The sequence below is a fragment of the Pan troglodytes genome, chromosome 3 (genome assembly GCF_028858775.2).
Source record: "Pan troglodytes isolate AG18354 chromosome 3, NHGRI_mPanTro3-v2.0_pri, whole genome shotgun sequence".
Taxonomy (NCBI): Eukaryota; Metazoa; Chordata; class Mammalia; order Primates; family Hominidae; genus Pan; species Pan troglodytes.
The window spans coordinates 141979362-142223154 of NC_072401.2; the positions used below are offsets into that span (position 1 = coordinate 141979362).

At 40.6% G+C, this 243793-nt stretch overlaps 3 protein-coding genes and 1 pseudogene across 5 annotated transcripts; 1 reads left to right on the forward strand and 3 right to left on the reverse strand.

Annotated features, from left to right (window-relative positions):
- The first annotated feature begins 5182 nt into the window (after positions 1 to 5182).
- ELMOD2 (ELMO domain containing 2) lies at positions 5183 to 34877 on the forward strand. Of its 3 annotated transcripts, none has more exons than XM_517449.9 (9): positions 5183 to 5354; positions 6504 to 6654; positions 8560 to 8588; positions 16820 to 16917; positions 18499 to 18628; positions 21264 to 21397; positions 23661 to 23729; positions 24540 to 24673; positions 31326 to 34877. In XM_517449.9, the coding sequence occupies exons 2-9, from the start codon at positions 6513 to 6515 to the stop codon at positions 31469 to 31471; spliced, it is 882 nt and encodes a 293-aa protein (XP_517449.2). In that variant the 5' UTR covers positions 5183 to 5354; positions 6504 to 6512; the 3' UTR covers positions 31472 to 34877. The 3 variants fall into 3 exon arrangements, with proteins under 3 accessions (XP_517449.2, XP_009446599.1, XP_009446600.1); XM_009448324.5 differs by having other exon boundaries at positions 5238 to 5691; XM_009448325.4 differs by having other exon boundaries at positions 5248 to 5349.
- A 5672-nt stretch (positions 34878 to 40549) lies between these two features.
- Positions 40550 to 51011, reverse strand: UCP1 (uncoupling protein 1). Its single transcript, XM_016952249.4, has 7 exons — positions 50657 to 51011; positions 50028 to 50309; positions 49199 to 49397; positions 44732 to 44932; positions 44524 to 44625; positions 43607 to 43787; positions 40550 to 41118 (listed from the first exon to the last, which is right to left on the reverse strand). The coding sequence occupies exons 2-7, from the start codon at positions 50151 to 50153 to the stop codon at positions 41004 to 41006; spliced, it is 924 nt and encodes a 307-aa protein (XP_016807738.1). The 5' UTR covers positions 50154 to 50309; positions 50657 to 51011; the 3' UTR covers positions 40550 to 41003.
- A 51139-nt stretch (positions 51012 to 102150) lies between these two features.
- TBC1D9 (TBC1 domain family member 9) lies at positions 102151 to 238382 on the reverse strand. Its single transcript, XM_001139147.7, has 21 exons — positions 237319 to 238382; positions 183069 to 183179; positions 167900 to 168018; positions 161184 to 161412; positions 160512 to 160773; positions 158462 to 158669; positions 152275 to 152481; positions 151188 to 151358; positions 150471 to 150621; positions 143351 to 143565; positions 141048 to 141165; positions 138978 to 139263; positions 138548 to 138677; positions 120729 to 120827; positions 120485 to 120553; positions 115324 to 115564; positions 109680 to 109745; positions 108821 to 108907; positions 105697 to 105771; positions 105499 to 105602; positions 102151 to 104298 (listed from the first exon to the last, which is right to left on the reverse strand). Exons 1-21 carry the CDS (start codon positions 237446 to 237448, stop codon positions 103576 to 103578), a joined length of 3801 nt encoding a protein of 1266 aa, XP_001139147.3. The 5' UTR covers positions 237449 to 238382; the 3' UTR covers positions 102151 to 103575.
- Positions 123389 to 127092, reverse strand: LOC104006220 (trinucleotide repeat-containing gene 18 protein-like; annotated as a pseudogene).
- Positions 238383 to 243793: the final 5411 nt, after the last annotated feature.

A 243793-nucleotide genomic window follows, 5' to 3' on the forward strand; every position in this document is an offset into this window, starting at 1 on the left:
AATGGAAGAACATTCCATGCTCATGGATAGGAAGAATCAATATCGTGAAAATGGCCATACTGCCCAAGGTAATTTATAGATTCAATGCCATCCCCATCAAGCTACCAATGACTTTCTTCACAGAATTGGAAAAAACGACTTTAAAGTTCATATGGAACCGAAAAAGAGCCTGCATCGTCAAGTCAATCCTAAGCCAAAAGAACAAAGCTGGAGGCATCATGCTACCTGACTTCAAACTATACTACAAGGCTACAGTAACCAAAACAGCATGGTTCTGGTACCAAAACAGAGATATAGATCAATGGAACAGAACAGAGCCCTCAGAAATAATACCACACATCTACAACTAGCTGATCTTTGACAAACCTGACAAAAACAAGAAATGGGGAAAGGATTCCCTATTTAATAAATGATGCTGGGAAAACTAGCTAGCCATATGTAGAAAGCTGAAACCGGATCCCTTCCTTACACCTCATACAAAAATTAATTGACGATGGATTAAAGACTTAAATGTTAGACCTAAAACCATAAAAACCCTAGAAGAAAACCTAGGCAATACCATTCAGGACATAGGCATGGGCAAGGACTTCATGTCTAAAACACCAAAAGCAATGGCAACCAAAACCAAAATTGACAAATGGGATCTAATTAAACTAAAGAGCTTCTGCACAGCAAAAGAAACTACCATCAGAGTGAACAGGCAACGTAAAAAATGGGAGAAAATTTTCACAACCTACTCATCTGACAAAGGGCTAATATCCAGAATCTACAATGAACTCAAACAAATTTACAAGAAAAAAACAAACAACCCCATCAAAAAGTGGGCGAAGGGTATGAACAGACACTTCTCAAAAGAAGACATTTATGCAGCCAAAAAACACATGAAAAAATGCTCACCATCACTGGCCATCAGAGAAATGCAAATCAAAACCACAATGAGATACCATCTCACACCAGTTGGAATGGCGATCATTAAAAAGTCAGGAAACCACAGGTGCTGGAGAGGATGTAGAGAAATAGGAATACTTTTACACTGTTGGTGGGACTGCAAACTAGTTCAACCATTGTGGAAGTCGGTGTCGCAATTCCTCAGGGATCTAGAACTAGAAATACCATTTGACCCAGCCATCCCATTACTGGGTATATACCCAAAGGATTATAAATCATGCTGCTATAAAGACACATGCACACATATGTTTATTGCGGCATTATTCACAATGGCAAAGACTTGGAACCAACCCAAATGTCCAATAATGATAGACTAGATTAAGAAAATGTGGCACTGTAGCCTTGTAGTATAGTTTGAAGTCAGGTAGTGTGATGCCTCCAGCTTTGTTCTTTTGGCTTAGGATTGACTTGGTGATGCGGGCTCTTTTTTGGTTCCATATGAACTTTAAAGTAGTTTTTTCCAATTCTGTGAAGAAAGTCATTGGTAGCTTGATGGGGATGGCATTGAATCTGTAAATTACCTTGGGCAGTATGGCCATTTTCACGATATCGATTCTTCCTACCCATGAGCATGGAATGTTCTTCCATTTGTTTGTATCCTCTTTTATTTCCTTGAGCAGTGGTTTGTAGTTCTCCTTGAAGAGGTCCTTCACATCCCTTGTAAGTTGGATTCCTAGGTATTTTATTCTCTTTGAAGCAATTGTGAATGGGAGTTCACTCATGATTTGGCTCTCTGTTTGTCTGTTGTTGGTGTATAAGAATGCTTGTAACCAAAACAGCATGGTACTGGTACCAAAACAGAGATATAGATCAATGGAACAGAACAGAGCCCTCAGAAATAACGCCACATATCTACAACTATCTGATCTTTGACAAACCTGAGAAAAACAAGCAATGGGGAAAGGATTCCCTATTTAATAAATGGTGCTGGGAAAACTGGCTAGCCATATGTAGAAAGCCGAAACTGGATCCCTTCCTTACACCTTATAAAAAATCAAGTCAAGATGGATTAAAGACTTAAACGTTAGACCGAAAACCATAAAAATCCTAGAAGAAAACCTAGGCATTACCATTCAGGACATAGGCATGGGGAAGGACTTCATGTCTAAAACACCAAAAGCAATGGCAACAAAAGCCAAAATGGACAAATGGGATCTAATTAAACTAAAGAGCTTCTGCACAGCAAAAGAAACTACCATCAGAGTGAACAGGCAACCTACAAAATGGGAGAAAATTTTCGCAACCTACTCATCTGACAAAGGGCTAATATCCAGAATCTACAATGAACTCAAACAAATTTACAAGAAAAACACAAACAACCCCATCAAAAAGTGGGCGAAGGACATGAACAGACACTTCTCAAAAGAAGACATTTATGCAGCCAAAAAACACATGAAAAAATGCTCACCATCACTGGCCATCAGAGAAATGCAAATCAAAACCACAATGAGATACCATCTCACACCAATTAGAATGGCAATCATTAAAAAGTCAGGAAACAACAGGTGCTGGAGAGGATGTGGAGAAATAGGAACACTTTTACACTGTTGATGGGACTGTAAACTAGTTCAACCATTGTGGAGGTCAGTGTGGCGATTCCTCAGGGATCTAGAACTAGAAATACCATTTGACCCAGCCATCCCATTACTGGGTATATATCCAAAGGACAATAAATCATGCTGCTATAAAGACACATGCACACGTATGTTTATTGCGGCATTATTCACAATAGCAAAGACTTGGAACCAACCCAAATGTCCAACAATGATAGACTGGATTAAGAAAATGTGGCACATATACACCATGGAATACTATGCAGCCATAAAAAATCATGAGTTCATGTCCTTTGTAGGGACATGGATGAAGCTGGAAGCCATCATTCTCAGCAAACTATCGCAAGGACAAAAAACCAAACACCGCATGTTCTCACTCATAGGTGGGAATTGAACAATGAGAACACATGGACACAGGAAGGGGAACATCACACACCGGGGACAGGAAGGGGGAGGGGGGAGGGATAGCATTAGGAGATACACCTAATGCTAAATGACATGTTAATGGGTGCAGCACACCAACATGGCACATGTATGCATATGTAACAAACCTGCACGTTGTGCACATGTACCCTAAAACTTAAAGTATAATAAAAAAAAAGTCATACCAAAGAACTCTTTCCATTAAGCAGTTTCTAAAATCAACAGTTCCATGGCTGTTTAGTCTGAGAATCCAAGAAAGCAGAGATTCCTCAGTACTACTAAAAAATATAACCAAATTTCCTTCCTCTATTGCCTTTGGTTTGTATGTAGGTGTATCTGATAAGGCCACGTAGATGCACACAGGTTGAGGGACCTAGGGACCTAGATGGAGAAGGTCCCACTTTCTCCATGAAACCAGAATCTTAATCTTAGGATATAATTAACCTTTAGCTAGCCACAAGAAAGAAGAAAACCAAAGAGAATAAGAAATAGAGATGGACAATCTTTCCTGAGAAACAGGATTTGTTTAATGTATCTGCCAGTTACATGCAAGTGAATTAGTGGAAAAGGGAAGAGGCAAAAGGTATGCATAAGAAGTTTTAATGTACAGTGACCCTGCTTATAATAAATGCAGCTTAATCAATGTCTCTGGTTCTGACAAAACATATCAGCATTCTCTTCTCTTGGGGAAAGACATAAATGGAAGTGGGCAAACAGGCAGCAGGGAAACAAGGAGGAGAGAGTTCCTCTACTGCACTGCCTACACTTAGTATAGCACTTTGAAAAGGCAAAAGGATTACATATAGAATTATCTCACCTTCTACTATGTAAAAGTTTGTGTAATAATGGAGATCCTCCTGAAATAGAAGTTAGTTTACAGGTCAATTTGCCAAATCGGCTGTGCACTTTGCCTTTCTAAATCTTTTAATCTATAATTTTAAAAATTACATTAGATGATAGTTATAAGTTCTCTTTAAGATTTAAGATTCTGTGATTTTACTATTGTAGTGTCTATCCAGACTTCATTACCAAGTTCATTGTTGGTACGGGACAGGGATGACGGCTTATGCACCCTGCACATGGCTAGTGTTCTACAATTAGTCCATTTTTTAAATGCTGGTTGAGATGTGGGAAAGTATGTATCACTTGCTTCAATTCAAGGAGTTGGAAGGAATATACATATATACACTTGCATATAATATTTTTGGAATTAGAAACAAGAAAGTAATACTGGTTGCTTCTGAGCAAGGTGACGGAGGTATCAGGAGTTTTGGGTGGATGGGGGAATTTGTTTTCAGTATCAGTTGTCCTTTGTATTTATATTCTACTGTCCCCCTTGCTCTTTCTCCTCCAGCCACCCTGGCCTTCTTGCTCTTCCTCCAACATTTCAAAAACCCTCCCAATTCAAGGTTTTGCACTTGTCATTCTGGTGCCTGGATCACTCTCCCTCCAGATACTCCCACAGTAAACTCCCTTACTTCGTTCAATGAGGCCAAAATGCCACGTTAATAATGAGACTTCCTTGACCACACTGTATGCAATGACTTCCCCCACAGACTCCCCATTACCCCTTAGCTAACAACCCCTACACCCTTAACATTTAGTAGCATCTGACATATTAAATATTTAGCTGTTTGTTTCGTGTTTGACTGCCTTTTGGAACACTGCCTGTGCTAACAATCAACAAATACTTGTTGAATTAAGAAACTTACTGCTTGAGGTTTTTAAAAAGTAATCACGAAATTACTTTTTCAACAAAAACAACCAGTTAGGGAATAAACATTTGATAAATTAACTTTTAGACCTATAGTATTATAGGATAAAGTCCAAACTTCGTTTCTCAACACATGGACTTTCCTCATCTGCCACGTATTGGCCACAGTCAAGTAGCCGGTTCCCTTTTCTCGTGCATAAAGTGGAGTTATTCATAATTACTTCACAGAATTAAGATTCAATGCAGATGAAAGCGCTTTTGTAACTAAGGCACTATAAGTTACCGTAAGCACAGGGTTTCTTCCGCGCTTGGAGCCTAGGAATAGTACAAGGTGTCAACCCGCGCTAAGGACCTGAGGTTCGAGGAGGGAAAAGTCTCCAGCGCAGCGCTAGGAGGCGCTACTCCGGCGCGGGGCGGGGCTCCTGGCCACCGTTGCCAGGGAAACCGTCTGGGCGTCCCTAGTATCTGAGCCCTCGCGCCTGGGCCACTCAGCTCGACCTCTCTCCAGCGTTAGCAATAGGTGGAGCGCGGGCCAATCGGAAGAGGCCGGAGGGGCGGGGCGGGCAGTGGCCCTGGGAAGGCGGGTCCGCGCCCTCGCTCCCTGACTTCCGGGTCGCGGTGCTTGAAGGGAGTGTTCCGTCGTTTCCGTTGCCGGCTGTTTGCAGTGGGGAAACCGAGGCAGCTCCTGCTCCCCCTAGTTCTTCCGCTCCTGTGAGGTGGCTGCTGTTTCTTTTCCTCTTGCCCCGGCTGCATCGGTGCGGCTGCGCTGAGAGCGCGCGGGCTCGCGAGCCCCGCGGGGTTCTGCGGGAACCCGGGGGCGCCTGGGCCGGCGGGTCTTTGTGCGAGCCCTGCCCTCCCATTCGCGGGCGGCGCGCGAGGGGGGTCGGCGCAGAGACGCCCAGAGCCCTGGGGTGCTCAGGCGCCGCTACGTGTGCATCCCCTCTGCTCGGCAGTTCTGCGCTTTTGTCCTAATGAGCGCGGACTAGATGGCTTGATTTTCAAGATAATGATCAACCCAGCTGTGCTATGCGCTGTTTCTGCACTGACGTGCGGGTACTTCGAACTTCGACAGTCCCTCCTCAGGCCCTAGTCCAGAGATGACGTGTCTGTGGGAATGTTTAAGGCAGGAAGGAGACGAGCAATTTTGTTTTTAAGTATCTCCCTCTCACTAGTATCTCCCTGACTTTTTCATTTAGAAGCTGAAGAATTTTCTTATGGCATAAGATATAGTTGTATCGAGTGTGTACTTAGCAAAACAAAAACTTGTCAGTATTTCTGCCCTTGACCTATTGAATGGAAAATCAAGAATGAGCTAAGGTGTTATATACTCAGTGTTCAACTTGTATACTTAAGTTTGTAGTGTTTTTATTTGCTGGCATCACCTGACTGGGACAGTTGTAACGAATTATCCACATGGGATAAGAAGAGTGTATTCTATAAAAACAACTCTGATGTTTTGGTATATATTTTAATTGTTGATTAGTTGGAGTCCTCTTGATCTTGAACTGTTGAGCCCCAGTTCTCAAAGAATGGGAAGTTAGGAAACTAAGATATGAAATACAATTATTTAGCAAAAAGTGCAAACCATTCTGTTACTCTTTCAAGCCACAGAATAGTTTGAGTACATTGTTTGAATTTTAGTTTTGAAAAAGTGATAAATTGGCCATTTGATCATCATTTAATTAATAGCGGTATATATTACACCTGCTATTGTTTTTAAATGCCTAATTAAACTGTCACAAAACAGACACAATGAAATAATAGATACATAATTTGAGATTTGATCAGTTGTATAAACTAATTTTTTTAATTTTAAAATTCAGTTTAAGGTCATTAAGCTTGTCTTGTATATTTCCCTCCTCCAGGAAAAAAAAATGTTTATTTCTTTGTGGGAGTTCTTCTATGGGCACTTTTTTCGATTTTGGATGAAATGGCTATTACGACAGATGACTGGGAAGTGTGAATTGCAGCGAATATTTGATACCTATGTAGGTGCACAAAGGACACACAGGATAGGTAATGTTATTCAAAAAGAAAAAGTACTAATAAAAGTTTAACTGAGTGTTTTTCTCAGGACTCACAGTGACAGATGTATTTCTTTTGTATCCTGACAAGTCACTTAAACTGAATTTCATAAGCTCTGAAGTCCCGCTTTGACTCCTTCAGCTCTAAAATTGTATGAATTTATAGAAAAAGAAAGTGGTTATTTAATTGCTTATGTGTGGAAAGAATTATCTTCTCTGGCTCCTGAAGTTTATCGGTTATTCCTTAGATTATAGTTGCAACCTATTTTCTGGTGAAAAATTTCTATACTTATATAATCCCTTTGAAATTTTCACTCACATGGTGGGAAGAATGAGTGCCTCAGTCTACATCCATTTTTATACTTAGGATCCTTCATCAGTCTTTTACTTTCTTACTGTTACTTATGAAAGGCCCGTAATTATGTATCCAGTGGTCTCTAGGAAAGATTATTAGACTCATTCTCACTGTCCAATACCATAGCCAATAGCCACATTATATTGAGTATTTGAAATGTGGCTAGTCTAAATTGAGATGTGCTGTAAGTGTAAAATATAAACTGTATTTCAAAGACTTATAAGAAAATGTAAAAAGTCTCAGTAATTGTTTATATTCTTTGTATGTTGAAATGGTAATATTTTGGATATGTTGGGTTAAAAATATATTAAAATGTTATCTGTTTCTTTTTACTTTAATGTGGCTATAGAGAATTTTAAAGTACACAAATGGGTCACATTTTGGCTTGTGTTATATTTCTGTTGAACAGTGTTGCTCTGTTACCTTCTAAAATACATCAGTTTTCAGTGCTTCATTGAAAATTTTACTCTAAAATTTGAACACAGATGAGTAAGAACTGTGGTTTGAAGTCGCTTCTTTTCAGCCAGGGTAAGGAAGAGCAGAGAAGTGCTCTAGCTCATGCTCTCTGTGTTAAACGGAAAATTGTGAATTAGCCAGATTTTTTTTTTGTGTTGATCAAGTGTGCTTCGACTGAGAAATCAACCCCTGTCAGGTTAAGAGAGTGGAGTATTGGCAAATGGAACCTGTATCCAAGACAACATCGGAAGAATGACAGACAGACGCTGCCTCATGGCAGCTGGTTGATTAAGTTTAATTACTTTCCTAGTTTTCTTACAACTTCATGGTTGACTTAAATTATTGCTGCTCTTTTAATTTGCCCTTTTGACTACTCAAAAGAACAAAGTACCTCTTGATAAGAAATCTCTTCAGACAGTATGGGTTGGTGTTTTATAGTGTGGGGGAAGAATATATATAAAGGCATTTGTTTGTGGCAAAAGCATTTTTCCTAAATTTTTCAAATTGCTGAGAAAAGATTATTCGTAAATGTGCCAGAAAATTTTTTAAATAGACCAATAAAAATGTTCTTGTGATTCTTGATATAGAAACCAGGAATGGAGAAGCTATTTGTCTGGTGACAGAAGGGTTGACCAGATAATCTGAAGTCCTTGCCTATTTGTTGTACGATTTGGTTGCTATCACCTCAAATCTAAAGGCTCAGGCTAACAAATGAAAATGCAGTAGAGAGCACTCTCATTGTAGTCTTAAGATGAGTTTCTGGGACCTGAGCTACTGTGACACAATTATGGGTGCATTTGCAGTGGTTAGTAGACACTTTGGGGTCTAAACAGAAACACATGACCCCAGGTAATGAGGTTGGTGTCACCTCTTTGAATAGGTATTTTGTGTTTGGTTGAGTTTTTTGAAATCATATATTTATACTGTAAGATTAAATTTTAAAATGCTTCCTGTTATATAGAAATTATATCTCCTGGAACTATTAGTTTGTTACTGGTTTGATATTTTTACTAGTTGTTTATTATAGGGTAATTGACAAACAGTATTTAAGTGATAACATCTTTTTTTTTTTTTTTGTCATTTCAGAAAATTCCTTGACATACTCCAAGAATAAGGTAGGATAACATAAAGGTGGTAACTCTAGAAAACTTAACGTGGACATATTTTTTCTTAAAAAAATAAAAAGTGCCCTGCTAGAAGAGTGTTTTCTATAGTGAGCACTGAGTGAAATTTTCCCCGTTTAGAGGTAATATTCTGTTTTCAAACATTTCTCTATATATGTGTTTTTCGTGTGTATTTCAAAGAAAATACTTGAATAATTTGTCCTGTTCTGAGGTTTTATTTGTTTATTTTGCTTAAGAGTTGATAGCTTTTAGGAAAGCAGGGCCTTAGGAGGAAAGTCGTCTTTTAGACTGTGTCCTCAGGATAGATTATATGAGAGAAAAGCAACTTAGGATAGAGAAAACCCTGGGTTGTGTACCTTTTGAGCTAAAATAAGTCATAATTCATGCTATGTATTAGTCAGCTTTTGCTGTGTAACAAACTATAATAAAATCTCAGGGGCATAAAACGATAAGTTGTTTCTTGCTCATATGTTTATGGGTCAGCTGGAGAAGCCTTACTTCAAGCTGGGGCCAAGTTCCTGTCTATTCCATTTTTCTCATCTGGGACTCAGGTAGGGGGTTAACAGGTATCTGGTGAATGTTTTCACCATGGATAACTAAAGGCCCAACTACACAAACATATTTTAAGTCTCTTTGTGTCATGTCTGTTAGCAACCTGTTAGTTAAAACAAGTTACATGGCCAAGCCCAAGTCAAGGGGTGGAGAAATATGATATGCCCACCGTAAGGCTATGGTAGGGAGTAGGTTGTATAATTCAATTACAAGGTAATGAAGAATTGGGACCAATAATTCAGTCTACCACATGCTGTTACTTCCCTATTGTAGTTCACAATTTTGTCTACATGTAGATTATTTGGTGTGGCAAGGATAGAATACGGGTCATCTAGACCATTGTTTGAAATCCCATAATAGAACACAACCAGTATTAAACAATAATAGGAATAGAACAGAAAATATTTAGAAACCATTGGTCATAATATGGTTAAATGTATTTTAGGAATTTTTTATACTGTTATAATTATTTTAAATATTTCTGTGTACATCTGTGTGTATTTTGGACATCCACATGAATGTTCTTGATCATGATGTAAAATGTGGCTCAAGGTCAAAAATGTTGATTTGCTACTGTCTAGTAATATGAATCGTGCCAGAAATAAAATAGACCTTCTTGAGAGTTGCAAGCATATCTGTTATGTTCTGAAGAGTAACCTTTAAAATAGGTACTTTAATGATTTAGTTATACTCTTTAAGAATGGTCTATTTAAGAATAACTCATATATATAAGTGAATATTTGGGGGAAGAGTCCAGAGTTACACTCCTTTGTTCAGAATTGTTAGAGAGTGATTAATATATTTTTTAAAATGAGGATGCGGAGGTCCTGAAAGCTAACAAGTTGCTGGTTCTCAAAATTTATTTATACCTTATCTATTTGTATAGTTCTTTTATTTGAAACATAGGATGCAGTTTCCCAAAGTAACAATATTACAAATTTTAGCAGATGCACTTGGGGAGGTGTTATATTTCAGGTCCATTACAAGAGTAGTTCTTAAACTTAGGAAAGAATCAAAATCTTCTGGAGGCCTGTTAAAACACAGATTATTGGGACCCATCCCCGGAATTTCTGGTCTGGTTCTGATTGCATTTCTAACATGTTCCCAGGTGATACTGCTGCAGCCGTTCCTGCTGGTGAGGGCAGTGTCTTGAGGCACTAATAGCATATTAGTATGCTGTCTGGGGACTGTTGTGGATCATAACTGCTTTAACTTTGTTTCGATAGGAAACTGTGTGTGTTTTTCAAACTGACCTTAAACAAGTTGGTTTGGAACTATTTGGGTGCTGAACCCTCTAGAATGAATTGTTCTGTGAAATCTGTTTTCTTTAAGCCTCGACATTGTAAAGAGAGTAAAACCATAGCTGAGCTCTTTATGTTATACCCACAATCCCAGCTTCCAACCAATTTTTTCAGTAGTGTGTTCCTCCAAATACCTTGACATCTTTCAGCCTGGAAGTTGTCCAACACTGCCATTGCTGTCCACTAAAACTCTTATCTGGTCCCCTTCATTACTCTCTGACTTTATCTACTACTGTTCTTGCCTTGCTCACTGGTCATCACCACTATGCTGCCTGTTATTTTCCAAACACATCAGCATGCTTCTGGTTTATGACCTTTGCACCAGGTCTTCTGTTTAAGTAGAATTATCTTCTCCCGCTTAAAAGCTTAGCTCACTTCCTCATTTTCAGGTTTTTCCTCAGTTACGACATTCTCTATGAGATTTTCCATGACCATTCTCTACCTAAGGGTATACCTTTGTCTCTCTTTATGATCCCCTTTCCTTAATTGTTTCACCATAGCACAGACCATCACTAGCATACTAAATATTTTACTTACTTATTTTTCCATTCCTGAAAAGAAAAAGGCATTGCTTGTTTTTTGTTGTTGTTGTTTTGTTCACTGATGTTTTTCTAGTACCTGAAACAGTGCCTGGAATGTGATAAGGACTCTGAATATTTATTGAGTGAATGAATGAATAAGTGAGAAAAATAAGAGGATAAAGAATAATAAGTAAATGAAAATTACTTTTTTCAGAATAGCGTGTAGTGTTTCTTTTATTTACTAATTTACTGTAGAGGTTCTGGAACTGGGGACTCAGTATCACATCTATCAGTGTAATTGTTATAACTGCATTTGTAACAACAGTTTTGGTCACAGAATTTATTAATGGGATTGTATGTGTGGTAAAATCATGCCAAGCTTAAGTGGAACAATACATAAGATGCTACATTTAAGAACTCCAGTGCCTTGGTCAAATCCATTCAAGGATTTGAATGACTACCACATGTTCAATATTCAACCTGGGTCTTTGGGATATTCAAAAGACATACAAAAGAAGACTGGAATTGAATGTAATTGTAAGTAGAAGTTTAGAGAAGGAAGAGGTAAATGTAGACTAGACTGTTTGGGGATTTTGAAGTAGTGGTTACAAGTTAAAGAAAAATAAAATGTTCATCATTTTTTACCTCTGTTTCTTGCTATTAAAAAGTTCACTTGAAAAGTAAACATTAAAATTGTATTCTTATGAACTTCATTATTCAAAAATAGAAATTGCTATAGTACTTTGGAGGGCATCCTGCAAAGAGAGTGGTCAACAAATGGGTAAATACTGAAATTAAATCACTTACGATTTATTCTTTTAAGGTTTTAAATCTAAGACAAACTTTCCAATAAACAGAGGTAGCCTTATCAATTTAAAAATATAATTTATGTGTGTATTGCACCTAATTTGTATATTCCATTTACTTTGTAGGGTAAATCTATTTCTCATTTTGTGATATTTCGGTTTACCTAATTACATTTTTATTCGATAAAAAAGTCTGGGTTCAAATCCTGATATTATCAATTACCAGTTGTTTGACTTTGTACAAGTTACTTATTTTCTCATTCTAAAAGCTATTCATACCCACATAGTTGTTTTGAAATTAGAGATATTACTATGAAAACAGTCTAAGAGAATGCCCAATACTTAGTAAGTATTCAACAAATAGTGGTTACTAATAATATTAATGATAATATAATTAAGCCAATATATACCATAATCATTTTAGAAATTTGATATTCATGAAAACCTCTTTGGTACTTGAGAGTACTTAGCATTACCAATGATTGCTGTGAATAAAAGTGATTTTAGTCTATTCAGAGTGATTCCCTAAAGCAGTGATCTTGAAGTATGATCATGTTGGATTGTACACTGTTCCACAGTGTGCATTCTTTCTTTGTTAAAAATTGAATCTTATTTGCTTATATTTTAGATTAAGGACTATTTATCAATTAGATATTAAGGGTTAACAAACCGGGATTTATAAATAAAAATTAATGACTTATTAGAATTTGAGGAGTCTAATTCAATATTCTGCTAAGAAGTCTGGCTTCCATGCAATATATGACAATGTAGCAAAGCTCCACTGTACTTATGCATATACAGGCATTTGAATTTCTGAAAGTTAGGGAGGAATACTTTGGCAATCTATTAGTGTTTTTGGTGGCTGTCTTTTTATTGCAGCTGCTGTCTTAGGGTTTAAATAATAATGTAGCTGTTAAATAGTTGAATAATAAATACATTTTATGGCATTAGTTTAGTTTTCTTTTAATGCTATAGTGATGCACATTTGCATTTTTGGGCCTCTACTTTTCCACTACAGCCTATAGTCATTCAAAGTATAATAAGGGGATTCTATGAACAACTTTATGCCAGTAAATTGTTTGATTTTATACAAAATGGACAAAGTCCTTGAAAAACAACTTACCAAACTATCACAAAAAGAGATTAAAAATCTAAATAGTAGTATACTTACAAAAGAAATAGAAACTGTAATTTCAAATTTTTTCACAAATCTCTAATCTTGGCTTCACTAGTGAAGTGTTAAACATTTAAGGGAGAAGAAATAATACCACTATTACATTAACTCCTAGGAAATAGAATAGAAAGAAACACACTTTGTGGGGCCAGTATCATCTTGATACTAAAGCCAGATATAGACAATATAATATATGAAAATTACAGTTCAATGTCCTTCATGAATATAGGTGCAAAAGTCCTTAACAGAATGCTAGCAAATTGATCCCAGTAATACATAAAAAGGATAATATGTCATGTTGAGTTGTTTTTTTTTTTTTTTTTTTTTTTTTTGATACAGAGCCTTGCTCTGTTGACCAGGCTGGTGTGCAGTAGCATGATCTCGGCTCACTGCAACCTCCACCTCCCGGGTTCAAGTAGTTCTCTCACCTCAGTCTTTCGAGTAGCTGGGGTTGCAGGTGCACATCATCATGCCTGGCTAATTTTTGTATTTTTAGTAGAGACAGGGTTTTACCATGTTTCCCAGGCTGGTCTCAAACTCCTGACATCAGGTGATCCACCCATCTCTGCCTCTTGAAGTGCTGGGATTACAGGCATGAGCCATTGCACCTGGCCTGTCATGTTGAGTTTTCAGAATCAATGTATGTAATTTACCACATTAACAGAGTAAATCAGAAAAATATGAACATTTCAGCAGATACTGAAAAACTTTTGACAGAATTCAGTACCAATTCATGATTAAAAAATCTCAACTAGGCATAGAAGGAACTTTCTCAACCTATGAAAGCCTGTGAAAAACCTGCAGCTAACATGATACATAACACTGAATTATTGAATGCTCACCACATTTAACTGGGAACAAGACAAATATATGTACTTTCTCTGCTTTTATTCAGCATCATACTAGAGATCCTAAGTAGTGCAATAAGGCAAGAAGAAGCAATATAAGACATAATGATTGGAAAGAAATAAATTATATTAACAGATGACGTACTTTGTGAATGTAGAAAATCCTAAGAAATCTACAAAAACTACTGGCATTATTAGTAAATGAATTTAATAGTGTTACAGGACATGGTATACTACTGTATGTTAGCAACAAACTTTTGGAAAATAAGAACAATACCACTTACAAAAGCATCCAGAAAACATAAAATATTCAGGGCTAAATTTAATGAAAGATGCATAAGACTTCTGCACTAAAACTCCCAGAGAAGATTGCTGAGAAAGATGAAAATGGAACCATACACTGTATTCATCCATTGGAGGACTCAGAATTAAGATGTTAATTCCCAAATCGATCTATGGATTCAATGCAGTTCCAGTAAAAACCCCTGCAGACTACTTTTGAAGATTCTGACAAGCTCATTCTAAAGTTTGTAAAGAAATGGAAGGAACCTAGAATAGCCCACGTAACCTTCTAAAAGGACCCCTACTACCTGACTTTAAGACTTTCTAGTCAAAAGATGAATATAACAGATGAGAGACCAGAAATTGACCACACCTAATGTGTCATAATTTTTAACAAGAGTATCAGAGCAATTCAATGAGGAGAAGAAAGTCTTTTCAATAAATAGTGCTGGAACAACTGGGTATGTATGGGGGAAAAAAGAAACCTCAACTTCAATCTCTTACCATATATGAAAACTAATTTAATACGGATGTTAGACCTATGTTTAAGCTACAACTTTAAAGTTTCTGAAAGCAAGCATAGGAGAATATCTTCCATCTTGAGTTATGCTGCCACTTAAAAAAATTGAAAAGTTAAACTTCATCAAAATAAAACTGCTTATCAATGATACCTTTAAGGAAAGGAATAGGCAGGCCACAGACTGAGAATGTATTTGCAGCATATATATCTGATAAGGGACTTGTATCTAGTAAATAACTTTTATAACTCAGTAATAAAAAGGCAACAGAATTTTTAATGGCCAAGAGCTTTGAACAGTCACATGACAAAAGTGTATATATACGTGTGTGTGTGTGTGTATGTATACACACTTGGAAAAGTGCTCAGCATTGTTAGTCATCAGGGAAATGCAAATTAAAATCACAATGAGAAGACACTACATACCTAAAAGTTACCTAAATGAAATAGACGAACAACACTACTGTTGGAAACACCAGTTGGAGCAGAAGATGATATTATCACCGTGGAAAATGGTTTTGGCAATTTCATTCAAAGTTAAGCACATACTGCCCTAGTAATTTCACTCTTAGGTGTCTAAGAAATGAAAATATATATTTACCAAAAGTATAATAAAGTATGGTCCCAAACTGGGAACAATGCAAATTTCCAGTACCAGGAGAATGAATAAGCAAATTGAGGTATATTCATGCAATACAACTCAACAATTAAAAGGGACAAATTACAGATATGAGAAAGAATGTGGATATGAGTAAGAATGTGGATGAATCCTAGAAACATTATGTTGAACAAAAGAAGCCAGACACAAAAGAGTACGTACTTTGATTCCATTTATGTGCACACAGCTAAGCTATGGTGGTAGAAATCAGAACAGTGGTTGCTTCTTGAAGGAAGAATTGATTGAAAAGGGGCATAAACGAACTTTCTGGGATGATAGAAATGTTCTGTATCATAGTAGGGGTGTGGATTATCTGGATGTATGTATTTGTCAAAACGGATCAGACAACATCCGTGCCTTTCACTGTATTTAAATTATAAATCAATTTTTAAAAAAGTAATGGAATAGTATATATAGGAAAGAGTATTTGCTTAGAAACTAGATGTGGTTTCTTGTCTTGACTCTGCCCTAAATTTATATATGCCTTGGGCAAGTTCATTCAATCAGTCATTTGTTCATAATGTATTTAACAAAGTTTTGAGCATGTAATCAGTAATGTGCTATCCTAGACGCTCAAGATATAAGAGTAAATAAGAGAGACAAATGCTGGTGGAGAACATAGAGAAAATATGGTGTGGTCAGTGCTCTCTAACTGAAGTATGACTGAAAGGAAGTAGGTAACTCTAGGGCTGGGGACGACTTCACAGAGGAAGTGACATTGAACTGGATTTTTAATGTTTTAGGAGTTTGTAATACATGCAAAAGTATGGCTTTTGCCATGACTACCCATGGCGAAGGTAGTCCTTTTACCAGTGCTGGTATTTAAGCTTCAACACTCTTCCTGTACCCATATTATCTCAGGATTGGACAAGCTAGACTTTGTTGACCATATCAGTATCTTTACTGATTGTTATTAATAGATCTTTGACCATTTTCTTCTCACCTTTTACTTTTCTCTGGGGAAATCTGTTTCTTTCTCTCTCTCTCTCCCTCTCTCTCTCTCTCTCGCCTTGGGGTATATCTAAACTAAGGACTCTATTTTTATTTTTCTTACCAGTTTTGATTTGAAATCTTAGTTTGTGAACTGTTCTTCAGTATGCACAGTAAATTCCTACAGTTTTTCAAATTTGATCTGATTTTGTTTTTGCCAATGCCAGTTTGTTACCAGTGGTGATCTCTGGAGACAAGATTTTGAGATTCAACTCTTTTCTGCATTTGATTTTTTAAACTTATGCATTCAAGATTTTTATTACGTAATTAAAATATCTACTTCATAAACACTATGGTGGCAGCTCATTTGCTAAGAACTCATCAGCTGAGAACCTGTTGACTCAGTTGAGGAAGCCTTCCTCTGGTACATCACGTTGCTGTTCTTTTATTATAAAACTATATATATATATATGAGTTTAGCCCTAGAGAAAGTGTGAAATAAACTGGTTGAAACAAACTGGGTTTATTTTGCATTTTTAATATCTACTTTGTAAGGTTGATTAAATGTCTCACAACTATGTCTTTTTCAGCTACAAAGAATTTTTCTCATTTGGCTTTCTTTTACATAAATAGGTTTTACAGAAGGCGACACATGTTGTTCAGAGTGAAGTGGACAAATGTGTAGATGATATTATGAAGGAAAAGAATATTAACCCTGAGAAGGATGCCAGGTGTGCGTTTTTTACATTATTCTTTTTTATTATGCATTTATAGCCTGTGAGGTATCAAGACCACACACTGTTGTAACACTTTAGAGCTGAAGGGTTTGTGGAGATCATCTGATTCAGCGCTCTCACTTCACAAGAGGAGCAGTTGAGATCCAGAGAGGGCAGTGATAGAATCAGGACTAGAACCTGTATCTCTTGGTTTCCAGTCCAGTACTAATGCCAGTATATCATCTGCCTTCTTCAAGATGTCTTACCATGACTTTCCCAAGGTTAATAACTTTGGCTACTATGTCTTTTGAAATACAGTTCCTATGTCCTCCTCTAGTAAGGTCCTCCCAGGCTCCTCCGTTCTGAGTTAGGTGCATTGCTGTGGCATCTCATAGTGCTATCATACCATTTAACCCATTGTACTGTAGTCATTGATTAACTCTTGTCCTTCCCTCTGTAAATTCTAAGTTCCATAAGAAGAGGACTTATCCCATTTCTGTGTTCCCAGCGCTGGTATGTTGACATAGTATTTCACACTTTTTCCTTCATTCAGCATTTTCTATGTGAATATAGAGGAAGGAACAATTTATTTCAGCTGAGACGAGGAACGGTCTAGGAGGGAACTGTGAGGATAGTTCCACCCAAGAGGTGGTATTTACACTGGACCTTGATGAATGGGTAGGGGAACAGTGCCAACAAGGCACAGAGACATAGAAATATTAATACTTTTGTATCTGGAATGATAGGGAGTTATTTGTAGCTGGATCATTGAATATGAGCAGAGTAGTGGCTGGAGAAATGAGTGAAATGCTAGATTGATACATTGCAGAGTCTTGTATGCCATACTGAAGGATGTAGATGTTGTCCTCTGGTTTTTAAGCAAACAAGCTACATTTTTAGATATGTATTTTAGGAAGATGGAGAGTAGATTTGATAATGTGGGAGGCTGGCAGAAGGAATAAAGAATAGGAAATTTGAGTTATTCAGATAAGATGACAAAGGCATAAATGAAGTAGGAGAAAGAGTGCTATGAGGATTGCTTTGAAGGACATTTCAGAGATAGAAAGGATTAGCGTATGGGGATCTTTTGACACATTGTGATGGAGAGAGGCAGGTCAGAACTTGGAGTGTTGTAGCTTGGGGAACTAACGGGTAGCGATGTCATTAATAGATGTAGACACTAAAGAAAGAGCATGTTTCTTTAGGGAAGAGAAGCAGTTTTATTTAGAGCTGAGATAACCTGTTGTGGAGCTATTTGTTTTATATATACTTGGAAAATTAAGTCTACTGGTGGTATCTGGCAATAAAGATTTAGGAATGTATAGGATTGCCCAGAGAAAACATGAAGAGAAAATCCTTCACAAATCCTTACAGTTGTGAAGTTTGCCATTCCTACCATGTCTTGCCCTCTTTCTAGGCCTTGTATCCTATATAGTACTTTACATAATGTTTTGTATTTAAGGTGGCCTTTGGTGGGTCTTATATTAAACTGAAAGCCAGGAAATGCTTTCTAAATAGACATATGAACCACAGGCTATGAAAGACTTTATTGTGATAAGAGGGTATGCTTTTTAAAAATAATTTTATCATTTTTAGTTTTAAAATCTGCATGAAGATGTGCTTACTGCAGATAACTGGTTATAAACAGCTGTATTTGGATGTAGAAAGTGTGAGGAAAAGGCCATATGATTCTGATAACCTACAGCATGAAGAGCTACTCATGAAGGTAAATTTCTGTTTTCTTTATGTGGAGTTGTTGAACGCTAGAAAAATAAATCAGGCTTCAGCTAAGTAAAGTCTGCAAATTCTAGAGGCTTATATGGCTAGGCTTATATGGTTTCTTTGCCCTTAGAGAATTTTATTATGCTGGATTTCACTGATATGGAAAGATTTTTAGTTAGCTATTTTTATCATTTTCTGATAAGCATTATTATAAATATATAATGAATATATATTTATATGAATAAATATATTCAAATAAATTGTATTTTAATGTTTTTATTTCTGAAATAAAAACCTATAGAGATCTTTTCAACCAAAAAGTACATGTCTACAAGTTTCAGATTTTTCTCCTACTTTTTATACAAATTGCTCATATAAGTTAAGCATTTTTTCAGCTACTTACAAGTTGAAAACATGTGTGTCCCTTTTCAGATTATTATGTCCAATCTTTTGGGACTTATGGAATGTTAATTGCCAAGTAATGCCACAAAAGATTTAAACTTTAAGAAAGTAAAAATTATTTACTTAGGATTTTCCTGTTTCTTATTTCTAAAGTATAAATGCATAAAGCCAATGAGGTGCCAAAATTAAAGAGTAATAGACCTAGAGTAAGCTTTACAGATCATCTAGACTAGCCCCTTCGTTTGAGGGATGAAGATTCTAAGGACCAGGGAGATGAAGGGATTTGCTTTAGTACTAGAATGGTAGGGCCTGGAACAGAGCTGAATCTCCTGCCCATCCTCTACACCTATTCCAATTTTATTTTAAAATCGTTAAAGAAAATAGTGCATTGCACTTGGAATTAGGAGTTCTTTATAACAAAAAGTACTGTGGAAACAAACATTGATACTATCTAAGTAACACTAAGCGATACAAGTTTAAAAACAATAAAGGCTTTTTTTTTTCATTAAAAGTGTATTTTGTTAAATGAGGATAATACAAATATGTATCTCAAAGGGTTATTGTATGGATGAGTTTTTATATTTAAAGTTAAAATAGTACCTGGCACTTACTGAGGATTAACTGCTATTTCTGTCCCCATTGTCATCATTTTTCCCTTCATGTTAGGCCCTTGCTACACGATACCTTTCCTTTTGAGGGAAAAAAGTACAAGTCCTAGCCCTCTAGTCCAGGGAATTTTACCTTGGTGCTTCATGGTGAAATTCAGTTCTACACTACACATACTCAGCAGTCTTACTGGGTGAAGAGCTATGTAATCCGTCTTGCTTTAAGTGTAGTCCGAGGACCACCTTTACTAGCGTTAAATAGCGTTTACTATGTACACTCCAAAGTTCCACCTTAGACTTACAAAATTAGAATTTTCAGGAATGGAACCCAGAAATTCAATATTCATGCATATTAAATTTTTAATACTAGTGGTTGTACACTGTGGCTCTCACCACGTCACTGAGGCCTTATCATTGGCATAATCAAACTCCTTGCAGAATTCATGGAGAGAGGCTAATGTAAGCAAGTCACAGGTGTTGATAATAAAAGTAGTGACCAGGTAAACCTAATGTAATGATTGAATTTAGCTTCAGAGCCAGTCTTGACCCTGTTTTAAAGCAAGGTCACTTCACATTTTATTTTAGGTAACAGAATACTCCTTTCATTAGGGGTCCTTATTCAACAATGCTTTAAATGGTAATGAAATGGGAAAAAAATGAAAGTATTTCTGTTTTGCAAATTTTCGCAAACCTTCTTTAGTCAACTTCTGTAAGCTTCTTTCATTTGATGGCTTGTGGTATTGAATTTAAACAATAAATTTTCTTTATTTTGCATTGATTAGTTTATTGGTATGTAATATTTGATAGTTGGTTTTTTTTTTTTCCTTTTTGAGATGGAGTCTTGCTCTGTCGCCCAGGCTGGAGTGCAGTGGCGCCATCTCAGCTCACTGCAAGCTCCGCCTCCCGGGTTCACGCCATTCTCCTGTCTCAGCCTCCTGAGTAGCTGGGACCACAGGCGCCTGCCACCACGCCTGGCTAATTTTTTGTATTTTTAGTAGAGATGGGGTTTCACCGTGTTAGCCAGGATGGTCTTGATCTCCTGACCTCGTGATCCACCTGCCTCGGCCTCCCAAAGTGCTGGGATTACAGGCATGAGCCACCATGCCCGGCTTGATAGTTTTTCTTAAATCCTCATCATTAAAGATATTTATTTAAAACCAAATCGTATTTTTTTAAACTGAAAATTTGTAAAACAAGTTGGAATGCTATCAGTATCATTTCTTCATGCTCTTCTGTCTTACACCTATTTTCATTCTGATAGGGACTATTAACCCACCATTATAATAGAGCCTGTTTAACTATACAGTATCTGAAGCAAGGGCTAAGTTCCTAAAATACTGTGTTTTTCTCAAGCACTTTACCAGTTCTGGGCATATCTGTATTAATTAGTAAATAAAGACATCTCATTGTTTAATATTTTTGTGTATTATTTGTTATCTTTTCAAAATCTGTTCTTTATACCAGGCTTTTTAATGGGAATAAATGTGCTGCGTGTTTTAGGATAATTGAAAAATGTTCTAAAGTCTTTGCTTAACCTGTGGTTTTTCTACAAAAGTTATTTGATAGCATTAAATTACTAGTTACAAGCTATGAGAAAGAAAATGTCTCAATAATGGAAATATATTTGTACAGCTTTGGAATCTTCTAATGCCCACGAAGAAGTTAAACGCTAGAATCTCCAAGCAGTGGGCTGAAATTGGTTTTCAGGGTGATGATCCCAAGACAGACTTCAGAGGCATGGGCATACTTGGATTAATCAATCTTGTGTAAGTGAAAGTAAACTTTCTTTTCTTCCCTAAATGAAATTACATTTAATCTCTGATCTAGTTACTTCTAATAAGAAGTGATCTAGTTGATTCATACTATCTCTGAATTTTAATAACTGCAGTGCTGGAAGTATTTGCTAATGTGTTGGCAACAATATGAAGATATTGGAGGCCAGGCACAGTGGCTCACGCCTGTAATCCCAGCACTTTGGGAGGCTGAGGCCAGAGGATCACTTGAAGCCAGAAGTTTGAGACCAATCTGAGCAATATAGTGAGACCCTGTCTCTACAAAAATAATTAGCCAGGCATGGTGGCATTTGCCTGTAGTCCAGCCACTTGGGAGGCTGAGGCAGAAGGATTGCCTGAGCCCAGGAATTCAAGTTTACAGTGAGTCATGATTGTGCCACCTCCAGCCTGGGTGACAGAGCAAGACCCTGTCTTTAAAAAAAAAAAAAAAGACATTGGTGGAAATATAATTGTGTATGTGATTTCTTTACTTACCAATGCTTTCCTCTCCTTTTTCTTTCTGATTTCCATTCTGATTCCTCTTAAAGAATTATGTATGCTCCTACTGCCTTTATTCACTTGCTTTTTCTCTCTGGGCTCTCTGATTCTATTTTGGCAAATATAACCAGATAAGGTGATAATAGTCTCTTTACATATGTTCTTCACCACCTGTGACAACTTACCTACCTGCATTCCTGACTTGGTATAGACTACCGTATGAACTTTCTCTCCTTTATCTTCTTTAATACTTATGATTAGCTACATGTATCAAAATCCCCAAATATGTAAGTGAAGTCACAATTGATAGCCAAAACTATTCTAGAAGATAGCCTGGAAGATTAATTTCCTCCTATAAGGATATGCAAATGTACAAATTGTAGTGTTTGGGTCTGTCCATGAAATTGTGATTTATAGACTATAAAATGTCTAGAATGGGAAGGCTAGACTATTAAAGTTTGGATAATTCTTACTGTGAAAAAATCCTGATATTGGCTAAATTAGGTTAATATTGATGGTTTTTTTAATTGTTTACAGATATTTATTTTTCACCATTTGATACTGTTAAGATTGAGGTTAACTAAATTCAGGAAGGAAATTAAAAGTTGTTCTATATTACAGATTGAATATTTTAAGAGTAGTTTGACTATTAAAATGCAATGCTGAATTATTACAAAAATGAAATATAGTCAACTGAGGGCATTTTAGAGTCAATCTAGGGATAAAGTAGAAAAATTAGAGACTTAGGAAAGCATTGCATTAAGCAAGACTTTTAAAACTATTTTGGTGTTTACAGATCCCTTAGGGAATCTGATGAAAGCTTTGTATACTCTCTCCCCGAGAAATATATATATAGAAAAAGCCCATAATGTAAGATGGTTCCTGGATTCCCCTTCATTCATAAATTATCATTAATTCATGGACTTCTAAGTTAACAGCCCCTGGTGTAATGGGTTGAAAATTAGAGCCAGTGAAGAAATAAGGAAATGTATATTAATACTCTCCAGAAGAATAAAGAGGGAAGAGGTAATTAGAAATTTCTATGCTTTATGAAAATGTCAATGATTTTGTCCTCTAAAATGTAAATAAACCATGGACATTTATTTTTTATTTTTATCCTTACGTGAGCATCTAGTCGTGTGTGTGTCTATCATTTTGAGGTGATCCTAAGGTTAAATAGATTTGGTGTAGGCCAAAAGGATGTATGTGCCTACAAATAGATGGTTTCATATACATCTCTCTTATACTGCTAATACTTCCGTTTTATAGCTAGTATTTTAGTTATATGATTGATGAAGGAGGTTTCTCATTGCAAAAAGATTGTTGACTCCCTTCTGATTGCACTGAAAATGGCACTAAACAACACAGACTTAAATTGTAGTAGAAGGAATGAACCTAAATGTAAGGAAGAGTGTCCTAACAGGTACATGTTGACTCTTTTATAGAAATAGAACCAGCAAAGAAACAAAAAACTTTAGTTTTTGTTTTTTTTTTAAGGTAGTCTCTTTTTATATTATCTATTTATTAAAATACTTTACAGTCTTGTCAACGACCTATATTGTGTACTACATAGGCCTGATAGCTTGGGAAATTTTGATTCAGAAGCATTTGTGAATCACTGAAGTGATTTGAGACAGATATCAGGATACTCATGGCAATACTAGGGCTATGATTTTGACAGTAGCTTTTTAAATTGGTTCTGGATATCTTATATTTGAATGGCGTACATTCGTTTGATTATTTTTCTTAAACTTTTTAGGTATTTCAGTGAAAATTACACTAGTGAAGCTCATCAGATTCTTTCCCGTTCAAATCATCCAAAATTAGGGTAAGCTGGGTATATTAAAGAAGCCGTAATCTCTTGCATTTATAATGATTAGATGATTTAATGAATTTGAAGGTATATCAAGGTATTTCTTAAAATGAAGTATTTTAATAAGAACTTTTTAAAGGATATTACGTGATACATTATTTTTAAGGAAAAATGTGATTGTAAACCAATTTTGTATGTATTTCAGTATATTTTTATCACAAGATATAGTTTATCTATACAATGGAGATAAGGGCCCTTATAAAATGCTTTTGAGAAATAGATTTGAAGATAGGAAGAGGAAATAGTTTGGAAAAGTAATAGGAAAATGGGAAATAGCTTTGAAAATTGTAAAGTGAAATTCAAACTGAGGTGGTTTTATTAGCCTTACCGTTATTTTTAAAAATATTCTGATGGTATCTAATCTTTGAAAAAGCATAGTAACAATGTTAGATCATAAAAATAAGTAGCCTGATAATGGAGAAGAAAATATCAGATTATCCAGATTATCCAGTGTATTTTAGAAATCAATGAGATTTGGTGTCTATAGTCCCCCTGACCCCTTTTTTATTTAAGAATTTTAGTTTTAGATATCATGTGAACAGAGCTTTATTTTTATTTCTTAGATTATATCCAGAAAAATATACAGGCTTTAAAAAGCAAAAATGTTAAATTCTTTCTAGTATATTTTTCTTACCATGTAGAGATTATCATAAAATCAATACTGTGTTAAACCTGAAGTCACTTTCTACTAATTCCTAACATAATTTTAATTTATTTTATGAGTTATTTGGCTAGCTGGTATAACTGGTAATGTTTCTGACATAGGTATTCTTATGCAATAGTTGGAATCAATCTTACAGAGATGGCTTATAGCTTACTGAAGAGTGAAGCTTTGAAGTTTCATCTCTATAACCTTGTTCCTGGTATACCAACAATGGAACACTTTCATCAGTTTTATTGTGAGTATTAAAATGAGTTAAAACTAGATCTTTCTAAGATAATTCTTAAACCACTAGGAATGTATAATATATATTTTAATCTGTTGCCTCTGTGAAGTATATAACTTATGTTTATCATTTTATTACTTAGGGTCTTTGAAAAACAAGAAAACAGTGGAAGATGGGTCCCCAAGAGTATTCCATACTTCAGTTTTTATATTTGCTGATTATAAAAGGCAATATTTCACATGTAGACACATCTAAGATTCATGTAATTTTTCTCTAGGCATTCATTTTCCAGCTAACTACAAAATATATTTTCCCTCTTGGATGCTGGTTAATGAATGCTGTTAAGGACAGACCATTTGCAGATTATTTTTTTACTTTTGGAAGGAAATTTAATTTAGAGGAACTTTTCGCCTCCCCCTGCCTTGAATTTCAAGGCCAAATTTTCTTGTGGTAGGTTAGAGGTACTGAGTAACTGTTCCTAAAGCTGTCTTTACTTTCTCTGTTCCATTCACTTTTAGTGATAATATTTGAATACTGAAGGTTTAATTGAATGAGTCCATCTTCTGAAGCTATTGTTCAGAAGCAAAGAACTCAAATCTAGTTTTTCTTCACACAGTACTCTTCTTGATCTTTTTGTGTCTTTAGAATGTCATTTGAATGTTGGTAGCATATAAGAAACTACTTAGATAATAGGTGGCCAAATCATAATTTCTTCATCTCCATTGTTGAAAATATCCATGTCTCCTTTTCGCAGAAACTTTCCTGCCTTTTCTTACACCCTAATTCCAGTTTTGTCTGCATCTTAACTTTCTCTTGCATGTGTCTGTGTCTTTCTATCCCCATTGTAACTATACAATATCAGGCCTTTGTTACTAGGTTACTGTAATAGCCTTTAGCAGTTTTTTTATGGTAACACTCTTCTATTTCTTCTCCACATTGAAAGTATAGTTATTTAAAGTGAAAATCTGATCGTTTTACTCCACTCCCAAAAATTCTTCAAAGGATTCCCATTATAAGGCCCTGCATAATCTGAACCTTGGTAACCTCTCCAGGCTCATCTTTTGCCATATACCAGCCCCCCTCTCACCCCCACAGACTCTATAGTGGAGGCATCCCAGTCTTCTTTTTAGTTGCTCAAATATATTATGCTCTCTCTTGACTCTGTGCCTTTGCAAGTGACATTCACTTGGCCTGAACACTATTCCAGCTCCCTCTGTTCTTTCCAGGTGATGCCTTCTCGTCTTCCAAATCTCAGTTTAGACATGCTCTTCTCTGGGAAGTTTATTCATTTACTGTGTGTTAGATGTTGTTCTAGGCCCTGGGGATGTAGCAGAGAAGAAGACAAAGTCACTGCATTCGGTGAGGAGCTGTCATCTTCAGAATCAAAACTTCCCCCTAGTGCAGTGTCCACCTCCAGATACTGCTTCATTTCTCTGCTCTCTTTGTTCATGAAACTTTTTCAATAATTGCTCTTTCATTTCTTCATCTCCAGTTTTTATCTAATTCCAATTTAGTTTCTCTTTCCATGACTCTGCTCACACTGATTTTTCTCAGACACCAACTTTTTTTTGCCGCCTAATACAATCGCCATGTTTTTTCTTCATGTTATTTGATCCTTTTAGTGGCACTGGGCATAAATGACCACACGTTTCTTTTCGAAACATTATCATGACTTTTCTGATGCCACATTCTCCTGGCTTTTCTCTTGCCCCACAGGAATTCCTGTAGACATCTACTGCCTTACTAGATGTAGGGAGCACCTCAGGGCCCAGCCCTGTGCCCACTCCTCTCTTTAGCCCTCATACTTTTCCTAAGTGGTACCATCTGGTCCCTTGCTTGAAATGCCAAATGTGCATTAAATGCCAAAATGTATATCTTCAGCCCAACCTCTGCTTTAACCCCAGCAACTGTATGTCCAGATCCTTTTTCTCCCTTAATGGATAAGGATAAAGAATCATATGAGGATGCTTACACAAAGTAGGAGCCAATGCAACGTGTCTTTAAATGGAGGGAACAGATTTCAGGTTCCTAAGGACAGCATTGATGATTCTACCCAAGTGTACTGAAGATTTCTAGCAGGCGTGAGATGCTTTCCTTTACCATTCCAAAGTGTTGTTGCTGGGACTTTGCTAACTTGCCTCTAATTTTTTTTTTAAATGAATATATCCCTTGTTCATTAGCTACCTATTGAACATAAATAACATAAATGAGATATCATGTCACACCAGTTAGAATGGCGATCATTAAAAAGTGAGGAAACAACAAGTGCTGGAGAAGATGTGGAGAAATAGGAACACTTTTACACTGTTGATGGGACTGTAAACTAGTTCAACCATTGTGGAAGACAGTGTGGTGATTCCTCAGGGATCTAGAACTAGAAATACCATTTGACCCAGCCATCCCATTACTGGGTATATACCCAAAGGAATATAAATCATGCTTCTATAAAGACACACGCACACATATGTTTATTGCGGCACTACTCACAATAGCAAAGACTTGGAACCAACCCAAATGTCCAACAATGATAGACTGGATTAAGAAAATGTGGCACATATACACCATGGAGTACTATGCAGCCATAAAAAACGATGAGTTCATGTCCTTTGTAGGGACATGGATGAAGCTGGAAACCATCATTCTCAGCAAACTATCGCAAGGACAGAAAACCAAACACTGCATGTTATCACTCATAGGTGGGACTTGAACAATGAGAACACTTGTACACAGAAAGGGGAACATCACACACCGGGGCCTGTTGTGGGGTTGGGGGAGTGGGGAGGGTTAGCATTAGGAGATATACCTAATGTAAATGACGAGTTAATGGGTGCAGCACACCAACATGGCACATGTATACATATGTAACAAACCTACACGTTGTGCACATGTACCCTAGAACTTAAAGTATAATAAAAATATATATAAATAAATGAAAAGAGACTAATTAATGTAAAAAATAAATAAATTTTAAGAAGAGAATTAGCTACAAATAAGAAAACTAAAGTTCCTTAGAACTTAAAAAATAAATCTTCATAAAATTAAAAAAAAAAAGAATTTGAAAACTCCCCAAACAATTAAGCAGTTTCCCATATCTCAATATATACAGGAGGGTGGTAGGTTAGAAAGCAGTGCAGAATGACCTCTGTGCAGTATTTTTCCCCTAAAGACCAGGGAACTTGAGGATCTGTGGGAACTGTTGCTCTCCAGCACCCTGACACCATCTCGGCTGGCTCCTCTATAGGAAGGACATTAAAGTGTAATATCTGAGGTAGAAAAGTCATTGTAGAACCCTTTCAGTTGCCTCCTGTCAGCTCAATCTATAAGAGCTGTAGATCATCCTGGAAACAGTGAAGCTTATGATTTTCAATTATTTTGAGACATTAAAATGCACATACACATATACCTATGTACCTTTTAAGCAGAAGTTTCCCAAAAACTTCATTCTTATACCCATTACCATTGGAAGTTTCACATCTTAAATAAGGTTCTGCTTTTCTTCTTAAGAGGAACCTGTTCTAACTAGAATAATAACTTGAAACCTTGTCTTTGAATGGGCATACTTTTTTGGTAGAGGAGTAGGATCAATTAGTTTGCACAAATTAGTTCCAAGGTCATAGTTTCTCTCCAGAAGGAAGAACAGTTCAGAGATGAGTTTCCACATTTTTTGTTTCCCTATGATCTGCCTTCATCTCCCCCTTTTCCTTTGATCACCTTTGTTTTAATGCGTCCTGTGTAGGAAGGGCTGGAAACGTTTGTAGTTTAGCTTTTTAGCTCCATTGTCATCTTGTATGTCCAAACTGTGAGCAGGTATCCGCCATGATTCTGGGAAGTTACCACTAGTCCAGCAGGAGGGCTCAGGATTTTGGGACCTCTGTCTTTTGTATATTCCGGTCTAGGATGTCTCCATTCTAGTTTTGTAGGGCCAAAATTTTAGCTGGACTTCTGGTTTGGTGGTTCCAAAAAAAAAATAGTAACACCTCAAGTTTGTATAATAAGAAAGTTATGTCTCAATAACAACTTTATTGAGGTATAATTTATATAACATAGAATTTACCCATCTTAAATATACACTTAAATGGATTTTAATGAGCTAAATTGGGTAGCCATCATCATAATCCACTTTTAGAACATTTTCATCACCCCAGTGAGATACAGGTTTACAGTTAATCCCCCTTCCTATGATTTTCTTATCCTTAACCTCTGCAGTAAATTCATGCAGGGAATTTCAGGTTTAGACATTTCATATGGTAATTTCTACAGAGTCTTAAGTGTTCCAAACATCTGGACTCAAAAGGACAAAATATGTGCATCATGGAAAACAGCTCTTTTCCATCACTTTTTGCAAAACTTTGGGATTCTTATGCCAAGGATGGCCCTGCCAGTTTCCTAGAATTTCAGTATTTTTTCCTGTGGTTTCCTGATGTCACATTAAATCACTTTAGCTATTATAGTCTCCATTCTTCAAGTTAGTCTTTCTCTGACACTGATTTATATTATAGATCAATAGCCTCACTCTGAAGCAAGAAGTTCCTAGTGCTTTAACTTGAGCAGTTTGTTCCAGGCCCATGTAGTCATTTGAATGGGCCACATTACTGACAGTAATGAAAAAGTAATTTAAAGGACATAAGAATGGTAAATATCTAAAACATAATAACCAGATATACTGAAACAAATGGTATGGCCATAAAATTTGGATAGCTATCTGCCTTATCATACTAGGCAGAACATTAATCTCTAAATGTATTAATTATACATCCCTAACAGTGTATGGGGGATAGAGATAGCAGATGATATTTCTCCAGAGGCTTCATTTCTTGATTTTACCCATATATCATGGTTGACAAAAATCTGTTTTATCATATATTGAGAATAATCCAAAAATCTTTCTTAAACTGGCCTTCTTATGAAATGATATTTCAGTGTGGGAATATGATGATTTTAACCATTAATGTTTGCTGTATGACCAATATTATTAAAATGGGATTTCCATTTTACATAGTAAGCAATCATGATAGTCTAGCCACCCTTTTGTGTAAAGTCATTGACTTTTGCAACAGAGACCACTTACAAACTGTGTGATTTGGGGCACATCATTTAACTTCTCTGCACCTCTCTTTCATCTTCGGTAGAGTGGGAATAACAACATAGTACTTGCATCCTAGGGCTGCTCTGACAGTATATGAGCATTTAGTGAGCACTGTAGAAATATTTAAAAAAATAATTCAATAAATACATTTGATTACATACAAAGTAGGACTGGGGTGGTTTTATTTTTTGCTTTACTTTTTAACAGCTTTGTTAAGGTATATGATAAACTGCACATATTATATGACATATGATAAACTGCACATATTTAAACATGTATGATTTGATAAGTTTTAACATATGTATACACCTGTGAAACCATCTCCATGATCCAAATGGTGAATATAGTCACCACCTCTGAAAGTTTTTATGTACTCCTTGGTAATCCATGCCTCTTGCTCCTCCCCCCACCATCCTAGGAACCACAATTTTTTTGTCACTATAGATGAGTTTGCATTTATTTTCTAGAATTGTATTTAAGTGGAATCATGCAGTTTTTACTCATTTTGGTCTGGTTTCTTTCTGCATAATTTGTTGTGTGTATTAATAGCTTTTTTATTTGTTATTTTTAAAAAATTGACATATTAGCTCATTTATTTTTATTGCTGAACAATATTCCATTATATGCTACACATTGTTTATGTACTTGTTGATAGATATTTTGATGTTGGGTGGTTTTAAATTCACATTTAAGTTTACATATATATGTGTGTGTGTGTGTGTGTGTGTGTATAAACAAGTTCGGTTTCATGAAATACATTTAACATTTTGGGGGTTAATTTGGCTACCATAATGAGGATATTGAAAGCCAAAAATATTAAGCCGATTTAGAGTGGATGTATTTTTTTTAAAAAAGAGAAGATGCTGATAGTTCATTGAAAAAAAAGTAGAAATAACTCTTAGATTTAGAAATCGAGTAGGAAATAACTTTCCTACACTTCAGCCTTATCCAACATTTTTTCGTTACTTGCATTTTTGTGCTTCGGAAGTTTCTCGGGAAACTTTTCTCAAGGTATCTTTTGAAAGTACTACATCTTTTTTTTTTTTTTTTTTTTTTTTTTGAGATAGGTTCTCAACCAAGCTGGAGTGCAGTGGTACAATCACGGCTCACTGAAGCCCTGACCTCCTGGGCTCAAGTGATACCTTTACCTCAGCCTCCCAAGTAGCTGGGACAACAGGCGCATGCCACCATGCCTGGCTAATTTTTGTATTTGTTGCAGAGATGGGGTTTCACCATGTTGCCCAGGCTGGTCTCTTAAGTCCTGGCCTCAAGCGATCTGCCCACCTAAGTCTCTGAAAGTGCTGAGAGTTCAGGTATGAGTCACTGCTCCCAGCTGAAAGTACTACATCTTTTAAACTTGAGGGACGTTGTTGATTTTTGAGACAAATAGTAAATATACACTAAATCGTTTATTAAGTCTTATTAAGTCCCTCAGGCTTCTAATAGTTTTGAGATTACTTTTGATTATTGTATTCTAATATGAAATTTAAAGGATGGTTATATACTTTGTAAAGATGAGATGATTTGAATGTGATTTCAACATTGAGGATTAAATGTTTTGTTTTTCTTTAACTGCAGGTTATCTTGTCTATGAATTTGACAAGTTTTGGTTTGAAGAAGAACCAGAAAGCATTATGTATTTCAATTTGTATAGAGAGAAGTTTCATGAAAAGATTAAAGGACTTTTACTGGATTGTAATGTAGCACTTACTTTAAAAGTATAAATCATCCACTGTATCTTCTATTTCTACCACATTTTGCACATTCAACAGAATTTATATGTTGTAATAGGAATTATCTGATCAATTACACTCTTATATATAATTTCCTACAAAAATATTTCAGAAATTCTATTTAAGAAAGCTAGTGGACAATCAGTGTATGTTTACAATTGTTTATACACTGTTCTCCAAAGGTACCTTATCCTTCCAAAGATCCCCTCTGTAGAGTCATGCGAACTACAGTTTGGAACTTGGGACTTAGCCCGTTGGTGTAAAAGTATAAATCAGGTATTTGTATTAAATTGATTAAAATGTGTAAAATCAATTTTCGTTTTTATGTGTTATAGGGTCAAGTTGGTATCTTTTTCAAAGCTCTTTAAGATTTTTTTGGTTTTTAGTTTGGAAATGGCTGTTTTTAATTTTCTTTGTCTGATTTTTATTTCTAGGTTAATTAACAGCAAGAGTGTTTCTTTATGGTTTTCTTTGTTTGCATCTTAATTACATGTCATAACGTTGCTTCATTAGTAGCAAATAGAGCAGAGATACAGCAGAGAGAATAAAGAATTAGGGCCTCCTTTTGGGTTTCTGTGATTATTGAGCATAACTGATGAGAGAATGACAGTATTGGTGACTAGCTTTTTTGTTTTTAAATAACACACTTTAAAATGCCACAGTGTTATTTGAAAGCTTAAAGGCATTTTCTCATCTTCAGTATTTGCTTTTTATCAGTTGTAGAAAAGAACCTTAGTGTTTTCTTCTCTACCTATGTATGCTTATGAAACCGCTCTACCTACATATGAAACTTCTCTACCTATGTATGTTTACGAAAAGAGATGTATTTGCCAAGAAAATCTTGATTATATAAAAGACAAAAAGATTATAAAAGACAGTTTCTGTTTAAGTAAAACTGTCTTTGAAACTTAAGAAAGCTTAAGTTTTAAAAAAATCTCAGTTAAACATCATTGGTTTATTTGACTTACTGTTAACTCTTGCTTCTCTTTGACTCCATGGTGTTTTTAGATAACCATGTATGAACTTTATGTTAATGGCTTGTGGGATACTAAAATAGCTTGAAGATGACTTGACGACTGTGCATTTTATATAGGTTGATTCTCCTAAAATCTCAGGAGGGCAGCAAGTGCTGTCAACGATTATATAGTGATGAGATTTTTATGGGAATGATTTCTTCTTGGTGCGTTTTACACATTTGTACTGATAGCAAAACTAAAGTTTAAAGCAGCAAAGTTTAAGTTCTCCTTAAATCCTACAGAAACCAACCTTTTAAGGACATAATTTCATCTAAAACATGACGATATTTAGCACACCTTTTAATGTGGGTATATATCAAGTGTTTAAGGACTGGCTAGTATGTGATAGAGCAAGACCTGAGACTTTGTAAGTATTTGCTCGTGTCTGTTGACAGACCTCTTTCTTTCAAACTTGTTAGAAGAGTGGTAAGACATATCCAATTGGAAAATAAGATGCAGTGTTGTATAGCACATACATTTAAAGTGCATGCGTTAAAATTAGTTTCTCAATAAGTTAAAATTATTTTAAAAATTTGGTTCACTTTATTACAATAGTGGCAATTTAGCTTTTCAGTATTACAGGAATTTAAAAATTGGTTTCTTGTAGGGGACATCTCAACTTTGGGAATATCTTCACTTAATTTTTAAAAAATATTTTCATGCTTTATTGTCCAGCTATACAATATATTGCAAAATCCTGACAAGTTCATTGTATTAAGGTATTAACTATTACATGGAAAGCAGTTCTGTTCATCTTTTGATGTTTGTGTTGAAAATGCTTATCTTTGTGTTTTGATCTTCCAACAGCTGAGAGCTTGAGCTGATTTAAACATTTATCAATATACTTAAGAATGCTTTAAGTATAGAAGGGGAAAATTTTAAGTAAGTTTTTTCCCTTCTAGGAAGAAAAACTATGATGATGTTAAGAAAGTGTCATTATAAAGCTTGCTCAATAATATGTTCTTTAAATCCACCTCCATTTGTACATTATAGGTATCATTCTGTTTTTGCTTAAAATAATCTGCAACCATTTCAGATAGTTTTACAGCAAATTGATCTAAAAGCCACTAATAAATTCTAGGGTTTGAGTCTAGAAGCCAAGCAAAATGTCACCAATGTCAGTTGTAAATTAGAATGCAACATGAGCCTTCAGACTCATGACAATGATATACATGAAAACAAAAATATAATTGCGTCTACCTTCCTACTTTCCCTTTTGACATACGTAGTTGGAATTTTACGTAGTCTTAAAATCCATATTTAGAATCTTACCTGTTTCTATAATAATTAGTAAAATGCCAAAGTAGTGATAGAATATTGTGGCATTGAAGTAGCCGAAAAATTGTTAGTTTTAGCATCAAAAAAGTAAATAGATGTTGAAATGAATTTTTGTATGTGCCAGGTTGAAGAGAGTGTGCCAGTGACAGGAAGTAGTCTAAAAAATTAACAGTTATGGTTTTAATAGGATCTGAAAGACAATCTTTAAAGAAATGGGAGAAATTGGGGGTATCAGTGAACCTATACCAACCTCTCTTTGTACATAAATATGGTGATGTAGCTAGATATAAAAATCAGTGTCTTACTGGCACCATTTACAGTTCAGAAAACAATCTTTTTCTTAAAAATGCCCATCTGATTTCCATTTTTAGGAGCTACTTGGATTTGTATGTATTTTTTCTACGTGAAAATATATGTACTCTTCACTTTTGTTCCAGTACTGTAATTGCGCATGCACTCTTTCTCCCCTTTGAGAACATTCAGTGAAATACAACTTCATCAAAGATTTGCTCAAAGGAGAAGCATCACATGAGTGTGAAAAGTAGATGCTCGTAGCCAGAACAGAAAAGGTTACACATGATCATGGCACAGAAGATAGGAGGTTTGACTTGGAGGGCCATAATGTTTATTATCCTTTTTGAAATAACAGGGACCAGCAGCTGTTTTCTCAGGATAAATGCTTTATCCCACTTCTCTATGAACAGGTGAGGGGAGGCTTATTTTCCATTTTCATATTTATACACCTCTCTACAAAAGCAATTTTTAATGAAGGTTAGTGGAATTGTTAAAAATCTGAGAGGAATGATGACTGGAGGTGTTTGGGGTTTTTTTCTGTATTCAGTTTTTAATGAGAAAAGTTTTAAATGTAGTACAGGTAAGACCCAACTACTACCTTACTATTATAGGACGATTCTATGTTTCTGTTAAAGTATTCAAGTAGCTTTCTCTGGGGGAAAAAGTACCACTTGGACACTTAAAGGAATTGGGATTTTTGTCTACTTTGGATAAGGCAGTTGACTTCTTAAGTAAAAGCAATAGTGTAAAATGTCATTTTGTTTGGAATGTTAAGTGAGCAAATAAAAAACATGTTGAAATTGTTATAAGCCTTTCTGTTGATACTTCTTTTTTTCCATATTCCCTCATTTAGTCATTCATGCTCATTAAACATTTTTCTTATTTTTCTTATCGTGTTGCTGTAGGTAAATCAGAATATACAGAAAAAAGTTTTGATTTTCTTGACTTGTTAACTGCTGATTACCTATTTACAGTGTTGGATGAGAAACAAGTGGTTATGAGACTGAAAATTTCCTGTATTTAAAAAGATGCCACCACCTCCACCTGCCCCTTCTTACAAAGAGTAGGAATAATTCATGCTAAACTGCGCTGTTTTATTCTTAACTTTACATAAAAGTTCTATTATCCATCATAAAGTGGATCTATTTACATGTTAATACATCATTTTTTTACAGCTGCATAGCATTTCTGTGTGCGTGTGTGTGTGTATGTGTGTATATCTTACTTTGAAATAAACAAAAATAGGTGGATCTGGTTGGATAAGGCTAAGTTAGTATATTAGTACTAACTTTATTAAAGTTAGTGCTAATTATAGGTTTAAATATACGTATATATTCGAAAATAGGCTGGAAATTAAAGACAAAACATCCATCTTAAGGAGTTTGATGAAGAACAATAAACGTAAAGAAAATAGACAAAGAAATATTAAAGAATTAAAGATAAGTGCTTAAAATGCATAGAATAGAAAACAAGCATATGGGATCAACAGAAATAAGCTTTTGCTTGAAAAGACTAGTATTGATAAACTTGATACTAGTTAAGAATAAAAGAGAAAGCAATAATGTCAATGAAATATGGGACATCACTACAAATTCTACAGATGGTGAAAAAAATTAATTTTTTCAAAAATTTGAAAATTTTAATGAAATACAAAAATTTCTAGAAAAATACAGCTTACCAAAACTGTACAAGGAAGGGGGAGAGTCCTAGCCCTATTAAACTGAATTAGCAATTAAAACCCTTTCCACTAAAAACTGCAGTTCTATATGGCTTGCATCAGTGAGCTGAATGACACACTAAAGAGTAAAATCACTTTTCACAAACTCTTGCAAATGATAGAATGTAGACTCTGCAATTCATGAGACTATCATAACCTTGATGACTAAAACTCAACAAGAACAGTTATGAAAAAAAATTGTATGCCAGTGTCACTTTAGATGCAGTAATTATAAACAAAATGTTAGCATACTGAATCTGGAAGCTTACTAAATATATTAATGACCTGCATATATAGATATATTGCTTTAATATGTGATCAATTATGGCTCAGTTCAGTTGATCATCAGAATAAAACTAATGTAATTTTTCATATTAACATTTGAAAATCATGATGGTCTTAGATGCAGAAAAAACATTTGATAAAAATTCACCACTTATGTTTAAAAAATAGTAAATGAGAAATAGTGATTAATTTTATAAAGTATATCCTTATAAACTACAACAAATACACTTAACAGTAAAACATTGGAATCAAATTTAGAAAGACTGGAGACCTATGGAGCAGTTTAATGCAGATCATTTCCCTCTAGGGACAGACCATTAATGAGAAAAATAAATGCTTTGACTCTACAGATTGCATTAAATCTGTAAGATAAATGTGAAAACAGTTTTTTCCAATCTGAGAGTATGTTATATACCTATATAGTTTAAAAAAATATTTCAATAGAATTATATAGCCTTCATAGTGATACCACACATCTTTTGTTATATTTATTCCCAGGTACTATTTTAAAATGCTTTTTTTTTTTTTTTTTTTGAGACAGAGTCTTGCTCCGTCACCCAGGCTGGAGTGCAATGGCGCCATCTCGGCTCACTGTAACCTCTGCCTCCCGGGTTCAAGTGATTCTCCTGCCTCAGCCTCCCGAATAACTGGGATTACAGGTGCCCGCCACCATGAGCAGCTAAATTTTTTGTATTTTTAGTAGAGACAGGTTTTCACCATGTTGGCCAGGCTGGTCTCGAACTCCTGACGTCAGGTAATCCACCTGCCTCCGTCTCCCAAAGTGCTGGGATTACAGGCATGAGCCACCACGCCCGGCCTAAAATGCTTTTATATAATACATTTTTACAGCTTTATTTTCTAACTTCCTTTTGCTGGTATATAGAAATACAGGTATATAGACTTTTTAATATTGGTTTTATTAGCCACGTTGCCAAACTCATATATGCCAGTTCTTTTGGATTTTCTGTGTCCACATTCATATCACTCGTGAGCAGTAACTTTTATTTCTTTCCATCCATTTATTTGTCTTACTGCACTAGCTAGGACTTCTAGTACCATGTTGAACAGATGTGCTGTGCCAGTTTGGATTTATTCAGCAAATATTCAGTCCTCTCCGTTTCCCAATAACGAGTGCATTTCCTTGCTCCTTGATGTTAGGCTTGACCACGTGACTTGCCAAGATCAATGGAATGTTAGTGGACATAAGCAAAGGCTTGAAATAGGTTTGAGCAATTGGGCTTATTCTTGGCGCCTCTGCCATCACCATGAAAAAGAGCATGCCTCAGTTTGTCCATGGGTACCAGATGAATCAGAGCCACATGGAGTTGATCAGAACTGGTCAAAAACCCATGGCCTGAATTTAAAGGCCAACTGAATTCAGCTAAGATTAGCAGAGCTGCCTAGCTAGCCTACTGTTGTGTGAATTCTAAATTTGTAATATTGGTCAAAAGATGCACACATAAAACATACTGGATGATTCCATTTATATGAAGTTTAAAAATAGACAAGCCATATAATTTAGGGATGTATACTTAAATAGTGAATCCATATAAAAACACACGGAAAACCATTTACCATGAAAGCGAAGTTAAGATGGTCTCAAGTTGTGATCCCGTGGGTGGAGGTGGTTCTGCAGTGCTTGCAATTTTCTATTTCTTGAGCTTCACTTTGGTTACCTGTTAGTTCACTTTGTAATAATACATTAAAATATTCATTTGCTTTATGCACTTTCATGTATATGTGTTATATTCCACAATGAAAATTTTCCAATTTTAACAAATGAAGACAAAAAGAAGCAAGAATGATTTGTAGACTTTATATCTTACCTTGTTTCAAGTAATGGCTTGCCTTGTTAAACAAGGAACAGACTGTGATTATTGCCACTTACTTTGCATGAAAAAGAAAAACTTTGTGGTGATTCTCAGGCCTGTAGGGGCTTTTCCCACCACAGTTGTGTCCCTATCAGATGAGATCACTTAGGCTGTTATCAAAGCACTTGGTAAATCCCCAGGTACCATCTGATACCAGATCGATTCCCTTATATTTCCTTCTGTATGGGGGCAGAGCCTATGCTTGCTTTATGTACCACTGTGTAGTATACACAGTGTCTAGAGCATAGCAGATCCTCAAATATCTTCTGATGACTGACATTTCTCTGTACCAGTAATTGGCCAACTTGCTTCCCTCCATTTGCAACTGCCCGTTGCCTGATCAGGGTCCCATGCAAAGAAATAAAGTTATATGTTTTCTTCCTTATTCTTGAAACAAACATGCTATTTGAAGGTTGTGATTTGTCCTAATTTGAATTCTCTGAATCAGACCGTCAGGAAAGGATTTGCAGTTCATTTGGGAGGTGATCCCAGGAAACACTGGTAAAGGAGTAGGGAACTGAGACAGGGAATAGAAGTCAGCCCACAAATGTTGTAAACTAAAAATAAAATCCTAAAGCTTCCCACTGACTAAAGGACCCCCTCTTGGTCAAGGGGACCCCAGAGAAACCCTCAAAACTGAATTCCTGGCCATGATAGAATGGAAGGTCAGACACACTTTGTTATACTCCCTCCGTTGGATGGGTTAGACACAACTGACCAGCATGAATGTTAAAATAGAGATCACAGACTGAGGGAACAGACACTTTGTGGCAATATTCTTTGTAGCATTGTAGTCTTCTCCATAGTGATATGACACATCTTTTGTTATATTTATTCCCAGGTACTATTTTAAAATGCTGTTACACATTTTTACAGCTTTATTTTCTAACTTCCTTTTGCTGGTATGTAGAAATCTAGGTATCTAGTCTTTTAAATATTGATTTTATTAGCCACTTTGCCAAACTCTTATTATGTATGCCAATTCTTTTGGATTTTCTGTGTACACATTCATACCACTTGTGAGCTATAAGATGCCAAATTATAAACAGGATCTAAGGACATGCCAGGCAGGATTAAGTCACACACTCCTACACTTAAAGAATAAACTATGTTCTAACTGCCACAAGATTTTTGTTTTTCTCAAGCAGCTAAACAAACACTGGCCTTGAGTGTCTGAAGCAACTGCAGCTTCACCAAGTGTTGACTGACTCCAGCCCATTTTCCACCAGCCATAACTACAGTTTTAACTGGACAAGAGGATTTTAGTAGCTTTCTCATGATAAGAGACCAACCACCGTGGACTGGCTCTGGCCTGTTTACAGAAATGGTGCATTGTGTGCCTTCGTGTCACTGCTTCACCTTTTCATGTATAGGGCCTAACTGTAATACATTTAAATGTTAAGCCTCCACCCCAAGGTGTAACATGCATGCATCAGGACTGCCTTCATGAATATTCATGAATCCACCTGTAGCCTGTTGAATACGTATACTTGGCCAACCCATTCAACTTAAATTTCTGTCTTACTCTTCCTTCCCTAGAAGTGTCTGCCTCTGTTCTTTGCTGGAGGTTATGCTTTCTAGCCTGCAGAATGACCACCTTGTAGGCTGTAACCCTTTGTAAGAAATAAAGTATCCTTTCCAAATGCATGAAGACCCTGTGATTTTTTAGTTAACCATAGTAAGCAAAACACTACTGTGTGTTACTAGAGTTTGATCCCTCAGCGGTATTCCACCTGACAGTTGAGGGAACTGAGATATTTGTACACCAAATACTACCAGTTATTGGTGGTTAAGGGCTGCACTGGGGCTGTGTTATTTTCCCTGCTGCTCTTCTAGAATGCCATGCACAGGTGAGTAAAGCTGGCTCTGGTGGCCAGAGACCCTAAAAAGGGCAGATGCTGACATGACAATAGGAAGTCAGGCCAGCAAGCACTAAAGAGCAAAATGCTATGTATGGGACACAGAAGACATCTGCTACAAGACACTTTTGCGGGTAATGAATGGGGAAGACATGCATGAGGGCGAGGTGAGAATCCCTGATAGTAAATGTAACGTGGAGTTGATTAAAACAGAACTAGAATGATGTCTGGCAGCCTGTAACCTTCCTGCTCATCCAAGCTGCCAATCCTTGGATTTGGCTTAAAATCAGGCTGGGCTTTGTCTTAAAAACTTCTTTTAATATCTGTTTTACTGTTTCCCTATCTCTTCTGCATGCAGTTTGTAGGCATTGAAAAGGTTACTACAGGTGCTAATGATGAATTTGAATTTGGCTTTGATGAAAGATTCCATGAAGATTCGTTTTCATCTCAGTTGGAATCTCAAACTGTTCCTCTGTCTTCCCAGAAGTACCCTCCAGCTCTAAAATTATGTGATGCTAGCACAGATACCAGGACTCTAGTAACAATCCTGCCAAAATGAATATAGTGTCTTAGAAGTTGTTAAAGATGTCATCAAATCTGGACTCTAAACATTAAAAATCTATACTAATAACATTCAGAGTAGGTTCATGCCTATGATTCTAAAGACCTGCATTTGCTATTGGGCAGTCTTGTATTCTAGGTGAACTTGACTCTTACACCCAGGTATAGATCTCAAAAGACAAACTTTAAAAGGTATTAGCAATACTTTATTGAATATATTAACTGACAATTGTGGTTAATAAATAACTAATATTTTTAATAACTTCATTTTTAAGTATTTATAAATATAAACTGCATTTCACTCAGTTTCTTTTCCACCAGTTGGAGTTGTAATTAAAACATGTTAAAGTTCCTCACATTCATTCACACAATTGCACTCCAGAAATGGTCAAATGCAGTAGCTTATCTGCATTACATTTGCCAGGGTATATGCTGAATGTTTTGCTTTCCCCTTCTTAAGACACTGAGAAAAAAAAATTAAATAGGCATTAGTTTTCCCCTTTTTTATATAAAAAAGTCGAAAATTCTCTGCCAAAATTCCTTTATCTTTTTAGGTTAAAATAAGTGAATAAGTTTTGTTTGTTTTTATGATCCAGTCAGCAAGATTCCCACTGGTATGTTACATCATTTTCTTGAAGCTGATTATGTGGCACAGTCCATAGTCTGCCTTGACTTTGACAGTTCTCGTTTCAGTTGTTCAAAGCACACAAACACAATGACGTTCCAGGATCCAAGTCGCAAGAAGGAAGGTACCAACCTAGAAAAGTGCATGTCATCGTTTGATTAGTTTGTTTGATTTTTTTTATTTTTAATTTTTGAGATGAGGCTTCACCCTGCCACCCAGGCTGGAATGCAGTAGTGTAATCATAACTCACTGCAACCTCGAGCTCCTGGGCTTAAGTGATCCTCCCACCTGAGCCTCCTGGAGTAACTGGGACTAGAGACTGCACCACCACACTCAGCCTGAAATTCTTAAAGTGATTATAGCAGGTTATGCTTCTCATTTTGCCACTCCTCAAGTGAAGATGCTTAAAAGTACCTACTCTTCATCTTTCCCTCTGCTGAAAATAAATTTTCCTCTAGATGTCCTATATTACTTCAAAACAACACAGCCCTGATGATCACATCTATACAAATCCACAAATATCCTTCACTCCCAAAACATGTCTTCTCTTCACTGACATGAACTTTTTCAAAAACTCTTTCCTTTTTTTGAGGGAAGGGGGAATTTTTGCTTGTTTTGCTTTGCTTTCTGAATGGGAGGTAGGAAACTATTAGAAGGGGGAAGGAAGAAGAGAAACCAAAGAAGTATTGAGTAGAGTCAAGAAATCAGTGCTGTCTCAATCTTGACGATTCTTGTCCTTAGAGAAATTGTTACTGTTTAAATGGCTTTTATTGTTTAACCTATAAAAAACACCCCTCTGCCCCAATTTTTTTCCTTCAAGTCTCTTAACATGTTTCTCTTCACTTCCCAATGTGGGGTATTTTGCTGCAAAAAAAAAAAATCATAAAATTACATTTCAGTAGCATTAAGTACATACACATTGTGTGTAACCATCACCACTGTCCATCTCTAGAACCTTTTTGTCACCCCAAAAAGAAACTCTCTACCCATTAAACAGCTCTCCATTTTTTCCTACCTCCAGCCCCTGGTAACTTCTATTCTTTCTGTCTCTATGAATTTGACTACTCTAGGTACCTCATTTAAGTGTAATCATACAGTATTTGTCCTTTTGTGTCTGGCTTATTTCACTTAGCATAACGTTTTCAAGGTTCATCCATGTTGTAGTATTTCTTCTCCAAAAGGTTTTTAAATTTGAAAAAAATAAAATTATTAAATGGTTAATGGTTTAATAACTGGTATATCCATTTTAAGTTAATTTTATAATGAACTTCATTTGTATTAATGTACCATAAGTACAGATTATGATGAGTTGGAACTTTTTATAAAATGTGTATGCTGCATTCATGCTTAATTTATAAAGCTTGAGGAATGGCCTTACAGTTTAAAAAGGTAATAGAATTTTATTATTAAACCACTAGTGTAATCCTTGTGGAATATATTGACAGATTACTTAATACTGTATTTTCTCCTCCTTCTCCTTCTTCTTTTTTGAGACAGGGCCTTGCTCTGTCTCCCAGGCTGGAGTGCAGTGGCACAATCATAGCTCGCTGAAACCTTGAACTCCTGGGCTCAGGAGATCCTCTTGCCTCAGCTTCCCAAGTAGAGGGGACCATCAGTGCGTGCCACCACACTCAGCTAATTTTTAAATTTTTTTATTGAGACAGGGTCTTGCTTTGTTGCCCAGTCTGGGCTCGAGTGATCCTCCTGCCTCCATCTCCCAAAGTGCTGGGGTTACAGGTGCGAGCCACCACGCTGAGCCCATACTATATTTTCTTAGGAAGGTAGTTTCCGATACAACATTGCATTATGGAAATATGTAATCTATTACACAACACTTGTTTCTAGGTGAGTGTAAAATTACCCAAATCAAATACTTTTCTGCATCACTTTTCTAGATTGGTGATGTCTTTTTTTTTTTTTTTTTGAGACGGAGTCTCGCTCTGTCACCCAGGCTGGAGTGCAGTGGCGCGATCTCGGCTCACTGCAAGCTCCGCCTCCCGGGTTCACGCCATTCTCCTGCCTCAGCCTCCCGAGTAGCTGGGACTACAGGCGCCCGCTACCACGCCCGGCTAATTTTTTGTATTTTTAGTAGAGACGGGGTTTCACCGTGTTAGCCAGGATGGTCTCGATCTCCTGACCTCGTGATCCGCCCGCCTCGGCCTCCCAAAGTGCTGGGATTACAGGCGTGAGCCACCGCGCCCGGCCGATTGGTGATGTCTTATCTCTAGTTTTACAATGTTAAAACTTGAGTCCATCAAATTAAGTCAAATCAAATCTTGTTCTCTCATAGCTCTCTATTATGATTTCCCTCTACTTTATAACTTTCTTGCCCAGAGAAGGCAAAATACTGTCTGCATTTCCAATAGATTGGGACCAATGGAAAAGGCACTGGTCTTGAATGAGCCTTTGATCAAAGTTGAGAAAATTTGAATATCATGGCTTTTTACTTTCTGGCACAGTGGAATTGGTGGATTGGAGAAATCTGTGGCAAGGAAAAGTCAATACTAAGTATATGAATATACTAAGGCTTGTAAGCTAACTGTCAGTTGCTTGACATGAGAGTGTCCCAAAGCACACAGACAGCCAGAACACATTACAGATACACAAGATCATATCTTACCCCTTGAAGAAAGCCGTTGGTCCTTCGTTAGTGAACACTTTCATTGCACAGTTGGGCACACTTTTGTACTGTCCTGGTGGAGAATTAATAAATCTGGTTTTTACTACATCCACCGGGGAGGACATAGCTGTTGCGCAAAATCCAGCGATAAGAGCCGACACCAAGTGGCAGGGGACGTCATCTAAAATGGATCGATGAAACAGGTCAACATCAGACTTCTGGGGGCTTGCAATTTAGTTATCTGTCATATCTTTATAAACCTATTGATAACAGTAGGTCAATGAAGATGTCTTATAAATAAATAAAATAAAATAAGAAAGGTATTGCACTAGAAAAAGAAGGTAAAGAGTAAATGGCTTAATAGATTGTTAACACTTTAGGAAAGTAACCTGTTAGTTTCCTCTGTGCCTTTAAGGCCTGTAATAATGCCTAATATATGAGCATCTAATACTTTTTTATTGAAATAAGGGAAATTTCAATGTCTCTAGAAGTTGTTAGAATATTATTTTTAAGAACCTATCTTATGGTATTACTTTTTGGATGAGACCACTGATAAGCTCCTTGTATAACTAGATCTTTTGGATATAGTATGCAGGATGGACTTACCTCCTGAATTCTGCTGTATAAAGAATAAGATTCTAACAAAAGTCCCATATATTAGTATTAAATGAGAATAATGCTGACATGAAATTGCCTGTTATTTTTGTTGCAAAATATTTTTGTTGTGGCAAAACTTCTTAAACTTAATATTTTGGTCTTTTCCTGCTTCTCACAAAGTTATATATGGTTCAAAATTACTTAATTTTTAAAAAGAGAAAACTATTGGAGTTAAGAGATTGAGTATAAGGTGGCTGCAGAAGCTCCAAGATGAAATTCTAAAGGTGCAGACCTGTTTGTTATATGAAATGGGAAGTTACCTGCTAATATGTTGTTTTTCACAAAGGCCTCCTTCATTAGATCATATGTTACTAGCTCTGTACAATTGATGATGACACTTCTCATCAGATTGGGAGTAGTCCCTGGGGAAAAAAAAAAAGAAAATGTTTACTAACTCTACTTTACAATAAGTTGCTAGTTGTATGTATGTGCTTTGGTGGTTATAAAACCCACTTTGAAGTTAGTTACCTTTCCAAAGACCCGTCAAGCCTTCGGTTGTTGCTATTATTCTGTACGCGTTATAAGTCCCCGTGTAGCGAGGTTTGATTCCGTGGAGATGGCTCTGTGCTTGAAGTCTGACTTTCACGACCTCTGTGGGTTGCCCAATGAATACTGCCACTCCTCCAGTCGTTAGACCAGCTAAAATCTTGCTTCCTAAACTAGGTGTTGCTATCCAGAGAGAAAAAAAAATTATTAAGAAAAAAATTAAAGACCTAGAATGCATGCATGTCTTTTTAATTTTCAGTGGTTCATATTTTTGTATTTTGTTTTTTGAGATGGAGTCTTGCTCTGTTATCTAGGCTAGAGTGCAGTGGTGCGATCTTGGCTCACTGCAATCTCCGCCTCCTGGGTTCAAGAGATTCTCCTGCCTCAGCCTCCCAAGTAGCTGGGATTATAGGCACGTGCCACCACAGCCTGCTAAGTTTTGTATTTTTAGTAGAGACAGGGTTTCATTATATTGGCCAGGCTAGTCTTGAACTCCTGACCTCAGGTGATCCGTCTGCCTCGGCCTCCCAAAGTGCTAGGATTACAGGTATGAGCCACCCACCTGGCCCATATTTTTGTATTCTTACAGCTTTTCTATTTCTCTAATGCTTGTTCATGTGTTGATCATGTACTAAATGTGCATCAACTCAGAGGAAGGCTAGAAAACTTCAGGTGTCTGAAATTTTTTAAAAATGAAGACTTTCAAGGAACAAGAAAACACAATGCTTATTTTCACAGTGGCCTGATTCTTTCCTGTGCTCAGCTTGGTTCTTTCCCACATTTAGCTCTCTTTTCAGTATTATTCGACTGTGAGGAGGCACCCATCACCAATGAGGCTTGATCTTTCTCCCACGAATGATCATGTTAATTATGGGACTTGGTGGCCTTAGAAGAAGCCCAGTGGACAAACAGCACCAAAATGGGCCATCAAGTAGTGTTAGGCTACAACATGTGAAGGGAACAAAAATAAGAAGACAGGAGAGAAGAAAGTGATTTTTGTCTTAAAATTTTGAAAAAATTAGCTTATGTTGCTCAAGACAGATATCATTAAATACAAATAGTCTTGAAGCCCAATATTCATTTCTATCATTAAGTTAACATAAAATTAAGGTTCAGTAACATTTACTCAGCAGAGACTTTCTCAGTCATTATAATTCTGTTTCCTAATTTGTCAAAAAGGGATAATAATATCTACCTCTTAGAGTTGTGTGAGTTAAATAATATTGATAAAGAGCTTACACTGTCTAGCATAAAGAAAATCCACAAAACTGGCAGCAATTTTTAAATCACTATCATGATTGTACTCTTCTCATCATGCTTTACCAGGGGCTGGGCATATGATTGACAGCTGTCTTTTAATTAGCAATATCATATGATTACAAATGCCTTCACTTTTAGCTCACATTGATAATGCACTGCACTACAACGTAGTGTATCTTGATGTACTCATCCTATCCTCCAATCTCCAACTTTCAAATCCCTCTCTTCACTTCCCAGTCAAGCTTCCTGGAAAAGAGGCTTTTTTTTTTTTTTAAGAACTAAAAGAAATTTATTTACAAAACATATTGTTTGTCTTTACTTCTCAGAGCCCATTTCTTCCTCAGTGCCCTACAATATAGCTTATACCACGCTACTCTGCTGAAGATGTTTTTACTAGAAAATCAGTGAGCTTCTATTTGTTATGTACAATGATCACTTTTCAGTCCTTTCCACACTCTCTGCTGTTTGACCCTATTGGTAGTCCCTGCTGTGACTTCCTGGAATCTGGCCCAGATTTTCTCCTAAAAGGAGCCCACTAAATAAACTGAATCATGTGCCTACTGGCCATTACCTGTTGACATGGCCTAAACCAAAGTTCTTGTCTTCCCCCTAAGACAGCTTCTATACATCCTCTCTCAATAAAGGGTATCTTTAAACAGAAACTTGGAAGTCATCTCATATTTCTACCTGTCCCTTATGCCTTACTTCTATTTGTTCACCAAGTCAATTCAATTATACTTTCTCAATCTTTCTGATTGACATCTCTTTTTCCCTATTGCCAGTGCTTTAGGGCATACCCTGATCATTTCTTGCTTTCTAACTTACCTCTTTCTTACTCCTTTTACATATATACTCTATCTGCTGCCAAAGTGATCTTTTGAAAATGTAAATTGTTTATGCCACTCCCTTGCTTAATATTTTTACAATGACTTCCCACCACTGTAAGGATAAAATCCAAACTCCTTAGCACCGCCTGCAAGGCCTTCTGTCACCTGGCTTCCTCCCGTCTCTGCGGCTTCACCCCTCCTTCCTCACCAACATGTCCTCCCTGTGCTATGTTCACTCGACTCCTCACTGAGTCTTTGCACATGACCTTCACTCTACTTGGAAGCTCCTTTCTCACCCTTTTGCCTGGAGTACCCCTGCTGGCCCTTCCAGAATTGATCCAGACATTAACTCTTCAGGAAAATCTCACGGACCATGCCTCCATGGCTAGGTTAACTCATTCTGTTTAATATAGCCACCATCTTGTAGTTACAGTTAGTCATGTGCTGCATACGTAATGGTGGTCCCGTAAGATTAGAACAGAGCTGAAAAATTCCTATCACCTAGTGACATCCCAGCCCCATAAGGTTGTAGTGTAATGCATTACCTTTTCTATTTTTAGGTACACAAACGCTTAACTTTATGTAACAATTGCCTGTAGTATTCAATACCAACATGCTGCACAGGTTTGTAGCCTAGGAGCAATAAATTATACCATACAGCCTAGGTGTGGCTATGCCATCTAGGTTTGTGTAAGTGCTCTCTGTGATGTTCATTCAACAACCAATTTGCCTCCTAACTCATTTCTGAGAATGTATCCCCATCGTTAAGTGAAGTAGGACTGTACTGTAATACAGCATGTGTCATGGAATATAGTCATCTATTCACTTCTCCCCACACACCCCATACTCTCAACTGTAAGCTCTGTCTAGAGACACATCTGCCATCTAAACATCTAACATAGTTACTGGCACATGGCAGTTCAATAAAGCCTACTAAATAAACTGAATCTATATAACATAGAACACTGCCAACATATATCCTATTAATTTGGTGCCCAAAGTCCACAACAATTGGTAGAACAGTCAATCTGTGAAGAAAACCACCTGAAAGGGCAGCTTTACCTCCTTTGTGTTTCCTCTCTTGCTACATCTATAAATATCAAAATGCAGTTTTGATCTAGTAACATCCAGACTTTATCTTCACTTTGAAAGTACTTGTGTGGATAAGTATAACTTACATATTTGTATAGATAACATTTATAAATTATCCCATAAAATTATAGTATTGAAGGTTACAGCAGAAATGATGAAATCTACAAGGTGGATTTCACTTAATGTATTCATTTTGCCATCAGCACATCTTCTCTCTGGCTTGTCTACTCCACATGAAAGTGCCTCTGATGTTGATTAGCTGTGTGATTTTGTGCATGTTACTTAACTGCCCTGATATTTGGCTAACACTTTTTACTCACAGCAGTGTTGTGCAGTTTGAATGATGGGCAGAATCATATGAGAAGTACAGAAGGCAGTAGAGAACAGGGTTAGGAGCCTGGAGTCCGAGGCCAGACTGCCTGGGTTTGAACCCTGGCTCTGCCCCCTCCCAGCTGTGTGACCTTGGTCAAGTGATGAATCTGCTCTGTGTTCAGTTTTCCCATCTGCCAAGGGATAATGGTACTAATACCCTTCCAGTTATAATGTATCTGAAGCACTTAGAACAATGTCTGGTTCATAGTTAAGCCCTCAAATAAATGCTACCTAAAGTGACAGGAATTCTTAGAATGCACTGGCACTCAGGAAATATGTTTCCTTTTCTTTTTCCCCTAAACAAACTCCCTACAGCATTCGTCCACTTTTTCTGCTCTGGTCTTTCCTGGACCTGATGAGGAACCTCTTAAGAGGAAATATGTCTTTTCCTGTCCTTTCAACTCTCTTCACAAAGTCTGGCTTTCCTTGCTTCAAACAGAAGGCTTTGAACTTTGTTGCATACACAAATGATGAGGGAAGCTTGTGGAAAGACACTCTGGTCTCTAGCCTGAGGATTCAGACTCAGAGGACCATGGTAGTCCTCGTTTGGATTTCTGACAAGCTCCATAGATATTTCTGATATACTTCCCTCTTTGGGGAACTTTAAGTTAAACATTTTTCTGTAGCCCACCCATATTCTCCAGATGGAGATCCAAATTGGGCACAAAACTTCCATGACTGGGTGACTTTTACAAGTATAAATCTGCATCTAAAAAATCGATTTTGCATACTTTTTTCTTTCTATGAACAATGAGCTAATATTTGGGGAAGGGAGAGTTCAAATATGAATGTTTTCTCTCCAGTTTGTTATGAAAACCACTCCTCTGTGTGTTACACTTTTTGGAACAGAGCGGAGCCCAAGGCTTTTCTGCCCCTCCCAGGAACTCTCACGGCTTACTTTCCTTCCCTGCGGTGAGAAACTCCTGGACCGTGTCGTAGAGGCCAATCCTGAGAGAGGCGGAGCTGATTTGCCTCTGAAGCCCCGCAGGCAGCCCGCTGTAGAGTTTCATCCGCCCTTCTGTTTTTACCACAGTGGTGATTGTTCCCAGGACACCTTTATATCTAATAGCACTGGACGTCGGGCATTCACCTTGGACCTGGAAATAAGAAAGGTGCAGAACAGAATGGAGCGAAATTGAGTTCACTCTTAAGCCAAGATTTCCCCCTGTGTTCCTATTTTCCGTTTCTTTTCTCAGCAACATCCCTCTTCCAACCACCTCCCTCTACCGTGTGTGTGTGTGTGTGTGTGTGTGTGTGTGTGTGTGTGTGTGTGTGTGTGTTCGCGCACGCGCAGATGGGGGGAGGCTGGCTACAATGCACATTTTGAATATCCCCCTCCCCAGGAACTCTCCAGAACCCCTAGGGCAGTAGGATAGGACAGAACCCCCGAAGAATCAAAGAAAGGAAAAAGCACCTGACTAGTAAACTCAGGAGAGGCCAATATTCTCAGCTTTTAGAATACTAAGTGCACCCTAAATTTTGGGAGAATTTGGTAGTAGTCATGGTCAACCCATTCTCTGTGGCCCTGGTGGTTCTTCAGCTAATCCCAGAAAAAGTTCCAGTTTCCCATCCTAAAGCACCAGCCCTGGGACAAGGCCAGACTGCTTTGGAAGGTCACCTACCCTACCTAGAAACAGTGGTTACACCAAAGCAGAGAATAAATGGAATGCACGCAACAGCGTCCCCTCTGCCCTGAGACCCCTTGTCATACCCCTCTGCCTGGCTACCTGGAGCCGGACTTTGGCCGTGTCCAGCGGGAAGGTGATCACGTCCGCCAAGCACGCCGCTATTCCAGCTGAGAAGAGCTGGACCCCCAGGGTCGGGTGTACGTCCGAGGCTGTCAGGCCCCCCATCTTCACTCAGAGACTGGAGATGCAGAGGAAAAGGGTTCCAGCCCCGAAGGTGGAGGAAGTTCCTTTCCCTTGCTCTTCACGCCTGTCCGCCGGGCAGCAAACCCGATTTCTGTTTTTTGAACCGACCGCCGGGCAGCGGCGGTGCAGAGGCGGCGGCTGCAGACGGAGCGCGGTGTTGGGGGCCGAGTCCCCGCGTCCCCTCCTCCCCACCCTCGCGCCAGCAGGACCCTCTGCGTTCCGGTCTTCCGCTGGGACTTATATAGCTGGGCCGCTCCCGGGCTGGGCCGCGCGAGGTCTCAGAAGACCCGGGCGTGGGACCTGCCGGGGGCGTGTCCGGGAGCACCGGGTCCCTCCCATTCCCATTCTCGCCCGGTGCCTCGGGAGCCCTACTTCGCTCCCCGAAAGCCCTGGGCTGGCCGCTGGTTGTCTGCGCCCCGCACACTGCGCGTCGGAGGGAGGGCGCGCCGCGGCGGTCAGCACCCGCGCCCCCACACGTGCCTCACCTTCTGTCACCCTTTGGCTGCACACCCTCGGCTGGGGCTTTCGGAAACCAGCACGATATCAGAGCCTTGGTGAAAGGTCCTGCCTAGCTGGAGCTCTCCCAGAAGGAAGAGCGGGGCACTCTCCCATTCCTCCAACTCCCCAGACATCTTGCAGGCACCTTGCGGCCTTCTCTGCTTCCCTTTCCTCTCCTTTAAACTTCTCATCCTCCTTCCTCCGGATTCCTTCTCTTCCCACTACCAAATTCAGACTTGGAAGAATTCCACACAGGAACCAAGAACACTCTGAACTTGTCAAAAAAAGCGTTTCGTTTCATCACTTTTTTGAGAGAAGATGTCAAACGAGACAATAGACACACTAGAAAGCAAATAGTACATTGCTAAAGCACCGTACAAAATGAGATACCACCTGTTCCTTCTGATTAGATTTCTTAGAGGGTGCAGTGGAAAGGACAGGGCAGGTTGCTTGGCTCCAGGTGCAGCTCTCCAGCTTACCAACTCTGTGGACCTGGGAAAGTCATCTGTACTCCAGCTTTTATTTTCAACAGTGTAAAATGTGGTTCCAGAGCTAGCCCAGGTCTGAAATCTCCCTGCTAACTTACCTATAATGATGTAATACGTGTTGGTTGTGTGGCCTTTCCTAGTTTGATCTTTGTGCAAATTTTATTTTCAATGTTTATTCTTGTGAAAACTTAAGAAAACAAAAAACTTTTAAAAAACAGTGGGAAATAATAGGAAACTGGAGAAAGAGGGAAATGGACAAGGTCAGGTCCCAGCTTTCAGAACCTCTCAGTTAAGCCAAAGATCGATTTGATATTACCGGAATCCACGTCCAGCTATTTAGGGCCTCTGGTACTCAACCCTGACTTAAGCCCCCCAAAAGAGTCAGTGGAAGTCAGAGTCATCTCCTCCAGGAGCAGGAGAAATAAGACATGAATAAAGAATAATCTCCAAACCCTCTATAAGTAAAGGTTGTGTACTGTGCAAGAAGCCAGTCCTAAGGCACTTCCAAGGGAGGTCAGGCTTGCAGAGCTTCCTTGAAAAAGGCAATGTTGACCTGACGGGTAGCCTCTGAAAAAAAATAGAAAGGAGAAGGAGCCAGCGAGGTTTCTCCTCTGCAAACACTTATTGAAATAAAGATCAACTGAGGCAAATAAGTGGCATGCATACAGGCAAAGATGTTGGGGAAAGCAAGTCGCGTATATAGAATGCATTCTGTTGGCCTGACTGACTGGGAAATTGGGTGATGGGGAAGAAAGAGAGAGGTAGGGCAAGAAGTTGGTGAGGGATGAGGCTGTAGAAGCCAAATGAGAAGCAGAGCCTGCAAATCCATTATGAGTGTAGCTTCATGTTATCACCTGTGTAGTGCTTTACAGACTATGAAGTGCTCTCACATAAATGTCACATTTAATTTGACAGACAATACAGCTTTATGAATGATTAGATGTGGAGTCAAAGGTTACTCTATGTTTAAGAACATGGGTTGCAAGCTCAGTGACAGTACCAACGATTGTCATGAGGCAGTTGGTAAGGGGGGTGATTTTAGGGATAAGAAGATTAAACCAATTTTTAAAGTCTTAGAATTATTTGGAGATAATTCTGTTGATATCTAGATAGAGAGCTTAGGAAGCTGCATTTAACGTGCTAAAAGAGGAAGAAATAGAGGAGGTATTTGGTAGTCATGATATGGATGCAATGAAAGGGGCATGCTTTTCACGGGAAAATGGGGCTAGTCAAATAGGACTAGGAAAAGAGTTCAAGGGCCAAACCATAGGGGGACCCAGACCCAGAGTTATAGTCTGGAAAGAATGGCTTTGTCAAAGGTAGAGTGAGAACAAGAAACAGTAACATATCCAGTGATAGAACTGGTATTTAAGAATATGATTAAAGAAAGATTGGGTCTGAAGTGTCAAGTTTAGAAAAAATGTCAGGAGGACAAAAACAAAGAAAAACCTACCGGATTTGACTCTAACATTGTTGGTGATCTTAGGGAGTACAACTATGATGGAGTTGTTATGTTGTGAGGCTGATGGCTAAGCAGTGGTTAAGAATGTTGGTATAGTATGACTAAAGTGTACAAGAGGAGACCTTATTCCTTGTTGACTCTAGTGAACCTCTGCTATCAACAGGTTAATTCCCAGTCCTCACCCCAAAGCTACCCATGAATCTTTCTCAGTGGTTCTGTCTGTAGTAGCTTTAAAACATAATTGCAAATCCATCACATTCCTCCCATCAAAAGATGAGGGTACATATGCCTTCCCCTTGCATCTGGCAGGCTTATGAATGCTTTGACCAATAGAATAATACAGAACTGATGCCATGTGGCTTCTGAGACCAGATTATAAAAGTCCTTGTATCTTCTGCTTTACTCACTGCAACATTTGCTCTTGGAGCCCTGGGCCAGCATGTAAGAAAGCAAACTTCTCTGAGGCTGTTCATGCTGGAGAGCCCCACATCATCATCCCTCTTTACCAAGGCACCAGGCACCAGAGTACAGCTATCTTGGACCCTCCAGATAAGCCTACCTGACAGTTGAATACCACCAAGTGATCTCCAATGATGTCAGTAAAGCAGAAGAATCGCCTAGCTGAGCCCAGTCTAAATTCCTGATCCATAAAATTGTGAGATATAATAAAGTAATTATTGTATTAAGGTAGCAAAAGATAACTGTAACAGCACCTTTACTTGTTTGAGCAGTTGGGAGGGGCATGCATTCTCTCTTTGCCCCATCCTACTTTCACAACGAGGAAGGAGTTCAAGGCAGTGGGTGGGTAAAGAGTTTTAGATTTGGACTATAAGAAGAAGCCACAATACATTTGTAAAGAAGAAGCAAGGTAAATTAAAATTGCCTTTTTTTCCCCATAAGGCACATGTTTGCATGTTTTAAAGTCAGAGTATGACAAACTAGAGGAGAAAGTGAGAGGAAAACTATGATAAGGGAAGGAAATGCGAGAAATAAATAAATCTATTAGAAATAAGAAAGGTTGTTATCCAAAACAGTTAAGGATAGGTAGGGAGAGAGGACCTGTGACAGGATAAAGGGGCTGCCTTATTTAAGCCTGGAAGGAAGAATGACAGTATAAGCTTCCGGGATATTAATATCAGGCTAACATGGACAGTTAAGAGCCTTTGCCAGGAGATAGTATGACTGTAGTTCAATGGTGACTGAGCACCTGGGATGTGCTAGACACAATAGTGACTTCTAAGGGTCACAGGAGAAGCTGACATCAAAAACTTCACACAAGGAGACCCTGAGAGGTCACAGAAGTTCAAGATTCTGAAAATGGTTCTGGATTCCAGGGAGCAGGCTGGCTTCACCACTTCTGACAGGCTCTGGGAAGTAGGAGAAAGTTTGCCTCAGGTTGGAGAGAGCAGTAGGGGAGAGGGTGGTATCCCCAAAGGGTCAGATTTCTACTCTTCTGGCACAAAGAAGAAGCAGAGAGGTAAAGAATAGGTCAGTATGAGCAAGGGCAACTGACCCTTTATGACGTAGCAAAGGAGTGGCAGCAAGTTCTGAATGTAACAAATTCTCCTTTCCTTATTAAAAATGTAGAACACATTAACAAATGCACTTGATCAAACTGTGGTCAATCAGAAATCGCTGCACAAAATGTCTTCCTATTAAATAAAAATCATACAGTGCTTTGCATTTGAATAGTGTTCTATACTTTCCCATAATTCTCTCATTAGCCACCACTGGGAAATACCCTGTTATAGTTATACAGATAAATGTGCAAATGACAGAAGAATCAATTTCTAAAAGAAGAAATACAAACTTTTATAATGGGAGAGAGGATATATTTATTATCACTAATAAAAAAGCATATACTTCACCTAATAAATTAATACTTTGTCACTACCAAAGTTATAATTACTATAACATTTATATATAATATACATTTACATTAATATTATAAATAGTAATAAATTATGAATGTTATAATTACAAATTATGAATTTTAAAATGTAATAACCATAATATCAATACTATATTAGTGATGGTGTTATACATTGACACAATTTTTTTGGAAAACAATTTGGCAGTATACACTGAGCCAAGAGAATGTCTATTTTTTTCTTTTCTTTTTCTTTTTTCCTTTTTTGAAACAGAGTCTAGCTGTGTCACCCAGGCTGGAGTACAGTGGCACAATCTCAGCTCACTGCAACCTCCACCTCCCGGGTTCAAGAGATTCTTGTGCCTTAGCCTCCCAAGTAGCTGGGAGTACAGGCACGTGCCACTATGCCTGGCTAGTTCTGGTATTTTTAGTAGAGATGGGGTTTCGCTGTGTTGGCCCAGGCTGATCTCAAACTCCTGGCCTCAAGTGATCTGCCTGCCTCTGCCTCCCAAAGTGCTGGGATTACAGGCATGAACCATCACACCCAGCCAGAATGTCTATATCCACTTCTGGTAATTCCACTTTTGGATTTCTACCCTAAAATAATTAACTAAAATATGAAAGAGTCATATGTAGGCTAACGCTTATGATAGCTTAATATTTATAACAGCAAATTAGTGAGAATGCCAACCTCAGCTTGGCATCTAGATGTGGGATTGTCTGAGAGACGTACAGAATAGTGGTGCTCAAGTGTTTACCATTAGGAACTGATATACAACAGAGAAAGGGGAGTGCTCTTAGGAATAGAGAAAAAGTAGAAAGAGGACAGGATTGGGTTTTCTTAGTCCAGCCCAATACAAAGAGAAAAAGACTATCAAACTCTGCGTTAAGGAGAAGATATTCCATTTCTATGCTGATATAAGTGGTATAGCATGGTGATTAAGAGACCAGGAGGCCCATGTTCAAATTCTCACTAAGATACTAACTGACTGGGTAAGCATGGCCAAATTACTTAACTTCTCTGAGCTTCAGATTATTTACATACGTGATGAATATTCCTGCATCATGAGCCTATTCTTATTAACAAATCACTCTTTATGCTAAGCACCTGATGTACCTAATCCTCATAACTCAATGAAAGATTTATTCATGTCATGTATTTAACAAATATATAGCATTGAACAAGTGCCAGACACTATAATATTTTAGGCATTTTACAAAACTTAACACAGTTAGTCCTCATTGCAGCCTTTGGAGGCATATATTATTGTTATTCCCACTTCACTGATGAGGAAACTCAGAGGCTCAGAGAAGTTAAATAACTTCTCCTAGGTCACGGAACCAGTAAATGGTACACTGAGGAACTGCCTGACCCCCTAACTCTCAACTACTACATGACACCCCAGCTGCCTTCCCAATACATTCGCGACATGATACTTTCCTATGATTTGAAGACACACAATGGCTGTGTATCCTTATATATTTTTTCAATAAGTCATATCAAAAGTTAAAATATCACATGCAACATATATGTTTTACTTGATTTGTATATATTACTAAGGAACTTACAAAGACAAAATAAACATTGCAATACTTTCGGTTTAAAAAAGCACTTTTTTTCATCTTCAGTAGAACCTGGTAGAAGAGATAGGAAAAGTGACCTATGAAATTTAGAAAAACGAGGTGTATGGGGATTGAAGCCCCGTGGAAGGACCAGAGAGTGAAAAGGAGAAAATGACTTACCGAACAGGACATTACTGTTCTCAGATACTTGAAGGCATAGCCAGTGGATGGGGTAGATTTGTTCTGTACGCAATTAAGCAAAATAATTAGTGCCGAAGAGTGGAAACTACAGGTGGGCAAATTCTAGATAAGTGTAAAAATGGTGATCCAGAGATAGAATGTGATGCTATTTGGGGTAATGAGTTCTCTATCAATGCAGGTATTACATTTCAGGCAGTTTGATGTAGTATTCATTCAGAGCATTAGATTTATTGTCAGAAAGATATAGATTTGAGTATGCCATTTGCTATGTGACCTCAGGCAACTTCTTTAATCTTTTAAAGCTCCTGTTTTCCTGTCTATAAAATGGGGACAGTAATGATTGTTATAGTGATATTGTGAAAATGCAATTAAAGAATACTGGTAAAGATCTTAGCATGGTAACTAGAGTGGCACCTGGAAAGGGCATAATAAGTGATAGTTATAATTATATTTTCTATTGATACAGTTTGGATGACCACTTTGTAGGTTGTTGCAGGGAACCAAAAGATTGAACTAAGGATTTCACTAAAAAACATAAAAAGGCCCTGTACATCCTGAGATCCTACAAGTCCATGATTCTGTGACCCACGCTGGGACACAGTTTCTATGCAGGGAGGTGTGGCAGGACTGGCTCCTAGATCCCTTTAGGAACGGTCTGAGGGTGAAATGGGGACATTCCAGCTAACAATAAGCCTCAAGGCTCCTGGTATGCCGTGACTATAGGGCCCCTGTACAGATGAGGACATGGCTGCCAGGTGAGAGGTCACAGCCCAATGACAGGGCCCTCTCCTTCCATTGTCCCTCCTCTTTCTAATCTCCCGGACAAATGGAAATTGCAGAGTGGTGCGTCCTGCCTGGCAGAAAGGACTTGGTTAAAGGTGAAGAATTGCAGCCCTAGAGTGAATGTGAGGCAGACAGTGGGGGAAGGAGCAAAGATGAACTGAGGTTACATTGGAAGCATTCTTTGTGATGTCTGTGGTTGTCTGCCTATTTCCAGCACTATGTGGGAGCCAGGGGACAAGCCAGGAGGCCTTCTCAGCCAGTGCCCTGCCTCTATGAACAAACCCCTGCAGGCCCTCCTGTGTCCGTCTATTGATCCTGAGTGTCTGGGAAAGATGAAGCTCCCACACCAGGACAAAGAAGGATTTTATTTCATCTACAGCATGACGGAACAGGGCAAAATACAGAAAAGAAATCATTACCTTCAACAGTTTTCACTTTGTTGTTTGAGCTATTATACAGTAAGTGAAATGCATTATATGGTGAGCAGGTAATGGGGAACCTCCCGCAGGGAATTCACACATCTGAGCTGCCCAGGGTGCTTCGTCTGAAGGAAAAGCAGAGGGAGAAAACACCTAGGTGTACAAATATATTTGTGTGCCTAAAATTCCATAAAAGCTCACGCTTTTTTAATTCTTTTTTTTTTTTTTTTTTTTTTTTTTGATACAGGGTCTTACTCTGTTGCCCAGACGAGTGCAGTGACACAATCAGGGCTCATGTGTTCAAGCGATCCTCCTGCCTCAATCCCCCAGTAGCTGGGCTGGGATTATACACGCATCACCACGCCCAGCTAATTTTTGTATTTTTAGTAGAGACAAGGTTTTGCCATGGTGCCAGGCTGGTCTTGAACTCCTGGCCTCAAGTGATCTGCCCACCTCTGCCTCCCAAAGTGCTGGGGTTACAGGCGTGAGACACCTGCCTGGCCAAAAGCTCACTCTTTTACATTTACTCATGTGGTTAAAATTATTACTTGGAAACACATATGTGACTTGTTTTAGAATGTCTGAATCTCAGAGACAAAAGAGTAAAGTTTCCTTTCTATTATTTTCCTACGATCTGTAGAATGACCTTATGATCACTGTCTTGGAGGGTTTCTTTGCCTTGCTGAATTTCATAATGACGTATAGTACTTGGAGTTTAGTTCACCTTAGAAGCCATCCTTTGGCATGATCTCCACCTCATGTTTTTGGATCTTTGTCCTTTTGAGGTGCACCCTTTATGTTTAGATCCTTTGCTAGAAACATTCTTATTCAAGATTTCTTGGTAGGTGATGAAGGGGATCAGCCTTTGGGGTATCTATTCATTGGGCAGAGCTGTTCCAACATTCTTGGAGCAATTGTTTATTCAATAAATGTCTAATTCCACACACATGTGTTGAGCACCCACTGCATACCCTGGGCTAAAGTCTGGAGATACTGACACATTGGTAGATGATTATGATATAACATGGCAAATAGAATGTTAAAGATGTCTCCCGGTGAATCGGGATTAGACAAGAAGAGTTTCTGGCCCTGGCTGTGGGCATCTGGGGGGCTTCCCAAAGAAGGTGCAAAGGGATCCGAATCTTCAAGAGTGAGAAGGAGTTACCCAGACAAGAGACGAGGGCATGGGAAGTGGGAGTGAGGTCATGCCAGACAGATGAGACTGCACAGCCAAGACAAGGAGTCAAGGAACACCATGGTAAGTTTGGATAAAAAAAAGCTCATTGGTATTTCTGGACCATAAAAGGCAAGGCAGGGGAAAGCAAAAGACTGGACTTGAGCCTGAGGAGGCAGAGCAAATCCAGAGGCTTTGATCCTCCTATCTCATAAATAATGAGGAGATTTTAAATCAGGAAGTGACAAAAGTAATTTTATGTTTTAGATAGATCTGAGTGGCTTTGGGATTGAAATCTTGAGGGCTTTGAGAAGACTCTGTTGCGTATCTCTCCCTAGGCTTCTGGTGGTTTGCTGTCAAGGTTTGAGTTCCTTGGCTTACAGAAACATCACCCCAGTCTCTGTGTTCATCGTCTTTCCATGGTGTTCTCCCTGGGTGTCTGTCTGTGTCTAAATTTCCATTTTTTGTGAGGACACCAGCCATATTGGAATAGTGCCCACCCTGACAACCTCATCTTTATACCTGCAACAACCCTATTCCCAAATGAGGTCACATTCTAAGGTACTGGCAGTTATTACTTCAACATATGAATTTGGGGGTGGTGGTGGGGGAGATACAATTCAACCCATAGCAAGTGCCAATGACAAGCTGCATAGGCCTCTTTTGGCAAGACTTTAGTCTGTCACCCTTGGGTTAAGAATGAATAAGCCGGGTGTGGTGGTGCATGCCTATTGTCACAGTTACTCGGGAGGCTGAGGCAGGAGGATCACTTGAGCCCAGGAGTTCTGGACTATAGTGTGCTGTGCCGATCGGGTGTCTGCAATAAGTTAGGCACCAAATAGTGAACTCCTGGGAGCATGGGACTACCAGGTTACCTAAGGAGGGGTGAATTGGCTCAGATCAGACATGGAGCAGGTAAAAACTGCCCTGCTAATCAGTAGAGGGATCGCACCTGTGCATAGTCACTGCATGCCAGCCTGGGCAGCACAGCAACACCCCACCTCTAAAACATGACAAGAAAAGAATGAATAAACAAAAAAAGAAGCATGGTAACAAATATAACTTATTTTTTCAGGAGCCAGAGGAAAATTTCAGAAAAATTGTGTAGTATATTAAAAGTGATGTAAAGAAGACATGATTTTTGAAAAATGGAGCAGAAAGCCCAAAGAGAAATCATGCTTCAATGAAAATTAAGATAAGATGCAGACAAGTTGAGAAGAAAAGGAATCTGGAGAGACAAGAAGGAAATGCAGGTAAATCAAAATTTAAATATCCAAATGGAAATCTGACTTGGGCTTTGGTGGAAGACATAAACAATTTGCAGAGGGCTACTTAGCATTTTGAAATATTACTTTATTCAAAAGTAATACAGTGAGGTTTTTTTCCTCCCTATTTTCCCCCTTTCCCTTTGTCTCATTCACGCAGGTAGTTGGGTTTATGCCTATTGTTTTAGGAGATATGAGATAGGATGGAAAGGTATATTGTCCTGAAAACTCTTTCTTTCTATGTTTTACTTCCCAAAACCTAAGTCCAGAAAGGGAGAGAGTTCCCAGGTAGGGGTAAAATGGCTTCCAAGAACAGTTTAACCCAGAACAGACATGCCCTGTCCTCTTCCTCCTCCCTGACCCCTAGGTCCTGAGGAAAGAAAGGCAGCTACAGAGTAGTTTCTCCGGCCCTACATGTGGCATGAAAGCAGCAGAGACAGGCTGCTTGAAGAGCCTCTTCCCACCCTTGGCACTGTGCAAGATGCATAGCACGACCCCAGGATGCAGAAAGCATAGGAATAACCAAGAATAAATTTTATGCCAAACCTGCAGAAAGGCACTCTGAATCAGAAATGAAGTTGCATTCCTGAACTTGCCATTGTCTTAGAGGGGCTAATGCAATTTAAATCAGTGATTGGAGAACAGACCAGAAAACTTCCCAAATGTGGAGGACATTGGACAAGAAAACTGATTAGAGAAATGATAAATATGAAAAAGAGAATAGTGATCCAATTATAAGATATTGCAAAGCTCAGAACTTGGTAAAAATCACCTGAACATGCAGGCTTGTTCATGGAGAGATTATGGATCAGAAGCAAGAGCCCAAGAGGCTGGAGGAGGCGCACTGCTGCAGGCTTGGAGGTGCCGCTCCAGCTGGCTGGGGGCTCCCCGGACCTGCGCTGGCTGCCGCAGCAGAGCTTCGGCTTGAAGGGATCCAGGGCAAGTGCGCGGGCTTCGTGGCATCGCGCCGAGTCCTTCAGCGTCGGCGCCAGCTCCAGCCAAGCATCCTATGCCCGCGCGGTGCAAGACCAGGCGGGCGGCGCTCCCTTCCTGCCTCTATCACCTGCCGGGCAGGTGGGAGAGCAAACACCCCCTTGCGCCCTAGCTCCCGGAAATGTACAGAGACAAGAGAATAAGCGGTAGAAGAATAGAAATAACATCATAATTAACCTAGAAATGTCATCTGCGTTCGAAATACCTGCTGGAAAAGTCAGAACAAATAAAATAAAGCAATGCAAGGGTTATATCTCTATGTATTTCAGCAGGACTTCTGAAATTTAACCGGAGGGGTGTGACTACCGTTTCCTGAGGGAAGTGTTCTTTTCAGGACCAGAGCCGTCAACCTAACCAGCCTCTGGGTGAGAGCTGTCCGGTGTTCTCGAGATTATATTTGGGAAAACATAATGGAAATCTTCGTGATAGGAGTGTAAAAAAAGCCTGTCAGAATATTATGGAATCTTTTGCATTTCAATAGCATTCGTCAATCTTTAACTTTTGGTAAACGTTTCCAGATTTTGTATATTTCTTCAGTGAGTTATTAAATAGCTGTCTGTTCAAATTATGTCCTTTACTTGTGGCTTTTTACATTAGTAAATTGTTTGGCTTATTATCTAAATTTACTTAAAACCCATCAAGTTTCTATATATGCATGATAGATATTTCATTTTCCTACAGTAACTTTAATTTGTTTTATGATCTCCATATTTGTTCTGGGAGATGCAGCTACCTATCAAAGTCTGAATTCACATAAGTTTCATTTTTGCCCATATCTTTTTAAAAATTATGTGATGACTTTCACATGTATGGCTTTTAAATGAAAAAGGGTCAAGGGTTAAACCATAGAGGTACTCAGACTTACGGTCTTGTTGAGCAGAAGTTGTCACCCAGGTACAGCTGGTTAGGATAGTGTTGGGTGGCTGGGCGTGGTGGCTCATTTCTGTAATCCCAGCTCTTTGGGAGGCTGAGGCAGGTGGATCACCTGAGGTCAGGAGTTGGAGACAAGCCTGGCCAACATGATGAAACCCCATCTCTACTAAAAATACAAAATTAGTGGGGTGTGGTGGCACACGCCTGTAGTCCCAGCTACTCGGGAGGCTGAGACAGGAGAATTGCTTGAACCTGGGTGGCAGAGGCTGCAGTGAGACAAGATCCTGCCACTGAACTCCAGCCTGGGTGACAGTGAGACTTTGTCTAAAAAAAGAAAAAAAAAAAAAAAAAAGAAAAGAAAAGAAAGAAAGAAAGGAAGGAAGGAGGAAAGAAAGAAGGCAAGCAAGAAATCAAGCAAGCAAGAAAAAAAAAAAAAGGATAGTGTTGGGAAAGCCATTGTGCATGCCGCCTCTCCATTCCTGCTTAGCCACATACGAATGGGCCTTGGGCTGGGCACACTTGCTTACTAAGAGCCCACACAACCTGCACTGGGCTTATCACCTTGCATAGGAATATCTTTCCCTGTTTGAGACTCAGTATGTACTCCTTTGTTCTGCATAAGAGTATGCATTAGTGGCCCTTAGGCATGCCACCAGCTTTCAGTATTTCAAACTCCCCTGGGAGGTTGGGGTCCTTTGTCGACCCCAGGAGAGGGGCACGTGTAGCCTACTGCCCTACTTCAGCTGCCAGAAGAGACCCACTGGGCATGGGAGATCATAACACACTACTGAAGCTGGTCTTGCTCTGTCTCTTCTCTTAAAGCTAACCCGTTGCTCCATCCAGCACTTGACTTTGTTGTGTTTCCCTTGCCTACTCTGATGTCAATATGCAAAGGGCAGAAGTGTTTAGAGTCCTTCCCTGGAACCGGTAATCAGAGTATGATGTTTTGCTCCCCTGGGACTGATAACTGGTGCACAGTGCTCTGCTTAACAGATAGTTTGCAATGTGAATGAGCCTATTCATTTTGGATGTGATTCATTTTGGATGTGATCAGACCCTAGTTTATTATTTGTGTCTTTTTCAAATGGGACACTATATTTACTGTTTTAATAATAATGTTTTTTCTAGTAGTATAGATTGCAGCCTATATTGAGATAAACATCTCTATCAATAGTTTTCTTCTTTTTACAGTTTACTAGTTAAGGTGCCACAAGCTCATTTAATTTTTAAATTTTTTATTTTATTTTATTTTATTTATTTTATTTTATTTTTTGAGACAGAATCTCGCTCTATCGCCCAGGCTTCAGTGCAGTGGTGTGATCTCAGCTCTCTGCAAGCTCCACCTCCCGGGTTCAGGCCTTTCTCCTGCCTCAGCCTCCTGAGTAGTGGGACTACAGGTGCCCGCCACCACGCCCAGCTAATTTTTTTTGTATTTTTAGTAGAGACAGGGTTTCACTGTGTTAGCCAGGATGGTCTCGATCTCCTGACCTTGTGATCCACCCACCTCGGCCTCCCAAAGTGCTGGGATTACAGGCGTGAGCCACCGTACCTGACATTAAATTTTATTTATTATTATTTTTGGGACAGAGTCTCACTCTGTCACCCAGGTTGGAGTGTAGTGGTGGTATCTCAGCTCACTGCAACCTCTGCCTCCCAGGTTCAAGAGATTCTCCTGCCTCAGTCTTCTGAGTAGCTGGGGTTACAGGCATGTGCCACTGTGTCTGGCTAATTTTTGTATTTTTAGTAGGGGCGGGGTTTCACCATGTTGGCCAGGCTGGTCTTGAACTCCTGACTTCAAGTGATCCGCCCACCTCGGCCTCCCAGAGTACTGTGATTACAGGCGTGAGCCACCGCGCTTGGCCTAAAAGCTCATTTTAACAGGCAAAGTATCACCTGTGAATCCACTTATCAGCTCTAAATGCAGCTTTATTTTATTTAAATTCCATGATCTTGAATAAATGGAAAAACTTAGATAAAAAAAATCTGTTAATAAATTGCCATGTTAAAATGAAGTAAAAGTGTTTGTCATATCTAAATAGTTGGAGAATAACCTTAAACATTTTGCACTCAAAGATTTTGTAAAAATCTAGACTTTCCTGAGAATGATGGTTCAAAACATATAAAAATGCATAGAAAACCAAACACCACATGTTCTCACTCATAAGTGGGAGTTGAACAATGAGAACACATGGACACGGGAGGGGAACGTCACACACCCGGCCTGTCAGGGGGTCGGGGGCTAGGGGAGGGGTAGCATTAGGAGAAATACCTAATGTAGATGATGAGTTGATGGGTGCAGCAAACCACCATGGCACGTGTATACCTATGTAACAAACCTGCACGTTCTGCACATGTATCCCAGAACTTAAAGTATAGTTAAAAAAAAAATGCTTACTTAGATGAATTAGTCAATATTCATGGTACAGTGGTAATTGGAGTTTTTATACTTGAAATTTAAAAACTAAATTTGAGCTTAAGTGCCCTTTGCAACTTCCATCTATTCAAAAAATACCATTTGAGATTGTGATTTTGTTTGTGAAATAATACAAAGCGAAACAAAATAATTCCAAGGCAAGTTTTACACTTGTCCAGGAAAGTTATTCACCAAAATTTGTTCTTAAGACAAAACATAGAATCAAGTTGAATGTATTTGGCCATATTAAGGTTTACATTAATCAAAAATTTATTGAATACCTGTTGTTTATGTTAACCTGAGATTTACTAATGACTTTGAAATTATAAAAACTTAAACATTTTAGACAATTAAAAAAATGAAGAAGTTGGAATATGAAAGGACTGGCAGTGAGCATTGAAGCCAGTTAAACAAATTTACATGTTGTTATCAACATGTTTATAAAACAGCACAAACATGATTTTTAAAAGAGAAAACATGAAATGCAAAAAATATAATATTTGAACAATAGCCTTACTCCCTAAACCCCAGTTTTCAGAGACTGGAAATTGGGAGGGCCTCAGAAAGTCAATTAGTGAATGGATAAACAAGCTGTGGTATCTTTATAGAACAATGAAATACTACTCAGCAATGAAAAGGAATGATATACTGACACTTGAAACATGGAGGAACCATGGAGGAACCTCAAATGAATTATGCTAAGTGGAAGAAGCCAGACTCAAAAGGCTACACACTGTGTGACTCCGTTCGTATAACATTTTGGAAAAGGCAGTGCTATAGAGGAGAACAGACCAATGGTTCTCAGGAGCAGGGAAGGATTTGACTACAAAGGGGTTGAGTTTTTGGAGAGTGATGAAACTCTACTGTATCATAGTCATGGCAATGGTGGTTACAGGACTTTATGAATTTGTCAAAACTCATAGAACTATACACCAAAAAGACTGTGTTTTACTATATCTGGATACGAAATAAATTTAAAATAATAAAAAAACCCTTACATCTATTGTCATCAGACTTTGAACAAAATTTAAGGTCTTTATTATATCATCTAGGACACTGTACAATTTGGCTACTGTCTACTCTTAATTTTATATGAAAAACAATGGCACTTCCAACATGGGGGGAAATCTCTTTTAAATCTCATTCACAAAAAGACATGAATTAAAGTCCTAACTATTAAAGAAAAAACTATAATAAAAGCACTACAAAATATACAAGATTTTTTTTATTAACTTGGAATAGGGAAAGCATACTTGAATCAGACAAAGTTGGTAAAAGAAATAAAGGAAACTATTGAGAAATTTTATTGGATCAAAATTTAAAACTTCTGAATGAAAAATCATGATAGATATAGATAGATAGGTAGATGATAGATAGATAGATAGATAGAGTTAAAATAAGAGACAGGGAGCAAAAGCAGAAACATTTTTTTACATCCTAGCAACACTAAACTGATTTTCATTCCTCCTAAATGTTCTCTCTTGCTTCTGCCTCACTCTTATGCTCTTCTTTCTGTGCGGAATGCCCTTCTCTCCTCCGTGTTTGGCCAACTCCTATTCACCCCTGAGACTCAGAGGAGATGTCGCCTTCCCCATTCTTCCTCCCTAACTATTCCTCCCTACCCTGCCCCCAGGGTGGTTAGACACTTTTTCAGTGATTCCATATTTACTGCACAAGTCCCTTCTATTGCACTTCCCCACTGTTTTGTAATTGTTAATTTTGCGTTTATATCCTCTGATAGATTGGGAGATCTTTGAGGATCAGAATGCTACATCAACATATTTCCTGTGTCTTCCACTTGTCTGACACACATAAGCACAATGTGTATTTTAAATGAACCAATTTATGTGCATAACTAACTTGACTGGGGCCAGCTAGCAGGGCAACTAAGTGCCCTTTCTCCTTTAGATCATGTGTTCCAGGCATGTCCTTAACAACTGGCAACCACTGTTTCAGAGATTCTTGGCTCCAATCCTCTTCAGCACATTAGATTCATTTTATTTCATAAGTTGCTTTGGAATCCATATTGTGACATGTATACTTTGTCATATATGGTCTTAATTTTAATCAGCTAAATAACTTAGGTCCTTAAATTTCAAACAGTCCTGTAAGTACTGACCAAAACTTTTACCAGTATATAATTTTTCATGGTTTGGGGGTGCCAGCCTGGAAATGAGTACTTAGAGTTGCTACTATATAGACATTTATTACCTGTAGAAGTTTCTATGAATATAATGAAAAGGAACAGAAAACTCTAGGCTCAGGAAAGTAGGAGAAAACATTCCTTTTCTAGTACCTTTTTTAAACTCCAGATTATCAAGCTCCAAGTTTCTCCAAAGGAATCCTCTGCCCTGTAAGTTTTATGTTCTGAGTTTCAGAAGAGTTATACATAGCTGTTCTCTTTGAAAATTTAAGCTTGCCTCTTCTAGTGAAAATTCAACTAAAAAAATCAAACAGTGAATTTTCAGTATGAGGCATTGTCACTGTCCATGAGAACAGTGTTTCACAGAAGCTGAAAGAAGGGTAGGAGAAGATGATTGAAATGTTTCGTATCTCTGTTGGGCCTGAAAATACTCTCTTCCCTCCACCATGCTCCTAAGATGAAAATTTAGACTAGCCCCTCACCCGGCCTGCTATCCTGCCCCCAGAGCCAGTTAAGGCACCACTGGAATTTGGCCATCCTCTGAGGCTGGATTCTAAAACTTTACATAAAATAAACATATGTAATGACTTGGAATCACTTACTATTTTCAATCCCCTGTATAGCTTTTAAAAGAGGGATCCCCTCCATCCCTCTGTTTAGTTATGATTAGGGTTAATCTAATTTATGATTGGGTATATAATCCTGTCCTCATTTATAACAGGATTTTTGTTAACTGTGTTTACTTCATGTTTATTTCATCCTTTAGCATAGTGCTTTATACATGTAGGAGCTCAATATAAGTTTCATTTATTTAACAAATATTATTCAATACTCTCTATGCTTCAAGCACTGTTCTAGGCCTTCAGGACGTGAAAGAATATTTGCTTTCATGGAATTATACTAGGGGTAGGGGAAAGGGTAAAAAAGATAATAAATAAATACACTGGTAATATTTCAGGCAATAAATAAGTGCTATGAGGAAAGATAAGGGAGACATACAGCAATTGGGGGCTGTTGTTTTTGATGCATTACTTGGGAAGGCCTCACTAATAAGGTAGCATTTGAACAGAGACCAGAATGAAGTGATGGAACAAGCCATGCTTATAGCTTAGAAAAGTGTAGTCCATGCATACGGAACTACAATCACCAAGGCTCTGTGGCAGGAATGCGCTTGAATGTTCAAGCAACAACGAAGAGATCAGAGGGACAAGGCGGATGTGTCAGAGCAGTAAGTGACCAGTTAGAGCAGCCACCAGAGCTAGAGCATCTGGGCCATGGTGAAGACTTTGGATTTGATTATTAGTGTGATAGGAAGCTACTGGACATTTGGGCAGAGAAGTGTATGATCTGGCTTACATTTTTAAAAAGAATAACTGTAGGCTGGGCTCAGTGGCTTATGCCTGTAATCCTAGCACTATGGGAGGCCGAGGCAGGTAGATCACTTGAGGTCAGGAGTTCGAGACCAGCCTGGCCAACATGGTGAAACCCCGCTCTATTAAAAATACAAAAATTAGCCGGGCGTGGTGGTGGGTGCCTGTAATCCCGGCTACTCGGGAGGCTGAGGCAGGAGAATCTTTTAAACCTGGGAGACAGAAGTTGCAGTGAGCCGAGACTGCACCACTGCACTCCAGCCTGGGTGACAGAGCAAGATTCTGTCTCAAAAAAAAGAAAAATATATGTGTGTGTGTGTGTGTGTGTGTGTGTGTGTGTGTGTATGTATATATATCTATACATATATAATAAAAAATAAAAATAACTGTAGGGGGATATGATCCTAGCAGATAGACCAATTAGGAGGTATTTGCCAAATACAAGTAAGATGTGATGGTGGTTGGGACTAGGGGAATAGCAGAGGAGGTGGTTAGAATAGTTCAGGCTTGACAGAATTCTCTGACATATTTGAAATGGAGGTAGAAGAAAGAGCAGCCAAGAATGATTCCAAGATAATTTGGCCTGAACAAAGGGAAGAATGGAGGTAGCATGGGAGGAGCAGGTTTAAGGGAGTGGGTGAAATAAAGAATTCAGCTTTGGACACATCAGATTTACTATGTCTATTAGATGTCCAAGTCATAATTTCAATCAAACAAGTGGGTGTGTGATTCTTCGATCAGGGGAAAGTCATCAACATACAGATGGTATTTAATGCATGGGACTGAATGAGATCATCTAGTGAGCACAAATGGAGAAAAAAAAGAGGACCAAGGACCTAGACCTGGGCACTTCAACACTGGAAATCAAGATGATAATGAGGAATCAGCAAAGGAGACTTGAGCAGGAGTGACCAGCAAGGTATTAGTTGGAGAAACAGAGAACAATGTCTCTGTTGCCAAGGGGTTTGTTTCAAATAGCTGTTCATAAAGTTTTGAGTAGGTGCCTGTAAATTCAGGAGGTGATCAGAAATGTAGACCTGATCCAAAGAAACTAGTTAAGAGAATAAAGTAATAAAACAGGTATACTGCGTGTGTTGCTGCACACCCTGGGACCTTTGCCTTCCCAGTGTGTCAGCTCACCCACCTGCGAGTCCCTCCTCCTGTGGGTGAGGACTGCCCCGCTGAGCTCAGAAGTATGCAGTGAAGGGTTCTGCAGCCAGTAAGTACCACCTTCACCCCAGGCCAGGCAAATCCCTAGGGTCTCAGCCCTGGCATATCGATGACATGGGAGGCGGTATGTTTCAGTGGAAAGTCTTGGGCTTTGGAATCAAAAAGGCTTGAAGTTGAACCTTGGCTTTACTGCCTGCTTGCTAGATGAGATTGGGCAAGTTCCTTACTTTTCCCCTTTTGTCAAATGGGAATAATAAATATTAGCCTAGGAGGATTGTTACAAGAATAAGAAATAATATATTGAACATAATTTTCTTGATGTACATTGCATACACACTAAATGGAAGCTATTATTATTACTATAGACAGAAAGTAAGGGCTATTATCAAATTCAAAGCTTTCTGCTAGAACTATGGAGGGAAGTGAACAAAGATGTAGACAAGATCAATATGAATGATCAGTGAAAGCTCTAGTAGTGGAACATTGGAACAAACTAAAGCCCAGGAAAACTCAAATACTAAGAAGATTTAGGGGATTATTGGCCCCTTACTCTTCTTATCTTCCTGGAAACCTACAGAAGACTTTCTAACAGGCTTCCTAGCAGTGATCCTACTGCCTCTTGGGACACCTGACCTTATTGGATGAGGACACTTGCCAGTGGAACTGCCTGACCTTCATGAGTGCTGGCTCTACAAATCTGTCTCCTTGAGGCCAAGGGCTGTCCAGCTGTTTCTGAATCTCAGAGAGGATGGGACGTGAGAAGCCCTGATACTCAGGCTCCATATGGTGTGGCAACTGTGGCAAAGTTTAAAAAAATCCTTTTGGGATTTCTACTTGAACTTGCTAAATAAGCACCACCAATATTGACCTTGAGGGAATGAGGAAAAGTCTGTTTTCATATGGATTGACCATCACCATTTGTTGGGAAGACTGAACTTTCTCCAATGCTCTTCATTGCAACTTTTGTACTAAATCAAACGTTTTATGTATGTGTCTGTTTCGAGCTCTTCAATCTATTCTATTGGTCTGTTTCACCTGTGCCAATTCCACATTGTCTTAATTATTACAACTTAAATATAAGGTTTAGTATTCAGTAGTTTTCGAACTCTGCTCTTTAAGACTGCCTTGGATATTCTAGGCTATTGCCCTATTAATTTTAGAACCAGGTTTATTTCCACTAAAACAAAACGAAACGGAAGTTTGACTGGAGTTTTGTCTATAGATTCATTAGGAGAAAATGGACATCTTTATAATATTGAGCCTTCCAATCCATGAATGTAATATATTGTCAGGTTCATGACTACGCCAAATGTCATATTGAGGTCCGAAGGGAGTGGGTGGATGAGCAGAAAGAACACTCAGGAGGCTGTGGGCAGGTGAAAGATGAATTTACTCAGCAGCAGCTCTCATCAACAGCTTTCTCACACTGTCTGCCCTGTCTCAGCTGCTTAGTCCTGCAGCTCCCACATAGCTACGTGCATGGCCAGCTCTCCCTTGCCTTCAGGGTCAGCAGCTTAACTCTTTCTCTCTTTGGGCATGAGTGAGCAGAGCTGTGTTCTGACTCCCCTATGTGTATCTGCAAAGACCGACAGCTTTGGCTCTCTCTTTCTCTTGGCATCAGCGCCTGTGCAGTGTCAGCAGGGCAATTATACCTTTTACAGACAATAGTGGCATAGGTCGAGAGATGGCCTTCTCATGTTATGGCTACATGGCTGTGATAACAAGTGGAGTTATACGCCTGCACTCTAAACTCCCTGAGTAACTCTGGCCCGGGTGTCCGCGTCAGCCTATTCCTTGATCAAAGCACAGCCGTGTTCCTTAAATATATTCTCCCATTTGTTTAAGTTTTCTTTACCTTCCTTCAAAACCATTTTGTAATTATCAGTGTAGAGGTTTTTTGTTTTTTGAGGTTTTTTTGAGACAAGGTCTCACTCTGTTGCCCAGGTTGGAGGGCGGTGGTGGCGATCACAGCTCACTGCAACCTCCACCTGCTAGGCTCAGGTGATCCTCTTCAGTCTACAAAGTAGCTGGGACTACAGGTGTGCACCACCAACCCCGGCTAATTTTGTGTTTTTTGTAGAGATGCCATGTTTCCCAGGCTATTCTTGAACTGCTGGGTTCAAGCGATCCTCCCAACTTGGCTGGGAGTGTCTTAACACATATTTTGTTAAATTTATTTTGAGATTTATGTTTCTGGACGCTTCTGTAGGTGGTATGGCTTTCAAAGTTTCTTTGCTAGTTTGTTAGTTTCTGGTGTAAATAACTAAAATAAATTTTGTGTATTGATTATATTCAGCCACCATCTAAATCCCCTTATTAATTTCAATAGCTTTTGGATTATTTGGCTACACCATCATATCGTCTACAAAGAGTGACCGTTTTGTTTCTCCTTCTTCTTTTTTAATCCTTACAATGTTATTTGTTTCTCTTGAATTCTTGCCCCAGCTAGGACCTTTAGTAAGTTTGTGCAAACATAATCACAGTTTTTGCATTGTTGTAATTTGCCGTTTGATATTGGAATAATTCTTAAATAAATGGGGTTATGTTATATATCATTTTAATGCACATTTCTCACTTTATGTTGTTTTGCTAATGACTTATTACTTGCTGTTTATTTTATGTTTATTTTAGACTATGGAAATGATGTTATACAAAAAGCAAATTCAAGTGATTTTCTTATTTGAGCTCAAAATGGTCATAAAGCAGTGGAGACAACTCGCAACATCAGCAATGCATTTGGAACTGCTAACGAACATACAGTGCAGTGGTGGCTCAAGAAGTTTTGCAAAGGAGATGAGACAGTTGAAGATGGGGAGCATAGTGGCCAGCCATCGAATGTTGACAATAACCAATTGAGAGCAATCATCGAAGCTGATCCTCTTACAACTACACCAGAAGCTGCCAAAGAAAGCAACGTTGACCATTCTATGGTTGTTCAGCATTTGAAGCAAATTGGAAAGGTGAAAAAGCTCGATAAGTGGGTGCCTCAGTGAGATGCACCGAAAACTCCAACACTTGCAGCCGGCATTGGTCAACAGAAAGGGCCCAATTCTTCCCCAGGACAATGCCCGACCACACATCACACAACCAACGCTTCAAAAGTTGAATGAATTGGGCTATGAAGTTTTGCCTGATCTGCCATATTCACCTGATCTCTCACCAACGGACTACCACTTCTTCAAGCATCTCAATGACTTTTTGCAGGGAAAATACTTCACAACCAGCAGGATGCAGAAAATGCTTTCCAAGAGTTTGTCAAATCCTGAAGCACAGATTTTTTATGCTAGAGGAATAAACAAATTTCTTGTTGGCAAAAGTGTGTTGTTTGCAATGGTTTCTATTCTGATTAATAAAGATGAGCCTAGTTATAAGGATTTAAAATTCACAGTCTACAGCTGCAATTACTTTTGCACCAACCAATAATATTAAAGAGAAGTGGTGATAGAGGTCAACCTTGTCTATGTCTTAGGAGAAAGGTATTGAATATTTCACCAGGTGTTGGAGATGAGATTCTACATAAGCCAATTAGGTCAAGCTTTTATTTTAATGAAAATATTTTTTGATTTCGACTTTCAGGTTCAGAGGGTACATATGCCTTGGTTATCTGTACACCTCCTTTGTTATCTGTATTCCTAGATATTTTGAATGTGTGTTTGTGTGTGTGTGTGTGTGTGTGTTTACTGTCAATGGAATTGCATTTTGATTGCTCTCAACTTGAATACCATTGATGTATAGAAATACAACTGATTTTTGTACATTGATTTTGTATCCTAAAACTTTACTGAAGTTATTTATCAATTTTGGGACCCTTTTGGCAGTATCTTTAGGGTTTCATAGGTATACAATCATATCATTAGCAAAGGGAAAATTGGCTTCTTCTTTTCCTATTTGGATGCCTTTTCTTCCTTTCTCTTGCCTGATTGCTCTGGCTAGGACTTCCAGTACCACGTTAAGTAGGAGTGGAGATAGTGGGCATCCTTGTCTTGCTCTAGTTCTCAAGGAGAATGCTTCCAGTTTTTGCTTATTCAGTATAATGTTGGCTGTGTTTGTCATAGATGGCTCTTATTAGTTTGAGGTATGTTCTCTTGAAGCCTAGTTTGTTGAGGGTTTTTATCATGAATGGATGTCAGATTTTATCAAAAGCTTTTTCTGCATCTGTTGAGATGATCATATGGTTTTTATTTTTAATTCTGTTTATGTGGTGAAACACATTTATTGATTTGCATATGTGTTGAACTAACCCTGTATCCTAGGAATAAAGCCCACTTGATTATGGCAAATTAATTTTTTGACGTGTTTCTGGATTTGGTTGAGGATTTTTGCATCTGTGTTCAGCAGGGATATTGGCCTGTATTTTTCTTTTTTAGTTGTGTCTTTGGCATATTTTAGTATCAGAGTCATGGTGGCTTTGTAGAATGAGTTGAGGAGGAGTTTCTTCTCCTCAATTATTTGGTATAGTATCAGTAGGATTAGTGCCAGCTCTTCTTTGTATGTCTGGTAGAATTCAGCTGTGAATTCATCTGGTCCAAGGCTCTTTTTGGTTGCTGGGTTTTTTATTTGATTCAATTTCAGAACTCAGTGTTGGTCTGTTCAGGGTTTTGATTTCTTCCTGATTCAGCCTTGGGAGGTTGTGTGTTTCCAGGAATTTATCCACTTCCCCTAAATTTTCTAGTTTGTGTGCAGAAAGGTGGTCATAATAGTCTCTGAGTATCTTTTGTATTTCTGTGGGATCAGTCATAATGACACCTTTGTCGTTTCTGATTGTGCGTATTTGGATCTTCTCTCTTTTTTATTTGATTATCTAGCTAGTGGTCTATTGATCTTGTTTAACCTTTCAAAAAAACATCTTTTAGTTTTGTTGATCCTTTGTATAGATTTTGGGGTCTCAACTGTACTCAGTTCTGCTCTGATTTTAGTTATTTCTTTTCTTCTACTAGATTTGGGGTTAGTTCTTATTATTCCAGTTCCTCTAGGTTCAATATTACACTGTTAATTTGAGATCTTTCTAACTCCTTGATGCAGGCCTTTATAGCTATAAATTTTCCTTCTAACACTGCTTTTGCTGCATCTCAGAGATGTTGGTATGTTATGCTTCTGTTTCCATTTATTTCAAAGCATTTTTTGATTTCTGCCTAATTTCATTGTTTACCCAAAAGTCATTCATGAGTAAGTCATTTAATTTCCATGTAACTGTGTGGTTTTGAGAGATCTTCTGGTATTGATTAGTATTACTATTCCACTATGATTTGAAAGTATGGTTGGTATGATTTCAACTTTTTTGAATCCATTGAGACTTGCTTTATGGCTGATCATGTGGTTGATCTTAGAGTATGTTCTGTGTGCAGATGAGAAGAATGTATATTCTCTGGTTGATGGGTTGTGTGTTCTGTAGGTGTCTGTTCAGTCCTGTTGTTCAAGTGTCAAAATTAAGTCCAGAATTTCTGTTAGTTTTCTGCCTCAATGATCTGTCTAACACAATCAGTGGGATGTTGAAGTCCCCCATTATTATAGTGTGGCTGTCTATGTCTTTTCATAGGTCTAAAAGTACTAGTTTTATGAATCTGGGTACTCCAATGTTGGGTGCATATATGTTTAGGATAGTTACGTCTTCTTGTAGAATTGAACCCTTTATCATTATTTAATGCCCTTTGTTGACCTTTTTGATCATTGTTTGTTTAAAGTCTGTTTTATCAATATTAAGAATGGCAACCTCTGCTCTTTTTTGTTTTCCATTTGTGTGACAGATCTTTCTTCAACCCTTTACTTTGAGCCCTGGGTATCATTACATATGAGATGGATCTCTTGAAGACACATGGGACTTGTTTATCTAACTTGCCACTCTGTACCTTTTAAGTGGGGTGTTAAGACCATTTACATTCAAGGGTAATATTGATAAGTGAGGGTTTTTTGTTTGTTTGTTTGTTTGTTTTTTTCTTGAGATGGAGTCTTGCTCTGTCACCCAGGCTGGAGTGCAGTGGTGTGATCTCGGCTCACTGCAACCTCTGCTTCCTGGGTTCAAGCAATTATCCTATCTCATTCCCCCAAGTAGTTGGAATTACAGGCACCCACCACCATGCCCAACTAATTTTTGTATTTTTAGTAGAGATAGGGTTTCACCATATTGACCAGGCTGGTCTCAAACTCCTGACCTCAAGTGATCCACCCACCTCGGCCTCACAAAGTGCTGGGATTACAGGTGTGAGTCACTGTGCCCGGCTGATAAGTGTAGTTTTAATCCTGTCATCATGTTGTTAGCTGGTTGTTTTGTAGACTTGATGGTGTAGTTGCTTCATAGGTTCTGTGGTTATACACTTGTGTGTTTTTGTGGTATCAGATTTATTCTTTCATTTCCATCTTTAGAACTTTCTTAAGGACCTCTGATAAGGCTAGTTTAGTGTTAACAAATTCCCTTAGAGTTTACTTGTTTGGAAAGGATTTTATTTCTCCTTCGCTTATTAAGCTGAGTTTGGTGGAATATTAAATTCTTGGTTGGAATTTCTTTTCATTGAGAATGCTAAAAATAAGGCCCCCAATCTCTTCTGGCTTGTAAGGTTTCTGCTGAGAAGTCCTCTTTTAGCCTGATGAGGTTCCCATTGTATGTGATCTGACCTTTTGCTCTAGCTGCCTTAAAGAATTTTTCTTTAGGGTTGAACTTAGTCTCTGTCTATATGCCTTGGTGATGCTCATTTTGATATTATCTGGCAGGTGTCCTCTGGATTTCTTGTATCTGGATGTCTACCTCTTTAACAAGATTAGGGAATTTTCTTGAATTATTTCCTCAGATATGTTTTCCAGGTTGTTTATTTTTTCTCCTTCTCTCATAGGAATGCCAATAATTTGCAGGTTTCATTGCTTTATATACTCCCATCTTTCTTGGAGACTTGGTTAATTTTTTAATGTTCTTTTGTCTTTATTTTTGTCCAGCTGGGTTAGTTTGAAAGACCAGTCTTCAAGCTCTGAAATTCTTTCTTCTACTTCATGTAGCCTTTTGTTAATGCTTTCCATTATATTTTGAAATTTCTTAAATGAGTTTCTCAGTTCCAGTAGCTGTGATTGATTTCTTCTTAAGATGTTTATCTCTTCTTTCGTTTCCTGCATTGCTTTTGAAGTTGCTTTGTGTTGATTTTCAGCCTCATCTTGGATCTTGTTGAGCTTCCTTGCAATCCACGCTTTGAATTCTTTTTTTTTTTTTTTTTCTGAGACGGAGTCTCGTTCTGTTGCCCAGGCTAGAGTGCAGTGGCGCGATCTCGGCTCACTGCAAGCTCCGCCTCCCGGGTTCACGCCATTCTCCTGCCTCAGCCTCTCGAGTAGCTGGGACTACAGGCGCCCACCACCACGCCTGGCTAATTTTTTGTATTTTTAGTAGAGACGAGGTTTCACCGTGTTAGCCAGGATGGTCTCGATCTGACCTTGTGATCCGCCTGCCTTGGCCTCCCAAAGTGCTGGTGAATTATTTATCTGTCATTTCTGGGTTTTCATTTTGATTAGGGGCCATTGCTGGAGACATAGTGATACTTTGGTGGTACCGCAACATTCAGGTTTTTCATGATGCCGGAATTCTTACACTGGTTCCTTCTCATCTGGAGAGGAGTGGATTGGGTAGAGTCTTTGGGCTTTGTTTCTATAGCCCTATGCACTTCTATTGGCGGATTTTATATTGGGCTGTGTGGTTTGCCCTACAGGCCAGTAGATGGTGCTTGTGGGTAAGAGTCAGCTGCAGCACAAGCAGGTAGGTGTGTACCTGTTCTTTGTTTACTGTGAGGTGCTCTCTGTTGTTTCAGGTGAAGGGCTAGACAGTGGAGTGCCTGGTGCTCTGAGCTTCCTGTTCTGTGGGAGTGGGGAAACACAGCTGGGCAGAGATTGAGGCCCTGATTTGCCCATGAATACCCCAGTGGCAAGTGCAGGCACCAGCCCTGCTGAGGGTGGCTGGGAGGAGCTCCTGGTGAAGTGCCTGGAGCCTCTGAGAGGGGGTAAGGGTGGTGTACCTGCTCCCCATCCCAGGTAGGCAGGAACTTGATTCGTTTCCCTATCACACCCCTGTTACAGGGCTTCTGATTCATAGTTTATTTGTTTATATTAAAATTTTGTTATTTTAATAGTTTTTGGGGAATAGGTGATTTTTTATTACATGGAGAGTTCTTAAGTGGTGATTTCTGAGATTTTGGGGCACTTGTCATCCGAGCAGTGTACACTGTGCCATTAGTCTTTTATGCCTCATCCCCTCCCACCCTTCTTGAGTCTCCAAGGTCCATCATATCATTCTTATGCCTTTGCATCCTCATAGTTTAGTTCCTACTTATAAATGAGAACATACGATATTTGATTTTCCATTTTTTAGTTACTCTACTTAGAATAATGGTCTCCAACGCCGTAGAAGTTGCCGCAATTGCCATTATTTCATTTCTTTTTATGGCTGAGAGGTATTTTATGGTGTATATATACTGCATTTTTTTATCTACTCATTGGTTGATGGACATTTGGTTGGCTCCATATTTTTGCAATTACAAATTGTGCTGCTGTAAATATGAATGTGCAAGTGTCATTTTCATATAATGACTTCTTTTCCTTGCTGGATCAAATGGTAGTTCTACTTTAAAATTTTTAAGGAATCTCCATACTGTTTTCCATAGTGGTTGTACTAATTTACATTTCCCTCATCAGTGTAAAAGTGTTCCCTTTTCACCACATCCACACCAGCATCTATTATTTTATGATTTTTAAATTATGGTCATTCTTGTAGGAGTAAGGTGGTATCGCATTGTGATTTTAATTTGCATTTTTCTGATAGTTAGTGATGTTGAGCATTTTTTCTTATGTTTGTGGGCCATTTGTATATTTTCTTTTGAGAATTGTCTATCCATGTCCTTTTCCCACTTTTTGATGGAATTTTTTTTTCTTGCTGATTTGTTTGAGTTCCTTATAGATTCTGGATTTTAGTCTTTTGTCGAATGCATTGTTTGTGAATATTTTCTTCCACTCTATGACTTGTCTATTTACTCCGTGGATTATTTCTTTTGCTGTGCAGAAGCTTTTTAGTTTAATTAGATCCCATTTATTTATTTTTGTTTTTGTTGCATTTGCTTTTGGGTTCTTGGTCATCAATTCTTTGCATAAGCCAATGTACAGAAGTGTTTTTCTGATGTTATCTTCAAGATTGTGCAGTGGCACTATCTTGGCTCACTGCAACCTCTGCCTCCCGGGTTCAAGTGATTCTCCTGCCTCAGCCTCCCGAGTAGCTGGGACTACAGGCGCCTGCCACCACTCCTGGCAATTTTTTTTTTTTTTCTGTATTTTTAGTAGAGATGGGGTTTCTCCATGTTGGCCAGGATGGTCTCCATCTCTTGACCTCATGATCCACCCGCCTCGGCCTCCCAAAGTGCTGGGATTACAGGCATGAACCAGCATGCCCGGCCTCTTCAAACTTTTTTAACAAGTCTTGGCTTTGCCGTTCGATTTGATTTTCTAAAAGGAAAAGCTTACTTGAATAAGGTGGAAGAGAAATAAGGGAAGCTTTAGTAAGTACTGTTTGTACAATCCTTTGTATGAGCCTACGGATGCATGGTATGACACAACCTTAACAAGAATGAATGCACTTATTATGAAAGCAAGAGAAATAAGAATTGAGGCTATGATTCCTTTCCATTTACTAAACTACTTTCTTAGCTATCCTGAAATAGGGTCATTGACTCTAGAATTTTTAGTTAATTCATTGGATAAAGCGAAAAGTACTTGCAAGGCCTTTGTTATGCTCCTATTGGGGTCATTGTTGTTTGAGATGAAGGTACAACATTGGGTTTTAATCATAACACAAACTCTACTTTTTGGTCAATAACATGTCTAGAGCTATTCTGTTTTCCTAAGCCATTTGGCTAGTAGGCCTTAATTGGCCAGCTACTTTTTTGATAGCATCCTTGGTGTAATTAATAAACCACTGATGATTATAATAGATGTAATTTATCTAAGCTACATTTTTATTAATAGTTATCTGTAAAAATATAGATTCAAATCTTGCAGCTATTTGGTCATGGGCTTTGAATCTGTCAGGCACTCCCTGTGGGACTCTAATGGCATCTATGTAAACTTGAGAGTCAAAAGACCCATAAGGGGCTTCTCTTATTTTTCAGTGTTGTGGTTTTTCTTTTTCTGGTTGATGAAATGCTAGAGTGAAAGGGATAGCCAATTGGACAAGAGCACAAGTGCTGCTCCAGTTACTTGGCAGGGTGTCCATTAAGGGTCCACTGCAATACTACTATACATCTGCTCGAGGATGACTAAGGGCAGACTGATGGGTAAGCTCTTGGAAGGGCTTGAGCTCACTACATCTTGTTAAGCTTCTAAGGAATACCAAGTTCTCCCCCTGTTGTGTGAGACACAAGGTGAAATTGATGTTGGGAGATGGAAGCTGGATGGCCCTTGGGGGCTGCCTTCAGGGTGTTGAACTTCAGGATGTAACAGAGAGAGAGCTTGGCATGACTTGTTGCCACAGGCTGTGGAATCCTGGAAAAGAGCTACTATACAGCTTATGTCTGGTAGACTGAAGGACTGTCTTAGTGGAAAGGGGACAATCTGGGCCTCTGGTCTGCCATGCGCACAAGCATAACAATTGCTTTTGTTTAACATGTGGATGGAATATTGGATCTATTCCAACCAGGCATTTACATCTTGATATCCTGTTTCAACTGCTAGAGTTTGTCTTAGATCCTTCACTTCTACAATATTTACTTTGGCATTGTTGTCGGACAGGGTAGAAGGTTTAGAAGGAGAAGGGAAGGGGGGCAATAAAGCATATTTTGAAAAAGCCTATAGGGTCGTATCTATTGTCCTCTGCTCCTAAGCTGTAAAAGCATTCCAAAGGGGGTGCAGGGTTGGTGGAGGTAGGGGCATTAATGGAGATAATCACTGATCCAACGGTAAGGTTGACAGTTAGAGGGGGTGGTTCTTTTGGAAAGGCGGAGGTAAGATTTAGGTTGGTACAGCCTTTTGTGGGGAAGTCCTGCCATGTTCTCTGGTGGTTAGGATGACATCTGCCTTTTGAGAACATATTTCTTAACTTGGGGTGTCTTGGTACCTCCGCCGTGAGCAAGGTGCAGGGTCAGTGGCTTCTCTGAAGTGGTAGAGATATTTTTCTAAAGTAGAGATTTGCTTTTGCCATTGTTCGTACTCCTCACAAGGTATAACAAGGCAAGCATCAAAGGTAATGATATGGGGTGAGTCTGACTTAGTTACCTTGATAACAAGGTCAGCAATAGAATGAGGAAAGAAGAAAGAATAATAGAATAGATGAAAGAGAGTTAAACTTTTCTTAGCTTTAGTTTGAGGGAGTTCTCCTCTTGGATAATGGCCTATGACTTCAGGGGTGGCGGTGCTTTCTTGACTTGGGTGTGATGGGTCCATCCTTTTTCTGCTGTCCAGACTGCAGTTTCAGTGGTTAGAAGCACTAGGTAAGGTCCCTCCCAGGTTGGCTTGAGTTTTCCTTCTTTCTAGCTTTTGATGAGGACATGATCCTTGGGCTGATGCTGATGTGCCGGGAACTCTAGAGATGGCACTTATACTATGAGACTTTTGGTTTTAAGAAAAGAGAAAGTAGAGGAGAGACCAAGTATGTAATTCCTGAGGAATTGGTCTTTTGTTTTAAATGTGGGAATGTCAGCAGTGGAGTGTAAATAAGGCACTCTCTAGACTATCTCATAAGGAGAAAGGCTAATACTTTCTGAGGGGCAGTCCAGATTTTTAACAGGGCAACAGGAAGGTATTTGGTTTATGGTAACTGAGTCTCTAGAACTGATTTGGTTAAGTGGTTCTTTAAAATCTGATTTGTCTTATCTACTTTCCTTAATGAAGATGGGTGCCAAGGAGTATGATATTTAATGTCTAGGGCTTGGGATAGCTTTTTAATGATTTTAAACTTGGACACTATATTTTCAATTAATGCTATAACTGTATTATTGGCTATTGCATCTGCAAAGGGAATAGCTTTGACTTAGTGAGTGAGGTGATTTGTTACCATTAGTAAGTATTTTAGATGACTTATTGGAGATGTCTCTGTAATCAATTTAGGTACTTTGGAGTGGTCTTAAGCTTGGACTCCTTCTCCTGAGGGGTAATTTCTTTTGTAGTTCGTTTATCAGTAAGCAACTATCTGTAACTTGTTTGGCCAGGGTATAAATTCTTATACATTTATAAATTTTAAGAACTGTGTTACACATGGTTTGGGGTCCCTAGTGGGTCTTCTGATGCAGATGGGACAGGATATCTTTTTGTTGTCCTGTTCGTTAACAAGGTAGAGAAAGTTCATTCTGAGCTTTCTCTAGCATCTATTTTTCATTAGCTTTTCTTTCTCAGTGGCAGAGAAAACAGGGATCAGGGTAGGAGGAGGAAGGTAAGGAGTTAAGTGGAAAACAGACATTTCAGAAGAAACAGAGGCCTGCTTGACTTATCTGATCTGCTACGTTATTTCCTTGATTCTTGAAAGACAAGCTTTTTCTGGTGTCCAGGGACATGGACAGACAATAGTTATTTCTTCTGGCACTGAAGGTTATTCAATACTTGGGTGATTAACTCCTTATGAACAAGGTTTTGGCCTTTACTATTAATAAGACTTTATTCAGTCTAAAACTTTTTTAAATGTATAAGGCTTGACTAAGTGCAAACAGCTCACAAGTTTGAACAGACTAATTATTAGGCAATTTTCCTGACTCTCTTTAAGAGCTTCTCTATCAATTACTGAACACCTGTTGTGTCTTTTTCCTTCAATCACTTGGGAGGAATCATCTATAAACAAGTATTGTCTTGTCCTGAAAGGAATTTCTCCTAGATTTGGATCTCTTGTTAAGAAACTTGCTGGGTCAAGTGAAGTATTAGTAGTTAATGTAAATCATCCTTTTTTTTTAAATAGAATAGTTTCATACTTACACACAAGTAATACTTTTCTAGTGGTACATTTCTACTTCTAACACTGGCTCAACTACAACAAATGCTAGTGGATATATCAGCTGGAAGATTATTTACTTGCTTAGGAAAATTAGCTGTGGGGGTGCCTAGCTGCCTGGAGCTTCAGCCGAAGCCTTGCACTACTTGGCCCTGGCAGAAGTAAGGCAGACGTCCTATAACACAGGCTGCTCAGGGTATGGGCTGTGGCCCGATCTGCATGTCCTGTGGAGGCGCCATTGACATGGTGCCTGGATGCCGGACCAGCTGGGGGGCAGGAGTGTGGGCTCTGCCAATCATGGGGGTGCAACAGGGGCCAGACAATGCCGACGACACATTGTGGCAGATCTTTGACACTGACAACCTAACAAAAGCTGCCTGGTGACTTAGGTGCCTGGACAGGCGAAGGATCTGAAGTGGGGTCAGGGACGGAAACGACTGCTTGAGGGGAAGGGTTGAGGGCACTGAGAGGGGAAGACGGTCTAGGGGATCCTATGTGCTAGAGTATTTAGGCATGGGAAATGGCTTTTCTAACTTTTCATTATCTTTCTAATATTTTCACATGAAAGTTAGGGGACTATTGGAGGAGGTATTTGTAGTATCATCTTTATCTTTTGTATTCCTTGTCTTGCTTGGGGTATGTCTTATGTTGGGTCCTAGTTAGGCTCAGTCCCTCGTATTAGAAATTTCTTGCCTATCCTTTTCTGGAGGCTTATTGAGGCTCAATTTTTCATATTAGAAATTTCTTGCCTATTATTCCTTGGGGGACTTGTTAAGGCTCAATCCTTCATATTAAGGATTTCATGCCTATCCTTTAGCCTTACCTGCTGGAGGTTCTTTGCACTTTACTTTCACTTCATCCACTCTGGCTGCTTCCTTGGCGGGAATGTTTCATGTCCTTCTTAGCATTGATGGTGGGTCAGTATAAACCCCAGATGGGACCCCCAAAGGGCTGCCCTAAGCTGTATAAGGTGACCACAGAACTGCAGATTGGACTCACTCACTCTGCACAGCAGTAGTGCTTAGTACCACTCACACAAACAGCACCACAAATAGTAGTGCTTGTGATCATTCATACACACTTTCAACCTCCAGAATTCTGACCACCAAGGAAATACTTTGTTGCCCCTGCGACTTTTCTTACTTTAGTGTGTGCACAGAGTTACCTGGTTGCCACGGTATGTGAGCCTCATTTCTTCAAGCTGCCAGCTTTTTTATTCCTTGCATTGCTGAGAGTTTGGGTTTATTTGTCTCACTGTGTGGGTCTCATTCCTTTACCCTTGAGGCCACCACAACTAGGCAGCGGGGCACATCTCCTCACAGGAGAGGACTAGAGGCCCTTCCTCAGAGGAGAATGGGAAACCTGCACAAGCCCCCAGAGGAGAATGGGAATCCCAGATGAGCCCCCAGATTGTTGGAGATAAAAATGCTCTAGAAATAAATGCTTGGTACCACAAAGTGAAACCAGCACTCAGGCAAAAGTTTTCTCAGCAAAGCAATTTACTTCTGCAGAAGGGTGCTACTTGTGTCAATCAGGGTCGCAAGAGCACAGGGAACAAAGGAAAGCAGGGGGGTTTTATTGTTAATGCAATTCCTACCTCTGTGTCACTTCCCCATGGGCTGGGGTTGGACCACACAATCTAAACTGACCTGATTAGCTACTTGTAAATATTTTTCTAAATATGGAAGGGAAGGGGGACATGAGGTACAGTGATGAAGCATGCGAGATGTACAGTTTTGGGGGAACAATGGGTGCAGGTAACTAAGAGAAAAGATGTGAGTTATTGATTAGAGCTGACGGGAAGGGGGTAGGCTGTTTACAGTAACTAGGAGCAAGGTGGCATGGAGAACAAGAAAGTTAGATTTGAGGACAAAGGGCAAGGAAGTTAGCAGGCTAAACTTTTGAAGAGAAACTCAGAGAAATTCATCGTATCCTACAAGACTTTCCCTACTGCACCCAGCACTACAATTGGGTCTTTGCTGTGAGAAACTACCCACCAGCCAAAATATCTGCTTTTCAGATTCTTTTGTCTTACAGGGTGATCCCTTGATATGGTGCTCTCCCCCTTCCCCTAGGGATGCGGCTTCCTGAGAGCTGGACTGCAGCGATTGTTACTGTTCTTCTGTGTCCAGCCACCCAGCAGAGCTAACAGGCACTGGGCTGGTGCTAGGGAATGCCTACAAAGAGTCCAGTGATGTGACCAGGCTTCAGGTCTCCCAGCCATGGATACCAGCACCTGCTCTGGTGGAGGTGGCAGGGGAGAAACATAGACTCTGTGAGGATCTTTGGTTGTAGATATGTTTAGTGTGCTTTCTCAAATGCTGGTTATGCTAGCAGTGAAGTTGCCACTCAGATGGACTCAGGACCTCTGGTTAGCCCACATGTTGTAGGCAGTGGAATTAGCTGTTGATTTCTTCTTCTTGGGAGCAGTGTTATTCATGAGTTTCTGTAATCGGCTGAGTTGGTTGGCCTCCAGCCAGGGGGTAGCACTTGGAAGAGAGCACCAGCTACAGTATTAGCAGTGGGATATAAGCTTGCCCTACATTGGCTAGGGGAAGTGTTCTGGTTTCTCACGCAATGGTGGAAGGGGGGCACAAAGCTCCCTAGGGTTTATGTCTTTTGTGTTTGGCTACCAGAGTGCGTAGAGAAATACCATCAGGTTGGGGGAGGGCTAGGCAGGCCTGAGCTCACTCTTTTTGGACAGGGCTTGCCATGGCCACTGTGGGGGAAGGAGGGGTGGTTCTGAAGCCAATGGAGTTATGTTCTAGGGGAAAGTATGGCTGCCTCTACTTAGCAGTATTGTTCACCAGGGAAGTAGGGGATAGCTGGTAGCAAAAGGCCTTACCCAGCTCCTATGCAGTTGGTGAGGCCAATCTCACTCCCACAGTGCCCCGCTAATGGCACTGAGTTTATATCCGGGCAGCCTGCACAGAGAACTCAGACTTGCCCCAGGCCATAAGATTCCCTGCTGAGAAAGCAAGCAGGGCTTTCGGGCCTTGCCCCTCCCCATCTGCTCACAATGGTGGCAGCTTTTGCACTTGTATCTGCAGCAGTTCCTGTTCACTCCCCCAGTAGTCTCCATCCTGGATTCTATTCAAGGAAGTCCATGCCCAATAGAGATTATCACAAAATTCACTTGGAAGCTTCTTTCACCCTGTGACCCCTCCCTAATTCTGCTGGCTGCCTTCCCTAAGGACCCCTGTGAATCAGGGATGGTTTCCCCTAGCTTGAGCAGGAGACTGGGAGTGGCTGCAAGTCTCTTTCCACTGCTGTTTCTACTTTTATATTTCGTGTGGCTCTCTAAATCCATTCAAGCTGTAGGTAAGGTTAAGTCCTTCTCTGGTGATCTGGGTTTTCAGATTCCCCAGTGGGGATGTGTGTTCAGAGGCAGGTTTCCCCCGCTCACACTTTGGGAATTCACAGTTTTTCACCTGTGTATTAGTCTGTTCTCAAGCTGCTAATAAAGACCCGAGACTGGGTAATTTATAAAGGAAGAGGTTTAATTAACTCATGGTTCACCATGGCTGGGGAGGCCTCAAGAAACTTATAATCATGGTAGAGGGGAAGCAAATAGGTCTTTCTTCACATTGTGGGATCAAAAAGAAGTGTCCAGCAAAAAGGGGGACAAGCCCCTTATGAAACCATCAGATCGCATGAGAACTCACTATCATGAGAACAACATGAGGGTAACTGCCCCCATGATTACACTACCTCCCACCAGTTCCCTCCCATTACACGTGGGGATTATGGGAACTATGTCTCAAGATGGGGTTTGGGTGGGGACACAGCCAACCATATTGACCTGTCTTTCTGAGTTTGCAGCAGCGTGCCATTTCTTTCAAAGATCTCTCAATTCTTTCAGTTTTCCTGGTACATTTGTGTGTGGTTCTTGGAACAAAAGTTCACAGTGTGAATCTCCACACACTGTTCTGTCCATCCAAGTGGGAGATGCACGTTAACCCTGCCTCCTATCTGCCGTCTTCCGAAGCTCTTCTCCTGACTCCTAGTTTAAATGCACATTGTAGTCTATCTCCAGACCACAATGTGGTTGAGAGCCATGGGAAATGTCTGTTTTGTGACTCTCCAAGGACATGGTTTCAGACATAACCCCATCACTCAAACTGATACAGATAGCTTTAAGGCTCGCCTGTTCTCTGATGTGGCAGTATTGCTGCTTCTTGCAAAGCGGGGACCCCCCCCTTTAGGCCCGTGTAAGTGGGCGTTCATTGTGGTGGTGTTGGGTGGGTGGGTTGGCCTGACCTCAGGCCCTGGAGGAAGTGGTCAGGTGCCAGCAGAGTTGGAATGGGATAGGTAGTTCCCCAGTTCCCAGGCCCCTAGTGGGTGAATATATGCAGACCTGGTGGATAGCATATATGGGTACTGAAAGGGCTGGACATTTTTAGCTATGTCTAGTTTTCTACACAGCTCATCCATTGAGTTTTTAACTTCAGTTATTATTTTTATCTGTTATGAAATTTGCATTCAATTTTTATTCCATTCTTCTCATGAAATTCTCCATCTAATTTATATTCTTAAACAAATTAAATACAATCTTTTAAAAGCCTGTGTGTATCTGATAATGCCAATATCTGGATCATCTGTGGGTTTGATTTTATTTCTGTTTTTTTCTCTAGTCCTGTCCCATAGTATACTTGATACTTTTAAAATTAAATGTCATACATATATATGAAAAATTATATAGGATCTGGATAATATTATATTCATCCAGAGAGGATGTAGCTTCTTTTTGCCATGCAGTGAAAATAGGCACAGCTCTCTTTATCTTTGTGATTAAACTGGTGTCTGGGTTTCAGCTTTGATAAAGACTATTTTTTATTCACATGTGCTTTTTGTTGTTGTTGTTGTTGTTGAGACGGAGTCTCCCTCAGTCACCAGGCTGGAGTGCAGTGGTGCGATCTCGGCTCACTGCAACCTCCGCCTCCAGGGTTCAAGCGATTCTCCTGCTTCAGCCTCCCGAGTAGCTGGGACTACAGGTGTGTGCCACCACGCCTGGCTAATTTTTGTATTTTTAGTAAAGACAGGGTTTCACCATGTCGGCCAGGATGGTCTCGAGCTCTTGACTTCGTGATCTGCCCGCCTTGGCCTCCCAAAGTGCTGGGATTACAGGCATGAGCCACCATGCCTGGCCCATATGTACTTTTAAGATATAGATTTTCAGGAGTCCCACCTAATAGTTTGGGGCATCTTCTAGGATCTCAACTCCTTGGCAGACTTTGAAATAATTTTTATCTCCCTGTTCAGAGAGAATACTTGAAGTTTGACTCAGCTTCCTAACCTGCTGCTTTGCATGTTAAGAGTCAGAAAACGCCTTGAAGGGAAAGGGGTACCCATTCAGAGTTAACTTCTCCATATTTACATTTTCTCCAGGATTTTGGCTTCTTACATCCTTGTTCTCTTTTCATTCTCAAACCACAACTTTTATTTCTCTAATGTCAAGAGACTACCAAAATCTCTGTTCAGCATCTTCGCCTCTTTGAGAGCCATTTTGCTTGGCTTCTGAGCCTCTTGCTCCTGCACTGATGAATAGTTGACAAATTACTTAAGAGGAAAAGTTGAGAAGAATATGGCAATTACCTTTATGCATATTCCTAAGGACCATCCGCTCGACTTAGATTTAGCAGAAAGAAGGTAACTCTGGTTTTCAGAAAATAAAAACCCAGATATTTTAGTTAGGATTCTAGTCTTTATTTTAGCCTCTTTAGGATGTTTCCAGTCTAAGATAGGATTGAGTCTAAAGAGTAATACCCACAGGAAATTTTCAAATACTTCTGCTTGACCAAGGGTGGCAAACACCTGGCACATGTGTGGCTATTTTTCTATCTGGCTCCAATTGTGGTTCTGGCTAAGTGATCATGGCACCCTTTTTTTGTGACTCCAGAAAATGTGTTGGAATCCTTACCAACAAAACACACAAGCCAGGACTTGGCTTACACAATGAAACTTGTCAGACATGCCTGTCTTCGGCATTAGGCTTGCGATTGGGCTGCTTGTCATGAGGTGAATAGTAATGTCATTCAGGGTGTCAGCCCAAGGCTAGAGTCATTGATTAGATGTCTGATTGTGCACAGCATTGGTACAGGACCCAGGCATATAACTCAGTGTCTTCTCCACCTCTTCTTGATCCTGCTTATTGTAAATGAAAAATAAAATTCCAGGTCCCCCAACCATCTGAATGGATCCCTTATCTGAACCAAGGGCATTCCAAAGTTAGTTAACCTGAAAAACTAGTTCAGGCCTTGATGGGAAGGTGGTATTGGACATGCCTCATTATACCTCCTCCCTTTCAGAATTACTGATGGAACAGATTCATTAAGTCTGATAAGAAACATTTACATTCTTTTCTCCCTGAAGCCTTGCTACCTGGAGGCTTCACCTGAATGATAAAAGCCTGGTCTCCACAATCCCTTACCTCAACCTGGACGTTCATTTTTATTGGTTCCAAGTCTTTAGATAATAACCAAATGCCAATCGGAAAATCTTTGAACCCACCTATGACCTGAAAGCACCCCCCTACCCACCACTTCCAGTTGTTCCACCTTTCCAGACTGAACCAATACACATCTTAACATGTATTGACTGATAGCTTATATCTTCCTAAATTACATAAAACCAACCTGTAGCCTGACCCCCTTGGGTGCATGTTCTCAGGACTCCTGAGGGCTGTGTCATGGGTATTGCTCACTCATATTTGGCTCAGAATAAACCTCTTCAAATATTTTACAGAGTTTGACTCTTTTTGCTGACATTATCTATAGTGGTAGAGTCCAATGGTGAGTTTGTAAACTGATTTCATACTAATGAGTTAGTATTGTAGTCCCTTTTAAAAGAAATATTGCTAACCCAAGCTTGCCTACCCAAAGCATGTTTGGGTCGGGGAAGAGTACACATGGAGGCCCTAGGCCCACCCCCCACCATTCTGTAACTCACTGTGGATGGCGTTGTGCATGTGGATGTGACACCCCAGCTTATATATAGAGGGTCTGTAAACAATCCTCCCAACAGGCAACTCCTAGGCACCCTTCTGCCCAGGGTGCCATGCCTAGGTACATGGCTCTGCTCTCACGAGCATGAGGAGAAGACTGGGCAGGTCCTAGGAGGGGCTCAGAGCTGTTTGGGCAGGGTAATGGGATTCTGGTTACCAGAGTGTGGTCTAGACAAGGTGACTGGCACAGTCCCCCTGACAACAGTCTCCTTGGTCCTTCCAGAGCAGTGCGTGGTGGGGGCAGCATAGTCAGAGTGGCTGGACAAGGCAGAGCCCACTAAAGCCTGAGGCCCAAGGCAGGACACCAACTGCCCACGTCTGGGGACAGTACTAAACCCAAATTGCTCTGCCTAGTGGCATTTCAGGCAGTATTATAAATAGATATTGAAAAATACAGGCAGAGTGAAGAACAGGTAACTCAGGGTAGTCTGCCCACAGGCTTAGCTTCACTAAGCCATTTTACTAATTTTCTTCCTTTCCTCTTCTTGGGAATCAGAGAGCTCACAGAAATCTCCAGGCTTGTTTTTTTGACTCACAAGACTTTCAAATTGGCAGCTGCAGTTAGTGAGGAGGGAGGGAAAGAAGATAGAGATGGGAGTCCATTTAGGAAGGGCAGAGATGTGTGTGGGGAGGGAAAATTTATTCCCAGGAGAGGGCTCCAGTGATCTGTGCTCCGCTTTGCTCTTTTGCTACTCTTCCCTTTCTACCCCCTCCCCAGGCTCTCAAATTACAGACTTTAAACTGGGCATAATATGTCTTCCCACTTCCAAACTGTCTGTCTGTAGATGGGGAAGGGAAACCGTAGAAAATATCCATGGAAGTGTAGACAAGTGACTGTGTTACCTGCTGACGCCTGGTTTAGGTAGCTTGGCCCTGTTGCTCCTCTCAATACCTTGGGGTCAGTCAGAGCTAAAGGTGACAGTCAGAAATAGAATGTGTAGGCTGGGCACAGTGGCTTACGCCTGTAATCTCAGCAATTTGGGAGGCCAAGGCAGGTGGATCACTTGAGGTCAGGAGTTCAAGACCAGCCTGGCTAACATGGTGAAACCCCATCTCTGCTAAAAAATGTGGTGGGGGACACCTGTAAACTCAGATACTCGGAAACTGAGGCAGAAGAATTGCCTGAACCTGGGAGGCAGAGGTCGTAGTGAGCCAAAATCATGACACTACACTCCAGCCTGGGCAACAAGAGTGGAACTCCGTCTAAAAAAAAAAAAAAAGATATGGAATGCGTAGCTGGGTGCTGTGGCTCACACCTATAATCCAAGCTACCTGGGAGACTGAGAGTTCAAGACCATCCTGAACAACATAGCACGACCCCATCTCTTAAAAAAAAGGAAAAGAAAAGAAACAGAATGTGAAAATCTCTAAGGGGGCTGGCCTCCTTTACTCTGGATGTTCTTGAAATTCAGCCTAGCTCTTTTACTTAGTGAGCTCTCTATGTCTTTCTCCCACATGCGTACAGTTCTCTCTCTCTCTCTCTTCCTCTTTGTCTCACCAAATCCAGGAAAGAAAATTATCCTACTTTGTGTGCTGGTGGTGTTGTCTGTGAGCTTCTTAGTGGAATACTGGAAGGCCCACCCTGCTTCCATCTTTCTGACAAGGTCCAGGCTGTATTGTTTTAAAAGTAATGCCCTTGGCTGGGTGCGGTGGCTCATGCCTGTAATCCCAGCACTCTGGGAGGCTGAGGCGGGCGGATCACGAGGTCAGGAGACCAAGACCATCATGGCTAACACGGTGAAACCCAGTCTCTACTAAAAATAATAATAATAAAAACAATTAGCCAGGCATGGTGGCACGCAGCTATAGTCTCAGCTACTCTGGAGGCTGAGGCAGGAGAATTACTTGAACCCGGGAGGTGGAGATTGCAGTGAGCTGAGATCACGTCACTGCACTCCAGCCTGGCAGCAGAGCAAGGCTCTGTCTCAAAAAAAAGAAAAGAAAAGAAGAAAAAAAAAGTAACACCCTTGAATCCTTAAACAATTGTCTCATTTAATTTGGATCATTTTGACCTTTAAGTTTCTTTATTCAGATCTTTAATATTTTTAAGGGAGCTGTTAAAAGAGGAATTGAGTTTGCCTCCTTTGCAGAGAAAATTAAAAGTGTACCATGACACTGAGTGCCCTTGGAGAGGGGGAGATCTTTGGAAGTTTGAAGGGTGATCTTACCTAGAAGGTGCTTTTGTACGTGATTGTAGAGGGGGCAGAGAAAAAAAATGGCCTCCACCCATTGTGTTTCTCCATGAGCTATGACTGTGAGTGAGGCCACCGGGGAGTCACCTGTTCCCACACGCTGGCTCTCTGATGGAAGAGTGCCAGTTAGGCAGTCCACGGAGGAGGGCTCTGTGACCCATGAGACACTGGCACTGCAGGAATATGACGTTGGCAGTGTTTTAGGAGGGGATTTTGCCAGCTTAAGGCCATGAACCCAAGAGGAAATTAGATTTTAAGCAGAAATAAAATCCTGTGGAAATATTTAATGTTAGGTGATGTTTGCATCATGAAGGACATCATCTCTCTTCCATTGAATCTTTTCCTCTTTTTGTCCGTGGCTTCCTGTGTCTGTAATAGAATAATCCATTGTCTCTGCTGAGTGCTGTCTGGAGCAGAAGCTTTTGTCAAGCTCTTCTTCATAATATCATTTCAGTTACACTTGAATTCAAAGCTCTTCCCTCTTTTTTTTTTTTCCTAAGTGTCTCTAGCATTAAGGGAGGAATGGATCCTTTTAGTTTTGACCACAGAAATAAAACTTCAATCAGAACATGTTGAATGCTGGCTTCAAATTTAGTCACCAGGAATGGTCTTTAGCCCAACATTACCCCCTAGTGGGATAAAATAGAATAGATATTAATGAGGTTATGTGGGATGCATTTGAATGGGTGTAACTAGATGCTCTGTCTTGGGCCTGCTCTGTGACAGATAACAAGTGGCTGTTAAGGCCCCATGGAAAAATACATCTCCCCAGCTCTTTGGAAAGCCACTGGCCTTCAGTGAGCGTGGAGCAATTCCTTCTGCTTAATAACCCCCTCTTTCTCTTTCATTTTATTCTCTCATTGTTGTCATAGTGAATGGCATTTAAGAGCTGGAGAAGCAAAGCACAGAAATCATATGTAAAAAGTGTAACAGATTTGATTTCATAAAACATGCACACTGTCATATAATGCAAGACACCAAAAGTTAGAAGGCAAATTCAAAAGAACCTAAAGGAGAAATAAACATTGTTTAAAGTAGCCCATAAATGTGTAAAATATTATGTATCGGTTTAAAAAATTCAACTGCTTCACGGTGAAAGGAATTTGAATTAAAATGAAATATCATCTTTTATCCATCAGATTAGCAAAAATAGAAAGAGTGTTAATTTCAAACGTTGCTGAAGATATGTAAGAAGGGAGCACTAGCTGTTGATGGGAATGTAAAAAGTGAAGGACTTTTGAAGGCAATTTGACAGGATCTGTCATGACTTTAAATGGACATATACTTTGATGCAGCAAGTTTACCTTTTCAATTCTATCCCCAAAAGATATTCTTATATATGTCACAGATCTCTTTACAGTAATATTCCTTGCCACAATGTTTATGATAAGAAAAGCCTACATATAAGTAAAAGTCCATCAACTGAGACAGAGGGTGGGGCAGCATAGGTGTAACTAAATAAATTACAGAACATTTCCTTTTCATGGAATACTGTGCTGACATTAACATAAATGAGACAGAACTCCATATACACCTATGGAAAAAATCTCCATGACCCTCAGGTGAAAAACGAAATCACGGAATAACTTTTAGTTTGATTCCATTTTTGTGTGTATGTTTTAAAATCGCGTATGTGGCCAGATGTGGTGGCTCATGCCTGTAATCCCAGCACTTTGGGAGGCCGAGGCAGGTGGATCACAAGGTCAGGAGATCGAGACCATCCTGGCCAACACGGTGAAACCCTGTCTCTACTAAAAAATATAAAAAATTAGCCAGGCGTGGTGGCGGGCGCCTGTAGTCTCAGCTACTCGGGAGGCTGAGGCAGGAGAATGGCATGAACCTGGGAGGCAAAGATTGCAGTGAGCCAAGATCGCACCACTGCACTCCAGCCTGGGCGACAGAGTGAGACTCTGTCTCAAAAACACACACACACACATACACACACAAACAACACACAAAAAACGCGTATGTGTATGTAGACACGTACAGAAATTTCTAGAACAAATGAAATTCAATCTGTTAATAATACTGACATCCAAGGAGAGAAGTAGGAGTACAGAAGTTAATAAAGGAAGACATTCTTTCTGCCTAACTTCTTATTGGTCAATCTGGGAATTCATTTTTCTGTGTCTGTGTATTACTCGCATGGAAAAAAGTAAGCAAAAATAAACACTATTATGTGATATTCATACAGATGCACGATATTTCAAAGGAAACTTCTCTACTATAAGACAAAGAGAGTCTAAATTCAGCATAGCGGCAAGGCTAAGCCCAGTGACAAGTCCTTCATCAATTGTCTTTTTTTTTGTTTTCAAGAAATCTCAACACATGGGTAAACATTGTACTGCAGAAATGAATGGTTCTGTAATTTCCCAGATAGTCAGAATCTTTTTCTGGCCTCGTGGCTTCATCATTGCCTGACTCAGCATGTGTACTCAGGGCCCCTAGAGTGAGCCATGGTGAACCAGGTGGTGAGAGTTGCAGGGAGTGACAGTGTAGGCTGAGGACTCCAACTACTGTGTCTCTTCACAGCAAACACCTGGACATGGGCAAGCCACCCAAGAGACAGTTTTGCTCTAAAATGGTATTTTTTGCCCCTTCCCATTTGGAGCAAAGATCAAATTCCAAAGAAGATTCTGAAATATTCATGTTAACCCATGTATACTATTAAAGCTATTTCATCTTACTCATTTTCAAAAATGTTTATAATTTCATAGGTTGCTTAAGTCTTTTAGAAAATCAATATACCCAGGTTAACTCCATAGCAGCAGGTATTTACAAATTCTCTTGTTTATGAGACAAGCTGTTGAAACAACCCAGTGCCCTATCTCAAAATATTTTGCGTTTTTATCTTTTCATAGACTCTTCCAAATATCTTCTCAGTTTACATGAACATTTAAGAAGGATCTGGCAAGTTCAAATATTACTTCCTTATTTACTTCCTCATTATTAAGTACAGTTCTTTATTTCTCACAGTGAGAAGAGACATTGTGTTGCATTACACTGAAAATACTGGACAATTCAATACAAATTATAGAGGTATATTATCCAAATCCTGCTGCTAAGGTTTCATTTTTGTCCTTTGAAATTTCATACTGATCACTTCTTGGTTTATACCAAACTTTCTTTCACTTTTGAAACTTCAAAAGTAAATACTCTTCCCCATTTCCCACTCTTAGGTCTAAATTTGCAGCAGGAATTGAAGGAGGGATTAAAATATTGCACCTGGCTCATAGAATTTGACAGCATGACAAAGGATGCTGTAAAATATGAACCAAAAGGGGAAAATGAATATACTGTAATACCTTGGATATTTTTGGTCCTTTACCTGTTAGGATACCAACCAATGTTGAGAAATAGTATATACATAGGTAGTGACTGATCATAAACTTTCGTATATGCTTGTCTATTATCCTGTAGGAAGGTGGGATGGTGAGAGGCTTAAAACAGAGGAAAACATGATTACATTAAAGTTTTCAAAAGATCACATAAGCGGTAGTTTAAAAGAATAACTGAGGAGTGTGAGAGGGAGGACTAGGGGCAAAAAATAAAATGGCAACAATCCAGCAACCTTTGTTGCAATCCAAAAAGTTTGTTTCAAACACTTGCTACAAACATTCATGTACAAATAGGAAAGTGTGACATGATGAATTTACAGACTTGCGCATTTCTATCTTGCTTGCCAACAATTAGAAGAATAATTATATCACACACAGATTGACAAATAGCCAAAGGGCCACTTTAAAATGCTGCCTTTCAGTCTATCATTGTTGCAGTGTTAGGTTGATTCCATGTCTTTGCTATTGTGAATAGGCTGGATGAAGAAAATATGATACATATACATCATGGAATACTATGCAGCCATACAAAGAATGAGATCATGTCTTTGCAGGGACATGGATGGAGCTTGAGCCCATCATCCTTAGCAAACTCACACAGCACCAGAAAACCAAATACTGCATGTTCTCACTTATAAGTGGGAGCTAAATGATGAGAACACATGGACACATAGAAGGGAGCAACACACACTAGGGCCTATTGGAGGGTGGAGGTGGGGAGGAATGGGGAGGATCAGGAAAAATAACTAATGGATACCAGGCTTAATACCTGGGTGATGAAATAATCTGTACAACAAACCTCCATGACACATGTTTACCTATGTAACAAACCTGCATGTGTACCACTGAACTTAAAATAAAAGTTAAAAAAAAAAAAGAAAAAATGAATGACTGCCTTCCGGTTACTGAAAGCAGACCCAATTAAGGAAACTATTACAGTTGCCAAGGTCAGGGACTATAAATGCATATGTAAGCTTCCATCAGAGCACCAACCTCTGAGTTCTCCCTTTGGGTCACACTTTGAGGCAGTTGGATCATCACATATTCGGCAAAGGTGTCAAGAAGAAGCAAGATGCTGAGAGCCTGCTCAATCCACAACAAGCCAAGAAATGTTTTGTTTTGTTTTAAGTAAAAAGCAATCAATTTCCTTTTGTTATATGAAGATAATAGGATTGATACTTTTGCTTAAGGATAACCTATACAAATACAGTCTGGACTGAAGAGATAGATCAAATATTAATACATAAACCTAATAAAACTCTTCTGAACCTATTGCCAGATACAAAGCTGGACTGTCAGTATAATTGAGAATAGACCGAGGAGCAGAGATTGAATGGTGTTTATAAAAAATAACGGGGCTGGGTGCAGTGGCTCATGCCTGTAATCCCAGCACTTTGGGAGGCTGAGGCAGGTGGATCACAAGGTCAGAACACCAAGACCATCCTGGCTAACATGGTGAAACCCCGTCTCTACTAAAAATACAAAAAACTAGCCGGGTGTGGTGGCGGGTGCCTGTAGTCCCAGCTACTCGGGAGGCTGAGGCAGGAGAATGGTGTGAACCCGGGAGGCAGAGTTCACAGTGAGCTGAGATCATGCCACTGCACTCCAGCCTGGGTGACAGAGCAAGACTCCATCTAAAAAAATAATAATAAAAAATAAAAAATAAAAAAATGATGGATAGGGGCTGGGCACAGTGGCTCATGCCTGTAAGCCCAGCACTTTGGGAGGCTGAGGTGGGCAGATCACCTGAGGTCACGAGTTTGAGACTAGCCTGGTCAACATGGCAAAACCCTGTCCCTACTAAAAATACAAGACTTAGCCAGGTATGGTGGTGTGCACCTGTAGTCCCAGCTACTCGGGAGGCTGAGGCAGGAGAGTCACTTGAATCCTGGAGGTGGAGGCTGCAGTCAGCTGAGCTCATGCCACTGCACTCCAGCCTGGGTGACAGAGTGAGACCCCATCTCAAAAAAAAAAAAAAAAAAGGGGGTCATAAACAACTGGGAGGAATCAAGAATGACATACATTTCTGGCTTCAGTTACTACATGGATATTGCTGTTATTAATTAAATAGGGAATAATAAAGGGAAACTTTATGGGGAGAGAAGAGTCCAGTTTTTGAAGTGCATATAAGTTCAGGAAGTGAGAGCATTGTCGTGCCTCTTTTGTTCATTGTCACTGCTGTTATTAGCACATGACACAGAGCCTGGAACACCCAAGGCACTCAATACATATGGACTAAATGAAACAGTTCCAGAGAGAAGCCTGAGCTGACTTAGTATTTGGGAGTCAGTAGTAGACAGATAGGGGTTGAAGTTATTGAAGTGGGTGCCCTCTTTCAGGGCAAGCAATGAGAAAGGAGCACCTTGGGAAGATCTTTGTGGTGACCATCATGTAAGAGGTGGGCAAAGGAAAGCAGCCCAGGAAAGTTCACGGTGAATTTATTAGAGAAACAAAGGGGAATTGCAAAGATATTGGTGTCACAGACACCTTGAAAAGGAGGAGATAATTTTAATGAGGGAGTGTCAAAAGATCTAAATACCACAGAAAGAGAAAGTAAGTTAAGAATCAGGATCTATTGGAGCTAGCAATTAGGAAACCATTTTTGCCCTCAGCAAGAGCAGTTTCAGTGCAAAGGTAAATCCATGCCGAAGTGCACTGAAGTTAGACTGGAAGTGAAGAAACAGAGGTAGTAAGATAAGGCCACTCTTTCATGTTTGGTTGTGATGCAGTTAGATAAGTCAATAACTAGTATGTTACAAAGTTAAGGGATTGAGTAAATAGTCTTACAACCTGAGGCTATTGTGAAGAAGATGTTGAAGATAAAAGAGGTTAAAGAGTGCTGAATTTTCCTCCAACATGGAGGAAGGAGAAAAGTAGATTGCAGGTGCAGACACATTTGCACTTGAGGGGCTCAGAGTTGAGAGCTGCAACTGATAGCTCCAATTATTTCTGTTAACTGAGAATCAAATTTTCATCTAAGAGGAAGCAGGTGTGGGATTAGGGGGTTCGATGAGACTAGTAAAGAATTAAAATAGCTATTTGGGGGACTAGGAAGATTGGATCAGGGACATGGAACAATCATGGATTGCTAATTGGCATTCAGGACCTATCTGAAGATAAAAATCATAAAATTGGAGTAGTACAAATCTATATCATGTAAATTTTTTCACCTCTAGCAGTGTCTGCTACACAGCAGCACAGATGCGAGTGAAGAAGGCAGATGCTTATAACAATTCCTGATTTGGGGTTTACAGAGTAACCACCGCAGAGGACAGATGGCAGATGCAGAGGATCCGGGCAGATTGAGTTGAGAGAGCTGAAAAGATAGTGGTGAAAGAGATGACCACAGGATCATATCTCAATAGGAAAATCAGTGCAAGACCTCATGGATTAATAGAGGAGTTGAAGGACTAGAAGTACTGTAGGCAACTGTCCTGGGAATGACAGAGGTGAAAAGGTATGAGTTCATATTTCTAAGACACAGAAGGGGATGGAAAATCACAGGAATCCAGGAAATCAAGGTTAAAGTGTTTTCTGGGTTCTTGGTTTAGATGTAGAAGTTCCCTGAATGGTAGCAAAAACTGGGGCAGAAAAGAAATTTATGAGCCAGATGCTAAAATATTTAGTGAATATCCAAGAAGGCCCAGGAAAACCCAGAAGGATGGTCGATGTGGCAGAATAGAGGACAGCAATTATTTGACATGTCTCTCATTGAGAAGCAGGATCCATCTCCCTTTCTGAGTCTGACCTGGCCTGTGCCTGCTTTGACCATTAGGATATGATGGATGTGCCTCTCTGCTCCTTCTAGGCCTCAGAAGTGAGGGTAGGTGAAAAAGTCATCACCAACTCCTACTTGGGTTCCTGCGGTAACCTCCTAAGTGGTCTGCCTGCTTCTATCCTTGTGCTTCTACTTACTGTCATGATAGTGGCCAGAATTATTTTTAAAGCCTTGATTGGGTCAAGTCTCTCCTCTGCTCAGAACCCTTCAGTGGTTGCCGTCTCCCTCAGAGTTAAGGGCCATCTTGTCGTTGGTTCCTTATTACCTCTCTGCATTCGTTGACTACCACCTCCCCTCACTCATTCTGCTCCATCCACAGCTTCCTTGATGTCCCTCAAACTTACCAGGCGCACTCCCACTATCGGGCCTTTGCACTTGCAGTTTCTTCTGTCTGCAAAGCTCTTCCTCCAGTCATCTCATCTGCATGGCTTGCTCCCGTGGCTTTTACTAAACAGTCATCTTCTGTGAAAGGTCTTCGCGAATCACCCCATCTAAAATTTCACCACCTTCCCAAGCCCAGCATTTCTAACCTAGGTTCCCCGCTGTGTTTGTTTTAATGCATATGCCACTAACATAACAGATATGGTACTTACCTTGCTTATAGTCTGTCTCCCGTATTAAAATAGAATTTCCCTTAAGGACAGGGATTGTTTTTGGTCATTGTCATTTGCTGCTGTACTCTCAGTGCCTAAAACAATATCTCACATAGTAGGTGGTCAATAGTCATGAAATGACTGAATTCACCAGACCTATTCTAGGGCTCAAAAGATTATTTCCAGGCCAGTCCTAGGATGTGGCATGAATCTAGCTGATACTGTTTCCTTCAGGTATTCTAAGAGCTACAGGATTTAGCTTTGTGTACTTCTTCTGGCTTCTCTGTGAAGGGTGAGGGGAGGAAGTAGTTATGAATCCAGGAAGCCCTGATAATCTACAGCTCGGCCCTCTGCTGTCTGCCTCTAGCTGCTGTGTAGACCGGTCTGCCTGGCAGCCGATAGTATTAACAAAGCCCACAGAAAGAGAATCCTAGTCTTAGCCTACTCTACTCACTTGTGTCTAACGATAAATTCCTTTGTCTGACTCCCGTGCTTTCCTTTTAAAAAATTAGACTGTCAAAAGCATGTTAAACAAAAGGCACAGGGGCCTAAACATTACGTAAAGGAGTCATTTTAAAGCAGAAAATAGTATGAAATGCTTTCTACTCAACACATCAATTGTTATTCTTTTCAGGTTAGAAGTTGAATCTGTAACAAAAGAGCCTTTTCACAGGATGGGTAATGACAAATACACAACCAGAGGAGCCCTTAACCGGAAGTGGAAATAAGGCAGCTGCCAACACCTCCACTTCAGTTTCCCTGCTAGGTTCAAGAAGCAGAATCTCTTTAAGTTCAGGCTCCTAGACAACGCTTCAGCTGGAGACCAGACCAAGGCTACTCTACTGAGATTGGGAGGTTCCTATAGAGTCTCTGGGGCCAGGAAAGTGAGGAGGAGAAACCTCACCACCCTTCCTAAAGAGGTTTGCCCTGAAGAGAGCAGGCTGCGGGAGTTGCCCTGTGCCCAGAAGCCAGGGTGCTCGGCCTGCGTCACCTTGGTGGGGGTGAGGATGCTGTTGGGACATGAGCCTCCTTATTGGCCGTGGCTCTCTTTGTGGTTCTACCACATAGCTTATCCTGCTTCTCCCTAGAATCAGCTTCAAAGTGGTGCTTAAGCAGTGATATCCTGATATCCTTAGATCTGTGGTTTCTCTGGCATCATCCCTTCCCCACATCCACACTCTGCATGGTTTGCTTTGTTCCTTTTCTGTAGCAGTAGCTTTCTCTTTTGCTTGTTCTTATGTGAAAGCTCCACTGAGGCCAGGACCCAGTGCTGTGGAGCAGGAACCTCACCGAGATATAGACACTGAGCCCTTCCTCTGCACTGGTGTCATTATTATATTAGCATAGGAAGGACTGACAGAGATGGGGGTAAAGTGGCCAGAGAAGATGATAATGGCTGGGCATGGTGGCTCATGTCTGTAATCCCAGCACTTTGAGAGGCCGAGGTGGGTGGATCACTTAAGGTCCGGAGTTCGAGTGCAGCCCGGCCAACATGGTGAAACCCCATCTCTACTAAAAATACAAAATTAGCTGGGCATGGTGGCGGGCACCTGTAATCCCAGCTACTCAGAGGCTGAGGCAGGAGAATTGCTTGAACCTGGAGACAGAAGTTGCAGTGAGCTGAGACTGTGCCATCACACTCCAGCCTGGGTGACAAAAGCAAAACTCTGTCTCAAAAGCAAAAACAAATAACAAAACAAAACAAAACAAAACAAAAAACCCCTGCAAAACAAACAAACACCCCCCAAAAAACAGAGAAGATGGTAAATCACAAGTTGCAATCAAAGAGAATAATCCATGGAGACACGAAAAGTACACAACACAACCATGAACAACTAGAAATGTATCACCTGTCTTCTGGAAGCTGAGGGCAAAATAATTCCCCCAGGATGTTCTTCTGATGTAGCGAATGAGATGACGAGCCTATTTGTCTCATAGACGAAGCTGGAAATTTCAGCTCAAGGGTTCAGGCTCCTCCCTGTGCATCCTTTAGAAGTCAACACAGACTAAAACCTGCCATTATGCAGTATATTGCTGCTGTGATGAAAAGCACTATGATGTGCTTGAACGAATAAGGACAAGATTGCAACAGAATTCTCAGCATATTAATAGAGACAGGCGTTCAGAGGGACTTGCTACTCATTTACTGTCACTTTCTTAATGACAATGGAAAATGCTGGCTCCTCTTCTATATCCAGGGCTACACATTTAAACAAAACACTCTTATTTCCTGCTCAATGCTATCTTTGATTCTGGCGAAGTACAGGTGGGTGAGAGTATTAGATTTTGCAGTTATTTCTTGAGGCATATTTAAGACATCAAAGATAAAAACACATGGAGTCACGTGTAATAATCTTAGAGTCCAATAAATGACTAGCTACTTGATTAAACCAAATGGCATTATAGCATGCTAATAAGGATTAAACAGACGCATTTTCACCGTCATTACTTACATGGAATGAGTACTTTTTTTTGTTAACTTTTATTTTAGGTTCAGGGGTACATATGAAGGTTTGTTATATAGGTAAACTAGTGTCATGGGGGTTTGTTGTACAGATTATTTTGTCACCCAGGTACGAAGCCTATTAACCAATAGTTATTTCTTTCTGTTCCTCTCCCTCCACCCACCCATCACCCTCAAGGAGGCCCCAGTGTATGTTGTTCCCTTCTCTGGGTCCATGTGCTCTCATCGCTTAGCTCCCACTTACAAGTGAGAACATGCAGTATTTGGTTTTCTGCTCCTGCATTAGTTTGCTAAGGATAATGGCCTCCAGCTCCATCCATGTTCCCATAAAATACATGATCTTGTTTTTTATAGCTGCATAGTATTCCGTGGTGTATATGTACCACATTTTCTTTATTCAATTTGCCATTGTGGGCATTTAGATTGATTCCATGTCTTTGCTATTGTGAACACTGCTGTAATGAACATTCACATGCATGTGTCTTTACAGCAGAATGATTTATATTCCTCTGGGTATATTCCCAGTAATGGCATTGCTGGGTTGAATAGTAGTTGTTTTTAGCTCTTTCAGAAATTGCCACATTGCTTTTTACAATGGTTGAACTAAGGTACACTCCCACCAACGGTATATTTGTGCTGTTTACTTTACAACCTCGTCAACATCTGTTCTTTTTTGACTTTTTAATGACTGGTGTGAGATGGTATCTCATTGTGGTTTTGAAGACAGACATGCAACCAACAAGCATATTTTAAAAAGCTGAATATCACTGATCATTATGGATAAGCATTTTAAGTTAGATAACTGATAACAATTATATTCCTTATTTTAAATATAGTCATTGATATACTACAAATTGTATTTCTCTCTCTATGTTTGCCTATAAAATTTATTTACTTAATCAAAATGGTTGCCTGATATAATTTCCCCTGCAAAAGTTGTCAAAAGAATAATGTTATTGCCTTAGGCAGGAACTCAAGCACAAAGATAAAAAGCTGTATCTGAGTATTTGATGTATTTTATTTGTTCACATTTAGCCTATTTGAGGTTAACACTACTTCATTTGACAGTTTAAAAATCATCCTGTAAATAGAATAAAAAACAACAGCAGCAATAGCTAAAAAAAGGACACAATGTATAATAAAATAAAGGAATGTGTTGAAAGAAATATTCCAAAGAAGCAAAGGAAATGAGACCATGATTATGAATTCAACAATCAGAAGAAAAAATCGTCCAACATCTGTAAAAAGCAAAATCATAACAGTAATAAAAAAGAAGCAAGAATTCAAAGTGCAGGTGCGCTAGTTTTCATTTCCACATCCATTCAGGAAATAGAGCATACTATTCTTTTATATAAAGTGACAAGTTCTGTTTTTAAAACATTCAGTTACATTATCTTGCAGATTTTTTTTCAGTTTACATTATCTCTACATTGATTTGATGGAAAGATGGTCATATGCGATATGTGGTATAAATTTCTTCAATCTATGGAGAATACGGAAACGGTAAAGTTGACTGTTTTACTTATGCTTTTTTTTGCAGTAAGAAGCTAAACATCCAGTATCAGAAGCGTCAGTACTTTTACTCTTTCAAAAACAAAAGCAAAGCAAAAGCAAAAACCTGTCATGAGCCCTCTGTCTTTGCTGCTACTTTCAGATTCTCTGTGACAAAAGACTGTTACTTTTCACTGAATTCTAATGAGTTGACGTAAATAATCAGAACAATTTCTTAAATGCAAAATTGGTCTGGTATCTGTCTAAATTGGTCAATACAAGTGTTATTCTGGAATCATGTAAAAATCACTTACTTTCATAACTGTTTAGAACCCCAAATGTTTTCCCTTTGAAGGGGAACATCTGTGGAATATGATTTTGAATAGAGGACTTTTATGAAATATATTTCAAATCTTAAAAATATTTTTAATACTTCCTAAAGTGGTATAGGATTTACCCTCGCTGACAATGCCTTCCATTTAAGAACAGTCTTGCATTTGTGGCTTTTCATTTTCCTTACAGCTCTAATTTTATTTAAAAAGCCTGAATACACAAATGACTGCTGCCTTACTTAGCATTAAACAGTACTATTTTTTAAACCATGTATACAGCTCAACAGCAAGATTAATAAGTTATAATACACACATATCACTGACAGATTCATCTTTTTGTTTTTTAGAATTCACGAAATAAACTGTATTCTGGTAAATCCCCTCCCCGCAACAAGAGTGTAATAATGTACCTACATTGAGGTGTTTAAATATTTCTCCAACAGTTTTCATTGAATTACATTATGAAAACACTAGGCTTCAAGCCAGGTACTAATAAATATTTAATTTAAAAGAAAGAAAGAAAAAACTCAACACAGAAGAACATAAAAAATCCCTCCCCTCCCCTCCCTCTCCTCCCACTCCCCCGGGAAGGCGCCCGTGTCAGCCGGACATGGCCGAGATTTCATAGTCACTGGCCGAGGTGAGGGGCTTGCCCATCATCCGGATGTTTTTTGCACTGGTAATCCTGGCCATCATGCACACGGGCTTGTCAAAGTACTTGACCAGGGCAGGCTCAGTTAAGAGGGAGGCCAGGAACTGCTCGAAGGTGATGGCCCAGTCCCGGTCCAGGCTGGTGCTCCGGGGCAGTGCCGCCGTGCCCTGGCCGCTCCGCACCAGGACCGTGTCCTCTCCGATGTCCTCGCAGTGCAGCTTGTCCTCCTCGTGGGAGCCGGCACTCAGCACCGAGTACGAGGACATGGAGCTGTCGTCCTTGGTATCGTCGTCAGAGATCAGCATGGAGGAGCAGGCCCCGTTGTCCCGGGGCGAGGAGTCCTCCAGCTTGATGTCCTCCATTTGTCCTCCAAGGGAGTGTTCCTCGCTGTCGGGGGCCAGGCTGGCCGGCAGGGGCTCAACAGACTCCACCACGTAAGGCTGGCCTGGCCCTTTCTTGGGGAAGAGCACGCCTGGGATGCCCTGGTGGCAGGACGGCCCACTGCCTCCGCTCCCGCCCTCCTTTGCAGGCTGGGCCACGAACAACTTGCCGACCTCCCCAATCTCCAGCAGGAGGCTGGTCACTGCTGCCGTGGCATGGTACAGCTCCTGCTCATTGGGGTCTTCGCTGAACATGTTATACATTGTCTTACACAGTTCAATGAACTGCCCCTGAAAAGTGATTTGGAAAAACACAATGTGAAATCTTGGGGGAGCAGAAAGGCAGCACTGAAGTGGACTGTAAAGCCATTTAAATGAGAACGCCTAAAGATCCCTGGAAAGTCCTCCGCCTAGGCTGGATGGACATGTTTAAAGTCTCCTATTGATGTTTCTATTTTTAATTTTTATTTCTTTTTGAGACAGGGTCTCTCTTTGTCGCCCAGGCTGGAGTGCAGTGGTGCAATCACGGTTCACTGCAGCCTCAACATCCTGGGCTCACATGAACCTCCCACCTCAGCCCCCCAGGCACACACCACTATGCTCTGCTAATCTTTGCGTTTTTTGTAGAGATGGGGTTTCGCCATTTTACCCAGGCTGGTCTTGTACTCCTGGGCTAAGTGATCCTCCTGCCTTGGCCTCCCAAAGTGCTGGAATTACAGGTGTGAGCCACCACACCCAGCTTATTTTCCCATTTTTTAAATTTGAAAATTTCCCAACATCTATGAAAGTTGGAATGAAAAAGTAAACATCCATGTACAGCTCACCTCGAGTCAAGAAGGACTATGTCATACATTTGGCTCAGTAACTTTTTTCTTGTTCTCTTTTCCCTTTTTGAAACATCTTAAGGAAATCCGAGACTCATCTCTTTTCACGTCTACACACTTTAGCCTGCACCTCAATTTTTCCAAGGTTAGCTCCAATCCCTCCTCCCACGACACATGCCCCATCTCCCTGGACAGAAGTAATGCTTTAGTGCTTTCAGTCTCCACCCAGATGACTTCTCTTCTTCAATTACAAAACTTAGCATTTTCAGCCTATAATTATTTATATTGTTTTTTTCTTCCTCATTTCACCAGGTTTTTAAGGAAAATGTGCAGACACCTTTATAGCTAAGCACGGTGATCTGAAAACAGCAATGTGTTTGTCTTTCGAGTATCTGAGGGTATTTTTAATGATTGCAATAAGATGCATTTACTCTCAAAATGGAATATGTTGTAGTTCACATTTCCTCTGAGGAAGTCGTTTTTTCACAATGGAGCATATTTTTGATGCATAAATACATGCACAAAATAGGTCCAAATGGATACTAAGTAAAGGCCCCAAAGTTATTATTTTTGAGGGGTATTGAGTCTACATTTATCGATGACTTTTCAGTCATAGAAAAAAGAGTGTCCAGGTTTGAAGTGAATGATTTGAACTTTAAGCACTTACCTGATTTAGTTTGGGTAAATCCTTTGCATTCTTTGACTTAGATTTATTTTCTGGAGTCCACAGTCTCAAATAATTACGATTTTCTTGGGAATTTGCTCTCTTCCCTACAACCCAAATGTCAAGAAATAAGTGCTTACAGGTCAAAAAACAAGTGTACAACCAGCAAGAAGGTAAACATATAGAAGAGAATATCCTTACCTTTGTCTGGCTTTAGGCTCACCGTAACAAAGCCATCATCTGCACCCTGTTTGCTTCTGCTATCCAATCCAACAACTACCAAGAAATGATTCAGAAGAAAAAAGTAGAATGTTATATAATATGACCATGGAATTAGCATTTGTAGTGGAAAATAGAAGACTCTCTAAGTAGGGTTGCCTGATTTAGCAAACAAACAAACAAAAAAACTCCTCAAAACAAAACAAAACATTCAGTTAAATTTCAATTTCAGATAAACAACAATTTTTTGGGGGGATAAGTATAACCCTGACATTAGAGGGGACATACTTATACTAAGAAAATTATTTTGTATCTGAGATTCAAATTTTACTACATGTCCCATAATTTTATCTGACAACACTATCTCCAGGTAAAGGACCTCCGCAGAATTCTTTCTCACAGCTGGGGTTCAGTGTACAATAAAAAATTAATGGAGGGTCAAGCACCGTGGCTCATGCCTGTAATCCCAGCACTTTGGAAGGCCGAGGTGGGCAGATCACCTGAGGTCAGGGGTTCAAGACCATCCTGGTCAACATGGTGAAACCCTGTTTCTACTAAAAATAGAAAAATTAGCCAGATGTGGTGGCACATGCCTGTAATCCCAGCTACTCGGGAGACTGAGGCAGGAGAATTGCTTAAACCCAGGAGGCAGAGGTTGCAGTGGGCTGAGATGGTGCCATTGCACTCCAGCCTGGGCAACTAGAGCAAAACTCCATCTCAAAAAAAAAAAAAATTAATGGGATAATGCCACATAGCCTTTAGTACTTAAAAAATGGTAGTGCTTGCCCCAATGAATGTTGATTTCTCTCCTGTCTTTTCTACATTATCATTTAACTTTGCATATATGAGACAGATTTTTTTTGCCAGACCCTGCAAAAGATCCAGAACTCACTCTTTCAAGGAAATTAAAATCTATGTTCGTAGAAGAGAGAAAAAATTTTTTTTTGCTAAAATGTTACATGCTATAAAACTACTTCAGATTTATAATTTGGTACTTCAAAAATATGACTTTTAAGGAACCCACTTATAACTGTTTTGTCTTCTTAAAACGAGACATTACAGGGCACATAGGGACTTCAAAATAGAGAGGTGTACAATGCCCTCAGTTTCCCATGCAGTTTGTTGGCTGTTAGGGTGCATTCCAGCACTTCTTCAACCACCCAAAGCTGGCTGGTCAGACAGAGATGTGGCCTTTACTGTATTACGTGTCAAATTAATCTCAGCAGCTTTTAAGACACAGTGAGGAAAGTGTACTATGTGTTGTTGGGAAATTCCTCCCCTCTTAATGTTGAAAATGATGTAGGCAACAAGTGGATTTTTAAAAAATATTTAATGTATGGTAAGTCCATGCAATGGATACTATATAGCCATTTAAAAACCACATTTTCAAAGAAATTTTAATGACAAAGTAATATTCTCACTGGATTTCAAGTAAAAAAAGCAGGATACAAAACTGTATAGGTAGTTTGATCCCAGTTCTATATACATATATCTGTGGTGTGTATGTGTACAATTTGAATAAAAAACTGAAATATTTCAAGGTGAATTATTAGTTATCTTTATATGGTAAGATTCTAAGACAGTTTTGGCTTACTTATTTTACCCGTACCTGAAACATTTCCATGCAAAGCAATAGCATCTTTGGCATTGGAAAACCTTCAAAAAGCATATTTCAATGATATTACATGCTATTGGCATGTGACCATTTCTGAAGCATTTCTAAAACAAGAGAATCCCTTTCTGAGATGTATGTCTACTAAGAAATGTGTGGAGAACATTTTGTGGCCAGAATGTGACTGCTAATGATATTAGGTTGGTGAAAAGTAATTGTGGTTTTTGCCATTACTTCCAATATATAATATTAAGAATATGTAGGATGCACTAAGACACTATGCAAAATGTCTTATTACATTCTCTTATTAGGTCCTAATTACACCCAATATGATAGTTATCATCTCCATTCTCCACACAAGGAAACTGAGGCTCACATAGGAACCTGCCTGCACTCACCTAGACAACACTATATATAGCTAGTGTTCTGTCCAAAGCTCCTACCCTCGACTTGTATTGCCAGTCATAAGACTGAGCCTGGCTCACTCTCTCTACAGAAATCACTTTGGTGCTTACAGTCTAAAAGTAAGGTCTCTTGGTGCAGGTCTCTGTTGTGCTTATTTGGGGATGGCAAAACTTAAGAGGCAAAAGAACCCAGGAGAAACCTACATTTACTTTTGGACTTAGGTGAGTTGATAAAGTTGACCTAATGATGAATTAGAAGGTAACTTACTGCAGTAGCAAGCCAAAAGACAATGCTAGATTAATGTAAGACAAAACAGTATATGAATTAATATATAAATTTGGAGACATATATGAGTTGAATCACATCTTTGTAGACCTATCATCCACAGAGAGCAGGAGTCAGCATATGTCTTTTGTAAAGGACCAGACAATGAATATTTTAACCTTTGTAGGTCATACTGTCTCTGTTTTAGCCACTCAATTCTGCAACACGAAAACAGCCATAAGCAATACATATATAAATGAGCTTGGCTGTCTTCCAACAAAACTATTTATAGGCACTGAAGTTTCTATTTCATATACTTTTCATGTGGCAAAAATATTTTACTTTTGATTTTTAAAAACCATTTAAAAATGTAAAAAACCATTCTTAGTTCACAGGCTGTAAAAAATAGGTGGTGGGCTGGATTTGGCCCACGGGCTATAGTTTGCCAACTTCTGCTATAGAGCAAACACAGATATAAGAGAATGCTTTCTGACAGAAATGCTAGTTCCAATTCTGGATGGCTGCCTAACAGGATATTATTAATGAGGCTGATCCTGGCAGAAAGAGGGCAGCAAAGTATACAGCTCTATAGGACACAAGTTTCCTAACCTACTGGGAAACAATGTACATGTTTCCTTCAGTGGGCTGAGGTACCTACTGCCCAATAGTTGCCTAATCTCAAAAACTGGAAAGGAAAGTAACCAATTAAGGCAACCATATTTACATACTTCTTTGATTGACTAGCTTTGGAGGCAAGTCTTTTTCCAATAATGGAGGGCTCGGTAGAAAACAAATATAGTATCTTTGGTGAGAAAAGTCACTTACCATGTGTACATTCTGGGGTAATATCTTCAAAGAAGTACTGAGTTGCTTCAAAAGCAGAATCTGGTTCATCTTGATCAGAGGATGGCTCTAGGGAGGGGAGGAAACATAATTCTCATATTGGTAGGGCCATGATCCAGTGAAAGTATGCTTAATTATTAAATAAAATGACATAAGTGGGGATGAAAAGCTAAAGTTACAAAGGTGGGATGGGGCCTTGAGTGCCTACTGTCTCTAAACCTTAGTGGAGGAGGTCACTAACTCCATCTAACTCCACCTTCCCTTTTAACAACCCCACACCAAAGTGTTCCTTCATATTTTCTGTGTTATGGAGAATTTTCCAAGTTGTATGGAATAATGCTATATTAACAAAATTTTAGGAAACTGTACGCTATAAAGAGAATTCCCAAATCTAGTTTTATCCTACCTCTATTGTTCGTGCCAATCTCATCTCATTTTTAAAAGTATTTGCTAGATAGATCCCAGCTGGTACCAACCTTGTTTAAAATTGAAAAAACCTCACCATTTTCCCCACTTGTTCCTGTCAATGTTCCTACACTCCTTTTCTCTCTCACAATCCTTGTATCCCAGGTGTTACCAAGTGCTATTTATTCTTTCTCTTGCAGATGCCTGCCTGCTCTTTTCTGTTACCACAACTCACTCTTCACACAGGTAAATGACCATACAATCAAGTGCATGCTGATTCAAGAACTTATGGAAATTGTCATTGTTCAGTTAGTTCTTAGTGACTCATGAATGATGGTGTATATCAAAAAGAGGACGATCAGGTTACACCTAAAAAAGAGACTTCAAGCCAGGTCATGGTTACAGACACATGTACTGCTCCATGTAGCTCACTCACCAGGCAAGACGTGCATTTTGTACAGGAGTTTGAGCTTCTCTGTGAGGTCCCCATGGCATGCAGCACCTAGAAGTCACATAAATACCAATGTGAAATGCATCACATGTGCTAATAAACTCCAGGCCTAGTGTTCCTCTAAAAAGTCTACTTCATACACATTCCAACCAAGACATTGTGTGGTGAAAGGCCTGGCCAGGACCTGTTTGGGTTAAGAGCTCAGGAACCAGGATGGTTGGTTTCAAATCCTCTGCATGTACTACATACTCTTGGGAGAGTTAAACCCTCTGTACCTCAGTTTCCCCTCTGTAAGGTGAGATGATAATAGAAGATTCTACCAGTGATCCTGATGTCAGGACTCCACGAAATGTCAGAACTAAAAGTGTTAAAACATATAAAGCACCTAGAATAGTGCCTGGCACCTAATAAACTAGCTTTATTAATGAGAAAGGTCATGTGATTGGGGCACAACATCTTAAATAACCATTAGAGTTCAGAAATAATTTCAAGATATGTTTTGATATCACTTCAAATTACTCATTCTAGAAATCCTTTTTAATTGTTTTTGAGCTCCTAAGTATTTCCTTAATTTATCTGAACCTATTGGTCATTATATCACCATAGCTTCAATCGGAAGAATCCTGTTGATTTTCCCCTCAAAGTCCATATTTATTGCTAGAACCAGAAAATCCTTTGTAAATATATATTCTGAGAGCACCTAAAGATAAATGAGATTTGGAAAAAGAAGAAAAATAGGAATCATAGAATCTGGGTTGGAAGGGACCTTATGGGTTATCTTGTCTGACCTTCCACTTAATGTAGGATCTCCTCTCACACACCCAGTGAGACAGGACTCCAGCATCTGCTGAAACATTCTCAAAGATGGGGAACTCAGTACAACCAGAGGCATTTCATTCCAAGCTGTATTCTTTAAATACTGAAAGTTCTTCTGTAATTTTTAGTCTAATGACCCTTAAAACCTGTAGTCTCAACTTTATGAAGTCCGTGAACCCCTCAAAATGAAAAATTTTATTTATGTTCATATGTTACTTTGGGGAAAGAAAATGTCCATAGTCTTTATCAGATCTCAAAGAGTCCATGACTCAAAAATGGTTTAGAACTACTCCTCTTTCTCTTATCCCACTCTTTAAAGCAAAACAGAATGGGTGTCTCAACTCTTCCACACAACAATCCTTCAGATTTTAAGAACAGCTGTCCTGTCTTCCTCAAGCTTATCTTTTTGGGCCAACTTTATCTTCTCAGATTAGATCTTTCCAATTTTTTCAATTTTCTCATATGATGTGATTTGTTTATCCTTCCCTATTATTATCCACATCTACCTTATATGTTAATTTCTCAATCAATATCCCTCTGGAATGAGTTCAGAAGCCTCTTGACCACTCCAGGAAATAGGGGAACTGTTCCTGACTCTTCCATTAGTATAGCCTAAGTGTGAATTCAACTGTTCACACTCTCACAGTGGAGTTTCTTAATGATCACATGGTTAACTAAACTCCCGGATGTTTGCATGATTAATAAAACTAATCATGAAAATAATGACGGACATTAACCACCCACTCTGTGTTAAGCCCTGTGCCAATTACTTCATATGTATAATCCCACTTATATCTCATAACAATTCTATAAAATGGGCACAATTATTACTCCTATTTTACAGATAAGAAAAATTGGGCTTATTGAGGTTAAGTAGTTTGTTCAAGGTCATAAGTGACAGGTCCAGGATTTGCACCTGGATTTGTCTGACTCTAGATTCCATGCTGGAAACCACTATTATACTACATGCAGACATCCTAGCTAGTTCTTTAACAATTATTTCTTTAAAAGTAGAACTTATATTTATCCTTATCAACTTTTTTTTCACCAATCATTTTGTAACAGTGAAACAGCAAAAGAACTAACATAACTAATTCAAGTTTTGTTTAAGGGACCTTTACCTGCATGTAGGCTAGGATAATTTTAGAGCACTAAGATAATATGCAAAAACAGCAATCATGTAGTTTTAAAAATTAACTCTGATATTGAAGGAGAAGTATGCAAAAAACCGTTTTGTTAAAGATTCATGGTAGCATTATAACCTGACTGAAGACAAAGAAGTTCCCAACCTTCTCGGACCCCTGCTGGTGCCCAGATATCTGCGTTGTCTGTCACCTCTTGATCCCAACTGCTTCTCATTCCCCTGCCCTTAACACAAAAAGAGCCTAAAATCTGTACTGACATAAGATGGTAGTTTAGGATGCTAGTCTGCCATTTTCGTGATTTGCTGGCTCTCAGAATAAACCTGGTTTTCTTCCCACCCAAGAAACTCTTGTCTCTTGAGTTTGTTTTTCGAGTGGTGAGCAGCCAAACCTGGGTTCAGTTATAATTTCTGCCTATCATAATTTTTAAAAACCTACTTTTGTCACCTAACATACCCTTGGCTATCTCTTCTACCTTCATGTGGCCCCACCCATTCAGTAAGTGTACTCTGCCTTCATGGTTCAAGGTGTCCGCTGAGTCCGGTAGGGGAGAATGAGTAATAATCATAGTGACAATCATAACCGACATTTTTTTGAGCCAGACACCCTTCTAGAACTTTACTTGAATTGTTTCATTTAGTTTTGATGGTTAACTCTATCGTGCAAATAAGGATGCAACTGCAAAGAGCCCAAATACTGGGTCCAAGGGTACTAGTGAATACTCTCTCAGTTGAAATGAACTTATTGCCCATCACACTTTTGGGTGCAGTGTTCAGCCAGTTACACAATCACCAATTTCCATATACTTTCACCTTTTCCATTGGTAATGAATTATTTATCCAATGACCGGCTGCATCACAACTCATTATGCTATGTTTATAGACTCTAAGTTTCAGCCTCACTGTTGGAAAAAGAGATACAGCTAATTCATGGCTTCTGACAGAAACCCCTCATTTCTTTGTTTGTTTGAGATGGAGTCTTGCTCTGTTGCCCAGGCTGGAGTGCAGTGGCACGATCTCGGCTCACTGCAACCTCTGCCTCCCGGGTTCAAGCGATTCTCCTGCCTCAGCCTCCCAAGTAGCTGGGACTACAGGCGCCCACCAGTACGCCCGGCTAATTTTTTGTATTTTTAGTAGAGACGGGTTTCACCGTGTTAGCCAGGATGGTCTTGATCTCCTGACCCCGTGATCTGCCTGCCTCAGCCTGAAACCCCTAATTTCTAATTCCACAAAGACCATCTATCTGTTTAGTAATTTCTAGAGGGATCTCTCTGGGGATTGATATAAAATTACTGATACATGTTTTTCAGAATTCATTTTTTAGTTTTTCTTTTTTTTTTTTGAGATGGAGTCTTACTCTGTCGTCCAGGCTGGAGTGCTGTGGCACGATGTCTGCTCACTGCAATCTCTGCCTCCTGGGTTCAAGTGATTCTCATATCTCAGCCTCCTGAGTAGCTGGGATTATAGGGACCTGCCACCACGCCTGGCTAATTTTTGTATTTTTAGTAGAGACAGGGTTTTACCATGTTGGCCAGGATGGTCTTGAACTCCCGACCTCAAGTGATCCACCCACCTCGGCCTCCCAAAGTGCTGGGATTACAGCCATGAGCCACGGGGCCTGGCCCATTCTTTAGTTTCTTTAAACACAGACAGAATTTCTCATTTCTGCTTGACTTTCCCATCTCCATAACTATAACTGACCAATGTAACTGACAACAGCTCTGCAACCACATCTGAGAGTTCTCCCACTAATCTGGGGTATAGTTTACTTTGCCCAGGAACTCAACTGCATTTTGAAGTCTAAATATTCTTTTCCAGTGTTTTCTCTATGCTGGACTTCAAGACTCTTTTTGCTTCTTGAAGATTTTCAAAAGTATTCTCCTTACTGGAGTTGACTGAATTTAAGTAAATTAAATATTTTTGTTTATTTCTGTCACTTTCTACATGTAGAACGCGTCTCTTTTTTCTCCTCTTTATTTTTGCCCAAAGGTTTTTTTTTAAAATATCTCTTTTGATGGATACCTATATGACAAGCAGTAATTACCCTGGAAGTAAAGAAGATTAGCATAGCGTTAAAGGGGTCTTTAGTGTTATCTGATTTGTGCCACTTTTTAAAAAAGCAGACTGTACTTATATATCACTTGTGTAATTAAAAATTAATAGTGCCTCCTTCTTCCTAAAAAATGCCCTTTTGTTATCCTCAGTACAGAGTAGTGAGAAAAGGATAAGCTTTCAGGACAGATAGCCGTTGTTTGAATCCTGGGTCTAGCATGTATTAGCTGTGCCTCTCATTTCAGTTCAATAACAGATATTTATTGGTTTGCTAAAAACTAATGTTCCAACAAGTTACTTTAACTTTTCTGAGCTTCTATTTCTTTAGCTAAATATGGAGATAATAGTAGCAAGCAGGTAGGTAACGAAGCATAAGAGTAACAGCACAAACTGTGCCTCTTGAGTACGTGGAATCAAACACAAACTTTATACTTGCATGCCCTTAGACAAATTAAATGCATGTGAATTGTGCACATAAAAAGCATTAGGGCAATGCCAGGCATGCAGTAAATGCTGTATAAATGTCAGTTATCACTATCATTATTACACCTAAGAGCTGTTGTTTAGATTAATATAGTAAAAGTTCTAAAGTATCACAACAGTATCTGCACTCTAAATAAATGCGAGTTCTCCCATGTTCCCTCTTTTAAGCGTATAGATGAGTGCTTTATACAATTTTTGTTTTAACCTCAACGGACCTTACCTACATACATCCCTTCCCTTTTTAAAAAACCATCAGCTTCCTCTGGCCTTTATGTCTTCTAGATATAACTCTTACAGATTAAAGATGTTCTTTAGAAATGCTGGCTCTATGCCTGACATTTTCTCTTTCCTTGGGTACTTCTTTTTAAAGCATATGGCCCAAGGTCATAGAGTAGCACAATTAGAATTTAAAAAAAATTGTTCTTACCTCATTCTGGCATAATGCCTGCTATACTCTCAACCTTACGTCAAGTGGGCCAGGCTCCACTACCATGAAGCTTTTGTGCCCAGTTATAAAAAGAACAAGAGTCCAAAAAGGCAGTCATATGCAGGGCAGTGAGCAAACCAGACAGGGAGCTGATAGGTAGCTGCCCTCATGCTGTGGTGAGGTGTGGGGTGAGGCTGGGCTTGCTCCTGCTGGAAGGTTCCTCCTCCCAGCAAAAGGGAGAGAAAAGACTTCCATTTAGGCCGCAGGGCTGCTGTGATGCTCCTTTATTAAAAACATTTCATAATGTTTTATGAAAGTATGAAATTACATATAAAATTTACTATGAAATAGATGTTTTATGCAATTATATATAATATATTCAATAAAATATTCTATTTTTTTGGTCAAATAGTAGTAATCCACCAACCCAAACATTTGTCTCTTGTAAAACTATCTCGTCTGTGGTTTCAGTGTTTATGTTGGCATTTCATTGTCTTCTGAATTCTCTAATAATGTACTTTTAACTAGTGTTGAGGGCTGTCTGATGTAGAGGCAACGATTTATCCATATACTATGTTCATGAAAAACACATTTTATAATCAGTTTGCAAACCTCCCCTTGTGCTTCTGTAGCCCTGAGGGCAGCATGGGCAACACTAGGCACAGCTCCATCATCCCATCCCAACTCATGCAATAGTACCACGTCCTTACTTAGCCCAGAGACAAACTCCCGGAAGTTAATCAAAGAGTCTCCATTTTCATCTAATAACTGGAACAAGCGGGAAGCCAGAACGTCAGAGTGAGTTCCACATGCCCAAGGAAAGAGAAGAGCAAACATTCCCTTGAACTGCTCGAAGTCAATGCGATACTGTTCCAGGTAGGGCAGGCTGGGGTCATGTCGGTCCAGTGCGTTGCTGCTCCCGCCCCAGTAGCAGCTGGTGAGATGTTCTGCCTGAAAAAGAATGGATGATCACTGGGGACCCTCTTTTGCAGCAAATACCAGAAAGAAAACGCCCATCCTCCAGTTTGGAAAGGGCTTTAGGTGAATCTGTGTGCATCCCCTGGGGCAGGGCTGTGGCCTCAGGGCCCCCTTGGTCTCTTAGTTCTACATACACCTCCACTTGACCAGCCCTTCACTGCCTCCACGCCAACCATTTCTGCAGTTTACATCTGGAAGGTCTGCTTCAATTACTGGGTGTAGGTGAAGAAAGAAAGGGAACTCTCCCCCACCACATTCTCTTCCCCCTTACCTACACACTCGCATACATTTTAGAACTAACTCCCATAAAGAGAAAGAAATTTTTTAGCTTAAATAGAATGCTACTTGAAAAAGATAGGAGTTTAGGTAATGTGACCGCCTTGTTTTCTAGGTGACAATGGTAAAATCCAGACTTTATGTGGCTCATATGAGGTCAACCAACCAGTTAGTTAAAGCAGAATCATGATGAGATTTTGTGTTTCTTAACTCCCGCTTTAATGTCCCATGTATCATACATAACCCCCTGCTTCCCTGCTCACCAAAATCACATAAATAAGATCACAGTCACACAGTATTCAACCTACAAGTGTGTGGTCATCCAATTTCACACATCTGTAAATAGCTCTAGAAAAATTATCAGCGTAGGAACCACTCCGGCGAGCAGAATAGAGATCCAGACCCAGCAAAGGGCTTCCTGTTGCTGGCCTTGGAAAAAAGGCAGCCTCTTTATTCATGAGGTCATGGTGACTCTGGTAGAAATATCCACTCCTTTTAGGAAGACCACACAAAAAAGCATGCGCTAGAAAGTTCTGAAAGAACACCCTCAACCCCACACAGGCATTTATAGTTAACTCTGGGTGGCAGGTGGGGGAGAAAGGAGGAGCATAAAAAGGAGGACTTCGTTTTTACTTTTTCCATATTGTATTGTCTGAATATTTCACTATAAGCATGAATAAATATGGTAATAGAAAAAAAAAAAAACACCTTTGGCCAGGTGCAGTGGCTCATTCCTTTGGCCAGGTGCAGTGGCTCATTCCTATATTCCCAGCACTTCGGGAGGCCAGGCGGGAGGATCGCCTGAGCCCAGGAATTTGAGAACAGCCTGGGCAACATACTGAGACCCTGTCTCTACGAAAAAAAGTTTAAAAAGTAGCTGGGCATGGTGGCACATGCCTGTAGTCCCAGCTACTTGGAAGGCTGAGGTGGGAGGATAGCTTGAGCCCAAGAGGTCAAGTCTGCAGTGACCTGGGATGGTGCCACTGCACTGTAGCCTGGGTGACAGAGTGAGACCTTGTCTTAAAAAAATAAAACTAAAAAAGAAGAAAGAAAAATTACTTTTGAAAATCCTTCTCTTTTCCCTAGGGTTTCTGAAAAAGAGGAGAGTCAATTGTGAGTATGTTATATTTCTATTTTACTCTCCCTTAGAAAAGGAGCAAAGAAGATCAATGTCTTTTCACAATTATTTATTGGGAATTGTAGTGAAAAAGCTAAAAAGAGGAGTGGGAGTAGGGAAGAGAGGAGGAAGGAGAGGTGGTGAGCAGAACCAGTTAGGTTTTTTGCAAGGTGACCTTGAGAGAATAAAGGTAACTGTGTCAAAGTTCCGCGGGCTTTGGGACTGCATTCCTGGGACTGCATTCCTGGCTGCAGGGTGGAGGCGGGTGTGTCAGTGGCAGGGAGGCAGAAGCTGAGGTCAGAGTGGCCTGCTGGGTTGAGCTGCACTCTGAACGAGCATGAGTGGAGCCCAGCAGCCCTCTGTGGGCAGCATGGTGTTGGTGATATATTCCGGGAGGGAACCCCTTATCCTGAGCTACATCGGTTGACAAAGGTTACCCAAAGCATTTCCTCCTAAGCACCCCAAGTTGCTCTGAACCTGGCCTGAACATGGGTGCAGGCACTTTCATGGTGCTCACAACCATTAGGATAAAACATGTCCTTCAGATCATCTCCCTTGTTCCTTGCTGAGAGCCCACAGACCATCATTTGGGGACTAGGGGCCCAGAGATTGAAACAGAAGGGCTAATTTGGAAAGAGTTCAAGAGAAACCAGGGCAAAGGGCCCCTGAACCACATTTTCCATGAAATCTGCCTTAAGGTGCATTCTTTAACCTTTTCTCCTCAAGTTCTATCCAAAAGTCTGTGCAGTAAGCTCCTTGGGAGGAGGACTACATCATTCCTTTGTATCTCCAGAAAAATACCCAGAAATCGACTTTCTTAAAAAAAAATTTAAGAGACAGGGTCTCACTCTGTTGCCCAGGCTGGAGTGCAGTGGTGTGATCCTGGCTCACTGCAGTCTCGACCTCCTGGGCTCAAACGACCCTCCTACGTCAGCCTCTGGGCTACAAATATATGCTACCATGCCTGGCTAATGTAAAAAAAATATATTTTTTAGTGATGGGTCTTGCTATGTTGCCCAGGCTGGTCTAGAACTCCTGGGCTCCAGCACTCCACCCTCCCACCTCAGCTTCCCAAGTACCTGGGATTACAGATGTGAGCTACTGCACCTGGCTCTAGAAATTGGCTTTTTAAAGTACTAAGAAGTCTGGCAGGGTGACTAACACATAGTGATGACTCAATAAGTTTGAGAAGATGAATGAGAGCCAATTGAAGTGTTACAATGATTCCACGAAGTGTCCATAACTGAAGTTTTATATTGGATTCTTTAGTAGAAGAGACTCTGTCCCACCTAACACCAACCGAGTCTCAGGTTCTTCTGGGTCCTCAATAGAGCTGAGGAACCTGTGTTGTCAACACACCCTTAGGGCAGGGTTTTGAGTATAAGAAAAGTGCTTTCCTCAGCATATTCTCAGGGTTCAAATGACACGGCTGTTATCTGAAGGTACACAGACCAGAGAGCGCAGCAGTGCCCAGGTTAAGATGTGGCTTCAGCCGGGCGTAGTGGCTCATGCCTGTAATCCCAGCACTTTGGGAGACCAAGGCAGGCAGATCACAAGGTCAGGAGTTCGAGACCAGCCTGGCCAATATGGTGAAACCCCACCTCTACTAAAAATACAAAAATTAGCCGGGCATGGTGGCAGGCACCTGTACTCCCAGCTACTCGGGAGCCTGAGGCAGGAGAATCGCTTGAACCCGGGAGGCAGAGGCTACAGTGAGCTGAGATTGTGTCATTGCAGTCCAGCCTGGGTGACAGAACGAGACTCCGTCTCAAAGAAGAAAAAAAAAAAAAAAAGATGTGATTTCAATGACTTCCAGATCCAGGACTTCTGTACAGCCAGCCCTGGTCCTCCTCCTTTTGCTTTCCCCGAGTCGGCCTCCTCTGTCCGCTGTCACAGTCCTTTCTCTTACCTGTCCATGCTCTTGCTGCCTCCAGCTGCTACTTCCACTTCGTTTAGCTCCCCCCAGAATCCTGGCCCTGCCCCCATGCCCTGAGAACATTTCTTCTGGTCCTCAGCATCCCTTAAAAACCTGATCTGAATTGCATCATTGTTTTCTCCTGCCTTACGGATCTCCAACTTACACTATGTGGAACAATTAGCTACAGGTGCTTAACATGTACGAATAAAATATTCATGAGCTGGCACACCACAGAGACTGCACCCTCAAGTGCCGGATGCAGGCTGGCAGGGGCGCCGCTGTCCACTCTGTTGATAATGCTGATGCTGCACCAAGCGCACCACCAACCAGCCTGGACACCCGGAGTGCTTCCATCTTTCTGGGCTTCGGTTTCCTCATCAGAAGAATGCAGGGACTGTGTTATATTGAGAACTAATCACTAATTTATCTATTAATTCAACACACATGTTTGGAACACCTACAAAGGCAGAGACTCTAGTATTAGTACTAGTGCACTTTACCAGGCACTAGTGACACCAACATAAATAAAACAGTGGTGCCCTCCAGTGGCGAACAGGCAGTGGACAACATCAGCAAGGGCAGTCCTAAGCAACCACATTTTCTGACCGTAAGATGTAGAATACCAGTGTTCTAGTTTTTATGTTCGTTTCTATTTCCTCCTGTACTATCTTTGCAATTCTCAAAACAGCCAAATTTAGTTCTGATGGTAATTAGGAATTGTGATGAAATTGGCACCTGCATAAAAGGCATATTTTAAACTTTTTTTCCTGTTGATTATCACATTTTAACCTCTGATGCTGATGATACCTATGACAAAAATATTTTTTTCCAAACGAAAAAATTGTACTTTGCTTTATTTATGACCATAATACTTTCTTATTAAGAATCAAGATTGGGGCCAGGTGTGGTGGCTCACACCTGTAATCCCAGCACTTTGGGAGGTCGAGGCAGAGTTCAGGAGTTCAAGACCAGCCTGGCCAACATGGTGAAACCTCATCTCTACTAAAAAAAAAAAAAGAAAAAAGAAAAATATAAAAGTTAGCTGGGTGTGGTGGTGTGCGCCCGTAATCCCAGCTGTATCTGGGCAACAGAGTGAGAGCAAGACTCCGTCTCAAAAAAGAATAAAAATAAAAAAATAAAGATTGGTAGGGGCTGAATTAGGAAAGGAAAATCACAGAAATTTAACCAATTATGCTTTTCCTTGGGCACTTAAACAACTTTATTCTAACTACATAAGGGTGTTTTTATAGCTTAACATAGGCAATCACAATTTGCAATAATTCAAGCAGAACTTAAACTTGATCACCATTGTTTTTAATAAGTATTATGAAGCAATAACCTATTTTTTTAGGTTCAAGTAAACAACTAGAATATTATATGGAGTGCAAGGTAACTAAAACATCAACTTAAATTGGTTATAAGAATGTTTATTTTCATATTAAGTACTCGAGTTTTGTACTCTCAGCTCTAGCTTCCTATTTATATTATCCCTTAATTTAACAGAAAAATCAAGAACTAACTGAATTATTAAGGTGAACTCCTTTACTCCTTTGAATGGGCATGAATTTACTTTGCAACTCACCTTGAAAAGAGCATAAAGTTCTTCCAGCTCATCAATGGTAAAGGAAGTTTCTGTCACAATGGTTCGTACCTATAAAAATATTAAGCAAAATGAATTTCACAAACTCAAAAAGTGGCATGCTGGGAAAATCCCTAATTTTTCCCTTTCAAATTGTTTTCAGTTCTGTCAGGCAGGAATCCACAGCCAGCAGGATTGTGAAGAAGGAAGACGACAAAGGTTGCCTGCTACTTCTTAAAGGACTTACCACGTTGCGTTTCGTAGTATCCTCCAGCGTCTGGATCACTTTCAGTCTCTGTTTGAATCTCATCTGTTCAATCAAATCTGCCCGGATAGTTCCGAATTTCTGTAAAGGAGCAATATTGGTGTCTCTGAAAAAATCTCTTATAGCACACAATGTCCTGTCTGCAGAATGCCTGCAACACACTCTTGACACATGAAAGAAATGACTTCTCATATGACGGGCATCCTACAGTACACCTTTAGTTACTGTTTTAAAGCCACCGAGCAATCAGAAATAAATATCTGGAAATTCTCAGGCAGCTCAGCAGTTGAATTAAATTTCAGAGTCAAATGTATTTTCCTTAAGTCATCAAGTTTGTCAGGAAGGGCTAAATAAGGCTACTTGTGTATGAACAAATGCTTCAAAGAAAGAATCTTCTCAACTAGCAGAAAGGTCTAAGGCTAACAATTAGACTAGAAGATTGGAAGAAACCTCCAACCCTGTGTGAGGCTCCCTGCTCCTGACCAGTAGGTTCAAGAGCATTTGTCCATCTGGCCCAGAAATGCATGCTATGTGTCTCCTGATGGCAGACACTGTGAGCTAGCCATCTCTTCAAGCTCCTTCGTACCCCCTAAATGTTTGTTGTCAAAAGCCAAACCAGTCTTTCTATCTGAAGGCAGAGAAAGAATTTGTAAGATTTTATATATCTTAAGGATGCAAAAGAAAGACAAAGAAACCCTGGTTAAAGTATGAAGCTTAACCCATGGAAGCAGTGACTGCAATAGTTAAATATATTTGGAAACCAAAAAAGTATCTGAGACAGGTCTCAATCAGTTTAGAGGTTTATTTTGCCAAGGTTGAGGAAATGCCTGGGAAAGAGATGCAAGTCACAGTAGGCTATGTGGCTTGCACTTTTTCTAGGGAAGGTTTTTAGGACTTCAATATTTAAAGGGGAAAAGGGGCAAGAGGGGGAAGAAAGGGGAAAGGGAAAAAAAGAGGGAGGGTATCACATGTTGTGTGAAAAGGTGGGGAAGAGGGAACAGTCAACTCTGTATTTGTCTGGCGCTCAGTAAATCTGCACTTTACATAAGATAAAATAAACAAACAGTAGAGGAAGATGACAAATATGACCTTATCTTAGGGTGGTGGGGTGGGGGGAGAGTAGGTGGGGGTGATTTCTAGTCTTCTGTGGTCTTGTACCTGTGAAGAGCTGTTAATTTACATTGTCAGGGTGAGGGAGGCCCCCTTGGGAGACAGGAGGCCTTCTGTCTTGCAGCTATCTGTCTAGGAACAAAAGGAAAGGCAGCTTTTTGCAAGACTCAATTTCCAAGCATAACTTTTCCCTTTGGCAAACTGAGTTTGGGGTCCTGAGATTTTGTTTTCCTTTCGCATATTTAAAGGATAAAGAAAAAGCTGACAAACAGCATCGAGTGTTGGTAAAGATATAGTGCAACCAAAACTCTTATATACTGCTGGTTGGAGTATCAGTTGCTACAACTGTTCTGGAAATCTGTCTGGCAGTATCTACTGACTGAACATTCTTATGATTCTCATATTCCACTACTAAGTATATAACCCCCCCAAGAAGCATATATATATGTGTGTGTGTATATACATATATGCTATATATATATAGATTTATTTTACTTTACCAAAAGACATATGCTAGAATATTAATAGTGACACTATTAACCAAAAGTCAGTATCCACTCAAATGCTCATGCACAGAATGGATAAAGAAATGGCAATATCATCACATAATCCACTATTTTGCAGCAATAAAAAGAACAATATATTTAAATCTTACAATCATAATACTAAGCAAAAAAAAAAAAAAGAAAACAGAAGCAAAAGAGCATATTCCATGAGATTCCATTTGTATCAAGTTCAAAAGAAATCAAAGATAATCTACGCTTTTAGAAGTCTGGAGATTTATTAACCATGGTTGGATGGACAGTGATATGAAAGGGGCACAAGGGGCACTTCCAGGTTGCTAGTATGTTCTATCTTTTGATCTGAGTAAACAGTTACATGAGTGTATTAAAACAGAGGCTTTAAAAAGAGTGCCTTTGTGAGCCTTTGACCTCTTTATCAATACCTACTTCCCAGGAATTTGCAACCATTTTTATCACCTCCACTTTTTGTTTTATTGTTGTTGTTAAAAATGAACTCAGTATGTTTAATAAAGTTTGGTATTATCAAAATCGCAGTACAAACATCAAGTCACACGCCCACATGACAGAATTCCATTTATAAAATGTTTCTCGGGAAGCCCCCACTGGGCCCGTGCCCAAAGAGAGCCCGACCCCAGCCTGGGGTCTCTGGGTGGGCAGAAAAGGTGAGTATGGGGGTGGGGAGGAACTCGGGGTAGGGGGAGGAGGGCGGAGAGGAAGGAAAGTGGAGAAAAATGCAGACTCACAAGCAGTCCATATAACAGCTCAAAAAGAGCTAGCCGGCGATATTATCACAACGATACAGTACAAATCAAAGCAAAAACAAAAATAATTTGGCCGATACAGCAGGCTACACTGCCAAGAACCCAGATGGCGGCCTTCCTGCGGCCATCCGCACGGGCCTCCTCACCCACCATCTCTCCCGTGCGCCCACTCGCTTCCTTCTCGCTCACTCGCAGGCACTCTCTCGCTAGGAAACACAGAAAGTATTTTGTGTTTGGAGATAGTAACCTTAGTCAAATGAATCCTCCGAAGAGTCGCTGAAGGAGGAATGCACCTTAGCCTCTCGAAGCAGCAAACAAAACCACTGCTTCCTGCTGGTGGCTGGCTTAGGTTTCAGAGTCCGGGAGGGGGCGGAGGAGGGGGTGTGTGCCAGGCCCTCTTGGTCAGCTAGGGGCCGCCAGCTGCCTTGCTGTCCTTTGCCACCATGCCACACAGGAGGGAAGGCATCAGTTTGGAGCTAGCCGGAGGGGCCTTGGGCGGGCCACTCTCCTTCAGGAATTCTTCGTCTTCCTCTGAGTCTGTATTGTAAGAGTAGCTGCTCACTTCGGAGGCAAACGCGGAATGGGCCGACTTGGGCTGGCCTCTGGCCTTGAACCCCACCCCTATCTTCCTGGCTTTGGCGGCCCTTTTGTGTTTACCTTCTCTGGAAGATTTCAGAGACAGGCCGGAGGCCTTTGGCCAGCACCTTCCTGTCCTTGTCCAGCAGGCTGTCATAAGGAGTTAAGTACTTGCTGCAGCCCCTGCCAGTTTTTGATTTCCCTCCAGCACTGTCTGAAAACTTGAAGGGTGACTTCAACTTGTCCTGCTTGGCGAGGGAGAGGGCCTTTGTCGAGCTTGCTTGCCAACTGCTCCTGGTCGCTGGCCATCTTCTTCTTCTTAATCTTCAGCTGACTTATGAAGTTAGACGAAGCCTCGTGTTCATCCCAAGTCTGGTTCCTCTCCCTGGCTTTCCCTGTTCCACTGAGGGCATTGTGTTCCTCCTTGGGCCCTTTGTGTCTCTTCCTTATTCCTGCTCCCAGCTCATAGTCATCTGATGTCGGCAGAGATTTGCTGCTCAGCTTTCCGCTACTGTTGCAGTTCTTCCCCCTCTTGGGGGCGGGCGACAGGGCGCTCGGGGGCGTGGGTCTGTTTCCACGGCCTGCGTGCCAAGCTTCCATGGGACTCCTCGTGCCTGTCCTCGGAGTCCCGGCGCCGCTGCAGCTTCACCAGCTCATGCTGCTTCTCCTTGTACTGGTGCTGGACCTCGGCCCGCCACATTCTGAAGTCCAGTTCCAGGACGTCCATGTCCTCCACGGAGGACTTCATGGGGTACATCCGCTCCTCCTTCTTGCGCATCCAGCTGTACTTATTGTGGGCTTCAGCTCCCGTGGGAGCCGCAGGTTCTTGAGCGGGTCCCACCACGGGCCCATCCAGCACCTCCCTCAGCATGTGGCTGCCGGCTGCCAGCAGGCTCTCCAGTGAGGGCCGCGCCACCAGGGTCCGCTCCGCACCTCCCACCTTCTTGCTCCTCCCTCTCCAGCTCCAGCTCTGCGATCTCGCTCAGCAGGGTGATGCCGTGCAGAAAGCTCTGCTCCAAGACAAGGCTCTCGGCAGCTTCCAGCTTCTCCAAGGCCTGGACTCCAGTAGCACCTGGGGAGGGCAGAGGCCTGGCCTGGGGCAGCTCCATGGCCGCCTCCAGGGTGTTCATGCCAGCCAGTGGGTCTTCCAGGCCGGGCAGGAACTGCTCAGAGCTTGCCTCTTCCAGGTAGCAGGTGCTGCCGGGCACAGGCACGGCCTCCCGGGGCTCCAGTCTCGGGCACTCTCCCTTCCCGGCGGGCACGTCACAGTCTGACATTTCTAGGCTGGGCTGGGGCTCGCTCGGGGCCGCCTAGGCCAGGCCTTCCTCCGGCGCTGCCTCTGCCGCAGGAACCGCCACAGGCACCTCCACCGGCTCCTCCTTGGCCTCCACTAGCGTCTCGGGTGTCAGCTGCACCCCCAGGTCCAATGCGGCCGTGCAGGGTTCTGTCCGGCCCGGGGAATCCACGAGTGCTGCAGGCCCCTCCGCAAAGTCTGGGCACTCGGAGGGCTCGGTGCAGCCCTGCCCGGTGGCACTCAGCGCCTGGGCCTCCAACGGGCCACCTCTGCATCCGCCTGCAGGGCTCGGGGTAGCCATGGTTTCCATGGCGGGCAGTGGCAGCGGCAACTCCAGAGGCGGCAGCTCTGCAGGGCGCTCGTCCACATCCTCCACCGCCACCTTCGCCTCCCGTTCGGCCAGCGGCTCTTCCTCCGGGTCCTCCCGCAGCGGCTCTGGGATCTTGGAGGGGGACAGGAGGATGAGCTTGTCTTCGGGCGAGAGTGTCAGGCGCTTGGTCCCATCAGCTGGGAGCAGCACATCAGGGGCCAGGCCATCCGCATCGGCGGCCACTGTGGGCTGCCCCAGGAAAGGGTAGGGCCTCCCGTAGTGCGGTGGCAGGGCTTGGAACGGATACCTGGGCGGCATATCTGAGAACAAGGCCTGGAAAGTGCTGGGGGCTTCCTTATCCAACTCCAAGTCCTTCTTCTCGACCACGTTGTCGGGGGTCTCTTCCTTGCGGGTGATACCCGGGGTGGACAGCAGGGAGGGGGGAGGCGGGCTGGTGGGGTGGGAGCTAGGGGTAGCAGGGTAGGTGTAGGCAGGCGCCTTGGACACGTCCTCCAGCGGCTGGGATGACCTTGGCCTTCAGGGCGGCCACAGGGGACGCGAGGGGCGATGGCGGCGGGCTCACGGCCTTGCCATAGATGCTCGCAGGGCCGGCAGCCAGGCGGGGGGCTTTCGCAGCAGCATCCCAGGGCAAGCGGTGGCCAGGCCAGCCTTGCCCGCGGCTCCCAGGCCCCAGTTGCTCCACTTCTCCTCCATCTCTGCCTGGTACTCCTCTGCGCCTTCAGCCGCTCCAGCTGGGTGCTTCTTTGCAGTTCCAGGGCCTGGGCCGCCCGCTGCTGCAGGTACAGGAACTCCTGCGGCTGCAGGAAGTGCTGCAGCGAAAAGAGCTGCAACTGCTGGGCCTGGTGCAGGGGGCTGCGGCCTGGAGAGTACAGGGCGGGGCAAAGGGGCAGCACGGTGGCCCGCTCCATCAGCTCGGCAAAGTGAGGCAGGTGATCTCTGGGAATGACCAACAGCTGGCCCGACTGGGAGTCCCTGACAAACTGGTAGGGCGACAGCAGGGAGCCCCCAGGCTGGATGGGAATGCAGGGGCCATGCCCTAGTGCAGAGATGGGGGTCCCAAGCCCTAGGGGTGTCCGGCAAGCCACATGGACATGCTGCCCGAGCGGGACAACCAGGGGTGCGTGGCCAGATGGGTTGCGGGGTCCACAGACCAGCAACCGGAGCCTGCCAGCACTGGGCCCCAGGTCACCAGGAGGTTGAGGTTCAGGCCTTTAGGAGCACAGCTGGTAGGGTGCACGTGGGCCAGGTCAGCCAGCTCCTTACTCTCTCTGAGCAGCTTCTCCTGATCTCAGTCCAGCCAGGCCCCCAGCAGCCATTACTCCTGGTGTCTGGCCCGGTGTCCACACAGTCCTCATCTGCTTGGCTGTGCTCTTTCACATTACTCAGTGACAGAGGGCGCTCCTGGTCTGCCAGCCCAGGCCCCAGCCAGCCACTGCCGCCACTATCCTTCTGCAATGCCCACAGGCGGGTGTCGCACTTCTGCCTCACCCTGGGCACCAGAGCCCGCGCATCCAAGTGCCTTGGCACTCTCCGGCCTCTCTGGGTCCCGCTTCAGCTGCCGGCCCCTGCCCACTGCTATCACCTCCACTTTTAACTACCCCTAAGCCACTATCCTCTCTTGCAAGAGCCTCTATATACATCTCCGTGCTTCCTCCAGGCATGCATCATTATCTTCCCCCAGTAGTAAGAATGGTTCTAAAACCAGAGTCAGACAACACTCTTCCTTTGTTTAAAATTCCAGTGATTTTTCATCCTCTCTTGGGATAAAATTCCAAGGCCTCTAAGCCCTTCATGCTCTTTCCACCTTTCACAATGCCCTCTCTGACCAGCCACCACCAACCTCTTCTTACTCATTAGTTCTAGTGGCCTCTTCATGTCCCCCAAGTGCATCATGCAGGCTCCCTGCCAGCCACGGCCTGAGCGCCAGCTGCTGGCTGCCCCCTCTGTGCTTCTCTCAGACAGCACTGTATTCAGTCCTCCATGGCATCTGTGTCTCTGCTAATTGTCATCTCACCAGAACAATAAACGCTCAGAGAAACAGTATGTCCCCACCCCTCACTGTGCCATGTTCCTTCTTACTTGAATTTAGCACCACTTTGCATTTGTTTTTGTTTGTTGGTTGGTTTGTTTTTGCTTAGTAAATCTATCACCACTTACTCTATGGCAGAGACTGTGTGACCAGGACATGAGCCGAGGACAGTGCTGATTCACATATAAGTGCTCAACAAATATTTGCTGAACTTAGGGGGTCCTCATGATCATTCCAGGAAGTAAGTGCTCTTCCTATCCCCATTTCAGAGACAAAGAAATCGTAGTTTAGCCAAAATCATTAACTTGCCCAAGTCTACACAGCTGGTAAGCAGCAAAGCTAAGTTCAAACCCAGGTCGTCTGATTTGAGAACTCGTGCTCTTAGCTCCATCCCAGGGAAACTCCCTAGCACCTTACCTTTCTGACTTGCTGCGCAGCACAGTAGGCACCCAATAACTGGCTAGGGATGCCAGATTCAACGAATAAAAGCATAGGAAATACAGGATGCCCAGTTAAATTTGAATTTCAGGAAAACAATGAATACTTTTTTACTATAAGTATATCCCAATCAATATTAATTAATCCTGTATTTTTTTCTGACATCCCTATAAATAGCACCACTCTATAGATCAGTCTGTGTAGTGGACTCTAAACTATCCTATTTCCTAAGTTGGAGTTTACAGCAAAAAAGACTATGCCTTTCTAGTACCTTTTACTTTCTGTTTTGGAAGGACTAATCCAGGGAATTGAAAGGAATGACCCAGGCATTCCTTTCAGATAATCAGAGCAAAAGAGTACACTGACATCTCTGAATCTGCCCAGTCCAGGTTCCACCAGCAATGTGGTGAGTGGGTCTCAACCTTACAAAAGCAGGATTTATGGAAGAAACTTCTTATCTCCAAGGAAGTGCCTTCCAAAGGTGGAATCAGATTCTTCTCAACAATGAAGATGCAATATTTATTTGCACTGAAAAGCTGGAATTCAAGAGTTAGTAGGGGCTGCCATTAATGATGAAAAGCAATCATATTTAATTCACTATGGGGTTTTATCTTTGGCTAGGAAAGAAAAACTTTCAAGGAAGGTAAGTCTTTTGACCCAAACAGAAAAGCAGTGAGCATCCATTGCAAATTACATGCCTACTGATGAAGAACTGGATTTATTACTTCAAACTGGGCCATAGGATGCCTGTGATCAATAAAAAACACTAGCTGTGAGACAGAAGGAAAGACAGTTTTATTGTACCTACAATTGTTAGGGACATTAACATGCCATCTCATTTGCACCTTACAATAACTTTAGTGAGTCTAGACTGCTACCTCTGTTTTACGAATGGGCAAACCAAGGCTTGGAGAGGTTAATTAAGTCCCCCAGAATTCCACAGTGGCTGAGCTGCAAGTGGTCTGAGGCTCAGATAAATAGCTCTGTAACTCCACCAACTACCATTCTATCATAGGCAGTAAGTTCTTCCTTGTCTCTGGGTTGAAAAGAACATAAATTTTGGAGCTAGACAAAATTTGATTCAAATTATTGTTCTTTGACTAATTACCTATGTGAGTGGGCAACTCAGTTGAGTCTTCTGACCCTGTTTCTTCCTCTATAAAATGAGACCCCAAAGCTGTCCTTGTAAAACTGTGTTGGAGATAAAGTTCCAATAATAGTAACTAATATTAAACATTGGCTTTGTAATCTTTTGCAGGGTGCCAAGCAAAAGAGCTATTTCCTCACAAGCCTGACATTCAAAGAGCCCCGTGTGTCTTAGATCTAATTAATATCAACTAGAAATGGATTCTGCTATTTGTTAGGCAGGGCCCCTTCCTCAGCCAGGACTCTGCAACTTGCCAGAGACAGAACACAGTGGCCCTTCCCTCTGGAGCAAATGGTCCCAACCTAAATGTAAACCGTGGACTCCAAGTTCCTGCTTGGTTATTTCTGGAGGATTTGTAAAGGAATGTGAACAATTAGAATGACATGGGGGTCTCTCCCTCCCCCGACTTTGGGGGGGGTCTCTCCCTCCCCCGACTTTGGGAGGGGCTCTGCCAGAATTAAATGCTAAAAATAGGACAAACAAAACTTGGCTCAGTAAATGCTGCAGCCAACACTTCCCATTACCCAAAACAAAGACACAGGTGTGGATATAATACCTTCTCTCAGGCACCACATATTCCAGTTCCTTGAGAAGTGCTAGTTCACTAATATCACAATAATACTTGTTCCAGCAAACAGAATTTGTGCTGGAGGTGAGGGAGCCTACAATTATTTTAATTTTCTAAAATTTCCCTTCCTTAAACAATAAACACAATTATCCATCTTTGTTTATATCTCTTATCCAACTCAACTATTTTAAAAATTTTGTTTTGATGTAATCCAACTCAATTCTTATCTGAATGTTTCTGTGGCCTGTTTCTAATTTTTCAGTTTAATTTCTAACATCTTTATGAGCAGAAAGGCAGTTTTTTTTTTTTTTTTTTTTTTTTTTTTTTTTTTTGAGACAGGGTCTTACTCTAGTGTCCAAGACGGAGTGCAGTGGCATGATCATGGCTCACTGCAGCCTCAACCTCCTAGGCTCAGATGATCCTCCCACCTCAGCCTCCCAAGTAGCTGGGACTACAGGCATGTGCCACTACGCCTGGCTAATTGTTGTATTTTTTGTAGAGATGGAGTCTCCCTATGTTGCCCAGACATGTCTCAAACTCCTGAGCTTAAGTGGTCTGCCCGCCTTGGCCTCCCAAAGTGCTGAGATTATAGATGTGAGCCATGGCACCTGGCCAGAAAGGCAATTTTCAAAGCAGACGGTACTTCTTTTTGTTGCTTTGCCCCTGTGGGTACTGATACCAACCAACAAACAGGTGTGTGGCCCTTCATTTCATACCACCTTCCCCCATCCTGCCTGCAGATGTTCCCTTTCTCTCCCCCAGACTTAGAACAAGGAGCAAGTAGCTCAGATAAAGCAATGAGGTGGAGATGAGTCTGTCTCAAGTTTATGTTCTCTGGCTCCTCCCACCCCACCATCATTCCTGAGCGGAACAAGAGTTCCCCTGCCCAGGCTGGGCAGTGTTTCTGTGATTTACTTTATCCTTCAAAGCTTACCCTGTGTTACCGGGAAGACAAGGATGGATGAAGAACAGATACAGATTTTTAAAAGAGACTGACCACAAGGTCAAGCTCAATCAAGTTCAATCAGCCTTTCCTTTCTAAATCCTCCAAAGAGAACTTGAAATATTTAAATGCTACAGCTTAAAAAACACCCAGCAAAGCAACAACAAAGCTCAATGTAGGCCAGAGGGCCACAGAATGATGTCAATGAGTCTGCCCACCACAGGGGAATTTACTGAAATAAAAAGAAGGCATTGGTTCTAATATGCAAAGTCTATGGCTTATTTCTATTTTAAAATAAAACTAGGTCATCAAATTATGCTCAAAATGCCTCTTCGGTGTTCCTGAATTTGTGGGGTTATTTTCCCAGTATGCAGAATGGGGTTCACTACTGTTAGCAGAAGGCTGAGCATCAGTGACACCTGAGACATTCCTTGATCAGAAAAAACTCCAAATACTTAAGATAGTAAATGAAGCTTTGCCTTGGATGACTGGGTGAGAGAGAGGAGAAATTGATGGAATGTGAGGCTTTAGGTATAGAAAAGCCTAACATTACAGGAGGCAGAGCCCAAGAGACAAGAGAGGGATTCTCACACACAGGGAGCTTCGAAGGAGCAGCCCCACACGCTCCCCCTTGACTTCTATGGGGGTGGCGTCTGTCTGCACCTGTGTACTTATGTGTTAGGTGGGGAGTAGATGTTCAGGAGGGCAGAAGAGGAGGGTGAGGGGGGCAGAGGAGGCAGGAGATGATAAGAAGAAACAAGGATATGAATTCAGGGAAGAAAACTCTGGTGGAGTCCCATGTTCATTGAATGGGTGGCCCTTTCTAGGGTACTCTGATCTCTAAAGAGTCTCAAGCCATGACTATATTCCCATCAGGGAACACCCTCATAACTCTGCCAGAAGTGGGCCCATATTTTATATTTGAATACAGTATTTATATTTTACGTAAAAATATATCATTTAATGTTTTATGCTTCTTTAGGTGCCATGTCTTTTGAGATCTTTTGTCTACCAGAAAGGGCTAGAGAAACAGTTGTCACATAAATATGGAAATTACAAAAAACATTTAGTTTCAATATTCCATGTAAACTATTAGCTGTTGTGTGAACATGCTGCTGATTAAATTACAAAAAATAACTCTAAGCACAGTGCCCAGTATCACTATATTTTTACCTAGAATTTATTTTGAAAGTTGCTGTAAAGCAGAAATCATGAACAGGCAGCCAGTAGGCTAGAAAGTCCATGATGAATATTGTTTGGCCCAGGGAGTATTATAAAAAACAGTAATCTTCAAATAAAACAAAGAGTTCCAACTTCTCTTGAAAAATTAAAAGTTCTGGCAGCAATGGTTCCTTGCCTCAGGTGGTAAAGAGACTGTCAACTCTAGCAGGCTCCAGCTGTCTAGTTCCAGAAGCCCACCCTTTCCTACCACCTTCACTCCCTACCCCATTGTTAAGTGCCTTGATGAGCGATGCCACAGTCATGTGAATTTGTAATTCTGCTCTAGAGTATTTTCTTTTACTTTTTCTTTTTTTGAGATGGAGTTTCTCTCTTGTTGCCCAACCTGGAGTGCAATGGCGAGATCTTGGCTCACTGCAATCTCTGCCTCCCAGGTTCAATCGATTCTCTTGCCTCAGCCTCCCGAGTAGCTGGGATTACAGGCGCCCATCACCATGCCTGGCTGATTTTTTTGTCTTTTTAGTAGAGACGGGGTTTTGCCACGTTGGCCAGGTTGGCTTCCAACTCCTGACCTCTGGTGATCCACCCGCCTTGGCCTCCCAAAGTGCTGGGATTACAGGAGTGAGCCACCATGCCTGGCCTCTATTTTCTTTATATATACACCAATAATGTAAAGTTCAGCCTCTATAAAGGAGACATGCTTTTGACACCTGGACATTGTAGAAAGGGCACAGTTTCATAGCCACATGTAGCAAGTGGGACACATAGCAAGTCCCAGATTTCATATAAATTTTATAAAAACTGATGGCCCTCATCTTCTTCATCAGCAATATAGGGAAAATAATTCCTACCTCTTTGGAATGGTATAAGAATTTTATGCACAACATAGGTAAAACAATTAGTATGGTAGTTTTTATTATTCCTAGCATTGTTGATAAGAGAAAGAGGAAGATGAAGAGGATAGAAAAAACACGTTTTAAAATCAGCAAAACCTGGCTAGGCACAGTGGCTCACGCCTATAATCCCAGCACTTTGGGAGGCCAAGGCAGGCAGATCACTTGAGCTCATCAGATAAGCCTGGCCAACATGGTGAAACCCCGTCTCCACAAAAAAGACAAAAATTAGCCAGGTGTAGTGGTGCACACCTGCAGTACCAGCTACTCAGGAGGCTGAGCTGGAAGGATGGCTTGAGCCTGGGAGGTAGAGGTTGGAGTGAGCCGAGATGGCACCACTGCACTCCAGCCTAGGTGATAGGGCCAGACCTTGTCTCAATAACAACAAAACAATCTCAAAACTTGCTAATGTTATAACTGAGGTTCCATTAACAACGGGTGAGAACTAACTTATAGGTCCACATTTTCTTTTGAGGTATAAACAAACTTTTAAAAATTAAACTTAAAATTCAAAGCTATGGATTAGCAAAAAATGCCATGCCGAAACTCGCCTTATCTGTTAGAGACACATAATGAAGAATTTATCTGTTAGAGATACATTCTTTTACAGGTGAAATAATACACTGTCTGGAGTTTGCTTTAAGTTACTTCAGGAAAAAAAGAAAAAAAGGTGGGGAGGAGTAATAAAACAAAGATCAGAAAAATGTTGATAATTGTTGGGACTGGATGATGGGTTAAAGGAAATGTATTATGTTATCCTTTTGGCTCATACTGGGCTTGAAAATATCTAGTGCTGATAATGTATCCCCAGGGCTGAGCATGATACCTGGCATAAGAAAGGTGCTTATACAATCTTAAATAAAGATTTCCTTGGTTGGGCACGGTGGCTTATGCCTGTAATCTTAGGACTTTGGGAGGCTGAGGTGGATGGATCACTTAAGGTCAGGAGTTCGAGATCAACCTAGCCAACCTGGTGAAACCCCATCTCTACCAAAAATACCAAAAAATTAGCCAGCCTTGGTGGTGTACGCCTGTAGTTTCAGCTACTTGGGAGGCTGAGACATGAGAATCACATGAACCCTGGAGGTGGAGGTTGCAGTGAGCCAAGATCAAGCCACTATACTCCAGCCTGGGTGACAGAGGGAGACCCTGTCTCAAAAAAAAAAAAAAAAAAAAAAAGATTTTGTTAATACATGAATAGACAAATGCTGTTTCTTGCATCTCCTGGGTCTTTCCCATATACAACCACACTATCTTTTTTGCTTGTCTATTCCTTCAGCTCTCCCCCTCCTCCAATTTGTTGCACAGGAAGCAGAGATAATGTACTTCAAGAAGAATGCTCTTCAGTCTCCAGTGGCTGTTAGATGCCTTCCAAGTCAATTAGTGATTTCAAAACTCCCTACTAACCAGCTCCACTGGACCAGTTGACCTCATGACCATCGGTACATCCATAATTCCATCTCTCTTCTAATCCAAATAAAGTCCCTTGGTCCTGGCTTTAATGCAAGGGAGCTCTTCCTTGAATACTGGCTGCCGCTTTCTAGCTGTGCAGCTTGGAACAACTAGCTCAACCTCTCTTAACTTACATTTCACCTTAAAATGCATTAACATTTACATGGCAGAGCTGTCTACAAGGCACCCAGCACCTTGCCCCACACATGGCAGGCTCTCGATGAGTAATAGCTATTATAGTAATCATTAATAAGCCAGAGACACATTACTCTAAGCTTTCATAAATGCCTATCCATCTTCACAGATTGTGCCTTCTGTTTTATTAGCCACATCCTTTCCCTGCTTAACACTTTTCAGACTAAACACACTGGGCTGGGTCATCTCGAACATGAAGCAGCTCTGTGGTAGCTGTGTACCCACTTTAAGGCCTATTAACATCCTCTTGTACCTTCCAGGAGGGGCATCTCAGTCTATGAATCAAACTTTAAGATTGGGACTTTGTCTTCTACTTCTATATTACTCTGCTCAAAGTGCAGGGCTTCACACAAGGGTCTACACAGAAGAAAACTGGAGTCTCATACCACTTACACAATTCCTTTCAACAGAGGCTTAGGGGAACTTATAATGAGTGAGATTTTCCCCACGAGGTATTTATGAAGTGAAGTTATCAATATCAGACTAATTTCTAGCAACCTAGGGAGCACTTAACTAAATTTCAAAAGATGAATGTGCTTTCAGGATTTCTTTCCTATGTTTCAGTTGTCACGGCTAATTATCCTGAAGAACAAAAAGAAATGCATTGTGTACCTTAGAACACTCAGGTGTCATGCCTGAGCCCAAACCAGATTCTTACCCACATCAGTGATTAGCCCCATTCTGCATCCAGCGCAGTGAATCTCAACCCTCACCGGACATTTGGAATCGCCTGGGAAACTTTTAAAAATATATGTACTCTTGGGCTTCATGCCTACATTCAGATTTAATTGGTCTGGGATGGAGCCTAGGAGTTTATGTTTTTAAAAGCTTAGCTTAAAAAAAAATTAAGTGATGTAATGCACAGGCAGGATTGAAAACCACCAATTTAATGGTTAGGAGGGAAAAAAACGATCAGCAAGAGTTCGTCGTGTTCTCTTTAAGTTGATCTACAAGGCATTAGAGAACCACTGGAAACATAAGCAGAGTAGTGACACTTAAGCAGAGAAGAGAAAACAAAAACCTAGTTATCACGCACTGAAAGACCTGGTAATATAGGCACCGATATAAATTAAAAGGATTGTCTTTCCAGGCAGAGGAAGGGAACTGCGGCTTTGTCCTGTGATAGGATGTCTGGCAGCCTGAGGGCCACCATTAGGGATCAGCCCAAGAAGACGTAAATGGAAATCAGCTGTTGGCCTTGTCTCAATTTCTTTGCTTTCCCTTTAAAAATGGGCAAAATGCTGACTTCAGCATGAAGCTAGCTTATCTGCTGTTGAGAAAAAAGCTGAGTTGCCACATACTAAGCTTTAATACTGTTAGGAATAACGCTCAAAACCCTAAGGAAATTGAACACTTGAACAAAAGATTCTTAGCAAAGCAATTTTACTTCTGCACAGAGGGGTGCCTCCTTGGCCAGTTGCCATGAGAGCACACCTGAACAAAGGGCATGAGAGCCTTTATTCCTGACGCCAAGTCCTGCCCCTGTACCCTTTCCCCATTGTCTGGGGTCGGGTTGTACAATCTAATCCCGGTTGGCTAAACATTGATTTTTTTAGATAGGGTGGGTAAGTAAAAGAAAGTAGAGAGAAAGGGGAAGGGGGTGTCTGTAATGAGCTAGAAAGTTAGTCCTCTTTCCAAATAAGGAAAGGAATGTGAGCTGGTACTGATAATGCTTGGTACTGAGGCATGCCTAGGCATCTAACAAAGGCAAAAAGGAAAAAGGAGAAAAAGAAGAAAGGGGTGGGGGGATACTACGAATTAAAGAACAAAAGATTGATCAGATTATTTGAAGAGAAACCCCATTATATCCCACAAAACCTTGGTCCAGAATTCTTTTAACAATAAAGGTCTGAGGATTCCTTTAGAAAAGCAACCCATAGATAGAAAAGCTCTTGCTTACATCATACAGTACTATTCCAAAGTCCTGGGGAGATGATTTTTTTAAATGCATATGGAAATAGTTTTGGAGACAGTAAGGTGAAACATTCATTATTTATCTCTAATAGTGGAAACATAAATTGAGACATCCTTCATGGAAATTAGACAGTGTGTGCCAATAGCTTGATCATTCTTTTTTTTAATCTAATTTTTTAAATCCAAACTTTTAATGTAAATTCATTTCTAGGATTCTAAGACAATAATCAGAGATGTGATATTTGGGTACAAGTTTATCTTAGAATGCTATATAATACTGAAAATTTGGAAAAAATCGAAGTAAATGTCTAACAAAAGGGAACTAGGTAAATAAATTTTGTTACCTCATTAAAGCAGAATACAATTTAGTAAAATCATGCCTTCATATAATATTTAATATATTAGGGAATGCTCATCGTATACATAGAAAATGACAGAGCAGTATTTAGAAGGACTTTTTTTTTTTAAGTGTATGTTGTAAGTAGAAAAACATACTTAAGGGAAATGTAAAATGCTTATAGGATACAATTTATTTTTTTCTTCCTATTTCCCTACAATTTCTAAAATGAACATGTATTGCTTTTATGATTCTAAAACAAAGTATTTTGCTTTCAATATATATGGAGTTTCAATGAAGATTTTAAAAAATAATTACCAGTCTTTCTCTTATTATGAGTTAAGGACACACATTTCTGAAAAGATTTATATATCCATAGCAATTTTTTTAAAAGCACTAAATTTTTTACTTTAAGAGAGACTTTCTGATCTCACTCCATTCCTCACTATTTGTCTCTTATCCACTTTGTTGCTAGCTGGAATACTGACAATCATCAATCAAAATCACAAAACACCTGTAGAGAGCATAGTGTGCTCAGCAGAATACTCAGGCTTTCTCAGTGATGATTTCTATAAAAGTTCAGAGAATCAAGGATCAGGAAATGAAGAAACCATCAAGTGTTCTGAGCACTTGGGACCCCACAAACCACCAGGTGTTAAGGGGGAAAGTGGCACTGTCGTTCCTTCGCCCCAAAAAGCATATTAGTTCTGTTGTGAGATAGAGCGGCAGATCAGGCTGATTCCAGGGTCATCATGGACAAGAAAGCATCCTCCCCCATCCAAGCCAAACAATTTTAGAGGAATCCTAGGACTCTGGTCTACTCTGGGCTATACAGGCTATACTAAGTGTCTCAGACTATCTACTTCAAAGAAGCCCTAAGTACTTAGCATGGGAACAGAAAGCAAATTGATTTGTGAAGGTCAGCCTCCCCATCCCTACTCTCAACAGCCCCTACTTAATCTACAAAGAGTTCAATCTGAGCTGCTACTAGATCAGGCTTCAGGATGTGAATGGTAAAGCACTGGAGAGCCACAGCTTGTCTTGCCATGTGCTACTGTGGTATTAGACCCATCAAGACATCCAGGCTCCATTCAATGTCCATCTCTGGAGGCCAAAGCTGTCAGCTAGCACAGAACTACTTACTTCTGGCCAGTAGTTCTCACTGTAGAAGGAATGTAGAAGTAGTTCTCAATGTAGAAGGAAGCAGGTAAGCCTATAGTCCCAATGTTTTTATTCCCTCTAAAACTCATGTTGAAAATTAATCCCCATCGCAACAGTGTTGGAAAGTGGGGTCTAATAGGAGGTATTTAGTGTGGAGTCCTAATTAGGGAAAAGGAGTCGGGCTGGCAAGACCCAGGGAAAGCAAAATAAATAAATATATAAATAAATAATCAAAACAGATAAGCTATAAGTCTGCCTTTTTTCATGATCCAGAACACATAGGTCTCCTGTGCAAATAACTCATAATCTTCCTGCGCCCAGCTATCACCAGACCCTGGGCTGACAGAAAAATGCAAGTTAGCTCACTACATCCTCAGCGTTACCAGTACTGCACAAAGCCCTCTCCAGCACACAGCACAAGAACTATCCTATAAAATCCCCAGCAAGGCTTTGTCTCTTTGCAGTTAACTCCTCTCTTGCTAACTTGCCCATTGCATCCTTGCAATGTATTTTCATGCTTTCCTTAATAAATCTGCTTTTCTTTACTTACAACTGTTTTGGTAAATTCTTCCTACTACCCTCCTGATACCAGCCTCAGATAGTTGCCAATCACCTGCAACATTTAGGTCATGAAGACTCTGCCTTCACAAATGGATTAATGGCACTATAAAAAGGTCTTATGAGCGTGGGTTCTCTCTCTTCTGCCAGTGAAGACGTGGTATTTCTCCCCTCCGGAGGACACTGCATGCAAGGTGCCATCTTGGAAGCAGAAAGGCCAGGACCTAACCTGCCAATGCCTTGATTTGGGGCGTCCCAAAGTCTAGAACTGAGAAATAAATATCTGTTCTTTGCCCAGTCTGTGGTATTCTGTTATAGCAGCACAAAACAGGCAGCAGTGGAAGTGTGGAATGCATGGTTAAACCCTGCTCAGCCAGGAAACAAGACCTACCTCGTAGGAAGTTCTGATGAGTCTAAAGATGTCTACCTCAGGGTAAGGTTCCACATCATCGCTGAGCAAGGAGTGGAGGTGAGGAATGGGAGGCAGTGTGCTGTCTTTATTGGTCACACTGTCTAAATACCTGGAAGAAGAATGCATCAGAAGTCACAGGAGAAGAAACTGGAATCCTCCCATTATAATTCTCCAATCATTTTCTGCAAGTTCTACATTTTAAAACAAAGGACTAGAGTTTCTTTAAAGATGGAAAGAGAGAAAGAAATTCTGTTAATTTCTAAAGAAAAAGCATATGAAAATAAATCCTCAGCCACAGGAAGAAGCGGGCATTATGATCACCATCAAATCAGTTAAGACTCATGAAATGAAGAGAAAGCATGAGGAAGAAAACCGGAGATGGTTTTCAAAGTTAGACTTAGTACAATACCTTCCCAAAACGGTCATGGCCTCTCCATCATCCTTGCAGTTCAACAGTTTGTCCACATTTGCATCCAGCACAGCTAGGGCCAACTGGAATATCACTTTAATTCCTTCATAGAAGAAACAGTCAACAACCACAACTGCACTCTCAAAAGGCATCACACTGAGAAATAGTGTGAGGAACCAAGACAGGGAGATGGTGGAAATCACGCCCAGGTCTTGCATACAGTCGTACAGCTGTGGGACGTAGTCTCGTGCTAGCTCCTCAAAGACACCTTGGTCCACCAGTGCACCTGTGGCAGCAATGTATACAAAAAGGTGCAGCTTAGCCAACTACACAGTGTAACTAAAGAATCCATTCAAACAACTTGACTGCTAGCACAGGACTCTGTTCCTTTCTGCTGACTGTTCTGCTGTGACTGTTACTAGACCAAGGTGTCAACACAGCTCAGTCACCAGATTAGTTCTGGCTGCATCTTCTCTTTCTGGGCTCTTCCTGTCCTGTTTTCCCTTCCAAAAAAGAACAATCACATGACAATTATAAGGGTTGTTGAGAAAGCCAGTTTATAAGGTTTTCGTGACATACAATTAGTTATTTTGTTGGCAACATAACGTTTGGTTTGGTATGAGAGGTACATCCAAGTACAGTCATGCATCACTTAACAATGGAGACATGAGAAATGGGTTGTCAGGTAAATCTGTCATGTGAACATCTTTGAGAGTACTCACACAAACCTAGACGGTAGAGCCTTACTACACACCTAGGCTATATGGTATAGCCTATTGCTCCTAGGCTCCAAACCTGTATAGCATGTTACTGTACTAAATACTGTAGGCAACTATAACATAATGGTAAACAGTTGTGTATCAAAACATAGAAATGATACAGTAAATATACAGTATTATAATCTAATGGGACATCTGTTGTATATGCAGTCCTTCCTCAGCCAGAACATCAACACATGACTACAGTTCCAAATGTACATCTAAGCAGCTTAGCTGGCAAACTCTTATTAATTAAAACAAATAATAATAATCCCAGCACTTTGGGAGGCTGAGGCAGGCGGATCACCTGAGGTCTGGAGTTCGAGACCAGCCTGGCTAACATGGTGAAACCCTATCTCTACTGAAAATACAAAAATTAGCCAGGCATGGTCGTGGGAGTCTGTATAGTCCCAGCTACTCAAAGACTGAGGCAGGAGAATCACTTGAACCTGGGAGGCGGAGGTTGTAGTGAGCCAAATTCACGCCACTGTACTCCAATCTGGGCAACAGAGCGAGATGGTCTCAAAAAAAAAAAAAAAAAAAAAAAATCACACTTCTGGATGCATGGTGCCCACATATTAATCATTTTTTAAAACAATTACTTTTTAAAAAAACTTAAAAGCATTCCTGTTGTACACATTCATGATCAATGTAAGGACATTTTTGATAATATTTTCAATAATCAAATTCATGTGCAAATGTTTAGAAATATAGAAAGAACACAAGTGAGAAGCATAAACAATATACTGTACGACCCAAGCAATGAAAAGCTTGTCCTGCTAAAATGAATCACTGATATTTGAGAGAATTACAAGGAGTAACAGCAGTAATTTAAATCCTCAAAACAGGTGTTTGCTTTGCAATAAAACCAGTCCTGAAAAATACCTTAGAAACCTAGCTTTCAATAAACCTCTATATTCTATTTTTTCCACCCCAGATAGCCTTTTTTTGGCAACACCTCTGTATTTCATAGGTTCCCATCCTCTTTATTAATTTTTTTTATCAAATCTCTTTGTGTTAATGGTGCACATACCTGGTGTAGCTCTCACATGTCAGAGTGACACACACACATGAAATATTTTCTAAAATAATTTCTGGAGCAGGCATATGTGTATAGTCCCTTAAATTCCATGGGGCTCCTTTGTATACAACCTATATTTATTCAACCTCTCTTATTTCCATTTTGAAAAACTGGAGTAGTCTGAAACTCTTTTGGCTTATGGTGACCAGAAATAGTGTTCTGGCTGGCACCTCTCTAAAAGCATCTTCTTGATGAGACATAGGTTGAAATGTTAAATGCATCTCCACTTACCCACAACTCTGGTGTTGTAGTAATCTGGGAGCATGCGCTCACACAAAGCCACAAGCAGCCAGAAAGCTTCCTCCTCTTTGGCATAAAGCAGCAGCACTGAAGTGACAATATTCATGGCCTAAAAAAGTGAAAGAGGATGTCATCAAATACAGTTGAAAATATAAGCAATTCTGTTAGCATATTAAAATTACTCAGTTATTCTCACAAGGGCTGGCAAACCTTTTCTGTGAAAGGCGAGAAAAACATGTTTAGGCTTTGGAGGCTTTACACATAGTCTCTGTCATATATTCTTCTGAGTTTTGTTTTATGACCCTGTAAAAACATAAAAACCTGAGTCCTTGAACCAGTAAGTGTGCAGGGTCTTCCTTAACACCAATATTCACCAGACAGAGCCCCGAACTCATGCTGGCAAACCCCTATTCCAAAAATTTGCCCAAAGGCTATTTCACAAAGCTTTTAACCTGCTAAAATCTCTCAATGTTCTTAATCCTTAATTCAGTGAGGTAAACATTTCCTTTGTAACTTTCCATAATGGTTTCTATAATCAGGTACACATGGCTCCAGGCTCACCTCAGAGAACAACGAAACCTTTCAGACTTGGAGTCCTCACCCAACATTTCCATCTGGAGAGAGATGGCAGTGATAACTGAGAGTGATTTAAATTCTAAAGTAACTGTACTTTATTAAAAGATATTATCAGATACCTCATAACCACTCTAGACTCAACTACTTTAATAGTCTTCTTAATTAAAAAGAGGAAGATCAAAAGGTAAATATGAACTTTATCATATTAGAGGCCAACTACCTCCTGTACTTCTTTTGATCTCCCAGAAACTGGTAACTGTTCATCAGGCTTCTACAATATAATTTCAAAAAAGGTATTTTGGTTTAATAGGCTCTTTCTTGTAAGTCTTACTCATTATGTTCCCAAGTGACATCATCATGGAAATTCCACTTGAGAATTAACCTGCTGATCCTAGTACACGATGATGGTCCCTGCCAGTTCCTTAGTCATTCAGCGGAGATAGGTTTTTTTAGGGGTCTACCTTGTAACAGGCTCTGGACTAGGTATTGGAGGATGGGGGACACAGTGGTGATATCTTGCAGGTCCTAAATGCTAGTGTTAGATAAAACAAAGATGAAAAGGTTAACTAGTCTATGTGGGGGGTTATTTAAATTGAAAGTTATAAAAAGGTAAAATAATGCAGTAGAGGGAGACTAACGTGTGCATGTACGTGCACTTGTGTGTTGAAGTAGGAGTTCAGCCTCTTTTAGCTTTTGCTGGATGGTCAGGGAAGGCCTCTACGATGATATAGCCTTTGATTCTTTTTTTTTTTTTTTTAATTTGAGACGGAGTCTTGCTCTGTCGCCCAGGCTGGAGTGCAGTGGTATGATCTCGGCTCATTGCAAGCTCCACCTCCCGGGTTCAGGCCATTCTCCTGCCTCAGCCTCCCGAGTAGCTGGGACTACAGGCACCCGCCACCACGCCTGGCTAATTTTTTGTATTTTTAGTAGAGATGGTGTTTCACCGTGTTAGCCAGGATGGTCTCGATCTCCTGACCTCGTGATCCTCCGGCCTCGGCTTCCCAAAGTGTTGGGATTACGGGCGTGAGCCACCGGACCTGGCCGATATAGGCTTTGATTCTAAGGTCACGTTATTTTGGAGCTTCCCAAATTTTGGCATCTATACCAGTACAAGAGATGACTTTTGTTGGTATGTAGGCAACTTTTCTTAATACTAAGTTAAGCACTTATTTTAATGTGTATTAAGACATAACCCTAGCATATAAAAGCTCTATTCAAGGACATTATTACTTAAGAGGATGCAAAGTAGCAACACTGTGGCGAACCACAGTGACAGGCCCGGTGCTGAGGATGCTCTCTCTTACTCCAGGGTGGGATGAAGGTTGAGGCAGACAGTGATCAGAAGGATCTTCTCCAGGTCACCTCGCTAGACAGTGGTGAATGCAGGAAGGTCTCCTCCACTCAGTGCAGAGGTTCTCAACCCAGGATGATTCTGCCTCTCAGACATCTGGCAATATCTAGACATTTTTGGTTGTTACAACTGGAGATTTTCTACCAGCATCTAGTGGTAGGGGCCAGGGATGTTACTAAACATTCTACAAAGCATAGAACAGCCCATACAACAAAGAGTTAACAGTCCAGAGTGTCAACAGTGCTAAGGTTGAGAGGCCCTGGTAAAGTGATAGTTCTGTTAACCATAAACCTTCCTTCCCACTATTTGCTGCCAAATGAATAGAAATTTTATTTTTTTTTTAGCAAAAACCACCTGTGACATTTACCTGGCAATACCCTATGTTGGGATTTCGAAAAGCATAAGCTGTTAAGACTCTCCTTAGTGCAGCAATGCCCATTTCATTCTGAAAAGCTGGGTGTTCTGGAAGGGAGCGGTGTAAATCCCTCTCAATCTCCTCCGTGGCGAGATTATACTTCCCCATGGACTTCTCCACTAGGTCTTCATAGTACCCAGGATGTGTGGCCTTCTCATTGATGGCACCTGAGATATATCCAACAGATACAATATCAAAAACTTGAGAGCTCTGCCTTTTGGTTTGCAACTACAGCTTATGATTGAACTGCTTTACTTTCCTACCTCTCAAAGGAAACTTGCAAGAGAAGGTGAAATCACAGATGTGGTATGTTGCAATCGTGGCTAGACTGGTGAATTTGCCTGTGGCCTCCTTCCCTCTTTCAGCTCCACAGTAGGCTGGCTACTTAAAAAGTTTCCTAAGGTAGAGGTTCCCAAGCTACAAAACCATGCTCTGAGGAACTCCCACAGACAGTCCTGAAGGGCTGCTTAGGAGCACAGGTGGGGAGGTCATCATAACAAGCCAGGCTGAGGCTTCACCTTCTCATCACTCTCTTCAACCCCAGCAGCTTTGCTTTTATTTTATTGTGGTTTCATTAAGATTTCACTTGAAAAAGGAGGTTCTGTCTCTCAAAATAAGTCTGAAAACTGCCTGCTAACGTGTTAGCTCTGAAGGGTTTAATAGCCATATTGAAGAGAAGGTGGAGATACTTGGTGGAGTTTTTCAAATTGCAGAGTGGTAAGAGTATTCCTAGCAGTGGTGAGTCATCATTGTTGACGGAAGTTCCTCAGGTGTTGGGGATGGGGATGGAGGGTTATACTGAGAATCATCCATTTGAGATACTTACAGTTTAGGATTCTTCAAGACAGAAAAACCCTATATGCAAGTATCTACCTCTCAATCTAAATTTTAATTACATTCCTGTTGGGAAGACTGAATATTCACATGCAGAAGAACGAAAATGAACTCTTTTTTTATACCATGTACCAAAATTAATGCAAAATGGATTAAAGTTTTAACACAATTCCTGAAACCATAAAACTAGTAGAAGAAAATATAGAAAGAAAATGCTTCTTGACACTGATATGGCAATTATTTTCTGGATGTGACACCAATAGCACGGGCAGCAAAAGCAAAAATCAGACAAGTGGGATGGCATCAAACTAAAAAGCTCTGCACAGCAAAGGAAGCAATCAAGAAGCAACTTAATGGAAGAAAATATCTGCAAACCATATGTCTGATAAGGGGTCAATATACAAAATATATAATGAACTCACAGAACTCAATAGCCTAAACCAAACAACCTGATTTTAAAATGGGCAAAGGAAATGAATAGACAGTTCTCAAAAGAAGGTATACAAATCACCAACAGGTGTATTTAAAGGTGTTCAACATCACTAATCATCAGGGAAATGCAAATCAAAACTACAATGAAATACCACCTCATACCTGTCAGAATGGCTATGATAAAAAAGACAAAAGATAACAAATGTCAGCAAGGATGTGGAGAAAAGGGAACCCTTGTACACTGTTGGTGGGAATGTAAATTGCTACAGCCATTATAGAAAACAGTATAGAGATTCCTTAAACTAAAAATAGAGCTACCTTATGATCCAGCAATCCCACTCTAAGCATATATCCAAAAGAAGTGAAATCAGTATCCTGAAGAAATATCTGCACTCCTATGTTTATTGCAGCATTTTCACAATAGCCAAGATGTAGAAACAATCTAAATACCCATTAAGAGATGAATGGATAAAGAAAATGGGGCATATATACAAAATGGGATACTATATTCAGCCTATAAGAGGGGAAGTCCTATCATTTTTGATAACATGGTTGAACCCAGAAGACATTATGCTAAGTGAAATAAGCCAGGCACAGAAAGACAAGCAATACATGTTCTCAGTTGTATGTGGAATCTAATATAGTCAAACTCATAGAAACAGAGAGTAGAATGGTGATTACCAGGAGCTAAGGAAGGGGAAAAATGGAGAGATGTTGGTCAAAGGGTATAGAGCTTCAGTTATAAGAAATGAAAATGTTCTGAAGATCTAATGTAATACTGTATTGTATACTTGAAATTTGCCAAGAGGGTAGATCTTAAGTGTTCTCTCACCAAACTCTCCCCACCAAAAAAAAAAAAAAAAACAAGAAAAAAAGACAAAAAGAAAAAATCATGGGAACAATGTGAGGTAATAGATATGGTAAACTAGCTCAATTATAGTAATCATTTCACAATGTATATGAAATCATCAAATTAATATACACCTTAAATATATATAATTTTTATTGTCAATTATACCTCAACAATGCATGAATGAGTTCATGAAGGCTGCAGGATACAAGATCAATACACAAAATCTATAGGCTAGCAATGAATAATCTGAAAATGAAAGTAAGAAAATAATTCCCTTTACCATAGCATCAAAAAGAATAAAATATTTCGGAATAAATATAACAAAACACATGTAAGAGTTGCACACCGCAAGCTACAAAATATTGCTAAAAGAAATTGACAAAGACTTAAATAAAAGACATCCTGTGTTTATGGGTTGGAAGACTTAATGTTGTTAAGATAGAAAAACTCCCAAACTGATCTACAGATTCAACACAATACCTATCAAAATCCCATCTGTCCTTTTTGCAAAAATTGGCTAGCTGGTTCTAAAATTCATATGCAACTTCAAGAGACTCAAAAAAGGACAAGAAAATTGGAGGACTCACACTTCCCAATTTTAAAACTTACTGCAAAGCTACAGTAAGCAAGACAGTGCAGTACTGGCATAAAGATAGACATACAGATCAATGGACTAGATTTAAGAGTCCAGAAATAAATCCTAACATTTAAGGTCTATTAATTTTTAACAAGGGTGCTAAGACAATTCAATGGGGGAAAGAATAGTATTTTCAACAAATGGTGCTGGGACAACTAGATATCCATACGGAAAAGAATGAATTAGATGGTCACCTTCATCTCACACCACATAAAAACTTAACTCAAGGCCGGGTGCAGTGGCTCACGCCTGTAATCTCAACACTTTGACAGGCCAAGGTGGGTGTATCACGACGAGGTCAGGAGTTTGAGACCAGCCTGATGAACATGGTGAAACCCCGTCTCTACTAAAAATACAAAAATTAGCCAGGCGTGGTGGTGCACACCTGTAATCCCAGCTACTCAGGAGGCTGAGGCAGAAGAATCGCTTGAACCCAGGAGGTGGAGGTTTCAGTGAGCCAAGATCATGCCATTGCACTCCAGCCTGGGCGACAGAGTGAGACTCAGTCTCCAGAAAAAAAAAAAAAATTAACTCAAAATGACCTAACTGTAAGAGCTAAAACTACACACTCTTAGAAGAAAGCATAGTAGTGTAAATCTTCATGTCATGAGAGCAGAGTGACAAAGGAGAAAATAGACAAATTGTATTTCATTAAAATTAAACTTTTTTGTGCTTCGAAGGATACCATCAAGACAGTGAAAAGACAATGCACAGAATGGGAGCATTTTTAGGAAAAATCTGATAATGAACTTGTATCTCAAATATGTTTAAAAACTTTTACAACTCAATAATTAAAAGATAACCCAATTAAGAGCAGGCAAAGGATCTGAGTACATATTTCTACAAAGAAGATATAGAAGTGGTCAGCAAGTGCATGAAAAAATGCTCAACATCATTATCCTTCAGGAGAATGCAAATCAAAATAATGTTTAACCTTTAAAAGGTTAAACATAGAGTTACCATACGAACCAGAAATTCCACTTCATTCATACATTCAAGAGAAATAGAAGCAGGTGTCCATACAAAAACCTGTATTTAAAAAAATTTTAAACTTTTGAATTTTCTAAATTTTAAATCTGTATTTTATTTTTTGAGAGAGGGTCTTGCTGAGTCACCCAAGCTGAGGTGCAGAGGTCTGATCACAGCTCACTGCAGCCTCAACCTCCCAGACTCAAGCAATCCTCCCATCTCAGATTCTTGAGTAGCTGGGACTAGATGTGCGTGCCACCACACCCAGCTAGTTAAAAAAAAATTTTTTTTTTGTAGAGATGGGGTCTCACTATGTTGCCTTGGTTGGTGTCAAACTCCTGGGCTCAAGTCATCCTCCCTCCTTGGCCTCCCAAAGTGCTGGGATTACAGGCGTGAGCCACTGTGCCCAGCCCACACAAAAACATGTAGATGAACATTCATAGCAGCATTATTCATAGGAACCAAAAAGTAGAAACAACCTAAGTGTTTATCAACTGAAAAACGAATGAACAGAGTATAGTATGTCCATACAACGATATAATATTTGGCCATAAAAAGGAATGAAATGCTGATACATGCTACGATATGGTGGAACCTTGAACACAGTATGCTATGTGAAAGAAGCCAGTCACAAAAGCCTACATATTGTATGCTTCCATTTATACAAAATGTCTAGCAGCAGAAAGTAGTCTGGTGGTTGCCTGGGGCTGGGAGGGGGCTTGAGGGGAATGGAACTACCAGTCTGTATTTCCAAACAGTTTATATTTACTTTCCTTTTTTTTGAGACAGAATCTCGCTCTTCCGCCCAGGCCGGAATGCAGCGGCACTATCTCTCGGCCCACTGCAAGCTCCGCCTCCCGGGTTCATGCCATTCTCCTGCCTCAGCCTCCCGAGTAGCTGGGACTACAGGCACCTGCCACCACTCCCATCTAATTTTTTGTATTTTTTTTAGTAGAGACAGGGTTTCACCTTGTTAGCCAGGATGGTCTCGATCTCCTGACCTCGTGATCCGCCCACCTCGGCCTCCCAAAGTGCTGGGATTACAGGCGTGAGCCACCGCGCCCAGCCTATATCTATTTTCCAAATGGATAACAGGTATGGGGTGTTTTGGGGGGATGAAAAATGTTCTATAATTGTGATCATTGCACAATTCTGTGAATATACTAAAAAAAAAAAACCACTGAATTGTACACCTTAACTAGTAAGTTGTGAATTATATCTCAATAAAGATATCACAAAAAATATATAAATGATATATATATTGACAGGGTAAACACTCAACATTTCATAATTCAGAAAAGTGGGGCCCCAAGACCCCTGGACTGGCCAAGGCCTTGTCTCTGATGGTCACTGAGAGAGCTGGCCTCACCACTCACGCTGGCCCTGGAAAAGCCAACCCAGCTGACAGGGACATAACGCTGGCTTTTGCTCTGTTGATGTGGGAGACGTACTGTGATTTCTTGTCATCTGACCTGCATTTCATTTCAGCGGGTACAGAGTTCAGGTCATGATGCCGTCACCCTAAGGGTCACAGGAAGCAGGTGAGACCCAAGTTGGGCTCTGGCCTGGAGCTGTGCTCTCTTCATGATAGGCTGGCCTTCAGGCGAACCCCATTCCTGGATGTGGAAATACGGGCTCAGTTATCACCCCAACAGAGGGCCGTGTGGAGACCACCCTGCGGTCTCACATGGTCCATCTGCCATTAAAGGAAACACTGGGTCTAACTCTCAACATTATCTCTGAGATAGGGCTGTGTACTATTGTTGTATACACTAGTTTCCTGGTACTCGTTTTGAGTTTCATTTTCACTTAAAATGCAGCTATAAATAACTTCTAATTTGAACAAGGAGGATGAAAATGGAACTCTGTTTACTCTGTCAGTGATCTGAATCTGGTTGTCAAGGTGACTAGTTCACTAAACACAGGGAAGACAAGAAAAGACTGGATGGTAATGATCTTCTTGGGTTTGAATTATAATTACAGATGAGTTGACTCAAATTTAGGTTTCTAAATGAGGAGCTATGGCTGGTCCACTTAGGGAAAATGAGGCCAGGCACAGTGGCTCATGACTATCATCCCAGCACCTGGGAGGCTGAGGTAGGAGGATTGATTGAGCCTACAAGTTTGAGACCACCCTGGGCAACACAGCAAGACACCTATCTCTACAAAAAGAAAGAAGGAAAGAAAAATGAAAAATAAGACATGTATTAAATAAATATAGAACAAACTAGTTTTACATGAAATAGACAAAACCAATTATTTTTCAGGATTATACGTCCCTATTTCTGAGACATTTATACATCTCATTATGGGCATTACATCTACTTTTACAAAGAGCTATAGGTTTTTTTAAAGGCTTTCCTGTGAGTCGTAATTATTAATTTTACTATCACTTTTTAAGAATAAAAGCTTTTAATAATAGCATTTGTGTCAGACCATCTTAGGTTCAAATAAAAATATTCACATAAGCCTATTTAGAATGATAATATTTCAGGCTTCAATCCAGATAGAGCAACTGATTTACATGTGAAAGTAAAGTTGGTGAAACTAAGGAGTGCTCTGATGTCTGAGATATTAAAGATCCCTGGGATACACTCAGTGCTTTTGGATGGGAGGAAGCAGTGTGAGCTTAGCCTGAAGGATCTCTGGTTTCTGTAGCAGGGCTCAAAGATCTGATGTGACAGAATGATGGACAGGCACAAGAGCCAGGTCTGTGGACCAGTAAAGATGGATGCCTCTTCACCACTGGTCCATGGAAGTGTCCCCTTCTGTCCTTCCTGGTATCTCTGGCTTGAAGTACAAGGTATGATCTGAGTAAGCTTTTATTTCCAGTGCAGACTCTGGCCTCATCTTTATGGTTCCAATGATGACCAAAGACTTCAGGAGGTGGCAAAAATCAAACACCTGGGCCTTTTTATTCCTCTTATTTCTTTCCTCCCAATTCCCCACCCGATGACTGCTCTGAGGAAGTGTCACACTTAAACATTCTCAATGAAGTTGACATAGCTGGGCAAGGAAAAAAGAACTACTGAAGTCACAAAGTATTCTGTTCTTTTACTTCAGGTTCTCTTTTATTCCTAAATAGCCTGACTGAAGAAATGGAAGTATTTATAAAGACTCGAAGGATGGTGGATTCAACATTTGGTCTGCTTCCTATGGGTCCTATAGTTTTACAAAGGGAACAATAATTGAGGAACTTCAATACTCTGGTGAGGAAACATGATGTAGCTTTCAACTGGGGGATGCATATTTGAAAGAACCCCTGAGGCATGACTGAAGGCACAGGGAGGCCCTGGTGTGGAGTCCCACAGACTTTGACGCCAGCATTCCCAGCCCAGCAGCCGTACCTGACAGCAGCAGCCAGAGCTCCCCACGCATGCTCTCCGGGATGCCCTTCAACACCAGCTCCCGCGTTTTCTCTGTGCGGTACATGCAGATCCCTTGCCCGTACTCAGCAAAGTGAATCTTCCAGGCTTGCTCTTTCAGAAACTCTTTGGCCTGAAAGGGATAATGAAACATTATGACATCCAAAGTACCCTGAGGATGGTAAGAGAAGAGTGATGGAAGGTCAGAACATGTTCCCTGCTGAACGGAGTGACAATTCCAGAAAGAAGTCATGAGAAAAAGGAACTCAGATTTTCTGGAGTTCTTCTCTAGTTTTATACATCTATCATGGCCTACAGCTCTGCCATGAAGCTTTTGGGCCCAGAGTCAGAATCCTACTTACCTGAGATTGTATTTATGGTTTTATGTCTGCACCCCCAAGTGAAAGTAAGTTAATGATGTTTAAATATGGGCTGATAAATCAGGTATTTATTTGTTGGTTTAACTTAAGCAAGAGTTAAAAACAAAACAAGACCAAAAGAAGTCACCTGTACCCTCTATAACTCATCTCCTTCCATGAAGCCACTGTGAAAGTTATAACATATTTAGACAAAAATCTGCTTAACTTATAGGAAAATCTCCATTTACAAAGGCATGTGTGAATTTACTTATAGTAAAAAATATTGTTAATGGCATTGTTCAAATCCACAAAGTTTCAGGGAAAAGTGAGAGGCACCCACCAATTTCGGGTTGAACTCCTCGGGAGACCGCCGCCGATACATGGTCATCAGGGTCTGTGTGGCTGTGGGGACACTGTTGCCATTTAGGTTAAACTGGCGCTCTCCATCAGCATCAGAGCTCGTGCTTCTCTGGGGGCTGGAGGAGACGAGGCTGCTGGGTCGAGAGTACACCTGTCAATACAGAGAGGAACAAGACATTGGGAGGACACGGGCAATAGAACCTACTTCTTCAGTGTCTTCTGTATGGTTATCAAAAGCTACATCATTTTTTTCCCATGGTGTTTCTTGCTATGCGAAGAAACACAAGAAAAGCAGCAAGCCATCATTTTGGCAGGGATTAGACAGGTGGCTGGGTCCCAGGCCGCAGCACTTCAATGCTCACAACAGGTTTCTGAATCTTCATGTTTTAGATGTATATTTGCAACAAAGTGCTTGGCCATTTGTTTCTCTGATTTGCATGTATGCAAAGCATGTCATGGTTGAATCAGCAGCTATGGCTGCCTCATCACCCCATTGAGTTTCTGGCGCCTCAAAAATGTCCACATAAGCTTGGAGCAGGTGAACGGAGACAGAGATGTTATGTGTGAGCTTACCACCTTCGAAACATGTTTTATCTGCCAGTAACTTCCTCTAACCATTCAGCTAGTCACCTATCTTTTCAGGCCTCCAGTGTTCCTGAATGTTGGTCCAGGGAAGAATTCCACAGGGACCCAATATGTATTCTATCATAATAAAAATCATCATAATGATTTGTATTTCAGGTTTGAGACTTTATTTAGTGACCTCTGTACCATTCTCAACAATGTCACTATATGGACCTGAGTCACTTGCTATGTAACTAGAACAGATTACTTAAGAATTTCTTCAACTATAAAATAAAAGTGTTATTCCAGGTGATCTATAAGGTTCCTTCTAAATCTATGACCCCAAATACAAAGTCCTTGAGATTTAAATGAGATATTGCTAAGATATTGCTTTGGGCGTCAGACGCAAAGCTTGAAGATCAAACAAAATGGGCAAGGAACTGAACACACTTGGGCACAGGAACAGGATAAACCAAAAATACTTTCAGGTGTCTCCCACAGACCTCATCATCTGAACTGTTGTAACTTCCTGCAAACTCCTTGTCAGAATATATTTTGGAAGTAGTCTGTTGCAGGAAATCTGAGATCCTCTGCACTAGAAAGTCTCTATCTTTCAAGTTGGCAAATAGGAAGGTCATCCTGTTTCGGGTGCTGATGGATAAGGGACTGGGGAGCACACTGGAGCTGTCTGCCTTTTCCACAATTGTCACCTGAAAAGAAGTGGGAAACAAAGAGCATTATTTTCCAAGAATTACCCAATAGCAGCCTATGTGCAGCACTAAAGGAGGAAGGCGGCACTTTCATTATTCTATAGGAACCACCTATATTTTATTGAGGCAAAACTGAGACTCTTTGACTCTGTTCCAGTAAAATAAAACAGCTCAAAACAATCAAACTGGAGCTTATACTAGAAACTGGAACCGTCTTGCTGGTTTTTCCAAATCAGTGGTTCAAAATGGGATTTTTTTCCTCTCAGGAGACATCTGGCAACATCTGGAGGCACTTTGGGTTGTCACAAGTGGAGGGATACTACTGGCATCTGGTAGCAGAGTCCAGGGATGCTGCTAAACATCCTACGACACACAGGACAGCCCCTGCCATCCCACTCCACCACAACGAAAGCCTGTCCCAAAATGTCAATAGCTCCAAGGTTGAGAAACCTTGCTATAAAGGAATTATTTGATTTTCATTAAAATTTCATGGAGCTATAAGAGAGAGGGCTCCTCGCTGCTTCATCAGCCATAAGAGACAGAAAACAACCCATGATACTGGTTCCTTTTACCAAGCTTAATGTTGGAATGGTTTTCAAAACACCACCAATCCTTCAAATGTTTCATTTAGACTCCAGGGCTTTTCATCCTTCACCTTCTACCACTGCAAAGTTTTAAAGGTTCTATTCTGAACAGACATGTAAAGAATGTAAACAGCTTAATTGCAACATTATCTGAACTACCAGACCGTGTGTGTGTGTGTGTGTGTGTGTGTGTGTGTGTGTGTGTGTGCCGAAGCCTACCACATTGGGGAAATTTAGCTCTAAACTGAAGACATATACGGGTGATTTATAATAGGATTTTCATCAACTAGAAACTAGGATAAATGCATTAAAACTTTTCTCTTTAGCACATTAGAAAACAAATCTCAAGGCAAGCACTAGAAAAATGGTTTATTTGCAGCAGCTCTGACAATATACTTAAAGCTAAGATCTTTTTTCCCTTCTTCATTTCTACTGCAAGCAGTCTAGACAGGTTAAACTTTAAGTTGTTCATTAGCATTTTCATGTGAAATATATTTCCTTCAAAGCACAACTTAGAAATGTTTTCCCTACTGAAGACTAAGTAACCTATTGAAGTTGTCTAAAAACTCTTGCATATCTAAAAAAATAGGTCTGCCTGGGGTCCATCAAGGGAAAAAGTGTAGCATCTGACTGCTGTTTTCAGAATATATGTGTTAGAGTATATATGATTCTTTTAATATCTATGTTAAATATATGTGTTAATATATGACATATAATATACATTATATATTAAACATACATTATAGAGTATTAAAAATATATATTTATATATATTAAAGGAATCTTCTGAGACACCTGAAGTTGTACATAAGGATTTTCTTTCTAATGCAATAAATGCTAGATAACAGAGGGAAATACCTCCTTTTCCTGAAAAGAATTTTCCCATAACACTTAAGGCATGTATTAAAGAATACTTATTTTTTAAAATCCACAAAAGCCCCTTTTCTCACATAAAATTTTTACTGGCTCTTTTGGTCATGAGGTGTCTGGGATAAATGGAAAATGCCAAGGAGATGAAAGGTTACATTATGTGTCTAAAACGCAGTTAGCTATGTGGATCTCGATCAAGTCAAAGTGAAAAATTCCTTCGTCTAGCTGGAGCATGTATGCAGAAACAAGAAACCTCCCACATAAAACATATAAATGCTCAGACGGCTTATAAAATGTTTCTCACTGATAAATGAGTTCTAGCAGAACTCTATCACATAAGCTCCCCGCCACCAGGAAAGGAGAACAATTACATTAGAGTCTGCTACAATATAGTGAGACATATTTTCATGACCAATTTGAGTTATAAGAGACTGCAACTTAATCAAGTCTTGGTGTTTAATATGAAACACTGGAAAGTAATTTATGAATGAAAAAAAAGGCTAGGCACGTGGCTCACACCTGTAATCCCAGCACTTTGGGAGGCCTAAGTGGTCAGATCACTTGAGCTCAGGAGTTCAAGACCAGCCTGGCCAACATGATGAAACCTCATCTCTACTAAAAATACAAAAATTAGCTGTGGGTGGTGGCGCATGCCTGTAATTCTAGCTACTCAGGTGGCTGAGGCAGGACAATCACTTGATCCCAGGAGGTGGAAGAGGAGGCTGCAGTGAACCAAGACTGTGCCACTGCACTCCAGCTTGGATGACTGTGTGAGAGACACCATATGAAAAAAAAAAAAAATTCCTTCTCTTGCTGGCTTAATAATTTCTTCAAAATCTATAGCAACATGATCCTGGATAAATGCTTAACATCTGTTGACTGGGTCTACCTTAAGTCAATATGTAGAATGTGTGTTAAAAACCTCCAGTCAATATTTCAGCTTATTTATTTAAAAAAATTAAGTGAAACAACAATTCTTGGTCTATACAATCTTAAAAGTGGGCATTCCGTGTAGGATGTAATGTTCCCAGGGATGTCAAGCAGCTTGACTCGGTTCTGAAAGGTACCCAGCTCACGTGGAGGGCACCCTCCACTCAGACCCCACATGGATGGTGGAGGTGCCCCCATTGCTCTTCTGACATTATCATTACCTAAAGGTAATAAAAATTACATTAAGTCTTTTGCTTCTTCCATTAGTTGGGGTGGGGCTCTACCATTAATACATCACAGAGTCATCAGTTCAAAGAAAAGGCACTGCCGTCTCACTGAGCGCTTCTTTAAAGCTGCGCCTTCCAACCACAACAAGCTTGATTTCTAAATGCTACCTCTGCAGACTGCCTCTCTTCTGATTTACCCTGAAATATAGTCATATTTATTATTATCTCTGCTCTACTAGAGAAAACTAGCAAGCAGAATAGAGGTTGAGAATATTAATCACCATTCTCTCAATTCCTCCAAGATCTCAACAGTGTACTCTAAATCGCACTAAAATGTAAACAGAGCTAGTTGGCTCTAACACCCGGGAGGGGGAAGCCAGAAGGACCAGCAGGACAGCAGATGTCTTGATAGCGGCTTCCAGACCCTCTCTGCTCCTCATTTCCCTCTGGATAAACTGAGAGTGATGACTCATTCAGGTCATAAATAGCACATTTATGGTATTCTGAATCGCAGAATTGGTTTCCCTAGCTGGTACAGGTAATGCTGCTTTACTACATTTGAGTAGCACTTGATGAAGAAAATTACATTCAGAATTGGGTGAAGAAAATTATGTTTAGTAACATCCTATAGCAAAAACTACTAAGAAGGTAAATTTGGTGAAAAAACTTACAAAATACATTTCACAGTCAAATGTAAAACTGTTACATTATTCCTGTCAGAATTTACCCACAACATATCTTGGCCTCAAAATGTGTTATAACTCCAATTAGTTGACCCTATGACAAGGAGAGCTAGATTTGTCAGTTGCCTAACATTTTTCATTCTTTTTGATTCACAGTTCGACTTCTGTTTGCTATTTATAACTTAAAGAAAATTATACATATATTTGAGAGAAAACTAGAAGCAACGGAAAGGTCCAACCATAGGTTACCGAATGAATAAATTATGTATATACTTTACGGAATAAACTGCAGGATTTAAAATTTAATTGTGATATGGATGTGATGGTGTATGCCTGTAATCTCAGCTACTCATGGGACTAAGGCAGAAGGCTCATTTGAGCCTAGGAGCTCATGTCTAGTCTGTGCGATAGACCAAGGCCCCTATCTCTTAAAAAAAAATTACATTGTAGAAGATATATATATATATATATATATATATATATATATATATTTTAAATCTTTTATTTTTTAGAGATAAGGTCTTGCTCTGTCACCCAAGCTGGAGTGCAGTGGTTCGATCATAGCTCACTGTGATCTCAAACTCCTGGACTCAAGTGATCCTCCCACTTCAGCCTCCCAAGTAGCTAGGACTACAGGAGCACATCACCATCCCCAGCTAATTTTTTTAAATTTTTAATTTTTAATAGAGATGGGGCCTTGCTATGTTGCCTAGGCTGGTCTTTGAACTCCTGGCCTCAAGCAGTCCTCCTGCCCCGGCTTCCCAAATTTCTGGGATTACAGGTGTGAGCCACCACATCTGGCCTATAGAAGAATATTTAATGATTTGAAGGACACTAAGATATACTCAATGTTAAAGGAAATAAGTAAAAATAAAAATTCCCTATAAAGTGTTTTACATCTAAATTATATAAATGACACATACACAGCAATGCAGAGAAAAAACTAGAAAGCTGTACAATAGAATGTTAACAGTGGTCCTCTCTGAACAGTGGAACTAGGGCGGACTTTTCTCTTTATTTGTCTGTACTTTTACAAATTCTGGGATAAAGATATATTACTCTTAAAACAAGAAAATAAGAAGAAACTATGCCTAATTAAAAAAAAGAAAAAGATAAAGAAGGCAGAGAGAAACCCGAATCCTTTGCTAAAGGGATGTTAGCAAGGGGACAATCCTGATCAAATACCCAAAGCCTCTGGCCACCTTAGCTTCCAGAAAGGACCAGGGTAGGTTGGAAGAGGCCAGGTTAGAAACTGCAGGGCTGCTGGCCCCTGCATTGCCCTTTCTCTGACATCCTAACCTGGGGTCTTTGTCAACTCCAAGCCTCACAGCAAAGCTTCCAGACAAGTACCAGAGTAAGCTATCATCCTGGAGTTAGGATGGAACCCACCTCCACCCCAGAACGATAATAATGTTTCTTAGACTTTACTGTGCATAAGAATTGGCCGGTAAATGTATTAAAACAGAGATCTAAAACTTGCAGAGATACAGATTCAGAAGATCTGGGATGGACTCAGGAATCTACCATTGTGAGCAGCAGCGTGATGGTTCTAACACAGGAAATCAGCCGAGCAGAGCCGAACAAACACGTGGCTTTCTGACTCACAACCTAGACTGTCTCCTTTAGACCAGGGTGCCCTCAGACCGTGAGCCAGGTACAATAAACATGTTTCCTAGTTTCTGTATTTGATGCTTTGACATCTTGGGGGCCTTGCTGACCCTGGAGGGACTACCCTTCCCAGGGCTAGCCAATTTCTAGAAAATTGCTTTCAAAGCAAATCAACCAACCTGGAGCCCACACCTCAACCACTTCCTTTATTGAATGCTCACACTCAAGACTACTATTTCCTTGCCCTTTTTAACCCATGGACAACTAGGGACAACCCCTATGCCCCACAGCCCACCAAAATTGTTCCAATTATCCAAGCCTAAGCCTATTTACTCGGCGTAGCCCATTTCTTCCCTTGAAATCACATAAAGGATCTTGCCCACATTTTCTTTCCCTCCTGCCTCCTCTGACCATGGTGCTTCCACGTGTGGCTCAGCACATCGTGTGGCATGCCCTTGCCTCTCAGGATCTGTGCATAAAACAAGCTATTTCAATAGCACTCATCGCCTGATTGCTGGCCTCGTTAAGCTTGAATTGTAATAAAACCTACATTTAGGCCGGGCACAGTGGCTCATGTCTGTAATCCCAGCACTTTGGGAGGCCAAGGTGGGTGGATCACCTGAGGCCAGGAGTTCGAGACCAGTCTGCCCAACATGGTGAAACTCCATCTCTCCTAAAAATACAAAAATTAGTTGGGCATGGTGGCAGGCGCCTGTAATTCCAGCTACTCAGGAGGCTGAGGCAGGAGAATCGCTTGAACCTGGAGGGTGGAGGTTGCAGTAAGCTGAGATCATGCCACTGCACTCCAGCCTGGGTGACAGAGCGAGACTATCTCTAATAAAATAAAATAAAAACAAAACCTACATTTAAAAACCCCCATGCAGCTTCTGGAAGAAGAGATCTCACAGGTCCCAGAGTCACAGCAGTGACAACAAATGAAAGAGTGCAGGTGCCACCAAAGACGCATGAACATTCACCTGTGTTCAAAAGCCAATTGTTGGTAAAAAAATTATTCCTGGTTCACCCAGAAAAGTATTACAAATGAAACCTAAAATATCAATTTTTATCAGATACTTACCTCACGGAGCGGGATAATGAGGCTACATAAGTTCTCCTCCTTGCTGGTAAAACAGATGTAATTTGTGGACACAAACATCTGCCCCAAAATGTGCATTTTGTTAAATGGAGTCCAGAGAGTGCAGTCTGTGTGGCCATCTAATTTTTCATCTTTGGGCAGCCGGAAAAGTGCACGGTATCTCTCACTCTTTGCCCTGGCATCAAGATCACTGGAAAGCAATAATTATAATTCACATAAGAAAAATGTTTCCATACCTTCTAAATTATGCAGCAGCGGAAGTTCCCCCAGCCCATTTTCCCCCTCCTCAATCTTGCTAGACTCATCCCCCGCTTCTCAGCTTTCTTTATATTGAAGTTAACCCCAACCTAATGACCCAAAAGCGTAATAAAATTATCTTATTATATTTCAGTCCCTTGCATAGTCACTTATAATCCATGTCTGTAAATGTTAAAGAATCATAGCAAAAATAAGCCTGAACAGGAAACTCCTCCTCTTTCTAAAGAAATGCAATACACTCTAAAGAGGTCACTGCATTTACTCTTATCCAAGCCACTTTAGGGGAGGCCTTATCTTTTAAGACCTAATGAGAATGCAAACCAGCCATATATAATCCACTGGGCCTCAGTGTCCACCCCAAATCGACAACAAAACTGCAGGAAAAGACACAGGAACAACTCACCTTGGGCAACTATGGCTTCTGACCTTAGCTGGGTCTTCTGTTAACTACTATCTTTTCTCTAATGAGTTCTTTGTTCTTGCTCATCATGTCAGTTGTTTAAACCTCTCCCCTCAAGCTTCTACCTGACATCAGCCTCTTGATGGTCTAGTCTCTGACTTCATAGAGCAAAGGTCCATGATGCAGAAGCCCCCTCCAATTCCTTCCCTTCTGTCTCCAAAGTCACCTCCATCCTCACCTACTCTTACTTCCTCTCCATTCCAAAGGAAAAGGTATTATATCAGGACACACATGCATCCTTTCCATGCTTTCTCTACAAAATATCACTTTTTAAATGATCAATTTTCTTATAACTATCTCTATGTCCCTTCCTGTCTCCACACCTACCCTCACCAAAATGCTCTTCCCATCTGCCTCCTTCATTTGATACTATGTTCAAATCTTTTTCATTCTAAAAAAAAAGCAATCCTTCCCTCCTTTACCACTGAATTTCTTGAAAATGAAGTCTGTATTTGCCTAGTTCCCTTTCCTTGTCTTTTATTTTTTATTTGATCCGCTGCAGTAGCAGCATCTATCTTACACTGCTCTTTTGAACATGTCTCAAATCACCAAGGACATCTTAATTACAAAGACCTCTGGTTAGATTTCAACTACCAAATGCACATCAATGATTTCCAATTTTGTATATCTTACTGGACTGATCTCTACTTAGATGAGCTACAGGCACCTCAATTCAACATAATCAAAACTGAGCTATCGTATCCCTTGGACATGCTCTTCCTTCTCTCATTCCCTGTGTTGATGAAGGGTAATTCCAGGCACATGGGGCATCAACTTTCCATCACCCTCTCTCTAGCTCTGCTCTCACATTCAGACTTTGAGGCTTCTCTGCAGCCTCTCCTCATCCCATGCCTGCCACCTACTAGCCATGTGACAAAGTTACTTTTCTCTGTGTTTTCCCTTGTGTTTCCCCCATCGTCATCTTCCCTCTGCTTGAAATATCCAGGCAGGGATATGTACCTGCACAGGTAACTTCTATCACCTCTTCAGAGCCCAGCTCAAAGCAGCCTCCACTGAGAGGCCTTTCTTACCCACTCTTCCCCATCTGGGCTGAGGCTACCACTCCCCATGTGTGCACCCACAGCACTGTGTTCACAGGACCAGAAGAGTGCCTGCTGCCTTGTGTTGGAGCAGGTCATGTCTGTCTCACTTTCTGAACTGGTAGCACCTCAGCTAGTCTTTTTTAGTTTTGTATCTATACACAGAAGAGTGTTCAGAACCCTTGAAGATGGTCAGAAAAGGTTACACTGAATAAATGAATGAGTGAGTTTCTCATTTCTAAAGTCTGGAAGATACAAGGTCTCTATCACCCACCGTTTTAGAGCAGACACTTTTTTAGGAGATTTCCTTTTGAGTTTGGGCAGGGATCGATCTTGTTCAAATCCCTCATTGTCTAAGAGTTGCCTCATGGCTATGTTGGCAAGCTGCTCCATTAACTTGAAGGTCTCGTTGATGTTGAGGAATACAGAGAAGAAATGCTCACTGGACCGTGTGCTCACTTTGATCACATCAGGCAGAAGCAGGGTGGCATTCTTCTCGAGCTGAGTGATGTCTACCCACCGGATGACCAGTTTCGCTGAGCACAAGGAACAAGCCTGGGTCAACATCTGATTCCTGAAAACGCTTTCAAGATATTGCAGTCTCACAAACCCACTCCCCCATCCCACTAAACTCCTTTGAGTTTATAATACCATATTTGTTTTGCTTGTTCATTTTAAGAGGTAAATCTGGGCCATGTGAATTCTGAGGTCAGAATTATAGATTTAATCCATGTCTACTGAATTAATTACACCTTTAGTGAATCTTTATTACTTAGTGACCATTTTGAACTGAAAAATAATTAAATTCACTTCAGTAGTAAAAAAAATTAGTATTGACTTAGTTATAACTATAGATTTATTTCTGATATTTTGATGTGGTTTATGAGTTCAGGGCAAACCTCAGTAGACTTTCCAAAGTTTCCTACTGAAATTTTAGATGACTTACCTTCCCTTCCCATAAGAAAAGAATAAAAGCAAAGGTGGTTAATGCTGAGGTACATCCAACCCTGACGGGGGACCTTCCCCTTCCAATAGCTGCAAGAGTAATAGTTGACGAGTTTCTCTTCCTCTGGCATCCCAAACAGCCTATGAAATTTCACAATGGCTTCTTTAAACTTCTCCGTGTCATCATCTTCCTTTACATCATTGATTTTGTTGTATTCTGCAATGATGCCCTAATAAGGAATAAAACACAAAGCACACAACTGGGATTAATACAACTAGAGATGTACATATTCCAGAAGAAAAAATTTCTAAGGCTAGAATTAAAAAAAAAATTGAGGAATGCTCTTCAATGGCAACCCCCAAATTCTAAGCCAATTAATGAGTAGTATTTGTGTACTAAAATATTTTCACATAATATAGATTTTATTATATTTTTATTGGTGCTAATTTTATTTTGTTAAGTTTACTAGGAATGAAGCCTATAGTTTTACTTTACAAATGAAGAGATACAAAGATTTTGCTAGTCCTAGTGTTTTTACTAAGCTTATTATGGTAGAATTGTCTCAAAAGTCAACTTCTGCCTTTCTCCAAGATTAATAAAAATTCATCATGAATGAGCCACTGAGGAAAGAAAGACCAAACACATGTCACTAACTGACACTCAGCTCCACACTCACTGTCTCAGGGCCATGAATAACACTGGGGAGCCTACAGGGAAAAACGAGTAATCATCTGAGCAGAAAAGGGGTAGATATGAGAGCAAAAATTATATTAGATGCAGGATTTTTGGACAGTTAGACAGGAAATGAAACATCTGCATAGCAAGTGACCAGGTTAATCTACCATTCAATCATTATAATAACTTGAGAAGCCATTTCATTGTTACCCAGTTCCTCTGTAATTCCCTGAAAATTGGCTTCTACATATATCTCGATGGAAAATGCTCCCTTGAATTCCACCTTTGACTTTGTAATCCTCAAATCCCTCCCGCCTCATCTTCATTTTCTCTGATCTCATGGTAGAACTGAAAATGCATGACCTTTAGAGCATGCAAGTCTTGGATTCGTGCTCCCACCGCATCACTGTATCTGTGTAGCCTTGGCCAACTTCTCAGATTCTCATTGACATGACTGAGCCCTCTGTAGCCCAAGGATAGAAAATTGCAACTGCCTCCTCATACCTAGAATTCCTGCTTTTTGGGCTCTTAAAGCTTCTAGTGCATCCTTGATGCTCCCTAAAAATTTGTCTTCCTAAAATGGATTTGACCACAAAATTCTTACCAAATACTTAGTGGTTTCTAACCACCACCAGTATAAAGTCCAAAAATCTAGATCATGTACACTTTGTTTTAATGTTTTAATTTTTATTTTTATTGCAGACTGGCTGCTCCTTGTGAAGCAGGGTAACCCACAGGCAGTGTGCCCAGAGTAGCCTAGACCCATGTACATTTTTGGATCCAACCAATGCTGCAACTTTTTCTCACTGGACTACATCCTACCCAAATGTCCCATTAGTAACTGTGCTCCAGCCAGCCTGAGGCACCCTTGGGGCCTGGACATGTCATTTCTGCACTTTCCCACCTTTTTGCCTATGGCCCTCCCATTCTACATGCCTGAAATCTGGAATCAGACTGTTCTGTTTCATGAATCCTACCAAGTCCCAAAGTCTCTTGTGAGCCTTTTCTCAACTATCATTCTTTTCCCCCCACATGAAGTAATGTTGATTCTCTCTGCATTATGTATTGAAATCATTTCCTGAGTCTTATTTCCACAGCAGACCTTTCACCCTGTTGCCGGTAGTTGTGATGCTGCTGAGTGGATGGCAGGAGAAAGGGCTTCAGTCTTCTATAATCTCTGTCACTGTCCAATTCTAGTTAAAAGTAAGCATGTAGACAATAATCATAACAGCAAATGGTGGGCTTACAATGCAAGCACAGCCCCAAGACAAGTCTTCATCCTATTCTTCTAACAAAAGCATCCCAAAGTCCCTCTACACAGTCCAGGAATTACTATATAATAGCTTCTCAAATGGCATCCTGACAACACTCTCCACACTCCAATTTACTTCACATGGCCACTTTCTGAAACAGAGATCTGACTATAATATTCCTGCCTTAAAATCTTCCATAGGCTCTCAGTGAAAGAGAAAAGAAATCTGCACTGAATCTTAACCCATAAAATCTGCTCTCAATCTTCCCAAGTCAACCTTTCCAGGTCCAGCATAAATACCACCTTCCCTGTGAAACCAGCCCAATTCCAAATGGGTTCTAAGCATTCTCACGTCTACATTGTCTTAATTTACATGCTGGCGGAAAATAGCATGTTTATATGTCCTTCTACCACTAAATATGTATTCTAAAGATAAAAAGAATGTCTCGAACATTTTAATCACCAATATCTAGCACCTAAAAGATGTGCAATATTACTAAATGAATCCATGTTGTTTTTCCAAATTAAAAGATATCTTAAGGGGCCATATCTTAGTCTTTATTGTATAATCCAGAGTTGCAGATTTCTAAATCTACAATTGTTTTGGAGTTAGCAATGCCTGAGAAATTAGGTACCAAGTTGCTAACTTCTGTTCCTCTGTCATACTGGAGGGCATTATGGATAGCAATAGAAGTAGCAATGTGCTTCCCTGGAAAAATATCTAACATAAGGATATTTTCCTCTATTTACCACTGATACCACTCCACCAAGAGAACAAAGACATTAAGCTCAATGAAGGCCAGGAGGGAGCTCAATTTTGGACCCAGGCTATTCTAGGGACAAGCAGGCGTTGGTAGTGTTACTTTAAGAACTTCAGACAACTGAAGGCAGCATGAGGGCATGGGACCCGTGGGTGGGAAGGAGAAGTCAATTCGGAAGGGAAAAGGGATGAAAAATGCCTTTCGTGGTTGGCAAATACACCTGTGGCCTATGTGACATTTCAAAGTTGTCAGTGCCTTTAGAGAAGGATCAAAAAAATCTATGAATGAAAGATTAAATAAATGAATGAGTACATAAAAATAACTGAATGAGAACCTGCTAACAGGAAGCAGCAGCTGTGCCTCCAGGGAATCACCAAAGGCTAACAACTTAGAGAAGCCTGGAGACCCTCAAGTGGGCTAACATGCTATTCTCCTGGGTCACTGTAGTAGTGCTCTTATCTAAAGTCAAAATGAGGAGAATGTGAGAATGAGTGACATATAACAAACCATGAGCAGAACTATGCTATCTAAAGATCTATTAAATACCACATTTCTAGAGTGCTCACTGTATTTATTTATTTATTTATTTTTGAGATGGAGTTTTGCTCTTGTTGCCCAGGCTAGAGTGCAATAGCTGGATCTCAGCTCACTGCAACCTCCACCTCCTGGGTTCAAGTGATTCTCCTGCCTCAGCTTCCCGAGTAGCTGGGATTACAGGCATGCACCACCACGCCTGGCTAATTTTTTTGTATTTTTGATTTCTGCATGTTGGTCAGGCTGGTCTCGAACTCCTGACCTCAGGTGATCTGCCTGCCTCAGCCTCCCAAAGTGCTGGGATTACAGGCGTGAGCCACCGCACTTGGCCTGCTCATTGAAATTTTAAAGAGAAAATGCTTTTATATATGAGAGTAAATACAGTCAAGAACCGTCACTCAGAAACACTCTAGGGTCTAATATACTAGTATCAACAGACAAGGCTTTGCCAGCTCATTTCAATAGTAAGGCTAATAGTCTCCATAAGGCTAAAATACCAACTTTCTCAACACTAAAAAAGGAAATAATCCAGAATGTAGAACCCTTTCTTAGTTGGCTATAATTTTTTAGCTAGGTAGACTAGATTATGGAATACAGGGATAGAATAGCTCCTTCCCAGGTTCTACAGGTTTTTCTACAGGTTTCATATAATATAAAATAGGTCATTCCAGTTCTAGGCAACAGCTTCTCATGACTTTGGAAAATCCTATTATATCAGATGTTCAATATAAATTTAAATATGCAAAAGAATATTGACAGGTAATTTACAAAAAGGAGAAATTTAACTTAGCAAACATGAAAAAATATTCAACCCCATAATAACCAAAGACAAAACTAAAACATTAAGGCTTTAACTTCTACCTATTATATTTGAAAAACAATTTAAACAACCAAAATGCTGAAAGCAAGCAATGCTGTAATCACACAGAGATTCTAACTGACAATATCTACTAAGGTCTATTAAAAATACTTAAACTACTTAACCCATTCATCCAAATTTTGTAATCTATCCCAAAGGGGGAAAAACACAGCCTGTGAATAAAGTTATACTGTTTGAACAAAAGTATTAACTGGATTTTTATTTGTACCTGCCATCCACTAGTCTAGAAGCTAAGGTGACTTCTAGAAAGACAGAAATGGTAAAGTCAATTATGGAATAATAACTAAAAATTATATAACAATATTGTAGATACTGGTGAAGAAAAAAAGACGAGAACAAAATTATATGTAAATGAGACTTCTATTATGACAATATGCATATTAGAAGTGGGGAGGCCGGGCATGGTGTCTTAGGCCTGTACTTCCAGCACTTTGGGAAGCTGAGGTGGGTGGATTGCTTGAGCCTAGGAGTTCAAGACCAGTCTGGGCAATGTAGTGAGTCTCTGTCTCTAATTAAAAAAAAAAAAGGTAAGAAAAGGGAGGTCTGGTAAGAAACACACAAAATGCTACATAAGGTGTTTGGATTATGGTTGCATCTGTAGTTAACTATTACATTTATAATTTATAAAAGTTAATTAGGTCTCAAAACAAATAACTTTGTTGGTTCCCTTGATTATTGGACAATATGTGAACGCTTAAACCATTCATCTGCACATGAATGACATTCTTTCACACATAACTGCATTAATAGCAAATCCCTCCTCATAATTGGTTTCAGGGGAATTAAATCTGACATTTTTGGTGTAATACAAACAAAAAGGAAAATGGCTGTTTGACATAATTGGTCTTTGTTTGTTTTACTTATTTCTCCTGGCTATTGTCACTTCTAAGCTTTAGTTTCTTCCTACAGCCCTTTTTTCTTTTTTTGAGACAGAGTGTCACTCTGTCGCCCAGGCTGGAGTGCAGTGGTGCAATCGTGGCTCATTGCAGTCTTGACCTCCTGAGGCAGGAGAATCGCTTGAACCCAGGAGGCAGAGTTTGCAGTGAGCAGAGATCACACCACTGCACTCTAGCCTGGGCAACAAGAGCGAAACTCTGTCTCAATAAATAAATAAATAAAGGAGACTATGACAAGGACAAAGGAGGCAATTTGTAGGGGCTCCCTCTAAATCTGGGATAGTGTGAGCACCAAAATAATTAAGTCCAGTAATGAAACACAAACAACTGGAAAATACAGAATCCATGATTCCACGTTAATAATCGATAAATAATAAATAAATGGAGGGAAGACTCTTGCTTATAGTAGAATAATAGTTGCCAAATGGTAAATGTGGGAGAGGCCTGGAATTGGACAAGCATTATTTTATAAAATCACCATCTTGTAAACTGTCACAGTAAAGACTGGTTCAGATGAAAAATCATCAATGGATCAATCCTAAATCAAGACAGAAATTTTGACAAGGAGTGATACATTTGTGTGGCCTGAAAATGTTTTCTTACAGAAAACTGTCTACTATTTGCAAAGGCAAAATTAGTAACTCTACAATGGAGAAATTGGATATAACACCTTGGGCTCATAATGCCAATGAGGGGCAAATGAGTGTCATGTGCCTCAAGAAATAATATCTTGAGAATGACACAGGATCACCTATGCAGTATTCCATCCAGGAATGCAACAACTGAATCGGTTCATAATATCTGACGAAATGCAAAATGAAATCATTCTAGTAAAAAACCAGAATTGTATACTTTAAAAACCTCAATGTCATAGAAGACAAGGAAAGGCTATGGAAATGTTCCAGGCTGAAGGAGACTAAAGACATGAAAACTAAATGCAATGTCTTCCTAGATAATTACCTGTACTGGAGTGGGGGTGGGGAAGGCTATAAAGGTCATTAAGTGGGCCAGTTAATGAAATTAATTAGAATATGTGTCAAATATTCTGGTATTAATGTTAAACTTACATATAATGTTAAATATTGCAGGTGATAAATGTAGTGTTGTTATTTAATAGAATATCCCGCATGTTCTCATTCACATGTGGGAGCTTAAAAACTTGGTCACATGGAGTCAGAGTAGAATGATAGATTCCAGAGGTTCGGAAAGTTGTGAAGGTGGGACAGGGAACAAAGAGAGGCTGGTGAATGGTACAAACTTACAGTTAGAAGAAATAAGTTCTAATGTTCCATAGTGACTAGGTGACTATAGTTAACAACAATATATTGTCTATTTCAAAGTAGCTAGAAGAGAGGACTTGAAATGTTACCAACACATAGAAATAATAAATACTCCATATGATGACTACCCCACATACCTTGACTTGATCATTCCACATTCTGTGATGTAAAAAACACTCACATGTACCCCAGAAATATGTAAAATATCATGTTATCAATAAAAGAAAAAAAAGGAATAGCCCTATTCTTAGAAAATACACACTGAAGTATTCAGGAGAGGAGGCGAACACACACATGAGAAAGCAAATGCAGTAAAATGTTAACAGGTGAATTTGGGCAAAGGGTATACAGGTATGTTTTATTCAATTCTTATTTTTACAACATTTCTGTAAATTTGAAATTATTTCCAATTAAAATGTTTTTCTTTTATCCCACTACCTGTATTTTTCCTCTCACAAATGTGGTGATATCATTCTCATTTTCAAAGATGGAGAGTGTCTGCAAGAGATTTTGCTCAAGCCATTCCCAGTGTTCAGTGATTTCTTTCCTGGAACCACCTGTACAAATGAAAATAATAATTCATGTCAGATTTCATGCCAAAGATATTTTAAAAACCAGGCTCACTTTTTCATTATAGTCTATACCATCAAAGGAGACTATCGGACCAAGAGCTTTGCCTTTAAATGCTTTCTCTCCTCCAGAGGAGACACACACACAAGACATTTAAGGATGTGGAAACGCAAGAGTAATATTATAATCAAGTTGTGTTATAATCAAGTTTGATTAGGTGAGTGCAGAGGCTTTGAGGACACTGTTTCAGATCAGAAGGCAGCAATATTTCTCAAATTCACTTTTCTGGACTAGAGTTTAGCACATCCCTCCCCTTTCCTCCTTTCTAGAATTTGCACTTTACAGGGTAACATAAATCTTATGATACTAGGTTACAGTTGTTAAGTTGCAACAATATGAGAGCTTTGGTATGCCACTGGAGAACTGATGTAACCACCTCCTATAATGGGCAAAAAATTACTCTCACTCACTTCAATTATGAATGAGATGTGAAAATGGACTATCACTAGGGAATAGCAGCCTGGCTCTCATTAGCACAGTTGCCTTGAAATGTAATGGGATGAGGTCATCCTTGCAGCCTCAACCAAGTCAACACATTTTGGTCAATAATAAGAAGCATTTAAGATAACTCTTCCAGCAACCTCCAAACTTAAACAATCAGCTTTATAGTATATGCAATCACTACTCTGTTTTTGCTCACAGCTGCAGGGTGCAATAGGTATGCCATCAGGGTGGGGGTATAAAGATACTGGACTAAATTCCCCTAATGATTGTTAATGATCTTATAGAAAAATGGCTTTTTATAATTTGTCCGTATATCATATATATGTGTGCCATATATATGTGTGTGTGTGTGTGTATGTGTGTCATATATATATATATAAACATATAGTATGCACTGCTCATTCCAGAACTAAAGAAGGAGTTTGTGATTCCATTGATTCACCCTTCAGGATTCTCCTTCGATTTCCAAGTTATATTTTAATTGATTTCTTTAAAGTGTCTTTTCTCTCTGTTCTTTGTCATCAGTAAGATCTCAGAATCTCTGATTCTTGACAAAGAATGAAAGACAGGAAACACAAATGTATCTGCAATTATACTCAGAACTGTGGCAGAACTAAAATCTCTGAGAGAATGAGAGAAAGAAATTCAGGAGAGAGAGAGAATGAGAAATTTCAGATACACTGAGGAAAGGCAAAACAAAACCCACATGTACTTTCTTTTACTTTGAGACTAAACATCAAAATTGCCTACAAGGGATGCTTATGTGAAGGATGAAAAGCAGGTATCAGCTGAGTGCAGTGGCTCACGACTGTAATCCTGGCACTTTGGGAGGCTAAGATGGGAGCATCACTAGAGCCCAGGAGTTCAAGACCAGGCTGGGTAACATGGGGAGACCCAGTTTCTACAAATAATAATAAGAAAAATTAGTCAGACATGGTGGCATGTGCCTGTAGTCCAGCTACTTGGGAGGCGGAGGTGAGAGGTCCACATGAGCCTAGGAGGTCAAGGTTGCAGTGAGCCATGATCACACCACTGCACTCCAGCTTTGACAATGACACAGTGAGACCCTGTCTAAAAGAAAGAAAAAAAAAAGCAGGTATCTTAGTGGAGAAGAGTCCAGTGAAAACACTGAAGCATACATTGCTCCTCTTCCTGGGTATTTTCCACACTTGCTCTTTCATGGCCATAAGCTACCACGTGTAAAAGCAGTGGGATAACTGTCCTACAATGTCATGGCAAGACCTTGAAATTGGGACAGCTGGGTACCTCCTCCTTCTCTGCCACCAGTCACCTGGGTGACTTTAGACAAGTGCTTAACCTCTGTCTCAAATTCTGTAAAATTGAGATCAGTTAAAAACACAAAACTGGCTGGGGGCAGTAGCACACTCCTCTAATCCCAGTGCTTTCGGAGGCAGAGGTGAGGGGATCACTTGAGGCCAGGAGTTTGAGACCAGCCTGGGCAACATAGTGATACCCTCATCTCTACAAAAAATTAAAAAATTAGCTGGGAGTGGTAGCACACACCCATAGTTCCTAGCTATGTCAGAGGCTGATGTGGGAGGATAGCTCAAACCCAAGAGTTTGAGGCCGCAGTGAGCCATGATGGTGCCACTGCACTTCAGCCTGGGCAACAGAGTGAGACCCTGTGGAGAGAGAGAGACTCCAACACAACAACAACAACAACCTTTATCCATCTCAGAGAAATACTGTGAAAATCACAAGGGCTAATGTCTGTCGACACATTGTAGACAGCAAAAATACTGTTCAAATGCAAAGTACAATGCCTATTTGAAATATTTAGGGAATGAGCCATTTTGGAGTTTGAAAGCTTTAAAATATTTTAAACTTAAAAATTTTAAATACTAACTGGAAAATTTTTTCAGACATACAGAGCCCTTCCTTGTCTGTAACCAGGTCACCACCATCACCAGCTGTGACATGCGGCAGACACAGAGAGAGCCCTGTGCAGAATAAATGCCAGCCATGAATCCTCCACCCGACTGTTCCATCTGTGCTTGTTGGCACTGTCAGATGGACTGCACCTCAGGACAGAGGTACTCCTGGGAACCACAGGACTGAGTTCTGCAGACCCAGAGGCATAATTCATCTCTGTTTTGCCTCTCATCTGTCCCTGCCTACAGTGATCACAGATATGCCTTGTAGAGTCTGAGCCTCGGCTCAGCCAGGATAATCTGGCTCTTGACTGGTATCTCACCATGCTCTGCCCTTTACCAAGTTATCACACCAGGTACTTTACTTTCAGAATCCCATGGAATCCAACACTATTCCTTGGTTGTCGTGGATAGAAAAGCCCATCAGCCATAAGACCTATCAGCTTTGCACAAGCTGCTTTCAAAGCTTCCCTTCCTCCTTCCTTCCCCGCTTCCCTTCCCTTCCCCCTTTTCCCTTCCCTTCCCCTCCCATTCCTTCCCTTCCCCCCTTCCCTTCCCTTCCCTTCCCCTTTTTCCTTCCCTTCCCCCTTTCCTTCCCTTCCCTTCCCCTTTTTCCCTTCCCTTCCCCCTTTCCTTCCCTTCCCTTCCCCTTTTTCCCTTCCCTTCCCCCTTTCCTTCCCTTCCCCCTTTTCCCTTCCATTCCCCCTTTTCCCTTCCCTTCTTTTTCCTTTCCCTTCTTTTTCCCTTCCCTTCCCCCTTTTCTTCCCTTCCTCCTACCTCCCCTCCTCTCCCTTCCCTCCCCTTCCCTCTCCCCTTCCCCCCTCCCCTTTCCCCTTCCTCCCCTCCCTTCCCTTCCCCTCCCCTTCCTTCCCTTCCCCCTCCCTTCCCTTCCCTTCCCTTCCTCCCACCCTTTTTTTTTTTTTTTTGAGACAGAGTCACGCTCTGTTGCCCACGCTACAGTACAGTGGCATGATCTTGGCTCACTGCATCCTCAAACTCCTGGGGCTCAGGAGATCCTATCACCTCAGTCTCCCCAGTAGCTGGCATTACTGGTGTGTCTCACCACACCCTGTTAATTGTTTTTATATTTTTAGTAGGTCTCAAACTCCTGGCCTCAAGCAATCCGCCAGCCTTGGCCTCCTGAAGTGCTGGGGTTACAGACTTGAGCCACAGTGCCCGGCCTCTGTGCTTTATGCATAAAGAAAGGATAAAGGTTTCTTTATGCACACATTTCTATATGTACATCCCCACCACACACACACTCCCATAGCAGAAATGGTATATGCCCATATGAATGCACTCCTTCAATAAACATCTAACTTGTACCTCCAACCTTCACTGACATTATATAGTCCACAGGCTAATTGTCTTTCCCACTCCATCTTCAAATAGTCATCTGAATAATCTTGCATTGAAGTTCAGGTTTACTATCATTGTTTCCCCACCTGTTGCCTCCTCTGCTGCCTCAGGACCTGCTGTCCCACACTGCCCACTGTCCATCATTTCCATAATCCCCACCATCCACCTCCAACATTGTTCTCACCACTGGCTCTTTTCTCTACTGCTCGCTATGAGGTAGGTAATGCCTACATGTCTATCTTCCTTTACCAGCACTAGCCCCAAACCTATTGCTTCTGCTTGTGCTGTTTTTGTTCTGTCCTCTGTCTCCTGTCCTTCCTCCCTCACTTGTGTCACATGAAAAGGCTGGCCTTTTGGAGTCATTGCCAGCTACCCGCTGCTCCCATGTATAGGAGAGTTGCTGGGACCATAAGTCTCAGGATCTTCAAGTCTTTCGGCATGCTCAGTGCTTTGGGGCAGCTTCGGTACTGCCAAAAGGGGTTTTGGAAGTTTCTTCTGGCTACATCCAAGCCTAAGATACAAAGAGTTTCAGAATACTGGATTCTATGACCAGTATAGCAGGAACTCTAAAAGTAAAGGTCCTGGTGTGACGACTTGGTAAAGGGCAGAGCATGGTGAGAGCACTACTCAAGAGTCAGAAGAACTTTGTGTATTATTATATGAACCCATTATCATCATATGCTATTTTAGAAAAGAAAAAAGACAAACACTATCAGTAAACAGCAGCTTTAGGAATTGAACTATGGATTCCTATCTAGACCCAACAGATACTTTCTGGGGAGAATAATGTAAAAGTATCTTAAAATTTATATTTACTGCACAAATGCACCATATTCTCTGAACACTTTCCTAAATGCACAAAGAAGCAGTGAGGACAGGTGTTCCAGCTCCAGGTTCTGGTCACTAAAAGTACGAGGATACTGAAAAGTACGAGCCAGGACTGAATTTACCATCACCGTCTGAAGATGCCAATCCAGTAAAAAATACTTCTGGAAGCAGGTGGCCACTTCTGTCCACTTCTCACCCCAGAAAAAAGGGTCCAAGTTACCTCTCAGAGATATCAGAACAAATGCCACTTTTTCTGGACCACTTCTTAAAAACCTGAGACTCCAAAGGAAACGTGTTTGAATCCCAAATGTTCCTTATAAATGGCTCTTCCACTTCTCAAGCAGATTAAGTACATTTGCTGCAGTAATTCAAGTCTTAGAACTTATTAAAGTGAGATAATATGAAGCTCCTTTGTCATGACCCTGACAAGGAACTGATCTATTTACCCAGCAGCTTGAACAAACTGTGTTAGGACACTCAGAAGAGAAAGGAAGGGCTTGGCTGTCGATTTTCTGGAAAGGCCCCATTTACAGAGATGCAGCAGGAAAAACAAGCTGACCCGATTGTGTAATCAGCTGGAATAACAAAGAACCCTGATGCTGGGTATGAGAATCCTTCAGGAAATGCAAGTTAAAGCACTCTGCTGTGGCTAAAAACTAGAACACTTGATGGGCTTAAGGTTTAGACATTGACTTCTAAAAAATAAGAACCATTATCATTTCAAGCAGTTTTTTAGGGTAATGGCCAGAGGCCCTAAATATATACCTGGGCAAACTTTTTAATGTTGTCTGCAATGATGAAAAATACGAAATCATCCTAGTCTAATTATTCATCTAGTTTGAAATCTATCTTAAAGTCATGAAGTCTACTTGAAATAAATAGAATATGGACCTCCAAAATGATTCTATCACTTCTGGCCTCTGAGGATTAAGAACAAAGGTTTAAGGCTCCATTGATAGATATTTGGCAGATATTTCTTTTGTGATGCATGATTCATAATAAATTTTTTTCTTCCTACCTCCTAGGAATAATACATTTTGTTTCTGGGACTGCAGAACTTGAGAAAAACCTGTATTGCAGAATAACTAAAATGGTGAATTCTCATTGATCATAAGTGTATGTATGCACATGTGTAGGTACATTTGTATGTGCATACAAAAATAAAAACCACTCATCACATAGCAGAAAACAAAACAAAAACCCAATAAGCCTCCAAGGATTAAAAAGCAACTGACCTAGTATTTTCAGATTCAGAACAGGCTATGTGGATCACTGAGTTCACATGAATTGCACTTGAAGCTAATTAAATAAAGGGAACCAAATGAATAAATCATCTGTATTATGGCCTTATCCAATATAATCTTAGTCACAAAGATGATAATTTTGAAGTTTCCATACCAAATGAAGGCAAGAGTATTACTCCATACACTGGAGCAACCTTTAACCTGTCCCTGTATTTACCAAGCCACCCTTGTACTTTCTACATCCAGAAAAATTACAAACTTATATTCAGAGAGGGCAAAAGACAAAACCCAAAAATAACATGGTGATTTGAAATATTTTTAGAAACAAATGAAAATATACTTTTTCAAAATCCACTTCTAACTAAAGTTATAATTATAATCAGGTTAAGTAAGATGATAATGATAATGCCTTCTATTATTTGTGCTTACCAAGAATAGGCATCACACTTAACTACTGAAATGTCAAACAGGCCGGGCACGGTGGCTCACACCTGTAATCCCAGCACTTTGAGGGGCCAAGGCAGGTGGATCACTTGAGCCTAGGAGTTCGAGACCAGCCTGGGCAACATGGCAAAACCCTATCTCTACAAAAATTACAAAAATTAGCAGGGTGTGATGGTGTGTGCCTGTAGTCCCAGCTACTCGGGAGGCTAAGGTAGGGGGTCACCTAAGAATGGGGAGATCAAGGCTGCAGTGAGCTGTGATTGTGCTACTGCACTCCAGCCTGGCTTGCTCCACTCCAGAGTGAGACCCTGTTTCAAAAAAAAACAACAAAAAACAACAAAAAAACTGTCAAACATATCCAGATTTTTCTGGCTCTGAAGTCTATATATATATTTTTTAATAATCTTTTTCATTTCTTTATTTATTTTAATAGAGACAGAGTCTCACTATGTTGCCCAGTCTGGTCTCAAACTCCTGGGCTCAAGTGATCTTCCCCACCTCAGCTTCCCAAAGTGCTGGGATTACAGGCACAAGCCACTGCACACATCCAAAGTCTGCACTCTAAATTGCTACACTTTGCTGCCTTCTTACATGTTTTACAAGTGCAGTGAGTATGAATAAAGGTTAAATTATCTGAAATAATAAGAAGCCTGGTTATGAGTGAGGCGATATTACTTAATGCCTCAGACCATGTCGAGAAAGTACACCTGGTTTCAAACTTCTACAATGCCACATACTAACTCTGGGGCCGTGGGTAAATTACTTTAACCTCTTTGTCCTTCAGATTTCTTGTCTGTAATATGTAAGGAACAACACTTAACACACTGGTTTGTGCTAGAGATTAAGTCAGGTAATACACGTCAAGTCCTTAGAACGCAGAAAACACCAAACAGTTACTTTTGGAATTATCATAAGCAGCAGAACACAAAGACCTCATCTTGAAATGTGATTCAGAAAATATTTCTAACTTCTGATGTCAAGAAAAGAAACTAGCTGCTTAACTATTGCCCAACTAACATACATTTAGCACAAACCTCTCAGGCCCTGGAACACTTATGTTTGATTGCAAAGGGTGCATATTATATGCCTAGGCCCTCTTGTGTAACTATGATAAGATTCTGACATAACTCTGCTTATAATCTCTTATGGGTCATAATAATATGCTCACAGCTTTATAATCACTTTGAGAAGAGAGAGTCCTAGGTAACTCATTCAGCCTTGGCAATATGAATCAGTAGTTAACATCCTTATTTTACTGGATAGTGGGAACATAAATGTCTATCTTTCTGGAGGGCAATCAGGCTAGACATATTAATTACATGCATATCCTTTTTTTAACTTGTTTATTTTTGCTATTTTAATTATATGTATACTTTGATTCAAGATATCTACTTCCATAAATTTATCCTAAGGTGATAATTAAGAGAATGTGCAAAGATTTTGTTGGGAGAATATTCACTAAGATTGTTCAAAATACAGTAATAGTAGGGGAAAAAACCCTAGATTTCCAATAACATACTGAGTAGATAATTTATGTTACATTCACATAAAATATCTACTTATTAAAATTGATAGGCCAGGCGCAGTGGCTCATGCCTGTAATACTAGCACTTCGGGAGGCCGAGGTGGGTGAATCACTTGAGGTCAGGAGTTTGAGATCAGCCTGGGCAGCATGATGAAACCTCATCTCTACTAAAAATACAAAAATTAGCCAGGAGTGGTGGCGTACACCTGTAGTCCCAGCTATGCGGGAGGGTGAGGCAGGAGAATCACCTGAAGCTGGGAGTTAGAGGTTGCAGTAGGCCGAGATCGTGCCACGGCACTCTATCCTGGGCAACAGAGTAAGACCCTGTCTCAAAAAAAAAAAAAAAAAAAAGAAAATTGATGGTATGGAAATACATTTTATTGACATAAAAATTATTTTCAATATATTATTTTCCATTTTTATTTGCATTTAAATACATATCTGTTATATATTTATATATACTGTAAATATATAGTATACACATAGTATATATTATATACCTATATATATTTGTATATATAGGTATATAAAGTATATTGGAGATTTTTTTAAAGTCTAGAAAGTGATGATTTGTGATGTGGTATTTTGTTTTCTTTTTTATTCATTTTATGTATCTATATTTTGTAATTTTTGCAATAAACATGTATTGCTTGAAGAAAAAAGGAGCAATTATTTTTGTTTGCTTTCTTAACTCACTGTGTTTCTAAGGATATGAGAATAGTCCTTGAGTTACACAGACCAAGAAAGAATTATAAAAATACCTATCAACTTTCACATTACGTCTGCCTCATGCAGAAGGCAACTAAATTACCCAACATTTTCTTTATCTACAGTAGAGAATAAGAGCAGAACCAATTAGTAATCTTTAATTAAACTCTGGGTCTTACCAGCCGCTAACTAAAAGAATATTTAATTATAAAAGCCAGCATGGTGCCACTTAAGAAGTCCTGGGATGGGAGTGGGGAGACCTGAGATCTTGGTCTGAGCACCACATAACTAGTTATAACCAGGAATGTGAACTTGGACAATTCACCTTGCTTCTGCATCCTACTACAATAAGAGGGGCAGGCAAGACGATAGCTGCTCTATCTTTCATTTCTGAAACACAATGACCATCTAGGACCAGATGACATTCTGGAATGGTAAAGAAAAGGGAAACTCAATCAATACACAGCCAAATCAAGGCACCGTTCGGCACTGTTGTCAGTGAGCTGTCCGTCAAACACATCCTCTCCACACTTTCCTTTATTAGCCCTTTTTGAAGGTCAGATGCATCCAGAGGGAACTGCCAGCAGCTCCTTCTGTATCTTTGTTTCTAATTCTCCTGAGCTGTCACAGAACTCCTTTCTTTAGATCATATCCTTGGAATTACCTGCATTCCTATGTGCCCATATTCCCATGGAGATCATATAACCAACCCTTCTTACTGTTAGAACCTTCTAGTCCTTATAATGGGCAGAAAGCCAAATGGCTTTCTACCTGTGCCAACTGAAGGCCAAGGAAGACAATGGACTGGACTCTCTGCTGCCTCTGGAACACCATATCCAAAACAAGAGCTGCTGGTGGCATATCTGTACCTAATTTTACTCCAATGTGAGCCCCAGGTGCAAAATAGTCAATTCACTGGTAAACCATGAGAGACAGAATTGTCAGAGTATAGTAAATCAGCTCAACAAAACTGGCTGGATAAAAGGTAGAATTTACTGTACAAACTATTAAGCATAATGCTTAATGGTAGGCTAGAATTGTTGACATAATGGCATATTAGCCAAAAAGAACAAAAACCGCATTTTGGGTACTAGTGAAATGAAATGGTCGTTGTTTAGGAAAGTTTTTTGGCTCCCTTTCCCAATTAAAGTTCTCCACGTCAAGGAAATGTAAACGATCAGCTTCTTCAGACCAACTTGGATAAACTAACAGAAGATAAAAAAGAGGCGGGCCAGGCGTGATGGCTCATGCCTGTAATCCCAGCACTTTGGGAGGCTGAGGTGTGCAGATCACCTGAGTCAGGAGTTCGAGACCAGCCTGGCCAACAAGGTGAAACCCCATCTCTACTAAAAACACAAAAATTACCCAGGCGTGGTGGCAGGTGCCTGTAATCCCAGCTACTCGGGAGGTTGAGGCAGGAGAATCACTTCAACCCAGAAGGCAGAGGTTGCCGTGAGCTGAGATTGTGCCACTGCACTCCAGCCTGGAGACAGAGCAAGAGTCCGTCTCAAAAAAAAGATAAAAAGAGGCATATGAAAATAATGTCTCATCAAATAACTCTTGGTACCTCCATCCCGCTTTCTATATGATTCATATTGCCGAGGGCCAGGTGCTTATTACAGTGGCAGTAAGATGGTCCGAAACAGTCCTCCTGCCTGATTTCATGTGGCTCAAGTCTAAGGCAAATCATACAGCTAGGACTTACCACTAACACTGCTACTGCTCTATGTGGTCTATGTCAAGACATTGGTCACAGATGCTCCCTTTAATTCAATTTATGCTTATTAAAGATTTACAAAACACATGACAAGATCAAGGTTTATAGAAAAAGGTTTTATAATCCCATGGATTCTACAAGGCAGTGATTTAGACTTACCCAATTATCTGCAGAAGTTTCTTTTATAGCAATATTTCATAAAATCCTAGCAAATCAGAAGTTTTTAATATATTTTCCTATGCCATACTAACTTTGTAGTTTATGAAAAATAACATTAAATTTACAAACAATAAGATACAGATATATTTTAAAAATCTTAAGGGAGAAGCTTCTGCTCTTAAAATCTTATCATGAAAAGGAGCCAGTAACTTGGATTTTAAATGGAAATCAGTAAGAAAGAACAATTAATAGGTGGCCTGGTGTGGTGGCTCACACTTGTAAACCTAGCACTTTGGGAAGCTGAGGCAGGCGGATGGCTTGAGCACAGGAGTTTGAGATTAGCCTGGGCAACATGGCAAAACCCTGTCTCTACAAAAAAATAAATAAATAAATTAGCAGGGCACGGTGGTGTGTGCCTGTAGTCCCAGCTACTTGGGAGGTGGAGGTGGGAGGATCACTGAAGCCTGGGAGGCAGAGGTTGCAGTGAGCCAAGATCATGCCACTGAACTCCAACCTAGGCGACAGAGTAAGACATTGTCTCAAAAAAAAATACAAAATGCAACAAAACACAATAACAAAAAACCACTTTCACAACGCCTGTCACTTCCTTCTGTGCAGTCTTCCATAAGGAAATTCTGGAGCTATCTCTATGGGTAATCAATATATACAAAAACTAAAACCATTCTGGGTTTATTATAATGAAACAGGTGTCACTGGGAAAAGAAAACTACACATCTCTTTGGACAATAATTTATGCCATCAGCATTCACAGCATAGTGTTCCTTAGCCTTGGCTCAGCAAATAATTCAGGAATAACTCAGCTTTGTAACATCCAATTCTATCTCATAGGAGTATTCACGGGAAGATCTGTTTCATAGCAATACCATGGCAAAGCCCCAGAATCAGACTGAGGAGTAGTAACGTCAGGCAGTGACATTATAAATGTCAATGACAACAAAGGTAATGGCTCAGAGGCAGAGGAAAAGTCACAGGAGACACAAACCAGTTCCTTACATCACCAGAAATTGAGGTGGGAAGACCGAGCCTGGAGGGCTGTAAGGAGAGATCTGAGGGCTCTGAAGACCTGCTGCCTGCAAAGGATCTCGCAGGCAGTTTGGCACTCATGGTGGGATTGCTGGAAAGTGAGCAAGAAGGCTGCAGCGTCCTTTCCACACCGTCATGAGGTGGAGGGGTTTGGTGGCTCTCCCTAACTTTTAACTTCTTTCTTTTTAGTTCTTCATCTGCTGACTATGAAACGATTCTAGATTGTTTGCCAACTAAATGTGATGCTTTCCCAATCAACTACGGCAGGCCAGATGGCACTTTCCCTTCTACGGGCTCCCTCTGTGGTGGGTAAACGTGCAGAGAAGACTGGAACACTGTCTTCCAGGAGCCTAGGTTACACTGGTAAGTCTGTCCAGGTCAGAGTCCCAGCTTCCTCTTCCTTAATCCTTTATCACCTTCCTCTCACTCAATCCCCATTCTTCACTTCTAGATGGGTTTTCCCGCTGCTCTAAACCTTGAAGCCATGCCTTCGTTCATGGGCTGTGTAAACAATGGTTATAGTCAATTGTCGTTCGCTGGGCTGTTTGCATCTCAGAATACATTTAAAGAGACATAATTATGGCCTGGTACGGTGGCTCATGCCTGTAATCCCAGCATTTTGGAGGCTGAGGTGGGCGGATCACAAGATCAGGAGTTCGAGACCAGCCTGACCAACATGGTAAAACCCCGTCTCTACTAAAAATACAAAAACTGGCAGGGAGTGCCTGTAATCCCAGCTACTCAGGAGGCTGAGGCAGGAGAATCACTTGAGCCTAGGAGGCAGATGTTGCAGTGAGCTGAGATCGTGTCACTGCACTCGAGCCTGGGCGACAGAGTGAGACTCCATCTCGGGGGTGGGGTGGGGGAAAAACATAATTAGAATGTTAGAATTTCAGGTACTACTAAATCCTTGAAGGAGAATTACCCAGGCAATGGAGCTTGCCAGCAGCCTGAAATCACACCCAGATAACCTCCTCTAATTCTGCAGGAGGCTAGCCTATATTCCTCTCTTTAGTTGGATGCCCAGAAATTAAATGGAACTGTAAGGCACTGGTTCACACTGGGCTGTAATTGACTATTTACTTGTATCCTCACTAGACTGTACGTTTCTCAAGAGCAGAGACCAAATATAATTGTCTTTATATTTTTAGATCCCAGCACAGCACCTCCTACCAAGTAAAGATCAATTTTAAAAATGAATGAAGTCAACTGAAAAAGCTCCCAATGGCGAAAGCTGGAACAATTTGAGCAAAGAATAAAGTAATGTTGGATTATAACCCAGAAGACAAAATAAATAGGCATGAGTCTATAGTGACATAAATAATTAAATAAATAAATGAGGGAGAAAAGATAAATTTACTGTGCAAGAGAATTCTCCATAAATTATGTCGATAGTCTACCCTAAAGGAGAGAAAAATCCCTACTCCTTAAGTATGGACTGCACATAGTGATTTCCCTCCAAAGAGAATACTTTGAAAAGGGAAAGAACAGAGTAACTTTACAGTGGACAAACCTAAAAAACTATTTCAGGGAGGTGATCAAGGAGGCCTGCGGTCATAAATCACGTTGATAAAATGTACACTTGGCATGGTGAAACAAAATGGCCCTTTATCTCTGTGATCTTCCTCACAAAAATCTACTGCCCCTGTCTAATCATGAGAAAAATATCAAACAAATTCCAATTGAGGAGCATGCCAAAATATACTGGATCAGTATCTTTCAAAACTGTCAAGATCATCCAAGCCCAGGAAAATCTGAGAAACTTCCACAGCCCAGAGGAGCCTAATGGGATATGACCGACTAACTATAATGTTATACCAGATGGGATACTGAAACAGAAAAAGAAAATGAGGGAAATCTGAACAAACAATGGACTTTACTTACAAATAATGTATCAACACTGGTTCATTAATTATAACAAATGTACCATAGTAAGATGTTAATAATAGAGGAAACTCTGCATGGGGGGTGGTATAGATGACAGTTCTCTGAACAATCTGCTCAACTTTCCTGTAAATGAAGTAGAGGCAAAAAAATAAAAGTTAAAAAAAGTGTTCATATAGAGCCCTTACTTTTCTTATGGTTATTTTAAAAGCCACACGCAAACAAAAACTTGGCCATTTTGGGCCAATTGCAGTGGCTCATGCTTGCAATCCCTTTACTTTGGGAGGCCAAAGCAGGAGGCTCACCTGAGCCCAGGAGTTCAGGACTAGGCTGGGCAACATAGAGAGACACCATCTCTACAAAAAAAGAAATTATATTAAAAAAAAAAAAAAGTCCGGGTGCAGTGGTTCATGCCTGTAATCCCAGCACTTTGGGAGGTTGAGGGGGGCGGATCACCTGAGGTCAGGAGTTCAAGACCAGCCTGACCAACATGGTGAAACCTCATCTCTACTAAAAATACAAAAATTAGCTGGGCGTGATGGCATGAGCCTGTAATCCCAGCTACTTGGGAGGCTGAGGCAGGAGAATCGCTTGAACCTGGGAGGTAGAGGTTGCAGTGAGCCAAGATCGCACCACTGCACTCTAGCCTGGGCAACAGAGCAAGACTCTGTCCCAAAACAAACAAACAAAAAAAAAACTTGGCCATTTTGGACTAGAAGTTCTTATGAGAGATCCAATAAAAGCAAGATTAAAAAATTTTTTTTTTGCTGGGTGCAGTGGCTCACACCTGTAATCCTAGCACTTTGGGAGGCCGAGGTGGGCAGATTGCTTTGAGGTCAGGAGTTCGAGACCAGCCTGGCCAACATGGTGAAACCCCATCTCTAGTAAAAACACAAAAATTAGCTGGCATGGTGGCAGGTGCCTGTAATCCCACCTACTGTGGAGGCTGAGGCAGGAGAACTGTTTGAACCTGGGAGGTGGAGATTGTGGTGAGCCGGGATCACGCCACTGCACTCCAGCCTAGGTGACAGAGTGAGACTCCGTCTGGGAAAAAAAAAAAAATTAAGACTAGTCAAGTGCAGTAGTGAGAAGGGGGGAAAGAGTAGAAAAGGAGTTCCATCTGCAACTGACTGTGATCAATGGAGATAGCTCATGACCTTCGGACCAGCCAAAGCAAGATTGTTGACTACTATTTTAAGCACAGCACAGCATTACTGATTATCATCAGGAGAAATAAAGAATCCCTACTCAGTAGGAAGTACTGTGCTAGGATATATACTTAGTACATCCAAGTATTCCACACAACTCTCTTCATTTCCCAGCTTCCTCTGCAGTGAGGTTGGGCCCACATGACTAGTCTTGGCCGACTAAGTGTGAGTGAAATGGAAGGTGGAGTGTGCCACTTCTGGGCCAAGGAAGTTAAACACAGATGTGCTCCACCCTCACACTCTTCCCTTGTATGCTGACCTTGGAGGCCTTGTGTTCCAGAGAGTGTCACTACACATGGAGGAGGCCACATGATCCCAACACGACTCTACCAGAGTGAGAAAGAAACTTTCATTGTGTTAAGCCACTGAGACTTTGGGTTCATGTGTTGAAATGGCTATGGTTAATTACCCTAAAATACCAGTGATTGCATTCAGCAAGTACGTTCCTTTCCTTCTGATAAAAAGTTGTTAACCCTAACACTTCTTTTAAAACTTGTGTATTTCTGGATGTGGTTGCTTACCACAGGCGATGGTCCAGTAGACCAGGGAGTCTGGAGTCTGGTACAAGATTCGGTAAGGAGCGACCCGGGCGCTGGAGTCCAACACAACATCAAGGGTACCCACCAGCAGGCCTGAGGGTGGAAAATGGGGAGAAACAGGTAAGAATTGCCTTAGTACTTTCCCAAATTCCCAGGGGCAGCATGAACATGCCCTTTCATGAGATCTTCCAACAACCCCATCTCCCACTGAATCACACCTTGAAAAATTTCATTTTAGGATGATGCTGGCTCTACACAAGTTGTACAACTTGACAAGGTCACGAGAAGCAGTCGTGTCCATCTGATTCAGTCTGCCAGGCTGCCCCACATGTTATTTTCATCTGCCCCACTTTCCATTTATGTTTAAAAAATTAGTACAATTCAGCTCAGCAAACACTAATTAAATTCCTACTATGTGCAAGACAAACCCTGTGGGCACAAAACTGAAGAAGACAGCATCCCCAGGGCATTTATCATCAAGTGGAGGAGAAGGTCAGGCAGTGCTTTGGTACTGTGTTTAGAAGTGAGCTAGGGCCGGGAAACAGAGGGATCTTCCCATTTCCACAGCAGAGTCCTCTGCCATTTGTGACATCAGTCACGATAACCAGGGCTAACCAGAGCCTGGTCTATGCTATGAAATGATGCAGGAATAAGGTTGAGGATCAGGGTCTGCATTTTTAGCACAAAGTTTAGTTCTTTGAGTCAAGAACCCCAGTGATCCACTTATCCAGGGTTTACCAGGCCCATGTGAAAACTTGTTCACATTGTCCAAGTCCAGACAAGCCTGAATGTTCAGCAAAAGAATTTAGCAATTTATTTGTAAGGAATACAAATGCCCAGTATACCAATGCTGACTTAAGAACAGGCTGTACCTTCTTCTCTTTCTAGGAGGAAAACTGACAAGGAAAAGGAAATTAAGAGCAGAAGGCAGCTTAGTGAGCAAAGGTGGAAGGTGCCTCTAAGGTGAAGTCTGCCCAGATGACCCGGCTGAGGCACTCCAGCCATGCGGAGAACGCACAACCCTGTTTCTCACTCAGCAATCTTTTTCCAATGTTCCAAGACAACTTGTCAGGTATGGTGGTGACAGTACAAGGATTCTGACAGCTTCAAACTGGGAGCCTGTCATCAGTGCAAATTTCTCTTTTAACCATCTTTTAACTACACTGAAGTGGGATTGACACCAAACATTTTCTACAGTATTTTAAAATAACACAGATTACACACATACGTTCTCCAAGGTATAATAAACTAGATCCCTTAATTGGAAAGATGAATCCAAAAGATTCCCATAATGTAAATGCCCATAGTTACTCTAAAGCTACATGGAACCCAGTATAGAGCAGGGCTTGGACTCAGAAGGACCAATCAGGAGCTCAGACCAGCTGACAATATTAGCCCAAGACACTTTATTTCCAAAAATCTCCCTTTTCTCAATTGCCAAATGGAGACACTATTACTACCCCAGGATTGTTTTTGAAGACTGAAGGTAATAAGACTTAGGGGTAATAGGCTGTTTGGAACGAGGGATTAGGCCACCTGAAAAAAACCTGCTAAGATACTTTTATCTAATTTTACCTTTATTTAGATTGCATGTTTATAGAGGATGACTTTGGGATAGAACTAATGGTATTTGAAGCTGGGAGATGGAGGCTAAAGGCCCCAGCCTCCCTTGTTTGCAACTGTTGATACTGAAAGCAGCAAAGCTCAGTGCCATATTGCAGGCTTTTCCTGAAGTTTTGCTGAATCTGAGGCACAAATTCTGAAAATGTTGCCACCAGTACCTCGTGTTATTTTGTAATAATGCCTTGAGGTTTGGTTCTGGCCATACCAAATAAGACCCTGATATGCACAATGCCACTGAAATTCACTTCCCACTGCTCTGGCATCCTGGTGTCGTGGAAGGAGCTATAATCTAGTCAACTCATGTTCGGAAGAGCTCAATTCTGGCTCTGACTCTGTTATAACCATTTCTGTGGAGTGGGACAGGCCATTTAACTTCTCGTTGCTTTGATTTCCTCAGTTGTAAAGTGGTCATAACTGCCCTTGCCTTCCTGAACCAGAGTTATTAATCAAGAAGCCTAAGTGAGGTAGACCATGCAGAAGTCCTACAGTTGTCCTTGGTCTTTGTCCAAGGGCAAAAAATCCATTTAGATTCACTCCAAACCACAGTGACCATTAGCTGACCTCAACATACCAGGAAAAAAACAAACAAAAAAACTTTTGCTCAGTAGAAATTAACTTGTTAGCTCTGGCCTGTATGAAATACATTAAAAATGAAATTCTTACAGCCTGCAAAGTCTTCCAAGAGGATAGAGTACCACATTATATCACACACATATGCATTTTTGTTTGCTTTACTGTGACTTGGATTTACTACAGAGACCTCTAATTTCTTAAATGACTTTTCACTTATCTACAGATGGAAGAATAGGACACATAAATGCATCACTCATAATTGAGTGTTTGTAATACCTCTCACATCTTGAATCAAAATAAGAAATAAAATGCTGAAACTACTACAAGTGTCATATATGTTGGTTCTAAGGCATACAAACTTTAGTCTGGGTTTAGAGGGTTGCAATCAAGAATCAGCCTGTGGGCTAGGCGCGGTGGCTCATACCTGCAATCCCAGCACTTTGGGAGGCTGGGGCGGGTGGATCACTTGAGGCCAGGAGTTCAAGACCAGCCTGGCCAACATGGTGAAAACCCTTCTCTATTAAAAATCCAAAAAAAATTAGCCAGGCACAATGGTGTGCACCTGTAATCCCAGCTTCTAGGGAGGCTGAGGCAGGAGAATTGCTTGAACCTGGGAGGCGCAGATTGCAGTGAGCTGAGATCATGCCACTACACCTCAGCCTGGGCAACAGAGCAAGACTCTGTCTCAAACAAACAAACAAACAAACAAACAAAACAAAAAATCAGAAAAAAAAAAGAAAAGGAAAAAAAAGAATCGGCCTGTATGGTTTAATAAGCCTCTGAGTATCATCAAAGACCAAGACTCTTCCAAGGGCAAGCATAATTGACTGGGCAGGGCAGAGCAGCGGACAGGGGCAGTCCTGGTTCTAGAATGCTTCAATTCTGACTCTGCCACTTCCTCCTGGAGCCTCAGTTTTATCATCCTTAATGGCTCACTGAACTTTTGTCCTCTGTAACACAAAAGAAGGAAGACCTCTGAAAAGATCTAACCCAATCCACATATCTCCACCACCACAATGTTCCCAATTAAAATCCAACCTCAACATAAACTATTCTAATTAACAAAGCCTCTGGTGTCAATTAGAGATAAAGAAAACCCAGTTGCTTAAAGCAGGGCCCCCTGGAGTGAGGGTTTCTCATTAGATGCAAGTTCACCAACCCTACCTCTGCATTCACCACTGGCGCCACCAACTTCCACTAAGACTTGGATGAAAACTAACAGATATACATGTACGTAGCACAGGTACATGCTGAAATATTTTCAAGTAAATTACAGAAAGTATAATATCAGGATATTCACATTAGATACATTTAAATGAGAGAATTTCTGTGAAAATTCCCCGAACATTTAAGGCACTGGATATCCAAACAGAAAGTAATATTGTGAATTGAGGTATGCAGTTGGCCAGTCAAATCAAGAAACAGACTCTTTCCATATTAACCCAGAAGTGCTGAGTCCTTTCATGCCTGGATAACACTGAGCACTCAAAATGTTGTGCTTGTCTGTCTGCTCTTGTCTCCCCCGACCTCAAACAGCTGCAAACTCCTAATCTTTTAATGCCGTCTCATTCCTACTCTACTCTTCCTCCCAGTTCTGCCTCTATAATGCCTATTACATTTGTTTAAGATTACTTGCACATTTTGCCTTGTCCCATTTTTTCCTCTTCTCTCCAGACGGAGAGTTCCTTGAGGGCAGGGTCTAATTGATTATTTTGGACCCACAGGCCCTGCACTTTGGAGTCCAGTAAGCACTAAACACATGTTTGATGATAAATGGACAAGTGAGGGGTGTGTGCGTGCGTGTGTGTGTGTGTGTTTTAAACCTAAATAATAAATTATCACCATGCTATCTAAACTCTGTTGGTACATGAAGTCAAGACCCTGGGAAAAAGGAAATACTCCTCCTTTGTCCTCTATCGATGTAGAATACTAGGAGATGGGAAATCTGGTCTAGAGAATCCCCCTGCCCCAGTGCAAAAGCAGCAACAATTAGGATTTTCTTAGAAGTCTCATTACTCATACCTTGGAAATGGCTGTCAAAATACTGAACCTTTTCTTCATTTCCCACACAAAGCGCTGTTTTAGCAGCTGTTCTAGTCAGCTATTTCTGGTGTTAAACAATCTTGATTGCCTAAGATAACAAAATCAAATTACAGCCCTCAAAATAACTCTTCTCTGCATCTACCTATTACATTAGTACAGTGGCATCTTATAATGTAAAAGTGCTGTTTTCAAGGAGATTCAGAAAACACTTGGCAAAATTGTTCCATATTCGCTTCCCATTTGGTTGTGGGCACTGGAAGATGTGTGATGCACAGTCACCACTGCACAACTGCAGCCCAGCTGGGAGCTGGTACAGGTGGCAGGTCCACAGTGCTGCAGAGAAACCCCCGTCAGCCCTCTGCAGGCCGGGCTATGTCAGGAGTGTGCTGCCATGCAGAAATGTGCTCATGGAAATGATCGATCCATCTACTGATGATCAGGGCTAAAGTTAAACTGGACAGGATCCTAAAGATCACTTGGCCTCCCCTACTCCATTAGTCCTGACGCTGGTCCGAAATGAAGCAGAGATCCAGGAAGTCCATGGCAGAGTGGTCAGGGGAGTGGGCTCAGCCTTGGCTCACATACCAGCCAGTCCATTAATCTCTCTGTGCCCCTGCTTCCTGATAAAGAAATAATAGTATCTACCCTAGAAAGTGCTTAGTATGCACTAAGCACTATTGTGTAATGAATCATTCAAAACAATAGAAAAGTACAGGAAATTACAAAATACATGTACCACTACTCTGACTTTTTTAACACTTTGCCTTACCTGCTTCAGATCTATTTTTTTTTTAACAGAAAGAAAAGGTAACAGACACAGTGAGGTTCCCTTTGCACTCCCTTAATCCCATTTCCCTCTCTCCATTAACCATTCTTAAATTGTTTTGTATTCTTCCTATCCAGGTCCTTATACTTTTACTGAGCCATATGTTTTTCATATAAAAAATTTAAAACTGGTGAGTATTTTACAAATTTGTCTGCAAGGTACACTGCAGCTTATTTTTTTCAATCAATATGTTTGTAAAATTTATCCAGAATATACTTGTAAATCTGATTCATTCATTTTAAAATATTGTGCAATATTCCACTATATATTACAACTTATCTGTTTTCCTAGTAAAGGACATTGGATCTATCCACACTTTTTGCTCTATTATGCAACTGTAATCGTATTCTGTTTGCATAAATCCTTAAGCACCTAAGCACATTTCTTTAGAATGGAATTGTCAGGTCCTAGGGTAAGTTCATTTCTAAACCTTATTAGATATTACAAAATTGCTCTCTAAAGTGCTCAAGAAAGTGTGAGAATACCTGTTTATCCATAATATCTCCAATACTTAGTATTACCAGGTTTTTTTTTATTTTCACCAATCTCTAGAGTGAGAAATGGTACCTGTTTGTTAGTTAAATTTGCATTCCTCTGATTATTAATTAATTTTCTTGTTTATTGGCCATTCCAATTTCCTTTTTTGTGAGTTATTTGCCTTTCCCATTGTGGTGACATTTGCTAAGAGGTCCCGTTAGACATTCAGAGTTCACCATCTAGAAGCTTCCATTTATATACATACTGGATTTCCATTCATTTCAGCAAATATTCACTGATCTCCCTAAAGCCAGAGATGCAGTATCCTTGGATTTACTTCTTTATATATCTTCTATACACATGCAAGACTTTTGGCTCAGTACTTCCTCTCCAGCGCATCACTTCCATGCCTGGCTTACTATCTGCGAAGATGGTAGGTTTCTGTAGGCCACCTGCTGCCACCTGTTCTTCTGGCTGCTGCTCCTTAGATGTAAGTGATACATTCTCTAGAAGTCTTAACACTTACATGATACTGGGCAGAAAGTAATTAAATGGAAACATTCAGAAGCAGCTGCTGACATACCTACAAACTCTCTAGCCATACCATAACTTTTACACTTCTTTAATGAGCCTTGTTTGTCTGCTTGTTACTTTTTAAAGCCTCCAAGGCTTTGCACAAGTGTTTCTCATCCTGGCAAACTTCTATTTCCCTCAATATCCAGGTCAAGGTCACCTAATGCATGTGTTCCTGTTTTCTCCGGCACGCTCCCAACCAATGCTCTCAACACTCAAGCCCCCCAAATCTCCTGGCAATTAACTGTTAGCTTTTTTGGGTTCTGCCAACCATCTTGACTTATATTACACTAAGGTAATTACTACATTGTTTCCTACTTCAAAAATAAAAAAGTATGGTTTCCTCCCACCAGACCCTGGGCAATTTGAGGACAAGCACTGCCTTATTTATCTTGGGAGTCTCAAAGCCTACAATAATGTTCAGCACATTATGCTGAATATTTATAATGTGGACCACAAAATTCTCAATTTGATGAACATTGGGAGAAACCAAAAATTATTTTAAGAACTAATTCATCTTTGTACCATAGTTTCCAATATTATAAGTTCTAGCAAATCTGCCTTAAATAATTAAAATTGTCTAAGAATCTTACAAAGGAGACAAAGACTTGAGAAGGCAGCTAAAAATCCCATTTCAAAGACTGTGAGGTAATAATGCAAACCAAACTCATATCTGAAACTGCTTACCTTGGGAAATCAATTTCTCCAATTTCAGAAGTAATTTGTTACTTTTTAATCAGTATTGAAATTTATCTGGAATTAAGTTAGATCAAAAGCAGAAATATTCAGGGAAAAGACAAGTCTCTATTCTCCTACTTTGGCAATTGTCAATAAACAAGAAAATTCAAAGATTTAATTAACCAATTGAAACCCTTGTGCCCAATACACAGACTGGTAAATACGGTTTGCACACCATACTGGCCAGGGGACCAAGGGAGGGATTAGGAAAATGGTTCTGTGTGCAGGTGTGAAGAATGCTGAAATGGCCAGGTGAGGGTCAGCTCCGTAACTATAAATGCGCCAGAGTTCCTAGAGGCACCATAGCCAATGTGAAGGTACATGTGAGCTAATGTTGGCCAGCCACATTATGTATGAAAGGGGAATACAGGTGGTGGCTGTTCTATGGGTAAGGAGGTGGGGGATGTGGGAGGTTTGTCAGGGAAGGTGGCTGGGACAGGAGATGGGTACAACGTATTGTTCTGTTCCGTGACCTCAAAGAGTATTATATTATTCTCAGGCGCAGGTATTATTGGCAATAGGGGAAAGAGATTAGAAGGGCATGGATAGACATGTAACCAATCCCAATACTTGGATACTACCTTCAGTGTCGAATGGTGGGAGCAATTTTGTTTTCATAAGTATCATACATTCTTCCACTCTCCAGCATCTCTAGATAAAAATGGTTCTCAACAAGCCTACTATGGAATGTTATTGTTTTAAACGGCCATCCACAACTCTTTCCTCTCAATTTCAATAGCTGCTTCTCATAACCCCATTCTAGCTGCCCCTGTATCATGGCTGCCTTCAAGGATGACACCGTTACCTGTGGGGAAGGAACCAGCCTTATCTCTCTCTCTCTCTCTCTCTCTCTCACACACACACACACACACACACACACGCACACCCCAATTCATCATTGTTCGTCAAAAGATGAATTAAGAAGTCTAAGAAATACACTGTTGACTCTTAATTAGGAGAGTGCTTCTCAAACATTGTGGCTAAGAATCAGTTTTGCCAACTGGGGGATGGGGCTGAAAAAAATCAGTTTTTCTTTGTTTTTTAGTTTTCAATCTGTTACAGACTGACACTTTTGTAAAAATATGATGCATATGGAATACTAAAAAAAAAAGACGTAAAAAATACAAGCTTCCAATTTTTTGATTAAATTTAACAGACAATTGTTCTAGGTTCCTAAATGCTTAATCTCAATATCTGTTCTTAGCTGGAGGCAGACTGGTTAACAGTTTAAAATTTGGTACTTTAAGTCAGCAGTCCCCAACCTTTTGGCACCAGGGACTGGTTTCATGGAAGACAATTTTTCCATGGACCAGAGGTGGGGGTGGGGTGGTCGGGGGATGGTTTGAGGATGAAACTGTTCCACCTCAGATCATCAGGCATTAGATTCTTAAGGAGCTTGCAACCTAGATCCCTTGCATGTGCAGTTCGCAATAGGGTTCTCGTGCCTGTAAGAACCTAATGCTGCAGTTGATTTGAAACGAGGTGGAGCTCAAATGCTCCCTCACCTGCCACTCACCTCCTGCTGTGCAGCCCAGTTCCTAACAGGCCACGGACTGACAGGTACTTGTCTGCAGCCTGACAGTTAGGAACCCCTGCTTTAAACAGTATTAAATTAGGGGAGGAGAGGCTCTAGGACAGTCATGTTCTTGGGACTGTGTTTCTTAGAATCATTTATATAGCTTTACAGAGCACACGCAATTCTATAACTTTCATTTGGGAAAAAATGACTCTTTTCACAATGCAAACCAATATAAAACTCAACAAACTAACATAAAACTCAACAAATGTGAATGAAGGAGGCATGAGGGTTTTGTTGTATGTTTATCCCAAGGGGCACTGGTTAAAAAGTGCTGGGAATATGAACTAGTGTATTAGGTGATCCCCGAGAGACCCCTGCCTCATTTCTTACAAAGAGGGGAGTGAGCTAAAGGGGGAAGAATGACAAAGCTAAGAGAGGTGGAGCGCCCACTCTGTAGAATTTTAAGCAGTATTCTGGATCACAGGGTCTTTGATATACATGCTCATATAAGTACTCACAAAGTAAATGCTCAACAAGAGAGAGAGAAGCCGTGACTTTCATATTTTCCACCTCAAAAGATAAAACACAGGCTGGGTTATAACTAAACAAACAGAGCAGAAAACTAAAATCTGAAGAGCATTTTATCTGTATCCAATTAGTATGTGCTGCTCAAATCTCCTAAGCACCCTCAAAAAGCCATGTCTTCCAGGAGCTGTTCCATTTCCCCTGCAAGCCCATCTCTTAAAGTCACAAGCACCTGCTCCTGCATAAAGTGAGAACAGTTGGAATGGATTTTTCCTTCTCCTGGGTGGGGGGGTGGTCTGAGGAAGGAATGATTCAAATACTTTATTACTGCAATACCTTGCTCTACACCCTAATCAGGACCAACTACATAATCTGTGGGGCCCAGTGCAAAAAGAATATTCAGGTCCCCTTGTTAAAAAATTCTTCAGAATTTCAAGGCAGCAGCAGTAGAATATTAAGCCAAGCCCAGCGCTTTTCTAAGTGCAGGTTCCTGTGTACAAGCAAACCTAGGAAGCTGGCCTTGAAACCCCAGCAGTGTGTTGGCTCATTCTTTCCCCACAAACAAGCTTGCTGCTTTCAGACTTTGTGCAGGACTCAAATCTGCTCTGATACGGACCAGTGAGGACAATGGTACTGAAGTTATTAAAAAATTACGCCAAGCCTTGTGTGATCTAATTCCTCAAAGAAGCCCCTCAAAAGGCAGGGGCTTAATTTAATTTCCCCTCAAGTCCCGTAATAGGAAAGTGGATGCTATTTTCTTAGATTTACAGCTGCTTCTGTGTGCAACAGGAAGTTATATTGATTCTAATCTTGGCTGTAGAGGCGGGTCTGAAAACCTAAAATTCAAAGGTCAAGGCCAGCCAAGGTCAACCTTGAGAGGTAGGAAGGAGGGGCCTTTTTGGTGTGGTAGGAAGAGTTCATCGCTATGAAGCCCACCTCTGTTTCTAAGAGATTAGCTATATCAATCCCCTCCTGGATACCTGGGGGCAATACCCCTCAGATCCCTTCTCTCAGGAAGGCCACATTTGCAGAAGCCACTCACTGTCCTGAGATGTCAACCCTTCTTGTAATTCATGTATCCTCTTACGTAGTTCAACTGCAAATAATTGAGAGCATCTATAAGCTGAAGAACAACTTGGCAATGAAATAATATGAAATAGAAATAATTCTGAATTCAAAATTACATTTAGGTAATGACCTACAATGTCTAAATAAATTACAGTACATTGATATAATATGTAGACATTTAAAATCATATCCTCAAATAATTATTTCATGACATGGTGAAATGCACCTAGCATATGAAAAATAGCACAAAACTAATTACTATTCTGTATGATCCCAATTTGTCTAAAAAAGTATAATATAACCTATATTACAAATTATAATACATGTATTAATTTTAAAGAATACAAAACTAAATATGAATATTAACATTAGTAGGTGAGATGACAATTCTGCTATTTTATGGTCTTCTGTGTTTTCAAAAATATCTCAAATTTACATTCAATACATTTATGATGAGAAAACAAAAAATATATAATTACCTCCAACCTTTTATTTTGGGCTTTTTTTACTCAAAGAGAGCTCATGCCATCAAGCAAACAGACAGTTACCGTGGTTATACTAACGCTGCTACTTCACAACAGATAACCACAGGTTAGAAATCTTGTTGCTAGGTTGCAACATGCTAGCTAAGAGTCCATATCTAAATGAGAGGCTCCCTCAAAAACACACTTCCTTGGAGAGGGACCTGGTGTTTACATTTTAGAAATTTTTTTTTGAAGTTCATTTTTTCCCTCTGGTATACGGAGTTCATCAATGCTACAAACTGGTATATATTCTTACACACTGAATCACATTCCTTACTCCAGTTGCAGGCACTTGATGTTTAATAACTAGTTTATCTCAAGTCAGGAAGTTTACAGTGTCAAAATGAATCAAATTGATTTTACGATTTTTATCAAGTATTCTCTGAATATGCTCTTTAAAAAAAAAAGAATATATATATATATATATATGCACCAGGTGCGGTGGCTCAGGCCTGTAATCCCAGCACTTTGGGAGGCCCAGGCGGGCAAATCACGAGGTCAAGAGTTCGAGACCAGCCTAGCCAACATGGTGAAAGCCCATCTCTACTAAAAATACAAAAAATTAGCTAGGCGTAGTGGCAGGCGCCTGTTGTCCCAGCTACTCAGGAGGCTGAGGCAGGAGAATTGCTTGAACCCAGGAGGCGGAGGTTGCAGTGAAGCCGAGATCGCGCCATTGTACTCCAGCCCGGGCAAGAGAGTGAGACTCCATCTCAAAAAAATAGATAGATAGATAGATAGATAGATAGATAGATGGGATCCTGCTCTGTTGCCCATGCTGGAATGCAGTGGCATGATTGTTTCCGGAACAAACTGAGGGTCGGGCTGCTATTTCTCATGGCCTAATAACGAGATGTAAATGAACTGGGGAGGAAGAGAGTTTTTATTTCTGCAACCGGTTACAGGGAGAAGGCCTGGAAATTATCACCAGACCAACTCAAAATTACAGTTTTCCAGAGCTTATATACCTTCTAAGCTACATGTCTACGTGTAAGTGTGCATTCATCTAAAGACATAGGTGATTAACTTCTTTTAATCTATAACTAAGGTCTGAGTCTTGAGGTTAATTTTTAAATTTTTTTATAGAAATATGGGGGTCTCATTACGTTGTCCAGGCTGGTCTACAACTCCTGGGCTCAAGGGATCCTCCCACTTTGGCCTCCCAAAGCACTGGGATTACAGGTGTGAGCCGCCTCATGGGCCTTCCACTGAGTATTCATTAAATCTCTAAGTACCCATGGTGTTGCCTTCAGCTACATACAAGCAAGACAAAGAAAAAAGCCCAGGAGACCAGCCACTCTGTGCTTATATTAACAAAGGAAATGCCAGGAAAGATGCATATTAAACTTAATAATGGTTACCTCTTGGGAATGAGATTGATATGGCAGAAATCAGAAACATTTTTTATTATTTGAAATATATTTTTAGGCCAGGTACAGTGGACTGTAATCCCAGGACTTTGGGAGGCCAAGGTGGGAAGACCACTTGAGCCCAGGAGTCTGAGACAGCCTGGGCAATAATTAAGACCTTGTCTCTACAAAAAAAATATTAAAAATTAAGCAAGGTGTAGTGGTGCATGCCTGTAGTTCCAGCTACTTGGGAGACTGAGGCAGGAGGATCACTTGAGCCCAGGAGGTAGAGGGTGCAGTGAGTTAAGACCACACCCTGCACTTCAGCCTGGGAGACAGAGTGAGACCCTGTCTCTGAAAAAGAATTTAAAAAAAAAAAAAAAAGAACTATATTTTTAAAAGTAATTTCTATACTATTGGAACTATACACTATACAACATTGTACTTTTATAATTTTTACAATGTACATGTATTATAATCAAATAATGAACCACTAGCTTGGTGCAAAAGTAATTGCAGTTTTTAATACTATAGGATCAATGAAACATTAAAGATCCTACTATAAGAGTTTGTAAATGATGAAGCCACGTAACCAATCAGCTCCTGCTGCTTTCTGTAAAGGTCACTGGCAAAAATCAGAATCAGTAACCCTTGGCATAATATTAGCCTGGGGGCCTGAAGAGGTGAATGCAAGATGATACAGAATAAGGCTGCCTTGTGCAGCCTTTCACCAGGGACTTTGATTAGTGCAAACACACAAGGCTAAAACGTGGCCTAGGATGAAAAGATGAGCCACTTCCCTTGTTGGCAAAAAAGAGTCAAGCTCTGTAAAATATTTAAAGAGGTTTATTCTGAGCCAAATATGAGTGTTCAAGGCCTGAGGCAGTCTCAAGAGGTCCTGAGAACATGTGCCCATGGTGGCTTGGTTACAGCTTGGTTTTATATGTTTTACGGGGACATAAGACATCAATCAACACATGTAAGGTGTATATCAACTCGGTCTGGACAGGAGGAACCACTCAAAGTGGGGGCTTCTGGGTCTTTGGTGGATTCAAGGATTTTCTTAATGGCGATTGAAAGTTATGATCTAAAGACTTCTAATTGTTAGAAAGAAGTGGTTGGGTTAAGATAAGGGGTTATGGAGACCAAAATTCTTATTATTTAGATGATGTCTCATAGGTGGCCACTCTGAGAGGCAACAGATAGCAAATGTTTTCTCTTCAGACCTTTACAGGGTGCTAAGCTCTGAGCTAATCTCTTCAGGATCAGAAAAAGACCTGAAAAGGGAAGACTTTCTACAAAATGTACATTTCCTCCATAAGAGATAGCTTTCCAGGACCATTTTAAAACATGCTAAAGAAATACATTTTGGGGTAAAATAATTTTTTCAGAGTCTGCTCTCTGTCATGTGATGCTATACTAGAGTCAGGTTGGAATTTGGCACCTTACTGCTACAAAGAGTCTGTTTTGGAGGAGGCATAGTGGCTCATGCCTGTAATCCCAGCATTTTGGGAGGCTGAAGCAGGAAGATTGTTTGAGCCCAGGAGACCAGCTCGGGCAACACAGTGAGATCCTGTCTCTACAAAAAAATTTAAAAATTAGCCAGGTGTGGCGTTGTGCACCTATAGCCCTAGCTACTCGGGAGGCTAAGGTGGGAGGATTTTTTGAGGCCAGGAGAGATCGAGGCTGCAGTAAGCAGTAGCCCCACCACTGCACTCCAACCTGGGTGACAGAGTGAGACCCTGTCTCAAAACAAACAAACGAACAAACAAACAAAGCAAGTCTGTTTTGTCAGTCTTAAGATCTCTGTTTTAATATTAATACTGGTCAGTTGTGCCTGAATTCCAAAGGAAGCAGAGTATAATGAGGCATGTCTGACCCCCCTTTCTCATCACGGCCTGAACTAGTTTTTCAGGTTTACTTTGGAATCCCCTTGGCTGACAGAAGGGGTCCAATCAATCAGTTGGGGGAGCTTAGAATTTTCAGTTTATACCCTCCAGTTATCTTGCTTCTGGTCTTTCAGACTGGCTGCAGTTTGCATGCACCCTGGTAACAAAGCCCAGCAAGTTGAATTCATAGTACCTTGAATGAGTCCTGTTCCTTATAACCCAAAGTGCCCAACAAAAACCCTAACTAACCCCTTTGGCTCCATCTGGATAGGCTCTTTGAGTAAATGTTCCCTTCCACACTATAGCAAGTTATATAAGAAGGTGCAAAGGCATTAACAGCAATAATGTTTTCCAGTCTTGCATCCAAATATTCTAACACAGATAAAAATAGTGGCTACAGACTGTAATTAAAACAATCCTGCTATTTGCAAGGGAGAGATACAGTAGCAGCCTGGCTTGATTCCTGGGAGTTTTGTGGAACCTCATCACTTTGAGGGCAAGCAACTCCACCTGCATTCCATTTCTATCTTAGCCTTTATCCACCTGGATAAGACTGAGGGACTTCACAGAGAAATTTCATTTTGTGATGGATAACGTGGAAGCAATCTTCAGCTAAAGTCTAGATAAAGCCTTAAAGAGAAAATTGACCTCGGAGGACCTGAAAATAAAGAAAACACCGTGGCACCAACAAGGGAGAGAAACAAAACCAAGAAGCTCACCAAAGATGGTTTGACTGTGCAAAACCATGGGTACGGTAACCAGTAACACCCTTACTTTATCAAGATGTCTATTGTAACAGGATGTGTTTTCAATAAATGTAAATGACCTGTAAATGTAGATAAGTCCCTTACAGAATATATTAGGCCCAACTGAAATTTTCTAAGTAGTTTAGTCATGGCCTGAAGATAGCTTGAAACCTGTTTTGAAAAACACTGATAATAGGTTGGACACAGTGGGTCATGCCCATAATCCCAACATTTTGGGAAGCTAAGGAAGGAGGATTGCTTGAGCCCAGGAGTTGGAGACCAGCAAGGGCAACACAGTGAGACTCCTATGTCTACAAAAAGTTTTTTAAAAATCAGCTGGGTGTAGTGGAGCTTGCCTATAGTCCCAGCTACTTGGGAGGCTGAGGTGAGAGAATCCCTCGAACCTGGAGATGGAAGTTGCAGAGAGCCATGATCGTGCCCCTGTACTCCAGCCTGGGTGACAAAGCAAGACCCTGTCTCAAAAAAGAAAAAAAAATATCAATAATGGATGAGAAGAAATCATCATTGGCAATAACAAAAGTAGTGTACTAGAGTTGGGGGCCCTTCTTTGCAAAGTAATTACAAAGTCATTTCCAGGAAACCATTCTCTTTTCATGCTATAAACTTGTCACAACAGAGGGGTAGGATACCAACAGTATCACTGACTCCTTACATCCTCAGTTAGAAACTGATGAGCAAAAACACAAGGTGGGAGAAATTTTTATATTATTGATTAGTGAATGGGGAAATTTAAAGTAATGAAGAACTTATGTTTCTTTCACCCTTAATTATATTGTCTACATCTAGTTCCTTAAAGCAAAAATCACACACACACACCCACACCCTCTACAACCCACTATGCTGATTTAAAACATGCTCATTTAAACTGAGTTTAGAGTAATGGGGGCTGTAAAAAAAAAAAAACACAAACAACAACAACAACAAAAAAAAAACAACTCCAGGTTTGGTCTCAACCTATCTCTGCATTTAATAAAACAATAATACAATGAAAGACTTGGGTTATATCAAAATAAATATTTTGAAACTTTTTTAAAAGACAGTCACCTGCAAGAATTTATTTTATGCCAGTGTTTCTCAAAGAATATCCTCTTTGAATAAACAAAGGTTTCACTTTCTTCCTCACATTCTGTAACGTCACCCTAAATAAAAGTCATAATCCTGTAGAGAATCAACATATGTTACCTGAACCAGGAGATGCAGACAGGAGCTGTTGCCCAACTTTCCTGTCTTGTTTTGGAGCCGGAGTTGGGAGAGGGGTCAGGAAAGAGAGAGGGAGAGGGGAAAAGCCCAAGTTGTTGTTTTTAAAATTTTCCAGTTATAAAAACAACAACATTTAAGCTGCTTCTTCTAACCGTACAGGCCTTCCTGTTCAATAACTATGACATAAATGATTCAATAATGGCAATGATTCTTTGTTAATGGCTAATTCACCATGCATAATCCTTTTAGACATGACTCAGCTTTCCTGTTGGGACAATATTTCATTTATGACTATCAAATTAATTTATCTGCAGCATATACTGGGTACAATAAACCTTCACTTTCAGCTGAAAATGGGCAAGGGCAGCACTAGGCATCTCATCTCAGAACTTGCTGGCTTCAAAACTTTTCCTTTGCTGGTCGAAGGCCAGGGCCTCTGTGAAATCTAGAACACAGATCAGGGAAACAGATTCTTTCTACAGCTCAGGTGCAGCGTGAAGATTATGTGATTGGGACAAGTATGTGTTTCATGTTCTCAGGGTTCCCACTGGGTAGAACACAGTGCAGTCATGAAAGACAGACTGGAAAGCCATGGTATCCCCAGGAGCCCCCCAACTTATTTCTTTAAGTCTACAGGTCACAACTTCCCAGTGGTACCCCAGGAAATGATGACAAGCTAGCAATATACCTGTTCTCTTGGCTCTTAGGATACCTTTTGTGCCCTGCAAACACTATCACTTTCTAAGTATGCTATGATATGATAATAGGTAGAAAGCTCTGTATTAGAACAAATAAAGCATTAAAAGCATTTTAGATAATAGTGCTTTACTCTACAATATTTCTATACATTTAATTTCAATGCATACTGATGGGATTCAATTGAGTTAATAGTATATAGTTTCCCCATAGTTTGCTTTTAAAAAGTTAAATGAAACATGCTTTATTTTATTTAAATGTGATATACCTAGTTTTTTTTCTGTTCCTTTTTTCAGAAAAAAAAAAGTATATTCAGCTATGCACATTGGGAGGTGACTCACAGGACATTTGCCTGATCTTTATGCTAGTTCTTTGAACATTTTTATTAAGACAGAACAATCCCCTCTTTGCAAAAGTGTGAGGATCTCTGGTCTTCATTACTCTCTCCTCTGAATGAACCCTGAGGAAAACAGAGTCAGAGCTACCCTATATAATCCTCCATGTAATAATTACCCCACATAAACCCAGGGCCTCATACCTCCTTAGCTCTTCCCAGACAGTCCAATGAATAAGCAACAACAATTACTGAACATTTTCACAATGAACAAGCCACATGATTAGGAAATTACCAACATGGCTATTTTCAAATAATTTCCAGAAGATCACCAGGGAAACCCCTAGAAAAACTAAGCTCACTTAACTTAAATCCGAAAGAGCACCCAGCAGTCTAAGGAAAAACATTTAGATGTTTGTTCTGGCCTATTTCTATGACAGCAATAAGAATGTCCCTAATATTCCTACCTAGTGTTGTGTAAAGTAATCAGAGAAAGTGGATTCAGTCTTGGCCTGGTGGCTCACACCCGTAATCCCAGCACTTTGGGAGGCCAAGGTGGATGGATCACTTAAGGTCAGGAGTTCAAGACCAGCCTGGCCAACATGGCAAGGCTGTTTTTATTTTTGTAAAAACACAAAAAAATTTGTATTTTTAGTCTCTACTAAAAATACAAAAATTAGCTGGCTGTGGTGGGTGCCTGTAATTCCAGCTGCTCGGAGGCTGAGGCAGGAGAATCACTTGAACCCAGGAGACAGAGGTGACAGTGAGCTGAGATCATGCCACAGCACTCCAGCCTGGGTGACAGAGCAGGACTCCATCTCAAAATAAATAAATAAATAAAAGAAAGTGGATTCAAGTCTTCATTTCCCCACTCACAAGCTGTGTGGCTTCAGACAAGTCACTTAGCTTCTCTGAGTCATAGTTTCCTGCCACTACATCGGGATATTTCATCTTCCCTGCTAGTCTCCCAGGGCTGTTGAGAAACAGATGACATACTGTGTATGGGAGTGCTTCAAAAACTGTAGAGTCTCTCACTCATGTAATCTAACTAGGATTTTTCTTTAAATAATGCTTAATTTTGGAGCAGGGAAGGAACATCAAGACATAAACTTGCATCTTCTTTTTCTACAGAGAAGGAAGCTGGGCACTGGAAGGAAGTGCTTGCTAAAGTTACGTTCTGAATCCCAGGAAGTAGTCACCATGATTATTAGTGTCTAGAAGAGGTAAAGGAAAAATATGGCCTTAGTCCTGGAGGCATGTGATTTCACCCTTAGCATCATGAAATAGACACTGAGCACCTGTGGAGAGGATGCTTTGCTGGGCACTGGAAATACAATCTATCACTGATGTCTTTGAGAATAGGATCTGGCTGTGAAGAAAGAAGCAGCACATACAAATAGCAATCATTAAAATGGTCATTTGCTCAGTCAGTTCAAGGGTACATAGCTCAAGGGTAATACAGAAGATGTTACACGGTACTTAACCAAGACTGGCGTACTCATGCAGGAGACTGTTTTGAACTGCCTCCTGGAGTTGGGTTTGGTGGAAGGTAGCTTTTCAAAACCACAGGCTTTGCATTAAGAACCTGGGTGGAATCCCTGTTCCACTGCTTCCTAGGGTCATGACCTTGGGGCAAGCTATATAACTGATAAAAACCACAATTTCTTCACCCACTTAATGAAGATAATAGCATCTTCCTGAGAGGTTGTAATGAGGATTAAAGGAAATATTGCACATGAACCAATTTTGCACAGCGCCTGGCACTTGGTAGGTGTTCAATAAATAGTACCGATTGTGGTGGCTGAAGGCAGCCCCCAAGGTGGGAAGGCACATGGGATGTGTGGGGAGCAGTAAGTGCATCAGCTCAATAGCAAGGGAGTGCTTGAAAGGTTTGGGATAGACATCAGATTGTGGTGGGCAGCCTCAGGATAAACTGCTTAAACTTTATCAATAAAACAAAAAGTTTCTGGGCTTAGGAGTCACATGTGTTGTTGTATAAAAACCACTCTAACAACAGTGTGTGGTAGTTAGGAAAGAGACAACAGGAGCAGAAGACCAGTTAGGAAACTTCTTATGAGGAAGAGGAGATTTATTAAGCCCCTTCTTTTAGGCTAGGAGGTTTCCTAATACAGAATTATCTCTTTAATCTGCATAAAACCCCAGCTAATTATTATCTCCATTTCACAGATGAGGAAATGGAGGCTGAGACATTAAGTGAGCAAAGCTGGGATTTCCTCAACTGTCCAAGCCAGTCTATTCTGCTGCTTCCCACACACAGGAAATGCAGGCTGTGGCCCGTCAGGGGGAGTGAGGATACCAGCGTATTACCTGGGTGGTAATATTGGCCATCCCAGAGAAGGGGGCAAGTTCTCTGCTGTTACTATTTCTGTTAGGGGAAAGGCTCCTTAATGCACCCTCTTCCTGGAGGAGTAACCTTTGAAGAGCTGGTTTCTAAGGTGACCCGTAAGCTTCTAACCTCAGTGACAAGTTCCAGCCTCAGCAGGTTTAATATTTTCTGTTTGTTCTCTGGAAGGGAACAACATGACCCTTGTAGGTGAGACCACAGACCAGCTCTTTGTGTGTGCGCCCAGACAGGAGCCACTGTGGCCCAACAGGCGAGTGCAGCTCCTTTCTTTCTTGGCTCCTGGAAAGTGCTCTTTCACCGAGGTCAGAGCCCTCACTCAGCTCAGCCAGCCTTTGAAGAAGGTTCCCGGACTTGCACCGCACCTAACTGGCAGCAGATAAGTGGACCTAGAAGGGTGGGGAAGACTGGAGATCCTGGGGGCCCCTCTCTGAGGGTGCAGCGGGGTCTGGGGAACATGGTCTCCATTTGCACTATAAATCTTGTTTATATTCTGGTTGGCTTTGTTACAAAAAGGCAGAAGTGAAACTAAAATGTACTAGATATGCCACACATACACTATTTCAATTAACCCTTGAAACAACAATCAAATATCATCAGTAATAGCTAACAGTGGTGACCTTACGCCAGGTAGGCTCCTAATCACTTTATGTGCATTTTCTAATTTAATCCTCACAATATCCTAAGACATACATGCAATTATTATCCCTATTTGATGAATGAGGACACTGGGGCATGCAGCTACCAGGTGGCAGCTACTAAGTGGCAGCTCCAGTCATTGGGCCAGGGCGGCTGGACTCCAGAGCCTGTGGCAGTGTCGATGCATCAGCTTCTAGGATAAGTTCAAGGGAGTTGAGGATGCTAAGAGGGAAGTCACACAAATACAAAGAGGAATAATTGGACTTTCTCTAGCTTCCAGAAAATTCAACCTTATTTCAATCCCTACCTACTTCAGATTCCACAGCATCCTTCCCATTTTCATTATTTTTAGCTGATAATCTATAACAATTTCAGTATTCTCCGTAATCCCCATTTGTGTAACTTCTGGAATGTTGACAGATTCCAAACCCCCATCTTCCTGCTGGTTTTATTAATAACAGGATCATTTTGACCCAGTGTCTAGAATTGTTCTCCTGTGACTGAATGCCCATCTTGATAACTTGCCCAACACCTCATATCTCCTGAGCATGTAGTCCTTCTACCTGCTCACATCTGCTCATCTCGGCCTAGACCTTAACCAACTGCCTTCTGCTGAGCCCTTACCAGACTCCATGCCTAGCCTCAGTGGATCTACATACCTAGCCCATTCTCCCAGGTCTGGCCTGTCCCACCACCAGGCCAGGATTTATTCCTCCCCTGTCCTGGGACTCCTATAGGAGTCTGTTTTTTAATCAATGGAAGTAGTTAACTGAAGTGCAATTCATAGTAGCAGGGGAGCCTATGGGGGGTGAGAAAATGTTTACTCAGACCAAGCTTCAACCATAATAGCTTCAAATGGCATGGAAACAAGGAAAGGAACATGCCTGAGAAATTCCACTGATCACTTTTAAATTTCACTCATTCATTTTCCATTAATGAAAGAGGGGAAAAAAAAGCTCAGAAACAAAGAGAAGCAGCAATGTAAACTGCAACCAAGTGTGGTTGTTGAAATCCTTCCCCTTAACCTTTCCATCTGGTACTGCAGATAGGCAGGTAACTCAATGTCTTAAAGCCAACACCATAAATATTTTTATTAAACTTGGGGAAGAGGTCTAAATATACTCCAAACGCAAATTCATTTATCATTCAATCATTTGTTCATCTGGGAAACATTTGCTAAGTGACTTACCATGTGTCTGGCACTGGGCTGGGTCCTGGTAATGCCATGTTGATCTTAAGGAACCTTGGGATGAGTGGGGAGAAGCTAGGCTGGCAAATCACATAATGATAGAGAACACTAAAATTCTGACCTAGTGATAATTCTTAAAAATGATACCCTTGTAAACTATCTTTTTACTCTTCAATTATTATTAAAACAACTAAAACATTATTTTCTGCTCCAGGCTGGTGTTATTTCTTTTTAAAATTTTACTCGGAAAAGACTCTCATCACTACTTTGTCTGAAATGTCACTCTCACCCCCTCCTGGACATGCCTCTGATTCTACCCTGTCCTTTCCTTCTCAGAACATGGATTTCACCGGGAGTTCTCCTCCCCATTGAGTTATTGCTTATTACTCTTCGGGGTTCTCTCTCACCTCTCAATCCCCCTTTTTCTTTTCTGTCCCTTCCCCACTCTTTATTTGATTCAACCTCTTTGTGAGGGGGTAAATGTTTAACCTTTTCTTAGGCTATCAAATGACATTGTATAATGGAAATCACAGTACCCACTCATTAGAGTTCTTCCAAACAAGAAAGGCCTTACTGTGTCTGAGTGATTATGGCATCTTGAATTACAAACTCTAATAATGCTTAGTAATTACTGTTACATGCTATGTACTCTCAGCTTCTCTTCTCAGGACCCTGGGTAACCTGCATGAATACAAAGGATGTCCATGTTCCACAACTTAGATCATTATGGCTTCAACCTGCGTTACCAAACTGCCAGTGTCCTTGAAGGGTTTAGAAAGAGAAGGTGTCAGCCACAGACCTGGCTTCAGGTCTTTACTTCCCAGATTTTTTTTGTTCTTGAGACACGGTCTCACTCTGTCGCCCAGGCCAGTACAATGGCGTCATCTGGGCTCACTGAAACCTCCGCCTCCTGGGTTCAAGTGATGCTCCTGTCTCAGCCTCCCAAGTAGCTGTGACTACAGGTGTGCACCACCATGCATGGCTAATTTTTGTATTTTTAGTAGAGACAGGGTTTCGCCATAGTGGCCAGGCTGGTCTCAAACTCCTGACCTCAAGTGATCCGCCTGCCTCAGCCTCCCAAAGTGCTGGAATCACAGGCGTGAGCCACCACGCCCGGCCTACTTCCCAGTCTTTAACATAGATTCCTTCAAATTGGGACAGGCTCTTAGAATTACTGAAATGAGAAAAATTTTAACATATAAGCCCCACAAACTGTCGTGTATTTATTTTTAATTCATATTTATTTATCTATTTTATTTTTAGAAACAAGGTCTTGCTCTGTTGCCCAGACTGGAGTGTGTGGTGTGATCATAGCTCAAACTCCTGGGTTCAAACGTTCCACCTCAGCCTCCTGAGTAGCTTGGACTACAGGCGTGAACCACCATGCCTAGCTAATTTATTTTTATTTTATAGAGACAAAGTCTGGCTATTTTGCCTAGGCTGGTCTCAAGCTCCTTGCTTCAAGCGATCCTCCCACCTCAGACTCCCAAAGCGCTGGGATTACAGGTGTGAGCCAGCCAAAAATGTCAAGTTAAAAGATCAAAGCCACTTCTCAACTATTGAGGTGGCATTGCTTTCTGAACGCATTTGAGATACTAAAAGTCACAAAAATAACAAATGATGGCATATTTGTGAATGGGACCAAACAGGCCTGATTAATGCAAGGCCATGGCACAGTGTCCCGGACCAGCTGGTCATTTCTACTCTACCTCTTCTTTCTCACCATCCACTCAAAAGTACCAAGAAAAAGAAATGGGATACAAGCTAAGGACGGAGCTGGTCTGTTAATAGTTCAATAGGCAACTGGATATAGCTTTGTCCAGCACCAGCTCCCTGAAGCTATGCTACAGACAAGAATGATGTAGAATGAGCCATAAATTTCCAGCCTCACATAGCTATGATCTGGCCCAGGTACACAGCGGCCATTTTCTCAATGGCAACCTAACCAGCACTGATGCATACAAAATTTTGAAAGTTTTCTTCAAGATTCTCTTTGAATTTTAGAGTGGTGAAGGCTTTTTAACTATGACTCACAATCCCAAAGCCATGAAAAACCTGATATATTCTTCTACATAAAAATTCAAACTTCTACATGTCAAAAACACCATTAAATTAAGAGAAATTGGAAAAAAAAAAACAAACTTGCAACTCAGACCACACACAAAAGGCTCATGTACCTAATATACAAAGTTCCTAAATTGGTCAATAAGAAAAGGAGCAACCACCAAAAACAAAGTGGGCAAAGAGCAAGTGCAATTTATAGGAAAAAAAATCTATAAATGGCTTGTAAACATGAAAAAATGTTCAACAACACTTAAAAGAAAATGCAAATTAGAAGTACACTGAAATATCATTTTCACTTGTCAGAATGGCAAAAATCCATAATATGATAACACATTCTGTTTTGCAAGACTGGGAAAACAGACATTCCTCACACATGGTTTGTGAGCATGCAACTTGGTAAAACCCCTAGGAAGGGGAATTTGGCAATAACTATCAAAATTGCAAATGCATATACCAATGGCCCTACGATTTCACTTGTTGAAATTTTTTCCACAAATATATTTCACAATTAGCCGAGTAACATATGTACATGGCTATTTATTGCAACAGTTTTATAGTATATGCCGAAAAATAGAATAAACGTCCATTAACAGAGGAGTAAATAAAATGATGGCATTGCCATATAATGGAATGTGCAATCATAAAAAATAAAAAGCAAAAGAAAGATGACATGCTATGTTTTGATACAGAAAGATATACCATTGTACGGTAGATGAACCTGACAGCAATAACTTAAGCATACCCTGAGAATGACCCGGTATGGTCTATGTACCTGATTGTGTGTTCAGAGTTCCAAGTTAAGGAATCCAAGAGGAGCCAACCTGGAGATTCATTCCTCATCTATGAGGAACATATGAACCCCTGTCAGGTCCAGCGGAACAAGAGCTGTACAGGGGATGGGGGCCCTTTGTTTTAGTTTAAATGAAGGTTGCTGGGTGGAGGTTGTTATGGGGAGAGTGCTAAGTTAAAATGTGATATAAAGTGCATGCTTTTTACAACTGGTGGCAGTTCTCCTGTCCAGCCCACTGACACTGGACCACTCTGGAAATAAGTTCCCTCTAGTAAAACCCCATATCTCGTTTGCTGGATGCGGATCTCATCTTTGGCCTCTTGAGCCTGGTGCCTTCCCTCCTGGAGTTAATAGGGGTTGGGCATGGCAATTGTTCACTGAAAAAAGCACGGTATGGAAAAACCTTTTTGTACAAAGGATTCAGGGAAGTGTGGGATAAAATTACATATTGTAATTTGCTTGTACATGCAAAAAGAATCTGGAGAACATGAAAAAATAAATACAATGGTGACCTAGAGTCGGTGATAATAGGGCTGAGAAATTTTCCACTGTATGCTGTTTAATATCTTTGGATCTTTGAACCATATAAATATATTGTTACTCAAAACTTTAAAAAATTGGCCAGGCACAGTGGCTCATGCCTATAATCCCAGCACTTTGGGATACCAAGGCAGGTCTCCTGATCACCTCAAACTCCTGATCACTTCAGGTCAGGATTTCAAGACCAGCCTGGCCAATATGGCAAAACCCCGTCTCTACTAAAAATACAAAAATTACCTGGGCATGGTGGTGCATGCCTGTAATCCCAGCTACTTGGGAAGCTGAGGCAGGAGAATCAATCAAACCTTGGAGGTGGAGGCTGCAGTGAGCCAAGACTGCACCACTGAACTCCAGCCTGGGTGACGGAGTGAGACTCCGCCTCAGAAAAAAAATAATTTAAAAAAATTTAAAAAGTATATTTGTGCCTGTGTCAAATACATTCTTTGTTGAGAACACTAATAAATTATTAACCTCAAGAATTAGGGGATGCTTGAGGGACAGCTGCTCAGGGTCAACATGCGCAAACTTTTCTCCTCTTACATCTTTTCCTAAATGTGAATTATGGGGCTTGAAGGTAGAGACATTCTCACAACACCCCTACCCCCAATACTACCTTGTCTTGAAATGGTGTTACTTAAATACATACAAACATAAAACCAAGTATAAACTTCTTATGTTCAAAGCTCATTTATAATATAATTATAAAACCAAGCTATATTTAAAAAGTAAATATGGTAAAATTATAAAACCAATGAAAGTCTGAAATAACCACATTTACTTATTGTGCAAGATGAGATTGTTTTGTTAAAACTAAATCACGACTTGATCAGAAATGCTGTACAGAGTAACATGGCCCAAGTTCTCCTGAATTCAGCATACCATATTATCTTTTGTTACACAAAGCAGTTACTCTACCACAACTTTTCTCTATTCTTTGCTTAGTGTGCTGCAAAATCATTTGCCCTTCTTTTGCCCAAATGCATCTGTTACATAGTCAAGCTGCCTCTGTCATTTACTCAATATCTTATAACAACTGATATGCGGTCAACCCAGTCGTAAATCCAAGTGCCAACTCAAACACTAAAGTTGGGTGTCAGTGGTGAGTCATAAGGTGGTCATTCTGATAATCCCAAATAAACTTGTATCAAGGTTATCTTGTTAGCATTCTTAACATCATAACAAAAATGAAAATATCAAATTTAAAAATTATAGAGAGAACTTAGACTCTGAGAGGTATACAGATCCCCAGCAGTTCACAGAGCCTAGTGTGCAAAACACAGCCGTAATGAGTTACCATCTAATTATCTGTAATTTGTTTGAAATGCAGTGATTGCCCCTATTCACTGCCCCAGTGGAAGACTCTGCTGTGGATCTGATTCTCAAGCCCCTGAGGGGTCAGACTCCTGACTACCTGGCTCTCTCCTGGCTCCTGCATCTACTTTCACCTTTGATTCTCTCTTTGCATCACTGCCCACAGCAGTGGGGCAGGCCAGGCCCCATTCCGGTGGCTACGTTCAGGCTCTCAAAGCCCAGCCTGGGGCACAGTCCCAAACCACCTATGGCCTAGGATGGAAGCGTGGACATTTTGTGATGCTATAATCCCCATTCAGCACAAATAACTATTTTCCATAAAGGGCACATATATTACAGTGTGCATTTGAAAGCCTCTCATTAAGTCTTATGAAAAACCAAGAAACTAATTTCCATATTAAAAATCTATTGTTCTGATTCAGAATGTGCTATTCAGCAGATTCTTGCTGAATACAGTCTCTTAAGCAAAGAAATTTGTCATGTATTTCTGCATCCTTGGTGCCTACATGTGATAAGCACCTAATATCTGTTCCATGAGTGAACAAGTGAATAAATAAATGAATGAATGAGTGACGAATTAGCCAGGAAGTTAAAAAAAAAAGGGGGGGGAATGGCATAGCACCCATCAAAGTACTACCTGCTGGTAAACTCCACCTGAGCAGTCAGTTGGCCTCTCTTTGCTATCTCTAATTTCTCTAATTGCACGGAAGGAGTATTACCTTTTGCTAATTAAATTCTTTCTCCAGATAAAATTTTCTTTAAGAAATCATAGTCTACCAGAAAAATAGAGTAGAGTTTCCATGCACATTTCTTTTATTTTACTTTTTTACTTTTAACTCTAGCTCCTATAGGAGGAAGGACACATTTATTTTTAAAGTATTTGCAGACGTAGTATAGGGAGTCATTCTGATATTTGGCCTGTTGTCATGGCTAAAGCTAAAACAAGCAGGTTCTACTGGCCCAAAGTCAATAAAGAAAGTAAGATGGTAAACACTGTTCCACCAAATGCAATGCACACAGTTGTTATAAAGGTCACTGGCTACATACTGCAGACATTCTTTTGATACCATATTCTGCACCAGTCAGGAATGTTGGCCATAAGCCAATGAAAGGGGAAAATAAACAGAATTCTCTCAAAGTCAAGTGTTTCTGGGTTATATTAAAAAATTTTTTAACTTTAAATGGTAAAAAAAAAAAAGTAACAGTTTTAACAAAACTTTCAATTAATTTAAGTTAGCCATCTTAGAAAAGTAGAAATCTACTTGTTTTTTTGTTTGTTTGTTTTGTTTTTTTTGAGACAGTCTGACTCTGTCACCCAGGCTGGAGTGCAGTGATGCAATCTCGGCTCACTGAAACCTTCACCTCCTGGGTTCAAGCGATTCTTGTGCCTCAGCCTCGCGAGTAGCTGGGAAGCTGGGATTACAGGTACATGCCACCACGCTCGGCTTTTTTTGTTTTTTTGAGAAGGAGACTGGCTCTGTCGCCCAGGCTGGAGTGCAGTGGCTCGATCTCAGCTCACAGCAACCTCTGCCTCTCGGGTTCAAGCGATCCCCCTGCCTCAGCCTCCCAAGTAGCTGGGACTACAGGTGTGCGCCACCCACACCTGGCTAATTTTTGTATTTTTAGTAGAGACGGTGTTTCACCATGTTGGCCAGGCTGGTCTCAAACTCCTGGCCTCAAATGACCCACCTGACTCAGCCTCCCAATGTGCTGGGATTACAGGCATGAGCCACTGCACCAGGTCGAAATCTACTTCTCTGGATGAAAACTGAGGCACATGGAAGGTAAATAAATTTTCAGTGTCATTCTGAGGCCCATGCTAGATCCTCTTGGCAATGCTTTAACATCTTTCTATTCTTCTTACTCTTTCCTGTTTTTGGATTTTCCCTCTGTCACGCAGTCCTCATTTGCCACAGCCATTAATTGGTTACCCTCTCTGAAGGTTGACATTTCAAGTTTCCCATAACGACAGGATGAAACCACCTCATTGGATCTCAGAATGTGAAGCTCTACGTAAAAGTAAAATTACACAGATGTAATGTGTATACTAGATAATTTACTTTTCATAAGATATGAGAGATATGCATAGTTTGAACAAATCCTCAGTTTCAATGAGATTTAACTAGTCCCAGAAGATTCTGATGATATGAAAATGAGATTGCACTCAAACACATTCTCGAACTGCAATTTATCCATCACAACAGCAAAGGGCCCCATGGAGGCACCAGGGACATGATAATTTCAGTTCCATGTAACAGGTTGCACTTCCCTTCCTTTTGGTTTTCAAAATAGAATAAAAAATAATGACACAACAGGGTTTTTCTCCCTTGCCATACTCCTTTGTAAAAATCCCCTTTTGGGAGGGTAAGGCAGAAGGAGCATGAGATCAAGAGATTGAGACCATCCTGGCCAACATGGTGAAACTCCGTCTCTACTAAAAATACAAAAAAATTGGCTGGGCCTGGTGGCATGCGCCTGTAGTCCCAGCTACTCGGAAGGCTGAGGCAGGAGAATTGCTTGAATCCTGGAGGCAGAGGTTGCAATGAGCCGAGATTGCACCACTACACTCCAGCCTGGTGACAGAGCAAGATTCCATCTCAAAAAAAAAAAATCCCCTTGAGTGGTTATTTCATTGAATCTGAGCAAACAACTATTTTTTGTCTTTTTTTCCCCCAGGGGGTACCCAGCACTGAGAAAGCACTGTTTTGAATGTATTGTCACCACCCACTTTTCCAGGTATTTTGTTGTGGCTTCTGCAGGGCCAAAATTCTCCATTTTAGCAAGAGCCAGGGTTTATGCCTTCCCCCATATAGACTCCTGGAAATCAGGCAGAAAAAAGTCTTCATCCACTTTATGTGTCTCTTTGTGTAACTTCATAAAGCTTCAGCCCTTGAGTCCCACTCTGATTCTAGGCACTAAAAAGCTTTTTCTAAGAGTTCAATCCTTGATATGATAAGTAAGCCTGCATGGGACCATCATGACTAGCTCTTCCTCATCAGGCCACTGTAACATTAATGTCTATCCTATAGCCTGGTGTTTGTCAACTGGCCACTCTGAGACCAAAGGGAACCTGGTCAGGAAAAAGCCCTCTGCCTTACATTGTTGGTACCAGGGGATATCAGATGTTGTCTAAGACTTTCAAAGATACCCTGACAAATAATGGATCTGATGGCACTGTCTAACTGAGACATCAAGAAACAGGACATGGGCCGGGCACGGTGACTCATGCCTGTAATAATCCTAGCACTTTGGGAGGCCGAGGCAGTCAGATCACCTGAGGTCAGGAGTTCGAGACCAGCCTGGCCAACATGGCAAAACCCCGTCTGTATTAAAAATACAAAAATTAGCCAGGTGTGGTGGTGGGTGCTACAATCCCAGCTACTCAAAAGGATGAGACAAGGAGAATTGCTTGAACCTGGGAAGCAGGGTTGCAATGAGCCTAGATCTCACCACTGCACTCCAGCCTGGGCAACAGAGCAAGACTCCGTCTCAAAAAAACAAAAATAAAAACAAACAACAAAAAAGAAATAGAACATGAATTTGCTTGTACATGGAATCCCCTGATGCACAACAATGGTATGGAGCTGAGGCCCACAGGGAGCAAGTATGAGGCACGAGTACTTGCACTCTAAAATGGAGAATCCTGCAGATATACCTTCTTACTACTGGAACTACTACGTCCATTCTGAAGATGCTTTGAGCTGGTATTCCGAAGATTCAGAGAGTAATTGCTTGTCATCAATGAACTCAAGTTAAATGATGCTCGTCCTTTACCCAAAGACAGTCAGCCACATTCTTACTCAGACCATGGGACCATTCGAACTTGCTTTTGGGGTTCTAGAAATGCAAGGGGGAAAGGCAGGTAGGCTGCAGAGGGTTTAAGCAGGTAGACTCAAGGAAGACTGCCTGTGTTTACATACCACCAACTCAAGCACTTATTGCTGAGTAGCTTCTCACTCAGTGCCATCCTCTGCAGCACAATGATGATGGTAAGTGCTACTTATTGGCTGTTGTGTTGGTCAAGAAGAGAGCATGTGTAAGGCACTCAGCACAGTGCCAGGCTCTCAGTAAACACTCAATTAATATTACATATTATTAGGATCACTAATTATTATGTGGAGTCTCACTGCCCAAATCCAGAAATTGTCTCCTGACTACCCATTAAAGAAGGAAAAAGGGCTGGGTGAGGTGGCTCACACGTGTAATCCCAGCTACTTGGTAAGCTGAAGTGGTAGGACTACTTGAGGCCAGGAGTTCAAGACCAGCGTGGCTAACATAGTGAAAACCTGTCTCTATAAAAATAAAGGTTTCTAGAACCACCAAAATGATTGATTCACAAAAGGGTAAATGGTTTCCAAGCTGTTGTGTGTCTTATAGAATGAACACCTGGTCTAAAATCCTACACAATGGCACCATAGTTTTAAAACACATACACACACACACACACACACACCCCCAAACATTTGCAGGGTACTTCAGTGCACTCACTACAAATCTGATCGTCACAAAAACTCCTGAGGAGCAGATATAATTTTTCTTACTTTATAGCTCTATGAAAAAAACATGCTGGTGGAATTTGGTCTCAAAGCCAACTTTTCTTATTCTAAAACCTCTCTTCTTTCCACCATACCATAAAAGAAAATGTGCCTTAACTGGTATATTGGTGTTCCATCTGAGTGATGTACACATTGCATAAAGCTATCTGGATGAGAGGGATGGGTGGTGCTGAAATCTAGCCCCAGCCCTGTGTGGAAGCCTGTGCCTTTCTGGTGACATAGCTCAGAAAGGATATCTTTTTCTAAGTGCACAATGCCCACATAGGCCCTACTCAGGTAACGGCTCAAAAGTCAGGTTCTTAACCATAAGTCTATGCTCACTAGTCTGCTGTCCCTAGAAGTAGTACCAGTTGAAAATGCAAATTCAAAGAAGTATTGATAAACATACGAATAACATATAATATGCAGTGGTTTTAATTTATTAAATGGGAATGAGACTTAGAGGTATGGGAGATATTATACCTTAATCTTCTCCAGTTGACCTCCAAGACATCAAGTCTCCATGGACAGTTGCTTGTCTTTGTCAGAGACCTGTCACAGGTCTTATTTAGAAAGAAAACCAAACACTAATGGATATCTTTGGGCAGTTGCAAAATATTTAAACCTGCAAATATATTCTGCCTTAATAGCCAGATACTATTGTAAGATGTCTCAAATATAATTACAAGAAGACTTTTGGGAAATTAGAACACCTTTCCCATTTAGGACATTGTTACTGTTTACTCACCCATGTTCTCCAAGTCCTAAATAAAACACTGCTCAGTTCTTTCTTCCTCTCATTAAGTACTTATTTAATTAACTGAAATGAAATCTGGTGTTGGTCAGGTAACATCAGCCACACCATTACAAGTTAAAACCAGTTTCAACATAGAACTCAAGTCTTCCACAGCTGTCTGTACCAAGGAACATAACACCCCACCAAGCCCTAAAATTCCTTCACTGTTAACAGGAAACCGGGGTTTTTTTTGGTGGAAAGGGTGATTATTTGAATCAGTAACACTTTGGGGCAAATTTCAAGGATGCTTAATGAATATCAGGAAATGACAATTCCTATTGATACAATCCAACAGATAGCATATATATGTAAATTATAATAATATACATCATGGTGACACTGTACAATACAATCGCCACTATAAAAATAGCTTCTGACTACTGATTTCAGTTACAGCATGAACTCTCCAATTTCCCCAGTCCTCATCACTGCAGACCATCTCCTTGACGTTAGAGCTGAGTGTCAGTTTCCATTTATCACCTTGTACTCTTAAAATTAAAACTACAAGCATTGTTCATAGAAATGTACCTCTATAACCATAAGCTGTATCTCCATCCATGGTGGAAAAACAAAAAATAAAGAGAACTACATATTTTAAAATATTTAGGAAAAGGTATCTATCCACACAATAAAGAATATTCCTAATTGTTTAAAGTTTTGAAAATTTGACCTTTACAATACAGACAATATGCCTCTTTCCTTACTCCTCTTTGAAAATAATTATGTGATTTTTTTTTAAATGCCAAGAGTTACTAAATGTCCAGATACCAATCCCTCCTTTGTTCAGCTGATGTCAGGACCAGACTTGCCCAGGAAAAGAAAAAGTCTTTCAAGAGAAATCTGGGAGATGTTTTCTATACCCTTCAGGTTTTTCCGGGACAAAAATTTGATTCTCCGTAATGCCTAGACCTCCATTTTCTCTATTAATTTCAACAAACACCCCTACAACTTTAAACTAAACATTATATTCTTATTATGTGTGTTTACATACTCATTTCCATGAAGTCATAATCTTATTGACCATACCTGGGCAGTCTGGACAAATGGCCTCCAGATATCTGTTAAGTAGGTTTTCTGCCTGTTTCTACTTTGAGTGTCCTTGAATGAAATCTTCACAGGGTATATGGAACCTAAAGGCTCATGAAAACTCAAGGTACATGGAACTGCCTATGCTTTCTGTTTAACTCTATATGTGATATAAAAATAATGCGCTATACCATTTCCAAAGAAATAAGCAATAGTCATTCCGTTTCACCTAGATTCAAAAAACCAAACAGGCTGACAACTTACCATTCCAAATAGTTACTGTAAACAACATTTTTCTTTTATTTTCCTCTTCTTCCTTTCCTCCCTCCTTCTCTCCTTCGCTCTTCCTCCCTCTTCCTTTCTTCCCTCTTTCTAATGAACCTCTGCTCCATGTGGACAAGGCTGTTTTATGTATACTATCCTTACATGGTAAATGCTGTCACCGAGCTGATGGCCACTTTGTAGATTTTTGATACTGCCATTGCCACTGATCCTGATTTTGTTGAGTAGATGGAGGATACTTTGCTTTTTGGATTTTTCTGATTTTTTTGAGATATAGTCTCACTCTGTCACCTGGGCTGGAGTGCAGTAGCACTTCACTGCAACCTCTGCCTCCCAGGACTCAAGTAATCCTCCCATCTCAGTCTCCCGAGTAGCTGGAACCACTGGCACCTGTCACCACACTCAGCGAATTTTTCATATTTGTTGTAGAGATGGGGTTTCGCCATGTATCCCAGGCTGGTCTTGAACTCCTGGGCTCAAGCTATTCACCCACCTTGGCCTCCCAAAGTGCTGGGACTACAGGCACGAGCCACCACACCCAGCCAGATGGTGGATACTTTGATAAGAGAAAACTACATTGAGGAACACAGAATCCTAATACCATATTAGGCCATACATAACGCAGGCCAGGTGCGGTGGCTCATTCCTGTAATCCCAGTGCTTTGGAAGGCTGAGATTGGAAGACTGTTTGAGGCCAGCCGTTCAAAACCAGTCTGGGCAACATAGTGAGACCCCCATCTCTACAAAAAAATTTTTTTTAGTTATCAGCATATGGTGGGGTGTACTGTAGTCCCAGCTATTCTGGAGGCTGAGGTGGGAAGAACGTTTGAGCCAAGGAATTTGAGGCTGCAATGAGCTATGATCAAGCCGAATGCACTCCAGCCTGGGTGACAGAGCAAGACCCTGTCTCTAAAATAAAAATAATAAACACAAATTTGAAAAACCGAATTAATGTTTTTTGCTTTCAGTATCTCATTTGACCCTCACAATAAACATGTGAGGTGGTAGGAGGAATCACTCCCATTTTCAGATAAAAAGCAGCCTCAAAGAAGTTAAGAACTACAGTCGCATATTTAGCAGACACCACTGCTGGGTTTCCTTACATTCCAGAAAGGCCTTTAAGATAGCAAACTCCAAAAATGTTTAAAATCTTTCATTGCACATATAATTTACAATGAAAGATTAAATATAGAATTTCCCTTTATCAAATTCTTTCAACCTGCCCAAATGATTTCAAACAGAAAGAGATATTCTCTTTGACATTTATATTCTGTTTGAAGGACATTCCTAAGGCCCTTTGAAAGATGATTAACCCTAAAGAAACTGCCTACATTTACTAAGCTTTTTGAAAATACTATTGCCCACTCTGCATAACCATTATGGGCTCTCTAAGACAAAGATCTGGCTCATGAATAAGAGTGGAAAAAAAAAGTATTTATCTAAGGACTTTATAAAATCCTGTGTTCATCTAAACTTTAATGAAATGGGTTATAGGCACATCAGAAATAAAAATCTGCAAGTGACTTTTATAAGCACATATGTCAGCTGGGCATGGTAGCTCACGCCTGTAATTCCAATACTTTGGGACATTGAGGCAGGAGGATCACTTAAGCACAAGAGTTGGAGACTAGCCTGGGCAACATAGTGAGACCCATCTCTACTAAAAATCACAAAAAATTAGCCGGGCATCATGTACGTGTCTGTAGTCCCAGCTACCTGTGGACTGGGGCAGGAGAATCACTTGAGCCCAGGAGTTCAAGGCTGCAGTGAACTATAATTGCACCACTGCACTCCAGCCCAGATGACAGAGCAAAACCCTGCCTTAAATAAGTAAATAAAAATAAAAGTGTACATGTCAAAGTTTAGTACAGTTATTGCACGGTGAATAGCAAGACCTACTGTGGCGTACAATAACATCCAATTGTGCACAGTCCCTATGACAAACTGAAATGACAACAACAACAAGAGATAAGAGCTGTCTTTTGCTAGACAACCAGAGTGTTTACTGGCACTAAGAAAGCGGGGATGGATCACAGCTCATTATACATATTTCTAGCAAGGATACAACCTAACCTACTTATGTTGTAAAAAAGTTACCGAGTGCTTTTCTGGGCAAACACACCCTGAAACTGGAATGATACTGACAAGATTAGCAGGCTTCTGAAAAATAATGACCCACAAATTTATGAATCATTTACAAAAAGAAAGCTACATGATACCTCCCTAGAACATACTATGAAGCTGAGGTTGTCAGGAAGGAAAATTGGGTTTTATTAGGGAGAGAGTGAGGGGGAAGGAGACAGTGGGCTCAGAGGAACAGGTGAGATCAGATAAACAGATTAAAGTCAAAGGGCATCTGGACACGATGGCTCACATCTATAATCCCAGCACTTTGGGAGGCCAAGGTGGGTGGATCACTTGAGGTCAGGAGTTTGAGACCAGCCTGGCCAACATGGTGAAACCCCATCTCTACTAAAAATACAAAAATTAGCCAGGCATGGTGGTACGTGCCTATAATCCCAGCTACTTGGAAGTTTGAAACAGGAGAATTGCTTGAACCCGGGAGGCAGAGGTGCAGTGAGCCAAGATCATGCCGCCGTACTCCACCCTGGGTGACAGAGTGAGACTGTATCTCAAAAAATAAATAAATAAATAAAATAAAGTCAAAGGGCAAATGGCATCCTCTTCCTAAGGATCAGTGGTTACACTCAAGCAGAGCCATATTTGAGAAACTAGAGGTGACCCCACTGCAAAACAGAGAACAGGAAGAAACAGGGGTTTGCAGTTAGAGCAGAGTATGATCTGTAGGGTTAGCCATGCTATTCAATCAGAACTGTACAATGATTAGGCTGAGAGCTGAACTGTAGAGTGCAAAAAGGAAATGCCAACACACTGTGCTGTATCTGGACCCCACTCTTCTCTCCATTCCCCTGTGGGGAAGCAGAATTAGCAAGAGGCAACCAGTGGAGTCACTTGTCAGAACTGCATGCTCTTTATCAGCAGTCTCCAATCTTTTTGGCACCAGGGAGCAGTTTCGTGGAAGGCAATTTTTCCATGGCCAAGGGTGTGGGGGCAGCAGGGGTGGGAATGGTTTCGGGATGAAACTGTTCCACCTCTGATCATCAGGAATTAGATTCTCGTAAGGAGCCCACAATCTAGATCCCTTGCATGCACAGTGCACAGTAGGGTTGGCGCTATTAGAATCTAATGTTGCTGCTGATCTGACAGGAGGCAGAGCTCAGGAAGTAATGCTTGCCTTCCTGAGTACTGGACTGCGCCTTGGGGTTTGGGGACCCCTGCTCTACATTACAGAGAATCCTAGTGAGGGGCCCCTGAGCGGAAGATCTGCAGGAAGAGGGACAGCCAGGGCAACATTAGTTCCTAGATTAAGGAAAGACCCTCCATTTTCTTATTCCATGCCCTGTTCCCTCTCTCCCTCCGTTCTCTATCTCTCTGTCTATCTCTGCCTGAATAGCTCTCTCTCCCTGCACCCTCCCTTCTCTCTCTCTCTCTCACACACACACATACACACACACACACTCACATTCACATCCATAGGGTCTTCCCCACAATAAGAAACTAAGAGCTGTGGTTGAAGGGATCCACATCTGGGTACCAGGATAAGAGTAAGAGACAAGCACTAACATGTTTATCATTTTGTAGTCACAGACAGTGATACATTCCTATTGTTTAAACAATACAAAGTGAACTGAACATTTTCAACTGGTTGAAAGGCTATGAGAATTTCCTAGAAATGATATAAGATGTCTTACAATTTATAGTAATCCTGCTGCAAGCACAATACTAAATCCCTGAAAATCGCTTTGGTGGAAAATTTGGAGTTGAGGAATGTCAGACATTAGGATATCGGCTCTTAATTCTTTGATTCACAATCTAATTTAAGAAGCTGATAAAAAGTGGGGCCTCAGTTCCAGAAAAATACACCTTCACAGTTAATTCCACCAATCTTGTATATAATCTCACATTATTCAAGGACCTCCTGAAATTGCTACCAGTTTCAAGTACTGCTAAAAGAAAAAATCGATTTGGGAGCCAACGTTGTAATGATCCTATGAAAACTTTAATAATAGTTTTATGTCCTCAAGGAAAAATAAACCAGATATTAAACAAAGAAAATCTTTATGACATTTAACACAAATTACATTAATGAAAATCAACATGGTATGTCAAACTTGCATTTCTCCTCTCTTGTTCTCTAGAAACTATGAAAGGAAAATCTTGGGACCTCAAACTCACTATGCTGAAAGGGAGAAGTTAGGCTTGGGAACCGAGTTATGCAAAAACTGCCTTCCTTTTGTTCCCAAACAGATAGCTGTAATTTCACATGCTTACTTTATCTTATGTAAAAATGTGGATTTGCTGAGCATGAGATGAATGCATAATTGACCCCCCCTTTCTTTTCACATGTAAAATGTAGATTCATTGAGGACTAATCAGAGCCTCTTAAGAATGTAACCACTTGCCTCATTGCCTACCTCTCTCTCCCTTTTTACTCCCTTTTTCCTCCCCTCCTTCTTGCTCTTTCCCCTTTAAATATTGAAATTCCCAAAACCATCTTTGGAAAAAGCACAGGACACAGATCCTACTGTGACTTGTGTTTCCTTTTCCCTGGTACATCCTCAACCTTGGCAAAATAAACCTCTAAATTGAGATCTGTTTTAGACACTTTTTGGCTTACAAAACTTTTTGAGAGTGACCACCCTCACAATAAGCATGAATATTTGTCTTCTTTGTTGAACATTCATACAAACAAGTCTTTCCTTGTCTAGTCTTCCAGTCAAATGCCCAGTGCCCTCTTAAATTTATATCTTGGAATGGCTCTATATTGTGGTCCCAAAGACAGCTGGACTTAGAAGCCTTAAAATGGGGAAAGACTGGAAAACTTTTTTGAGAAAATCCACATAGTTTTCACACTTCCCCCGGCATACAGTTATATAACTATAATCCATGACAAACAATAGCCAATGACATCAAAACACGGGAGAAGGGAGAAGGTACAGCCTCATTCTACTAGCTCCCTCGTTTCCACACTCAAGACTGAATTTCGTTTTGTTTTGTTTTGTTTTTTGAGATGGAGTTTCGCTCTTGCTGCCCAGGCTGGAGTGCAATGGTGCAACCTCCACCTTCTGGATTCAAGTGATTCTCGTGCCTCAGCCTCCCAAGTTGCTGGGATTACAGGCGTGTGCCACCATGCCAACTGTGTATTATTAATAGAGACGGAGTATCTCCAAGTTGGTCAGGCTGGTCTCAAACTCCTGACCTCAGGTGATCTGCCCACCTCCCAAAGTGCTGGGATTACAGGCTGAGCCACCGCACCTGGCTCAAAACTGAATTTTTAAGACTGGAACTCACTTTGCCCAAGTTTCCTTTAGCTTTCTAAAGGATGCATTGTAAGATCATCTTCCTCCCTCCTTTTGTAAAAATAATCTCCCATTTAAATCATTTTCTCTTTCTAAACTCAATCAAAAATGAGTACAAATCCAAGCTCTGCCTATGCTACCAGGGTTTCCTCAGGTAAATACTTCTCTGAGAACTCAGTTTCCTCATATATAAAGGGGAATAATATCTAACCTACAAGGTTGTTATGACAATCAATTAAAGAATGAAAAAGTTCTCAGCAGGATGCCTGAATCACAGATTTTCGGCAAATTTTAGCTCTTCTGTCTATATATTGTCTATGCTAATTATAAAATGAATTTTAAAAAATTCATTTGTACATACTACCAAAATGTAGAATTTTCCTTATTAAGAGGCATTAAAGCTGGGCACAGCGGTAAATGCCTATAGTCCCAGCTACTAGGGAAGCTGAGGTGGGAGGATCGCTTGGGGCCAGGAGTTCAAGACCAGCCTTGGCAATAACAAGACCCTATCATATTGAAAAAAAAAATTTTTTTTAAACAGAAGCATTAAAAGTAATCTAGAAGAAACAGAATTAGATAAACAAGAGTTCCCTTTTGTTTGTTCAGTGTAAACAGAGACCAAATCCTTAAAGTTCTGCTTGATCTTCACTCTAGCAAGTATCTGTCCAGCATGCCTTAGAATAATGGAGCTGAAAAGGTAGGAGTGGAGGTACAGTTACGGGTGTGCATTTCTGACATCACCTCATGGAACTTCATCTAGCTTTGTGCTCCTTGCACCCAGATATAAAGTAAAAGAGTTGATTTTAGGCCCCTGATTAATAATCTCTAGACCCCTGAACTTCAGTCCAGAGGCTGAGTCATACAACAGGCCTCTTCCAAATGAATAGCTGTTCCTAACACTATGTATTAGCCAGGTTCCCATGGAAAGGTAAAAGGCCTCAGGCATCTGCTGAAGGACTGCTCTAAAAGATCTTTAATAAGTAAATTCTTTTCTGGATTTCCAAAAACAGGGACAGACAATTTTAACTTGAGGTCAACAATCTAAGTCTAGCTCCTAAAACTAAAGTGTTTTCCACACCAGTAATACCCAATTACAATCTTATCTTCCTGGGTGCAGGAGAAAGACAAGGTTCATTTCCTCCACCTACCCAGAGAGGGTCTACATAATGAACTCCCCCTTTACTCGCTCTTTCTCTTCAAACATTCACCTTATCTTATGTAAAATGCAGGTTCACTGGGCACTAATTAAAGTGTCCCAGGAATGTAACCATTGCCTTACATCATACCTTCCCCTTTTCCTACATGCCTTCCCCTGCTTTAAGGAAATGTAAACATATTAAACCTCTGGAAAACCTCTTTGGAAAAACAGCCACAGATGTGTCTGTGCTAGTGTTTTTCCCAGACATGCCCTAAAGCTGGCTTAATAAATAGAGAAGAGTGAGACTTATACCTCAATCACTCATTTTGGCTGTCAGTTTCATCCAAATGAAAGTTCCTAACTTAGATCTCCAGTGGAGAGTTAGAAGGAAAATCTTAATGGATTTCCTGAGTGGATCTCACAACTAGAAAATCTAGCAATCTAATGTTCCCTGAAAGAATATGTAAATAACCTATAAACCAAAAATAAAATTCTAAGCCCTCCAACCAACTGAATGGACCTCTCCTCTCAGCCAAGGGACTTCAAAAGTAAACTGAAAAACTAGTTCAGGCCATGGTGGGAAGAATACAGGGGGGTGGGGTAGTGAGGGCTGTCAGTCATATCTCATTATAATCTCCTCCCTTTGGAATTCCAGAAAAACTGACTAGTATTAACATTAAAACAGAGATCTTAAGACTTACAAAACAGATTCTTTGTAGGAAGAAGATACCAAACTCCAACGTGACTCTAGTATAGCATTACATGAGAAATAGCAGGCTCTAAAGAAAGAAATTGAAGTATTTTACCCCAAAATATTTCTTTGACATATTTAAAGTGGCCCTGCAAAGCTATCTCTTGTGGGGGAAATCTACATTTTGCAGAGAATCCCTTTCCCTTTCCAAGTCTCCTCCAGATCCAGAAGAGATTTAATTAAGAATCTAGCACCTTTTAAGATCTGATCAGAGACATTTATCAGGCCAGGTGTGGTGCCTCACGCCTGTAATCCCAGCAATTTGGGAGGCTGAGACAGGCGGATTGCTTGAGCTCAGGAATTCAAGACCAGACTGGGCAATGTGGTGAAACCCTGTCTGTACAAAAAAATACAAAAATTAGCTAGGTGTAGTGGCATGTGCCTGTAGTCCCAGCTACTTGAGAGGCTGAGGTGGGAGTATGGCTTGAGTCCAGGAGGCAGAGGATGCAGTGAGCAGAGATCATGCCAATGCACTCTAGCCTAGGTGGCAGAGCCAGACCCTGTCCAGATAAAAACAAAAACAAAACAGAGACATTTACCATCTTTCTCGCTAAAGCCTGCTATCTGGAGGCTTCATCTACATAATAAAAATCTTGATCTCCACAACCCCTTATCTTAACCCAGAAACTCCTTTCTATTGATTCCAAGTCTTTAGACAATAACTTAACTCTTCCAATCAATTGCCAATCAGAAAATCTTTGAATCCACATATGACCTGGAAGCCCCCTCCCTTTTGAGTTGTCCTACCTTTCCAGACCAAACCAATGTACACCTTACATGGGTTGGTTCACGTCTGCCTGTAACTTGTGCCCCTAAAATGTACAAAATCAAGCTATAACTCAATGACCCCGGGCACATGTTCTCAGGTCCTCCAGAGGCTGTGTCATGGGTCATGGTCCTTACATTTGGCTCAATAAATCTCCTTAAATATTTTACAGAGTTTGGATTTTTTCATCAACAAAGCTAACAGCAAAACTGTGACATGCCATTTGAAATCAACTAGAAGCCAGTGGCAATTGCAGAACACCTTAAAAAATGACTCGCCGGGCACAGTGGCTCACACCTGTAATCCCAGCACGTTGGGAGGCTGAGGCAGGTGGATTATGAGGTCAGGAGTTTGAGACCAGCCTGGCCAATATGGTGAAACCCCGTCTCTACTAAAAATACAAAAATTAGCTGGGCATGGTGGCGGGCATCTGTAGTCCCAGTTACTCAGGAGGCTGAGGCAGGCTAATTGCTTGAACCTGGGAGGTGGAGGTTGCAGTGAGCGGAGATTGCACCACTGCACTCCAGCCTGGGCAACAGAGTGAGACTCTGTCTCAAACAAAAAAAAAAAAAAAAAAAAAAAAAAGACTGACTCATCCACTGGGCATTTTAGAATGCACATCTGACAAGAAAAGAAAACAAAGAAAAGCAGAAGGTGGGTTATTGACTTCTTCACAGTTCTCTAGTTTCACTAGTAGAGGATGTTTTCAAATTACAAATTCCTAGTAACTATACATACACACACTCCCCACAAACCCCCAAAGAGAAAAGGTGACCCCTCCTCCTGTCTTTCCCACTCCAGTCCTCTCCCTGGTGATTCCAGTTTGCCATTCTCAGAGAGGACTATTTGTGCAAGAAGGAAACAGAAGAGAAAAGAGAGAAGAAAGAAGGTGCAGGGGCAGGGGAGAGAGGAGGAGCAGGAGGAGGAGAAAGAGAAAGAAAGAAACTACCTTTTACTGGTAGAGCTTTCAAAATGTACATACAGTATCAGGAAGGGAGGAAAAGGAAGGGAAGGAAGGAGAGAGAAAGGAAGGGATGGAGGGATGGAGGGAGGGAGAAAGGAAGAAAGGAAGGAGGGAAGGACAGATGGAAGGAGTTACGTAGAAACAATTTAAGGTTGCTGATCAAAAATTATCTTCTCCAAAAAGCCTGAGTATTTGACTTAATGTTGTCAAACTGCCTAAATATCAGACAGATGTCCATTTGCTTTAACAGCATCCTTCAGAAAATGTAATGTCTCTGTAAACTGCAGAACTCTTCCATTACTCACACATTGCTGTGAATTAGAGCCAGTTGCCTCCTAATACCTACATGAGATCATCACCAAGGGAGGACAATGATGGGACAATCATCTATGAATGGTTCTTTATGTTTCCTGTATTTTACATGACTTATCTCAGATTCTTCATAACGGGTGCTAAAAGGTTATTAAGCCACATTTTAAATAAGGGAATTAAGCTGAGAGAGGAAGAGAAACTTTGCAAATCACATGTCCAACAGGTGGAGCTGTGATTTGAATCCAGTTGTCTGCTTACTAAGTGAAGGACTAAAGAGTAGAAGTCAGTGAGGGAGGCAGAGAACACAAAGATGCTGTGCAAAGAGCCACCCTCAGGGCTTTTGTCTGTGGCATTCCCTGCACACTGCTGTGCCATGAAGCAGGCATGGGCTTCCACCTCCAAGACTCAGAACTCAAGGTGGTACCTACCACAGCTGTTGGCATTGTAAGCTGCCTAGGTCCAAATAATTACAAATCCTGTTCTGTACATAACTACAAAACAGGCTTTTGTGGTCAGGCCTGGGAACCATATCACAATTCACAATCTGACTCTTCATAAAGTGGGTCCTCTCTGTGCATGAGGATGGCAAAGCAGAAAGGATATGCAGTGTCCCTAGAGCAGCAGGTCTGCCTCAACCTTTCAAATTCCTCAAATTTCTAGAAGGACGCTTGGAGTAAATTTTTTCTTGCCTAGTTTTTGTGGCCAGTTTACAAACACCCAGAAGTTGTTAAATGTCATGTCAAATCCTGCACAAATTATAAGCATTCATTCCCACGGTTTCTTTGTAGAATAAGTCAGTCTCAAGAGAAATTGGTATGGACAATGGAATTCCGTGAACAAAATTATCTTAAAGTTGATAATAATAATGGGATGGAGGTGGGGGGATTCATGGAACAAGCAAGCAAAATCTGCTTTTGTCTAGTCATGTTTCCTGTCAGCAGCATTTTCCTATTAATAATATGTATTATGAGCCAACTCCACACACAGCTATAGACTACTGCCCACCCCAACACATAGAAGTCACCAATATAAACCAAAAATAAAATTCTGACCCCCCAACTGACTGAATGGACCCTTTCTCTCAGCCAAGGGAACTTCAAAGAAACCAAAAAACTAGTTCAGGCCATGATGGGAAGGTGGGTTTTCAGACATGCTTCATTATACCCTCCTCCCTTTCAAATTCAGGCACAACTGACCAGCATTAACATTAAAACAGAGATCAGGTCCCTTTTCTGATGCTAAAGAGATTAGCTAGATGTCTAGCACCTTTTAAAGGTCTGAGTAGAAAACACTTGCCATCTATTGCCACTAAGGGCATCCACCTGTGAGACCTCATCTACATAAGAGCCTTGGGGCCCTGGCTGTGGCTCACACCTGTAATCCCAGCAATTTAGGAGACCAAGGTGGGTGGATCACCTGAGGTCAGGAGTTTGAGACCAGCTTGACTAACATAGTGAAACCCCATCCCTACTAAAAATACAAAATTAGCTGGGTGTGGTGGCACACACCTGTAGTCCCAGCTACTTCAAAGGCTGAGACAGGAGAATCGCTTGAACCTGGGAGATAGAGATTGCAGTAAGCTGAAATCTCGCCACTGCACTCCAGCCTGGGTGACAGAGCAAGAGTGCTTAAAAAAAAAAAAAAAAAAAATCTCAGTCTTCACAACCCCTTGCCTTTACCCAGTCACTCCTTTCTATTCACAACTCCTATCTTAACCCAGTCACTCTTTTCTATTGATTCCAGGTCTATAGATAATAACTCTTTAAACCAATTGCCCATCAGAAAATCTTTGAATCCACCTGTTACCTGGAAGCCCCACCTCTTTGAGTAGTCCTGCCTGCCCAGACAAAACCAATGTACACCTTACATATACTGATGTCTTATGTCCATCCCCCTAAAAAGTATAAATCCAAGCTATAACCCAGCCACCTTGGACATGTTCTCCGGACCTCTTGAGAATGTGCCTTGGACCATAGTCACTCATATTAGGCTCAGAATAAACTTCTTTAAATATTTTACAGAGTTTGATTCCTTTCATTGACACCAATTATAACATTAAGTTCCATTAGGAGCTAACATAAATTTTAACTGCTTTTGTATTACAGTTGACCTTTAAACAACATGGGTTTGAACTGCCTGGATCTACTCACACAGGGATTTTCTTCAGCCTCTGCCACCTGAGACAGCAATACCAATCCCTCCAACTCCTCTTCCTCAGCCTACTCAACCTTGTGAAGACGATGAGGACAAAAACCTTTATGATGAACCACTTCCATTTAATGAACAGTAAATATACTTTCTTTTCCTTAGGATTTTCTTAATAACACTTGCTTTTCTAGCTTACTTTATAATAAGAATGCAGTATATAATACATATAACAAAAATATGTGTAATCAACTGTTAATGTTATCAGTAAGACTTCTGGTCAACAGTAGGTTATTAGGAGTTAAGTTTTGGGGGAGTCAAAAATTATACAGATTTTTGACTGCATGGGGGATTGGCATCCCTAACCCCCTGTGTATTTATAAATAAATACACAAGCACTACTAGTTGCAACTTTACTAATACAGTACTTAAAAGCTGGCAAGATGAAAGCATTTATCCTAAAAACATACATCTCCTAACCAGTCAGGGCTTCATGAATATCACTTTGTTATTTCTCATACATTTCTGGGAATTATTTGGTTGTTTGATTATAAAACGGAAAGTCTCCCTAGTTGTGGAGGTCTCCACTGAATGCACTATATCAAATTCCTGGACAGTCCAATGCTCTAACTCAGATGGAACAATTTGATATGGACTTAATTAGTCTGCACTCTTACCATCTCCATGCCTATGTTCTTAAATCTCCCAAATTTGTTCACCCATGTTTCATCTCAAGGTTAATAATGTGACCCAACAAAAACTGGCTTTTTCTTTCTTTTAAATCTTTGTAAAGTTCAGCACACTAAACATAGTTGATACACAAACACATTTCTGAGAGAACAGCTTACTGAAGGAATCACACATTTGATTTTGTATAACGAGAAACTGCCTCCATCTCTTGAGATATTTTAACTTGAAGCCCCTACGTTCTAATTCACCTGAGATCCATTAAACTCCTAAAATTGCATGCAATTTTTTGGAGTGCTTTCATTTTTCTCAAGGTAGAGTCCATAGCTTTTATTAGATTTTCAAATGGGGGGTGGTTATAAGAGGAAAATAAGATTAATATACACCATTATAATTAATCTATTAGTCCATTTTCATGCTACTGATAAAGACATATCTGAGAGGGGGCAATTTACAAAAGACTGTAGTTTAATTGACTCACAGTTCCACATGGCTGGGGAGGCCTCATAATCATGGTGGAAGATGAAGGAAGAGCAAAGGGACATCTCATATGGCATCCAGCAAAGAGAGAAATAAGAGCCAAGCGAAAGGGGTTTCCCCATATAAAGCCATCAGATCTCGTGAGACTTATTCACTACCATGAAACGGTATGGGGGAAACCGCCCCCATGATTCAATTATTTCCACTGGGTCCCTCCCACTCAAGTGAAAATCATGGGAGCTACAACTCAAGATGAGATTTGAGTGGGGACACAGCCAAAGCATATCAGTCTTGTAAAGAATACTAAATAGGCCGGGCGCAGTGGCTCATGCCTATAATCCTAGCACTTTGGGAGGCAGAGGCAGGAGGACTGCCTAAGCTCAGGATTTTGAGACCAGCCTGGGCAATATAGTGAGACCCCATCTCTATTAAATAAAAATAATAAATAAATAAATAAATAAATAAATGCATATAAAGAAGAATACTAAATAGGCTGGATGTGGTGGCTCATGCCTGTAATCCCAGCACTTTGGGAGGCCTAAATGGGCAGATCATCTGAGGTCAGAAGTTTGAGACTGGCCTGGCCAACGTGGTGAAAGCCCTCCTCTACTAAAAAAATACAAAAAAAATTAGCCAGGCATGGTGGCATGCACCTGTAGTCCTAGCTACTTGGGAGGCTGAGGTAGGAGAATCGCTTGAACTCAGGAGGTGGAGATTGCAGTGAGCCAAGAGTGTGCCACTGCACTCCTGCCTGGATGACAGAGAGAGACTCTGTCAAAAAAAAAAAATAATAATAATAAATACAAAATCAAATAGGCTCACACTTATTAGGTGTGGGACCTAGGGTAAATCACTCAATCTCTTTAAGGCCTTAGTTTCCTTTTCTACATACTGAGGATAATAATAGCATCTACCTTATAATGTCAGATAAGATCATCTATACCAATATCAACTAATCAGGACAACTATACAAACTGGACAAAATATATTTCAAAATATCAAAAAATAAAAAGCAACAAGTTACCATACCTGAAAAAAAGACAGGCTCCAAGGGGGAGAGCTCTATATTTTAGAGTAACAATTATTTTGGGAGGCATGTGCCCCTTCCATAAGGGGCTGCTGAGTAAGCTGAGAGTCTGGATGTGCTTTTAACAGAATCCTGGACTGGGGGGACCAGGATAGGAGTTAGTACCACCAAAGAGGTAGGGCAGCTAATGATGCCACCCTTTCCTCTTTGGGTTGGGACGATGGAGGGCTATGACCTAATGTAACTGTAAATCCTAAGTAGGCAAATCCACTCAAGTTAGAGCTCAGCTAGAAAATATATCAGTACCAAAAATTAGTGATTTTAGTTTGCAACTGGCAGAAAAAATTTTTCTCATAGAAAATAACATTATCTTCTCCTTCAGATTAGTTTCACAAACTAGAAGTACAAGGTCCAGTTCATAATCAAAAGTAGCCAGACATAAAAAATGACATCAGAGCATGAATGAAAATTAGGAGAAAAAACAGACAGCAGAACAGGCTTAAAAGAGCTGGAGATATTTAAGTTAATTGAGGCCTTACAAGAACCATACTTGCTCAAAAGAGACAAAAAATAAGATTGAGAATTGTAACAACTGAAAATTAGACAATGAACCAAACAGGAATATTTAATTTAAAAAAATAATTAAAAGTGGTTGGGCTGAACAGATTAAATATAATTAAGGAGATAGTTATTAACTTGGAACAGAGATCAGAAAAAAGTAGCCAAAATGAAGTAAAACTTAAAAGGTAACAGACATAGAAGATACAATGAAATGTCTAACATACATGTAATTGGAGTGCCAGAAAGAGAGATGAGGGGATGAAGGAAAGGCCATATTTGGAGACAGTGGATGAGAATTTTACAAAACCAATGAAAGACATATTAAAGAACACCTACTACCCCTAAGCAGGATTTTTAAACATCACAAATTATCTAGATCATATTAAAACTGCAGAAGACCAAAGTCAAAGAGAAAACCTTAAAAGCAGTTAGAGAAAAAAGACATATTACTCACAAAAGAACAACAATTCAGAGTGACAGTTTACCTCAGAAGAAACGATGTCTCAACCATGCTTAAAACATATTAAGTGCCAACCATTCAAAACAAAAATATCCTTCAAGAAAGAAAGCATAATAAAGACATTTGGAGACAAACAAAAACTGAGAAAAGCTGTCACAAGCAGGTCCCCACTAAAGGAAAGAGTAAATGATGTTTTTTCTAGCAGTGGAAAACGGATTCCAGAAAAATGGTCAGAGAGGGAAGAAGAAAGTAAAACAAAAATGGTAAACGTGTAGAGATCCAACTGAATACAGACTTTAAAAATAGTAATAACTGCATGTCCTTGGGTTGAAAATATGTTAAGAATTAAAATATACTATTACAACACAAATGGTATGTAAATTGGGGGTGGGGAGTTAAAGTATTCCATGGTCTTTGCAATATATGAGAAAAGATTTAACATGTCAATTTAAAAAATAAAAAATAATGGCCAGGTGCAGTGACTGACACCTCTAATATCAGCAATTTGGGAGGCTGAGGTGGGAGAATCACTTGAAGCCAGGAGTTTGAGACCAGCCTGGGCAACATAGTGAGACCCTGGCTTTCCTTTAAAAAAATAAAAGGTAAAAAAAAAAAAGTACTGGTTAATAATATAATTTGATGAGTCAAAAATGCATATGTATTGTCCAGAATAACCACTAAAAGAATAATAAAATGAATATAAAACTTCTAGCTAATAGTCTCAAAAAGTGTAACTTAAAAAGAATTATTCCTATATCCCACCAAAAAGCAAGGAAGGCAAAATACAAAGAACACAAGGTAGCTAGAAAAAGTATAAAGCACTTAATAAAAGAGCAGATTTAAATCCAAGTCACATGGACATTAACTAAATAATACAATTAAGAGTCAAAAATTTTCAAAATTGAGTAAGAAAAAAGTCAACTGCCCAGGTATGGGGGCTCACACTTGTAATTCCAGCACTTTGAGAGGCCAAGGTAGGGGAATTGGTTTAGGCCAGGAGTTTGAGACCAGCCTGGCCAATATAGTGAGACCCCATCTCTATTTATAAAAAACAATTAAATTACTAAACATTATAAAAAGGAAATAAATCAACTATCTGCTATTTATAAAAGACATATCTAAAACACAAGGATACAGAAGAGTTGAAAGTGAAAGTATGAAAAAGAGATACCATAAAAATACTAACCAAATAAATCTATTCTAACCATAAGAATGAGACAAAAGCAATTCTGGAAATACATGTGAACATTTCATAATGATAAAATGCTCAATTCACCAGGAATATATTACAATTATAATGCTATATTATTAGGATTGCTTTATAAATGCAAGTTCAGGTAAACACTTGAAAATCAGTTACTACAAGTTACCACACTAACAGGATAAAAGAAAAATCACTAATACATTGATAAAAATGGAAAAGCATTTCTTAAAAATTCAGCATCCAAATATAATCAAAAACGCTTGGCAAACTAGGAATAAGAACTCCTTAAAATAAAATAAAATAAAATGAAAACAGGCAAGGAGAACAAAAATTAAAAAAAAAAAATTTACAAAAATCACCATACTTAACAATGAACAAATGTTGAAAGTCTTTCTTTTAAGACCTGGGAAGGGATAAGAGTATGTACAATTGCCACATCAATTCATAATTGTATATGAGGTCCTAGCCTGTCAAGAAAGGCAAAGACAATTTTTAAAAGCATAAGAATTAAAAAAGAAATAAACTGTAAATATTAGCAGATGATATGGTTGTGTATGCAGGAAATAAAAAGAATTTACAGATAAATTACTAGAATTCATTTCTTAAGTTAGCTACATTCTGGATACAGGTGAATATATAAAACAGCAATATTTCTACATCCCAGTAAAAAAGAAACAGAAAATGAAATTTTAAAAAGACATAATATACAACAGAGTGAAAAAAATATGAAACACCTAGGAATAAATATAATAAATGAAGCTTAAAACCTCTACACAGAAAACTATAAAACATTGAGAAAAACTTGTAAAGATCTAAATAAATAAAGGAATATACCATGTTCATGGATCAGAAGACTTGATACTATAAAGGTAAAAATTTTGCCCAAATTTATTTACAGACTCAATGTAATGTCAATCAAAATCTCAATAGTTTTAACATCTTTGTTGCTGCTGTTGTTTTGTTTTGGTGAGACTTTGCAAGCTGATTCTAAAATACAGATGGGTCCCAACTTACAATGGTTCGACTTACAAATTTTTTTTTTTTACTTCATAATGATGTGGAAGCTATACAAATTCGGTTTGCTCCTTGACTTACAATAAGGTCACATCTGGATAAACTCACTGTAAATTGAGGATATTTTAAGTTAAAAAAATGCATCAATATTTTCAACTTACTGAAACATAACTCTACTGTAAGTAGAGGAGCATCTGTATTGTGCTCAAAGAATAGTCAAGAAACCTGTAGAAAACAAAGAACAAGATAATAGAACTTGATCTACTGCATATAAACTCTTATGATAAAAGTACAGTACACAATTACCTATGTAACAAACCTGTGCATGTAACCCATGAATCTAAAAGAAAATTAAAATAAAATAAAACTACAGTGTGGTGTTGGTGCAAGAATATACTAATAAACAAAAGAAATAGACTAGAAAACCCAAAACAGACCCACACACATACGGGTACTTGATTTATGACAAACATAGCTCTACAGAACAGTGAAGACAGAATAGCCTTCCCAATAAATCATGCTGGGGCAAATGAATGTCCACAAAAAGTTTAAAATACAATACCTAACCCCTACTTCACACAATATGCAAAAATTAATTCCCAGTGATCTGTACATATTAAGGTGGGGGTTAAAACTGTTACATTTCTAGAATATAGAAGAATGTCTTTATAACCACAGAGCAGGAAAAGACTTATTGAACAGAACACAATAAAATATTAACCATAAAGGAAATGGTATTTAAAAGGAAATGGTATCTAAACAGGACTTAAGGAATTTTAAAAATTAAGAATCTCTGTTCATCCTTTACAGAGTAAATAGGTAAGGAACAAATGAAGATTTGCCACACATGTAACAGTAGGCTTATACCCAGAACATATTTTTTAAATTTCTACAAGTTAGTAAGAAAAAAGACAATCCGGTTGAAAAATGGACAAGAGACTTGAACAATCATATCTCAAAATATTCCAAATGGCTAATAAACATATGGAAAAATGCTCAACTTCATCAGTCAGGAAAAAGCAAATTAACCCTGCAATGTGAAATTACTCCAAAACCACAACAATGGCTAAAATTACAAAGACTGACAGTGTTGACAAGGATACGTGATGGAATAAGGGAAACTTCCATATGCTGCTGGTGGGAGTATATTGGTACAACTACTTTGGAAAACTGGTATCATCTACTGAAATTGATAATACATTATGAGCTAGCAATTCCTCTCCTGTTTATAGAGCAAATAGAAACGTATGCCCACAGGCACCAAGAAATATGCCCCAAAATGACCATAGCCACATTATCCATAATGCCCCCAAATGGACCATCCAATGGGCCACCAACAATACAGTTGATAAAGAGATGAATAAATTGTGGTATACTCATATCATAGTTTTCTACACAGAACAGAAAAATGAATGAATTACAACCAACAGCAACAAAATGAATATCACATACACAAGGCTGAGCAAAAGAATCCAGACACAAATGAATATATACTCTATAATTCCATTTCATTTCTTGCTTAAAAAAAAAAGCAAAACCAAAATATAGTGTTTAGGGGTATGTTCTTTGGAAAAACTACAAAGAAAATCAAGGAAGTGTTTACAAAAAAGCATGAGGATAGTCTTTATCTTTGGGGGAGGTGACAATGATTGGCTGAGAATCACAAGGGGGCTTTTGGCACATTAGCAGTGTTCTATATTTTTTATCCTGGTGTTCTATTTTTTTTTATCCTGGTGTTGGTTGCCAAGTGTTCACATTGTAGTAGATCACTGCACTTTGCATCTGATTTCTGTAATTTTATGTATATGTATGAAATCTCAGTCAAAGGGGGTTAAATCAATCAATCAAATGCATCCACAATGGAAGACTTCATTGCACCAATGCCTATACATATTGCTTGGAATCAGAAACCTAGAATATCTTAATTTTTAAAAAATGTTAAGTGTCCTCAACTTTGGCCCACTGTTTTTTATAGCTTTCTGTGCTAATCTTTCCAAGCTCCCTGATGACCACACTTTGAGAGCACTTCTGGCCAGTTCACACTGAGCAAGTTTCCCTACTCATCTGTCATCTATTTGCTGGGTGTACACATGTACACTGATCCAGATAATGCATATTATGTAAAGGTCCTGAGATCTTCCAGAAAATCTCCAACAGCTGATATCTAACACTTACTCTTCCCTCCTCTCCTCACAGGCAGATCTTTTTCTTTCTTCAGTTCTAAGCTCAAGGGTCACTTCCTCAAGGAATCTTTCCTTTGCCTCCACCTCCAAGACCCCATCACTTAACTGGGACTAACCAACATCATGTTCCTCTTCTTATGATATTTGTTCTGATCATTCTCAGTTTGCCCCCATCCATTCCTGGGAGGCTGATCCCAAGAAACTACATCACCAGGACTCTTTCCAGCTAGATTCTTTTTTTTTTTTTTTTTTTTTTTTTTCCTTTTCTAGCGATAAGGTCTCACCATGTTGCCCAGTCTGGATTCGAATGCCTGGGCTCAAACCATCCTCCAGCCTCAGCCTCCCCAGCAGCTGGGACTACAGGCATACACCACCATGCCCAGTTCCTTAGCTGGCTTCTATTGGGTTCCAGGGATGGGAGGAAGTGGCAGAAGCTGGGAGGGTGGGAGAAGAGAGAAGTCAGGGCATGTACTCCCCACTCCCTTTCTGCTATAGTCTATGTTTTTACAAGTAGCTGCTTCTCTCCAGGCTCAAGCTCCTCTTCCCTGGCTCCAGCTCTCACGGACTCCTGAGAGTCCTGCCTCTGGTTTGCCTTACACCAGTTCAAATAACCATGCCTCTATTTTTCGAAGTTGTCTTTTCACTCATCTCTCTTCATTTGGATTCTGTTTTCTGCTGGGACTCTGTAGAGTGGCAATTTTACTTTAATTTATGTGATTATTTCATCAATACCTGTCTTCTACCAGGCTTGAGCTTCACAACATTAGCACTTCTAGAAGTTGCCAACAAATATTTGTTAAATGATTTAGTGAGTTAGTGAATGAATGAACTTACATTAGAATCAGAATATACTACACATCGTATAACATTTCTAAAATGTTCCTGCTACATTTGACATGGCACCAAGGTATTAGACCAAACATTTTACCTCTCTTGCTTGAAAATAGCCTTTGTTGTCATAAATACTTTTACTCATGACAATGATTTCAATTATTCCATTAATAAGTGCAATCGCTGTGATTTCTCAATTTACAAGATGTAATTTTACCTAAGTGAAATAAGTCATTGATGACAAGATGAGATTTCAAGTGGACCGTAGTCAGTTATAGCTCTAAGAACCAGTAGGAACACAATACAAATGTTAAGCAGAAAAAGAAGGCTCTGAATCCCTGAATTTTTCACATCCTATTACAAATGACACAGGTAAATGAATACTTAATGCTTACAAGGTGTAGGAGGGTTAACTGCAGAAGGAAATGTTCTCTTTTTACTACAATAAATTATCTACTCTGTGTTGTTGTCCTAGGCTTAAAGGACTATATGGGCCGGGTGAGGTGGCTCATGCCTCTAATCCCAGCACTTCGGGAGGCCAAAGTGGGCGGATTATTTGAGATCAGGAGTTCAAGACCAGCCTGGCCAACATGGTGAAACCCCATCTATTAAAAATACAAAAAAAATTGGCCGGGCGGGTTGGTGCATGCCTGCAGTCCCAGCTACTCAGGAAGCTGAGGCAGGAGAATCACTCGAACCCAGGAGAAGGAGGTTGCAGTGAGCCGAGATCACGCCACTGCACTCCAGCCTGGGCGACAAAGCAGGACTCTGTCTCAAAAAAAAAAAAAAAAAAAAAAAAAGGACAATGTGGGCTGATTCCAATATTAGATATGTAAATTACATATTAACATTTAGAGTTAGATAACTTCTACAAAATGAACTGGAAAATCCTGGTATCAGATCACTAGTAAGTATTTCCAGAATGGGGTCTGGAGCTCTGCAGATTTATCTTTTCTGGTAGGATCAAGATCCTTCAAACATACCAGTATACATTGTACCACATGACACTTGAATTTTAATCTTAAGAAAATTAGTTTATAAATATAATCATAAGTAAATACATATATCAAGAATCTTTATTTCATAGCACAGCATTTGAAAGCAACAATTTACCTATTGTGCAAACTCCAGGTGATATATGAGGTTGATATAAGCTCAACTCTGAGGAGGGTCAAAGTTCATCTCTTTTTTGCAGTCTCCTTTCTAGTGAAACCTCTACTATTTCTTCTGCTAACTTTTTCACTGTAAAAAGTATTCCAGTTCTGTTCATTCTAAATAACACAGAGATGGAGAAGGTCCAATTTCTCTAGTATGGTATGAGTTCGAGATTATTTCTAATATGGCACTACTTTGGATATGGGTCTGACTGATCTTATTATCCTGAATGATATGACATGGCTTCAGCAACAATTACAATAATACCTTGAAGGGAGGGGGTTTAGGGAAGAAGTGATTGAGCAAAAATTGTTAAAATGCAGTTATACAGCCAATTATTTTTACAACTAGAACCAGACAATTTGCTTTGCTTTATGTCTAATCAGGTGAAACAAAAAAATTCCTGTTTCCGTATTCATTCTCTTCGGTCATAACTCATATAGGAAATGACCACATCAGTTCCTTACTTATCGCTTCCCTGGAAACAAAAGAGCATTTTATACCTGATCCTGCTGTTGCCAGTAAAGAAAGTGGAGCAAAAATTAACCTTCTTCCATCCCTCTTTTCCATTTCGAAAACAATATTTTTAAGGGGGGGAGGGGAAGGGAATGATGCATTCAATATATAGGGGATAATACATTCCCTCCGCCCCAGACTCACTCTTTCCCATTCTCCTCAACATATCCACTTAAAGAGCGCTCAGTACGCTGAGGGCCCCAAGCCTGACAGAGTCAAAAAAAGAAGCATCTCTGCCCAACCTGAACATCACGACTCTCGATGCCTCGCATACAACGAGGCAGGGCGGGTCGCCCAGCCCCAGGGGACCGGGCGGCGTCTCCGGAGCCTGCAGCCCAGGGCCGCGGGCGGCGCCGCAGCGCTCCCGGCTCCCCTCCTGCAGGGATCGGCCACGGTCCTTACCCGCCAGTCCGCCGCCGCCGCCTCCATCGCCGGCGTGGCCCTTCCTCCGCTGTAGGATGAAGTATGGGTTGGCCCTCTCGGTGATCCACAGCGCGTTGGCCAGCAACACCTCCTCCGGGTTCACCCACATGGTCCTGGCCGCCGCGGGCGGGCGCACAATGGGCCCGTGGGTCCAGTCCTGCACCCACCACCGCGACAGGCGCGCACTCCTGGGCACACGCGCGCCCGCCCGCCCGTCCGCTAGGTGCGGCGGCGGCGGCAGGCGACTTCAGGGGGTGGCCCGCGGCGTCCGGGCCACAACAAAGCCCCAGCAGGCGGCCCGGGAGGACGGTGAGGACGCGGGCGCGGCAAGCAGCATCCTCCCCGCGGCGTCGCCGCCCCGCGAGAGCCCGCGGCCGCAGACGCCCGGCCTGGCGCTCTGCAGCCCGGCTCCCGGCCCACGGCGGCGGGAGGAGCGGGAGGAGGAGGAAGAGGAGGAGGAAGGGAGCGGGAGGAGGAGGAAGTGGTATAGCTCAGTCCCGGGATCCGGCTCAGCGGCAGGCAGGGCTAAGGGCCACCCGAGCGGATTCGGCCCCGCGGTCAGGGCCAAGCTGGGCTCCGGCGCTGCTGCTCCCGCGGCGCCGACTGGAGCTCCAGAGCCCCTCCCGTCTCTACCTGCTCGAGCTCCCGAAGTCGCCGCGCCTTAACGCGCCGTGTCGGGGCCGCAGGCGCCACTAGGGAAGCCCAGCTCCCCGCTGGAAGGACGCTCCGGACACTGCGAATGAATGACGACAACGCGGCTCACTTGGAGCGGGTCCGGGTTTGTGCGGACTCGGTACCACCGCGGGCTCCGCGCGCCGAGCTGAGCAGCTGTGGCTGGCTTCGGGGGAACCTTCGGGGGAAGCTCCTGGGGACCGTGTGCCAAGCACTGGGCCCGACGCCCATCCCAGCAGGGAGGACGCCGCCAGCCTGCGTGGGTGCGTGTGTGCTGTTTGTGTTTAAGGTTGACGCTCTATGGTCTAGCGCCACCCCTTTTCCCAGGAAAAGTGTTTCAAGGTTCCAGACCTGGAGCTCGGTTAGAGACCCGGGGTCGGAAGCCAACGCAGCCAATGGTCTTCGATGTTTTTGTTTCCTGCATCCCCAGGGCAAGTCATGCGCTAAACTTGTCACCGCTTGTGACCCCTCCCCCTCTCCATTCCATTGTAATTAAAGTGGCCTAGCTAAGTGCATTACATCACTTCTTTCCTTGACCTGTAGGGCGTGAGCAATAGAGAAGTTGGAAGCGGCCCAAAAGCTTAGACCAACTAATTCACACCACAGCTGTTCCTATATCGCATTTGGGGCTTCGAAAACTGGGCATGGCAGAATTTTAAAATTTATCCACTCTTGGTAGATGGATTTTTTTTTTTAATCAGTGAAACCAGAAACACACAAACCAGGGCAGCTTTATCCCTAGACAGTTTCAGTTTCCCCAAATACTTCGAGCTTCCAGTGGTGATCACAGCCCATCTGCCTACATATCTGATGACCATTTTTTTTTCCTCCCGCCCAGGAGATCTGGAGGATAGTTCAGCCAAAAAAAAAAAAAAAAAAAAAAGGTTCCTCTTCCCAAATGATGGGAATTTAGCAGACTCTGCTTTGTTGTGGATGCTGGGCAATCCTAGGGACTTTTCCCTTTCCAAATGAGCAAAGATTCAAATGAAACCTTCTTGTGTGGGCTTCAAAATTGTGACTTTTGTAGCTCCGACTTGAATTGTTGAATTCCTTCAATTAGTCGAATGAGCAAATCACCAGCCATTCTAATGAGACTGCCATTTCATCTGTTCGCTTCCTACCGCTTGGGCTCTCAAGGAATGGAAGTTTCCCTTGATGTTACCACACAGACTGATCTGCCTCTTCCAGGCATCAGTGGAAACCTCATGTATTTAACACAGACTCAAAAAACTCATTTGGCACTTTTGGTCACAGTGCAGTGCCTTCAGTCACAAAATCTGCAAATAAAAAGCAAACAATAAGATTATAAGTCATATATATGCAAAAATTATATTAATATATCATGTAACTTTTATATTTTTGAAGTGTTTCCATAGGTATTCTTTTACTTGATATAATTGGTATTTTTAAAAACTCTAAGTGCCTTAATACCATGTTGGGGTTTGGAAAATGATACCACAAAGCATGGTGCTTTGGCATGCTGAGTACTTTGAACTAAAGGAGATTGAAAGGCCTCAGAAGCAGTTTCTCTCTGACCTCCTTCTGCCCTCCTGTCTCCCACCTCTCTTTCTCCCCCAAAGTGAGTCATGGAAACTAAAGGCAGGTCATAGAAACTAAAACCCCTCTTCCCAAAGGAAGCTACAAAACCTAGAAATATTACCATTCCTCACTCTTCTGTGTAAGAGCAGACATAAAGAATAGAGAAATAAAGAAATTATCTACCCTACCTTGTTGGATAGTAGGTCCCCTTTCCAAAGGAGTCCTGCTCTAAACCCAGGAGGAGGGAAAGCTACACGGAGAGGCCAAGAAGAATCTGAACAGACAGGCTGGGTCTGTTCTCAGTCTATTACCATTGGATCTTACCCTTTTGTCCAACCACATCTACATGGCTGCCCACTCTTCATTGAACATAAGCACAAAAATGGACAGAGCGAGACTCTCTCAAAAAAATAAACAGGCTGGGCATGGTGGCTCGTGCCTGCAACCCCAGCATTTTGGTAGGCAAAGCCAGGAGGACCCCATCTCTATTAAACCAGAGAGACCCCATCTCTATTAAAAAAAAAATAGACAGGTTTCCCTGGGTTTTTCCGTCTTCATTTCTGAAGGTTCCCATGTCACCTAAAACTTTGATTAAACAAATGTGTTGTGCTTTTTCTCTTGTTAACCTGTCTTTTGTTATTGGTGTGTTGGCTATGACCCTTATGGGAAGGAAAGATATCACACCTTTTCCCCTACAACAATCTTTTGTTTTTGTTTTGTTTGAGACAAAGTCTCACTCTGTCACCTAGGCTGGAGTGCAGTGGCACGATCTCAGCTCACTGTAACCTTCACCTCCCAGTTCAAGTGATTCTCCCACCTCAGCCTCCTGAGTAGCTGGGACTACAGGTGTGAGCCATGACGCCCAGCTAATTGTTGTATTTTTAGGAGAGACGGGGTTTCACCACGTTGGCCAGGCTGGTCTTGAACTCCTGACCTCAAGTGATCCGCCCGCCTTGGGGCCTCCCAAAGTGCCAGAAGCCACCATGCCCGGCCTACAACAATCTTTTGGCATGCCCTTGGCATGCTGCTTAAGGTTGTGGTTTCACACCAAAACCTATACCCTAGCCCCAAAATGTAAGTTACTTTGGCCTTTTTTATATACTGGTACCAAGTGCTATTTACTTATACAATTCATTCATTCATTCATTCACTTATTCAACATATAATTATTGAATGCCTACTATACTCTAGGCCTTGGAATAAAAAGTGAACAAGGCCAGGCGTGGTGGCTCAAGCCTGTAATCCTAGCACTTTCGGAGACCGAGGCAGGTGGATTGCCTGAGCTCAGGAGTTCGAGACCAGCCTGGACAACACGGTGAAACCCCGTCTCTACTAAAATGCAAAAAATTAGCCAAACGTGGCACCATACACCTGTAGTCTCAGCTACTCTGGAGGCTGAGGCAGGAGAATTGCTAGAACACGGGAGGCGGAGGTTGCAAGGAGCTGAGATCACGCCACTGCACTCCAGCCTGGATGACAGAGTGAAAAAAAGTGAACAAAACATACAAAGTCCCTGCTTTTGTGAAGATTAAAATGTAACCAAAACAAGCTTATAAAAATTTGCTTTGAGAACAAGATTGGACACCAAAAGGAAAGAAGAAACATTTTAAAATCGTTAGCCATTTTCTAGTTTCTTGGAAGATTTAGAGCACATTCTCTCCAGGAAATCATGCCATTATTATCATGACTTGTGATAACCTGTAGTAAAAGGACATTGCAAAAAACTAGAGAAACTATAAGGAGTTTTGGTGGCTTTCCAGTCCCATAGTGCTACCTACTCAATTAAATGTGACTTTGAAAAAAAAAAAAAAAGACAATCAAATATACCTAGACAAGAAATGACACAAGGAGAACCTAATTAATCTAACTAGTTCCTCTGTGAAATAGATGACTATTTTTAGCTTTCAATTTATTCTCACTGGTTTTAAGCCCTAGGATAGTCTCAGACCACCTGAAGAGGAAAAGCATTCAACAGATGCCTAGATAAGGTAGAGGTAGATGATGTCTTTGTCTGCCTGCCTGCCTGCCTGCCTTCCTTCCTTCCTTCCTGCCCTCTGTCCCTCCCTCCCTCACTTCTCTCTTTCCTTCCTTCCTTCCTTCCTTCCTTCCTTCCTTCCTTCCTTCTTTCTTTCTTTCGACAGAGTCTTGCTCTGTCACCCAGTCTAGAGTACAGTGGCACAATCTTGGCTCACTGCAACCTCCACCTCCCAGGTTCAAGCAATTCTCCTACCTCAGCCTTCCCAGTAGCTGGGATTATAGGTGCCCGCCACTGCGCCCGACTAATTTTTGTATTTTTTTAGTAGAGACGGGGTTTCACTATCTTGGCCAGGCTGGTCTTGAGCTCCTGACCTCGTGATCCACACGCTTCGGTCTCCCAAAATTCTGGGATTACAGGCGTGAGCCACCGCACCCAGCCTTGTCTTTCTGTCCCTCAGATCTCTCACTCTCTCCTCCAACCCTAATAGGGTTCCTTTTTTTTTTTTTTTTTTTTGAGACGGAGTCTCTCTCTGTCACCTAGCCTGGAGTGCAGTGCCGCCATCTCGGCTCACTGCAACCTCTGCCTCCCGGGTTCAAGTGATTCTCCCGCCTCAGCCTCCCAAGTAGCTGGGATTACAGGCGTGAGCCACCATGCCCAGCTAATTTTTGTACTTTTAGTAGAAACGGGCTTTTACCATGTTGGCCAGGCTGGTCTCGAACTCCTGACCTCAGGTGATCTGCCCGCCCTGGCCTCCCAAAGTGCTGGGATTATAGGTGTGAGCCACCGCGCCCAGCTGACCCTGATAGGGTTCTGACTACTTGACCTTCAAGCAGTTAATCCGTGTATTGCTTAGTGGGCAGATCTGACTGAGGCAAAATTCCAAGTGTAGTTAGTTAGTCTTTGGCAATGTCCACCCCCATTTCTGCAGTATGCCCTCCTTTTCTGCTTTTTCACCTTCACAGTGGTGTGTTTTCCTCCTTATCCTCACTCCTCTCCCACTCAGTCCTCTGCTTGGTCTTCTTGGGACTTGCCCCACTTTGGAAATAGCATGGAGTCTTGGAAGCACTGTGCCCACACATCCCGCCTCCCAACTGCGGTGTCTGCTCCTTCATGGCTCAGTTCTCCCAGAAGCAACGGGACAAAGGCTGCAGAACACGGGTGTTAATAACCATTCCAGGTCGGGCACGGTGGCTCACGCCTGTAATCCCAGCACTTTGGGAGGCCGAGGTGAGTGGATCACTTGAGGTCAGGAGTTCAAGACCAGCCTGGCCAACATGGTGAAACCCCATCTCTACTGAAAATACAAAAATTAGGTGGGCATGGTGGCACATGCCTGTAATCTCAGCTACTTGGGAGGCTGAGGCAGGAGAATCGCTTAAACTCAGGAGGCGAAGGTTACTGTGAGCCAAGATTGCACTACTGCACTCCAGCCTGGGCAACAGAGACTGTCTCAAAACAAACAAACAACAACAACAAAAAACATTGCACTGCCCGGCAGTCCCAGGAGTGGTCAACTAGTAGAAAATTCAGTTTCAGTTTCAGCAGAGAATTCACCCAGCAGAACAATAAAGTGCTAATGTTTCCTTGGAAGAACTCCACTAGGCCTCCTGTCTGAAGATAGCATTTTAACAAGAGCTTTTTTTAAAAAAATTAATTCCCCTATCTTTGATATCCAACCTGGAAGGGCAGTAGCTCTAGTAGGCTATTTGGAATTTCTTATACCCACTGAGGTAGAAGAAGGATGACCAGTTGGGATAGGAAAGAGTAATATTGCTTTGAAGATCCAGTACTTTGCAGTTGCTTTGAAATCTGTATTAGTCAAGATTCTTTAAAGAGACATAACCAATATGCTATATACTATGAGAGAGGATTTTTAGAAGAATCAGCATGGAGTTCTGATGTCCAAGGATAGAGAAGAAGAATATGTGGTCAGCAAAATGTCCAAGAACAGGAAAAGAAGATCTGTATATGAGATCCACATTCACCTTTTCTCTGTTTTAGTTCTCTCTAGGTCCTCAGCCAATTGAATGGTGTTCTCCTCCACAATGAGAGCAAATCCTTCCTCCTAGTTCACTCAGACTCACACGCTAATCTCTTCTGGAAACACCCTCACACATGCACTTAAAATTAATTCTTTCCTGGCTTTCTTGGTATTCCTTAATTCAGTCAAGTCGCTACCTAAAATTAACTATCACAATACAGAGACCTTCACAGTGGATCTGAGTTGCTAAACCAGCTGGAGAAACTAGATCAACCAGTCACCAC

Excerpts from the sequence above, each read along its gene's own strand:
- ELMOD2 (XM_009448324.5), top strand. The coding sequence starts at position 5,665 with ATGCGCTGTTTCTGCACTGACGTGCGG. Across the intron at positions 5,692-6,503 it reads GTTTCTGCACTGACGTGCGG|GAAAAAAAAATGTTTATTTC; the intron begins GTACTTCGAACT and ends TCCCTCCTCCAG. Across the intron at positions 23,730-24,539 it reads TCAAATCATCCAAAATTAGG|GTATTCTTATGCAATAGTTG; the intron begins GTAAGCTGGGTA and ends TTTCTGACATAG.
- TBC1D9 (XM_001139147.7), bottom strand. The coding sequence starts at position 237,448 with ATGTGGGTGAACCCGGAGGAGGTGTTGCTGGCCAACGCGCTGTGGATC. Across the intron at positions 139,264-141,047 it reads CTACAACACCAGAGTTGTGG|GTGCACTGGTGGACCAAGGT; the intron begins GTAAGTGGAGAT and ends TTGCTGCCACAG. Across the intron at positions 105,603-105,696 it reads GAGCCTAAAGCCAGACAAAG|GGAAGAGAGCAAATTCCCAA; the intron begins GTAAGGATATTC and ends TTTGGGTTGTAG.
- UCP1 (XM_016952249.4), bottom strand. The coding sequence starts at position 50,153 with ATGGGGGGCCTGACAGCCTCGGACGTACACCCGACCCTGGGGGTCCAG. Across the intron at positions 44,933-49,198 it reads TCTCACCGCAGGGAAGGAAA|CAACACCTAGTTTAGGAAGC; the intron begins GTAAGCCGTGAG and ends CTCTCTGGATAG. Across the intron at positions 41,119-43,606 it reads CCAACGGCTTTCTTCAAGGG|GTTGGTACCTTCCTTCTTGC; the intron begins GTAAGATATGAT and ends GCACTTTTCTAG.